The sequence below is a fragment of the Aphelocoma coerulescens genome, assembly GCF_041296385.1.
Source record: "Aphelocoma coerulescens isolate FSJ_1873_10779 chromosome Z unlocalized genomic scaffold, UR_Acoe_1.0 ChrZ, whole genome shotgun sequence".
Lineage (NCBI taxonomy): Eukaryota > Metazoa > Chordata > Aves > Passeriformes > Corvidae > Aphelocoma > Aphelocoma coerulescens.
Genome location: NW_027184085.1, coordinates 12,574,122 through 12,781,957, shown reverse-complemented (window position 1 = coordinate 12,781,957; position 207,836 = coordinate 12,574,122). Strand labels below are relative to the sequence as shown.

At 36.8% G+C, this 207,836-nt stretch overlaps 1 protein-coding gene and 1 long non-coding RNA gene across 12 annotated transcripts; one reads left to right on the top strand and one right to left on the bottom strand.

Annotated features, from left to right (window-relative positions):
• Nucleotides 1–5,777: 5,777 nt before the first annotated feature.
• NIPBL (NIPBL cohesin loading factor) lies at nt 5,778–147,198 on the bottom strand. Of its 10 annotated transcripts, none has more exons than XM_069002175.1 (48): nt 145,003–147,196; nt 143,563–144,823; nt 104,254–104,397; nt 101,537–101,702; nt 100,264–100,394; nt 97,019–97,118; nt 95,204–95,352; nt 94,044–94,204; nt 90,167–90,260; nt 79,895–80,527; nt 65,932–67,452; nt 52,481–52,663; nt 47,834–48,031; nt 47,579–47,650; nt 47,400–47,489; nt 46,127–46,230; nt 44,558–44,644; nt 42,147–42,378; nt 41,327–41,478; nt 40,495–40,575; nt 39,301–39,401; nt 38,070–38,208; nt 37,786–37,868; nt 36,585–36,717; nt 35,529–35,672; nt 31,898–31,987; nt 31,459–31,673; nt 31,255–31,357; nt 30,291–30,389; nt 30,053–30,199; nt 28,282–28,416; nt 26,819–26,917; nt 25,237–25,290; nt 24,012–24,120; nt 23,313–23,449; nt 21,688–21,828; nt 21,282–21,375; nt 21,017–21,171; nt 20,666–20,756; nt 17,344–17,517; nt 16,637–16,827; nt 15,786–15,893; nt 14,269–14,469; nt 13,707–13,853; nt 11,803–12,098; nt 11,315–11,489; nt 10,553–10,738; nt 5,778–9,988 (listed from the first exon to the last, which is right to left on the bottom strand). In XM_069002175.1, exons 3-48 carry the CDS (start codon nt 104,315–104,317, stop codon nt 9,623–9,625), a joined length of 8,331 nt encoding a protein of 2,776 aa, XP_068858276.1. In that variant the 5' UTR covers nt 104,318–104,397; nt 143,563–144,823; nt 145,003–147,196; the 3' UTR covers nt 5,778–9,622. The 10 variants fall into 10 exon arrangements, with proteins under 10 accessions (XP_068858276.1, XP_068858283.1, XP_068858277.1 ...); XM_069002182.1 differs by having other exon boundaries at nt 65,932–66,142; nt 67,328–67,452; nt 143,563–147,193; XM_069002176.1 differs by lacking the exon at nt 143,563–144,823.
• Nucleotides 147,199–153,864: 6,666 nt separating this feature from the next.
• Nucleotides 153,865–169,641, top strand: LOC138103698 (uncharacterized). 2 transcript variants are annotated; one of them, XR_011147813.1, is made up of 6 exons: nt 153,865–154,778; nt 155,013–155,652; nt 156,292–156,451; nt 164,272–164,456; nt 165,472–165,520; nt 167,704–169,641. It is a non-coding gene; the product is annotated as an uncharacterized lncRNA (long non-coding RNA). The 2 variants fall into 2 exon arrangements; XR_011147814.1 differs by having other exon boundaries at nt 153,865–155,652; nt 167,704–168,026; nt 168,172–169,641.
• Nucleotides 169,642–207,836: the final 38,195 nt, after the last annotated feature.

The window sequence follows — 207,836 nt, the reverse complement described above, 5'->3', positions numbered from 1 at the left end:
CTTGAAACTTTGGAAAAGGAGGAAGTTGGTAAATTTTCCTTCTTTATCCAGCCTGCTTCATTTTTTGCCATCTCTCTGGGGTTTTTGTTGTTAATTTTTGGTGGTTTTTTGATCACAGCCTCTCACCTGTTCCAGTGACTCGCTCACCACCATCAACAGAAAAAATTTATTCTCTGTATCTAGCCTGAACTGACCCTCTTTCAGTCTGAACCCATTCCCCCTTGTCCCACCACTACCTGTTCTTGTAAAAATGCCCTCTCCAGCTTTCTTGTGGGGCCCCTTCAGGTACTGGAAGGAGCTCTAAGGTCTCCCCAGAGCCTTCTCTTTTCCAGGCTGGAGAATCCCAACTCTCTCAGCCTGACCTTGTGGCAGAGGTGCTCCATCCCTCTGATCATCTTGGCCTCCTCTGAACTCGCTCCAGCAGGAGCTGCCTTATATTGAGGACCCCAGAGCTGGATGCAGTGCTCCAGGTGGGTCTCACCAGAGCAGAGCAGAGCAGAGCAGAGCAGAGCAGAGCAGAGCAGAGCAGAGAGGCAGAATCCCTCCCTCACCTGCTGCCCATGGGGCTCTGGATGCAGCCCAGGACACATTTGGCTTTCTTTTCCAGGAGTTTCATGAATTCCCAGAAGTACTTAACATTTCCAAGCATATGTATGTTTACACTTTGCACAGAAGAAATGGTTAGAAACATAACTTTATTTTAATTTTGGGTTACTGGCTTGTGTGGGAAATATTCAAAGTAGCTGCTTTGGGAAAATGGGAAGGAAGGTGAAGAATAACATTGCCAGACGCAAACAAAATCCTCATTGTTTACTTACAGTGTCAGTTCCGCTCAACGTATTTGTCAACAGTCTGGATGCTGGAGGTGAATGCATCAGTAGCAATTTGCTGGTGATCCAGACTGGGAAGTGCTGTCGATTCTTTTGAGGGACAAGAGGCCTTGCAGAGGCAGATTGGAGCACTGAGCAATCATAAATTGGGTGAAATTTGACAAGTCCAAATGCTGGATTCTGTACCTGGGATGGGGTAATGCCAGGCACAGGGATAAAGTGGGAGAGGAGTGGCTGGACAGCTGCAGAGGGGGTGTGGGGCCAGCGGGGTTCAGTGTGGGTCAGCAGTGCCCGGGCAGCCCTGAGGGCAAACCCCATTCCAGGGCACTGAGCATGGCACAGCCGGCACAGAGAGGGGATGGTCCTGCTGGGCTCAGCCTTGGGGCAGCCTCTGCTGGGCCCTGCAGGTGGAGAAGGATGGGAAGGTCCTTCAGCACATCCTGAGGAGGGAAACAAAGCTGGAACCTCCTGTGAGGAGCAGCTGAGGACTTTGGGTTTGTCCAGTTTGGCAAAAAGGGGGCTGAGGGGTGACCTCACTGCTCTCTGCAGCTTCATGAGGAGGGGAAGGGCACAGGGAGGTGCTGAGCTCTCCTTCCTGGCATCCAGGGACAGGACACATGGGCATGGTTCAGAGCTGTGCCGGGGAGGTTCAGACTGGACACTGGGAAACATTTCCTTATCCTATGTGCCATTCTGGACTGGAACAGGCATCCTGGAGAGGTGGCCAATGCCCCAAGTCTGTCAGTGTTTGAATTTGGAAAGTGCCATTAGCAATAGGCTTTAACCTTTGTTCAGTCCTGAAGTAGTCTCTGGATTAGCAAAAAGGTCTTTGGAAGTGGCAGTTGGATTAGATGATTGTTGTAGCTCCCTTCCAACCAAAGTTATTCAGCTTTGTACTATTCTATTCTAGAGTCTTACGATTTCTTTATGGTGATATTGAAATGCCACATTAATTTTGTTAACCAAGCAGTGAGAGGACAGTGCAGCACCTGCCAATTAATGGCAAGATGATGGGAAAAGTGATGCACTTTACACTGGAGGTCATTAACCCCAGAAGCTCCTTGGCATCTTTTACCACAGTCACTATGTAAGAAATCTCATTTTAAACATTAAAAGCCCATTTTCTTCCTTGCATAGAAACATCTAAAAGTACAAATTCTCTTTTGGAATTTTAAACTTGCTCATCTGCATGTGCATATCACCCACTAGATACAGGATGACCCAGAGGTTTCTCAGCTGTGTGTGAGTCAGTGACTTGCTCTGTCAGGTCTGTAGCTGATGCAGGAGTACTGCTCAAACCGGGGTGCCAGCAGGATGCCTTCTGTTGTCATTCCCTGCAGGACACCTTGGCAGCTGCTCCTCAGGGCTGGCAGTGCAGCAGGACCACGGCAACCCCTTCTTTGACACACCTGACAAAGCCAGGATGGTGGGCGCCATGGCAACCATCATTAAAGCCACTGCCTGAGGCTGTTGCCATGGACACTTGCACTGGGATGTTGCTGGGGCTGGGCCCTGTTGGCAACTGTGACAGGGCCTCAGTGCAGTGAATTCCTCTGAGCCCCATTACTGAGGCTGGGTGCTGTGGTAACCATCCCCCACCACTGCTTTTTAGGAATCTCATCCAAAGAGATCTAAACTTCATTTAGCACTCTAATAGCATGACATTTCCATCTGACTGAAAGAAATTTTCACAGATGAAGCATGTGATTATTTGCACTGGATTAAATCATGTGTAGAGGCTGTGTTCTGTATGTCACGCATTTTACATTTTAATATGTTTCAGTCTTTGTTTTCTGTGGTGTTTTCAGTCAGAAAGCTTTAAAAAGCCCAAAACAACTTATTTCAGGAAAACCTTTGTGCAGGAAGTTTAAAAAACCAACAACAAAGCAAAACTAAAAGTAAAACCAAAAGCAAAACTAAAAAATACCTCACTAACCAAACCCTGAAGAGAGATATTGTAGACAACACCTAACATCAGCCTAAAGAAACCCAAAGTACAAGAATTAAGAAGATGAAAAAGACAAAGCTACAAAAGAACATACCACTTCAACTATTTTGGTCCTTTAGTATGAAACCTTGATTATTAAGGGACTCAGAGAGTAATAAAGTAAATGGTACTTACCACTGGCTGACATGAGATAAGCACCTTCAGCAGAGCTGTCTCTAAGCCAGAGCTGTGGCTGAGATATTTAAACTTGGAAACTACTAACAAGATGTCAAATTCTGTGAAAAGACAGTTTAAAATACACACGGCTGGCATTGGTGTTTTGTCTACAAAACCACTGGTCAGTGAAGAAAGAGAAATAGTTGTGTTTCAAGAGGAACATACAAGGGAAGACAGTTTCCTTTCCGGCTCCCTGTTGTTTCAGTGCGGATTACTGCAACACGCCTATATCAAACCAGGAGTCCCGTGGGGAAGAACTATACATGGACGGATTCTTGGTAGATGTTTCAGAGATGTTTATTTCCCCAGCCGCATGGCCGGGGCTCTGCCGAGGAACTGCGGCAGTCACGGGACCCGAGGGTCCTTCCCCCACAGGGGAACACAGAACAACCAATGGGGAACGAGGCTGACCAGGGGCAGGGAAACCCCATGTCTCCATCCCAGGGCCCCTCTCCCAGGGCTCCATGGCAGGGAGGGACCCCAACACCCTGTCTCCTCAAAGCCACACTCACACCTTCTGAAGATGGAAGTGAGTGTCTTCAGCTGAAGAATTTTAAGGATCCTACACAGGCTTCAAGAAATTATGTGTGGCATTGGTATGTGTACACAAGATAAATCTGCACTACAATTTGTAAAGTTTCGTAGGAAAAATGAACAAAACTTCACTACTACCCAAACAATAACTACAACCCTAAAACTTACTTTTGAAATCATATTGTCAGTTTGAGATAAAACAGAGCAGGTAAAGCACCAAAAGACTACTCTGAGCCTCACCTGGGAATTTTTCAAATACACTAAAATAAGGGAAGGATTTTTTTTCTTTTTCTGATATAGAAAGACACAACTCATAGATGGAAGGAAAGTTCAAAATGTACTCAAATTTGAAATGGGCCTGCTGAGAGTAATACATGCCTTGTAATGACCAGTTATGTGCACTCTCCTACAAATATCTAGTATGACATTTAAAGAAGGGGCTGAGTGGGTTTCTCAGCCAAGACTTAAAAATCAAAGGTAGGAAAAATTTACTCTAACGATGGAGGATCCTGTGATTGGTATCCATTGCCCAAAGGGAAAAACTCAGTGTGTAGAAGCCTGTACATGACTGGTCTGGAAAGTTTGATCTGGATGACTCGAAGGCTGAACATGGACTTAACAACTTCTGCACCAATTATTTCATGTGGATTTCAACATGAAGGGAAGGAAAGGAATCCTCTCTCTCTCTTGAGTAGTGCAACAGCAGTACTTTTGGACGGCAAATAAAAAGCCTTGATGAGGAGTGATCCAAATCACACAGAACTTGGTATTGCATGGATCTGACCTGCAGGTTTGTCAGTGGAGATGGAACTGCAGGAACACATTGCACAGACAATGATCAAGGCTGACCTTGAATCTGAACATCCACCTCCACATGAGACTATTCAAAATAAAAAAGCTTTCATAAATTGGAAAGAAATAGATTTTCTCAAGGAATCATCGCACTTTGTTTGCCTGTGCTCAAAGAATATGTTTAGTCTAAGCAGGAAACCCACTAATATCTCCCTCTACACATGGATTTCAGGCATTTATTTGCAGTTAAGGAGTATTTCTGTACAGTCATAACTCCTAACAAGAGAACAAAACATGCAAAATAAGAGACTGAAAGCAGACTGTTGCTCAGAGAAAATACAAGTCTTCAGTCTGAGCTTGTGAAGTCAAAACAAAAAGCAGACGGCCCCCTGTATGGTTTCTCAAAAATAAATTACATGTAATGACAAAATGGGGCTGTCCCCAACAAATTTTGCAGCCTTTTATAGCTGGGAGGAGAAATACAGATAAGGGACAGGTAAAAGAAATTCAGAAGCTCTCCTGGGAGAAGGGAAAGGAGGAAGTACATTGAAAGTGAGCTGATGGACAAACCGTGTTGGAGAGTGAGGTGCAGCCAGCACCAGAGTGCCCACCCAGCACAGTTCAGTGCTGGTGACCGCAGCTCCTGAGAGGCAGAGGCTGCACTGCCGGCACAGCAGTGACACCCTGCTAATGACCAGTCCCCAGGAAAGTCGGGGTGGAAATCAGATAAATCACCTTTCTAGATCTTAGGAAGCAGGATCTTGTTTCAAAGTAGAAATACAAGCCTTTCAACACAGCTGCACCAAGTACAGTGATGGAGAAAATCTTCTTTGAAGCCCAACCAGATTGGTTTAAATAAGTCACTGAAATAACGAGAAACACGGGTCTCTCTGTGCCAGACACTGGAGGTGGCACAGGCAGCCACTGGTGACGTCCTTCTGTAACTCCAGTGCAGGGAGTCCCTGCCCTGAGATGGCTGCCAAGGGCACAGCCACACTTGGGCCACCACCCTGCTGGTGTTGGTGGCTGAGCCAGTGCTGCTTCTCGCTGGATAATCCCTCCCCTGCCCCGCCCGTGGCCCCGAACCAGCCCGTAGGGTCAGGGGTGTTTGGAGGATATAGCTTGGGCAGCTGTGAGCAGCGCACGCAGCTGCACTTTACCTGGATAATGCAGAAATTAGAAATGTAGTTGTGTCTGATGGGGTGAACACAGACTGGCAAGAAGTCTCCCAGAATAATTCAAAAGTGCATTCCCTGGATAATTTACAAGTGCCCAGGCATAATTTGAGCACTGTGAGCATAGTGAGAAAGGGATAACAAAGTGTATGCACATTCTAGGATAAAAACTTGCAAGTTTCATTTTAGAAGGGTCCAAACTGAACTCTTAAAACATTTATTTTAAATAAATGAAATATGAAAATACTATGAACTTATTTGTATATAACAATAACACTTTAATATTTAGTCAAGGAACCATGAAATCTAAAAACTTGCTACTTACATTAAGAACTCACCCATTACAACTCAGAACTTCAATGATAAGATGACAAATTCTCTGAGGGATATGGAAACGCTCGTACGATCATGGTGTGGCTCTTTGGTGAGTGGAGGAAAACTAGGATATAGGAATTGTGGCTTGCACTCCTGCTTTTTGCAGGGCATGAGAGTTCAGGAGTGTCGGGACATAGGAAAGCATAGAAAACGTGTTTGTCTGAATTCAGCATCACTAAGATCTGCCTGGGGCTCGGAGTCAAAGCAAAGGATCAGCTGAACTCATCCATTTTTTTTCCTGGAATACCATTAACACATGCATTTGGCAGAATGTCCTGCTGCTAACTAGCACCAGATGAGCCAGACCTGATTAAAAACTTTTTTTTTGACATGAGCCACAAACATATTTAAGAACTACTTTAGTACTGCAAGGTATTTCATGTTAGAGCTAATGTTCAGCACAACCTAATTATTCCACAGTAATAATATTCTTACTAGTGACACCACAACAGCAAAACAAAAGGCTAAAGATTGACTCAAATTTCAAAAATTAAATAGTTTTTTTTTAATGGCCACACCTCACTAGAATACTTAGGCGAATATTTCCCATGCCTACTTTATACACATTAGAATTGTTAATATAAGCAATAAAGAACCTCAAAAATACAAAAGGGTGTTACTGAATCATTTAAAAAAATACTTATAATTACAGTTCTGTCAAAAACTATTGTGATCTTGAAAATATTCAAGAATTATTCTGCAATTTTACAGTACTGAAGTGGAAGATTAAAAATAATAATTTCATTTTTATTTAGATTGTGGAAGTGTCTGTGTTTTCTTAAAAAGTACAATATGGCTAGTGTTAATTCTAAAAGCTTGACAATACCCCTTTGTTAGGTAAGCTGCTGCAACAAGTTCCATGTACAGATCCTGTACTCAAAGGGAGAAAGCAGGAAGAATAAAAAATTCAATAATCTTATAGTTACATATGTAAAAATCTATAGTCATACAGTGAAAAAATACTACAAAGCTATGTCAATACAAAGGAGTAAAATTGTGTCACTGGATCAATTACTGCACTGCAGCACTTTAACAAAAACCAAAACAAAACCAAACACTTTTTCACGTAGAAAAATTCTTGTCTTGGTATGTGCTGTTGCTAATGATGTGGTTGATGCTGGTAAAACTGCAGTTGCTACTCAAAGGTTGAGCCCTGCACTGGGGTGCCACTGATGTCAAGTCTGGGCCCTCGACTTCGTGGTGCAGAGAACAACCAGCCCACGTCATGCACAGCAAACAGGAGTGTTTCTCAAAACAGGGCACTGCTACCTTCTCCTTTCACAGCAGGTAACCAGAGTATTTGTGATTGGCAAAACCAGACTAGGTATTACTCTGTGTACTTTGGGAGGGCAAAATTCAACTCTTAACTAGTAAGAATCATATTCAATTTATTTAATAATCTATAATCAATTTTATAACTGTAAATTATATAACAGCCATCACATCCCATCAAGGAGCATGTATGCCACCGGCATATCATACAACATAGTAATGGTCTAAATCCTCTCAACTAAGACAACTTTAGACTTCAGGTTTATATTGTTTAATTATAGTTTCTTTCTGATAATTTTATTCCAATAAATACCAAGCAAATTGAAATAAATCCCCATCTTTGCTATTGGAAAAGCCACATGACAGGAAATGATCAAGGAAATATTTGTATTACCTACTAAAAATAAGATGCTTTAATGTAAGTCGCATCAGAAATTACTAACAGCCAACTTAATTTTAAACTGCAACTATGAAATCCTTGGGTTTATCACTTAGGAGTTTCTTGGTGAAGAATTTTCAACTCTGCTTATCAGTAATATGTGACATGTCATATAAACCCTCTATCCTCCGAGTATGAGTTTGACACTATAAAAGCTGCACTTGGCCCTGAGAAATATAGTCTTTCATTGTTTGCTACAAAAATGTCCTGTTTCCAGAGCTGCAGAGGACTGACTCCTGCTTCTTCTACTTCTCCCTACTTTAACAATACTGATCTTAGCCCAAGAGGTGGCTTTTTGTATAGTGAAGAAAACTATCAACACTATCAAACAAAGAGGTGTGAAAACATTTCTGTTAAGAAAAATTCCAGTGGTGAAACATCAAAAAGGCATTCTCCAACAATTTACTAACTGGATTCTGAGGAGTTATTAATAATTAGTTTAATGTGTTGTTTGGTTTTTTTAACATATGAATATTTTGGAATACTGTTACTATTCCTCACAAATTGAATAATGTATTAGAATTCTGCAAATCAGTTTCCTAAAAACAGCCTCCTACGATATATTAAATTTTTAAAAGAAACAAAACATAATAGAAAAATAATTATGTTGAGGAACACCTGTTTTTGATAAATACATTTGAAAAGACAGCATGGTTTAATAGACTCCTAAAAAGTTTAGCTTTTTTTTAGATTTTTTCCTGTTTTTAAATATGCTGCTTTTCTTACTCTGGAACATGAACTGCTTATGAAAGGTTGTGACAAGGCAGTTGAAGCAAATGCTTCTGGAAGATTTCAATAGCATTTTTTCAATTTACAAAATGTGAAAACATCTTTCAATTAGTAAAAAAATTAGTCTAATATACAAACTTTAAATAAAAAAATTCATTTGTGAAGGAATGTAGTGTAATTGCCCAGACTCATACCCATCACTCCTCAGATACTGGTAGCTAGCTCCTCTTGACACAAGCCTCTCTGTACTAACCCAGAGAAATGCATACATGGCCAGTTTGCCCAAGCAGGAGTCATTCAGCTTTCCCAAAATTTGAACTATCATAAATTACCATTTGGACAGCATTAGAAAGAAATTGAAGCATACAAGGAATAAACTATAGTTTCTTTTTATATCAAAATGTACTCTTGAAAATGTGTTTGGCACAGTGCTAAATCATATAGTTAATACTAAATATTGCAGGATACAATAAAACCCTGGAGTTAACTTGTGTTTACACCCTTTTAGGGATAAAAATAAAAAGATACCAATTATTCAGAAGTCAGCCTATACAAACTGTATAAACAATATTTTATGTCTTGTTTTGAAAACCACTGATATAGTAAATTTTACATAAAAGACTGCAAAATAATATAAATGGATTTAAACAGATCTTTACAATAAGAAATTCAAATGGAAACAGACAAGTAACAAAGAGAAGTAAAAAAATTTATTGCAGTATTCGTTCCACCAGATTTGCTGGGGATCCCTTTTCTTGTATTATTTCAGGGTGACCTAATACATCAAAATCTACATTTACAAAAACTCCTCCTGCAGATAGGTCATAGATACTGCATGCTTTTTTTTCTTTTTTTTTTTTTCTTCAACAGAATAAATTATATATCCAGGAGATTCTGCCACTTTACAGCCTGGAAAAACAATGCTTCCCTGGAAACTGGGCTAAGCTAAAGAAAGCCATCCGCTGCTAGGTTAAACTCCAAGAACACTTTATTAAGAACATTAACAGACTAATTTCCAACATTCACTTGTTTATTTTTTTTAAACAGAAAGGTTTTTTTTTTTTCAAGATATAAACAATTTTTTTGTTAAACTATAATACAGTGGGAGTAAAAATGAACTGAGAAGTTTCTGCTGCACAACAGCGAAGGAAGCTCCCACAAAAATGTTTACCAAACATTTCCTTCTTTTTTCCCCGCGTCCCAGGTTCCATTCTTACTCTTCATTTAACTGATTTTTTTTTGCCAGAAAGTTGGTATTTCAAGTTTTTCTGTTATTTCAATTCCTGTAAATTTGGCTGCATGTACAAATTCATTAGCTGGAAGTTCCATCCTTGGCGGCATACAGCGATCGTAAAGTCTGCACAACTTTATTAGTCAGCTTATTAGCACTCGTTAGAGCAATTTTTTTGTAAATAATGTCTGACTCTTTAATAGTGTCTACCCAAGGCACCAGTTTGCGGCCATCACGGCGCTTAGCCTCAGTCCAGGAGCCACTGTAGGAGCCTGCCATCCACTGAACACTGAAGCCATTGCTGGTTTTCTGTACTACTCTTGCAATTTGTGGTCGGTCTTTGTACTTTGGACAGCAAATAGCGATGACATCCATGACATCAACACTTTCATTCATCTGTGCTGCCAACTCCGTAGAGTCTGAATTTCGTTTTGACCTTCTCAATGACTAAAACATTGGGGGGAAAAAAGACCAAGTGTTACACAAAAGAACTTTAGTGAAATTATTGCTTTTATTGCTTTTAATCCCTTGACGCCGGGAGTTGGGATTTCCCGGCACACATTCCATTGCCGGCAATGAGACGCACCGCGACCGCCAGCGCCAAGGGGTTAACATATCCTTGTAAAACCACATACTCTTAATTTGTACCCGTGTCTTTATCTCTTATTGATATATAAAATTATATATACACATGAATCATAAAGCTACATAAAAACTTGGCAACAATAAAAAGGATAACACACAGTACATTCCAAAGGAAAATTAATAACTTTTTATACGGGATAAATCTCATTTTCTAGTTTGGTTTTTTTTTTTATTGTCTTTTCTGTTAAACTTTCTACAAAAGTTGTATAAACGGTTAAGTAGAGAATCTCTATCTACAAAATGCTTTCTTTCATGTGGATTACATTACTTGGTGTACATTTAATATAATAAACTGACATTTATAAGCACATAAAAATCATTTTACGTAATACGCTGCGAAATACGTTGACTCCTCCTCCGCCTCACCCCTGAAGTGCCTCCTCCTCTATCCTCCCCATCACTTTCATCGTCCTCTGTCTCAGCTGCATTGTTTTTAGGGCTGCCTCCTCCAAGCAGCGAGGTAATTGCTTTGTTGCGAGCATTTGTGCTAGCTGACACCTCTCCATCTTCTTCCTCTTCATCAGGATCCAAATGTTCCATAAGGAGCTTGAACTATTAAAAAAAAAAAAAAAAATCAGTTCACTTTGTAACTTTAAAAATGGACGTTTATATCACACCACATTATGTTAGAAACAAAATGCAACATAAAGAAACAGGGTAAAACAAACAGTAGACAACTTCAACAGCTTTTGTTGTGTTCTACAAACTTAACTTTCTGATTTTTTTTTTCTTGTAGATACATAAAAGCTTTCTTCCTGTGTTTTCCAAAAGGCAAGTTTTCTCAAACTTATTGTTGGGAGGTGAGGGGCAGTTAATAAACTACATCCCGTCTCTGTTCCCATGATGGAAACAGTCAGGAATAAAGTGAACAATTAATACGGGACAGGTATACAACATGGATGCCAGAAATTAGAAAATACTCCATAAAGATGAACCTCCTTTAGTTGAAATTATCACTGAGTTTAAACTTATTAGAAATCTTTGAAATACAGTTCTGCTAAACATCCTGAAAGGAAGATCACACATCATATTCATATCAGATAACAAGGAACTTAACATTTTGAAGTGTACTTTCAAGTTTATACTGCGTTAAAGATTTCAGACTTGCTGCAAAGCAACTTTACTTACATCTAAGTACTGTTTTACTATACTCCTCTTCACTTCTTCAGTGATCTTGGAATTAGCCATATCACTCCGCAGAAAATCCAAGGTTTGTTTTGGATGGAAATGCACTCCTGTCTTCCTGTTTATAGCTTTATCATAAACTTTTGCAGATTCAGATGGAGAATATTTTTGAATTTTACTGTTTAAAGAAAACAAAAGAGAAGATCTTTCAAGGAAAGTCCAGAGTAATCTGAACAAAAAGCTTTTAAAATCTCCAATGTAAGTATTTATCTTTGAATTATTCCATATACAATAGATAGCCTGGTAAGAAATAAAATAATTTGGATTTTTTAAGCCAAAGTTTCATTACATTCAACTTAATAAATTTGTTTTCTCTGTTACACAAGCAAATCTATTGCTTAAACAAGTAGTTACAATCAGCTTAAATAAATAGAAAAAACTCCTAAACAGCTTACTGCATAACAAGTGTCCTACTATCTAAATAGCCTTACCTATCAGAGAATCCACAGAGGTTCTTTAGATGCTGTTTCAGCATCAGAAGTAATAATATGCCTTGGGAGACATTAGCAAATTCAATTAAAGGAGCTGAATTTTCTGGTAAACATTTCATCACTGCATTTATATCATTTTCTTCATCAGAATCTGAATCAGAGTCCACTCGTTTCCGTAACCTCCGAGGCTTAGAAGCTTCCTCCTCACTTTCACTCCCGCTACCACTGTTACTGTCACTCTCAGTCTCCTCATCCGATGAAGGCTTTCTTTCCTTTTTTTTGTCTTTCACCATAGACTGCAAGACAGATAAGTTAACACACATTCCAAAATTAGAGTAAGTAACATCATGTATGTTCCTAAAATAATCTGTCCAAAATCATTAGTGGCTTAAATTAGCAAGAATTACCTGAACAATGTTATTAATTTATAATTTGATAGTCTTAAAATTATTTATGGCAAAAAGATACTGAAAAATTAATCCGAAGCCCAGATTTTCTTGCGAGGTGCATACAAAAGGAAGTGAAGCAACAAGCACTCCCCTAGTATGTGATCACTAAAAGTTTATTATATTAATTATAAATATTAATTATACAGATATGAATATTCATATATTCATATTACGCTGAAGTTCATTAGCAGTGCCAGCAAAACACAAGTAGAAGGCCAAACACAATAAATCAGGAAGAAAATTCTGGTTTTCTTTCACCTGAATATTATTTCAGTGTATCATGGAGATTTTCACGTGTACTTTGGGTGCAAACTAGTCCAAGCTGGTTTTAAATCCTCATTGCTTAAAATTCTATGACACTAATTACACTGCTGACCAAAGTGATCAAATTAATAATGAATTAATAATAATCAGCTGCCCTATGCCTGGCAATGTTCAAGGCCAGGCTGGGTGGGGCTCTGAACAACCTGGTCTAATGGAAGGTGTCCCTGCCCATAACAGGTGGTTGGAATGCGGTGATCTTTAAGGTTCTTCCATTATGATTTTATGATTAGTTCTACTACTTGTACATCTTCAAAATTTCACACATGCATTATTACTGCACACAGTATGATTTTTCATGACACAGACCTAATCGAGATCTCAACCTTTTGGTGCTGGGTGCTACACACTGGTTCTCAACCTGAAGAATGCATCGTCTCTTTCTAGCAGATTAAAACTCAACTTTGGTAGGGTGAGAGTTTAAAGGACAGTACTTTTCAGGCAGTGAACTTTCAGGCATCAACTCTGACTTGTATTTATTAGTCAAACTGGACATTCTAGAAACTGGTTTGGTTCCTGACAATTTGCATCTTCTACGGTAAAAGTCATTTAGGAAAGGAAGACACTGAAGTCTTTAAGAAGCAGAAGACTCTCACTTACAGGCTTGTGTGTTGCCATAACAACAGGCACTCTATCATGATTAAGGTTCTTATGTGCTCCCTTAAGAAATACTGTCCGCTCCTCTCTTGCAATAAACAGTGCCTTTTAAATCTCTTAGGCAACACGAACACAACTGCCATCAGCTACTTGACAATGAAATAAACTGCAAACTGGATTTTATTGTTAAAATTTTACAAACAACCACGACAAACTAGTATTCCTTGATGATTCTGGGTTCATGTGCTTTCAGATGCATACACTCAACTGTTATTCAGCCATACTGGGAAATTATATAGACTTGATCTCAAAACTCATAATTCTTTTCTAATAATATAAGCATCAATGTAAGTAAAGTTTTCTAGTGTCTACCAGATACAGGTCAGAACAGACTTGTTTTATTACTATTGGTTACATGCAAAGTAATGCAACTGGTTTACACCATAATAATGGTACTGCAGCCATTGAAAAATTGACCACATTATAGAGAAACTTATTTCCACCATAATAAATATACTAAAATATAAATGCACATACCTCTTTAAATGACTGTAGTAGGTTGCTACCAGAAACTGATAGTGTAATGTCTATATGATGCATTATAAACAGTGGCTCTTCCTGTGTTTGGTAAGGAAAACAGGCTAGATTGTCTGCTATGTACAAAAGCATATTCACCTCCGTTTTCTGAAAGTTAAAGAAAAGATTACATATAAATACACGTACAAATATCTTGGATTCATACACCTCTCCTGTGTTCCTAACATTATAGAACAAAAAACATGATCACAATTTTTATTCTATATAGCCCCCAAACCCACTCTAAACAACATATATACATGCAAAATTTAGTCATACCTGAAGATACATTAATTCTGATCAGTCCAAAGTGAGTATAAAAAGGTACAGTGATGTAACATGCATTCTATTACATAGAATAGCTTATATACCTTATATTTATACCTTACATTACAAAGCAAAAAATGTACATTGGGGACAAAGATATCAATAATTATGTCATAAAAATACATCATAAAAGGAGAATTTAAGCTTGTAACACTGCATTTTAACTTCTTTTAAGTAAAGGAAATGTGGTGCTTACTGCAGTATCATCAAAGAGGTTGAGTAAGGAAATTAGAAAGGCTCGTCTGTGTTGACGGTTCCCTCGAATCATGGAGTAGAGGTGTGAACACAGTGCACTGGACGATTCGTCATGTCTAAAACCTCTTACAGGATCTTTTGGGCAGGTATTAATTGCCTGTTGTACTTGGTAAGACATCTTCATACCAGCCACTGCTTTCATCTGAAATGGAAATGTATTTATTTTTATTCAAAACATTGTATCCAAGAAGTACAACTGATTCCTTTTAAAGGGATGCTCATTCAAGACTTAAATTTAAAACATGCACTGAGGCAATACTACCTTTAGAGGTGGCAAACAGATTTGAGCTGTCAAACAGAACTTGTGGCAGAGGTCAGAATGTCTTGTGAACTGCTTTGACTGTAAATTCTGCTAGGAATACACAGCTAATCTGTTAACCCACTACAGCCAGGTATTTAAATGATTTTCAAGAACACTGAAATATTTTCATACATGAATAGAATATTTTACCAAATGTATATGCTTGGTATCACCTGTAGTGAAACCAATAACTGAATTCATATGAGCACAACAGGACTAACAAACAGCAAATTAGGTGGTTTGGGTTTTTTTTATATATATACAAACATTTCCAGTTGATTTTACTCACTTCAGTGATCCTTCTCTTGTTTCAGAACACACTGAATCTCTAGTTAGGCTGCATATCAAACTGTCCTCATACTACATCTGTTGCTGTCCAGCAAAGTTGTCTATGTGTCTATACGCTGCCTTAAATCCCAGCTGCCTAACACAGCAAATTCCAACTGCTAGCCTTCACCTAATGGATGAGGTATTTGTTTGGATGCCACCAACAGTGCAATGCTCCAAATGCAGTGGAATACATGGAAGGATATGTGAGAAGTCCTACAACATAGGACACACACTGAACCTAGACTGCGATCTTCCAAAATAAGGAGAATGCTGCAGCCTAATTTCAGAACTTAAGCAGATCTGGCACTATGCCACAACTCCACATCCTTACATAGCCCTCAGTTTTTCCTTTCAGCAAGGTTCATCAGATATTTCCTATGCTCCTTCTGCTTAGATTATAATTTATAAAGCCTTGGTGACTTGCACACTCTAATATATATACTCTAAGGACTTCTTTTGACTGTTACATGGTGTTTTCTTTTCTAGCCCACTGATACAGGAAAATCACTGCTAAACATTATGAAACACTTGTCCTTACCTCTTATAAAATAAAGGCTCTTAAGTACTATTTAGTGTGGAAAACATTACTGTGAATCATAAATTAAAGGAAATTTTGGTCTAGAAGAGACATTTCAAAATATATTATCCTTTTTGTTTCTCAGAAAAGAAATCTCCAAACAGGGAGAAGAGTCATCTTCTACAACTGCTTACAGTTACTGTTTATTCTTTTACTTTATACTCTTTTTCTGAAGCTGAAGCAGATTCAACTGTTAAAACACTAGAGAACATAAGAGTATTTTGTAAAATGTTAAATTAGAATTACTTACATGAATGAACCCAGCATATTTTTTGTCTATTTCCACCAACTGTTGGTCAGCTTTATTTCTCATAGAGGGCTCTGGATCTGTGCCCATAGCAATTAAGTACGGCACGCACTTGAAAAACAAATGAAATGATTATTTAGAGGCATTGTACCTCCTCTTTCTCAGTTTTTGTTCTTTGTTTCTACTGCGGAAATTAGAATATGATGGTCTATGCAACTTACTACCCTTTTTTCAAGTAAATAGAACAAAATACTATGAGACACCAGCATTCTCACAAAGTTGTGTGAGATGTCAGGTAGTATTTCCCTTTTTCTCAAACTCTAAAGTCAATTTAAAATACAGAAAATTGCATTTAAAAAACCCCAAACAACCACTTATGACTGAACATGTGCAGTGGTTGCAGTATCAAAAATTAATTACAAAACACTGTGCAAGCAAAGAATGATGGAGATGATGATTGAAGTTCTGACACTGACTGTGGAATTCCATATTGTTTGGAGGATATAGGGATTGAGGTGGAAGCAAGCTGACACAGGATAAAGAATTAAACAAAGAAAACATTTTGGCATATACCTCAAAGTTGTAACAGAAATATGCTCCAAAGTACGTATCTACATGCTCTTTAGGCACTGCTTGGGCTTCTACATTTTAATCCAAAAATAGATAATAAAGCATTTGGAATCTCATAGGCTAACAACATAAGTCAGATTTCAAAATATATCTTCTGTAAAGGCCTCTTGCTACAGGTAAGAAATGACTGTAACATAAGAGAGAACCTGGAAATTTATATAGTAAGTGTGAAAGCCTCTAAAAACATGAATAAAAGAAAGTCCCACCACAAAAGCCTATCATACCTGAACAGGATGGATGAGACCTTGGTTTAATGTCAGTGCAATGACATTTAGAGCAAAGTGGCGTACACTGGACTGGTTATGAAAGAAAGCCTCAAGGACCTGTTTGAGATATAGCTGCATGATGGAACTACTCATCCCTGAGGAAATATCACCCATTTCTTTCAGGTCTTCCTGTTTTGCTACTTTTTTCCCTGTAAAAAGGACAAAAGCAATAGCACACTCACCATAATATAATCACTTTTTTTGCCATGACTTGATATATGCTGATCTTTAAGTTTCACAATAAATACACATTTCAGCTGTCTTAAAATAGGTTTATGATCTCATGAAACGCAGAACAGCTAATGTATAAATATATATAAAAAACTAGAGAGACAAAATTTTAATTCAAGTCTTAATTCCTTAATAAAGGATTTCTAAAAATGTAGTATTTATTTTTTTTATCTGCAAATTAAACTTAGAGGGGTTTTTGATAAAAATTATTATTACCAGCATTACAGCAATTATGAATTCTGGATTGCTTCCAGTATTTATACATCTTGGAAGTAAACAATACATCTATGCATATACCTCTTTTTAAATCATACTTTGGGTACAACACTACTGATCTGGTTTCAATTTTAAGTGACTCGGTGCAGATATATAGTAACTATATGCAACAAAGTCAGGTTTTGCAAGGCTCATGAGCACAGAAGAACAGCACTTACAGTCTCTATCTGCCTGCTGCATACGTGTATCCTCCTCCTGCAAGTAGGTCTGGAGGTTTTTTAACACCTGGATTTTTAAGTTTACGGAACAATTCTTATCTGAAAGAATGCTGTTGTACAGAGTCTTCACTTCCTGTTCGAACATTAAACTTGGGTGCTGTATAAATGCAAATCCTAAGGGTGGAGAAAAGAGGAAATGGTTCTCATTATTATAATCTAGAAATTGTATTTCTGCTTTTTAAGTCCTTCAGAAGAAAGGTATGACATTTATCTCCTCCCAGCAGCATGGCTTTTTCTAGTCCAAACAGTATCGTGCTTCCGTATGGACGCCATCCATTGCTTACAAGGAGTTCTGATAGCCATATCAGTTCTATTAACCACAACTCTGTTTGATGGATAAAATGCAGTGTTGACCCAGGGCAGCTGCACAGAAAGTTATACAGGTCTGGAACGAGGTCCAGTGTAGTGGCCTGCATCTCAGTGACTAGGAGCTATCACAAGAACAAGAAAGGAACATTACCAAAAATTATCTGTTACTTTTCTAATACAGACATTCTAATACATTTAGAGACAAACATTTTGTTGCAACTGTAAAATGTGACTCATATGGATGCAGAGAAAATGTGGAAAAATTGATAAATATCATGAGTATTTAACACTGTAATAGAAAAAATAATCTCCAGGGAACACAGTAAAATTTATAGCTCTTGCTGTCACTATTCATATACCTATTGTACTCTTCACTTGAGGACTGTCTGAAGTGCTCCCAAGACTACGTGTGTTGGATGACACACACTACAGAACTGTTTTTAGCTGTAGCTACCCTTGCCAAGGAACTGGCTGTCCTTAAGTCTGCATTTAATAAAAACTTTTCTAAATTACTGGTAGTGTATACCATTTTAAATAATGTATGTAGATTTAGAAGTGCTGATGACAAACTCTTACTGAGTATCTTAGAAAAACAGTAATGGGAACATAACATCCTAATTTAATTTACATTTAACGATTTCATTTTTTTAAGACTGTTTAGGAAAAGCAGACATTAAATGCATTTTCTATGACCACAAAAAATTCAGATTTTAAATGAGCACACAGAATATATAGGAACATAAAAGAAAAACAAGGGAAAAAAGGAAAGCAAATAAAATTGCAAAAGCAATGTATAAAAATAGCTGTAACAGAGGGAAGATTGAGTCAAGTTTTTAAAATAGGCTCCATACACACAAAAAGACAATGTAGATAAAGGCTAAGTCCAAGGCAAGCCCTCAGTGTGTTTCAGATCTCATTTCAGTCCCAAAACAAGAAGCAGAGAAGCAGGTGAGATGAAGGGAAAAAGAGAAGAAAAAGGAATTATGGTGTCTTTGGACTATGTGGTATGATTGTGCAGTCTATAAAAGTTTATATTGGTGTTTGTAACTTGACCACCTCTGTGCAGAATCCAACCCATTTCTTATGGTTAATTTTGAAAATGAATGGCACATGGCCATATGTGTAATGACTCATAAAGCTTTTTTCTTCATTCGCTTTAAGAAGTCTAAACCACCAGTATTTTCAGGGAAATATTTACTTTTCCAGCCCCAGTTAACTGGGGAAGAACTCTTACTTGGCATAAGAGGCTGTCATAGCAGATGAAAGGCACCTGCTATATGTTTTTTAAGGACTGAATTAACATCTGAGAGATGCTGTCACACCATTTCTCTTCACACCTTTGTTTTCACTCTGTTAAGAATCTTTACAGTAAGCACTGAACTTGGTTGAGTAAAATATTAACTGTTAAGATACTTAAAAGTTTAGCTAAATTTATTAACAAAATCTTATATCCTCAACTTGTTTTGCAAGTATACATCTGGAAGAGAAGCATAACCACAATTATTAACCTTAGGATTAAGCTTAATCCCTCAACAGCAGTGGCACATCCCAAGGCAAAGGCTAAAACTGTTGAGTGTCCCTACTAAAGTGACAGGCTAATAGGAACGTTCACTCTTCACATGACCCTTTTCACCATATATAAATGTTGAGTTAGCTTGCTAGTCCTTTTCACCATACTGCTGCTCAAAAACATTGAATGAGTTCGGAAACTTTGCTCAGTGACCAGCCTGAGGTGGGTATTTGCACTCTCTAACACATCTCCATACACATACACATACACATACACACATACACAACAGCTATCTTCAGAATCAGTACTTGGATGAAATCAGTATATCACTGAAAACAGTGAGGTTTAATTAAAATAAAGACTGACACGCTTACAGGCAGAAAAAAAATCTGAAAAATGGCTACTGACAAAACGGATCACAGTTCAGTCTATAATTCAGAAACATTTTTGGCAAATGTGACATACTCTATATCCATGAGCAGAGTGATCATGTCTATGGTTAGGAATACAGACACTACCCCACATGCAATATTCTGTAGAGTGCAATTAAACTGGACTGGACTGTAGTTAAGTGTCGTATACATTGACATAATGCCTAGAAAAACTTCAAGCAGTCCAGAGAACCATAGCATTGCTCCTGCAACAGAGGCAACTCCAGTGCCATTAATCCTGCTCAGCTGCCTGAAATGGTTTCTCATAGAATATGAAATGAAGATTCAGTCTTGATCCTTATCCTCAGAACCCTCACTAGCCTGAATTAGAGTAGGATATCTGAAAAGCCACCTAAATAGCAACACAAAGAGGCAAATTCTTGTCCACAGTTAAATCATACAATGGAGGCTCTCATGCCTCGGAGACAATTTATTTTAGACCAAACAATAACCATGAACTGAACTCTTCTAGAAACCAAGACCAATCAGCCCAAACAAGATTTTCTCCAATTTAAGATTTTTGTCCCTAAATCAGTGGAAGTTCATTTTCTACTGCAAATCACTGAAATAACACATTAATCCCACAAAGGCCATCCAGCTACTATGAACTGCAGAGTTCCCTTGACTCCTGCAGAATGTCTGCTCCTACCCCTAAAATGTTCGAAGTTTTTCCATCTTTTTTTACCTTGTAGACTGAAAAACAAGGTTTGGAGTTAAAACATACTTGCATGTGGAGAAAAAAAATAACATCTTCATTACCTTGGAAATTTGCTGCTCTCTACAACCTGGTCACACATCAAAAGGCATTCACTGTCAAAAGCACCCAGTCTGCTGCAGAATTATGCAATTAGCAATCCTTTGACAGCTTTTCTATGGCCAGTTCTCAAAAAAAATACAGACTAAGTTTTGATTTTAAGTGAACTCTCTTGTGACTGCACAAATACATGAATTCCTACTGATACATATGGATTTTTACCAGAGGAGAATAAAAAAAACTATTAATATTTCTTACCAAGACCAATAATGGCTTTTGTCTGTACTTCTTCATCTGAATGCTTTGTAAAATACATCAGCAGTTCAAGTACTTTATCCTTAATGTTAACCTGAGCAAATTAAAACAAAAATAATAGCCATTTGAAGATGAAACAGATGTTTTTAATCTTTTATAAAAAGCATATCTATCAAAAAGAAAAGGAGAAACACAACTTCACTGCATAGTCCTTGCAAAATCATGTATTAAAAACCAGAAAGCTATACCATATGCATTATGGAAAAATATATAGTTTTGGGGGACTAGGAATAATGTGCTTTCAAATTAAAGCGGAGCATTCATTATAAGACATGAGAATAAATGTTATTTTACCTTACTGTTGCCCTTAAAATCTTCCTGATCAAAATCAAAATGCCGACACAGTGCTCCAACAGTGAAAAGTGACCTAAGGAGTGCTGGTTTATTGGCAGTAAGTATTGTACTGTTGGGGTCTTCTTGGTGTTGATTTTTTAATTTAGAAAGTGCACCTGCAGTAAAATAAAAGTTTTTATCACAGTGTTTAATTGTGGTATATCCCTAAGATAAGAGTTGTAGTCAATACTGACAAGTGACAATTACTTTTTATGATTTTACTTACCATAGTATCTATTAAAACAGGCCCACACAAATTTATAGTTCTGAGTGACCTTGTTCACAACAGCCCCAAGACAGCTCACACAGTGCTGAACAACCTAGAAGCAAGAAAGAACAAATGAATTATCTATTTAGAAGTTTAAATTGAGCTTTTTGTGAAGTTATGCAGGAAAAACCTATGCTGAACTAAAATTAACAATCTAACTAATATCATGGGATGTCCGTCCCTAGGCTGCTCTGAAAATCTGCTCAAACTCATTAAAATACAGCAAAACCAGTGCAAACCCCAGTAAACCAAGTACACTGATTTTTCATGACTCAAAAGTTATCTTCATAATAAAGACAAGACTGTCTTTAAACCAAAGACATGTGAAATGGAATCAGTAGAATAGTAGCAATAAAAAACTTACTGTCATGCCATATTTGATGATGAGTTTCATGAGGTCTTCCTCAATAGTGGCAAGAAAGGTCTCACTTGGGTGCTCCATTAGTGGCACTACAAGCTCTAAGATTTTTGCAACATTGCAGATCACCATGAAATCATTCTGGGTCTGAAAAAACAGCATTTGTGGTATTTAACATTTCTGGCCATGGATAAGCTAAGTACTATTAATATGCACTGGTAGTTGAAAACTCCAACTTATTTAAGTTATTTGGTAAACATCTAAAAGAATATTTATATATTTTATACCTGCTATTAAATGACGTATTACTATGAAATTTAGTTCTATTTACTACAGGTATTCTGGGGAAAAAAGTCTGGATGAGCAGGATATACCTCTTACAAAGGCTGCATCAGACCTGAAAACCTTTGGGTTTGGTAACTTTCTGCAGTCCTACAAGAAATCTAGGAACTCTTCCTGAGATATGCACACTAGGAACACAACACCTGAAAACAGGTATCAGCAACAACATGAAGTTGTGCTATGACTTAATGCACCTTAAACAAAAGGTAATAATTTGCACAAGTGTAGAAATTACAATTAAAATTACTACTGGTTTGCATTATTGTGACTGTATGTATATATTAAGTGTGGAACCTATGGAAAATATTTATCTATTAAAGAGACATCCTGCTAGAAATGGACTTTTGACAAATCCAGCTCGCTAATCAGGATAAATCCCTAATGCTAGTATCAAGCCATTTTACATGTTCAAGCTGTCAGTGGTAATGCTATGATTCATCTCAACCATGTGTAAATACAAACCATACGCAACCCACTAAAGGAGCTGCAGCAAGTAAATACTTAGATAACTCTTTCCTATACTGTTTGTTCAGAAGCAGCTCTAAGAGTCTGTTGTAAATGTGCCTAGAGAATGTGGAAAATGGCTGGAAAATGCCAGGCTGTACCTACAACCTACATTGGTGAAAATTACCCCTTAAGCCTGCCCTGGGCAGCTTACCTATTGAAAGGAACTGCTGCCACCCACCCATGCTCATCCTCCTTGAGCCACGGGTGCATGATCCTGCCCTGCTCCTTCTAGCAGATCAGGGTGCCAGATTAAAATGGCGGAAACCACTGCAAGGATTCAGAGACCTGAGCTGGGGAGGTTTTCAGTGTTAGCGCTCTCTACAATGTCTTACAGAGGAATACAAGAGCACTAGAGCTAGAGAAGTGAGAGATGAAGTCTAGAAGAGGATGGAGTAAGACATTTTTCTTCTCATATATTAGATCACTCTATCTTATGGAACCTTATCCTTAGTCTTATGACTCATATGTTAAATATTTAACTACTTTTAAGACTGTGACTGTAAACTAAATTTTAAGAAATTATTTCCTAATAGGAGAAAACCTGGGAAAGAGTTGCAGTTTCATTTGGCTGTAAAATATGGAGGTAGAAGGTGAGGAAGATCTTAGAAGCTACAGGGATCTTCAAAAGGATCTAGTAAGTTCCAAAGCTATGATGCCCATAAAAAAACCCCACAATGTTATATTTTCTTTTCCTACCTTAAATTTCATCAAGTATTCAATACCAATGTTCATTTTCATGCTCAATTATCTAGAGAAACAAAAGACTGATTTTCTCTACTTACACTACATTTAGTGGTCAGGTATGGCTGCATGGTCATGGCATGTTTGACCATTAGCTGGGGCCTTATTTTGCTGAATAAGAACAAAGTGGTTATGCAAGCAACCAAGCGACCAGAATTCACACCTTTATTGTCAGAATCTGCAAAAGATTAGAAAATACACAAAGGATATTAAGACCAAATACTGTGAAAAACATATGGCCTACTGTTTAAGTAGCTCTTTCATTGCATCTCTTTCAAGATCAAAACAGAATATTCTTATTAGAAATGGGAACATAATGTGTTAACATTTGTAAGAGACCACAAAACACTTTCAAAAAGAAGTGAAGATGCATCAAAGACATCACTAGTTTTTAAACTCCTTACTGTAAATGTTAGACTAGCCCAGCTAATGATTCCTATTATAATGTAGAACATACTAATGCAAACAAAATTTGCCACGTTTGTTTTGGTTTTAGTGATCTGAAATTTAGAACAAGTTATTTTAAAAGTAGTTCTCCTATTGTGGTTTGCTAGTGAAGATTAGGGATTTTATTATTACACAGTGCTCAAAATTTCATAACTTAAGAGCAATGATTTATTACAATCAGCTTTGTAACAGGAATTCTGGAACAGTAACTTCTTACAATGAAGTGAGTTGAACAACTATTACAGTATCATAAAAAATTCAAAGGATTTTACCTGAGTTTTAAATAATATTACCTGATAAAGATTCTTCATATTTAAGAATGTGCTCAACCAAATTGTCAACAAGTTGAGTACAGGCTTTCTTCACAGGTTTATATGAGGCATCCTCTTCTGACTTCAACAGCTGTAGCAGATGAAACAGAAAATGGTTTAGTGTAAAGCTGCATTCATTTGCATAGGATACATGCTGGTTTTATAACAATTACTACAGATACACAAGAATTTTAGACTACAAAAGTATTTAATTCTCCATAAAACGTACATGGTGAAGAAAAAATTATGGGAAGTAAAAATACAACATAAGTAAAGAAAAAGTAACTGCAATAAAAATCAGTAGAAGTTCTCCTGATTTTTCCATTGAGATGAAAGCTGCTTTATGCTTAATGAAATAATGCAGAAACTAACAGGAGTTAGAAGATTTTTTAAATGCTTAGAGAAATAAAGAGCAAATTCAAAAGAAATGTTTTTGACCCTGTGCTAAAATACCAAATAAGGATCTATCATACCTGTGTGTCAACATTTTATTCAAACTTTTTACATATGACTTTGGATACTAAAATTGTGTCCATGAAGATTCTTCTACTATCTAAGAAGGATCGAGACTGTATTATAGCCTTTTCTTCAGTGAAGAGGCTCTTAATGAAGAGGCTCTGATTTACTCAAATCAAAGGATTTTTTTGCTTGAAAATTAACCAGTGCATGCAAGATGTACAGAATGACAACACGACTTAAGAGATATAAACAAAGCAAACTTCTTAGAAATATCGGTATTAGATATAAGTAGAATATAATGCAGAAGTAACTTATACTCTGAGGATTCACTGCTTCCATAAATTGTGTAGAAAATACAATGAATGTGAAAACACACTTATCTACTGTTTAAAAAAAATCTACATTACTAGATACCTTATTTCAGAATTAAGTATCTTAGCTGTGGACTTTGTGTTATGTCAGTCATTACTGAAGAACCAATGAAATTAAAAACAAACACATGAAACTCATCCCAAAACCAAGAAGTGAAGTATTTTTAAGACATCATTTGCAAAGACAGAAACTAGCATCAAAGAAAACTGCACCGAGAAAGATAGAAAAAAAAAGGTCAAATGTTTAAAGGGCAGGAATTGAATTTTTCTATTGTAGGACTGCTCTTGGAGTCCCCTCCTTCCATGTGTTTTAGAAGCAAAAGGAATACTAAAATTCTAACAATGATTGTACTATACATTCAAAATTTTTTACTTACATTTTGAAGAAGCTGTTCAAACCAATCATACCCTGTATCTCTGCAAGCTGCAACCTATAAGTATTTTTGAGAATAAACTGGTTAATAAAAAAGGCATATGAGGAAAAATTACTTCAATACAAATGTCATCTCAAAAGAACAGTAAACATGCATACATTTTCATATGCATTAGGAACAATGGGGACCAGAAACTGTCTTCTACATTCAAAAAATAACTCCCACCATTTAAGTGACTCTATAATTTGTATTTCATACAAATACAAATTTCAAACACAAGCCTACATGCTTTACTGGTGACTTGTCTCTAAGTGCAAGACAAACTTCTGTTTTGTAGAAAATTTTGCACAAATTTAAGTACAAATTTAAGTACAAATTTGACACTTTGAAAATGGACATGCATGTATATCATAGAATCACAGGATCTCTCAAGTTGGAAGGGATCCACAAGGATCATCAAGTCCAACTCCTGGCCCCGCAGAAGACACTCCAAGAGTCACACTACGTGCCTGAGAGCATTGCCTAAACTCTTCTTAAACTCTGCCAGGCTTGATGTTGTGACCACTTCCCTGAGGAGCCTGTTCCAGTGCTCAACCACCCCCTCTGGATGAAGAACCTTTTCCTGATATCCAATGTAAACCTTCCCTGACACATCTTCAGGCCATTCCCTTGTGTCCAGACACTGGGCACCAGAGAGAAGTATACACACACACATATTTATTTATTTATTTATGTGTATATATACACATATTTTTATATAACCAAACCAAGCCTTCACTGGTATTGTATGCGAGGAACAGCACACAGGTGCTTCAAATTAAAACTGGCAGGAGAAGTGAGAATTAAACTGAAGTCAAATTGACTGACTTGTCAGACAGCAAAAATGCAAACTAGACTGTAATTTTTAAAAATACTGTAAAGCAGAATGAAGGTTTAAACTGTAAGTAATGAAGTGAGTTTTTTATTTGAGATTTACATCTTTGTATAATTGATATTAAAACACTTTTTCAGCACGGTGGTTTTATACAACACATTTTCACTACAAATTAAAGCATTTTTATCTGGAATTTTTGTTATTTTGGTTATTTTGGAGATATGCTATTTAATTTGCTGCTCCTAAAAATTAAAATACAATTATGCAGACACCAATTTACTCTGAGCAAAAACATGACCCTATATTTATTAAAAAAGCTTATTAACCTTGCCAAATAAAGGTTATCAATTGTTTGAGGAAAATTTTCTTTTAAGAGACAAGTTCTTAGGTAGGCTTAACTATATGCTGCTACTAGCAATTCCTGCAGAATGTTACATACAATAGAAATTGGTTGTATTTTAACTGAACAAGTACTTGATAGAACCTGAATATACTGTGGTCACAGTTATTCTTGCCAGCAGATTAGTGAGCGTTTAAAATTTCCTACAGCCTGCTCAATCACATGAATATTTTTGGCATACATTTCATGCCAGGAAATACAAAAGGGAAATCATCTGACAAATTATCATGTTCAAAAAAATACAGATAATATTTCAAAAATACTAAAAACAAAATTGAAGTTTGCACACAAATAAAATTTGTTTAACATACCACATCAGTGATGTTTAGTATTTTCCTTGTCATTGCTTCTTTGTCATGGTGTGGAGTTGGAGTAAACCAGAGCTTCTGGAATGTCTCATTTACTAATTTCTGAAGGAAAATAAAATATTAGCATAAATAAATAAACTTATATTGTCACATAAGTATTATTTCTAATACATCCACATACAATAGATTTGCTGATGATCTGTGCCATTTCATAAGGAATTATGCAACTTAAGTGAGACTGTAGTAGGAAATGTTATCTGAGACAGACCCAGATCTACTATTACAGGACTTATAGTGATCTCAAGTCAAACTTCAGCAAAATGAAACAATGGGAACTGATGCTACAGGAAATAAAGTTACCACCTTCTCGCACTAATTGGTATTCCTCAGGAAAACACAGCTGAGAAGGTGACAGCTGAAAAAACAATTCCTACAGCAGAACTTCAGCAGCAGTGGTAGGTTCCTTTAGTTTACAAAACAGCTGGGACAAGGTGGGAAAGAGAGAGAAACCAAGTCTCTATACTCAAATATAGGAATTATATTCCCTTCCAACGTTTTTGAACGGAGGACAATACAGAATAGAATGCAAGTGAACAAAAATTATTCCAAATTACTTCTCATTAATGGAATTGTTAAAATCACATTGAAGTTAATGCCCCATTTTTTCTCATATTGTTAGAAAAGTAGAAGGAAGAAGGAGAGATAACAAGGTCATCCTCCATTTCCAGCAGCACCTTGGCTATCTACTTGTTGATTAAGAGTCTTCTCAGAAAGCCACTTTACATTAATGTACCTCAAGAGGTAAAAATATCTGCTGCAGCTTTAAAGTTTTCAAATTTTACGGAGAGTGTGATACAAAATTATTACAGGTGTATCCCTAATGACTCAAAAATTTTAAAATTATTTTATCAAATTAAACAAAATAATCGTCAGGTTCACGATTTAACACATTATCTTAGGTTTGTGCCCTTCTGCAAACACACACCACACAAAGCGTAGAGTATGAGCACATAAGCAACATTTTAGAGGGAATAACTGCTTCATAGAATTAATATGAAATTAGCACAGATAAATAGTTTATAACTTTAATAATTATATATGGCATATATTAATGTCAAGTCGTTAATTTTTACTTAAAATTTATTAATTTGCAGAAGTAAGTTTTATATGCCAATTTTACTTGTTAGAAAAGAGAAGCACCAGAGAAAATATTTGCAAGAAGAAAAAAATCTCTGGAAAATATTTAAAATATTTCAATTCTCAGAAAGAAGTTACAGAAAACAGAGGATAGAAAAGAAAGAGAAATAAGTCAAGAGAGCATTACAGAAAGCTAAAATATTTGCTCTTAAAAATTCATAACTCATAATTATTACAAAGGAGCAATGCAATACTTCTTTTGTTTGGTCAAAATAGGGAACCACTAAAGTAACAATAACTAAAATTCTGAGGGATATGTTTCATTCTACCTTAATGCCTTCTTCATCATTGACTCTCCGAATCATTTTCACACACATTTCTGTAATTTTGGGAAATGTTGGTTGTTCAATGCAGATATCCCTAAGTATTTTTATGACTCTTTTTCTGACACTGATACCAGTATCCTGTAAAGAGAAAGAATTGCACTCTTGAAAACAATTCAGAAACATTAATTTATGTTCTATACAGATTAGTATTTGAAGATCACCCAATCTGACTTGCAAAACTTATTTAGAAAAGGCAATTAAAATCTTCTGGAATGCATTTGAAAAAAGCTTAGCATTACTTGTTCTAAAAGTCCTGGCTGAGTTCCCAGAATGCTGGAACACTTTCTCCATCTATACTCTCCTATTTAAGAGCTCATGATGTTGTAAATGTATAGTCCACTTCTTAACTCAAGAGCTTACAAGCCAGATGCAGTGATGCTTTAGCTACTGTATTGGAACACACGAGATTCCCTATAGATTTGGATAGCAATACTTTAAGCCTTTGGATAAAGCTTATGGATAAGATACATGCAAGCAGTCCTTTTCATTTTACTAAGCTTCATCTAAAGAGGTAGGAGGAGCTCCACTTCGTATCACCTTATTAAAAATCTGTTGAATCTGAATGTCAGGTTTAACTGCTTTATGCAGTATTGTATGCATGTGACCTACTTACCTCCAAAAGCCTTCACAAACTTGTTTCATCCTGTAACTATAGCAAATGTGTAGTACTTGACTAAAATCCTGGCATGGATGCTATGAGCTAATGTTATTCTACAGTTAAATTAACATTGAACACCTAGACACGACCTCCACTTTTTTTGTAAAAAAACTCTAAGCCTTTCAAAAAAGCTAGCATATAAAAATAGCATAGAAAAGCTGCCCTCAATGATCCATATTTCAGACTTCAAATACATTGCAAAATTCCTTATTTCATCTTGTCCAGGTTAAAGCTAGGGTAGAGTTAATTTCTTCTCAGTGGCTGTTATAGTGCTGTGTTATGGATTCAGAATGAGAATGGTGTTGATAACACACTGATGTTTTCATTTTGGCTAAGTTGTGTTTATCCCAAATCAAGGACCTTTTCTCCCCCTCCCTGTCTCATGCTCTGCCAATGAGGAGGTAGGCAAAAGAAACTGGGAGGGAGCATACCAGGACAGGTGACCTGAACTGGCCAAAGAGATATTCCACACCACAGAATGTCATGCCTGGTATATAAACTGGCAGGAGTTACCAGGAAGCACAGTCAATCTAGGTTTGGGAATGGGGCTCTGGCATCGGTCAGCAGATGGTGAGCAATTGCTTTGTGCATCAATGGTTTGTCTCCTTTTTATTACCACTATTATTATTTATCATTATTATTGTATTTTACTTTATTTTCAATTATTACATATTCTTATCTCAACATGCAAATTTTACAGCAATCCTCCTGCCCATTCCACCAGAGTGGGGGTAAGAGAGGTGGGGGGTTGAGTGAGCAGCTGAGTGGTGTGTGCTAAACTTCTATTTAGGCTTAAACCATGACATAGCTAATTTGAGCACTAATAATGAAATCAAAAGGAATGTAACCCTGGTCCTGATGCAGTACAATTTTCTGTAGATGTTTACCTTTCAATGTAATAAAGCCTCCCTAGAAGCAAGTGGTGCATTTTACAAGGTTGCTCTTAAAAGCATGAGGGCTCACCATTCAAACAATTCCAATTTATTAAATATGCTCAGTTAAAACCAAATTTTCCAATGCCACTTATTTTACCATAAATACCACAAGTCACCGTACCAAAATTCTTTCAATCAGCATGTCATAATACTGCTCAGCAAGCTGAGGACGACAGAGCACAAATCGTCCGAGCAGCTCCACAGCTGCTTCTCGTACACTAGTGGAGTTATCCATCAGCCGCCCATGAACTCCTCGTTGCATATCCAGCTAAAAAGAACATATGAAACAAAGATTCAGATTAAGAAATAAAGATTTATTTTAAGGATGATATGGGCATGGTAGATATTTCCTTTTTTACCCTGGCTAGAATACTGGGGTCTACAGCAACAACCTCAGACAAACACTTCATGGCTTTTGTTCGAACAGCAATTGCATTTTCACCAAGTACACGCAGAATCTAGAACAGAACAAAAACAAAGATTCAATTGTTTTGGGAAGGTAGCAAATTATAATTAAGAGCAAAAATGCAGCAGAATAACATACAAATAATATCACTAAAATAATAATACCTAAAAGCTGAGCTTATCTTCTCAGAGAATAAAAAGGTGCATGTAAGTGATGTTTCATGGCACTGAAAACTGCACATGGATATTTACCATGATTTGCTAGTTCTCGAAGATGGGTTAAAAGGTTCTTAACTTTAAAGTCTACTTCTGTCATCCAGTTGCAGCTTTCACCATGTTTCTTTTAACAGCAATGTTGGATATGGGCACTCTAAAAATGGCTTTGTATGCAGATCAATTTAAGCAGTGCAACCTAAACTAGTACTGAATTTCAAACATGTAATTCTGCCAATATGTTAGTGCCCCTTCTCCGATAAAAAGCAAGAAATTACACTGGTCAAACAGCAGCTTCCAAAGCGACAGTAACATGGACTGCAAACAGTTGGCCAGTCTAGCTTTTCCTTTCAAATCAAATTACGCTCAATTTCATGAGTTAATCCTACCAAAGGAGCAAGCACCTTACAGAAGCTGTGAAAAATATTTCAACACTTTGTAACGATCCTCTGACTGTGTGCATACAATGATTTTGCCACAGTCATACATGAATAAATAAAATAATGTGTGCACATGCAAAATGCATGCAAGAAAAAGAAACCTCATAACTTATGCCATCAGTACCGAATATGAATGTACATGGTGTTATCATGGCCTGTAAATACCTCTGGTCAACAACAGACAGATATGGAACATTGCTGTGAAAGTGTTTGGAATCAGAATCCAACCATGCCTCACTATACTAAGACTTCCAGCACAGTTTACCTGTGTCAAATAAATATCGAAGCTCTGGGCAAACGGCCTCATAGAGGCCAAGTAGCGAACAATCAAACATGCATCTTCATAGTCCACAGTATCAGAATTCATCCTGAAATAAATTCCATGTGTTAATCAGAATGTGTTCACAAAAAAATTACTTAAAACATCAAATGCATGGCTAATAAAGAAGTAACTGGTACTGAAACATACTTTAATGTACTGAACTGAGATGGAGCAGTTTTAATGATGTTGCGAAGAAACTTTTTGCGGCTTTCTGCTCTATGCATGATTTGTCCTGTGGTCTCAACATCTTTTGCATGATGAGTTCCTTCAGAAGAATCCTCATCCTTCTGAGATTTAATTGCTTTTTCTGTCTCCATAGTTGTATCACGGAACCACTGAGCTACATAAAACTTCCGAGAAAACTGGAGAAATAGAGCAGGATGCACAGAAAACAAAACCAACAGATACAGAAAAAGAAAATTAACAGATTTAAAATGAGATTTAGGGAATGCATCTAATGCATCAACATTATTTTGGAAAATACAATCAACAGTATATGTTAGGGTGACAATTTAATTGAAGCACTAATATGCACAATCAAAAATCATTTTATTCAGTATGTCACTGAAAGAAAGCCGAAAATTACCACTAATGATGCATCAATTTCTGTGTTCTCATCCAGATAATCTAGTAAAGCCTTTTGCAGCTGTTGAATTTCATCATCTCCTCCCGAAACCTGTCAGAAGTAGAAAGATAGCTATAAACAAGAATATTGCAAAGTCATAATTACCATCTTAAAATCTGCATGTCCACATATAAAATACACTCAAATCAGTTGTTCCATAATTGTAGAGCATTAATAATTTTTCTAACCAATTAGTTAAAAAGTCAAAAAAATATTAAGAGAAGAGTAAGACTGGTTTTAAGACTGATTGATTTGGTTTGTTTTCCTTCTACGATCTTGCATGAGGACCCTCTGTCACAGAGGAAGAAAAAAAGGGCGAAACCCATAAACCACTTTTATTTGCTCAATATTATACTGAAACACGCAGATCCTTGCACTAGCTGATATTACAGCAGAAAAAGGTATTTTTTTTTACTCCAAAATGAATGAGTTCAAGATTTCAAAGCATGCCTACAAGACATAATACTGATTAGGTTTACATATATATATATATACACATATATATATATATATATATTTAACACTCTGACATATGTGCAAATTGTGAGTAGATATTCCAGCCTTTGATAAATTTGAAATTCTGCAAATAACTGGATTAATATAAGGGTAATTGATGCTTAACTGCCTAGCTACTTTCAAACAAATAAAAAAACTAGAACAAACAAACTGTGAAGCCTGTAACAAATCATATTCAGTAATCAAAATGAAAGCAGAAGAATAATTTTTGGCTTAAAATTCTTCAGCCAGAAAACTTTCTTCTTCAGCAATGAAATTTCTAACTTATAACCATCTTAAGTTCAGTATTAACAGCACTGACTGAGAATCTTGACACAAATGCAGCTATAATATAGCTTGCAAGCATCAGCAAGAGGAGAAAGGTACAATTAACAAGCCCAGAACATCAACGTATCAAGAGATAAACATGAAAAGCATGCACAAGTGTTCAAACAAACTAGACAATCTATTTCTAAAAAAATATATGTTTGAAAATGTCAAAACAGAATAGATTTTCCCCTAAAACCTATTCTATGAAACATGGGTCCAAGCCATAGTAGAGAGCACTATATGCATTTATCAATCATTGACAAATATTGTGGTAATAGTATCACCGTATAGAAGAAAATATCCAACAGCAGTATTCAATTTAGCAGGAAAGAAAAATCTGTAGAGGTGTGAGTTAATTTCTGAATGGAAATACTAGTTTAAGTTTCTGATGACAACAGCTACCAATGGATCATCTTATTTTCTTGCCATCTGAACAGGAAAGGGAAGTTCAGCTGTCCTGTACTCATTGTTCTCTTACAAATTTATAAATAACACAACAGTCTACCCTGATTGATGGTACTGCATAGTACACACCTTCCAACAATGCATGGATGGTACTGTCTACCATTACTGATGCTAGGTCTCCTGAGAAACTGAAAAAAATGTTTTTATCACCCAACTGCCCATAGCAATTTTATTTTCTGCAGATGCCAATGCCTAGCAACTACCTGATCCTGCAAAAACCCAAAACCAAACAGAAAAGTTCAGGTGACTGCTCAGGTATAAATCTTTCTAGGATATTTTTCAATACTATTACAACTTCTGAGGATAACAAAAGAGAAAAGGATTCTTCTGAAATACTTCCTCACGAAGTATAATGTAAAATTGTCAGAATCACTGTCAACAGTGGAGAATTATAATCCCTTAGTATACAGAAGTATAAATTATATTATGCCATGGAGATAAAGATTTGACAATGTATGTTGTAGAATTTTCTAATTGAAAAAAATTATGGGACGAATCAGCCTCATAAAGGAGTAGATGACTTCAATTCTTTAATTGAATGCCTGTAAAGTTTTTCCTTCAATATAAATCTAATGGTCATTATAATGTAAATGTAACAGATCTGTAGTATTTTCAGGGAAGTGAAAGGGAAATCCTAGAACAGTTAGTTCAGGGAGAAATGTATAGAGTCCATAAGAAATACGGAAGTCCCCATTTTTAAAAGGACACATGGGACACGAGATTTTCTTATATTATGTACTGTACAGAGCCCAAATGCATACACTGCTTTAGCATATGTGGCCACCCCTGCAGATTTTGAGCAGCATTAGCAGAAATCCAAATATGCGCTCTCTAATGAAAGACTTTGCATGGCCTGGTTTTGGTACTGGGGGGGCTACAGGGATGGCTTCTGTGAGAAGCTGCTTCCATGTCCAGCAGAGCCAGTCCCTGGTGGCTCCAAAGATGGAGGTGCTGCTGGCCAAGGCTGGTCCAATTAGAAATGGTGGTAATGTCTCTGTGATAATGTACTCAAGAAGAAAGAAAAAAAAAGTTATTGTGCAGATGTAATGGTGGCCAGAGAAGAGCAGGGTGAGAGCATGTGAGAGAAACAGCCCTGCAGACACCAAGGTCAGTGGAGAAGGAAAGGGAGGAGATGCTCCAGGCACTGGAATTGGGATTCCTCTGCCGCCCCAGTGCAGCCCATGGTGAGGCAGCTGTGCCCCTGCAGCCTGGGGATGAGCCCCACCCCAGAGCAGGTGGGTGCCTGAGAGCCCACAGGAGACCCAGGGAGAGGGGCCCAGCTGCCAGGCTGGAGCAGCCTGTCCTTGAAGGACTGCACCACAGGGAGCAGTGACCCACTGGGGACTGGTGCCCATGGGATGGACTCACATTGCAGCAGTTCGCAGGGAGCTGTTGCTCATGGGATGGAACCATGCTGGAGAAATTCATGGAAAACTGTCTCCCATGGGAGGGACCCCACAGTGCAGCAGGGGAATGACTCCTCTCCCTCACCAGTGAGAGAAGCCCCAGGTGATGAACTGACCACAAACCTCATTCCCTGTCTCCTTGCACTGCTGGGGTAGGATGTAGAGCTGGGAAGGAGGGAACAGGGTGGGGAAGGTGTTTCTAAGGGCTTATGTTACTTCTCATTATCATGCTCTGATTTGGTTAGTAGAAAATTCCCTTCATATCTCTAAGTTGATCCCGTTTTGCCCACGATGATATTTGGTGAGTGATCTCTCCTGGTCCTTATCTCAAACCATGAACCATTTGTTAAATTTTCTCCCCTTTGTCCAGCTGCAGAGAGGAGTGAGAGCAGCTTGGGTGGGGGCCTGGCATCTGGCCAGCATCAACCCACTCAAACACATATGCAAGTTCAGTAAAAAACACCAAAATCCCCCCAAACCCTCAAATTACACCACATAAAAACTAACCTTACAAGACTAATAGATTAACCCTCTAAAGCATGTATTTGAGCATCAAAAGCTCAGGTTTCACTTTGCAATAGCAAATGCAGGTTCATATGTATATTTAAGGCCTCTTAAGATAGAAGCCAACTGTTGCTCCACGATTTCCTCAGTACTGTCACAAGAAAACTGGCTAATCACTGTAATTAATTGATTTATATGATCACTACAGAAATGGTGCAAGGAAGACATGAGCTAACAAATGTGATACTTATAAATTGTGTATATTTGATTCAGAAACCTAAACAGTGAATGAAGACTGATTCTCCATCATGTCAATTTTTCAAGTATATTTAAAAATTTCAAATATTTGAATGGACGGATTTCCATCCAGCTGCCATGGATGTCTCTCACACCTGTTTGAGGATTCTGGCTATAGATCCTTGATCCATTTTGCTAGTGACTGCATCTTTCCTCAGTCTTGCTGCTACAGTTCCAAGATAGTCAAGTGATGCAACTCTTAATGCCATTTCTGTAGATTTATTACTGAACTGGTGAACCTAAGAAAAGCAGAATAGACATTTAAAAATAAATATTTATGCCACTGATATTCTTCTCACAAAAGATTGCTTTACCTTATTAAAACTTCCACCCAACTTCCATATTGCATAAAAATATGTAATTTACTATTATATCACACACACATTACTTACTTTATATTAATGCTTCTTTCTTTATTGGGTCTCTCTCTCTCTCTCTAAATATGTCTGTTAGAGTTTTTTAAAATATATATTTTCATTAAACAAACTGGACAACTAGCACAGCAGATCTTCAACAGCAGAGATCTTAAGCACCATAGTGCTACCTCCTCATTATTCACACAAATATAAAGCTACATTATACCAAGAACAGGACCATACAATATTTTTTCAAGAAGCAGCTCAAATTACTGTGTTAATTACATTACATAATACTGAAGAGCAACACTCAAAAAACACACAAACAAAAACATTCCCATTCTCTAGAATGTCATCAGCATTTGTTGTAGTTGTAAAAAACCAAACCACTCAGTTATTTTCTTAGTTGGTTCTGTGCTAAGGGAATAGTCCAGAGAAGATATTTAATATGTATAACTACAGCTATATTAGGCTGACTTTACTCCAAATAAATATATGCACTTCTTAGATGCTATGCAATGACACATTTTTATGTTGAAAATGTAATCAACTAGTGGAACTGGACTTCCACGAGAAACTATACATACAATTTTTAACAAGTTCTATATGAGTGATCCTCTAACCAAAATTTTATTATTTATGTATTACATAGTAGTGATACATGCCAGAAAATCCTTATATGCTGCATGCGTGTCAACAATCGGAAAGCATTCCTACAGTAGTTTCAGATGAAATAAACAAGTCTTCATTGTAATAAGAAATGAATTCATATAGTTAAAACCAAGAATCCCTTACCAATAGCCTTCCTAATAAGCTAAGTAGCAACTCTGCAGCTGGCCATTCTGGTTTATTGACTGTTGAAAGAAGATCTTGAATAAAGTTCTCAAACAGTGGCCTGTAATCTTCTTCCCCTTGTTTACTGCCACACCTGTTGAAAAGAAAATGCTTTTTGTAAATGAATTTAACAGCCATATATGGTTTTCTTCTAATGTAAACAGAAGTAATCCTATGTTTAATCAGAAAAGAACAGTTTTATGCAATTCCAAGAAAACAAATCTGAAATACTAGCAGAAAATTTGTTTTATTCATTTGCAGAAAAATAGCTTAAAAATAGATTTAGAAAGTGCAACTTTTCCAGTTGCACTGGAAATAAAGCAGCTAATACATGATAGTAGAATTTTGTTCCTAAGATTTTTTTATTTTTTGCTTTGCATTGAAGTCTGCATTAACTTGTACAGAAAAAGTAGGTAGAATTACAAAAATGAAGCTAGAGTAGGATATTTAAGAGTTGGAATGTTTATATTCTTTAAGCTTGGTTTCATTTATCTGATAGTGATAAGACATCTTAGTATTATGCTTCACAAAGGTTCCAGTCAATGCAAAAAAAAAAACCAAAAAAAAAAACCAACAACAAACCAAAACCCCAAAAGTTAACATACCTGATACTTTTTGACTTCTATATGTCATCCCTAAGTTTAACATCAAAATCATGCAATTGCTAGATGGCTTATTAAATAGCTTTTCAGCATTAAGTGTAGAAATTAATACAATAAAAACCTACAGACTTACTCTTCGCAATCCTATGGTTAATTCAGGTACATTTTTTATTCCTTTTTGAGCTACTGACATTCCTAACTTTAGCTAAATGAAAGTAATTTTTAGGTTTTTTATATCTGATGACTGAATCAATATGGTTTCACCACTTAAATATTTGCTCAGCTTTCTCTTTCAGGCTTCAGATAAGTAAGAGACATGTAATAAAGGAATCCTACATGAACTGTGAGACAGATTCTTAAATGTATGAAGAACACTCTGCAGAATTTCTCTTCTATAAACTTTTTGTCTAGGCAAGAAGCTCTCTTAGGCATCCATAAAATATATTATTAAAAACAACTTTATGAATAGGTATTTTTCACTGTTCAGTGGTCAGGTTTGTCCTGATGTATTCATTTGGAGTTGGTTTCATCAATACACTAAAGAATGCAACAGTACTTACTTCTTAAGGAAAATAGAAAGGAAGTTTTGTGCTGTTCTCATGGCTGTTTCATATGAGTTAGTAATAAGCACATCTTGATCCACCTAAAAATAACAAGATACATTTGTCTATTATTTTAGCATAGATCTATAACTTCCAGATCAGCATTTTTCATGCATCAAAAAATTAAAGCAGACAAAATTATAATGTTTGATTACTAGAGCAGTGTAATAACGTATTATACCTACGAACGCAAGTAAGTCATTTCTGCACACACATAAAAACGGCTTTTTAAAATATCTTACTTTCTTGTTTGATTCCTCCTCTGAATTAGAATCCTTTTCTGCTGATGGTAAGTGCACCACACACTGAATAAGTTGCAGAACTAGTGCTGTTACCATCTGAATGTACATAGGCTCTCCATCAGTGTCACTGCTATTTAACCTGTTAATAAGAAAAGACAGTATTAACACTGAAACTAAACAAAAAGGACAAAACACAAGAAAATTTTTTGTTCCTAAGCAGTACCTCTCAAAAATTATTACCACAGCAAGAAATCTACATTATAGACATTTATCTAGTAATTTGCTTATTTTTATTCAGTGTAACATTTGATCTAACAAAACCAGGAAGTATTGTTCTCGCACAGAAGAGGTGAAATGAAACAGCACACAGTTCATTAGCCGAAAAAGCCACAGGAATATTTAATAAAATAAACACCTAATACACCACTAAAATACTTAATAATAAGCTTATTATGTATAATACCATGTCCTCTCCAACACAACAAAACATACTGAACTGTTGCTATAATAATTTTTCTGTAGTACTTAACATCTGTGAAATGTGTAAGACTTTTAAACAACAGAAAATAAATGACCATGACCTAGACTGACTTGTACAAGAGCTACACCTACGATAATCTGCAGCAGCACAGCGGAGTACAAACTTCAGCAGGCAACTGTCTTAAGTTGGTAAGAAGTCTGTTTTTCCCTAACATAAACTCAGAAAAAGTATGAGTTTACTGCCCATACATATACCAGCAGTACCACCTATTGCTACGCTTAACAGCATGAAAAGTTGGTAAACCCTGACATATGAGATGATGTGGGTATGAAACTGATTCTCCTCTTGAAAAGAGTGCTCTGAGTGTACCCTCAAAGAAATTCAGCCAGAATTTTCCTATAAAGATTTAATACTGAAGAAATTATGTAACTCCATACAAACAGAATTAAAGAATTGACCAACAAAAAATAATTCTCAACGCATACTAACATTACACCCATTCACATTCTTAGTGAGAAAAATAAAAAGATATTTCAATTATTTTTGTAAATAGGGACTAAAGTGATAGCATAAAGCCCAGCAATTATTACGAGACATTTGTCAAACAATTTGTTTTGAAATCTCAACCTGTAAAAAGTGCAGCTTGTAGAGACATATTTTCAGTGTAGTTATCAATGAAGCCTAAAATCCTACATCTACAAAACTGTACATGCTACAGCCTACCAGTTATTAATTTATGTCAGAAGTTACCTGAAGTTTCTCAAACTCCTCTTGCTAGTTGGTAGTCTCGCAAGGGAAGTGAAAATTTCTTCTAGAATTAGCTGTCTGTGTTTTTCATACCGGGAGAACACCTATTTAATAGTTACAGGATTATTAGACAATGATTTATTGTTACATAAAATATTGCTTTTAAAATATATTGTAAATAATTGTATATGACAGCATACACTTCACATGACACTTTAATAAATTATAATTCACCTTATTTTTAATGGATTTTTAATTGAATGCTTTCTCAATTCAAGCATTTCCTTATAAAATACATAAAAACTTTTCCAAATATAGATTCAAAAAAAATCCTTATGTAACATAAACGTGTAACAGGTCTTGAAAATACCTTCTATTTAAAAAGTTTTTGCCAATGATATAACACACTATAAAGTCAAACACTATAATACTGAGTTTTTGGACTTTGTATTTCTTTCTCTCAGTACAAAGAAAAACTGGGGTAACACAATTAACATGAACACAGGTAAGTTGTAGAGTACATTTGAGAAAACAGTTTTACTTTATATGCCAGGCTTAAACGCTTGCCTGACATGACATATTCTTTCAATTTACAGGGTCTGGACTGCTGATTTTGCCTCCCCTTTTGTTTGGGCAGAATATTGAAGTATATAATCCTTACAAAGATGGAAAGCTCCCACTTGAACAAGGACATTTGTATTCCACTACATTTTTCCTGAAATAATATTTTACCTGTCCTGTGACTTTTTCATATAGTCACCCGTTCTGAGGAAAAGAATTTATTCTATTACACAGAAATACCATACTAGTTCTATGCCTTATTACATAATTGCAAATCTTAACACAGGAAACAAGGAAAGTCACACAGTTAAGATTTAAGGTTACAAAAAAAAAAGATTTCTTACGATAAAAAAAGGGACAGGCAAGAGGAAGGAGTTTGTGTTTAAATGACAACCAAAATTGAGAAGCTTTTTTCTTGAAGTAGGCAATTTCTTTCTATAAGTTCTCTACAAATAGGAGCAGCTCAGGTAGATATAATACTGTTTCTATATTATGATATCAAGCTGTAAAAACGTGCAAGAATAATATTAATTCTACACTCCAATTCTCTACCAGAGAAAAAATACAGCCTATGTAAATGTCCTAAGAATTCTCAGAAGTACAGGTACATGAACACATAAATTAAAAAGTACTTACTGCAGTCACTAATTTGATGGCACATAACTGTAGCTCACTGACATTTTCTACAAAGAAAGGTGTTATTCCCATTGATGACACCTATTAATGGAAAGAAGTTATTTAAAGTATATCTGACTAACAAACTGGTATTCATGCAGTTTCACAAGCAGGTTATTAATTCAGCAGGTAAGGCATTCAACCATTACTTCATATTATTTTCAAATAGTTATTGAATTAGGGCACAGGTCTTAGGAGGAGTGGCTGAGGGGGTATTATCAGGCCGCTTAGCATGGAGAAAAGGAGGGTTGGGGAAGCCTTATAGTCCTCTACAACTCCCTGAAAGGAGGGTGCAGCCAGGTGAGGTTGGTCTCATCTTCCAGCTAACAAGTGATAAAACAAAGGAAATAGGCCATGAATTGTGCCAGGCATGGTTTAGATTGGATTTTAAGAAAAAATTATTCATGGAAAGGGTTGTCAAGGATGGGAACAGGCTGCCCATGGAAGCAGTTCAGCCAATATCTCCATAGGTATTTGAAAGACATGTAGATATGATGTTTAAGGATGTGGTTTAGTGGTGCACTAGGCAGTTTAGACTTGATATTCTTAAGGATCTTTTCCAGTGTAAATGATTCTGCTACTCTATACTTGAATACAATCAAGTTAAACTTTTCTTAAGTGTACAAGAGAAGATGCAGATGACATACTACACAACAAACTAGTCACTCTGATGTTAAGAATTCAAAAGCTTGTACTGATTACAAACTTCAAGTCACTGAGACAATCATACTTTACATTCACTCTAGGAAAAGCAAAGCTAACATTTTTGGACAGGAATTCTGAAAAAAGCTACCTGAAGAATAGTTGTATCAGTGAGAAGCTGTATCTCTAGCAACTCTGACAAGCTGCTGACAATGTCACAAACTTTGTTATACAACATCACTATAACTCTTTGCTTGTGGGTGGAACACTTGGCACGTTTTGCTTTTGAACTTAGAACACCACCTATAAAATAAAATATATATATTCATTATTGTTTTCAGTGTTTCAAATACTAGAAAGATAATCTTCCTCAAAGAGTGCCCCCAAAATAACTACAGCTTTGCAAAAGCAATTTAGAAAAACTACTTAGTAGCATCAGTGGGAAAACAAGATTTTCACATGATAATTATTTTTCATAATTACTCTAAATTCTGGACCTGAGATTTTTAGAAAGGTTCTTGAAATTGGAGCCATGCATCTGTAGGTGTGTACATGAAAACGAAAGGCTAGAAGCTAAACAGTTTTCCCTGAAATAAATCATTATATACATGGAGATTATGACTGTGAAATTACTTATTCCTACCTATAATAACTATACACAACAGCTGAACTTCAAACTTCTAAATACTTTATCCTAAATACTTTGGTTACATCGACATTGTTGCAGTAAACCAAGGTGCTATATGACTAAGTTCTTCAGATGACACATTTAATTGTTCTTTTATTCTATGTTACATCATCCTCAGACTAACACAGTGCATTAATTCAGGATGTTGAATGTGATAAGAACTATCAGTATAAAAGTTGCATATAAAAAATCTTATTCCAGAAACTCATATCATTTACATCATCATACAGTAGATGAAATTTTTTGTAGCTTTTAATATGGAAAGACTTCTTAGCATACTAACCACCATGAGGATCCACTCTATACACAGGATCATACTGAGGATAGAGAGTGTTTTGCAAATGAAATTTTGTGTACTGAATAACTCTTTCTATGACGTCCTCAATATATACAGCTTTAGGCATATTTGGTGATGTCATAATATTGATAGCAGTAAGACACGCATCAGCAGATTTTGTCACTCTTTCCATAATAAGATCTCGCCATAATCTCTCCTCATCTTCAGTGTCATTGTTCTGCAAGGCAAGAAAACACAGGAGAGCATGAATAAGAAGTAAAATTTTTATTCTCACCAAGTAAAAAAAAGAAACAATTACCTTAATATGCTTACAAATGTGCATGTATAAAATATTGTACTTCCTTTTTCATACCAAAATAATTTGTCTTAAAAATCAAGTAATATTTGTTTTACTAGTAACATGTTTGTAATGCCTCCCTAAGCTACACGTCTTCAAAGTCCTGTATTCTGTATTCGTCTGCTAGAATACAAAGAACTTTCTGTGTCTCATTGGGAAGCACTATGAGGGAAGACTGCTACATGCTCTATTTAAGACCACTGTACATTAAGCAAAATCTAATTCCTTCATTTGGTGTTTTCTTCACTGACACCACTTGCTGCTTTGCTCCATCTGATTTCTGCCACTAGAGGGAATTCTTACACAAAAAGACTGTTGCAAGTCACATGAAATCTGTAAGTACACAACTTTCTTGCTTCATAGATCAACCCATCTATTATCAACAGGTTTAAAACATGTCTTATCAAATATGTCCATTCAGATTACCATAGGCTATTGAGTCTCTATATTACTGTGTTTGTATAAGCTACTAAACCAAACATACATGAGGTTAATTATGACCATCCAGCACTACTTAAATATTGTAGTAACATTACTACAGCAAAGCTAGGTAGAATCTCTCATAGCTTCTCTGGCACACACAGAGCCTCCAGAGAAAAGGGGTCTTTGCTACCTGTATGAAACCACCACAGTTCAACACTGTTGACTTTCCTTGTAAAAATTACACATCAGTGAAACTCTAACAGCTTTCTGCCTTTGGGGTAAGAGAATTAGAACCAATAGAACAGTGCATTATATAGATGATATATATAATTACAGAATCAACGAAAATCTGCAGATCAGGAGTTCTCTGCATATTTCTGAGATATAATGGCTTTAAGGAATTTGCTACTTACACAAGTGAGACCTTGAGAAAAGAAAAAAATTTCCCCAAATTAATCTTGGAAATGAAAAGAATGTTAAAGCATCCTCTGCCTCTGAAAAATACACTGACATGGAGGTAAGATACCTTCATTGCACTGTAAAAGTAGAAAGCTTACTCCATAGCAGAGGCTTTCTTTGCCACAGTGATTTTAATAATTTTTAATAGTTTTTAAGAAAAATCTAAAATTTGTTTGGTTTTTTTTAATCAAAGTTTGTCTCTGAATTGCAATCACTGGACAATTTCATTAACTGAAAACTTAATAATTTTGAGTTTTACTTCAAAAATCTAGAAGAAAATTACCACTTAAAAATCATTACCATAAAAATTTCATCACAGTGAAGTAGACCAGGTAAACCAGCACCTCCTTTTTATGCATTTTTTGTATTGCCAAAGACACTCAGAACCATTTACTGAAACTTTGAAACCCCTACAAACTGTCTAGATGGAAGTATTTAGGTATAAATAATGTGTCTCTGGTTTTCATTTGCTAGTTGAAATCCTTCCTTTCTGATATAAACAATTACTCTCTTATTTCTACACATAAGGAGGTTTTTTTCCATAAAACTCAATTCTAATCTAGCTAGAATATTGTTTTGAATAGAAAGTGTACAAATAAATATATTAAATGTGAAATACAGGACATCGACCTCATAAAACCTCAAAATCTTTGAGTAGTTTTAGGTATACCAGGAAAAAACCCCACGTCCTATAGTATTAAACTTCGTGTTAATTTTATTTACATAGACAACTGTCACTTTGCAGTGTAAGAACACTTAAAACTTAAACTTCCCCCTTAATGCTCAGGAGAAAGAAACACTCCATGTGAAAACTGCAGTATTTCTTTTCATTTTTTAAGGGATGTTTTAAGGATACATAGCAAAGAAATGTCCAACAATGCAAATTACACGTAAATTACCATGAATATTTCAGGATGAAACTACAATACCTAAAATGAAACAAAAGAAAATACAATTGCTCTTAATACATCACTACTATAGTAAAATGATTAGTACTGAAAAAATATAATTAATTAAATTTTGCTTCAAGTATTAAAATTTGGCAATGTCAATCACACACGTTATATCAGAAATCCCTTTCACACACATATACAGTATTGAACCTATTGCTAAATAGGACTCAAGTGAAGAAAACTATTCGGCATAATGGTGTGGAATTATGAAATTTCAAACTCACATGATTAAGTAAAGTAGAAAGCTTTGATCCATCTTGAATATTCTTCTCCAAAATATTCAGGACTTTTACTGTTTTATCTGTTGAGAGCTAAAACAAGTAAAGAAACTTATCAAACAACTGCAGGAAGAATAGTGATTCCAAATTGCTGAAAAGAACATTGAGGAATGAAGGACAGAGCTTGTACAATCTGAATCACTTAAATTGTAAGCAATTTGGCATAAGGAGAATGCAGATAACGAAAACAGGTAAAATATATTCTAGGATTGCAACTGAACTGCATTTTCAAGCAGCAAAATCCACAGAAACAGATTTTTCAATTGCCTGTCATTAATGTTGTGCAGTTACATGTTTTTGCTTCTAGAAATAGAAACCTGCCAAATCCAAGTATGATCTACAAATTCTAACTGACCATAGAGAGCTTAATTAGGAGAAAATCCAAACTGCATGAACAAGGAGAAATAAATTCCCTTGAAAGATAGTAAAAGGGAAATGTATTCTTAATATCAGTGTTAACTTCAAAGAAGTAGCATGTTGAAAACAGTAAATATAACTCAGTTTATGATCTTCTGTAACATTCTGATTAAATAATTTGTGGACTATGTTAAACTCGAGGAGAGCCAGTTTCTCTCATCTAGATACTATTCACCTTTGAAAGCAACAAAACTGATTTTATGTAGATGGGTGTGTATGTATATATGTACGTGTGAAAAATATGAAACAGAGGTTAAGGGTGAGAACGATAAGGAAAGAAACAATCATGCCACCCAAAAACTACAAAGGAAGGCAGGGAGATTGAAGTAAAATCCAGGAAGAATATCTTAAGTTTGGATTAAAGAAGTCTGGAATAGTCCAGAGTCACTATTATAGTAAGTGGTTTCACAGACACTCCATAAACAGAAGTGCAGGCAAAGAGTTTAACATAAGACTGCCCAAAGCCAATAGTTCCAGGAAGATAAAAGGAAATCACGAACACTGTTTCTAGAAGTGTGACATCAACAAGTCTGCACCAACAAAAGGTCCTCTAACTCACTGGGGAAGAACATGGCAAAGAAACCATAGCATGCAGTCTACAGAAAATTAATCTTATTATCACCTGGCATGTTAAATTTTCTAAGGATTTTTGTTTTGCATTTCTGGCTGGACATCATACATCTACATTGCACTGATGGCATACATGAGGAAAGGTGGAACTTTTTACTTTGCCAGCAGGTTCTGATTTACTGTGGCTGTTCCAATACAGCTGAAAGGAGCAAAACCTATAGGTTGATGTGCTTTTGTGAAAACAGGTTGATTATTTTAGATTTTACTGTTGGCACAGGTGTTACATATTGGCATATAGTCAACACTGACACAGAGGAGGACCTTTCAACAAAAATGTCTCAGCTTCTGAAACAGTAACAGTTAGGATGTTGTAACTTCCTAAGCACTTCAGCTAAGCGAGCATAAGCTCAACTGTTATTTCGTTCTGTGCACCCTTGAAGAGGGTGCAATGTTATTACAGAGGAAGCTTGTTTTTGTATGTTAATCAATATTTTATGTTCCAAAAAAAGTTGAATTATGAAGAGGTACCTTGTCCATAATGCCCATTGCCTTGATTTTTGCAGATTCACTACCCAACTCACTAAGCTGATGTTTTCCCAGCAGCAATTCCTGTGGAATCTCATCATCATCACCTTTAAGAAGAAAAAAAAAAAAGTAAAAAATTAACAATTATATTTCTAGTAAGACTTCTAGGAAGTCAGTATTTTTGATTCCAATATGAAAAAACTTAAGAAAAAGAGTTGATTGTTCAAATAGCCAACATCTAATGGTTCCAAATAATTAGCATCTAATAAAGACTGATAATGACACCTTTTGGTTGTGTTGAAACCATGACTACTTGTTAAGTCTGACTCGTTCTGAAATACCATTTGAGAGCCTAATATGAGGCATGCATTTCTGAAAGTCACAAACTAAAAGTTTTTAAAGTAGCAAACCCCATTTATTGCAGCATTTGGGCCATCATTTTCAATTCAGTAAAACAAATCTTAAACTATTGTAGCCCTAAAGTTCAAATCTGGGCAAGAGTAATAGATGAAAAGCACATACGAAATTAAGCACCTTGAAGTAATCTGAGTCTTAATTGTATTTAACCTTAGAATAAAATCATGTTACCAGACACAGAAAGATCCAATGCAATGACTTCACTTCTAAGTTCAAGGTTGCATGCACTACAGCTTTAAAAACTATAGAGATTTGTTTACTATGCCTCTTCCCTGTTTTAGTCCTGTGACAAAGATGGTAGAAAAAAATTAATGAATATTCCATTAGCCATTTCAAAAGAAAGTCACCTTTGGCAACATGCACTATTTCCTCAAACACTTAGCTAAGGAGGCTGTTTTTCCACTGAAATAGGTAAGTGATTCAGTGTCTCAGCCATAAATTCACAAGGACTGTGCTGTCTGAATTGAATAATCAGGATCTGCTGGGGCAAAGGCCACAGATGTAAAATTATGTGCCTCAGACATTACTAGCAAGACAACCATCTTGCTAACGTGTTTGACAGAAGGCAACACCCAAATGACATCCCAGAGAAGTCTCCTTTCCACTCCAAGGGGAGTACTCATTATGATCCCTGTTTGGATTCTGCAGAGAGAAGGATCTTCCTCAGGCAGTGGCATGTGAAATTGGAAAGGTAAAGGCCACCACTCACGGTGGAAGCCATATAAATCCAGTATGCCCTAGCAAGTATCATGTGTAATTAAATCCCCATGAAGGAAGTACAAAAATATCAATACAATTATTTTAATGCTTCTTGAGTTTCTAATTGGGGCAAGCATTTTGAAAATTTCTTATGTATTACCAAAAGCTGTAAAATCCATGTCTTCCAGATTTTCCAAAATATTCTCTATTGAAGCAGTGAACCTTTTGAAGGTTGAAGAATCCATCATTTCTGGTGAAAAAAAAGGGAAATTCATAAACACTTATCTTAAATATAAAGCAGAAAATACAAAGTGTCAAAAATAAATCTTCTTAAATTACCTTCAGGTGTTAGTTTAGGTTCATAAGCTTTCCTCTTCTTTTGTTTTTCTTTTTTCTTCATTTTTCTAGCCACTAATTGAGAGAATAAGGAGTCAAACAAATACTTTCTCAAAACTTAAAGACAGGATTATTTACATTTCTTATACTTGTGCTCACTATTACATGTAATTATGTCCATTAAAAAATGTTTAACGTATCCATCAAAAAAGCACTAGTAGTACAGAATAAAATTAAATCTTTATAATGATCAGTTACCCTCACTGAGGCTAGGAGGAGAAGAATAATCATCCATATCAGAGTCATCGGGACTGCGATTACGGTAACGGCCACTACCAGAAATCCTCCTTCCTTCATGATAATGACCACTTCTCCTGTGGTCACCAGAACTTCTTCTGTCATGTTCTTCATACTCCCAAGCTTCATCTCTATCCTTTTTGTGTCTCTTACGAGAAGCTAGAAATGAATGCATTTTCATTTTAAATACAAAACTTACACTTTTAATAGTTCAAAATGGAACATTTTTAAGCATTTAAAAGATGTGCAGATGTAGTGCTGAGTGACATGGTCTAATGGTAGACTTTGCAGCATTAGTTGTATGATTGGACTTGATGGTCATAAAGGTCCTAAATGATTCTATGATTCTCAAGTCAAACACTCTTACATAGCTGTTCTGTAAATCAAACGGACACTAAAGTTATCAGACTCTTTCTGATATTATTCAATTCTGATATGGATTATTTATTCTAATGTTTTCTTTTGAATTACACAAAAACTGTGCCTGAAACTGGAAAAGATACCAGAAAACATTTAAAATTACGAATTTACAGGGCATTTGTCCTTTAAAAAGTGAAGTAAGGAAAGTGGAACAAATCAAAATAAGTTTCATCCTTTTATAAGAGAACATTGAGATAATTTCCTCAGTTACGTAAATTGCGACTGTTACTGGGTGTCCATGTTCCAGTTCAGTGATTGCCTTGGCCATCTAACACACCAAGTTCCAATGAGACTTAGTAATCTATTTTCTAAAAGATATTCTGTTCTGCCAAGACAACTAAAATTTTGCCTTGGCATATATGGCAGGAAATTTGTGCAAAGGAGAAAGCTGGAGTCACGATTCTGGGCCAAGCAGCAAGCCTCTACCACAGATGATTATTATAATGAATTTTCACACAGGCCCAGCAAAAGTGAATGTTGTGAAGCTGGAGTAAATATTGCATACAGAGATTTGGTGGAAATAAAATAGGGGAATAGAACGACAGTTCTCTGTTACTTTGAAAGAAAGTCTTGTATGTTTTAAAGATGACAGAGTTCCCAGTTGTAACAGAAAAGGAAATGGATGAGGAGGTAGCTTCCTCCAAATCAGCCAACTTTCCACTTTTTTAACATAATCAGCTAACTGAGCTACCAAAGAGATGTCTAACACAGACTGTACTGAGAAGATCAAAACACTTCCAAAACATCACATTCTAGACTGGCAGCGTTTATTGCCAGTCTACTGCTTGTGAACCTGCATGTAACAGTCCTGATATTGTGTGCCTCTACCAAAGCCTCCTTGGCATGACTGTATATAAGGTTGTTTCTGAGCAGAATGGCTCAAAGCACTTATACAGAACTGGAACTGAACTGAGACGTTCTTACCACAACTCATTTATTAAGAAACATACCAGGTTATAGTCAATAGTCAGCCGAGGATCAGAATTAATAAAAAAAAACCCTGAGGGAGTATCTCTATTTTGCAATGAACCCTAGAGGTCTCAAATTCCAAAAATGTAATATAAAACTCTTGCACAGAGGAGGTCCAAGTCTTCAATGTAATAACTCAGTTCAGGCTTCAAGCTGCACTGCGTCTGGATCAGACTTGCTTCTGGAAAAGTACAGTCATGTTCAGGATGGCAGAGGTACAAGCACTGTCTAAAATGGTTGAGAGAGTTAACTGTGACTGAAAAAATGGTGGGCCATCTGGGACCCCTCAGTGGGTAGGAAATTGGCTGGATGGTCACACTCAAAGAGCTGTGGTCAATGCCTTGATTGTCAAAAGGAGACCAATGACAAGTGGTGTTCCTCAAGGCTCAGTGTTGGGGCCAGTACTGTAACATCTTGGTGACACTGACAGTGGGATTGAGGGCACCCTCAGCAAGCTGCAGATGACAGAGCTGTGTGGTGCACTGGATGGAATGTATGCCATCCAGAGGGATTGTGACAGGCTCTAAAGGTTAGCCTGTGTGAACTATTTTACAAGGACATGGAATCATAGGACAAGCAGTAATGAGTTGAAACTGCAAGACAGTAGGTTTAGATTAGAGAGCAGAAAGAAATTCTTTATGTGAGGGTGGTGAGGCAGTGAATAGGTTGCCCAGTGAAGCTATGGAAGAGACATCCCTGGAAATGTTCAAGGACAGGCTGGACAGGGCCCTGAGCAACTTGGTCTAATGAGGCATTCCTGACCATGGCAGGGAGGCTGGGACTAGATGACCTTTAAGGTCACTTTCAACCCAAACCATTCTGTGATACCTGGAGTAAATGTACTGGAGAAGTAAGAGTTTTATGGGAAAAGGCTTTACATATCTTAACTTATTCCTTTACCCCATGAGACAGCATTTTGTGAAGGCAGATGGATCTTTCTCCACAGTTTACAAATCATCTGTAACACTAAGCTCTGTAGGATGAATTCTGACCCCAGTTACATTTCCAAAAGAAATGTAACTTCCAATATTGTGTTCTGGCAGAATTTCCAATGCTAAATGACAGAACAGAATGTGTTACACTTCTGCTAGCTCTACAAGACAAATAACGTGAACACTGGAACAGCTATTCACAATCACTGCTCTACAATATTTATTTTGAAATCAATAAAATTGACTAAAATTTTTAATATTAATAACATTTCAAAGGTTATGATTGATTTTATACATAAATAGTATTTGGAATGTAAACACCCAATTTCCTTCTGAATTCTCCAAACATTTATGCAATATCACAGTTAGCAGTTACTGTAAGAGAATGATTTCATCAATCTTTAATTTCTCATTATTTAGTTTAACGGCATGTCCCTTCTTAATGAAATATTCAAAGACACTTCTCTTTTTCTACACTAGTCACTATTTCATATTTTTTAAGTTAATTTTTAGGCAAATGTAATAATTAAAGCATGTATTTCTAACAATGCAAATCTATTCAGTGTACTTGCCACAAATCTTTCACTTTTGATAGTTTTGTCTTGTTTTAAATTTAATTCAGTTCTACAGTATTCTTTAAGAAATACTGTAATTTATTTTTAAACCAGATGTACTACTGAATTGATTAGAATGATGGCCAGATCTCTTGAGTGGATGTAATGAAACTAGGATTCCTCAAGGCATATAATTACTGTGAAAGTTTCCCTTAACTTCTTCTACTTTGTATTTAAGAATTTCAACAGCCACTATGGCTAATATATAGATGATGGTATTTGAAATTCTTGACAATTCTCTCCATTCCCAACCAACTTAAATAACTTTGCTTAGTTAATTAATTTTTTTAATTCACTCTTCCAAATTATTAACATCATAAACAGGTGATGTGATATGATATGATATGATATGATATGATATGGTATGGTAAGATATGATATGATATGATATGATATGATATGATATGATATGATATGATATGATATGATAAACAGAGAATATAGAATTCCTGAATGAAGCAAGTCATCATTAATCCTTTGTCATAATTTAGACTGATTACAATTTACCTCAAGACATCACATTCATGCACAGAGAAGCATTATTCAGTTATAATTAAAAGGGAAAAAAACCAGGACATTCTTTTCAGCTTCTTTGATAAAGATCAAAGGTATCAGTATTATAATTTTCATGTGCAAAAACACAGTGTATATATATGTTGGATGAGAACTTGAAACATACTAATAAGCTGACCAAACAAATCTTTCTCCTATGGACCTTAAGAAATACTAAACCCCAAAATATTATATTTTACGGAAGTTCATTAAGATGTTTCTATAAACAAAGGTGCAAAACTTGGGAAAAAATCATTATAAGCAAGATTCCTTCTTAGGCTCCTGTAGTCCTGCATGGCTACACAGCTCAGACAGAACTGATTCACTTTGTTCTAAGAGTTTATTTCCACTGCTGGTTAACTTACAACCATAGAGACAAACCAAGCATACTTTTATCAACAAGTAGGAAATGCCTTCCTAACTTAGAGGCAAATAACAATTTTTTTTTACTTAGGAACTTTATTCAGTTGCACAGCAAAATTCTAACTAGAAGCTTCCTCTCTCCCCTTGAAAATATTTAATTCAAGAACAGTATCAGCAGCAAATGGTATTTTGAGAATCCATCAAGACCAACTCCAGTTTTTCAAGCAATATGACAAGAGAAATAGTAGAAGAAATATTTTAAGAAACTTCTGTGCAGTAAGATTCTCAATTAATTATGTCAGAAAAATTAAAGAGCGGATCTTTCACTTCTCTTATCAATAAAACTAAGAATAACTCAAAAATCTATTTAATGAAATTTTTCTTTGCATACAATTGTATGTAAGTTTTGTGCTTCTTTAGAGGATATTTTCCTTAATGTGACTGGTTAGGAATGTTGCCTGGTACAACTGAAAGCAAAAAAAAAAAAACAAACAAACAAACCAAAAAAACAGGCAGCAGTTTCCAGTAAAGTAATTAGAAAAGTAAATTTAACAACTCACTGCTTTTCATCTTGAGTGACAAACTGTAATCAAGTAATTTTTTTTTAAAAGAAAAGCAAGCGTTCTTGGCTAGGTAGTCAGGACAGCAAATTTGGGGCTGTATGTTTTAGGGTAGTCAACTTAAAAAAATGTGTATCTTTTTGTAAAAGCAAAATATTAGCTTTTTTACCTTAAGGAACAGAATTATGTACTACTTACATTCAAAAGCTTCTTCACTGTCATTGTCTTCATCAGAACTGATTTCAGCATATTTTGGTTTCTCATTAACTGTGCTACGTTTGCGCTTGTTCATTTTCACACGTTCACAAAGTGGCATGGTGGATTCAATTTCTGCCAGGAGCTCAGGAGGCAACTCCTTTAACACTGACTGATCTATGCTACCTATTAGTGGAGAGCAAGAAGAGCAAATGTGAACCTGAAGATAAAAAAGAGGGCCCAACACTACAATGCCTTCTCTGGAACCACTCACAGGATAACCACTAACAATCAGTTAGATCACAGTTAGATAGACCTGAAGGTATTTCACAGCCTTTTTTTAAAGTTCACACTACAACGAGAAATTAACACAATAAATTGCATACACATTTCCTTCAATAAAATATTTTGTCAGTCATATAAGTGAACTACCTTTGAATCACCTTTTGAGTTACCTTTGTAGAATGATATCCCTGCTCTACTCCACAAAGTTTAGTCTTACTTCAGTTCATCCTCTGAATTTATAATGCTTTCTAACAGTTGTAAGTAAATTACCGATTCTTAGTGCCTCAATAACATTTCTGTTTACCATCATTCATAGCAATTAGTATACACAAAACAGTAATATACCCTTTTTCAGTAAGGAGGGACAACCTGTGGCAAAATTTCGGGAGTCATATCCCTAAATAAAGACCAAATCATTGACAACCCAGCTTTTGCTTCAGATTTTTTCTTTCCTCCTACTTGGTAGTTTGATTATGCAACACAAATCCTTGCTTGATTTTTTTACAAAACAAAATTGAAACATTTTTATTTAATACAGACAGCTAGCTGAACCACAAATCAGGCTTCTTTTCCACAGTGATAAATAAGTAGACAATATCACACCATTTTCATCATTTCGAAATCAAGATTAAACCTATGTGCAGTCAGAGTGAAGGAGTTTGCAGGCAAAACTTTTCAAACTGACAAAAGGAAACTAAATTAATTCAAAGGTACTTCTTTGGGGTTTGTTTATTTGATGTCTTATTTTTATTTTTGGAAGACTCTACTGCACAGATTTGCAGGTCATCAGACTAAACTGTTAATCTTTTTCCAGCAACAGAAGAAACATTTTTGTCACAAGCGCCCCTCTCTCCTTCCCAATGAATACTTATTGAGAGAGGAAATCACTTCCAAATTTCTATACACACATATTCCTCCTCAAAAACTAACTTCTTGATGATAATATACTTTTTAATTGCATTCACTACATCACTACCCTAACTTTTTAAAACTTATTTCCATTTTTGTGTTAATATCCTAACTTCTAATGCAAGAAAGTATTTGGATTTTTTTCTCTTTTTAAACATCTTTAAATGGAATTAGAAGAGTCTTACTATGAGATTCCGGCATCAAAATACATTCTGCAAGTCATCTAATTTAAGTGTATTTTAAAAAACAATTTAACTTCAAATATTGGGGGTTTTGAAGTAATGTAGGGAAACATATACAAAGTAGAGTGACAGTCAAAGTTGTCCCTTCTTCCTACACATTGTTTTCACTGTTACCTATTTGTGTTAGGTTGCCATCCTTATACAATCACCATGTACCAAAGCTACCTAAATTCTCAATATTGCTTTCAAAAATGCTGTAAAACATTTCATGGTGTGGTTGGCCATATTTCTTGGTTGTTAATTAATTTTGTGTGCACTTGACTTCAGACAGGTAGAAGTATATTGGCAGCATGGGTAGACCACTTCCTCTGTGTGTACCAGCAGCTGACTGGATGACAGCCAGGTCCAGCTGGGATGCTGCAGAGCTGTGCATCTGAGCAGTGGTGTCCCCATACTTTGTATGCCTATACAGTGCATGAAGAGCTTATATCCAGAACCAGAATACAGAAAATTTACATATACAAGTTTTAAGAAAATTTCCACAGATGAAATTGATAGAGTGCCATAAAGCCTGGTTCTCTAATGTGTATTTTCAATTTTATGCCCATTGGCAATTCCATTAAAATCAGCAGGACTATACACACAGCATAAAGTCTACAGTAAATCTGGCCAAACAAAAACATTGCAAAAGACAGCTACAAGTAAATGAACAAAAGTTGCATTATCCTCAAACAGCAAGCAAAACTCACAGGCTATTCTATTGTCTCCTAGGAATACCTGTTCTTGCTTTCTTTTCTCACTGATTTTTCATTTTGAACTAACTCTTGAAATATAAATCAAATATCACAGCATTCATTAGACATAAGTGGAAAAAAATTACTACTTTAAATATTTGTAAAACTAATTTTATTTCTGTCTCAACAGTTTCAAGTTTCTATTCCTCCAGTGCTAAATTCAACTACTGCTTGATTTGCACTCTCTCCTGTTACAGATATTTCAGATTACAGTATAAGCTTACCCATTTTTCTTTTATTAGGAAATAGGTAAAGCTTACTTTATTCAAGTAGGGAGCAGCAGAAAAGAGAACAAATAGAATTATTATAAAGCTCTCTGTAAGCTATCATTGAAGTTTTTCTTTTTGTCATAATGTTCCCTGAAGTAAGTGTGCCACATGCCCAGTTTTCTTAGCTGCTGAGGATTGTAAACAACCAAATCTATAGAGTTCTACTTACGCAGTACAAAAGAGTTAAGAATGATTGTACACATATGAACAATTCTAATATACATGGAGAAGGATTTATCATCCTTTCTGAAGGAAATCAGGGATATTTTTGGTGAAGTCAAGAGCTTGTTAATACTTACTTTATTAATTATGCTACCTTGAGTCAGGACAGCCCAAACGTCACTAGAAATATCCTACTAAATTCCTTCTTTAATATCTTCTATTTTATAATATAGGCACTATTTTTTTGTTCAGGGTGGTAAAGAAATACTTACAAGAATACAGTTCACCATAAGAATCCAGTCACATGGCAACAAGAATTAATTATAAACACATGCTAATGCCTTTTCAGTTTATGGGAAATTTTCCTAAAACAACTAATAGAATATACAACACAAATCTCTTTGAAATCTACAAATGCATGTACAATCACTTTCAATTTTCCATTTTTTTTGCTAAGTTTGCTAAGACCTAGTACCTGCTTCCATGTCTTCACTTTAATCAGTTACATCTGGCTATAGCATGCACAGCCTTTTAAATTGCAAAGAGAAAGTAACTTTACAAAAAAGTTACTTGATAATCTAATAGAATGCCCAAATATCTTGCTGAAGGACTGTCATCACCAATGGAAAAACTCCATTTTCTGCAATTTGTGTGATCAGTGTACACAATATGCCTGAAATGGGACTATAGGCATGTGTATTCTTCATTTATCATTTATGTATACGTTCAAAGCTGTTGCAACTATGAAAGCAAGCAACCAAAAAGAAACCCCCAGAAAAAAAGTACCATCAAAACAAATTATTTTTCAAACTGCCAAGAAGAGCATGCTAACAAACTCCACATTGGTGAAACTGAAGGGAGGACACAGAAGAACAATTTATCTCAACGAACTGTATACATGAACAGTCACTTCTACAGTGCTTCTCCAAACATATGCAATGCTGTCTACAACTTACATACTAGTTACTTGCCGAAGAACAAATTCTTGGTTTTGCTTGATTGCTATTATCAAAAAGTTTCTAAGGAAAGATACTAATGAATCTTGATCTACTACTCAATGCCCACTGACCCTCAAGATAACGTGTTTTCTCATCAAGCATTTCTTTACAAAATATAATACACTTAAAGATCAACAGAGAATCTCAGTGAGAAATTAGTCTGTAAGCCAGCTCCCGTATTTTATTATAGACTGGGAAGCTTTTCACAGGGTTTTGCTGTGTATAGTAGAAAGATTTCTATAAATATCTAGAGGATGTAGTATTTCCCTTCTCCACATATGGTTTAAGAAACTAATGGAAAAGAACAGATCTGATTCACAGTTCAGTATTGCGTTTTGCAGCTTCAACTTTGTAGAACAACTTTAGCTAATGTTTAGGCCTATCTAATCTTTAGGAGGATGCAATGTCACTTTGTGTTGACTTTGCAAGTCAAGTAGATCTTCCTGATTCAGGCAGATCACCCTTATGGACTTTTGCTGGGTCCCTTCAATATGGACAGCACAATTATTTTTTGACACCAATCTGTGTTCACATTAGTTTCACCTGGCTTGGTGTAACAACTTCAAAGAAGCACCTGTGGAAAAGAGGATGATTCTTACTGATGCTTAGGTGAGCTTTCCAGGATCAGAGTGGCTGTTCCTGTCACGAAATCAAAACCAACATGAATAAACTCTTATTTTTTCAGTAATGATGTATCTTTGCTTTCCAAACTATGGAAAATAAATGCATCGTTTAGATCAGATCTTGGTACAATTTCCTATGAACTACAAGCCATCAAGATTTAAATACAGTTAGAAATCTAAACTCTGAAGTGCTACTTTCATAACTACAAGAGAGAGTTAATATAGTGGAAACAAATATTATCTTTTCCATTTTTGTGTGCTAATTGTCCGTAATAAGCAAAACTACAGCTAATGCAAATTCATATTTGTAATCTCTCTACATATCTTGATTTTAAAATCTAACTTTTTCCAACTATGAAGACATTATATGAAAGAACACACAAGGGTCTGAGAGAGAAATAATGCCACCTGTTTGGGGTGAGGATATGAATCTTTACTTCACATTTCTCAGCATTTAGAAATTGAAGTTTGACCACTGAACTTCTATACTAGAAAACTGTCACTCATCTTCATTTGGACATTAAAAATAAGCCCCTACTGGCTGCAGCTCAATTTTGCCCTTTTCTTGTTCCTTTTTAGTCACAAAAGCATTACCGGCTACTGGACTTTTCTTATTTTGCTGATGACTAATATATCCAGTCTTGCTATTATTCCACAGAGGCCAAACTCACCTTCCTTAAATGTCCTCTCTGAGGATTTGATAAAGGATATTCCTCCCTTATCTAATAAAAGCTTACAGCCTAACTTTCCCCTTATGCCAGGCATATACATGCAGGAAGGAAAGCAGTTTCTTTCTGAATTAGCCCAAACAACCTTCAAACCTGTGCTAAATGAAATAAATGATCCTTATTCCATAAGAAGAGTGCTGCTATCTTGCTGAACAGCCATGTCACTGTAGCTACAAAAGCAGAGACTCACAAGTTTAATCTACAGCAACTACTCATGCAGATAAGGTTGTACTTTAGATAAGGAACTAAAAGAAAAAAAAAAAGGATAGAAGTACTCCCTATGTTACGAAGCTGTTTACAAAATAAACACTCTTCTAAAATAGCTAACTATTGTTAAGAGTATTCAAGCACTGCAGTGCAAAGGGCCACATGACTGCCTATAAACTGATGAAGAGGTTGCTGGTTAAAGCTGAAAAATTTCTGTTTCTTTCTCTAGTGTGGAAATGTAATGATATAATTTCTACCAGGTTCTCCCTTAAAATGCTCCACTGTGTTCTTTACATGGTGCACTGAGTCCTTGGTGATCAGTCTGCTGCTCACCAGCTTCACACTTGTCCAAATAATTTTGTGCCCTGAACAGTTTAAAGAACAGAAGGGGAAACATGGGGAAATCCCAATAATTTCATTAGGTGAATTTAAGTTTTGAGGACTTATCTGCTCATAAGATGAAGTTCCACTTTTATCTTGATACCCTATCATCAGTTGAAAAACACATCATAAATGAATACTGGTAAAAATAAACTGAGTAGTACATTTACTCCAGCACGTTTTCTCTTTCTTCTCCCCTCTCCATTCCACTGCTGTAAAGCTTATGGACGGGTATACAGCTACCTCCTACAGGATGTATCCAAAAAGATATAACCCTCTATTGAGTGCCTTACCCTCACCTTTTGGCTACATACATGAAGGGGTAACTCCAGAGCTCACCTCACATACATTCATGCCAGAAAAAGGGCAAGAAACTGAGATGCTCTCACCACCACCCAAGGGGCTGCATGCACAGGATTCTCTGATGCAATGAATTTAGCAGGATGGAGAAAAGTAGGGTTGGGGAGAAGTGTGCCCTACATTTCATAGAACCTGCTTGAACATATTTTTCGAAACAACTCTACCTCATCTGCCCCAATAGTACACAAAGGAAAGGCTCCCAGCCTAAAAAAAAACAAGTTTCAGGCTCTTTGCTTCTACTCTGATCCTTAGCTCTGGCCTTGAAAGATGGGACCTAGACCAGCTGGTCAGAGAAGATCTGGACATGGAAGCAGAATAATTCCACGACACAACAGAGATCATCATTAACCACAGCTAAGCAGCATAGATTCAAAAACAATTTTACAGTAGTACATTACTCTGAGAAAAAATAAACATTTTTAGAAGTAGGGAAGAGACTTCAAGAGAGAACTCTGAAATATCCAGGGAGAGAGCAGGGAATATATTAAACAAACACTCTCCCAAGATGCCAAGAGAACTCACATTTACGCTGGCAACAATGATGTTCTCAAGCTATCTGATTGCTGTAGGAACTTATTGCTGGCCTTATTGCTGGCTTTTTGTCTGTATACAAATTGATAAAAGAAGGCTAGAGCAGTCTGGTCTTCCAAGACGATATACAAAAAATAAAGTAGTACTTAGAATAAAAAGGAGCAAGGTTGGCAATTGAAATAAATGTAGTGCTGCACAAACTCCCTCGCTTTTATGAATCAGTGTTGGCGGGTGCTTTTGGATTTTGCTGTCATTGCTTTTGAACATATGCATTGAAATTTAGGCCAATTCAATTTATTGTATTAAGAAGTTAAGGCATTTTTTACAGTTGCAAAACTCAGCACGCATTTTTCTGCTAATATTCTTCTATTAAAACTCCTTTCAGTACTCAAAAGGGGCTTATAAAAAAAGAGGGAGAGTGGCTTTTTACACCGGCAGATGGCAATAGGACAAGGGGGAACAGTTTTAAACCAAAAGAGGAGAGATTTAGTTTAGATGTTAGAAAGAAGTTCTTTACTGAGAGGATGGTGAGGTACTGGAAAAAGTTTGCCCAGGAAGATTGTGGCTGCCCCATCCCTGGAAGTGTTCAAGGGCAGGCTGGATGGGGCTCTGAGCAACCTCATCCAGCGTTAAGATGTCCCTGCCCATGGAGTTGGAATGAGATGATCTTTAAGATCATTTCCAACCCAAACCATTTTTTGACCCTATGATGATTAATGTTTGGGATCTGAAATTCATGACTAATGTATTTTCCCAGTCATGTATTCTGATTAGAGAAAAACTTCTATATAAGGAATATAATACAACCAAAACTTTTGCAGAAAATAAGCAAAAAATGGCAAAAGCCATTATTTTACATCTCATCTGTGACTTCTAGGCACATCAAGAAGACCTGCTTATTTTCTTACTATTGCATGGAAACATTCTCAGTCTTCATCATTGAAATTATTGCATGAAGCCACTAAGTTTGCTTCTTCAACGTAACTTAATTACATAAGGAACAACAAAAGATTGCTGATGTTTTAGCTTTAAATATAAAATAGTACAGGAAAATTGCTTGGAAGATAATGAAACAGAATATATATTTTTTAAGGAAATGTTATTCAATGCAAACAACAGTTCAGTAATTTGAAGGACAAAAAACGTTTCATACTCTTCTTTTCTGTTTGCTGGTAGTATTCCCATGGAGCAAAAATAAACTCCAAATTTCAAGTAAACAGTTTAAATTTTCTTATATGAAAAGAGTCACCTAGAACAGCTGAAAATGTTGAGCAACAGAGATGTTAATTTTCCAGAAGCAAATGTGAGCCTTTCTACTATTTGTATTTAGCCAAATTTACCCTTTAGCTAGAAGAAAATTAAAACCAAAAATTTCAAGCACATATCCCTGCACATAATCCAAGATTAACATCCACATTTAGATCCTCAGACACCTGAGCAAATCCACATTGCATATTGTAATTGACATCAGACAAATTGCTGGGCCACATTTACACATTGCAATGCACTGTTGCAAAATTTATTTATGCAAAATAGCCTTAGCTATTCCCAAAAGCAAGAGGAACTCAATCAAGCATCCATGTCCACAAACCAAGAGCAGTTTCAGACTTTGAAGAAATTGTTCTGACAAATTAGGTAAAAAATGTGTATCACTTACATGTGCCAAAGTAATTTTTCAAAAATCAACTAATTCAACAATGCACTTCTAAATCTGCAAATAGACAAAGCATCATATTTCAGATGAATCAAAGTATAATGAAACTAGTGGATTGGGTCAAATTTATTGTTGCTGCTAAGAGCTGGATGTGACACACACAAAGTTCACTCTTCCTATCCAGAGAAATACTGTAGGAACAAGAATCAAAATATTTACCTTAGCAGAAAAGTCTAAAGTAGGAAACAAATAGTAGGAAAGCAGCCACCAGGCAAAGCCCTGTGCTGAAAATGTCACCTCTATTACCGGTAACAGATCAACACAAGAAATTACTCCAGTATGCAGTGGCTGATTCCTGCTCTGTACCAATACCAGTCTATCCAACATCTACTTCTGAAAAACTAGCACCAAAAATGAAGGCCCAAGAGGATATGTACAATGCCCATACAAATCCCACCTACTTTCTGGAATGGGACAGACACACCACACCTTAAAATTCCCTGCAAGTAGGAACAAATCATTCCAGTGCAAAGCATGCTAGAGAAATCAGATCTTCCTAGACTTTAGCCAATTATATATAGTTTAGACTTTTACCTAAACAATGCTTGGAATAGTTTTCAAAATGTGAGCTTCTTAATCCAGAAAGGAAAAACAAATAATCAGGGGTCAATTAACAAAGTGCACACTAAAATGGATCCTCTGCAAACCTAATATATCTTGAAATACTTCTAATGGCACAAAGGTGAGCCAGTCCCTCTTCCTGTCAAGCCGAGAGGAGGTATTCGTATCTCAGAAAAGAGAAAAAACAGGAAGACTGTAGAATTCTCATGAAAGTCATAGCTGTTTTTCTATAATTGCAATTAAATTTTATTTTGAAGAAGGTTTAAACATTTCAGCTGAGAAAAATCATTACAAATTTTCTGCTGTAAATGCTGAAATACAGTATTTTTTCCTATGAATGCAGCATAATTTTCTATAGATCCCCCCAGTGCTGCATGCACATGCAAGATGGTCAGCAGGTTATTACTCTGGCCTTGACATAGGCAAATGCAGGTGCTACCAGGAACTTCCAAGACAGTGATTTCAAATTCAAGATATATGGAACTGAGGAATTTCAAAATGCTAATGTTTACAAAAGCACAACTTATGGGAAGCAAGCTGAGTTTGCTTTCCCTTTCCAAGGGTAGTATGTTTTTACTTCCGTTATTTCCTTGCAGCCCTTCTGATTTCTATGTCTATTTCAGCATTAAGAAATCGTTATTTTGGAAATAAATTTGTGTGAACTCTCAAATTTGACGCGCTAACATCCATAACCCATTTTTGTCCTTAGCAAAGTCCTATACATGAAGGATTTAAACAATGTTTAAAATTGGTACTTCCTTCCTGCCCACAGTTTTCATCTGTACCATAAAGCACCTTTAAGCAGTTCGGCAGTGCTAACTGGAAATCAGTGAGAGGCATCACAAGCTCACTCAACTGAGCCCACACAATCTGGATACAGCTTTTCATCCTGAAATACTCCCTTTCTTTCACTACTAGAAGATAATTGATTGCTGTTCCACAAGTGAAACTATTTCCAACAGTGCTAGAACCCAAAGACAGACACAAATGCCAAATCAGAGTTACTATACGCTCTGAAAAAGTCACCTGGAATTGAAAACAAACAAACCAGAAACCCCAAACAAACCATATAAGCACAGAACACAGAAGAATCCAGAAGCATTATTTTAATGACATGAAGACAATTAGGCAGTAAGATTTTTAGCTGATCCAGTAAAGAGTATGTATGGAGAGCACGTTCAAAGAAATGTCAAATCTTTACTCAAATTTCACACCAGGGCAGCAGGGAACAGAGTATATTTAGGAAGACTTGTAGTGAGCAATAAAATCTTATGTCTTCGGTCCTGTGTTGTACAGATAATGAAATCCCAAAACAAGCCACATAATGGAGGAATAGCATTCAGATCCGAATTTCCTTTTTTTTCCTTAAAACAACAAACTCCTTTTAGGTGATGCAGAAAGATCCAAAAGATGCTTATTTTGCAAAGACAAACCTTCAAACATATTTTAAACCTACTCAGACATCTCCTTATACAGACAGTTACAGCTTCTCTCATTACTCATACTTTAACAATGGAAAATTTGTCTTGCTCAGAATGCAGTAACGTGAAGCTGTTAACAGCTCCCATCCCAACACAGGTGATCAGCATAGCTCTAAAAAGCAGCAGAAAAGGTATTCGCTGAAGCTCTGAAAAGAAAGGACAGCAAACATGACCTCCTCATTGCAGGCACAAGCTTAAAGGGAAAAGTTTCATGGATCCCACAACAACATACATTTGCATTAAAACCAAGATAAAAGACATTCACAGATGTTAAAATCAGACAAAGAAAATGTCACAGTTCATTCTGACCTGGACAGAATTGGCCACAAGACTTCACCACAAGACCCTGTAACAAAAGTACTTCGAAAAAAATGCAAAACTTCCTCTGAGATATAGAGAATCTTTCAGAAAAATGCTCAAAGATCAGGAGAGAGTGAGAGAGAAAAGTTCCTTCTTCCTTGTAAATGCCAAAAGGGACTCTTGGACTGATTCAATATTAACAGTCACAGACTGTGGCTACCCCTCCCATTCATAACTTGATAAAATTTCAAATGTGTCTGTAAAATTTGGTGAGAATGGTACTTTGTCTTTTTGAAGTACAATGCAAGTAACGACACAATTTCAAAATTTACTGAAACAATGCGAAAAGTTGTACAAACTTTCAGTTTGCAAAGAATTATTTGTAGCTTAACATGAGTCAATTTTATTGAGTTTTGTAATGAATGGGAATTAGTGCCTTAAGACAGAATGACTATGTACATGGTCTTTTAAACTAGCTGAGCAACCCTATTTTAAACTGCATTTCAGATAAATTATAGGAATGAAGTTGTACATGACAAAGCCAGGAGAAGACATTTTCTTGAGGGAGGGATGGATGAGAAACAAAAAAGAAAGGACAAGAGATACAAGGATAATGAAATAAGATAAAGTAAAATACACTAAACTACATGGCATAAGAGGCATGTGAGAAGTTGAATAATTATGCTAAAAGGCAACACTAGAAAAGAATTGCTACAATCTACTAAGTAGTATAGGATAAACTAAAAGAAGGTTTATGAAAATTACATTTCCTAGTGTATTAAAATGTTTATAACTAAAAATGGCACCAAGTAGAACTGTGAACACTATTTCAACTGGACTGAGGACATTGTGGCAGTGGCATGAATACATCTACATAAGTTGGCTGTTGACAAATAGACTTTGCCTGATGAAGAGAGAGAACTTTATAAATTATGTACCTTTTCAAAGGTACACTGGAATTCACCTGGTTAATTAGCACAATGTGTTCTAGGAAGTAAGTTACCAGGAAAAAAATTCAGAACTAAATTACACATCAAAAATCTGCTATTCAAAGACACTTTCTCCAAAATCTGCCTGCTGAACGCTCAAAAGTTGATTTGTAAGATAAAAATAGTTACATTATTCTTTTCATTAAACCTATTTCTAGTATCATTGTAAGAACCTTATTCTGAATACAATTGCAAAAAGACTCAGATTCAAACAATTTTTCCCCTGCAAAATATGTCCCAAGTTATTTAAAAGTACGCAAGAAAAAGATAACTCCAGAAAGAAAAAAAAATGCAGAAAAATACTGTAGAGAAATTATAAACCTGACTTTAAAATCAAGGCTTTGCTCATCTGTGACAGCTACTAGAATCACACCAAAAGTCATTAAAACCTTTACTAAAGCATTCTAGATACATAACCACATGTAATACAGACAACAAGAAAAAATAATTCAGAAACATTTTGGAAAGCATACATGCACTGCCTATTGTTTTGAAGACTTTAAAGGAACTGATTTTCTGCGCATAGAATTGTGTGAATTCAAAATCTATCCTACTGACACTAGACCCTAGTTCCATTGGAAAGTTTTTAGCATTTCCTATCTAGAATATAAGGGTTTTATCTGAAACCTTCAGATTAAACTGAGAACAAAAATGTCATAGTTTTATGGCTAACTCTAGATACCTGTTACTAGAAACAGAAATTTTGCCTGTTTTAAACCTCAAAAAGGGACAGGGACAATGTTCTTATTTCCAGGACAAAGAGAAATCCCTAATAAGGAGGCTAGTATTTTACAAAGAAGTAATATACATCATGAATTATTATTAAGACTTTTTAGAGTTAATATAAACAGGTTAGTAGATAGAAAGCAGGCATAGCACAAGAAATTAATGATACAGACAACACCTCTTTATAGATGCACATAAAATAGTTAACACACTCACAAAGATGATTTCTACATAATTTCTAACCAGATCAGCTATATAAGAAAATGTTTTCATCTTGAATTCATTATACACCTGGAAATGGATTTATAAATCATCCTGCAAACAGCTGTAAACATCTCCTATGGCTTTTGATCTGTCTATTTTAAGGCACAACAGCTCTACAAACATGACTATATAAGAAATTTAAATTCTTTAAATGTTAAACATTTAAAAAACCAAAGAAGACAAAATTAAAGCACCAAAAAGAAAACCAATCTTATTTTTAAAAAGTGTTAATCTGCAGAAGAGATAATCAGTTAAATATCAAACCTACAAGCTATTCTGATTTATTTCCTGCCCAAATTACTAATTTCAAAATGCCAGCCAATAGTTCAGCTTTTTTCTTTCTGTATATAATGAACACTAGAGACAATGATGTATGAGTTCTTCTACAGACCAAACGTTTTTCTAAGTTTATTATCACAAAGTCTCAGTCATGGAACCTCCTCAACTGACTTGTATTTATAGTGTTAAAGAGGCAGATGGGACTTTGCAACTATGTTCTTACTACCACCATGTCAAAACATGCCTCAGAAAAACCCATTTCAATTCAAATTAAATACATACAAGAATCTTAGGGCTGCATGCTTAGTATTTCCCATCACTCCAGCTACATTATTTACAGTAGTGGTAGTACTTCATACAGACACACCTAAACCAGGTAAAATTATACATACAAAAGTTACATTTCACTGGATAAATTACCATATTAGACTACTGCAGCTGAAATACCATTTAGTGCAGCTTAAGACCATTTAAGTGTTGCCAGATTAAGAACTTGTACTGAAGTAAATAAATAATTTCAGGTTCAATTGTAGCAAGATTTCCAATAATGACAAGTCCTTAGACTAGTTTCACTTTATTTCTCAAAATCCCCATATAAGCAAGCATATAAACTAGCAAATGTCTGCATTTCATTTCGAACAGCAGAAGCAGAAAATCTACAAGAACTTGAGTGTAAAAGATATAATGCAATTAATATTAAAACAATCTTACCTTTATTAGGTTTGGATGACTTGTTCTTGTTAGGTTTAAAACAAGAGCCCCTTGATTTATCTTCTCTGTCCTTAATAAATTTCTGCACATCATCCAAAGAAAGCTTTTGAAGGACAACTACAGGTTTAGCTCCTTTATTTAGATCTTCAACTAGCCCAATCTTCTCTACTTTGTCCTTCTGTTCACCTCTAAATTCAGTTTTCCTTGAATCCTGAGAAACATTGCCATCTTTATCACGCTTGATTTTTGGAATGACAAAATGTTTCAGTGCACCAGATCTTCCCCCCAACAAATAACTGGGAAACTCTGCTTTATTGTCACCATGTGCTTTATTACTATCTACTTTACTCTTATTACCATCTGTCCTTCGTTCATCCTTGCTGTTTGGTGACTTAAAACCGGGTTTATCAGGTCTTGATTTGCTAGAATCCCCTTTACCTTCCTGTTTAATACGAGGGCTATCAGGTCTTGATTTCTGATCCCCAGAAGAAAACCTTGAATCACCAGGCTCTTGCCTATACTTCCTTTCAAATTTCTCAGGTTTTGAACCATCAGATTTAATACCATGCTTAGAATCATGTTCACTTTTGTTTGAGGATCTCAAATATTCAGGCCTTCTAATCTTGGATGGATCTCCTCTGTATCTCTCTGAATCCCCCCTGTCCTCAGATCTTTGTTTAAGGCTATCATGGTCACGCCTTGGTGTATCAGAAACTGAGCGCCCATCAGGCCTCTGTTTTGTTGGATCAGGTCTACTTTCAGGTTTCATCCTTGAAGGATCAGATTTCACATCTAGTTTGTGCCTAGATATTTCTATCTTCTTGTCTGACAAAGGTTTACTGGAGTCCCTCCTATTATCGTGTTTGTGTTTTGGTGTTTCTGGCCTCCCTTCACTCTTCTGTTTTGGTGTTTCAGGTCTGCCTTCACTCTTCTGTTTTGGCGTTTCTGGCCTCTGCCGTATTTCCTGTTTGCCATTATTTTGTTTTCCCTCATTTTGTTTCATCTCCATTTGCCTGCTCTCATTCTGTTTCAATTCTGTCTGTCTGTTCTCATTTTGTTTCATCTCCATTTGTCTGCTTTCATGTTTCACTTCTAACTGCTTGCTCTCATTGTATTTACTTTCCAACCGTCTGCTCTCATTTTGCTGGAATTCCATTTGTCTGTTTTCATTTTGCTGGATATCTGTCTTTTGACTTTCAAAGTCTGACTTTTTTCTAAAAATTTCTGGATGGTTTTCAGGTTTAAATTTAAGAGCTCCAACAGTGTCTTCTTGGGGAACACACACAAACCCGTCATTATACTGCTTAATTTCTTCAGGTTTTCTGATGGTGTCCAAATCCTGAGTTACTGTTGCCTGAGAGTCTGCTCTTCCTGCTTGCTGCAGATCAATACTAACCATCAATGCTGGCCTTGCCCCATTTCCTGCAGAACCTGTCTCCTGAGAAGCTGCTCTATTTCCTCCAGTAGCACCTCCAGCCTCTGGTGGTTTGTTTTCTTGTTTTCGCTTCTTCAGAGGCTTATCTGAAAGTTAAAAGAGAAAAGATCACAAATTATATATAAAAACTGATAAATGTCCAAGGAAGAATGTCCATTCCCCTCCACTCCCACAATTAATCCTCCTCAGCATGTATTGCAAACATGGCAAAATCCACTGAATTTAAAAGCAAGAATAGGACTTCCCTAGCTAATACTACTTCATGTATTCAGGCTATCATTCATTGTCAGTCTACCACAGATGCCAGTTAGTTATTAAAAAAACCCTCCCTCAAAACACATGAAATCAAAGGCCCTGTGTAATTCCCAAGAGAACCACCTAATAAAGCAGCTACAATACATTAAGACCAAAAAACCCCACACCATTTAAAAAACCCCCAAACTACTCAATTACACTTGAAGCAGAAGCTGGAAAAGTCAAAGTTAAGGTGCATCTTCATAACTACTTTTTGAGGAATACTGCTATAAAAGATATCTTCTGCAGATTCAACCTGCATTATTATACATGTACTAAGCAAGGATCTGCAATGATTATGACAGAGGTTTTCCCTACTTGGTTCAGTGCATCAGTTGGACTTCGCACATTTTAGTCAGGGAACACACAAACAATGAACAAAACTGATAAAGTAACTACTCCACCACTCCATGCTTCTCTTTGAAGCTAAGCAGTACACCAAGGATTGGAGTCTCTACCATAACACATGCATATTAGGTTGGGGACCACTACACATTTAAAAACTTGAGTATTTTCCCTTAATGCTTTTTACAGATGAAACAAAAAGTATAGCAATAATTTTCTGTCAAGAACCCAACTCTGCAATAAGCCTTTCAGTTTACACTAAAAAATCATTAGGTGCAGAATAAAGAAAAATAAAGTGAGCCAACCACACACCCTGAAATTTGGTAGAATTCATAGAAATGAGAAGCACATGGAAGTATCCAAAAGAGTATATTCTACTCATACAAACTTCAACCCATTTATATTACCAACATGGAACTCTAAACTAAAAATAATTTCTGCCATGAAAACTAGACGCCCTACCTGCACTAACGCATATATTCTCATTTCTCAACTATCACCATGTAATTTGTCTAAAAAATCCTACTTTCTCTGTAATCAGGGAATATGATTTTAAGTCTAAGGAATGACTAAACACAGATGTATTGTCAAAATCCCTAGACCACAAATGCAACTTTAGAAAGATGTTGTACTTTGTGCCTACGTTTGTGGTGCCTTATCACTAGACACAATGAACCAGCTCTCCTATTCAGAGCAGGTGAATGAATGGTAAGGAGGATGCAATCAAGAAAGAGGAAATAAATGCCAATGAAAAAAACCACACACTCCTCTGGAACTGTAAACCAGAATTACAATATATGACTTCTAATTTCTTGTAAATTTTTAGAACATTCTTATTTAGAAATACTTTGAAGGATCACCCCCAAAATGAAAATTAGGCCACAATAACAAGCAGTAACATGGTCAATTCCAGTGATGCAAACAGGCTTTTTCCCCCCCATCACTTTCATCCTCAAATCTATTTGGGTATCTCTAACTTTCTAAACCACAAAAATTCTGTACAAGATTCAGTGGCTGGAAGACAGTAAGGACAGATACAATGAACTCCATGCAGAAACTGATCAACTGCAAATAAAGAACTTTGCAAAGCCCAATAAAAGCCTGTAGGAATGACTGCCAACTTTATGATAGACGTGTGAAGCAAAATAAATTTTCCAAATCAAAGATGCAGCTTTTTAGCATGGAGATTTTTGCTTTTTTTGTGCTACAGCAGCTGCTGGATTCATATCAGGATTTACACAGATGATTTTTTCTACATTATGGATTAAAACAAACATACAATACATCCACACACATCATTACCTTACTTTTCAATTAAAACTCTTTAAATTTTGAAACATAAGTTCAGAAACTTGCATTCTTATGAGAAAGTTGGTCAGCCTTGTCATTTTAGTCCAGCAATGCCAGGCACAATGAAAAAAATCCTGTAAAAGCTCTGATGGTGGATCTAACAGTAGTCTTTAAGACATTACTGTTATTCATTATCTGCCCCATCCCTTTAACTGAAGTTATTACCTGTTGCAGAAGGGAACACACATTCATATTTCCACAACTACATTTCACTGTCTAATGCATCACCATAAGGCACCAGTGAAGGTGGTTTGTATTAACCTACCAGGCTGAATGATTCAGTTAAAAGCAAGAAAATGTTTTCCTCTCTTATGCCTATTATAGGAGCAGATGGCCACAAGCTATGGTGCCTTAAACAGCTGTAGCTGGATCATTCAAAACTCACCTTTCAGAGCCCTCATGCTGAAGGCACCAAGAATAAACAACCAAAACAATTCAAGTAGGGCCAATTTTCTTGCTTGGACTTCTGTAAGTGACCAGGCTCAACATGCTGCTGTTCTTCATCATCCAAAATGTCAAATTGTAAGTTGACAACACAAAAGTAGATGATCACATCACAACTTGGCACACATATTCACTCTAAATACATAGCTCTTCTGATGCACATTCTTCATTTCTCTTGACAATAGCATACTGATATTTTAGTAACTTGACATCTTGTCTGAGAAGAAAGGGACACCTTCAAAGTTTTATTTTCTTAGATGGCAAGGTGATTGCAGACAGAGTTAAGATGACTCACAGATTTCTTTGTATTTCCAGTGCATCTTGAAGGTGAGCCTCAAAACTAGACTCGATCATTACTGCTTTGCCTCTATGAGAATTCTGTATCTAGGACAAAAAAGCTGTCCCGAGTACAAGAAAATATCCGGTTGAACTAGGGGAAAAAAGGTAGGATGAATACATAGTTCCACTGCCTTCTCAAGTACAATGAAAAAACTCCATTGAATAAGGATAAAAACTTTTTAATTTGACATGATAGCTGCAAAAATTTGAAAGCTGAAATATACCATTGGATTTTGTGGGCTTTATAAAATCTTGAACTCACTTTCAGCTATATGAGCATTAGAATCATAGAGGTGAGGATAGAGTAGTGAACCTCTGAAAACAGATGTGTTCAGATCTTCTCTTTTACAGTCAAATATATGCTAGTTTGCATATACCTGCTTCGTAAGTCATGAGTCCCAAAATGAACAGATGAACTTTTACAGCATCCACTGAAATATACTTTGTATCCTTCAAGGCATCAGTATCCAAGCTTCATCCACTTCATTCCATAAACAGTAGTATTTCTATTAATAGGGGGATCTAGGACTTCACCAAAATATCAGACTAATGTCTTTCTTTGAAATCCTACAGACCTAGATCTAAAGCTTGTCACAGTTCCAAATATGCTGGCTCACAAGCTCTTTAGTCCAATAAAGTGTGATCAGGACGCTTTTGCTTCCATCTTTGTAACAGTTTCCATAGTAAAAGGAATATGTAGTAAGTTACAGAAGAGCTTTTTTACTATATTAATGATTTGGTATACAAGTTCGTTGTTTCAGATTGTTTCCAAAACCATTATTCACTCCTCCACCTTTCTCTGAGGCTGTAGATATATTCAAAATATATCTACATTTTTTCCAATTCCTTTAACAAATTTATGGTAGTTCAGAGAACAGTCTGATCCCAGTTACTCTACGTATGAATCCTTTTGAGTTGGCAAATCCATAAGAATATTCTTTTTACTTTGCAACATGCTCACTAAAAAAGGCAGTACCTTGGAATTCAAAGCAAGATCATAAGCTACATTACACTGAAAAATAGTAGAGCTGTTCTAGCAAATGAAATTATTCATTGTGGCACAAGAAACAAAACATTACTGGAGCCACAAGTGTGACATGGCAAAAAAAAAGCAGGATTTCCAAGTGGTAATCTCCCACCAATCCCTTTTGAACAGTATTCCTGGAGACAGGTTATGGCCTTCACCTTTGGAAATATCTGCACATCCAAGTTACGAAAACTTCAAGATTAAGAAATTAATTAATTACTGTGGAACCTTTGTGCAAAAAACCACATTGCACTGGAATAACCACAGACACCTTGAGATACATTTCTGCTGAAACTACGAGGCAAACATGACTTGAAGAACATTCATCCTGAAAACAAAGATGCTTGGAAGCGGAGGAAGTGTTAGAAGCAGCAGCTGGATGAGGAGAGCTGTATTATAAAAGTATCTCTATTCTTTTACTCACCCAGGAATCTTTCCAAAGCAGCAGTCAAAACACCTTTAATGCTGAAACCCTTTAATGCTGAAACCCCTAGGTTACTGCTTCCTTGAAAGCCTGGTGATTGCCTTAAATCCCAGAATAAACTCTTTAAACAACTAAGTATAATTGAATGATACCCAGTTCTAGAACTGCTTGGCCTACCAAATTGAAATGGGCCTTTTGTAAGTATCTGTGAAAAGGTAACAAGTCTAAATAATAGCCATGAGCATGGTTGCTATGCTTCCTTCTAGTAGAATGGTAACACTTCCCTCTTCTAATACTGTTTGGTATACTTATAAACAGACAAAAACAATAAATTTTTGTTTCCCCATTTACACCTTGCAAGGGACTCAGGGGGAGACTTCATATCCAAAATGGTTAAATATGAATATTCTCCTCTTCCGAGACACAAATAAGATTGATCTTCTAATGCTGAATTCTAGATGAACCATTTCAATGGTAATTGAAAGTACAACTTTTCTTTTTGTAAAGCATAACATTTAAGAGTTTTACATTTTTAAAGCTCTAACTCTTCTAATGTCTCATATTAGAGATTACTTCCACTCATTTGAAATATCACTTATTTAATGATATCACTAATTAATAAATTTAACTCAAATATAGTAGCCCTAAGGGGTTATTACATATTGTCAAACCTTCAATTTTTAACAACATCAGAGACAAGTCAGACAGAGGCAAATTACAAGCTTATCTTATTTAAGCTAGCAATCAAGATCAGAAATTTTCAACAGGTGACACATAGCTAAATGTCCAAATAAGAAACATGTCTACTGTCAACTGTTTCCTTTTCTTAGTTATTTTTCACAGATCTCTTCAAAGCTGTCTAAGTGCCCTGTCCCCCCAACCAACAGTGCTCTGTAGAACACAAGAATCTAATCTGCATACAAGGAATCTTTAAAATTACTTCAATGGTTACCAATGGATGACCTATCAATGGAGTGAGGGCAAAAATCCATTCTTTCCTACTCCTTCATGAATGCACACCATTGACAACCATGAGAGTTTGCTCCCATCTGATCTCCCCTCAAAGTCCTATGCCAACTGAAAAAAAGAACTGAACAACCAAAGAGAACCCTTCCCATCAGTAGAACAGATTTCCACAGTACCAGCTCCTCCCCTTGAAGGAGAGATTTAGCCAACACAAAGCAAAGATTTTATTCTCACTGCTTCCTCCCTTACAGAAGAAATCAAGAAAGTACAGTCATGAAACTCATATAGGAAGCTTTATAGAATGGCACGTAATTCCAAAAATCTCTGAAGAAGTGACCAGAGGACTTCCAGCTGCCACAGTTCAAAGAAAGGGACTTGCAAGACTCAGAACAGAAACAGCTGCTAATCTTTAGCGACCTGTTCAAAGACTTCATCGAACTTCTGGTCACTGTCCAAAAAGGAAACCCCATCAGAAGGGATGTCTAAACTCACTCAGTTCAAAACATGAAAAGGCTACAGCGATCCCTGACATAACTTAAGATGTAGAAGACTTTATCAAAATGAATATTCTGAAGTTTTGTTTGCTTGCTTAAATATAGCAATAACACAATCATCTTACTGTCTTATGAATTTTTCTACTTAAGGACGTCTGGTAACTCATTATTCTCTATCAACTACAGTAATACCAAGGAAATACTACACCAGGAAATAACAAAAATTAAACTACAGAAAAGTATAATCAAATACCTACATTTGTTTAGAGATTGGAAACTGTAACTTAAGCTCCCTGAATTTAATATTGCTGTCTTACAAACCATACAACTTTAATTTATTTATGAGATAGATTTTTCAACATAAACACTGAGTTTTATCCACGTGAGTGCTTTGTGCAAAATTACAATTTTGTAATCTCAAAATACCTGAGCAAAACCTGAAGCGCACTTACTTTGAAATACCCAGTGCAGCATCTAATTCCACAAGAAAAATGCAACACACTAATATCAGACTTAATGAAAACCAAAGTACCACAGCCAACATATCCAATTAGATTTTCATTCATTTGTATAGACAGAAAACTTCAGAAATAAGAAGTGACTTTCCCTTCTCCCTTCAAGCTGCTGATTTTGTTCTGACACAACGCCTTACACTCAAAAATACCATCAATTAACTAGATCAATAACATTTATATTGCATGACATTGAAAAAAAAATCTGTCTTCTTAGGCTGATGTCAGAGTGAACTTAGTGACTGCAAACTACAGAAATGATGGGATTAAGCTCTTAATAGGGTTTAATTACTACTCATGCCATTTCTTTATCAAGATTTAAAAACATTATAGAGAAATTAGTCTCCCAGAAGCTGAGTTGTTACTGGGTAAATAGTATCATAAATCCTTTCATCCAACAGGTACAAACAAGGGTATACATTACACGAAATTTATATTGAATTTTCTGGTCTTAGTTCATGGTATAGACTGAAACAAAGAAGGCTTCTTGCTAAACTGCTACAGTTTAGTTATTTTCTACACCTTCTTACAAGAGCAGTTTTCTGCACTACCCTATGTAAAGCACAACCTAGAATAAATAGGGGAATTTTGATTTCATGTTACATATGAGCACAAATAAAAATTCTATTAAATTATATGACCCTACCATTTAAAAAAAAATAATTTTGTAACTATTTTAATCTTTATAAAAACTGTAAAAGGAAGTAACTTTTCCCAGATGGGTGGAAACATTGCAACATTTCATTGCAGTTCCTCTAATAGAACAGGAATTTCTTCCCTTCACTTCTTAAAACATGTCTGAACACACACAAACACAATATCTGTCTCCGACACGACATGGAAGCTGCAAAGCTGCTTTTTCTTGGAAGAGCTATATGAAGCACCAGTTTCATCCATTACATTACACTACAAAATGCAGACCTAAGGAAAGCTTCTATACACAAAACACATGATAACTAAGTCTCACATTCTACTACACACAGAGCTATTTATCTTTCACACTGTATCTCTTCACCTTCTGGTATTAATGACTGTAATCTGCAAAACTACTATACAAATTACTACTTAAAGCTCCATTTTTAAGGAAATAAGCCCCCTACAACATTTCTGGAAATGAATGCTAATATACTGGTTATAATTACACATTCTGTCATTTCATTAATTTGCTACATAAAATTAGACATAAACAAACTATTCATTCTTAATAGTATTCTTCTATTAGTTTCCTCTTTAGGGAATTTTATGGGGGAGATGGGTAATGGGGAGAAAGGGAGAGGAGCCAGGTAAGAACTTAAAAAGTAAGAGAAAAAGGGTACTTACCTATAACTGTAGTTTTGAGAGTTTTGCTCCGGCAGATTCACACTCTTGGGATGTGTGTCTCTGCTGCTAAGGGCTTGGAACGAACCAAAAAAAGAAGGGCCCACAGCAGGCATCCAAATGCCCCCTAACTGATCCAATTATTGGAAATAAAGTTATTAAAGCTTCAATACTTCCTAATTCAAAGAATCCACAGTAAGATTCCAAAGAAGTGGGTAAAATGGACCCTCAGGGGTAAAATATATAGGGAAAAACACACATACACAAGTCAGTTTGTCTCATTAAAAAAATTCATCTAATGCTTTCAAGTTAAAAAAAAATATTATCCTCCCAATGAAATGGTTAATGATTTCATTACTCTTTTCACAAATGCCAGAAAACAGTGCCTTTCACAAGCAAAAGCAGAATTCCTCAGTCTGTTAAGACAGCGGTATTATAGAAAAGTATCTTTGAAGATGCCTAAAATCTAACCATACACTTCTATGTATGGAAGAGCTCAGATTAAAACCTAGCAAATCTGAGTAAAATAAAAAAGCTAAATCAATTTGAAAAAGAGTATCTGAAAAAGATGGGTTACTTTCTGGGTTTTTACGTAATTTTCAAGGTTATCTTCCCTCTTCCTGTTGCTAAAAGACTCAAGCTCCTTTTAGCATTAATATGTTAAACGTTTTTGTTTCACAGTATTTGGAGTTTTTAGAAAAGCATGAAAGATCCTGATGTATAAACTTTGTATCTGAAAATTAATTCTGTAGCAGGTCTAAATCTTGAAAAACAAGAACTTCATGTAATGTTCTAGGAAATGTTTAGTCTGCAAGTGATGCACTAACTTTGAACTGCTTAACTACACACAAAAATAACTCATGTGTACCTGAACAGTGGCAAAGCACAAGTTAATGCAAAGAACTGAGGTTACCAAAAAGAAATTTCTCCCTCAACATTCCCATCTCCCAAAAGGAAAAAAGATGCCTGAGAACAACAGAAATTCCTGGGACAATTTCTAAAACTTAAGAGGGTTTCCTGAACTTTCTTGGAGTAGTCAACTTCAGAACACGAACAAAGCACAATTTCAGTTAAGTAAACAAAATTGGTTCAGAATATAGACCTCTACTTGCTTCAAAAGCCTTCAACAGCACCAAGTAATACAGGAAATGTGACTACTGGCAGTAGTTAGAAGAGAAGAAAGTGTGCGCTAAGTTTCACTACCTTCCTGAAGAAATTATATCATCAAAATATCACAATGTAACTAGAGAAGAGGATGTCAATCCTGTGGAAATCATTGTGGAAAAAGTCAATCCACTTCTGTAACATCCTGTTTGAATCACTTTTTTTCCAACTCAGATAATCTGAGTCTTGAGAAATAATAGCTACATCTATCTGTAATACTACACATTCTTTCAAGAGAGAAGATAATGATTTAGTATTGATTAACATCTTGTATCTGATGAGGGTATAGAGGCCGTTGTGAGGGGAGCAATGGGAACTGAAGACCTGAGTTATGTCATGTTCCAAGGACTTAGTTAGCAGTACTGAAGCCACTAAATGTAACAGATGTATTAGAATGTAACTTTTGGTGCCAACTGCCTAGATCTTGAAATCTCCTTTCACTAACAGATACAGAAAACTTACTTGTGGAACTAATCAATGGAGAGACTTTCTTGATGGAGAAAGTAGAAAGAGATGAACTCCTGCCCTTCCACAGAAAGGACAAGGATGAAACCAACTTTTCAAACTTCGCACCTCTCTATAATGACAATACACTCAAAAGACAATCAAAGACAATACACTCCACTTAATCCAAGAGCCAAGTACCCCTAAAGAACAGAATTATAAAAACATAGCTGCAAAAAAGCACTCAGATATGAGGAAGGAAGTCTGTAATCTAAAATCACTCCTTATGCATATCTGACACACTAGCTCAAGTTTGTCAGATTTTGCAGTAGTGATTTTTGCACTAAAGATTCCTCTTAATAAAGCAAAAGCATGAAAATCAGATTTCAGAATGATAAGCTGCTTCTCAAAGAAGGCACTTCTGCAAAACCCTGTGTTAGTTCCTCTTCTGAAACACAGACTGCCTCCCACTTTGAGAGACTTTGTTTGGTAGAAGTTAAATATTTTTACAGCTGTATTAGAAACAATGAGTTATTACAGAAAGTACTATAATTACCGCAAGGCTCCAATCCCCATTTCCCACCAGTACCAAATATAATAAAAGGACCTCAGCATTAAAAAAAGACCCCAGACCTGAGCATTGCCTTAGCCAAGTTGTATAATTTTTAGCAAGAATGCCTCCCAAAAAATTTCTGCTGCTTCTCTGAAGTAAACACCTCCACACTACTGGTTATTAGCCTCAGAAGAACATGTCCTGTCCAACCAAACCGTTACTGTTAAAAAGAAAGCATTTGAAAATCTGTGATGGAGCATAGAACTATTGAGATTTCATGTCTAAAATAACGGACAGAAGAGACCACTAATCTACTATCAAAACTTGTGAGTACCACTTTACTGAAAGTAATTTATGGAAACTGGTGTGAGTATACATAGAAAACACATATGGCTGTAATATGCATTCCCATGCCTCTGTTACAAAAGCAGCAAAGAAGCTTCCATGCAGATTTTAGCATGTGCTAGCATTCTGAGTAAGTTCTCTAAAACAACGCTTGGTATTGTAAAGCATCATCTGGCACTATGCACTCTCACTTTAATTAGCCTGAGCACTTGCTACACCCACACTTTTCCAGACAAAATGTGATCTGAAGTTACAGTACATGTACAAAAATGCACAAATGCCAGGCTTTTGTATAAATACACTATGTAGCTTTGCAGAAATGAATGACATATTTAGAAGTTATTGAATATGTTTCCAACAGACATATTCCCATAGGAATAATAGAGGAAGCTTCCTCTTGCAGCCTCACCAAACCAAACAGCTCTAACTAGAACAATCCCAGAGGGTATCAGTTTCTAGACATAGCACAAACTTACAAGCAATGGCAAAAGCACTACCAAAAAAGTAATACCTGTATTTCTCCGATGCAACATTTTCAGGAAATCTGTTCCAAGACTGCTAAAAATCTTTCTACTAAATACTATGCAGTCATGGCTGAAACCTCAAGAGCCAAAGTGAAAAGTGCTGCTGTCTGTCATAGAGGCAACTTAGCACAAGTGAATAAATAGTGACAATTTGTCCCAATATGAGGCAGCAACTCTTGCACCTGATTTATACCAATTATAGGAACTCAGGAAGATCTGAGACCTACTAGTGGGCGCAGCTAAGGGGAAACCATAAGATCAGAATCTGTATTTGGGAAGATGGTTACTGACCAGTGGTGAACAGGAAGGGTCACATTCTATAAAAATCACTCCTTTCCCCAAAAGAAACAAATCAAGGCTCTGACCATGGATGTTTAATTATGGTAAACCAACTTTACAACTAATATTCAACATTTTCTGAAAGCCAAAACAAAACAGAAAGTATGTTTTTAGTCTTAATCAAAGTGTTTGAAAGCTGCTGTGCATTTTTTCAGCTGCTTCTCAAGTAAAACATGGTGGAGATTCTATTTCAAGTGTGTGGACATAAATGTAGCTTTTGAAGTATTAGGCCACAAACCACAAGCTCTCCAACAATAAATTTATAATTAATGGAAAAGATTTAAGCAAATAAACAAATTCGCCATTTCACTGAGTTAAAATGAAAGACAGTAGAGATCAGTAGACATCTTTTTTGAGGTGAGCACACCTTTTTTCCTTATGCTCATAACTAGTTTTTCCTAAAAAGATTTGATTCAGTTACCAAATAAGAAACATCTTAGAAGTTCAACCTTTTAGTACTGCAACAATGTTTACACACACACACACACACACACACACACACGCACACACACAAACTCTCTCTTCCCCTCATCACTCAGGCATCTTAAAGAATAGTGAAAAACCACCTTGTCAAGGGAGCAAATTTGCACCCTCTCTGGTGGTTAAAGACCCAAACTGTATGTAAATTCATTCCATTCAAGTATATCTCCATGGACCATTTTTACCTATGAACTTCCAAAATCAGAATTTTCACCATTTTCCATTCTGCAAGACTTTTCTCGAAAGTATCTAATTAAATTAGGATAATGTTACAAAAGATCTTTTTCTCAGAAGTTAAACATGGTGCAGAGGAAGATTCTGAAAAATACTTATGGTAAATTATTATTATCTAATTCAAAAAATTGACATTCGTCTGACACCGAAGACCTTCAAACCAGTTAACAACAGAAAGAAAAATCAAAATGAAAAAATTGATAGATTCAATTCAATCTATTAAGACAGGTGCACCTACTGAAGCAAAGATAAAACATCTCAGAAGCCCACCTGGTTCTGTGCTAGAGACCATACAGATATATGGTAGTTCTCTAAAGTTTCTAATGCCTGTATAATAATTAACATTCAGTTGAACAAACATTACAGACAACATAATTGTATATGCTACCCAATTATTACACTACTTTTAAAAGAACAGAATAGATGTGATTTTAGTCTAACATCTCCTTCACATTAAATCCAAATGGGGATATGAATAGAAATGGGACAAAACCGTTTCCTGAATTTTCTTAAATTAGGCAACATGGATTAATAATATAACTATCAAAACTCACTACAAATTTTGATTTCTTGTACTGCTGGGATTTTAGAAACTATAAACAACATCAATTGTACTTTATTCAGTCTCATGGTTCAAAGTAAAGAGTATTTTAAAGAATTTTTGAAACATAAGAATTTCACTTTCCGTCTATTAAGACCCCAAATAAAGACTATCAGATATTCAAAATATTCATATATGAAAGATTACAGTTCATTGTTGGAAGGGAATGGAGATGAATGTTGCAGAAGAACCTACACTGAGTAAACAGAATTGAACTATGTGACAATGACAGGAAGTTTTTTCTTTATATATATATATGGGGTTTATATGCGCATATATATATATATATTTATAGAATATATAGTGTATATACACACACACAATCCTTTTACCTTTATCTTGCACTTCTTTTGAAAATCGCTCCCTTTCAATAGCTGATTCACGTTCTATCCGCTCAATTTCAGCCAATGCATCCAATTCTACTTCATCATATGACGTTATAGCTCCTTGTTGCGAAACCTGTTGCTGTGTCTGTACCACAGGAGTTTGAGGTTGTTTTGCAGCAACTGAAGTGTTCTGTTGTAAAACAGGCACTTGTTGTGCCTGAAGGAAAGCTGTCTGTTCATGCTGCGGCAAACACTGAGCAGCGTTTAGTGGGCGGTTAACATCCTGTGGAGTAACGGGTGTTTTAGAAGTCTGTCCTGGGTACTGCACATTAAAAGGAATATCACCCTCTGACACACTGCTGTTTTCCAAGCCAGAGAGCATATCATCCTGCTGGTCCATATCCGAAGATCTTACACGAGACAGTCTTAATGTAAGCTTAGTGGAGTCCTTGGAAGGAGAGCTAATGATATCATACATTGCAGCTTTTTCAGTCTGGTCTTTTTCATCCTTGCCTAACTTCATTTTCTTTTGTTTCTTTTGCTTTCTTTCTGGAGAATCTAACAATATGTCTGGGGGAACATCTCTAGGTGATGAATAAGGTGGAGGCTGAGATTGTTGGATTAAAGGTTGTCTTGATCCTAGAATAATAATTCAGAAAAACTGAACAGTTATGTTGTTTCATGTTTATATAAAAACACTCTAAATATAACCTATATAATTTTAATGTGTATCTCTACATATAACTGTGTTTCACAAAAGGTCTAAATAAGATTGGTAGGAAGCACATCATTGCTAGATCAAGATGCAATCGAGATAGTTGCAGTATATTTCCTAGGAATTTAAGCTGTCCACTGGAAGCAGAGAAGGGATCATTTCAGAGAAGACGGAACAAAAAAAACCCCACCACCAAAAAAGAACAAATAAAAATAGTACCTAAGGTTCAGAATACCAGCTATTAGAAAATGATCAATGAAAGCAAGTTGATGACAGAAAAAAGAAAAGATCAAAAAGATTCTTATTAAGGCCCAGTCAGTGGTAAAGACTTAATGATCAGTGTACAGGCACTAGCCACTTCAGCCACACATTTTGAATTTAAAAAAACCCAAAAAACCAAAACATATGTAACCTCCTTAACTTGGATTTCATTTTTAACATTTTTTTCTTTTCTTTTTTTTTTCTTTTTTACAATTTTATTTTAGGTAAATTTATTCCAACCTCCCTCACTCATTACTATCTAGAAAACACTCATTATCTGAAGGCATTTTTCTACCATTCCCTGCCTTATCTCCCCTCCTTTTTTGTTAATGTACAATTTTTTGCTTCTACGTGCATTCTTTACAGGATTTGAGTGTATCTACAGAAATTTAAATAAGATCATCCATCTAATTAAATAAATTCTCCAATTAATTACCTTTGAAGTTCTAATTTCTCTAACTAATCAGTTTCCTCTAACTGTTAGCCCAGAAAAAAATCTGAAAACCAGAAGCTTTTCAACCTGTCCCAACTGTAATTTTGAATTGTATTTTTGGCTTAAAAAGGAATACTATGCAAGGTGGGGGACACACACAGTCTCCTCTTCTTAAAGCAACCATTCAGATTCCATTCATCCATTGGGGAATACTGATCTTCAGAAAGCAGTGACTGAGATTATTATTAGTCATTCTGGTCACAGCATCAGTACCTCTAACAACAAGCAAAATTAACTGGAATACAGGCCCCATGTGCTTCATTCAAGAAACACCACTAAACAAGAAAGCAGCTTTATTCTGTGGCTTAAATTTCTACCAGATATTTTTGGAAATGTTAAGAATCATTAAGCAATGTACTGACCTGTAGATGAAAAAACAGAATGGATATCTCTATCAAAGCTTCAGTTCACATGAAAGGTGTGCTTTTACTGATGACCTCTTTTCACAGACTGCTATGCTTATTTTGTCTCCCTAGACCATTCTGTAAGAAGTCCCATGACTTCTGTATGTAGAGAGCCAGGTATGACATGGGATTATCTTAATCCTTCTTGGCCATCAGCAACAACTCCATATTCTGTCATAACATCCACAAAGTTGGGAAGCCCTGTTTTGACTCATCCAAAAATTTTCAAAACTCTTCTACTACTCTACTTCCTTTCCTCAAATCAGATACCACACTCAGTCACCAGTACCAAAGTTCTCACTACACCCTAACAAGATTTCTCCCTTGCTTTTCACCAGATTCCTATTCTTGTTATGCTCCTTCCCGCAATTACCATTTCTTTGGGTAATTAACAAGATTAAATGTAATGTGTAGCAGGAATCATTAGCTACCAATTTCTTTTACGGTAATGTCTACCACTCAGGAAATAAAAGCTGCAGGATAATTTCTACAAATAGTAGAGGCAACTCAGAACTTTTCAAAGAGATATTACTGACATCTTAATCTTGAATTATCTCTTATATGAATACTTTTAAAGTTGCAACAATGGAACACGTCCTGTTTTTCAGAGTTACACTTCTGAACACAGGGAACAGATTCGATTCTCCCTTGTCCTAAACTTCTGAATAAATATGACAAGATGAATCTGATTTGGTATTAATTTGGCATTTCTCATGTTGGAAAGTAACACTGCAGCAACAGATAAAGTGGTTCTTTTTATCTTTTAATCGACTTGAGGAGGTCAGAAGGATTTCAGTGCATTCCGTTGAAGTCTTAGAATCCAGTAAATGAAGAAACAAAAGTAAAGTTTTGCCTCTCCTAGGCAGCACTACGAATAAGTATTTGGAAATATCTTCCTCCTGAAGGAAATTCTTGAAAGGTTTTGATAGTAAGGCCTGTAAGCTGCACATTCCAGCAATAACTTCACATATTTCTGAAATATTTAATGATGGTTAAGCCTCTGATAACAAGGAGGCTTGGAAGCTACAATGCTTGTGCATGGAGGTGAAAAGCATTCTTGAACAGTTCCACCCTACCACAAACTTTAGCAGTTTTGAACAGGTACAACACAATGAACACACAGCACATTCTGTTCAATACTGAGGCTTCAGACAAAAACCAGAAGTGTACTGAGGTGGCCAAGAACACAGCACCCTGGCCTGTATCGGCAGTAGCACAGCCAGCAGGACCAGGGCAGCGACTGTCCCCGTGTACTCAGCATTGCTGAAGACACACCTTGAATGCTATGTTCAGTTCTGGGCCGCTCACTACAAGAAAGACACTGAGGTGCTGGAGTGAGTCTGGAGAAGGGGAACGGAGCTGGAGCACAAGTCCAGTGAGAAGCGGCTGAAGGAGCTGGGGGTGTTTATCCTGGAGAAAAGGAGGCTCAAGGGGAGACCTTATCACTCTCTACAACCACCTGAAAGGAGGTCGTGGCTAGGTGGGGATCAGACTATTCTCCCAGACAACTAGAGGAAACAGCCTCAAACTGCACCAGAGGAGGTTCAGGATGGACCTCAGGAAGAATTTCTTCACTGAAAAGGTGGGTAAGCACTGGAATGGGCTGCCCAGGAAGGTGGTGGAGTCACCATTCCTGGAGGTGTTCAAGAAACTACTGGATGTGGCACTTGATGCTACGGTTTAATTGGCATGATGGTTTTTCATTAAAGGTTGGACCAGATGATCTTGGATATCTTGTTCAACCTTAATGATTCTATGAAAACTACACCCATTATACAGAGAGGGTTTTGTCTATTAATGTTGGAATCAATCTGGAGTATTTCCTATGGGAGAAGTCTGAGAATATGTCTGAGAATAAATATCATTACCAAGACTAGATAACAGAAAAAAAAGTTTTTTTAAAGAATACAGTTATAAAGAGTTTGCTGAACCAGCTGAGATTCCAAGATGGAGAAGGTTTGTTCTACAGAATGCTGTCAATGCAGTAAATAATATACAAATCTTCAGAAAATATCTTTAGGAATGAACCAACTTTCTTATTTTAGAACAGGAAAATATTCAGGCAACTTTTGAGTCAAAATCTAGGGCTGGGCAGTAATTCAGGAGAAAAATAAAACTGACTTTTTGTAGTTGATTTTCCATAGATAGCATCATTAAAAGAACTTTGTGCATTCTCTGTTTATATAGCAGGAATATGTACAACTTCTGAGATAAAAGGAGGTTCTCCCCTGATTCAGGAATGTCATTGTATCATTACTGAACAGCAAATATTGGTACTCAACCAGATAACACCAAACATAACTGAGAAGCAGGTATCATTATAGGAAATGAGAAATGTTTGCTCTCTACAGAGAACAAACACAACCATCAACAATACCTCTCTCGTCTTTCAGCAACATTCAGTCAGAGTCATTCAGAGCACCCATGATAACCCTAGGACAGGTTCTCTACATTTCCTTGTTCTTCTATTGACTCCTAGTGGTAGATGGCACCAAGTATTGAAGAAGTTTCACCAACTGCTGTAGCAATTTGCAAACACCTTTTTTTCTGTGAGTCTTGACTGGAACCTTATCAAATCCTATATAATCAACTACAAAAAGAATTTGATTGCATTGACAGAGACTTAGCCTTCTTTACACCGTAAAGTTTTGAATCCACTTCTAGTTTGTTTACCCTGGCTATACCTGCTCACTGTGTGTGACTAGCTTGGATAGCAAACAAGGAAGCTTCTGTCCAGGAGACTGCACAGATCACTGACATCTCCATCTTACGGTTTTGTCTGTACTTGCTAATCACATCACAATACTCACAACTTCTTTAAGTATTCATGATACTTCCTCTGATTGTCTCTAATCCTCTTCATGTCACTTGCCTTTCACAGGTGATGCAGCAAAGTCACACCACTGATCACACCCCGTGTTGGGATCCACATGGTTAAAAAGCAATTTCTAAGGTTATCAGGAAATCAGGACTCACACGTTTTTCAGAATTTAAAAAAATTATTATCTTTCCACTTATACAGTAACAACTTCCAAAGGGTCACATGAAACACTATCCTAATATTCCTTTAATTCCCTTGCAGGCAAAAGTTCTCGGGTGCTGATAAAAGCCTTTCATTCATCCTACACCCTGTTTTGCCGGAAGTATCATTCCCTAAGCATGAAAGCTGGAAAGACTGCTGGAGAATAAATGAAGACTAATGTTTAATACTTGGTTCACAGCATATTGGAGAGAAACTTCAAGAATGTTGAAGTGCTACGCTTTTTGAAATCTATAGGAAAGTGATCTTCCACACACCTGGAACATGATTTCAATAAGTACCAAATTGGTGTATAAACCTGGACACAGCATTTCAGACATTTTACTGGACAATCCTTTGGAAAGACATTGTAAGAAATGTGTGTGCGCTACATGTGAATTATTAAGACTTCATATATGACTAATTGTACGGTAAGTAAGTTCCTAAGGGCACAAGTTGAAGCAGGAGAAGAGAACCAGAGCACCCTTATTGTATATACAATGACATTTGTCTGGGAAAGTTAGGAACCTTGTTTATAGAACATGAGGAACACATGATTGCCAACAGATTTTAAGAGACTGCAGTTACACTGTGTAAATTAAGCGTGTCTTTCTCCCCCCCCCCCCCCCCCCCCCCATAACATGATCTTACCTATCACCTTCACATAAAAGGAAAGTTTTCATGAAAATGGGATCAGACAAATTCACTCTGGAACTCCAGCTAAACGAGTCTCAAAACTGGTAATAATGACTTTGAGAATTTGCACCTCCAGTAGACTCAAAAAGGGAAGAACAGTTCCTTCAAAAGGACGGTAAAGGCCTACCCAGAGTATAACACATAGTCTGTATGATTTAAGTATATACTAGAATAATTTTTCTGTAAGAACTGAGATACTGAAGAAGTGGTATTTCAAAATTAATTCATTAAGAATAACTATAATCAAATCTTGAAGAGAACTGAGTACCATATCTGGATTTTAGCATGGCTGTCTATATAGCTTCTCATAATAATTTCACTAACAAGCTGAAGAGTGTTTATCTAGTGTAATCTAGACAAAAATATGTTGATTATTGTAAACTGTACTGTAAAACTATGTTCACACAAATTCAATTTTTCTTAATAAAAATGGATGAAGTGAGTATATGTGAACAAGTGCAGCTTTTCAGAGAACTGTCATAAGAATAATAGTTTAAAATATTTGTCATTAATACCTTCTCATGTAACAGATTTAGAGACTATTTTATTAATCTAAACATCATTACTTGCTTTTGGTTTCAAGTCTTCGAGAGGACAACTTTTAAAAATAGAACCTAAAGTTTTCTTGACTAATTTGAGTAACTTTCTGAAACAAAATTTCAGTGAAAAGAAGTACAAACTTCTTATAATTGCAAAACAATAAGAGGAAGATAGACAAGCTCTATAGAAAGACAGTAGAATGCTTAAAACAATTTGCAATATAAATCTAAGTTATCAGCAAAGAGCAGCTATACTGTCATATATGACAGTAGTATCACACGAAGCAGCCTCCACTACTTTACTGACTGCTCATCCTTCTAAGTCTTCAAATAGAGATGTATCTGTGTCTTAGGACAGTAGAACATCAAGACATATGTAGACCAACTAGAAGTCAGTTAAAAACATCAAAGACAATTAGAAGCTCAGAAATTATGACTTATGTAAAGGTAATAGAAACGGTGCTGTTCAGTTTGTAGATTAGATTAGTGTAAGACATGATAATGCACTTTGATATGTAAATGTCTCCTATAAAAAAAAAGAATGTGACCTGTTTTTCTTTGCCCACTGGAAATAAGTCAAGAAGCATCATGACTAACTGCAACAAAAATGGTACAGGTTAAGCATTAGGAGCTTTCGAACACTAAGAATTTGAATAACTTGCACGGCAAAACGAAGGAAACTGTTACCGACATTTTAAAATACACAGAAGTTACTGAGAACGATACTGTTACAGCTCAGCCAACATGAGTGTAAGAAGAGGGCAAGTCCCAAGGCCTTTACTGCAGCATTTTCTAAAATCCTACAATCTTCCTCTGGAAAACTCCCAAAATTTTTCACTAGAGAAAATGTTACTTATTTTGATTAGCAGACAATGTTGACACTTATTTTCAAAAAGCATACCTTAATTTAAAATTAAAACTCAAAGGGATATCCTATGAGACAGATAAAGAACATACATTTGAAAAGTTTTTAGGGACAGATTGTATTCACTTTCCACGTCCTCTTCCAATAGTTTTCAGGGAAGATTCCCTCCACTCTACCCAGAGTTTGAAGTGCCTCGTGAAAAACCCAGCTTTGGCTATTCTACCTGAGAATGGCTGTATTCAGAAGCCTCCTTGCATAAAAATTAAGACTTGAAGGAATAAACAAGAATGAATTTTTATTTTGGTACTATCAGAAAAAAATCCTTGAATAAATTTCTTATGCCTTTCTTTTGAAGGAGAGAAGGGAAGATGATATTTTTGCTTCACAAGTACCTTTGAGAGCACTGAAGTCTGCACTACAGATTTGAGAAGATCCCTAATTCTCCTGGTTATCCACTCTATATTCAGAGACCAAGTGTAGTGGAATCTGCCTGGAGGAGTTCTGTGAAGCTCTAAGAAAATAGAAATGACCTTTCCAAATTATTCAGAAAATAATCAAATACTCATTAACAATTTCTGGAGGGAATACAACTTATTTGTGGAAAAAAGTGCCGGATTGCATCATTTCGTAAGAATTGTTGCTAGTCCTTACAGATGCTTTCCTAAGTATTTAGGAAACTACATGGAAACAGGACTGTAAATGATATGAACATGCCTCTTTGTAAGCAACAGACTAAAAACATTGTGGAAGGCTTTTCTTTATACAAATCTTTAGAAGTTTCCTCAAGAAAAAATTAAGAATTAAAATAACATGTGAGGTTCCATAGCAGTAGGAAAGTAGAACAAATGGATAAAATATTGTAACAAGTAATCAATCTTCAGTAATGGAATCCAGAGGATATTACGAGGTCAACAAAAGGAAAACACTCCATGATACTCCATACTCAATTCACAGAATGAGTTTTTAAAAAGTGGATGTGGCAACAGATGACAGCATGAAAATAGAGCCATTATGATGTTTCCATAGCTAAAAGCAAAAAATTTGTACTAAAAACGTAGGATAAAGACCAGCCTAGACCTTTGGGATTAAATTTCAGGTACTCTTGTACCTTTACTGAAGCAGAAGTGAAGCAAAGATAGTGAAATTTTACTCCACTGATTAAGTGAATAACCACCAGAAACACTAATGTTATGTCCTGCCATCTCTCTAATATTTGCCTGTGTTGCAAACAAAACTTCTCCAACATTCAGATTCTGTCAAATAGACAGCTACAATCAGTGTGAAGGTAATTCAAGACTGTGCAGTCATGTTCTCCATGTCTCCATAAGTCCTGTAATGTTCAGCAAATGCCTCAAATGTCTGTGTCATATAAGAAAGCTCAGACATTACAACAACCTTCCTGAGATCTCTCTCTGATTGGTTATGCCTAGTGCCATTCTTTTTGTCCTTACAGACAAATGACAAGTATTTTGCTAATTTTCTTTATCAAGGTTTGTGGCCTGCCAACCAAACTTTCAGGGTCTAAGAAGAGAGCAACAGAAAAGCTCAGCATAGATACTTCTTGTTGCATTCATCCCAACTTTCATTACAAATCATAGGCGAAAAATTCCCTGGAGGGGATCCCATGTTCTTAATAACACTGCAATTATTTACACCTCTTCCATACATTTCTAAAATACTAGATGCAGCATCAAGAACTTGTTTTCTCAATCAGGGTTCAGTAATATCTTAAAGAGGGCAAAATGCTAACGCCATTAGCAGCAGTATTTCAGTCATGCAATTTATCAAAGGGAAAAGTAAAGCTAACACAGAGATAAATAAATCAGAAAGCTCCTCTTGCACTTTCTCAGTCCCTTTAATGCTGAAATATTACCATCTGAACTATGCAATCAGATTGTTTTCAGAAATAATCTGAAAAGGTATCCCTTCAAAACTGGGTTCTGAGGCAGCCAACTGAAATAGCAGCAACTTTAACCAAAAAAATAATTCTAATGTTGTCTGGCTGAGTGGTTATCTGAGCAGATTAATTTAGATCCACAACCTTGTTAAACCTGTAAGTTTGACAATGAGTGGAAAAATAACCACATTTACATAAGTCTTACAAGAAGTCCTTTAGCACAAGACCCCCTGAAATACTGAAGCTGCTGGCATCCTATATACATACTTCTCACTTGCCACCTGAACCATAGGATAATTCAGTTAAGAAGAGACCTCAGGAGATGTTTAGTTCATCCTCATGCTCAAAGCAGAGTGAGGCAAGGACATTATGCCAGGTTTTATCCAACCTGATCCTGAAAACCTCAAGGATAGAAGATTCACATATTCTATGGGGATCCTTTTCCACTGCTTGACTGTCTTAATAGTGAAAAAGTTTTCCCTTCGACCTAGTTAGAACCTCCTACTTAAATTTAAGTCCATTGTGTTTCATCCTTCTTCCACAACAATGAAACAACTGACTTAGATCTTCCTGATAATCTCCTCATAGGCATGGAAAGGATGCCCTGAGGTCCCCCCTGCCAAACATCCTCTTATCCAGGCTGCATAATACCATCACCTTTTCTGTAATCTCCCTCCTCTTCTGTTCTCCTTCTCTACCTAAACTGATCACCTAATAAGACTTATATTTTTGTTTCAGTTGTATAGAGAAGAAAGCACTGTTTCATCTTTCAATTATTGCCCTGTAAATACACAATCACTAAAAAAAATTAACAAGAATATGTCCCAACCCCTACCTTACCAAGTGGATTTTAGTATAAAGAATTATTTTGAGCAGATTTTTTTCTCTTTCCTCTCAACTGACAGACAGTTCACCCTATTCCTCTCCAGAGCTAAGGCTTCCAAGCTTCATTCATGCTATGTGTATTAAGCTCATTTATTTTTATGTTTTTAGAATTGTAATTACGACAAATATTGCATGTTAAAACACTCGAGCAGGTTAAGGGTTCAATACTCGTAATGCTGCCTTTAAAACTTTTCTTATGTAGAGCAACCGAATTCTTATAAAGAATTTAATCCTCAGATTGGAAAGGATTTTAAATCCTTCTGTCCTCCATAAATATGAGCTTTATTTTGAAAGATGATTACTCAATTTTCAGACCATCAGAAATTTCTTCTGGATCAGGGCTCAAAATAATTTTGTATCCGAAACATAATGACATAGTCTATTACTATTTACTATATATTATTTAAATACAGAAGTCAGGAGGAAAAACTAAATACCTCTTTAAACTCTCTGTTCTTTAAAATTGGGAAAAATAAATTGACATATATATGACTACTAGACTACCTTTAAGGGCTCCATCACTTCCAGCTGGAGAGCAAACTGACTGTGGTGACCTCAAGGAAAAAGACGCAGCATTCCTTATTGAAGGATCGCCATCCTAAAGTAATAATGATAAAAGAAGTTAACATTACGAACATCAACATCTGTTAAAATAAAAACTGAAATTAGTACATAAATTGATAAAATGGATTGGACAAAAAAGCATATAAGAAGTATTAGAAAAATATTTACTTACAATAAAATCTTTGTAATTTAGACTGCTATTAGACTACTATATAAGCAATGCTCCAATCAGACCTAAGAATCTATAACCAGAACAGGCACACAAAAATAAATCTTTGTACATGTCTTCTAGCTAGACAAGCACTTTTGGGTGTGCACTAAGATTCCACTTAGAACTTTTTGTTGCAGGTACTCATAGTACAGAAGAGCAGATACATGAATTTAGACAACACCATCTGAAAGAAACTGAGTATAAAATGTAGATTTTTAAAACTCCGGTTTTTAACTTAAGATTATCTTGAAAGCCATCTTGCTTTTACAGTTCAACAAAGTAACACTTTGTATCTATATCCTTAGCATACAGAAGGCAGGACTGAACAGAATCTCTAGCAGTCCCATTACAGCAGCTGGGTTAGTCTCAAGTAAAACACAGCTGGAGTGATTTTAGCTTGTAAGCATTAAACAGGAAACAACTCAATGGCAATATGAAGCACTTCCCCAACTGCTCCAAAGCAATTAATAATTTCAGACAAACTTTTTCATAATATAATACTAATTGCAATGTAATTATGTCCATGCTCTATTTTTAGCAATGTAAATGTTTTTTTTTTTACCCCCACACTATCCTTACATGAAATATGAAACTCACTATTCCAATTTCCATTCAGAGTTTTACATAGGTTTTTACAATGCTTCTGTGAAGCCCTCTGCTGGTCACGACTACTAGTTCAGGAAATGCCCTAACTAAAATTTCAATTTTCCCACTTCAACTACTGTTTTTAATACAGCATCTATGAGAATGTTTGGGGAAAGGAAAAACAAACAAATTCTGTACCTTTGAAAAGAAGATTTCTATAATTATAAACAAATTCTAAAAATGTCATTCTTCCAAAAAGTACAGCCATACAAACAAAGGAAGTCTCCAAATAAGTTCTATGGTTATTTCATGTTTCCTAATTAAACTGGTTATTTCAGTACCTAACATTATAATGTGGCCCCTGTTGAGGTATCTGGATACAGGCAATATTTTCACACAGCCTTTTCTTTCCTTTTTTTTTAATCTGAATTATCTGTCTGACAAATACTTTTTAACCTTTTGACCAATACCAACCCAATTAACAGAATATTAGAAGGTTTAATTGTAATTATGTTTTTACATGTCTGCATGAACAAAATCAGCATCCAGTAGTAAGATAGAAAGCTAATTTGCTATTTCAAGGAGATAGAAGCCTGTATAGATGCACAACTACACAGCCCCTCTGATGATAGCCAAACAGCCAATTTCCACATGTGTAGCTGTAGACTGGGCCATTTACAGATTATGCCTTGTTAAGGGGTAGATGACACTGCTAAGGGAAAAGAAAAGAGTTTGGAGTTTATGGACTTAAGGTGATTGCAACTCAAAAAACACAAATCCATAAGAAATCAGATTTCACCAGTTTAGGCACTTATCACACAGTTACATTTGATTTCTTTTCTTTACATTCACAGTACAATAAACCTAAAACTTACACTTATTAATTACACTTATTTTTGCAAGAGTGTTTGCAAAAAGAGCTGTTGCCTTGTGAGGAAATTCTCATGGGCAAAGGAGTGTAACAGTCAGATCAGCACAATAAAATGAACTGCATATTAAAAGTCTATGATATTATTTTAAGTGAAACTGAATTGATATAATACTGAGTTACTCATTTAGCTACCACACTGAAATTATGGAACTGATATTTTTTTTCCCAAATGGACTTTTCTTTGACTTGTAATAAATGTGAAAAAAAACACCCCAAAATATTGAAAAATAAGCTTAGGAACTTCTTATCAGGTATGTTTTATTAGGTCAGGGGAGGACCTTTAACCATGATTGTCAAAGACACAGGCAAAGACAACTTTTACTAAATCTACTAAACAGACTAACTAGGTATATGACATTTTGGGTAGAGATGTCATTCCTACCAAAGCTGACAAATTTTCAGAAATGTGCGTTTACACTTTCTTAGTTTGGAGCTTCACCAAATTATATTCTAGGAATGCTCTCAAATTTAAAAAAAAAATTGTCCTTACATTGACTGAATGTGTATTGACCGTTTAAGGGTATCCTTGCTGATTTTGATTTTCAGAGATACACAATGTCCTGTTAACTACTAACTTTTTTAAAGGAATAAAATCCTAAAATGTAAGTTTTAGTAATTATGCTAAAATAATTTAAGTTCTTGAGTCTTATGATTCTTAAAATACTCTTTCATAAAGATCTTTTCCAAAGTAGAAAAGGCTGCAAAATTATGACTATTATTCATACATAGATGCAAAACTTTAATCCAAATTCTTCAAATTGTTTTCTGCATGATAGCTTCTAAGGTCAGCTTTTAAAGGTTTCATATCTTAGTTTTCATGAATTAGGATGTGGTTGCATTGCTCAGATCACAAAATTAGGGATGACTATTTTAACATGCTTATTCATTAAAAATATGAAATACGTTATCCTAATACAAAAGTTTTCAAAAAAGCATGTTTTAACTGTTAACTAAATTCTGCTAATTGTCTTTTCAAAACCAAGATTCCCTTGATAGTGTCCATTTAATACAGTTGGAGGGATATCTGTACATCTAAAGCAAAGAATATTTTCCTACTTAGAATTTGCAACACTGAAGCAGAGACAGAAAAACATCTGATGACTGTGTATTATGACAGATTCTTTCATTACAACATTCTCTCATTTGAGATAGTACTTCTTAGCAAATACTTTTAACCACCGTAATTGTTATATTTAAGAGAAAAGCAAGATGAATAATAAAACTAGTAACTCTTTTTGAGTTCTATTGTATTAATCCCTATAGAGGATTTAAGGACTCTGGTGTTTCTGTAAGCCAAATAAAACATGCACACAACCACACAAAAAATAGAGGCCTGCTTCCTGCTTCTTAAGGGGTTTAGATGAACAAATAAACTGAAACTTAGGGGCTGTCTGTTTATGATCTGTAAACAGATTGCACACCAAACTTGCAAAGAACAATTTTGACCAGTCTTATCCACAGAATAGGATGCTTATGAAGAAAATGAATCAGCAGTTCAAAAAGAAAGTGGGAGAAAGGTGTGAGGCCTTTTTCCTTTAGATTCAGTATTTCAGAAGGAATTTCTCCCATATGAAACAAATTCACTAAGGGAAAACATCCTCAAAAGAAACTAGGCCATAAAAGCATGTAAGAGACCATTAAGAAAAAATCTCTATTGCCTTTGACACCACTACTATATTATCCAGTAGTTTGGTCAATTATGGCAAATCAAATTGACAGTTGCATAGATTGCCAGAGACATAAGATAACTACACACCTACTTAAAACCTAGATTGTTTGCATTAACATATTGCTACAGTATTTCTAGAGAAGCTCTACCATATCTTTAAAATTAACTCACTATGCAATTATGTGAAGATTTTTTTCTTGTCCTAATTTCATCAGAATTAATGTTACAAACAGTTCCAAAAGAAACAGTGATTTAGAAAAAATTTAATTGCACATGTAAAAGTTGCATTGTTGAGTCTACACATCTGAAATTGAAATCTATCTTCAATGGTTCTATCCATCAACAACATCATAAAATATCTGACTTGTAAGGCAGTTAAACACATACTTGCTTTATCATAGGAAACAGATTTTTAACATACATCACTACTGAGTCTGTGCACCATCTGTAGGTAGTCTTCATTTGAGCCATGTCTAGAATTATCAGCATGATGATTAGCTGAATTTCCAGACAACTGACTTGAAACTTTATTTTCATGGAGATTCCTCATCCCAGCTGTGACAATGGGACTGGATACAGAAGCTGAAATATAAAAAAAGTAAGTAACTGTACTGATACACTCACAAGTCATGAATTTGAAAAGTTTCAGAGAAAACACCCTAACAGTGGATATTAAAAAGTTGGATGCAAGAAGTCTGGAGTCTGACCAAGAATCCAACTTGCTACAAATACCTTGATAAAAAATAGATTATCTAAGATTTTTCAAATGGATTTAAAATCTTAGTTCCATGTACAAATTAGCCAAATTTCTCTCCATACCTATTCTAATGACAGTATCTTCCTTACTGATTACAGAAAACTTTGTTTACTTCTATATAATTTGAATTCACTACCTTAGTAACTTTCAATGAGACGTACAACATTACATATAAAACAACTGTATATATTCTAAGCACAATGTTAAACTTCAAGAAAAAATTGTTTAAAAGAATCCAATAGAATTCTACCTACCAACAAAGAAATACCCTAGATACCTTAATACTGTTCATGGGTTCAAGATTGTTTTTAGACAAAGTAAGGATAAAGAAATCCATTTGTTCTGAAGGTCATCTTTGCCAGTTACTGCATACCTTCAGCATAATTCGAGCCAATTAAGAATTAATCTGACACTAAAAAAGGCCAGTAAGGCTAAAGAATCTTCCAGCAAAACTTAACTTTTCATTGGCAGAAATGAGGTTTTCCCTAGTACATGTAAGTGATGCTCACAGCTAACAAATGTAACTTTTGGGTTGTTCAGATTTTTTTTATTGTCATGTACACAGGACAGCAATGTAAACTGGATACAAATAGAGGAACATTGCAACATGAATGTGTTTTACCTTTTCTTCTTCTATTTAATCTTTTAAAAACGAAGTAGATACTACCACTCTTATAGTCAGAAAAGCAAAGATTAAATACACCTGCCTCAAACATCTGCATTAAGCATGTAACTCCTTCAAAAAAATTAGAAACCCATGAAACATGCACATGAAAGTAAAGTTGACATGAAATAGGAGAATAAAATAAACATCACAGACTTACCTTGCATTTGAGGATGAGCTGTATAACTTGGAGGATGTGAATACGGCATGTAGCCTGCAGGGCTTTGAGGAGCATATGGACTAGGCACTGGACTGTTCTGCTGTGCCAAAAATCTGCTACCAGAGCTTGTCTGTGGTGGCACAAACCGGCTAAAAAGAAAACAAAATTGAAAAAATGTTTTTAAAAGTTAAACTAGAAAATGTAGACAAATTCATTACTTCTTTTGGAAATTATACCTTCAGAACATGACAACTTATTTAAGATAAAAAAAGCCCACAACACAATCAAGGACTTCCTTCAAAAGCAGTATTTTAAGCTGCCTATATTTTCCTAACTGCAAATACTACTTAAGAGTCAGAAGATAATAAAAAGCATTCATAGGATCTCCACCTAGGAAAAGAAAACAATGACACAAGTATGTATGGAAATTAGATCTGCAACTTCCAAAAATTAATCTCAGAAATTTGAATGAAAGTGAAAGCAATTTAATCAACAACTTGGTCACTAGGATTAACAAGGAGCCATTTACTTGTTCTTTACTTTCCAGTAAGATTTCAAGTAACTCCATCTAACAGAACTACACTGCCAAGATACAGGAATGTGATAGGCAGTTAGGTAGGACCCAACCCGAGTCCACTGAATACAACTTTCTCTTTCACTGGCTTTATCTCAGACTCACTCTACAGATAGGAAGCCAAAAAAATAACATTGACTTAATAACAGTACATTATTACTTACATTCTTATATGAGCTTCTCAGAATTAAAATAACCAAATAAATACATGAGAAAGTACGTTTCATATTTTCATAACCCATAGTTCTAAATAGGAACTCCATGAAGCTAAGCTTCCATAGAAAGAAACAGCAAAGTACTTAACACAAGAATTTTGCAAGGATTTCAAGAAAACTTTGTACTATTCATTGTAATATTCACAATCTTTTGAGATATCTAAATATCTTTTTAAAATATCTTATTAAGATATTTAGATATCTAAATACCTTAACATCTAAAAATCTTTTTAGATATCCCTTTTAGATATAAAAGTTAAGAAGTGTACTTGTTGTTGTGAAGATACAGAACATTTCATTTGCCAAACAGTAACTTGAAGTGAAACCTGAAATCAGTTTATTTTAATAATGATATCTAATAACTGAAGATGGGATCTTTTAAAGCCCAGTACCTAGGTTGAAACTACATGCAGAATGCTCTCCTCTAGTCCAGACTACTTTAATATACTAATAGAAGCCTAAATTATAGGTAGATGCTACTTGCAAACACTCAAAAACTTAAAAACCCAGAAATCTGACAAGGATGCTGCTGGAAGATTGGCCAAACTATTGGGCCTATCCTTCTGAAAGAAGCCTTTTGTACACCTGTTACAGTAGTACTTCATGCTTTTACAAATCTTCTTTCCTACCATTCTGCTAAACCAGTACTGGGACATGCTGGAACACACCACTCTATTCTCTGCTATCCTTTTGCCACCAGTCTCAGCCTCTGACATGGGTAGAGGACAACCAGTGGGTAACAGGAGGCAGAGGGACTCCTTAGGCAGGAAAGAAAGCTTGGCCAAATTACAGGATGGAGCGAGAGAGAGGAGAATTCATGATGAATCCTTGGAATACAGGGATTAGTTCACTGACACAAAGATATTTCTTTGTGTATTAAGAAACTTACCCCACTGCCAGACAAATGCAAAATTTGTCATGACACCGATCATCTTCCACTTACATACTTGCTACAAGAATTGGCTGTCAGTGTACGAAGAACTTGAAGTTCACTCCCCTCCCACCCCACTAAAAAGAAAGGATTACCTGGAAGGGCTATGTGAGATAGTGGTTTGTTGATAATTGGAAGATGCAGGACTACCACGCATGGAATTCTGAGAAATATTAAACTGCGACATCATCATCCCTATTAGAAAAAAGATAGCAGCATTACTTTGCATACATTTCCTTTTCAATCAATGAAGCATCTCATTTCAGAATTTACTATATACAATGAGATTATAAACTTTAATAAGATTATAAACTTACAGACAATAAGATCATCTACCCTCAACTGTTAAAAAACACTAGAAACTACTGAATTCATGTAAAATGTCCATTTTACATCATGACATAAAATTGTGTTCCCTAAAGTTGTGTTAATTCAGTTACAAATATTAACAGTAGTTTCTTCTTTCTTTCTTTCTGTCTTTCTTTCTTTCTATCTGTTCCTTAGAGCTTCCTAAGTCAAAACCTAGTAGTAAAGAGAAACATTTCAAGCCAGGACATATATTCAGCACCTCAGGCTGGTGTGTACAGTACTCGTTGTGCTAATAAGCAAAAGATCTGGCAGATTCACAAGTCAGAAGAACACAGAAAACTTATCTTCAATTGTTGGAGCAAGTATAGCAACCAGTCATCCTGGGCTGAGTGCTGCAAGATATTCTCACTGCTCCAGTAATATTTAGCAGTCTCTTCCTACCCAGAGAAAAAAGCTTTCTACTCCACCTCTGCTAAGCTTAGAAGGAATGTTATCAAAGAGGGTGCTGAAATATTTCAATAGCAAAGCAGAACCAATATCCCAGCTGTGGCTCCCACAGCTAGTAGATAACCATAGTCATGTTTTGGAAGTTCAGGTGTCGAACCAGCTGGCAAGCCACATGTACCACTGTTACTGAAACTAATTTAAGAGGCATTTTGACAATGCCCTTAATTTGGTTGAACTTTTGGTCAGCCCTGAAAATGTCAGGCAGCTGGGTTAGATATCATGGTAGGTCCCTTAAAACTGAAATATTCTCTTCTATTCCATTCTGACTCACATCACTGTAAAGGACAATCTAAAGGAATCTTTTTTTTTCGTCTCTTCAATACAGGAATAAAGAACACCCTAACAACTACATGACACTTCATTTACACACAAATGTAAACGAATTTGAAGTTATTTTAGTGACAGAATTTCATGTCTTACAGCTAAAAAAGTGTCAGAACTCATGAGCACACAGTATTTTGGAATGCCAAAGCAAGTGATCTACAGTCATAGGTAGAAGCTCATTCGTATTTTAGACAGTTAGACAAAAAGTTCCCAATATGAAATTGTTGGAACATTTTTGTTAATCCTACAGTTTCTATCATCAATTTCAGTTACTGCAATAATCACATGTGCAAAACTAGATTCAGAAACCTTCCCTGTCACCCTCTTTGCTCCTCCACTTTCTCCAGCAGTTAGAGATAATCTCACAAGAATTAAGCTATTACTACCTCCCAGTAGGTGGTAAATGCTGCATTCTATGTACTTGAGCACACTAAAACTGGCCCTCAACAAGAGTTGAAGTCCTGTGTTGTGCTGAAAAAAGTTAGATACTTCCATACCTCAATATAAGAGTACATTTCAGTCTCCGGAGTTACAGATGGGGACTCCTCAACTTCTACAAAATTTGTTTAAATGGATACTGGTTACCTCACATAGAGGCAAGTGAACATGAAATTCCACGGATTTTTTATGCTGGAACCAGTACCCAGCATGCCCACTGCCCTCTCACCACTCACTGGCACTCTCAACACAGCCAGGTATAATATTTCAGCCAAACAACTAACCTTAACATTCCTGTACAGAAAGCTGACATAATGTATCTGTATCAGCATGAACTATCCAGACAAAGTTTCAGTTTTGTACTTAAAAGTACAGAGTGCTCTTTTCAAAGGCTTTAAAAATAGATCTATTTTTTTTCTCCTCCCTAATTTAAAACATGCTTTGAACCACAGATGTGGTAGTTTTTGTTTTAAAAGAATGATGGAAAACACATAATTAATTTTCTAATGTAATTTTAAAAAATCTCCTAATTAACTTAATCTGTGATGGATAGCTCTCACTTCTCTATCTCTATTACGGATGGCAAGGGTAGGCCCAGTCCAGGTAACTTAAAAAGAAAAAAAGAAAGAAAAAAACCAAAACAAAACTGAACACCCCCAACAACCAAAAAACAGCTTTTTCCAAAGTTTCCAGACAGATAACTGTATATGTGATAATGTAATGAGAAAGAACTAAAAACAAGCCCCAAACACTGGGTCTAAAAGGGATTTGAAATTAGTCTGGGGCCATTAGCACTACAATATCTTCTTTTACTTTTTCACATTGTTGTCATATTACTACATAGCACTGAGAAAACATCATCCTAGTAGAAACATTACTAGAATGAGATTCCTTACATATACTCCTAGTCTTACTACAATTTTTCTTCTTATAGAAAAGCAATATGCATAAATCCATTTTAGCATTCCTATCAAATGGCAAAGAATGCACTTCATAAAATCATAATTCAAGGTTACATAAAAATTCTTCAACAACTAAACTGTATTACAACAGCATACATGGTTAAGTTAGGATAGCTCAACAACAGGTGATTTTTCCGTGAAATATATATTCTTATTAAAAGTACACATGTGAAGTTTTTTCCTTTTATAGGCAAAAGTGCACTTGAGTTCTTGTATAAATGTAAAAAAATTATTGAAGTAATTGACATTTATGGAAAGATGCACAAGGTTTTAGTCTCCCAAAATTCATAAACAGCTTAGAGCTGCAGAGCATCACAAGTTGCTAAGATGAGGAATGGCAGGGAGGAGTGGTTAAGGATGCGTCATTCAACCTTATTCATTACTCCAGAACTGTTAAGAATTCTCACTGCAATGATACACTATAACCATACAGATTTTCAGTAAGATCAACACATATTTTTTCAACTTCAATTATTTACTAAGACGAACATATGAATCTAGGCATAAAAAATCCAAAATAAAATTGTTTTGAAATAAAATCCAATTACTTATCCTACAGATTAAATTTTGAGGTGAAATAAAACATTTTTTAGAAAAATACTGGGTAGCTTTTACTTTCCTTCTTTTTACAACACAATTCCTCTTAGAAGATGTTAAGGTACATAGCTTTAAATCACTATCAAATACAAGATAAGGCATAAATACAACAGCTGTGCTCCATACATATTTGTGGTTAATATCAGTCCCCTAGATTTACAGAACAACATAAAATTAATCAATAGATAATCAAAAATCCTTACCGCTTTGTACCCCGTATCTGTTTTGCATGCTTTTCTCCCTGAAAACATTAGGATTCCTTGCCAGGATAGCCTGCAGCAAGACTGGTATATCTCCCTCTGGATCATCACTGCCAAGGTTATCTTTCAACTCTCTGGAATTGTGGAAGTAAGCAAATAAAGAGGCAAATGCATTTTCAAATTATAAGAAACTATGAGTCAAGTAAAAAAAAACCAAAACCAAAAAAAACAAAAAAAAACCAAAATCAAAATGAAAGAAGACAATTTACTGTTAAAATATAGGAAAAATCAAGTCTGCAAAGCACTGCTTCCTGCCTCTAGATTTTTCACTCTCTTCTTAAAGGAAGGGCAGAAGAAATATTCCTCCTAGTCCTCACAGTCATTTTCTATTACTCAGCTCTTACATATATTGTATATGTGGCTGTCAGTTTCAGACTATCATAAGAAGTTTCTTAGGCCCATTTTTATACCATGATCTTCTCTATAATAGAATGTTTTGGCATATCATCAAGAACGTATTATTGTAGAAGTGAAAATAACATATGCATGAAAGTACAACATTCACGTTTCAACTCAATGCTTTGAAAATCTTTTTATTTTATTTTTATAAAAGGGGAAATTGGCATATCTTTGAGATCACAGGATTCCCTCTGAACCATAAGGAAATGTAATGGATTTTCTATCAATGCATCTGTGCACTCACTTCTTCTTTGCTTTGAGGACTTTTAAAAGCTAGTTCCACTTGAACAAAACAATTGATTAGAACATGTAGGAAAACGACAGGGTTGTCAACATAAAACAATTCAAAGCACACCAGGGAGAAATAAAAAAAAATAACAAAAAGAGAATACATTAGCATACTTGATGGCTCAACTGTTAAAACACTTAAGTTCAATACCTAATCAGAATTGACACAGGTGTCAAAAATTTTCTTTTGGGCATGTAATTTGTCTACACGCATTAGTGACTGACGTTGAACAGAAATTAGTATTGCACAATCAACACCACGATGTCTGCACTCTTAACTAGCAAGGAAGGAATAAGCACCAGATCTATAAAATAACCCCCCCAGTTATGCGTAAGGGGTGCTGAACAATTATTAACGTCGTCTGATTGAAACACTTGACTCTTATATTGCAGCCATCTGCAAAGCAAGCCTAATGAAAAACATGCATGTTCTAATTTTCATACTCTCACAAACTTCCTTCTCAATCCAGTTAGTTTTGATTTCAAGGAATAAGGATGGTGATCTGATGTAGAAGTTCAAAATACATACATGTGATCTGTTGACACCTGATTGAGACTGTGGACAAGCTGTGAAACCAGATTTTCATCCCTGCAAGCCAGAAGGCAGTTCACCTCTTCAGCTATCCGTCCATTGAAAAGCAGGCTTTTTGTTGTGGTGGCAGGTAAAGGTGATGGAAGAGGCAGCTGGTTCAAAACTGTTATCAGAAAACAGAAGAACTTCAGAATCAATTCACAAGACACAAGCATACAAATGTGGACACCCCCTTACACTCTTATGAGATTAAGAAAGACATCTTTTGCAAATGACGTACAGTAGCAATATGAAGAGAAAAATTAGAACCTTGAAGGTTTGAGAGTTATGCAAGATGTTGGGAAGAGCTAGATTTAAAACACAGGGAACACTTCTGCATTTTTTAAAATTCTTGAATACATACACACAAACACACACGTCCCCACTCACATACCCACATTGGACTCTCTAAACATTCAAGACTATTAAGCTATTTATTATGTTATGGCATCTTTCTGTTGGAGCCAAAAGCATGGATTAAGAAAAGGAAATTCAAAATTTTTGTAGCTACATGCAGTACTATAAATGCATTGAACATATACTTCCAGTTTTCTACTCAAATCTCAATATTTAATCAGTGTTCCCACTTCATAAGGTCTTTAAAGAAAAACCCAAAAAAACAACCCCCCAAAAAAACCAAACAACCCAACAACCAATTAAATCCACTAATTAATTCTCAGTTTTTTCTTCTCTTCTTGTATTTATTCCTATGCAAACCATCTTCTCAAGACAGGGCTAGCATTGTTGGTTGGTGTGCTCATTGAAGTGCCAATTCAGTCAGAAAAACTTACAAATCTCATAAAAGATTTAGTGAAAACACTATTTCAATCAGATTATAAGCACACTTTATTTTCAGAGGGCATTCTTAGGTCTTCAGACATAACAAGGAAGTGTACATACAAGGCGGCTTGACCAGATGATTGCAGAGTTACTCAGACCAGAGAAGGGTAAGCCAGAGGAGGCCCAAAGGCTAGATACAGAGGAAGGTCACTTCAATGGGCTCAGGAAAACAAGCTGACTCTAACTGCAAGTTACCAGGCTGATCACATCCCTGTGATCAAGGTTTTAACTGAACCATTACAAACAACTTCAGAAAAAAAAAAAAAAAAAAACAACAAAACAGCCTAAGTGAAACATATTCTTTTGGTTCCTTCATAGTTTGAAATTACTTATTCAAAAAAATTGGGGTGATTCCAGCATTTTTATCCCATATAATGTATATCATTGCTGTACTTAGAAATAAATTGCAATTCATATAGCAGTGTGTAATATATTAAAAACACTAGCTTTCATTACTTGCATCAGATTACCCTGAATTGAATGTGCCTGAAACTTGGAAAAATTAGCAAAACCAGCAAAACATACTGATTAAAGCTGCGCAAACTTCGCTAGCTTACTCTGCTGCCTTCAGGCATCATGTCACCAGTTTTCAGGGCAACTAGTCTTGTCCATTCCAGTTCAGTGCCTAAAGGAACTCTTGCACCAGAATCTGATCAGTGACTTCTACCAGTTAAGTAACTTTACCTGCAAATGCTTAATTCTGGAAAACTGTCCATAGCCAGAAACTTACTGTTTGCATCCTGATGGTCTATTATTAGACATACATGATCATACATACACATCTAAACACATAAGCTGCATCTTCCACTTAAATACTTCAGAATATACCAGAAGGACATGAAGTGGGTTTTTCCTCCAATACATCTGCCTTTTTTACTGTGAGGAATTAAATTCAATTGCTGGATATATACTTCCAGTGTTTCTTGGAAAGCCTTCAATTTTCAACAGTGTAACAACAGAAGTGCTTAGAAGAAGCACCTAGGTCACTGAATCCAACTATCCTCAGACAGAAAACTGAGCTATAAAATCTTTCTTACATTTTACATAACCAAGACACCTCTTTGTCCCAACTGCTCTTACTGCAGTGATTGTTCTAGGACCTCACTATAGAATAACAAATCTCCTCTTAGTTTTCACTAGAAATTAATTTTTGGTCACATTATAATGATTTGGTTTTGTGTCAGTACCAGCTTTTAATGTAAATAGTTCTTTTTCTTTCCTTGCATTTTGTCTTCCTGACGTATTTAAAGTCAGCACACACACTTCATATGCTCCTTTTGTAGGCTGAACAGCAAAGAAAGAAGACTCAGGTTCAGCTGCTTATTTTTATTCTAGCAGTCATTTTGTGCACCTATTAAAAAGTTCAAAATTAATGAACTAGGTTTCAAGTATATTCAACATATTCTACAACTCTCTTGAGAAGTTGCATATCAGTCTAATCCTGTGTCTCTCTCTTTTCAGTGAAGATGATAGGATGCATATTTTAGAGAAGTGCTTCATCATCTATATGTTTTTCTTTATTTGTGCAGTACCCAGATATGTTACTGAGTGATATTCCAAACAAATAATGAGTTCCTATATCTTGTTTCAGGTCTCCTCAAGCGTTCTTTTAACCTGCATTTCACTTTATGCTTAAATATGCATGATTTTTTTGGATAGAGTTTTACAATTCCAGCAATAACAAAACTAACATATTTAGTGTCAAGTCTGATTTTAAACAGATTTAACTCTAAAGAATTTTAAAATAAAAATCTTTTTAGTATTTTGAAAATGCAGGTATTTACCAAAGAGGTAGAAAACAGCATAGTAAAGACAAGAAAAAGAATAGTACTTACGGTCTGTAAGACTAGCAATCCCTGCAAGAGTAGTGATGGGAACATGAGGCATATCCCCATTCATCCTGAAGTTCTGGGAGAGTAGTGCCTACACAGATATTTCAGTTCAGGTGCCAGCTATCATTACTTCCCATCTCCCAAGCACTAAACACAAAAACAAAAAGAACAAAACCAAATACAATCTCTCAGTTTACTTTTGAAAAATTTTAAATTCATTAACATAAATGAAACAGACCATACTACCTTTAGTTGCATACTGAGTGAATTTTTTTCAAGAGTGGATAGAACAGTGAAGATTTTTAAAAACAGATGGCATTAGACAACTAAAAAGCAAGCTTCCTTCTGGTCTCAGAAGCAACTCCTTCATCAAAAAAAGATGTAAGTTAAGGCAATTAAAAAAAAAGTTTGGTCAGGTTATACAATACTGACTGAAAAACTGGTAACAAAACTTGTTAGTTCATGGTGAAGTGTGATAGGACTTAATGCATAACCGATTGAAGTAATTAGTTGTTATATTCGCTTCCCAATTTTGCAGAAGGAGGCATTTTCTTAAAGAGACTAGCAAAACTAAAAGTAGCAATTTACAGATTCAAAAATAAAGGAGCAAACAAATTGACAAATACAAAATCTAAGTACATTATAAAATATCTCTTTAATATATCACTGTCTGGTCAAACTACTACCAGAAATACTATTAATTCCTCCTGGGGAAAAAAACAAAGTTTTGCTACCACTGAACTAGCTCATTTATTTCCTGTAAAACAGCACATTTTATATTCAACTACAGAAAAGGGAATTAGTTCGCTCAGTTTTCACTAATTGTAAAGATCCCAAATGTAAGGAAGTCCACACTGCTAAAAAATAATTGCAGTTCCAAACTATCAGAAATTTACAAACATCACACATTACAATCCCCTAGTATATAATGAAATTGACATGATTTTTCTGAAGACATTAAAGGAATTTGATATGTGGTTACCTGTTGTAAACAGGCACCTGTGTTGTCAGTTTGGGAAATTGTAAAAAGAGTCCTTACATAAGCATTTCTCTTACCTGCTGAAATGCTGAAATCATTATTTACTTATGCTTACTTTACAAGCCTACATTTTTGAGAATTACATATGAAATACATACAAACCACAAGATCCTTGTCATTTCCTTAGTAATGTTTATCTCATTCTTTCTCATGTCACACCAATGTAGCAACATACAGCAATATTATATAATACCACTGCTTATAAATATATATAGACTCCAAGACAAGGAAAACAGTAAGTCTTTTTCTGCTCAAAGTTTTCATCAGCCACTGAAATTAGGTTTTCAAAGATTCCCTGTCTGCACATTCGTTGAAAAAAATACTAACACTGAGGTTTAACAGAACTGACAGTGAGTTGACTTCCTTTGCTGCACCTGCCAGAGTCTCATTCTAACCTAAAATTACTTTTTTTAAAATTAAAAATATAGTACATTGCAGATACAGAAATCTAGTAAGTAAGGAAACTGCTACAGACTACAGATAGTTATTCTATGTGGGTTGCTGTGTTTGGTTTGTTTTTTTTTTTAATCCAGGAGAAAACATCCCATAGAGCAGTTTCAAGTACTACTCAATACTCAAGGGTTTTTTATCCTGAATGAATACAAATATATGCAGAATTTCACTGGTTGCCTAATTCCACAAATAAGCAATTCTAAAAAAGAAATTTAAAAAAATAAAAGAAATACTCTAAGAGTCCCATAATGAGTCTGCAGCAACAAACCCACAGGAGATAACACTTCTAGAATCTGACTTTTCACTGAAAGCCTAGAAACTAAAGAACACCTTTCACACATAAGTTATATTTACTATAAAAATGTCATGTCTGGTGGCTTCTCCTGACTGAAACTGCATCTACAGAAAGACCACATCACTAGCCAGTATTATCAGAAATTTTTATGTAGCACAGAAACAGTGAAACATAAGAAAAAAAGTCTATTCACTTTCACTTCCTCATCACATGAGAAAGCTGTTAACGCAGAAGCTGTCACTCCTAATTCAAGTTCATTCCTAATTCAAGTATTACCGCCACAATAAATAAATTATACAGACATTTTACAGGAAAAATTCCTCCAAAACCAGACACATAAAATTAGAAATCTTTTCCACAGATACGTGATAAGAAACCTGAACATGGCAAGGTCCAGACCTGAGAGTGGAGCAAGTGCAGTGAGCTGGGATGGTCAGGGGAAAAGTAAACTTTCTTTGAAAGAGAAGAGAAAAAGGGGTTGGTTTGTTTAATTAACAAAACAAAGGTCAAGAGGGGATGTGGTTGCTCTCTCTAAGGCGGTCAAAGAAGGTTACAAAGGAAGAAAGCCACAGAGCAATGCTAACACAACAATAAATGGGCACGTGAATGAAAGCAAGAAGAAAAACAGAAAAGAGCTTTTCACCATCAGAGCTGCCAATTTCTTGAACAGCCTTCCATTAGTATAGATAAGCAACACCACTACTCCAAAGGCGGATTGTACAGATGTTAAAAAGGGATGGGATGTGGTTGCCTGCACCAGCTGGGGGCTAAGCATGGTAATTCAAGAAGTCTATCTCTGACATTATGAAGTTTTTGCAAGCATGATGAAATGAATAAACAGATGAGAGTAAACAAGAGAGAAAGAGAGACTGATGGGATTAAGTGATAGGATTAGTTTATAAAACAAACACAAGATGAAGAAACCACATAGTAATATCTGGGTCCAAATACTACAGCTGTTGTGTTGAGGGCAAAATTGCATCTGTTATAAAATTGGCAGACAAGGTGGGATTCAATTCCAGAAGCAGAGACTGGGATCCAGTGAAATTACAACTCAAACTTGATGCTACTGAGAACATCAATAAACTCACTCGCTTAAAGATTTTAAAATCTCAAGCACTTAGAGGAATAAAGATTGACAGCTCAAGACAGTATAGGTTTTTACATACAAAATATCAGAACAGCATGTAACAATACTGACTGTCAGGCAAGTTTTGCTGGGGTTTTCTCCCCTACCACCATTCCCCAAATGTAAGAAGAGTTAGAAGTGCTATCGTAGCAGCTCACAACTAGTCAAGAAGAATCATCATTTTCAATATCTAAAAATTTTCCATTTCCAGGTTTGTTCAGTAATTGTTACCAATACTATAACATTTTTACCCCTTAACTGAAAAAAGTGAAACTGTTAGTTATATTAGCTGAATTAAGGAAATCAAAGATCTACACTGGAAGGCCTTCAACCAATGCATTAGACTGCAGCGTAGCAGTTCAAAGAGAGTACAAGAAATTCAGTCTACATATATGTATGAGATCTTGGATATTCAGTATATAGGTATTTATACTCTTGCTTCTTTATAAGAAAGAACAGATACCATAGAAGACATTTTAGGGAGGAAGGAACTGCAATGTACAAAGGAAGCAACACAAAGAAACCCTCAGTGAAAGGAAAACAGTGAAATGGCAGTGTATTTAAAGACTAACACATGAAAAAGTTATCATAATACACACTAATAAAGCAAAGCCAAACCAAGATAGGATGGAAAGTAATATTAAAAAAGTTTAGGCTATGGATAATAAGTACACATTAAAGTGTTATTTTTGTAAGCTGTCCTTTTCCCTTTTGTTTTTTTTTAATGATTTATATTTGTGTGTTATCTTCTTTCCCCCCCTTTTTTTTTGTTTTAATTATCTATATTCCCCTTTAATGCAAGGGCAAAATAAAGGGACAAAGAGAAGATAAAAGTAAGTTGGGAACAATTTAAGTACAGACACTGACATCCAGTGAAGAGAAATTACAAGCATAAAAGAAAAAAAAAAAAGCAACAACCCAAGCAAACAAACCAAAAAAATTACCCTGTTAAAATAAAATAAGAAATAGAAACAAATTGCAATTGTATTTTTTCAGATATTGCAGCATTTAACTACCAATGAAATTATGAGAGGACTCTGACCACTCTGGTTATCATAGGAAGGTATAAGCTCTGAATTTATGAAACATTCCTCTTGGTTCAGAAACTGTCTTGTATCTAACAAAAATACCACGTTTTCCCCAGCTTTGCTATATGCATGCATGAGAACAGTAAAAAACAAATTAAAAAGAAAAATCTATTTATATGCACTAATACAAAAAGGCTCAGTAGCAATGCAAAGATAAGCAACCTATCTCAGAATTCAGAAGTTTTAAATGTTTCATTCCTCATTCTCCAGGGTATTCTTCAACTTATTATATCTTTGGATTTAAAACAATAAATTATATGTAACTGACATGATATTTTCCAGGAAGTAAAAAGGTGGATTAAAATTAAATTTTAAAGAAAAGCTACGATATTAGACACCTATGGTTTTCTTTTTAAAATACATTCTATTAAGTAGAGTACTTTAAATAGTCTTGTTTTATTTCATTTAAATTATGGAACCTTTATTTAACATGATAGTACTTTAAAAGGTAGTTCCACTTTCCTATATATTGAGTAACATCATATAGATTTAATGACAGCACCAGGATCTTGATTTCTTCACCTGCATATGCAAATTAAACCAGTACAACTATGTAGTAGCTAATTTGTAATTTAGATGAAAAGAGAACATTTTCTTTTTGTTTAAATCAGCAAACCTGCAATCACAATTTAGCAACCTTTGTCTCACAGTCAGTTTTAAACTACATTTTGCAAAAAACTACTTTTCTTGTTTGTTACTACATAAATCTCTGCTAGCTATCAGTCCCTAAACTATCCTTTAAAAAATTTGCTTCAAGAATGAGAATCACAAAGAGAATGAATTAATATCCTTCAGTTCTAATTCAAATAAGATATTGTGACTGAGGTACATCATACAGATTTATCCACAAGAGGGCAGATTTCTGGTTTCCATTCCACAGCTACAGTTTTATACAATGACAGTAAGTTTCCAGAACTAAATGCTTTCAAAAATACTTCAAAAAACATACTAAAGAAGAAGATATAGTTGACAAAACATAATTTAATACTTAAGTATCCGGGGAGGGGCAAACATACACATTTACAACATAAAGTATTTAACACTAATTCAATCTCAGAAAAAGTCAGTATTGGAAACAGAAGAGTGAATATTAATTAATCAGCTGCCTGGTGAAGCTGTCTAAGGTTAAAATAGTAACACAAGAAAACATGAAGCTACTGGATATTTATTTAAGTTGAATAGCCAAAGTGGTGGTTGCAGCATGTGGAGTGAGGTAAAGGAAACGGGGGAATGCAAGCAGGGGAGGGGGTGTGTGTGCATGTACTAGTGAAATCTGTATGTTTCATTTATAAAGTGATAAGGCAGCAGAACCAGTGATGCTGACAAAACAAGTCAAAAATGAAAAAGTTTGAAATAAGGATCACCTAGTACAACTTCTAAACCAGTATTAGCATAATGTCTTTTCCTATAGTAGGTGCTCAAATCACCACAAACTACAACCACTGTAAAAAAAAAAAAATCTCAGTGAAAAATACTATACTGTACAATTGTAAATTGCTTATCAGCATAAAGCAATCTTTCGGGGAAAAAAATTTAAAGCACCCAACTTCTTAACCTGTAACTACGGCCACATTCCTTTGGTCTGTGCTGCTCTAATTTGGTAACAATGACACTGATGTCTCTCCTGCCCATGTGATACCAGTGGCAGTGACACCACAGTACATGGCAAGAGAAATACCAGTATGAGCAGTAGAAGCACAGACGGAATGAGATTGGCCTGTGAATTCAGCAAAAGACATCCCCTAATGCAGGAGCACACATACTTCTACCAGGGTAAGCAATAGTTGTGCTCTGCACCTGTAATAACTCTTCCCAGGGCAAGAGAGAAAGGGAGTTGACACAATCAGACCATGCCCGAATTCAGACCAAGCCATTTGCAGAGAACTGATACCTATAGGTAATATGCAGCTTCCCTGATCTGTGGGACAGTGGGATTGAGTGCACCCATGGCAAATTTGCTGACAACTCTGAGCATGTGATGCAGTTCCCACACTGGAGGGAAGGGATGCCATCCAGAAGCACCAGGACAGGCTTGAGAGGTGGGACTGTGCAAAACGTTGTGAAGTTTAAGTGGAGCAGTCATGACACTAACCATCACTGAGAAAAAAACATAAAAGGAAAACACCAACCTACTTCAGTAGCTCATACACTTATTTCTCATCTGCAGTACATATTCCACACAATTTTTACTTCAACAAAGAAAGCAAAAGTTCTTTTTAGTGAGTATAGCCCTGTGCTTGCTCAGGCCCATATGCAGTGGCTGGTATTACATACAGTTCATTTTATTGAAAGAAAATAGCTAAGGGATGTACAGAAGAGCAAAAGCAAATGAAAGAGTTCATTTAAGTCAGCTCTGTCAAATGGAGAACACTTCAGATTGCAATATCCATCTTTGTTAATAAAATAGTTGTGACACGTGTTAGGGAGGAAGTAGCAGTTTGGTTTTTTTCAACTTTCTGGAATGTCTCATATTAGCTGTTACTAATGCTGCCCTTTCCTAAGAACTGTTGTGTACTGACTTCCACTTGTATTTTAAAGACTTTGTTCTTTTCTAGGCTGGAATTCAACCAGACTAAAAGCCTAGTGATTAAAAACTGAACCAAAACTACTGGTAGTCTCTTCCAATTTTTAATCTTGCATTTCTGCCCTTGAACTCTCTCAGATGCTTCATAACCTTTACAAAACAAAACTGGTAAGAAATTAACCTCTTGAGGCAGCAGTTGATTTTAGACAAGTCTTCATGACACACAATTTTCGCCTCTTTTTTGACTTTGAAAATTAATTAAAAACCCTCCAGACTTCTTCCATACACACTAAGAAAACAGATGCACCAGTATACCATTTCTTTAACCATCTGCAATAAACACCAATGGAAAATTCTATATAAACAGATTTAGTGAGCTGCATTTCAAAAGCACATCACTTCCTCTTCATATTGGAATTAATACTGACCAGTGATATTTTGTTTGTCCTAATACTTATCTTGTTGCCTGTTTTTCCACTTTAACTTCTCACACGTACAAGAGAGATGCTATATAGCACTGCAGGTAGCTAAGATGCTTTTCTTCTGGATTGGTGTATTACTTCCCCGCATCCTCTCAACACAATGAAGCAATTCCTCCACGCAAAGACTCTCTTTACTAGCCCGCTGTAACATATCCAGTTTCTCTCTCTCAAATCAAACCCACTCCCACACCTCTCAGCTGCTGGATGAAGAGACAGCACACGTTGCAGCCTCTTTCTCAATGGGAACACAAGAATCGCCTCTATTCAACAACCAATTTTCACAAACTAAATTGTCTTGAGACTTCCAGGCCTTGTAAATTATAACTGAAATTTGCTGATGCTTTTCAAAATTATTAGGCTGAAGGACTTACAGATAAAGAGGTGCCTAATGATCAATAGGTAGAAAATTATTAAATTAATCAGTGTTTTTAGTGACTGTGTGCAGAAACACAAAGAGCTCCCCTTATACTGTCCTGCTGTACACATTTGCACTATTAGTGGCAACATAATTATTTTTGTGGTTTTATAGCATTCACTACTGAAAATTTGTTCTGTTTGGTTCATTTTACCAAGGTAAATGAGGTATTATATATTGTTTATGCACCATACAGGCAGATACGCTCTCTAAAGGAAAGTATGCTAACATTTAAGAGAGAAAAACCCCTAAATAATCAATGCAATTTAACATTTTAATTAAGATTACTAACATCGTGCAAAAACATATTGCCACGAAAGGTTGAACACAAGAGCAAAGGTAACTTGCAAAAAAACCCAATTGCAGTGTTAGTGTCAAATACAGTAACTGTGTAAGAGACTCCAAGAGATTAAATTTTTCTATGTTTGATAACTGATTTTAGTTAGTGTTTGTGTGCTAAAATTGAGAATTACATAAGCCTTTTGAACAACACACCATCCAACCTATCAATGCTAAAACTGTAGAACTCCATGACTTTGTGACTACAATTAGTATCAGGATTCCTTGATGTTTTACTTTATGACATTTAAAGGAACGTATTTAAAGGAATACACCCTATCCTATTTATTACAATCCCTATTAACATCATAAACAAAGAAGTTACCAATAAGCCTGTAAACTAGTATCACTAGTCAGCCGAGATAGTTCCACACACACTCTAGTCAGCTAACCTTCTGAGGCAGAATGAGCTCAAAGACATAGAACAGAAAACAAATGGAGACAAGGGCTCAGGGAAAAAAAATCAAACACATTTAAAAAGTTACTAATAAACCCTGAAGCATAGCCCACACAACATCTAGACATATTGTGCTGCAATAACTGTTAATGAACTAAGCTCAAATAAAGGCCAGCTTACCACGAGCAATTGGGGCTAGACAGTAACAATCTGAAATGTCTCAATAGCTAGGAAAAATATTATACTGGTGTTTGGTCCTTGTAGGTCCGGGGACAGGTTCACCGTGTTACCTATGAAAGTGCCCTGTGTAATTCTGAACTTCTGTGGCTGTTGCTGGTTCTCCTACAGCTGCAGCAAAAACACAACAGAAGTTTCTTAAGCTCACAAACTGTACTGAAAGGAGGGATGCACTTAAAAAAAAATAAAATTCCTCCGAAGTGGTGTCTCTTCACCTTACTGACCATCTTCCACATGTTACTCTTGATAGCCTGCAGATTTACAAATCTGAAGCAAAACTACACAGGAATTGCACCAAGCAGTTTGCAAAGCTGCTCACAGGCTAAGGCAAACTCACAGCTTCCACCAAGATTACACTTTGCAACTTAGGAAGTTTTCAAACTTACCACTGTCACACCATAAACAACCATTCTATCAAGAACAATCAGATGAAATTATGATGGTCATGCACAAAAAATGTTTGGGGATTTTTAATGTGTGTCCTGTCCATGTTAAACATTCTCAGTTCACTTTCACTGGGTACTGCAGCAACACAAAGAAACACAGAATAGCTGTCAACAGTGACAACATACTTGTAGAAGTCATAATTTACAGCAAAACAAAAGGTAATTATTTATGTGGATAGGAATACCATGACCCAGTTACTATATAACAAGTACAGTGAAGCACACTACTTTGAAGAAAATCTCCTTTTCATAGAAATTGCCTAAAACATGCATCTGGTTTTTTTTTTTAACAAACTTAACTAACTGAAACCAGTTTGGAAATTTTCTTCATACTTGAGTAGAGCTCACTCAATACAACTTAATTTTATAGTAAAATAAAAGCAACTGAATTTAAGCTAATTCTGAAAGAGAATATAAATTCAAATGTTTAATGTAGCTCAATTCAATCACTTTAAATTAATTCCTCCTGTTAATTTGCATTAAAAGTCTTAAGTGTTGTGAGGTAGACAAGGATTGAGCAATGCCTTTACTTCTAATTATTTGAGCAAAGTCACACATTTTGAAACAGTTCAGCTGAACACAAATAATACACCTATGAACTAGCTTCCCATTTGTTTTTCCAAGAAACAAGAACAATTCCAAGTTACACCTTGTAAATTTCTTATCGCAATTTCTGGTACAAACTTATCAATCACAATAAAAGTGTGTAGAGCACAGAAAACAGAAGATTAGCTATGACATTTCAATATTGAACTGTTGTCAATATAGTAGATTTTACTTTCACCTTAAGGAGCACAGCAGATCATAAACTGTGACACAAAGAGCTGAGAACTGAGGAATGGTGCAAAAAATTTCACTTCCTTTGAAGACTTCTTTGAAAAACACAGAACATGGCCCATCTGTCATGGCTACCTCCTCATCTCACAACAATTCCACAAAGTACAAGGATGAAAGAGATAAGGCCAAAGAGCTTTCTGAACAGTCCATGAAATGAACGTGATTACCTACCAAACAAGTTATGTTTTGCTGACCTTTTTCCCACATCCAAAATGGATGTTTTTAAATTTAATGTCTTGGTATTCCAGTCTGGTTTTGTTCTGTTCCTTTAGCCCTATGTTTCACCAGCTGTTTTTACACAATTCCCAAGGATGAGGCTGAGTCACACGGTTAGAAAGCTGCAGCTCAGCGGCTCAGACAGGTGGATGTGCAGACACGGCTGAGCACTTACAGAAACCAGGGAGGTAGATGGAAAAATGAGTTCAGATAAATCTAAGCAGCAACTCCAACCGGGATTCCCATCCTGTTACGGAATTTGGCTTCTGCTGATGCACAGGACAGCACAAAGACAAATAACTAAAAAGCAACAAAAATACACTTTCCAAAACGTTCAGGAACACTTGAAAACAGCATCTAGCTGACGGAAGGCACAATACACACATTTGTTGTATCCTGACCTGCCTTTCTCCTGCTCCAACTGCTTATCATTTATCTCTGTCCATGATGTATGTATTAATCCCATTATTGCATAAAATATGGTCTGCCCATGCAGATATTTCTCTAAAGGTCTCCTATTCAATATGCAACACGAAGAACAGCAGAAAACAAGTAATTTTAAATCTGAAAGGTCTGCAAACTGCCATCACCTCTGCAGCTGGACAATGTCTTTCAGTACCAATGAGGTAAACAGTTCATGACAACAAATACCAAAGACACTGAACACACATTTGCTTTCCCTTCTTTGTTCCCCCCACCTCCTTACCCTTTGAGGGAGAAGGAAGGAATAGAGAACTACTGCTGTGTTTATGCATCCAGGAGTAATTATCTCACTACATTTTTCCCAAAAAAATCACAGAATATTGAGGGAAGTGACCTCTGGAGATTATCTTGTCCAATCTCCTGCTCAAGCAGGGACACCATGATGTCCAGAAAACTGGGGTGGGGGGGATATAAACCCTCCCATTTTTTAAAGAATCAATGTACTCAAATTGACTATGCACTTTATTTTCTTTAGCAGTAATCTTTATTTAAGATGGCACAGAAGTACCTGATTTGCTCTATAACAAAATAAATCCAAAGACAATTCAACCATCAAGACATCTTTTATTAGACTTAGGAAAAAAAATATTTCCCAAAATCTAAGGCTCTCTGTTCAAAAAGTCAAAGTGTAAACAATCCATTGAGCAACAGTATATTAGCAACATTAGTATTTTCAATAATTGCAGAATACTCTGTTTTTGAACTCCTACTCTAGTAGTAATTTTCTCCATTTTCATTTTAAGAGCAAGCAGTGAGAGTTTTAGATTACAAAGGCCCCGGGGAAAGTAACATTTCTAATCTTGACAGTGACAGTAACAAAGCAAAAACTTCTCCTGAATTTAACATTAGCCTCTATCTTTAGACCAAGTAAGTCACAATTAACCACATAACCATATACCAAGAGTATATACAGCTATAAAAGGTTACCACAAGCTAAAAGGGCATCAGTAATTCAGAAATTGTACCAAATTGTACAAAGAATTAAGTCTACACTAAACTTTGATTTCCAAAGCTATTCCATATTGTAGTTTTTACTTTTGGCTTTTAATTCTATTCCATGCATTACTTTGATGGAATGCAGAAAGTAAGTTACTTGCTTGAAAACAGCTAGCATGTACAGTAAATAGTCAAAAAAAATCCCTTCTACTGTAAATAAGAATAACAAATAAAAAACCAAACCTAATAAAAACCACCAGAGGCTTTTAAAAAGCATCTTCCAAAAAGAAATGAGTATCTCAACGTCTCCAGCTGGAAGGGGCTTTTAAAACAAAATTCAAAATATCTATAATGACAGAGACATTTTTTTCTACATGATTAGTGGATACAATGAAGTCTTTTCTACTCTTCTCAATTCACGTATTCATGGAACTGTACAAGACTCAGCTTTCAGCTTTAAGTGATAGTACTCGATATGAGTCACAGGCTTCCCAGTCCTGCTTTGACAAATATGAAGAATTTTGGTTAAACAAGCTTTCTGCAACCAGATAAAGAAGTTGAAAGAGGAACACATCCACGAATCTGACTTTTCTATTTCCCCAATCAGAGTGTACCTGTAGTTTAGATTTCTCCTTTTGCAGCAACCCTTCTCTTGGATCACCAAATACAATGCCTTTCAACTGCTGAATTAACCATTATTAACACTCAGCATACAGCTGGCCTCAGTGCCCGCAATTCCTACAGCACAGTCTTACCAGTAAAACCAAAACACTGGGAAGTATTTTCAACATTACAAAAACCTGAAGCACTTGATTTTTGCAACAAACAGTGCACAGAATAGGAGAAAAGGTAGGCAAGTCAAGGTAGTCTACCTTATAAACAACCCTTTGCTACCAATGAAAACGAACAGTAGTTACTTCCACAGTTGTAGAGGAGAATGCAATTTTTGCAATTCTAACAGTTGTTGAAAAATCTAATGCAAAAAACCATAACAAACAAAAATGTATCAATTTATAGCACTATATAAACAAGTAATCAGAATAAAGAAAATTATTGTGTACATACTTTGGGTCAGAAAGGTTTCTCCATTATATAAACTCAATTTTAACGCAGACTAGAAAGGATTTTTTAAGTTTTAGAAAGAAAATATGTGAGAATTTAAAAACTGTATTTCAGCTCTGCAAAACTGCCTTCAGGCTAAGAAAGCTGAGAATTCTTTTGGGTTTTTTAAGTGTGCCTCCTGATAACAAAACTAGGCTAATACTGCAAGGTTTTCCCTCTCACACTTGTGTTTCAGAATTGCCAGAAGAATTTACACCAGCCAGTGTTTAAACTTATCATCTGAGAATTCTGGCACCCTGCAGAACTCTGTTTCTCTCCCTGTCTCTGTATATAGAGACAGAGCAAAACAGTTTCATGTGCTGCAGAACCAAGGAGAACTTGTTTTATGCAGCTTCGTATTCATACCAACTTGAACTTCATCTTTTATCCCTTATCTATCAGTTTATGGATCACTCTTATTTATCAAGTTACAGATATATTACATACAACACACAACATCCCATTCCTAATTCAGAGCTACATGGATGCTGGACAATGCTATAAAGTGAAGTTATGACTGATTTTATTCTGAGACAACATGGCTGGGAAGAACTAATTAAAGCTTATGCTACATTTGGCCAAGACAGCCTTCAGGAAGCATGCCACAGCAAACTGTGCCTCTCTTTCAGACACAGCTGACTGGCAGAAAAGTTTCAGAATCTGGTACAACTGTGTTTCTTTCTGTAAGAAATTAAGTTAAGGAACTGCACTCACAGTCTTAAGAAACTTACCTCAATAGATAAGGAAATACTACAGAAAGTGACATATGATAGTCAGCAAGTTGAACAGACTAGCAACTTAACTCAGAGGTGGTTTACCAAATCCATGATTCAATGGAAGAGGGATCCTGAAATGCTGTTGCAACTTACTAAGTCATGAAATGAAGGTAACATAACCAGCAGCAACTTAGAATATTAAAGTAATATAAACAAAGTCTCATCTACATATACTTATTTCCAGCTTTACTTCACTGATAAAATTGAATCTGCTTGTTCAAACCTAAATTTTACAAGTAGAAATACTGTCTAGTTTCACACAAATTTTGTAAACCTCAAGAACTGTAAGTATTTAACTTTCTGTAACTGCCAAAATTAAAAGTTTTTCTTCCAATGCATTTTCAAATTATTTCAAATTAATCAAAAACGTTAAGGGGAAGAGAGCACAACAGAATCAGTTTGTACTCTGAAAGTTTTCATTCTTTTTCGACTGCAAGGGACAGAAATTGCATACTGGTGACTACAAATGGTTCTAAAATTTCATTATATTAACACCTAGTAAAGAATAATGATATAGCCAAGTATCATAATGCTATTCACTCTATTTACTATGTTCTTGGGATAGGGGAATTCACAATGTATTTTCTCCTCAGTTAAGGATCACTGACCTTGTTAGGTAAAGAAGGGAAGATATATCACCATGTCCACCACCATTGTTTATAAGACTGCAGTTCAAGGTGTAGATTAAACTCATGTGGTCTCTGATTTTCGTATAAAACAAGTTTCTCTATCATAAGCAACCCATTCTTTGGCTCCAAGCATATGGACTGAAATAATGGCAAAGCATTGGCCTCCAAACTGGGCTAGAAAGAACATGGTTCCTTTTTTTAACTATCAATTCATTTGCTACATGATTTTTAGTCTAGGCAAACTCACCTGTTGATGCCTCAATTTTTCTTCAAATTTGTACAGAAATGGGATGGCACATCTGCTAAGATACAGAAACAGAACAAAACTACTCAGCCTCCTTCATTCCTTCCACACTCTTTTCTAAAATTTATCAAACGGTCATTCACAGAAGCATTCACGAACAAAAGTCCCCTCTGAGTATACATGAAGACAGAGCAAAACTATTCTAGAGTAGAAATGAAACAGTCAATTACTTTGAAACAAAGAAATGTACTTCAGCAACAGAAATAGTTTTGGTAAAGAGACTGAGTAATACAATATGCATTTAGAAAGCAAGCTTTCCAAAACAGGGTCTTAACTACAGGATTTTTTTGTGAATCACATAGTACATTCAATGCCATTCTCTTATCTCAAAAAAATAGCTCCTATAGCAGCATTGACTACAAATCAACACCATTTCTTTGAAATGCACTCATTTCAAAGAAAAGGAACATGCAGAGCAAGTGCATTTGTTTTCTAAGTGTCCACCTTCAAACGCAGCATCAAATCAGGTTCTTCCTTTCAAACACACCACTTCTTTGGTCCTGCATTATACTTGCAAAATCCTTCAATGGAAACAGCTCAACACTACAAATGTTTGTTTCATTTCCACCTTAAGATACTCAGAAATCTTAATCCTATTAGCACCAGTGGATTTACGTATGAATAGTAAGTTCCAGCTGAACGAGGTGAGGGGGACAAATTAATCTCACCTTCTCTTAGTACCAATGACTCTACCTTCCCAACAGAAAAAACAAAAACCACAAAACCCCAGAAATTTTAGCTATCAATGTAAAAACTCAGTATACATTTAGAAGGCTGCCTGAATAATTAGATATTAAGTTCCCTTTCAAAGACAGCTACAGTCTAAAACTACCAGTAATTCCATTACTCGAAATACGGCTAAATATACTAGTCCCATATATATAATATTCAGGTTCTTGCAACTTTTGTTATTTACAGACTTTATATTTTCACATCAGAAATTATGAAACCATTTTCACACAGTGTTTTCTTACAAAATAAGAATATCCCTTGATCATGAAGTTCAGACCATTATAATTTACATCACATAATGTACTTCAAGTATTTAGTAATTTCATAAACATTTTGCCTTCATCATTCTTACTGGAATGCAATTCCAGTATCTCATTCTTTTGCATTCTAGGGCTTTATATAAATTCCCAGACTGGAATTATTCACAGTCAGTTTATGTTCCCTTTTTCTTGCATCCTCTTGGCCGGTAGCTCCTCTCCTTTCCAGATGTGACTCCTTCCAGAAAATTTAGAGCTCATCTGTGTCATCCCCTCTGCAAGCCCCTAAAGACAGGACTGTAGAACACAAGCAGTGTATACTCTTGACAAATTTAACTGCAGGAGAATCACTTAAAAAAAAACACCAAAAAAACCCAAAACATAGTCCCAAGCTCAGAAATGGAACAAGAGAGAAAAAAGGCTTGGGAATTGAGGCATGAACAGGTCAAATATTAAGAGTACCACTTGTAAACACTTCGAGCTAGTTGGACACGAGCCAGCTGTAGCCCAAAAGTCATGTAAACAAATTAGTTCTAATTAGTTTTAATTAGTTTAGCTGCACTGTAGCTTATGCTGACAGCCCTCTGTTGCAAAAATAATTTTTCGCATCAAATAAATTTTTCCAACCTTCTTTTTATCCTCTACACTTGATGCTATCTGATTATTCTCCTGAGTCCAAAAGAATCACACACCAATACTTTGTCAATGCACGTATTCTGATACCTGAATATTTCTACAAAGACATATCTTTCCTGACAGATTAAAAAAACTGCACACGCTTTTTAATAGTCTCATTTTACTGATGACTAAGTATTTTGTAATAACATTAATACATAGAGATCTTATGCTTCCTCTGACATACAGTGCTGAAAAGCTGTCTGTTTTCAGCATAAATTCTAGTAATGAATCTTTAAATGTACCAACACTTCGCACTTGAATTTTATCCTACTTTTATTTCTGCTGCTCTCAAGGTCATCAAACATTTCCTGACAGGTATTCCCAACCTTCCATATGCTGAGGATAGACAGCAACTTTATATCCACAAGTGATAACTTCTTCTTTTATTCATGGCTTTTTAACAAGTCACTATTTTATAAAGCTTGTGGATTCATATTCCAGAACTCTTATTTCCTAATAACTACCTTTTAATGCCTAACACTGCTGTACATTTCAATGCATTCCTTCTTGCACTAAGCTACAAAATTAAATTCTCAACTAGCATATAACTTTTCAGTAGCTAAAATAAAGTATGTTCCTTAGAAAACATTAAATTACATTCTTTAAATATCACTACTGTGAAAGAACATTGAGTTGAAGATATAACAGTAGTCTCCACCTACAAAAAAGGTACATCTATAGGAACTGGAAATAAAAAATAAAAATATTAGGAAGAAACTGAGCTTCTAATTATGATTGCTTTGAGTAACACCCAGCAGGAAACACCTCTAGGTAAATTACTTTAGTACAATGATTCCCGCTCTTTCTTTCATCATTTAAACATAGAATTTCAAAAACTTGATATGCAATAACAGTAAATCAGATCTGGAAATTTGAAATTACATTTTAATTAGATAAACATCTTAATCTAACTGAAATGTCTAATTCCATCAGATCCATAAGAGGTACCATATAACTTATCCTAGACAGGCGAGTAACCTCCAAATGTTGTGCTTAAATGAAACTTTGTATTCACACTTGGATTATCTTGAATACATCATCCAAGACTGAACTGGACCAGTATTTTAACAAAGCCTTCTCTCAATAACTCCTGTTGCTACCAAGTATAGACAATGATTCTAAACAAAAGCTGGCACAAAATCAGCCTGTTTACTGTTACAGGGGCATCTGGACCAACCCTTTGCTCAAAGGAAGAGCAATCTCAAAGTTATGTAAGGTTACTAAGGGCCATCCCAGTCAAAATCTGAATTCTTTCAAGAATGGAGACTCACTGTGCATTTTTCCAGTTAAACCCAGTCAGCACTTCCCTTATTGCAAGAGCAGCTGTTGCTTCTTTTGTTTTGCACCTCAGAGGAGTCTGCCTCGCCTTCTACATAAATGGTCATTATCAGCCAGTTAAAGACAGCATTTCAATCCCTCTCTTAGCTTTCACTTCACCACAGCAACCAAACCTCAAATTCTCCTTCTAAATTTCATGCTTCAGCCCCTAACCATCTCAGTAGCCCTCTGTCACACTTGCTACACTTTATCATGGGGTTTTTTTAGCTGATCTGTGTCATTTACATTCTGTTTTCAGACTGATTTTGTCTTCATGCTCCACAGCATAATTCATTGTTACAACTGTCATCATGGCATTTTGAGTCCACCTTTTTGTCTTCTATCTTCAACCAGCTTCCATATCTACCCCACAATGTTACAGCTGCAAGATTTTGCAGTTTCTCCCGTATCACTTACATGCTTTGTCTCAGACCACATTTCATGCCACCTCCTCCACACTGTCAATAAGGCCAGCCTCCTCTATCATTTGCTCCTTTCATACTAACAGTCAAATGTTTTGAATGCTTTGTTCTGTCTTCTGTACACAAAGTATATTTCCTAGATACATCACAAGTCCCTTGTGTTCTCCACCCTGATATCTTTTTTGAACAATATTCTCCTTAAAATGCACAGAACACTTGCTGATTATCCTGAAAAGGTACAACTTGTATACACTAAGGTGCTGGTTTCAGCTGGGGTAGAGTTAACCACGACAACTTTTTGCATAAACTTGTAAACGTAACTGTATTTACCTACTTTATTTACCCACAAATTACCCCATCTTTCCTGAGAGTGAGAAGTTATTGCAACTTTTGGTTTAGAAGGCAGCCGTACGGCTGAGGTAATGAGCTACTCTTTCACCACTTTTGAAAAACTACTTATTTCATGTATGGACTTGATTGTTTTCCTGAAAAATTGCAGAATGAGTTTATATTGCCAATATTCCAGCTTAGGTCTCTTCTTCAGGCTGCTGTGCACCAGCTGAACTATGGTCATTGCTGACTTCCTGCAGCTTTGCAACAAAAATACAGCAAAAGTGCAAACAAGCCTCTGTCAATATACAAAAAATATTATGCTATCGTATTTTGACAATGGAAGTTTAGGCCTAGAAAACATGTGTTTTCTACATCAGGAAGATTTCTGTTTCATTTATTTTTGCATTAGTATGGCAATTTTATAAAAAGTTTGTATTGTAGGTTTAGATCAAAAACATGGAAGCAGGAATCTGAATCACTTCAGAATTATTCATGTATTTAAAATTTAGACTTCACAATCGAAAAGAATTTAAACAGTTTACTGTATTGTTTACATAAACAGAAAAAATGGAGCAAGAAATAACATGATCAGTTGATAAAAGTTAGTCCCATGGCCTTCTGTAAATTTACACATCAAGAAACAGGAAGAGTAAATAGAAATTAACACACAAAACAGTAAATGCAGGACAACCTGAGAATAGTAGCACTAAAGGTGCTGACATAAAGCAGAGGATAAAGTTCCATGTAACAGCTGAATTGACTGCCACCGAAAGCTACTGTTCTCACAGCACTGTCTCCGATTCATTATTCATTTCAACGAGAAAAGACAATATAGTACACAAACAGGAGGGTAAGAATGAGATGACCTAACCTTAACCTGAAAGGGGGTACTCAAAAAAAAAGTCTGTATTTTAATTTTCTAATTCAATTAATAGTAAAAAATAGTAAAAAGACACTAACCATTTCTTTATCTCCCTTTGCCTCTTTCTGTATATTTCCAGCCTCTAAAGAAAAAGCAAATGTACCTCCTTTCCTACTATTGTTGTAACCAGCAACTCTTCAAAATGTTGTTTTGCAAAAATATTTTCTCAAAATCAACTATTTTACTTCTTACTGCTTTCCATTTCTCTCAGTTGTATTCACTAGCCAGGTTTCCTCCCATGCTGTCCCCACTGCTTCATGCAAAGATCAAGAGAAATATTTACTACATAAACACCAAGAAAAACTAGGATTAATCCTGCTCCTTTTGCTACATCATGACAGGACACCAGCAGTATAGTACATCAATGTCAGTGTCAGTGGAAGCACGGGTAAGAAAAGGAGATAATGTTTGAGAGCACTGATACACTGAATTCTTCTGTCCTATCTATCAATATTTCCAAATCCTTACATATTATAGAGTAATAATTCAAACCTGAGATGTATACCTGAACCCAAATATATAGGGGCAAAAAACTACAAAGAAAAACAAAAACAAAGAACCTCCCCAAATAAAGAAGCGAAACTCGCACAAAGAGAGAAACATCATGGGAACTATCATCAGTGAGGAAAATTACTCTGATGAAAGGCCTCTCACCTCCAACTACTCCAGAGACTATGCAGTGATCCAAAGCAGGTAATTTCTGTTTCACCTGTTTCTACCATCTCATTGATAGATAGTTGGTCTATAGGGGGAAATTGGTCACTTTAAATACTCACACCCCAATGTTCTGCAACTGTCAAACACCCTGACTGTCCCCACATACCTGACAATATATATGTATTTATATACGTATAATAACACCACTTACTATATCCAAATTAAAATGAAGACATATAATCACTAAAATACACCTAGGTCACTGAAGAATTTCTACCACATTGTCTGGCAGAATCCATGAAACTTTACCTTACACTGGTTGCAGCACAGCAGCATAACAACCCTGGCAACCTCTGGCCATTTTCACTGGTACTACTTTAGAGAAAAACACCTAAGACTGAACCAAGTTACTACTACTGTAGACTGGAACATCAGCAAAATGATCATGACTTCTATTTTTATACTGTAGAAGAATTACCCATGCTGCTCTCTGGAGAATCAAACTCAAACTCCACCTGATACTTCACTTGCCAAGTAAACCCTAACAGTTCATTTGAAGGTGGTTTTGGTCTACTGAATAAACTGACTGAAAACAACTCATGGTTGAGGTCTGCAACTTCTATGTATATATGTAGATATTTAACCCATCATGCAACATTGTGTATACGAATATATGGCATAGTTTTAATTTAATCCTCACTGTTCACTGAAAATGGCTCATTTTATACAGGTTCTTATTTCAAATATAAAGGGCAAGCTCTTCTGTAACTTGAATTCTATTCTGTGCCTGACCTCCAAACTCAAATTAAGAATACAGGCCTTCAAAAGCATTAACATCTTCTGCGTAAAACCTCAGGAATATTTTGGCACCAACTCCAACACTGTCAAGTAATCCTCTTCAAAAAGCTTAATGACCCAAGATGATTCATGACTCACAAATAACAGCACTAGTAAATACTAGAAATTAAGTAGTACTTCAATGAAGGGGCAAGTAAAGCCTGGGATTCAGCAGCAATATTTCTCAGGAATATTTATGGATCCTGCAGATGTGTTCACTGGCCTGTAAAGGAGCAGAAAGTTATCTTGAGTTTTAAAGGGTGGTAGGCAGAGATGCCTGATCAATACAAGATGTGGTGAACAGGGAGAAGCATTTGACCACTAAACTGCATGTAGGTATTTCCAGCTCTTAAAATAAGACTTTTTTAAACATATAACCTTACACAGGAATTCAGTGAAACCTATTTAGCATACAGAAAATCCAAAGTTAAATGCAAAATATATGGTTAAGGCAAGGCCTAACCAACAGAATGCAATAACACATTCTTCAAAATATTGGTTTGCATGTCAAAACAGTGTATAACTATTCTAGTGGTTAACTTCAAAAATATTTTCTTCTTGTCAACATTTCTGCTACAATGCAACCAAGATCTCTCAAGCAGTAGTTAGAAAAGGTGCTTCTTAACAATTGTTTCTTAATAATCTAATTAAAAATTAATTAATCATTCACGCAATTTCAAGTATCAATAGACACAAGCTGTGTAAGCTGTGGAATGGCTGAACTCAATGATCTACAGTTGGTCTTCATCTAAGACGTCTTTTCCAACCAACGCAATTCTATGATTCTAAGCTGCGCATGACACCTGACCAGCCAGAAAGACCCTCTGCTGAAGGTACTGGAAAATTTAAAAGTTGCAAACGTTTTAAAAATATTTTTTTCCCTTTTTTAGTCATATCACGTTCTACATCATTTTACCGTGTTTTGCACACTCTTCAAGCTAAGAACTTGAAAAGCTATGAAATTAAACTCAGAGATAACTTCAAGTACAGAAAAGAGTGATTACACCATTAATATTAACATATGGTCTCATAGTATGTCTCTCACTGGTTTAATATGTTCAGCTGGATAGACAAATTCTTATGAAAAATAATAGAGTAATTTCCAACACAGTAATGCATGTCTTCCATTGTTTCAGAAAATAGACTGAAAGGCAACTGACATAATCGTAGTGAAATAATCAAATATTCTGAAAGGCTGTTTTTTAGGAATCAATACATTTTTTGTTAAGAGTCACAGTTTGACTGCCTGGGGTTTTTTCTGCCTGGTACTCAAACTGGTTTTCAAATTATACATTTGTTAGTTCTCTTTGTATTATACAGAGACACACACTCAGATAATACAAGCAAGATTAATGATATCAAGCCAATCATAAAAATTTCTGGCCAGTAACACCAGTAACAGGGCCTAAATTATGAATCTTTTTTAGTTTGATTAAACTAAAGCTGTAGTTACAAGGGTGTCTGGACAAGCAATATCAAAATGAGGGCTAAGAGAAGAACCACTGTGAAACTAGAAAATTATTAGAGGATTTCAGATTTTGTTAGTGTTTTTCACAGTTAAACTCCTGCATATGACAATCTATTTGGTAACATGTTTTAAAACAAATGTAAAACTCAGTATTTTCCACCTCAAACACAAAACATGGGAAGGAAAAGATATATAAACCGGAAAGGACTCTCAGTCAACATGTAATGACTGCATGTAACAGTATTACCACAGATATTAAATCTTTTTTAAAGACTTTCCTTTTAACAGATTCAAACAAAATTGCAGTATTAAGGTGGCTCTTACCACAAAAGGTAAATAAAACTTGATAGTGAGGTTTAATTCACCAATTTTGAATAAAAGCATTTTTCCTTTTTTTTCCAGTTTTGGACAGTCAGAAGATCAGAGCCATGTACATCCACTACTTCTCACTACAACTCAACAGTTCTGAATAAACTAGTTTAATAGACTCATTTAATGTCAGTAATTGCAAAGCTTCTGCACTATCTATTGTGGAAAAAGTATCACTGTTCAGATAAACAAAGTACCTATTCTATAATTTAGGATAGGGTGTGCACTGACTAAGCATGGTCACTCCCAACAAACCTCCTTGCTCTAAAAAGAGAGGCTTAATTTTGCATCATCCATAAAAGCTTGGATTAACAGTCTTTATGCTTCCCCAGTACTATACTGTCAAACTTATATAATTAAACCACCAATTTTATAGTACAGGAGTAAAGTCAGCTAAAACCATAGTTTACCTAGCTGGTCTTAATATAATCATTGCACCCAGAGTATTTTTTTTTTAGCTTAGGGAAATTTAAATGTAGCACACTCAAAACTGGGGAGCTGAATAAGCAAAGTTGTTCATATTATAATTGTCCTGTCATATGAACCTGACAAAAAAAAATACAGCAGGCAGAGTTATGGATGAGAGATAACAAACTGAACCGCAGACATCTTAACTCTCTATGTCTTGTACTTTCCAAGAACACATCTGGTAAACAGGCAATAGTCTTTGGAAAAAAAAATAAAGGAAAAGACAGGAAAAAAAATCATGCTAGTGACAAGGCAACTGAACTCTCTCCCTAAGTCCTTGGCATCTCCTGTAGTATCTTAATAAGCCTGCCTATTTAACAAAAATTATAAATACTCTATGAGTTCAGAGCAGTCTAAGGTTCTCTGAAGTGGTCTGTGATAGGTTCTAGAAAAAAACTGGGAAAACAAGAAGCATACAAGACTGGAAGATATCTTACACCTACCAACTTATATATGTACAGAAACAGAAATAATTTAATGGCCAGAAGTTTTAGGACATTATTCAGATCACATTACAGCATATGAGACCCCTATAAATAAAGCACAGGGGGGAGACACTGGACATTGGTGAAAATCCCACTTCCCTCACCTTCAGTGGGTAGAGAGAAAATATTTATGCCCTTCCCAAACACCTATCCATTTAACTCAATGAGAATTTTTTTAAATTAGAATGCTTTGCTGAGCACTGTCATATGTCAAAGTGGACACATCTTAGAAATAGACTTTAATTTAAAATAACAGAACTTAGTTGTTTCAACTTTATAACATTGCAGTACTTCTAAAATAAAACAATTACATTCTACAATCGCAGGTCTAGTACACTTTGATTTGAATTTTCCCCACAAATATCACTATGTTGTTTTCAAAAGTCAGATTAAGGATTTTTACTGATGCAAGATTTCCGAAAAACAGAGATGCTATACAGTGTTTCTATTTTGCTTCGGAGCAGAGTCTCATTAAAAACTGTACATTCCATACAGAAAGTCCTCACTAGATCATATAACTGCTACAACTTAATATAGGAAAGAAAACAAGACAACACATTCATACATGTAAATCCATTTTACCCCCAAAGCAAAGAAAATAAAAGATACAGGCAGAATTATCTATTATATTGAAATGTGTAAGTTGTTAGTATCTTCCAACCAGCCAAAGCATTTCTCAGGATCTATTTTAGCAACATATTTTGAAAGTCAGTATTCTTGATTATAAAATCATTTATAAGTACATCTAATCAAGCACTGCAATACCATAAAACAAACAATGAAATTCATTGCAAATCAACAACAAATGCTCCCTCAGAAATCAAGTTTTCTCCTACAAACCTACGCAACTTACTGACAGCCAAAATACTTCCCTTTATATTTTGGAGGGCGAAAAAGGGACTATCTAGTTCATGTCACACACTTGCAAAGCTCCGGCCTCATTCATATGTCCCCCAACCAGTATCTTCTGTCAATGCTCCGAAGTAAAACAGGACAAGAAAGATTTTTATTTCCTTGTACCCCCCGAGCAGTCTTTCATGATGTAGCTTCTTCACTGCCTTATGAGAGCTAGTGATTAAATAGCCAATTTCAAAATTGTGGGGGACAGTGGGAAAACAAAGAGATGAGCAAGCCCTTAATAATGAAAAACTACTACACTTTTCTGAAAAGTAGATATTTAAACTGGCATCAGAGAAATGCAGAAATCTAATTCTCAGTATAAGAGCAGTTTGGTTTAGGTTTAGCTAAGCCTGTTTTCAACTTCACTTACTAAAGTATTCACATGGCCTTTCCAGCAAGTATATTCTAATTATATCACATATACAAACTCTAACATACAAAAGCAAGGAGTTAATGAAATTGACAAATAAAAAACACACCAAAAACCCATTAATATGTGAAAGAAAAAAGTGCTCTTAGCAACACTTGTTCAAAGAAATTACTGGTAAAACCTGAGAGAGGATAAATGCATTGCTACTGCTTCTTTACTCATTAATGTACAGCACATATTTTTTCCATACTTATATAAATAAGTCACACCTTCCAATATGAGGAAGTTGGTCATTAATTAATGATCAAAACTGCACAATCTGTATTTTCCCATATGTGAATTTTATTTCTATGAGTTGTAGATATCATTTAATTGATCAAATAAAAATCCATGTGCATCCTATATCTAAATCTCTAAATTCTAAACAGGCGAGCTAACATAAAAGAAGTATGTCTTAGGCCAGGGACACAGTTCCAAGTTCCTGGCTGCACTGCCAAGTGGACTATGTTATGGGCACATGGGGAAGGCCCAAGAACTCCTTCATGAAGGTTAAATTAGTCCTCACACGGTCACACCACAAAAATCAACACTGAATCCTTCCATCCCTGACAACCCACAGATGTTCTTTATCTGTTATGTACTTTATTCTCCAGGTACTTAATTCTAAATGACAACCATCTCTTCTTAAAGGTTTGAACCTCACTACTGTGGAAGAGAAGGCTAATTATAGCTCTCAATTTCACTGAGGTTTAATACAAAACTTTTGACTAGAATTTAGACAGCATTATTGTTCCAGCTGTTGCTAAGGTAAAGGTGAACCATGGTCCATGTGCCACAGATACTGGATAATCATAATTGACCATGCAGATCATCAAATTAATGAATAAACTGAAGACTAGATTAGTGAGTCATGCTTAATTTTTTAATAGAATTTATACAATTGGATGCTGAGCATTTTATTTTCATAACCTGTTGAACCACAATAACTTGCAATTACATTTTCCCTTTTTCTAGGAAGGGAGAGGATTTTAAAATAAGGTAAGTTACATTTGAAGTGTCACAAAGAATCACAGAATATTCTGAGTTGGAAGACCCACAAGGATCATCATTCAGCTCATAAATGATGGGTCCATATAGGGAACAAATCTCCAGCCTTGGTGTTACTAGTAGTATGCTTGAACCAACTGAGCTAAATTTTACCTATCTTGAAAAAAAATATTAAAACCTCACAAAATTGAATTATTATCATTGTGTCTTCTACTTACTTTAAAACTAAACATTTTAAAATATCCTAAAATAAGTGTGCTGTGCTTTTCGGTTCACTCTCTTGTAAGACAAATACAGTTATAGTTTTTGCCAATCATAAATCACTGATGAATGAAGATAAGTATGTACGAAGTCAGATGTAAACCATAACACTGCTAGAAATATATATCTGTAGGGATACCTTTGAGGGAAGACTAAAGCTGATCTTTGCAGTCTTTCCTGAGATGCAGTTGATAACACCCACCTTTTAGAACAATGGCTCAATCTCTATGCTGTGAAACATTAACATTGCTTCACAAGTCACAAGCTCATTTTGGAGTTTTTTCTCAATTCTCTGCAGCTTTGCTATAATCCACATGTTTTTTTTCCAAACTGAAAGTTATTTTAGCACAAAGCAGACACAGAAGTGACACATCTTTTTGGGAATATTCTAACAATTCAGAAGCATCAAAAATTAAGGATGATACCCTTCTAGTTTCACTCACATGCAATCTGAAGAGAAACCAGAAGCATCTGAAATGGATCAGGTATCAAATACCTTAGATTTGCATCAGAACTGACATATACATGCTGAAGTAGGAATAAGGAGTAGCTAATACTATTTCATCCCTATTTTGGATGCCAAGGCACCTATACACGCAGGCACACTAACCACTGGTAGCCACTTGTCCAGGCCATAAAACTACTGAGTTTTTGTCCTGTTTCTCAACAGAATAATTACTAACTTACCAATCTCTGTGATTAAATACACAACTGAGAGAACAGCACCTTAGCAGCAAGGTAAAGATCTGCTCTTGTGTGAACAGGTTGTTTATGGTCCAGAAAAAAATAAACCCTTCACATTAAACTCACAGGATATGATCCCGGGACACATCTCAATTCATAATCCTCTTTTTCTCTTTAACAGTTGCCATGGGAGACCATAATTTAGAGTCTGCAGAACCACAAGCGGCCTTCCCAGGCCAAATGTTTGACATCATTGTCTGCATGCTTTGGCATACATGATAATACTTGTGTCTGAGACACAAATTTATACTGACAGTAGTATTCTGTATAGTACTAAACTGTTATCTCACATAATCCAACATTCACTTACGTTTGTGTCTTCCAGGTTCATATTACAAGGAACTTGAGCTCCCCCCACTGCTAATTATTCCTACAGTTTACTCACAACAAACATCCTCTTCTACATTTTCTAAGACACTGACCGTCAAGGAGGTACTTCTTATTTCTAGAAGATTTTAAGGTGAATTCTCAAAGACAACTCTGCTTTTTCAGTGGGCAAGTATCTGAGTTATTACCAAGCAAACACATAAGCATTTTACACAGGTGTTTATAAAAAAATCCCCAAAACTTTCAAGTTATCTGACGCTAATTAACACACCACTGATAAATGTGTTAGTAAGCTAAATGAGTGCTGAATTTATTAAACTATGTTCAGAAAGTTATTGCAAAGTTATTGCAAAGTTATTGCAAAGCAATCACAAGTGGGAGCCCAGCACTACATTTCAGCAATTAGCACGCCAGACCACAACCCACTCCCAACCCATTCCCCCAAAATACAAACATCTTTATCTTACAAAGATCCAGGAAACAATGATTGTGAAAAAACCAAATTAACCGCGGAACAATACTAAGTAACTACATCAGGATCATAAAGCTACTGTTAGCCTTAATCGGGTAAATCTAGCCCAAAAAATATTAGGTATTGTTTAAAGAAAAAAAGAGCTATTTTGTCTTGTGTGGACCCACTATGTACTACTATAATCATTGAGTTCATTAAATAAATATTTTATTGTATGTGAATACCCTAACATTAAGGTCCTTGTTATTTCTTATTTTAGGAAGCAAATATGTTGACATCAATTTTAAGTAATCATACATGTGTAAACCCACTGAAAGTAATCCATTTGCAAATGTATCATTTCAAAGCATTATTAATGAACCTGCATGTAGCTTTATTAACAGAATATTTATTCATCATAATCACGCACATGAAACTAAACTGAATTCTTCTTATCAAGATGAATGTCATTTTGCAAATAAAACTTCTAAGTTCTGTACAGTAAGTTTAATGTCTTTGGTAACTGAGGCTATTTCTATAGGGTCACCCTTAAAACTAAAGTATGTCAATTTTCTAACTTTTATTTGATTCATTACAAAATAGTATAAGCACGTAAGCATCATCATAAAACTGGTGTTTCTGTTCTTGTTTAAAATAATTATCTGCTACATCTATAACAAGCTTTATGATATCGTCTATCCAAATTTCAAAATTTGTATATTTTACAATGAGGATTTCACCCATTTTGTTTGTCCTTCCCAAAACACATGGTCCAATTTACACCTGTATCAATAATCAGGTGCAGCTAGTAGTCTTTAAATGTTTTTGTTTCAGACAAATACTGTTCTCTCCCAAATTTTACATAGGGTTACATGGAGTGTCAGCCACACTCAGGCAAGCTGATTAGTCCAAGTAGATTACACTCTCTAGTTAACTGTGCATCAGCTGACTTTCAGTAACCGTACATAATGCCCATGAAAAATGCAAATTAATCTAACCTTCCTTAACCAACAATGCAACAGGTTTAAATTAATCCAAGTTATATGCAATTGCCACATGCTACATATACACAATTGAATGTTCACTGTAACTGAGCATGCAATAACTTCAAATTATCAGGACTTGTGTTGAATTCTCAGAAGTCCACCTACAGAACTTTTTATAAGACATTACTGACTAATTGTTTATCAAGATATGATTAGGAATTTGCTTAATTTCATGACATCATATGTCGACTTTGAGTCTAGAAAAAAGATTTGTCAGCAATAAACACAAACATTTACAAAACAAGAGAGAATTTCTATTCTGAAGTCCATTAATTCAAAACAAGCATTTAATATGCCACTAAATTAAGTAAATGGTTCTCATTATTCTTTCTCCAGGCTGCAGGCTAAAATTATAGTATGATGTGAAAACTGAGAATGTTTACTTTCCAGTAGTATGATGACTTGTTCATGTAATGATATTTAGCGAATTACAGAGAAACCAGTCTTTAAATGGTACCATTTTTATTGCAATTCCTCAAATATTTTAATTATATTTTCCATGGTAAAAATAATTATCTATTTTTGCAAATAACATGACTAAATTTTACATCATGCTAGATAGAATGCCAGCGGGAATTACTCCAGTGAGTAAATATGCAGAGTCATAACTTTAAATAATCTTTTATAACAGCGACTGTAGAGTGCACAGAACTAAGCCATTAGTTGCCTAACTTATCACCAGAAAAGTTCACCTACAACCTTGCTTCAGTGTATGTCAGAACTAAGCAGCTCAACACCTGTTTTACATGTAAGCCTGGGCAAGATCTTCAGAGTAAGAAAGCCCAGTCATACAGATGCTTTGAACACACCTAACATACAAAACTGATTACTTGGCACTATGTACTAGCCACTGCCTCCAACGCTTCACTCAAAATCTCAGGAGCACAGAGATAGAAGACTTGCTCGAGGTATCAGATACAGATTTGGAAATCCTCTTCAGCAGCAGGACATTCAAACATGCCTTTGTCACCATCTCTTAGGGTCTTTAACTGGCTCTATACTTCATGGGGTATATCCATGAAGTATAGAGGCAGCTGAAAAATCCTCCTGTTGAAATAGTACTACATCACAGTGCAAAGAAAATTAATTAGAACAGGGAAAAAAAGTGAAGGAGAGAATATGATTTTCAAACAAAGTGATTTAAACTGAATTCCAGGATGTAAAAACCTCTCCAATGTTGACTAACCAATATGGATCCCTCACTTAGCACCACAGGAACTGAGTTCCATTTTGCACTCTCACACATCTCAAACTTTTGACTGACATTCTAGGGCTGATCGTTTCAACAGCAATATCACAACAAAGTCCCTTTTTGATCTCACTCCAATTCCTTTTTATGATGTAGAAATCAAGATTGAAAATTTTACTTATTGCACTGTAACAGCTATTTTAAAAGACAATGCTTAAAAATGTATCACACTAAATGCAGAGCTGTATAAAAAAACTCTTAAAAATGTTAGAGGTATGACTTTAAAAACATCCTCTAAAACAGAGCACTCAACACTGAAAAGTTGATATCAAGCTACAACATTACTTTTTCTGAGTATCAACTCATAGTTTCCTAGACTTTTACAGGAAATCCCACACCCCTAGGCTGAAAGTCTTTGCAAAGTCAATCAAAAGTTAATAAATGTCCCTTGCCTCCAAGAATTCTGACACAGTCCTTGGATTATGTAATTGTGTAATACTTCCCTGATACCCCCAGGCCCAATCTTCCTCCAGCCTTCAGGTGTGATCTGCTCTGGAAATGAATCAGCAGCTATTCATAAGGCTGTAAGGTCTGTTGTACACATGACACTTCAGCTCCAAGTAAAAACAAAGAAAATATGAAGGGAAAGATGCTTCAGATCAGATAGCAGGAAACAGAAAAATGCCACTCTTGGGAATCTCATTCTATTTTTATTACCAATGGTAAATATTTCTGTGTTCCTTTCATCCTGCAGGCTCCAAAGCCTAATTTGAACAAGCACTGATTAGTCATATTTGTAACCAAAATTAACAAGATTTCTTCTACTATTATCATACAAATCATGATGCAAAGAAAAAAGCAAGTTAATTTAAAATTAAGGCTGTACACTTGTTCCAGTTAGACTTCCGAAGTTAAAAAAGGCCAAGTTCTGCATCTCAGTACTCAACTTGCATGATCATATACTACCCTCAAAAACATTTAAAAATAAGCATTTGTGGAGCATTACAATATTCCAATACAGACCACAGAAAAGCCTATGAGGAAATGAAGACTTCTGTCTCTGGAGCAGGGCTTCATGACATGAATCAATTCAGGTAAAAGGCTATACACCGAACACCAAAAAGAAATCAAGATGTTTAATCATAAAAGACAGGACTGCGAGCAATTTCAAGAGTTTATCCCTTTCCCCAAGGCAGAATCAACAATATCTAAGGCAAATACTAGGAGATGCCCACATACCCGTTGTATTAAAAAAAAAAAAAATTATAAAACACAATCCAACTTATTTTACACAGTCAGTGAAATAGACATCCTGTTGTCAGTAAAAAAGGCATGACAGAGTACCACAATGCATTCACAAAGGTGGCACACATACCAGGTACCTACACAGGTAATCTGAACTACAGAATCTCCTAGCATTTTCTCTTATAAGAAGTAGTCCAAATTTCTGAGCTTTTTTCTTACTATGAAATTTTCTCAGTTTAGGGGAAAAAAAAAAAAAGGACAATTCAAACAATAAATTCCTCTGTGTGAAACAATGCTTCTTTGCCCAGCCAATCCTTGTTTTGTACCTCCGGCTTATCAGGCAATTTCTTCTCCTTCCCCTCTCTGGCCCCTCTCAGAACACACTTCCCATCCATTCTCATCCCCAAACTGCTTTCCTTGACAGTAGAAGCAAATCTACAGTATCTTTTTGCCTTGGCTTCTTGATAAGCCTGTTTCACAGCTCTTCCTTTATGTTTCTTAAGGACATTTATATCTGCCCCACCAGCTCCTTTATCAAGTCATCATAGTTCAGTAATTATTTCATAGAATAACAGAATGATCCTGGGTTGGAAGGAACCTTAAAGGTTATCTTCCGTGCCATGAGCAAGACACCTTCCACTAACCCCATCCAACCTGGCCTTGAACGCTGCTTGGGATGGGGCACTACAATTTCTCTGGGCAACATATTAAGTGTCTCACCATTCTCACAGTAAAAAATTCCTTCCTAAAACCTAATCTAAACTTTCCCTCTGTCATCTTAAAGCCATTCCTTGTTGTCCTAGGACTACATGCCCTTATAAAAGATGCCTCTCCAACTTTCCCAAAATGCCTCACTTAGGCACTGAAAAGTGCTATGAAGTCTCTTCCCAGAGCCTTCTTTTCTTCAGGCTGAACAATCTCAATTCACTCAGACTGTCTTCAATAGGAGATGTGTTGATCATCTTAAGGAGTGGCCCTGCTCCTAAAGAACTTCAAAGCTCCTACCTCCTCCCAGTTATTCCTACCCTTCAAACTCCATTCCCTTCCCATCTGTGTACGTCTGGTTCCAGTCCACCACACTCCTACTCCATATGTTCACCCTTCCATCCATCTGCAACTTCACTTCTTGTCTTTTACACACTTAAATTAATCTGTATTGTGGATAAGCAGGGAATAGACACCATAAAATTAAGAGTTTGTACCACATCTCACTGCTTAGAACTTATTAGGAAAGCACACAAAATTTTTCAACAATAGTGCCTGCAATCAGGGAAGTCAGTGTATTTTTTAGACATTAATAGTTTGGCCAATTTTTGGAAAGCTTTTTAAATGGCAATAAAATGCACATTATTAATTCAAAAAGTCATCTCACACTGAAATTCTAAACTCCTTTTCCCAAAAAAACAGTGGTGCTCCAATCTCCAATTGCTTGGAAAAAAGGTCAGGAATAATTTTTAAACTTTTTTTTCTCTATCGTGACCCTTAGAAGCCAGTGAACTATGTTAATTTTAAACATTATTCAGAGGGTAAGTCAATAAAGGGCATTCACTCAACATGGAAGATTTTGGCCCAAAAGACCGAAGTTCAGCAAAGTCAGAAGTAAAATCATTACCTTTAAATAGTATGTCAGTAAGCAGGAAACTGAGAGGAGAACACTACCGGTCCTACCTACAGGCAAGGAGAAACATGCATTCTTAAAGTCAGCCAGTAAATCTGTTAAGAAATGCTTCATATCCTTGTAACCACCAAATTTTAACAGGATAAATGAAATTTTACTCTGTTACAGGTTATGCCTCAACAGGAGTTTTTAAAAGAAACTGCCAAGAAGAACCAACCATCACTGCACATGCTAGCAGAAAAAAAATCAATTTCCCACTATTTCAGAAGAAAAAAAGGACATATAGCATCCACACAGTAAAAAGCAATCACATCACCTTAGTTTTAACTAGAAAGTTAACATCCACATCATCAAGTAGATTTTAAATTTTCCCTTCAGAAAAAAAAAGTTTAAAAAAAATCAAAGATTTTAGATCTTCACAAAGAACTCCCCACAAATTCTCACCACAGCCTCATTAGAATCTTATCAAAATTTTTCCAGCTTTTAGACTACAAAAAACAGGTTCCAGCTTATTTTTTCTACAGACATTTTTTTAAGTCAGCTGCTGTACACAGCATCTGGTGAGGGCCCTCTAAATTTTTCCTCCTATCCTCAATATCCAGAAAGCATATCTGAAGAAAAAGAGAAAGCAACACATCTGAAGGGAAAATAACATGAAGGAAAAGGGGACAGTCTTATTAAGTCATAAGACTTGAAAACAAAATTTCAGAGACAGAGTATTTGCAACCTCATCCTTTCTGAGCACCTGGTCAATGCAGAGGAAAGGCTAAGTTCAAACATGAGAGATAGGAATTGCATTACCACAAACATATGTTTGTTATTCAGCGAGCTTGGGGGGAAAAAAAGAGAGAAAAAAGGTTAGTACTACAAAAACAAGCATCAAAGTACTAAGAAATGTCAGAATTATGGTTGCTTATATCTACATTTTAGTCCCTTGTGTGTTGTGATAGTCATTCAGTAAATGATCATATACCATTTCTTGTCATTGACAGGACCACTGCCCCATTTATGCCACATGACATGAAACACAAACTTAAAAAGTAGGAGGCCCCTTATGTGGGACGTAACACTTTTCTGCTAAGGAATTTTAATAAAACATAGTTAATAAAACCAATTCATTGAAAAGTTTCTCATTCAAGACATCTTTTGCTGAGAACTGACACTTATGAAAATCAACTCTTCTTAAAAAAAATCAAAACCAGAAAAACCAAAACAAATTAACAAAAAACCTCCACATACATACTCTCACAGAAAATCGTCACACGTAAAGATAGAAAGGAAAGACGTTAATAAGACTAAAGTGCTACTTATTCAGCTTGTTCCATAATGTACTCACGGTCCCTGAGCCATGCCTCGAGCACATGATATAAAAAGCCACAGGGGAAGAAAGAAGTTCAAGAAGTTCTCTGCCTGATACAAATTATGCATTTGGGCCTGGACTTCCTACATCCCTAAAGCAATTTTCTGACTAGGAACGCACTTATTACACCTCAGAACAGCTTTGCTTCCCTAACAGTCTTAGGGGAGCTTGACAACTGACTGACACCGCAGTGGCGTGACCACTAGATGCAGAGGTGAGCATTCAAGCAGCCTACATCAACTGCAACAATTATCATCAAGTCAAGAGCCAGAGTTTTTTCCCCAAGAGTCAAAGCCCAACACTTAGGATACCTTCCAACAGGAACTAGCAATCCCAGAGAGTAACAGTAACATTTTGTATCTCTATGTTCAATATTGTAGCCACACCATTTAATTACTTGCAGCATTTGGGTTACAATCTAGCCCCATTCTCAGTTCTCCCGGATAAACTTTAAGAGATAGATGGTGATTCTTTTTTAGGTTCTCAGGCAGGAAGTCTGTCCTTTTCCATTTGTTGGCATGATCAAAAGAGTTGAAATATAATGGATGTTTAAGGCCCTCAGTGAAAATCCATTCTATACTTTTTAGAGCTTCAGGAGAAACAATGAACCTAACATGTCGAAATGTAGAACACACATGACCACAAATAAGGTCAACAAAAACAATGTTATTAACTTCCTTAGTGCTGTAAAGTAACTTTAAAAATCTGAAGAGTAAAGCTTACATGTCACAATAGACAAGATTTATAAGTTTTTAAGACTACTTTGATTCAGTTTCAGTCTTTCATCTATAAAATTGAAGTAGTATTTTACAGATGTGCAAAACCAAAGCTCTCTAATGTTTGCAAAGCACTTTATTTTGAGATAACTCTACAAATTAAAATATGAAAACACTTCAGTCTTCCTGAAAGGCTGGGATGTACACAGCAGGTAATAAGGCAGCAGGCTACATACTGAATGGTAAGTATATAAACTAGGTTATAAGAGTATAGTGGTCAGCTGTCATTTCCCATGCCCTGTATGAGGCACTGAACTGGGGCTGCAGGGGTAGGGTTGAATATAATGGTGCAGTTAAAGGCCCAGCTCCTCAGTCTGCTGTCTCCTTGTCCAATTCCCTTATTTTGCAGCCTAGGGCTTTCTGACACTGTTCGTCTAAAATGCACTGCATGTCTACACATACACACTGCTACAAAAACCAAAGTGCTTCAAATCAAACCACAGCAATAAAATGAAAAATTTAATTATCTACTCATATAAAAAAATCTGAGATCTCTGATTACTTATACTTAAAAGTGATACAAACTCTAAAGGCCAGAAAAATTAACTTTTTCTAGAATTTTTTATGGCTTCAACATGAAAACTGGTCTTGGATATTTACATTCTTTTAAAGTTATTTGCGCAGACCAGGTAATCACCTTCAAATACAGTATCAACAACTATATTCAATCTGACTGGAATCCCTCTTAGTTTCCACACACAGCTGGGCCAAAATCCTTTCTCCCTTCCCTTTTGCTGGGCAGATTTTCCACAGTCAACAGTAGGGACAGGAAGTGAGACGCAAATCACAGTTCTGCACAATTCTCCTCAAACACAGTTCCTTACTCATGGGGTGTCACAGATGTCAGTGTAAAACACTTCTTTCACACCTGCTTTGGGGGTCAGGATCAGCTTCTAAGAAGTATGTTTGTAATACAAAGAAAATAAAAATACAAATGTAGATTAATTAAAAACTTTAAGAAAACAAGTGTTTAACAACTGTAATTTCAAGAGTACTTCCTTTTTTATTATTAAAAGGGATCATTATTGTACAGCATTATTAGCAACAATACACAGGTATCACCGATTTCAAGTATTTTCTTGCATGTATCTCTCTGCAACTGAGTGTTCATTACTGCTGTTGCTCCTAAATCAGAAGCTAACGTAACCTGTACTACTTCTAATAAAGGCAAATGAAAAACAAGATCAAAAGTAAGTGGTATGATATTGAAATGGCCATTCTTTCAAAAACAGTCCTAGTGTTTTCTGACACTAAATAGCCACCCTAATGCTGGATGACCCACCTTATACCTACCAGTCACCAAATTCTAAAGCTATCCCTACTCATATTTTTCTGATTAAGTATGCCCATAGTTGTTATCCAAATTACACACATTCATGAATATTACACACTCCTCTAACATAATTTCTGGAAATTATAAAATTGTGAAATTGAAGACTTGATTTTTTTCCTAGGTCTAGATATTCAGGGCAGAAGTACATTTTTTTTCTCACTAGTTATAGCAATTATCCAGAAATTTCCCATTTCTTGTGCAATTTTTATGAAATATTAATATAAATTCAATTCAATCAGTTTAACACTTAGTAATATAACAGATTTAAAAGTCAAGTTGCCACTGTACACATAAAAATAGGAATAGGATCTCTAGCTCAAATCCATTCGCATTTTTCATCAAGTATCCTCCAAAATATAGTTTATTTATATTGTAGAGGACTATATACATGAAAAACCTTGGGTTAAAGTTATATTACCATAATAATCACACTAACACAACACCACAAACAAACAAAAAGGTTCTGTCCTAAGGAAATCACTATCTATGGCCTCGACTCTGCAAGAAGAGTTGTATGAACATTTATGTACATGGAGTCTCAAGCATAAGGTTTCACAGGGGTACCTGTGCTCTTATGTAGAATAAGGATCTTCAAAAGGGCTTAGGGATATAATTTTGCTTCTCTGATCCTGTCTGTTGCTTCTAAATTAAAACTTATATATTTCAAATTTTAAAAAATATATTACTTTACTGGTATACCTGTTTCTACATCCTTATTTTTAAAAAGTATAAAACCAGCTTTAATCAACAGCAGAATACTTCAGGAACAGATTTTTGTTGGAATAACTTCAGGTAAAATGTTCAAGAAGTTGAGGAAAAAAGAAACCTGTACAGAGGAAGCAAATTCAAAATGTACAAAACAGTCAAAAGTACAAAATAAAACAGAAAGAAGCATTTTCCTCTTTTTGTTAAAATAATTGTTACAACTAATGTTTTGAGAATAATTAATTTAGTATTTCTATAACATCAGTAAAAGAAATACATTGTCCTTAAGCAACTACCTGTTGTGATAAACATTGGATCAGTACAAGCTCCTAACATCAGGGAAAAAGTAGTATGAAAGTGCCACATGCCTGCTTCACACATACACACACACACACACACTCTTAAATATGCTAAAACATGCAACCCAAAAGAAGAATAAGTTCTCTTATGAATACTTCAACTTTAAATATTTCTGTAAAACTGTATAAACTGTGATAAAGTAACTAATTCAAGATTAACCACATATGGCTCACAAGAACAAACCCAAAAAACTCATTACAAATAAAATAGAAAACATCTTATATTTTCCTTTATAAATATATGTATTTTTCATTCCAGAAAAGTGCATCCGTTCCGATTAAAAAAAAAAAAAGGAAAAAGGAAAAAAAAGGGTGCTGTAAACACAACCACACAACCCTGGCAAGATAAATTTGACAGGAACTGTGTAACTGCAGTAGCTCATTTCCTGCTCATATCTAGAATATTTAAAGCAAACCTCCTTAAATGAAAAATCAGTCAGAAAAGTTCACTACTGTTAGCTTAACAAACGCATTCTTCTTAGAACGGCAGCTGCCTGAAACAGAGACGAAAGAAACGCTAGGGCTACAATGTCGCTTCTTGATGATGAAAACTACCCAGGAATTACAACTACTTCTGCACAGTCCTTTCTTTCCTGTGAGGCAGAGTTACACTCGGCTTCCACACACGCTGTGGGCCAAAAGCAAACAGCAATTCCGCTGTTGCACACCGAGGTGGGGACAGTTAGAGACGACTAGTGGCTCCCTCTGCATTTCACAAAGTTTAAAAATAAAAAGCTGCTTTTTCGAACTGTAAATGGTTCCTCTCCACGCACGTAGGCCTGAGGCCCTGTTGCAAACAGTGTCTAACAGGACCAGGCAGCACAAAGACAGGAATGGGAGATTAGTGGGAGGAAGGGAGGCCGGGATTGGGGCTCAGCAGGATCTTCTGGCTTTTTAAAATTCAAACTGCTCCCTGACCAATACAAATCACGGACACGCTACTGACTACTACACGGATTTACAGCATTAAAAACACGCCTTCTACGTGACAGCTATATTAACTTCACCCTTTTAAACATGTATCAGGCCACGCGGGAGGCACGATAGCAGAGTTTTATTTATAAGACTGAACAGGATGCACCACAAAGTTACTCTATTAGATATAGTAACCACGTATTATAACAACAAATCTACCTGAACAACTAAAAAACCTGCTGAAGATTTAACAAATTATGTAATGTCAATACTCATTTGCCACTTACAAAATTCCTTGCTACAAGGATGAAAACTTTGCATCTTAAAATTTCCTGCAACTATGTAATTCATGTATTTTTTTTAGTTCACAGGGTGTTTGCTTTAAATCTGCCTGAGATTTTAGGAACACTTACAACTTTACCACTTATAAGTCCAAGACTTACTTTATTGTAAATCAGCTACCATTTATTTACAAAGACCTGAGACTAATAAATAGTCATTTTCAAAATACGTTTGACCTGTAAAAATGACATCTAATTACACATTCAAACATCATGGACACAAACAGCCAATAACAACCTCAGGATCTCAAAGTGATATGTCCTGACAAGAAAAGATGACACTTTTTAAGCATTCCTCACATTTCACTTAAATAAATTTACATTTTATTCTCAAGTATTTTGATTAAGATCTCATCTTCACCTTGGTCCCTTAAATGTCATAAACGCAGCACTTTACACACGATCCATTGCCTGTTTTCTGATTGTTAGAAGAAAATGGCATTTCTTCTTTTAATATATATTTCTGTAACATATACAGCACAAAGACAGCAAGATTGTGTGGAGTACCTGATACAATATGCTTGTCTATCTGTATTTCCTGGGTCTGCAGGTGTCCATGTTGTGTCAATCATCCCTCAAGCACTATTTTATGCTATAAATATACTAAATCATTAACACACTAATCAATAATATTATTTAGAGATTAAACGCCTGCAGGTTATAAAACCAAAAGCATTCAAACTTTTTAATGTTCAGAACACAGTTGGTTAGAAGGAGAAGGTATTAGCAAAGAGAGGTGGCATTTTTGTTTCTTAGTATTTACATTGTCTCTCCTCCCCTATTCTGCCAGTTACTCCTAGCCCACTTCAGAGGGATCTCTGCGCTGGGACCTTCCTTCCCTGCCCTAGGTGAAGTTGTAAATATGGCAAAGGATCAGTGCACATTTGCGACTAATTGTATTGTTTCCACCTCCTCCTCCTCCTCCTGCTCTTTTCGGGTTGAGGCCTGTCACTGAGCAGCCGCTTCGCCTTTCTAATCCCCGAGCTGGAGTAAAGGCGCTGGCCGGCGGGCCTGCGCCCTCCGCCGGGCCTGGGCCTCCCGGCAGCCCGGCAGGAACCAACCTCCTCCGCCAGACCCGACCGAGCAGGAAGGGGGGCTGCGAAATAAACACCTCCGGTTGCCACTTACTCCCCTCTACCCCGGATAACAGCTAATCCCCTCTGCTCCCGGCAGTGCTGGGCCGCTGGGCTGAGAGGCCCGGCCCGCTGCTGGAGAGGGTAGGGAGGGGAAGGGGAGACAAGGAGGGGGGATTACCTGAGCAAATCGGCGTCTGAATCCAACGAGAATCCGAGAGAGGGGGAAAGAAATCCGCCCCCCTCCCTCCTCAGAGGAGCCGCCGCCGCCGCTGGGCCGCCGCCGCCGCCGCGGAGCAGGAGGAGGAGGGGAGATAATATAACAACAATAATCCGGGCCGGGAGGGGGGCTGGCTCCTCTTCCGTCTCCTCCTTAGTGCAGCGAACATGTAGAGCCGGGGGGTGTGCGGCCGAGGCAAATCCCTTCCCCCCGAGCCTGCTTCACAACATCAACACGGGCCGGGCCGCGCCGAACCGGTTCCGAGCCGCGCTCCGAGCCAGGGAGAGCAGGAGGTGGCCGAGGGGCAGCGCTGCCAAGGGGCCGCCGCCGCCGCCGCTCCCTCCGAGAGTGCGAGCGCAGGAGGACGGGGAGGGGCGGCCTGGGCACGGTGAGTCGGTACCGAGCGGGGGGGCAGGGGGAGAGAAGGGCGAGGAGGAGGAGGGGGAAGGATCCTGTGTGTGTCTCTCTCGCTCCCTCTCCGAACAAAATGCCGACCGGAAGTGCAGCGGCAGGAATGACTCCCTCCACCGGCGCCAAACACCAGCAGCCTCCCCCTTCCCTCCGCTGCCTCCTCCTCGCCCGATCGCTCACTCGCTCCACCAGCGCCGCTTCCGCCGCTGCAGCTGGAGGGGCTCCCTTGCCTCGCCTCTCCCGGCAGAGTCTCCCTTGCGTAGGTCCTCTCCCTTCCACACCCCTCCGGCTGCGGCACAACTTTCTCTTTCTTTTTTTTTCTTGTTTTGCTTCTCCCGCTGCCCTTCCCCCCGCCCCCAGCCTTTTTGGTGTGCGGAACGAGACCGAAGTTTACGCTTAAGCCTCCGATGAGGATTTGTGAAGAAGGGACCGTTGGAAAAAGAACACGCATTTTGGTGTTTATTTTTTGTCCTGCCTCAGCATGGTGGGGAGGACGAGGAGAAGGACTACAAAATGTTGCCTCGCAGGAGGCAGACTGAGGGTCCTTACACTGAACCCTCAAAGGCGGCAGCCCCTGCGGGTAGGACACTCACTGGAGCTACTGTCGCCGCTTTTGCCCTTCTCTGTGGATGTGAAAGGCCGCGCCTCAGAAACCGAAAGACCCTCTGCTCAAAGCATTGCCGGGGCGAGGGATTTCAAGATGGACATACCGAACGGGAGTGGCTTTAAAAAACAGCCTTTTTGGACGAGCATTGGGGAAAATACTGTTGTTCAGGATGTCCTTCGCTGGAGGCTGATGCTCCACCGCCACCTGATTTAATGGAAATATTTTAATTGTGTGTTGTGAAGGAGTGTTTGGAAAAGAGAATGTTCTAATCTGAAAGACTTTCTGGTGTTCCTCTGGACAGGTAAAACTGAATAATCATAGCACAGGATAATAATGAAGAAGCATTAATATCCCATGAATTAACTATGTCTTTTAGTACTCACTTAATGTCGTTTTGCTGCTCAGTACTTGGACAAAAATCCTTTCATTTCTAGAGGAAGCATTGCTTGTCTGGTCGACTTCAGGAATCAGCTGGACACAGCTGTAAATACCCTGTGACATATAAACACACCCTTTCAGCACTGGATGAATGTTATTTGCACAAAGGGATAAAATCGTACACCGATGCGCTTGAATCTTTCCAATGTTTAGGATTTTTTGAATAGTGCTCTGTCTTTAATACGGATTTCAAATGCCTCTCTCAAGCCTAAACTACTACAAAAGTCATAATTTTGGATGAATCAAAGTTTGGTTTATAAGTGTATGTGTTTTTGTTTAAAGGTACAGAAATGAAGATGGCACTGGAGAATACGGTAATTCAGTAGTGGAAATACTATTATCTAATGGCTCATATTAACAGAGACAGAGTAAACTGAGTTCTGAAAAAAAAATGTATTATAAACCTTTGTTTCAAGTTAATATAAAAGGTCCCAATCCTATAACTGTTTATGCATTTATAACTTGAAGTCATCCATTTGAAATAAAGGGGAATAATCGGTGTTGCAAATGAAGTGTGTCCTTAAGTCTTTGCATGTAATTTAAGACATTGCAACTCTGTAACTCAAGGAGAAAACTATTTACCTTCTCTTGGTAAAAAATATAATATAATGAACTCCCTATCTGGAGTTCACGTACCATGTAGATGTTTACTTATACATCTATGAATTCTCAGGAAAATGCAATTCTAAAATTACAAAGTTCAGGAATACTATTTCAATCTACTTCTAAATGATTGTTACCAATTCATGTTGATGGAGTCTTTCTGTGATTTTAGTTATTTATTTATGTAATTATTTTTTCCTTAGTTGGTGAATTAATATGTAAATTAAAAAGAGAACATTGAAATTCTAATTTTCAAATGCCAAATATATTTTAGACTTTACAAACATCATGGTCAGACATAACACCTGTTTGATTATGGTTTCAGTGAGACTAGCACTAGACCATTTTATGCTTTTAAAATACCATTCAACTAAAATAACTTGTAGAAAAAAGCTATTTTACTTGATACTATGCTGTATTACCTGCATGAGAGAACAACTAATTTAAGCCTTTAGTTCTTTTAGAAGGTGGTGTGTAACACATATGGGCAAATCAGGACTTTATTTTCCTTAAGGGAAATTAAATGGTTTTTATTCCATTGGATATTACTGTAATTCACTTTTTTAAATGAAAGATCGAATTCTGCATGTGGACAAGTGGTAGTCTTCTTCAAAAGCTCACTTACAGCAGTCTATTGCAGAATGGAAGTTCACTATATTCCTAAAAATACTTTGGTATGCCCAGGATTCATCTCATTATGCCTGAAATGACCAGAAAAAGTGATAAATCAAGTATTTCAGATTACCTGAAAACTACTGTAAAAGCCTTTAAACCTTACTTCTGTTCCAGGCCTTAGTCATGGGGTGGGGATAGTTCTAATCTGTATGGGAGGAGCTATGCAGCCATGCAACCATGACTGGAGCACACTAAGGAGAATACACTGCATGAACAAAGCTGGTCGCAGTGTGGAGAAGGGCAGAACTCTCTGAATTCCCCTGACAAATCCACACCTATATAGTCCAGAAATGAATTGCAAGTTTCAGGGTAAAACTTTAGAACCTAATCCTACTCCTTTTGATGTCAAGGGCGAATGCATCTTTTGCCCAAAACAAATGACTGGGTTCCCATAAACTTAAGCTATTTATACAGTCTGTTATTCTCAGACTTATTCCTTGTTCTTCAAAGTAAATCTTAAAAGGAAGGATTTAAAGATCTCAATGTAGAGAGTACTGGTTTTAAAACATTTCTCAAACAATTTTCACAAAATATATGGAAAGCTGTAGGTGTGTCTCTTGCTGCTGTTTACAACTGCTGCTACTGTGTACTGAGATAAGCTTTCTAAATGGAAAGATAGTATTTGTGAGTACACTGCTGAAAGTAGAGAAGGAACCTCCACTCCGATGTTAACTTCCCTGACTGTTACATGTTGTTATTCAGCTTCATAAATTATGCACAGCATGTAATGCTGGAGTAAAAATACAGCTGGCACCAATGTTTTCTTAGATGTGATTGTTGTAATTAGATTTTTCTTTTTTTCTGTAGAATGAATGAAAAATGCATCGGTTTTTACCATGTTTGTCTCTTTAAGTGCTGGTATAACATTCAGGTATGTGTCATTTTAAGTTGTTATGTGATGCACAAACACTGTGCATTGTGTTTACCTCTTAGTAATTTACAGGTATGTATATTACCTGTATTACAGTATTTCTAGCTAGATTTTTAAAATAAATAGGACGTCAGTAAAATAATTTTTTAAATTATGTTTGTATATTTTATATACTCTCTCAATAATTGAAAATAACTTTGCTATAAAAAGAGGGAGCTTGTTATCTGAATACAGTAACACAATCATTAGCTATCATCCTAAATTTAAGTACTCAAATTATTTAGAATCTGGTGTTAAGGCTGTACCACACAATGATTAGGAAGAATTTAATAATGTATGCTGTATGACAAGTAATACAAAGTTATGTTCTTTCCATTGCCTTTAGTTCACAGGAACAAATAATAGCACCATGTAACTGATTGACTGGGGAATATTCACTGTGAAAAGTAAGCAACCCAAATATGAAACCTTCAGTGGTACAGGTTAAACAAAAAGCGAAGGAAACCTGTAGACAGAGGAGTCAAATATTTGTATGGTTACTTGCTTTAAGTTTACAACTTTGTGGGATTACTGATTTTTATTTATTTTTCCTGGTAAGCCAGATGGAGGCAATACTTTTTCCTTCTTCTAACTATTTAGCTTAATTGACTGACAAGAATTTAATATGAAATTAAATAGTACTTTTTCATTTTAAGTGACAAACTTGCATTATCTCTACCATGTTAAGAATGAGCTTCTGTTTGTACACAATACAAATTCTATGGCAGGCACATATATTAAAATGTATAATGTTTCTGTGGAGAGAAAATGACAGAAGACAGAACTCTGGTACTTTCATTTGAATGTTAAGGTAAGCTCTTGATTATGCAAGGCTCTAGGGATTCTGAATAAAGTTAAAATAAAGACAATTAAACCAAGACAATTTACATTATAAAACATACATAATAATAAGACACATTATATAATTGAAAAAAGGCCAGTGATAGACTGCTGGACAAGTAGACTGTCCCAATATTGTTACATCAGGGCCATAAAAACATACCTAGTAACAGTTGATTTTTTAGGGAAGATAAATTATTAGTTACACAGTGTCATTGGAAGTAATCTGAAATCCAGCCAACGATGTTCTTAGGCTCTTTTCTCACCCTTGCTGAACTTCAGAAAGGAAGAAGGTATCATTCCTGATACAACTGCTGTGATTTCCCAAAATTTTTCTTCTTTTTTTTTTTTTTTTTTCTCTCCTTAATTTGAGTGTTATATAACTGTCCTCTCAACTGTCTTGGTTTGTCTAGGCACTGGGAGAACAACTTACTGTCATGTTAGCCACATAAGAAATACTGTTCAATTTCCTACAAGACTGCTGTTGAGGCCCACTATGGAAAATTTTAAGACAGAAATATAAAAATATTCAGACTTTTTTTTCTTTCTCCACTTCTTAAGAAGGAAAGATAAATCAATACAGAGCTTCACAGGCCAGCAAATAAATGTAGACATTCATCTTCTGTCAAAAGGCAGAAGTTAAAAATTGGCCTTAAGGGCTGTTGTATTCAGCTGAAAGTGATACTTGTATGCATTAAAAAAAATTTGAGAATATCATAGCATGCTTTAGATACCTTGCCATTCCATTTTTAATGAACTTACCAGTGAAATGAAGATTTAAGACAGAGATATGCTTATCTATTTAATGTATGTTGAAAAAGCCTCTTAGGCTCAGGCCTTTAAAAACTTCTTCCTTGGGAGAAAGAACTTTTAAAAACTTCTTCCTTGGGAGAAAGAACTTTCCTGTTCTTCAGAACTGTTCACTATCCTCAGCCAAAGCATTAAATGGCTAAATAAAATATCAGGTTAAAAATGCCTGGGACTGTTCTCTGGCATTGCGGCTTGTGGCCAGATAATGTTCTGTGCTTGACCCTTCTATTCTTCAAAACAGGATAGTCATGTGCATGCTTTGCCCATTGGGAATGGTTCCTGACTAACACTAACTCCTAAATTGTGTGCAGGAATTTTTTGGGAAAGTGCACACCAGCGTGCTCTTTTCCAGTGTCTGTGCATGTTCCATTTATGTTGCATTTTACAGACACACCTAAAGCAATCCTCTCAAAGTATTTGCCAAAAGGAAGGTAAGAAAAAACTGTGGTTCCACATCTAGGGATAAATCACATTCACATTTCTAATTATTTCTTTATTCAAGCAATTAATGACATTATATTTATCCAGAAACCTGATAAAAGAAAGTTGATTGATATTTGGCTATCAATTTAGATATTTGTTGATATGAAGACATTTTATAAAGTCCTACACAGTGTCTAAACCAGGCTTCTAACCTGCAGCAGATGTCCCTCTTGGTTTAGACATCCTGTGGCCTTTAGGAAAGGATGTTACAGTGAAATCAGGAAGAGAAAACATAGTGCAATAAAATTAAATAAGCACAAGTTACTTTTGCACTCCTTTGGCTTATGGCTGTCAACATCAATTTGTAATGCAAATTACTTCTGAAGTGTAATTTATTGATTTTAAGAATAGAAAAGGAGTAAAGATAAATAAAAAATCATCCTTTATTTTCTGAATGCTGAGTATTCTGCTTATAACTTTTTTTTTTTTTTTAAACGTAGCTGGACATGTACTGGAAATTTGCTTTTCAGCATGGCCACAAGGACAAATGGCAGTGCATCTACTTTGTCGGGACTTAAGAATATGTGTGGATGCTCCATTAGTGAACCAGAAAGCAGTATAAATTTGTCACCGATTTAATTTCTCAGACTCGCAATACTGTGCATTCTGAAGCACAAAGCCTTTTAAAAATTTTTGTTTAAACTTTTGACAGGGACAATAAGTGGTCCAGAAAACTGAGCTGTTGACCTGGAGAAGCTCAAATTAAATACAAATAAATGTTTCTAGGTGATACAGGCTAAAAATCACATCAAAATGATCTATTTATGAAAAATGTCCTTCTCTGGATCATGATGTATTTAAATTTCAGGTTTTGATGTTTACATTTCTGTATTTATCTTCCCACTATTTTAAAATACATGCTCAACTTCCTCAGGTTTCTTAAACATAATTCATCTTATAAAAGAACACCATAGAAAATTTTTGCCTCAGAGGTGTACATTTGGAGGAATAACACACTAAACTTAAGCAGTTTTCTTAAAGTTTATAAATAAGTGGAAATCATTTTAAAATCTTGATGATAATGAAAGATCACTAGTGTGCACAGCATTGTTAATTTATAGTTTGGAATTATTATTGAACATTTTGTAGATTTGCCAACTTTTTCTACTTTTTATTGCATTCCAGTGCAAGTACTCATATGAAAGATTATATAGTGACTCTCCTGAGGAGGCTGTGATCTGTATACCTGTGCTATTGCTAGTATGTTTTCCATGCTGGGCTTCAATTTATTAAAGTGGTCTGCTATCCATAAAATTGCTGTTAGATAAAACATATCACTAATCAGCTAATTGTCATAGACAGTGCTCTTCAAAATCATTGTAAGAAGTAGTTTAACTTTCTGAAAAAGAAGAACCAGCTTCCACAAGAACATGGGTGCATGTTACCACCAAAAACAAAGACACATGTGGTTGGCATATGTTTTGTTGGATATTTGAGGATAGGCATGTGTGAGAAAAAAAAGATGTAAAATGCCATAGAAACAGATGCAGAGAAGACACAAAAACCCATACACAGGCCTGAGCAATCGCTGGGAATGTAGCTGTAAGAAAAGCAGAGCAAGAGAGATTCAAGATGACTGTCAACCAAAAAGGAGCTGAGATTTGAGTGAAACATTCACATGGTTTCAGAGGGAAAGAACGTACACACAGTCTTTATAAACAGAGTGCATCAAAACATCTGATGCAATATATTTTTCCTGACCAGAGACACTGCACTAACCAAGTCAAATTAAGTAAGAATACATGGCCAATTTTAAAGACAGTTGCCTTCTAAATAAGATCCATAAATTACAAAAATCTGGCAGCATTCAAAATACACATTTCCTTGTCAGGAATATATGTGCAAATGCACTACAAATTACTTTATATACTTTCATTCTCTAGACTTTTTTCCTAAACTTACTCATTACTTTCATACCTCCCATTGCTGTTTCCCCTCATTTCCAGACTTAAGAAGTCTTTTGTTTATTCCAGGCTACACTAGTGATTACTCTCCTCTGGTTAAAGTGCTTTTTTTCTCCTGCATTTCCTTGGGCAATATTTATCTTTTCTCTGCCATTAAGCTGTGTTTTCGCTAACATTTTGGATTGTTTCCTTCTTACATGCTCCCAAAGGTTAGAGGCAGCATATGAAAGCCCTTACTTTCTTTATTTTCCTATTTCATTCTTCTTCCTTGGCAAAATAATCCATGATGTGAATCTCCATCTGCTTCGCTTAAAGAATCACTGTCTTAAAAAGAGGATGTCTCTATAAAAAATTATCTTACTGGGTTTATTTTTTTCTTATAAATAGTGTTTACAGAATAGCCAAATGCCTAGAGAAACAAAAGAAGAATGTACTATGAGTAGAAAGTGAATGAAAAACTTACTTTGGTGGGTACGCCATTTTAATACTGTAGAAAACAAGTTTGTGATTGAATAATGTTTGGATAAAAAGTTCAGTTAAATAAGGGATACTCTGCTGGTAAAGAGATTATTTGTGAAAGCCATTTCTGTTTAAATTGTAGGATAGCACAAAAAGTACTTAAGTACTTACATGAAAAACTGTCACAAAAACTGTTATATATGTGCAGATCTGAAAATACGATCTTTCCTTTTTTAAATTTTTTCACACCAGATTTCATTTAGATTAGTGAGTGCAATTTTTTTCCCCTTTAGTTTAAAATGTAAATGTTCTGTGTTTATGATTGTCTGTGAATAACTTTGCATGTTGCTAAGCTCAGATGTTGCCTCATAGTCTTCAGAAATACTAAAGTTGACTGTCCAGCCTAGGGGCATGCTAAGTAGAGATGTTACCCATATCTGAGCTTTCCTTAAGAGTTAAATTTCATGAAAAATTGATTATCTAAAAAATTAGTGATAGACATTTAGGGAGTTTGTTTTGGTTTTAAAAACTAGATTTATAAAGGTAAATGCAGTTTTTTCTAGTCCATCAGAATTTTGAATGGGAAGTATGTTTTATTTTACAATTAGTCACGATATCCTTATCATACCTTTATTTTTTACATCTTCTCATAAATACCATCTAGAATTTGAAAAGTGAGAAAAATCCTTAGTATTCCTTTATTGTTTATGATTAACTCAAAAATATAACATGGCCTGCGGGGGAAGGAGTGTCACATACATGTCTGATAGCCTGGCTGTGAGTCTTTGTTTCATTACGATGGACATTGTGTTGCACATCATTCCAGCGACCTTCATGGTTATGAAGTTAGTATAAAACCATGTAACAGTTGAACATTCAAGATCTACCAAACTGATTAACTTTAGCAGCTACACCTTCTTCCTCCTTCTCACTCCTTTAATAATCTTCCCTCCCAACAACAAAATTGTGTATATTTAAATGAAGATTTTCTTACCAGGCCTCTACCAGCTTTACCCTCTTCTAAAAGCAGTTCAGAGATGTCTATATGAGACTTCTTTATGGCTGGTGTTCTTCACATGTAATAGATATAATCTGTCCAGTTCCCAAAAATTTCATTCAAAATGCTATTTACTGCTGTCAAAATGCCTGAAATAGAAAATTTCACATGTAATTTCAGGGAAGCTATGGAGCTGTAATAACCTGGCTATAGGAATACAACTACATGTTTAGGTAGCTGTAGAATAATATTTAATTATTGCTCCTAGGAATATTGGGGGGGGGGGGGGGGGAAGGGGAGGTTTACATATGCAGAAATTTAATGGATAAGCTCTCAGAACTCTGTATGTGCCAAGCAAAAATTTACAGTACTATTCATCTAATAGGTTTTCTCTAGCATATACACTTGCCTTTGATTGCAGAAACATATTGCAACTTTTTAATTAAACACTATTTTTGGTTATGTGGTAATGTAGAGCTCAAGAAAGGTTCTGAGTTGCTAGTCGGGTGCCCTGAGATCCTTATTTAGCCACAAAAACAAACAGTGCAGGAGTAATGATTAAAGCACACTTCCTGGTGCTGTTTCACTGTTGCACCCCAGAGACACCCAAGTAGTTCAACCTCGGACTATACTATGTTACCACTCTCGACCTCTACTATGTTACCACAGTATTACTGGAACACGCTGCTCAGATGGTACTTAAAAATAATTAGGCAAACAAGAAATCTTCTTATAAATAATACAGAAGAAAATATGTTACAAAAATAATTTTCGCTTCTCAAAGACAATGCCCCTCCTATTCCCTCATTTTAAGCACTAAATGTGTTGATTCTGTGTGGTTTTGGTCTGCTTTTAAGTTTCTGAGTTTCTCAAAGGAAGTGGGCTTGGCATTTTATAGTTGCCTGGGAAGCACTGCCCATGCTTGTGATTCCACAGAAATATTTTTAGTATGATGGAAAGCTCTCTATCACAAATAGCTCCTCTTAAACCACCTCCTTCGTAACACTTGAAGTGCCCTCAGTTTTCTTCTGCCAAGGCGCAGACCTAAGAACCCAGTTTTCTCACTTTCTTAATTCTTATCATTAATAGCAAAAAAAAAAAAAAAAAAAAAAAAAAAAAAAAAAAAAAAAAAAAAAAAGGTGTTGGGTTTTTTTTTTCCTAAACGGACATATTAAATCGATCCTAAAGAACACAGTCAATGTCTCTAAGACACTTCAAAACACTGGTGTAAGCAGATGTCTGAGGGCGCCCTCCGCCTGTTCCCGAATCGCCTGGGGCGGATCTCAGCCCCGTCTCTCCAATACCGCCTGTGAAATCCGGCCGAGTTACTCGAGGTTCTGTTCAGGACTCCCAAACCTGTCTGTCACACCTCTTCCACTGGGCTCGGCGCTACCGATTCTATTATTATTTGAACCAAAGAAAGCCACTGACCCCCTGACCGAGCAGCACCCCGGGCTGCCCCGGCCGCTTCCCGCGCCTTTGTCACCTCAGAACCCTCCTGCCGTCACCGCTCCCCTGGCCGCCCTTCCTCCTCTCCTCCCAGTCCCGCTCAGGCAAACAAGGCCTGTTACAAGCAGCCAGTGAAGAGGAAAACTCTAGCGATGCTGAAAGGAGAAATTAAAGTGCATCTAAAACTCCTAAAGCGCCCTGCGAGCCCCAAACACGCTACCGGGGTGCCGCCTCGCCTCCTCCCTCAGACCGGGCTGAGCGCAACTTGCCCACGCAGGAGAAAAGACAGAGGTGGCTTCAGGATTTTACCTCAGGTTCACCAGTTTTACCTCACAGACCTGCTTCTCATGCTTTATAACGACTGCTTATAGCTCTCCTTTTTGACTCTTAACATTATCTGTTAGGGAATAATTAGCAATGTGTAAGTGGGTCCCCCCTATCGAGGTAATGGAACAGTCCGCCGGGTTCCAGGCGCCGAGGCTTCGCGTTTAACCCCTTTCCTGCCGATCCCAAAGACTTTGCCTGACGGAGGCGGGGTGGGATCCTGCCTCGGGCTCTGCTGCGCTGGAACACCGCGGGCAGGTCAGGGTGGTGAGTACACTTCATAACAGGCGGTGTGAAATGGGGGCAGCGACCACCCACGCCCAAAACGGTTTTATATGCCATCAGGTAAAATCATCCAACGTGTTTTATTCGTAGTTTTGGGGAAACGTGTGACAGTGTTTAAACAGTGATTGGGTAAACTGAGGAGGGTTTTGTTGTCTTTTTTGTTTGTTTGTTTGCTGGTTTGTTTGTTTTTATGATTCCCATTGGATAATTTTGTAGACCCTGTATAGATGGTACCTGCCTGCCCCCCAGGTGAGCGATCCCCTCATCCCTGCAGACGGAGCATCGGCCTCGCTCAGCCGGAGCGGCTGCTTCCCTCAGGTGGGCTCAGTCACGTACGGAAAATCACTCTATGGAAAGGGTCCATGAAGGAGACAGAGGAGTCCTGCAACTTTATTCGCGCAAAGGGAGAGAGTCCACCGAGGCACAGGCCCGCGGGGTTATCTCTCTCGAGGTTTCAGAGGGCGCAGTCCCGTTTTATCCTAAGCTCCCGGCCGCATATTGCTCTCTTCCTTTCCCCGCTGGCTGAGGTACTGGGAAAGTGCAGCCTTCCCGAACCGCCTACCTCATATCCCCCCTTGAACCTGTCGTTTTACCCCAAAGTTCAGAAGTCCAGGCTTGTGAAGACTTTTCTGTTTCAGGAGCCAAGCTGTCTGGGCTCTGCAACAAACCTCCTTCTTGAAGTTAGCAGAGACGTTAACACCCATACCTTCACCCATAGAATTGTTTGCAGACATTAGCACACATCTTCCCTATCAGTCACCTCTCAGGAACTCTTCAGCAATAACTGGAGAAATGGAGATGTTCTGAGCCTGAGAGCTGGGGTCCCTTTCCCAATTTAAGTGCTTAAATGTCTAAGGTAAGATGGTATGGGTTTTTGACATACAGTCTTTCCCAATTGCAGCTGCTGAGGGATTAAAGAAAATTGTAAATTTTGTACTTACTTTTTAAAATAATAAAATGCAAAGGGTCATTTAGCTGAAATTTCTGGGTTTTGTCCTTTTTTTAACTATTCCTTATTTCTCTATTCTTTCTTCTCCTTAGCTTCAAGTCGCAATCCAATTCCTAAAAAAACTTTTGTTAAACAAAAGAAAAGCATGTAAAAAACCCTATAATCTTCTTCTCAATTCTTAGTCTCTTCAGTCTATTGCCATATTAAAGAGAAATTCCGTTTCTCTTCCTCACATCATCTCCTAGGGTATTGGATCCCTTTGGAGTTTACACTGATGTCAATGCCTGCAATTAAATACTTTCATTTCAGTATCTTCCATCTTTGACAAATTTTCTAGATTCCTTCTCAGAACCATGCTTTTTCTTGCCTTTCTCTTTTATTCTCTGATTCTCACAGGACAATGCCCTGGACCATATTGAACTGTACGGCAAGAGCCATTTACATTTTTTAGGAAGAAAGGAAGGAATATAGCTTAAAGTAAATGCAGGAGGAAATTTGTAATTTTACTCCAATTTATTAAAGTTAATCCAAGTTATTAATTATTAGGCCTGCGCTGGTAGCAAGGAATATGTGGAAAGACTTTTGGCAGAAAAACTTCTGCAAGTTCCACTGGTGCAGGAGAGCTTTTTCCAGAAGCCTCCCAAGTGATCTGTTCATAGAATGGATCTATGAATTAGAGTTCCTTGTCTGCTTAAGGCCAAGCAAGGTGAGTTATTTGTGCTGGTGTCTGACAAATCATGAATATTGGTATCATATTTCTTTTGACATATTAGGCATTAGAATATTTGAATTTATTGCAGTTGCATGACTTCTGGTCTGAAAAGTGTTTTGTGCCTCCTGTTTATGTTTCACCATCAAGCCTGGCTATCTAATCTGGAAAGCACACGATGTACAACTGCAACCACAGTCTTCAAAAGTGAAAGGAGCAGGAAAACTCATTTTACAAAATAACAACAATTTGCAAGATTTTGTTTACCACATTGCAAATGAGTAATGTCAGCTTTTCCTTAGAGTTGGATGAGTTCTTAGAAAAAACGTGTAAATTAGGGTATTTTACTCACCCAGTGAATTTTGTTGTTTGCTTGTCTTCAATTAAATGTAGAGCTTTCCTTTTCATACGAGAAAATGTTGTGAGCCCTGGGAACTTTTGAGGCGGTCCTTGATTCTGTTGACCTCCTGACCCCTTCTCTACACAGAAAGGGGCTTTTTAACACTACTGTCTTGCAAGATGGCTACAATTCTTTGGGTTTAGGGTTTTGTTTTTTGTTTGTTTTGGGGTCTTTGGGTGTGCTGGTGCCCAGGAAGTTCCACTTGAACATGAGGAAGAACTTTTTTACTGCGCAGTGACCAAGCACTGTAACAAATTGCCCAGAGAGGTTGTGGACTCTCCTCACCTGAGATATCTAAGCCTGGACAAAATCCTGTGCTGTGTACTCTGAGATGGCCCTGCTTGAGCAGGGAGGTTGGACCAGGTGACCCACTGTGGGCCCTTCCAACCTGACACATTCTGTGATTCTGTGAATATATTTAAGTATGAAAATACACAGTTAGGCCAGAACCACCTGTAATACCCCCCACTAAATGCTATATTGATATGTGAAGATAAAAATAACACTCTTTAATAGCTGAAATCTATTAAAAGTACATGCACTGTGATACCTCAGCCCCAGTCAATTTTGAGAATAGTTACCATGTCCCTCTAACATCACTGAAAATATTAATATAGCTTTTAAATTTTAGCCATACTGGATGTAAAATTTGTCTTGGAACCAAATTTTGCCTTACTATTTCATTAGAGTTACTGCTTTAATGTTATAATAAAGGATAATAAGTGTTAGAAACTGTTCTTTGAATGCTTACCACATAGACATGATTTTTCCAGTAGTGCCTTCTTGTCCTTGTTTCAGGAGTTGAGCAAATTGTGCCCAGTTGTTTTATTTCCCTAAAATAATTACGCCAATTTTGTGGCTCATTAGTTTGCAAGAGACCCATTACTTGTAATGAATCTTTACACCAAATGACAGTTAGGGAACATCTTCCAGTTTTTCACCTCCAAACATGAAATTTATTATATTCAAAAAAACATGCTGAATGTTTTGGTCCAAGAAAACCACAGGTTAAAAAAGTTGACGTACCCAGAGCTCTTAGTTGTTATTTTGAACGTACTCTGGTGTAACATCCAGCCTCCTATCTGGAAGCTAATTGATCTTGGGGCATAAAGATTTATATAAAACAAGTAGTGTGCAATCCATCAGCTGGGGAGTTCAGTCAGGAACCTGCTCTCACACTCCTGGAGCTCGGCTGTGTTATGGGCAGCAGGGCTCTTCCCCACTAGATGGTGATACAGGAGCAGCTTTGGCTTCCCTGCTTTCAGAGCAGCAGGTTCTACCTCCTGCAGGTTCACATTCCGACTCGTGTAAGATGTAAGCGGACAATTAAAAGTACTTTCAAAACAAACTTCTTCCTTCTTTTGTAAAAGATTCTGGTAAGATTATAAAGAAGGTCGAACTTTACAAAGCGAGAGGAAGAATTTGAGTCACTCAATGAATGTGCAAAACTCATTAGGACACTGGAGGAATATTTGTTTCAGAAATTTGACTTTCTAAATGGCATGAGTTAGACAGTCTTTTGTCTAACTCAAAAAGAATGGTTTAATTCAGCACATAGCAATCTATCAATCCTTACAGCATGAATGATTCTGTGGGAGATCTTAGTTATATCAGAGGGATGTCTGTGGAACAGTTTTTAATACATAAAGACAGCAGCAGAAGTTGAAGCTGTGAATATATTTAGAAATGCAGGTAGGTAGTTGTATCAAAAATACATGATATAAACTTTAGGTAACTTGATGTTAAGGGCTGTGGGAAAATAACTGTGCATATGAAAAGTCACTGATAGCAATTAAAAGTCTCACACTTAGTTCTCATCTGTGAAACTTCAAGTTTTTCAAATAAATAGGTAAAAAACCTCTTTAATTGAGCAGTTTTATAAGTGTGGACCAGTAGCAAAAGAATTCCTCCACAGTTATTGCTCCCCAGTGTTTTTCATGCTTCTTCCTCGGTCCTCTGCATGTCATCTCAGTGCTTACTCCTAAAGCCTGGTTCTTCTAAAAGGATGTGGGTTATCTGAGATGCAGACTACAACCATGAAAATACAGCAAATGGAAAATAGGAACATTAAATAATAAAGTTAATTTGGAAAGCTTTTGTTTGTTAATCGTCAGTGAGAGGCTAAGAGAACTGCTTAGTGTAGTTTAGCAAAGAAAAAAATAATTTCACTCCCTACATTGAAAAATTTTAATTGGGCTTTGCAATTTTCCTTGTCAGCATCCAGTTTTAATTTCTGAAATACTAAGTTGTGAAAACATCCCAGTACAAGTTGTTACTATGAGAAATAGGCAGGAAGTAAGACATTTTAGGAAACAGGAGATTTTCCAGTATGTTTTTTTTTGTTGTCAGTATGATTATTAATATTAGATGCCTTGGTTTACAAAATCTCTACACTGTTTTCAGCTAGCTTGCATGAGAAAGGAAAAATTCACAAAATGCTTCAGCAGCTGGAAAATTCCTCTGCTCCTAGCTTTTTAGCATCCACATACTGCTATTGCCCTGAGTAGGATCAGGTGACATGGTGATAATATGTCCTGCCCATTTTCCACTGTTAGAAACACCAATAGAGCTGCATTAGTGGATGAAAAATAAACAAATAACACAAAAATCCCTTAGAGACATTTACTAAGGTTGTGGCATGTATTTGCTGGAATTTCTACATACAACTTAGTTTTCCCTCTCAGTTTGAGTGGTATAAGTGCTTGGATATAAGCTATAGCAAAAAGATCCTGTCCACCTTCTTACTCTGTGAACATATATACATTAACACATTTTTCCTAATGCTCTATCTAGTTCCCACAATCATTTCTCCTTCTCATCCAGTTTCTGTCTTTATTTTTACTACCTACCGTAGTCTGCATTTGAGGAAGAGTATTTCAAAAGACATCTAGATATCCCCATTAAAAACAGGGGGGGAAAAAATTCACAGTTTTGTTGCTGAAGTAAAGGATTTTTGGAACCACAGTCTTAGGCATCAGATTTCCAAATTTGAAACAGACAGATTTAGCAAAGAAGAAGAAAAAAAAGAATATAAACTGTAGAGCAAGTAGGTTAATGAAATGGTAAAGCAACTGCATTAAAAAATAGTTAGTGTAGAAAGTTGCTAGTGTTGAGCAAAGAAGAGATTTTTCCATCTTTTAATTATGTTTGCCACCTTCTGCCAAATTTGTTTGTGCCAGGAGTTAACTGACATTTGAAAATATATTAAAGTGAAATGTAAGAAATGGTATAGAGCATTCTGTGTATTAAGAGTTGGATCCAGGAAGATTACATGTAATAGAAAAATTAAGAGCTGATGTGTATCTAGAGTGGTCCAAGAGATTTGTGGAAAATGATTTGACTCTAGGAAGCCAAGTTCACACTTCCCTATTTACTAGTATTTATCCATGTGCCCATTATTTGCATGTTTCAGTATCATGTTTACCAATTCTCCTGCAGTGAACATCAGGTTTTCTAGGCTGTAGTTCCAGGTATATTGGGAAAATTTTTATAACAGTAATTTTATTTCATGATAGTTTTGTTGTGATACAGGAAATATGGAAGTTTTACAGGTGAGAAAACAGAAAAATTATTTAGAGCTTTGTCTTGAAATAAGCAGGTAACATCAATTCAGGTAAAGTGACAAAAGTAATGACTTTACACAAAATTTATACACAAATGCACTGAGAAGTAAGACCTAGTCAAAGACATTTAGTATCTAACTTTCTAATCATTGTGATATATAGAATTGTTGTTATGTATTCTAATAAATAGGAATACTGCCACTCAGGACTAAAAACTAGTTTATGCATTTCTGCAGTATGGTTTGAGTCCCCATCTTTAAGACTGGCAAATGTGCATTGAACTTTTTAAATGTATTCTTAAAAATTCCATGTATACAACTATGAATTTATTCTTCTCATTTAGTGTCTGTTCTGTTTTACATCTAGCTATTTCCTCAAATGAATAAACTTACCTATCATGTTTCCCTCTTAAGTACATGCAATTGCACATGTAGCAATTTTCTTAATCAGTTAAGAGAATCTGATAATCTACTGATTATATAGTGTCTTCAGTGATAAACACACATATTGTATTTCCATTTTGAAACAAAACCAGTATTTACTAGAACTTTTGGTTTGCCTTGGCATAGTAAATTTTTCCATTAGAAAAAAAGAAATCAATTAGACTACAGATAGAGGTGTCTGTAAAAGAACTGTGTTGTAGTGTCACTGTGATATTGCTGAACTGGCCAGAGAGAAAGGGAAATATCTTCTTTCCGACCCAGTCACTGTTATCTGTTGAACAGTCTTGGTGAAAAGCTTGGAACTTTCTTCTCAACAGTGTTTTGACTGGGGCAATTTCAACTCTCTGGAAGCTGTAGAATGTGAGATTTCTAGTTAGAAACACTCAGCTCTGTTGAATGAGAACTATATTCACACTAGAGTGGTTTGCTCATGTCTCATTTTCAACCCCTTCCAGTGCCTGAACAGAAGCTTCCCTTCTGTCTCTTCAATGCTTCTTGCTGCTGTTGCACTGCCAATGTCTCTGTTTTAACTCCAGGGATCTGGCTCATTCATTTACTTCATCTCAGCTACTTTTGAATTTTCTACTCTGAGGTCTAGAGTCTAAGTCTTCCTCTTGATCATTAAAAAATCTATTGTGTTCGTATGAAACAGAATATACATGTTGTTGTTTATAATAGTTGTTTTAGTACAGAATGCCAGCAATCTGTATTAACAATTAGTCAGAAAACAACTCCCTCACCCTAAAGAGCTTACAGTTTAGATAAACAGCCAAGGTAAGAAGGACTGAATGGGAAATAACAGAATAGTAAAACAATTGAACGGCTGAGTTCAATGCTTATCTTGTTATGCTGTTTTTTCTTTATTTTTTTACCTTAGAAGTTTAAAAATTGAGAGTATTTTGTTTTCCTACTATTTTTTGAACTGACGAGGGGATCTGACTTCCATGGGCCTTAAAGATATTAAAGAAAGAAAAATCCAAGTAAATATATTTAACAAGTTATTATTTTGATTTTGGAGGACAAATCTAGAGATGTTAGTAGACAAATCTTATTTCTACAGGTTATTCTAGTTGCACCAGCTGATAACTTTACTGTTTGCTATAAGACTTTTTCAAAGGTACATATTTTTCCAAATAAACTATTTTAGGATTCAAATGCACCTCTAATTTGTGTCAGTTTCTGCTAACACAATTTAGAATGGATTCATTCTGATAATAGAAAGTTTCACAGAAAAGGGTAAAAACAGTTTATAGTTGTCTTAAAGCATCATTTAGGGCCCGTGCTGTGACCTAAATGGGTTAGACTGGGTAAGACAAGGTTCATGGCCAGGACATACCCAGATGTGTTTCTGTCTAGGGTGGTTTTCATACCTAGACTCTTATGTAATCATATCAAAATGATGAGGAAATCTTCCCCCAGTAAAGTCTTAGGGAAGGTTAATGGTGCAAATACTGCTTTCTCTCTTGGAAAGACAAGTTACTCAGTCAGCAAAGTATAGCCTCAGCTGGAGCAAGAAAGTTTAATTTGCATGCTGTGTGCAGTGGTGAGCAGACAGAATGTAGAAGAACAATGTGTTATGTTTTTTACCCAGGAAAAAGCTTATTTGAAAATTGAACGTCTTAGTAGCTACTACAGAAAGTGTGATTTCTCTCTGATCAACAAAAGAGCCTAATAAATGATAACATACTACTTTGTTTCCTATTTCCTTATCTAAGTGTGTATCCTGCTAGGAAATTTTGTGGCTTGAAATGCGGGTTTTCAGAGAAAATTCTTGCTCATAGTTCTGCAACCATTTAATTTTTCTAAGTTTCCCTAGGATTCTGAGTAGCTTCAGACATAACAGGTGTACTGTGCTATTATTGCCAAATCATATTATTTATCTCCTAAAATATTCACAAATGATTCATTGAACAAGACATATAAATAAATACAATAAATTGCACAACACATTAGAATAATATTCAAATTAAGGTACACTTTCTAGAAAATACACATTTTAAATTACATTAGTTAAATACCTTACTAAGACAGCAATTAAAGGAATCCTTAAAAAGAACAATGGGCTTAAAAGGTTTTCTTGTTCGGCTGTAAATGATTTTAAGAAAAATTTAATGAAAATGTAAGTAAACTTTCATAATTGTGCCAGACAGTCCATTTATTGTTTCTGATATAATTTAGAAGTACAGGTATATAAAACAATTAAAAATATTTTTTCCTAAGGCAGTAACAACATAGTAATATAAATACACTTTGACACGAGGGTAAGTATTTGGTGATAGGGTAATAATGATATTAGCACAGCTGGACAACTTCCCAGCATTAATGAGCTGCTAAAAAATTTTGCATCTAAAATTTGCATCAGACACTTTCTATATTTAGGAAAGTTCTATTGCCCTTAGTATTATTACTTTTTAATGTGGGCGATTTGTTTTAGTGTTATGCATTCATCAGGTTTAAAAACCATTCTATCATACTGCACTGTTTGGAAACCCAGTTAGTAATACATCCATTTCTGAAGTGAGAACAAAAACAAATTAAGCAGATAACAATCATCTGCTTGGACTAACAGTAGTTTCTTAAGTCTCATGATTCAAATATTAATACAGAATATGAAACTTATTAGGAATGACAGTCAAAGAAGAGGAGTAAGATATTATTCCATATATTGAGGCACACATGCTTACTCTGAGTGACAGAATCTGTCAGTAGCTATACCTGTTTAAAGTCCAAAGGGGTGATAAAAGAGAAAAATCGCAAAGGTGCTTTAGTGGTCAGTCAGGATAAAACATTAGGCAAAGGTTGTGGCAGATGAAATAATTTCAGACTAGGCTGAACTTTGGTAGAAGTACAGCACGTAGCAGGATGCAAAATATTAACAAGTTCTTGGAATGTATTGGCCACATTTGTTATTTCAACCTTAAGGAGGAAAACAAGGTGAAGTGCATTCGACATTCAAATCATCAGTATAGAGTTCTGTGAGAATTTGAAGGTGAAAAGCAACATTTATGATTGTGAAAATGAAATTGTAGAACTCCTGAATTCTAGGATGAATAAAAATACCATTAGTAAAAAATCCCATAGTAAAGGATAATAATGGAATAAAGATCTCAGGATGCCAGCAGATCCTTCAAAAAAAATATTAACGACATTAAAGACAGAAGTATTTCAAAGTGAAGAAGCTTGGAATAATAAAATGAAAAATGTAAGATAGCAAATGACAGATGTGCAAAGAAAGATGAGAGCATATTAGTAGCTATCCTGAATATCTATCAGGACTGTCATACTACAATCCAATAATCAAGCACAATATTTGTATGTTTAAATAAAAATATCCTCAGTAAGATATATGAAGTAGCATGTCCACTGTGTTTGAAACTGAAAAAGACTAAAACAGACTGGGTTTTTTTTCAGTTTTGATGACTGTATTTCATTCAGGTTTTGGACAACTTGAGAATCAGTACAGGAAACCTACTGCAAAATATGATACAGTAAGAACAACCTCCTGGAAAACATGACATGTCTAACAAGTTGAACAAAATGAACTTTACAAAAACATGAATGAACTAAATAACATAAAATTAATTCTGGCTGTACAGGTACGATGTCTTTTGTTCAAATATGTAAAGTGTATCCGAAAATGGGAAGGCAAACACCAGTGTGTGTTCTGAGACAAAAAATAAGAGCTCAGTTTGCAGGAATAATGATTTATGTTAAGCATTAGAGGGAAAGAAAAGAAAAACAAAAGCCAGTATTTTCACAATTTGATAGTTAAATACTGAAATAGATGGCCTGGACAGATTGTATCTTTATCACAGGTGCTGCGAGCAGTTTAGATCTTGTCTTTGGGCATGAGAATGGACTAAATCAGTTTCCTTTCAATTCTTTATGATTCTTACATTTTATACGTCCTTCACAGATTTAAGTCAGCTGTGAGAAAAAGGCACAGAGAGTAGCAGGGTGAATAAACATATGGTTTTATCTGAATTATTGTTCAGAGATCTGCACTGTTATTTTAAAAGCAGAAGACCTGAATTTTTAGTTTCCAGTTGGAATATAAGTTTACAACAAAGAAAATAAATTTCATCTCTCTAATGAGACATTGATGATAAGCATTTTTTAATTATTCCTTGTATTCTGGAGGTAATGGGGTATGTACCTATGTGAATGTATTTCATGTAGTTCCACAGTAATATAAGGAAGTCCTTCTTTCTCAAGAAGGACTGATTTGATGTAATCTTTTTATTTAAAACCCTTCAGATTGTACCTATTTTGAAATTATTTATTTCTAATGAATCTGCATTAGTCATTAGCTGCAGAGCATCACTTGTAGTTGTGAGCCCTTGCCACTGCAATGGCTGTCTTCAACCTTGTCTTGACTCTGGGACTACATTTAAAATACTAAACTATGTTAAATGAAATTTAAAGTATGGAGCTGGGGTTAAGAAGTTTTGTTTGCCATTTACACTATGCACATTAGTCAATAATAAATTTTATTGCCTTTTAACTTTTTATTGGTTAGTTGATTGGTTAGTTAGTTGGTTGGTTGGGTTTTTTTGCTTGGTTGGTTTTGGTTTGGTTTGGTTTATTGATTTTGGTTTTTTTTTCCTCCAGACTACAGCAACTTATAGATGATAAAAAAGTCTTTCTCAAGTTGAGAACTGTAAGTTGTTTGTTATCAAATTTAATTATTATTAAATTTTCTTTTGATTAATTTACTTGCTTTTGATACTTTATGTAGAAGAAAGCTATGAGCCACATTTCAAACACTATAATGGTGGTGGGATAGCTGTGATGGTTTAGGGACATAAACAAACTTTGCTCATGGAAATCAGGGGTTGTAGATTCTCAAATCCAATAGTGGTGGTGATGACTTTATTATGTAGGCGGGAAACGATATTTGTCTGCTTTCTTTTCTTGTGTGTTTTGGGTGTATTCAATTTCAAATAACACATTTCAGTATCTTCTGTCTTTTAGTTAAGGTATGGATTATGATTATGGTATAGTTTGGTCTGTGTATTTGATTCTTTTGCTTGATAAGTTGTTCAGGAATGATAAGGGGCCTGACCTAAAATCCAACACTGTTAGTAAAATTCTCCTATGCACTTAAAAGGAAATAGAGGTAGGGTCTAAAGTGGCTAGCACGCCTTTCATGAGCACCTTTTGTTCCAACAAGCTGTTACAATTTTGCTCTTACATTGTATAACACAACTTTTGTATGTTTGTGCTACTAGGAAAGACAAAGAAAATAGGGGTCACCTGTTACAGCAGGGATTCTGTAACACAATGCACCAAACCAGGAGTCTCATGGAAAGGAAATATATATGGACCAATTCTTGGTAGATGTTTCAGAGATGTTTATTTCTCCAGCCGCATGGCCGGGGCTCTGCCGAGGAGCTGCTCAATCACGGGACCCGAGGGTCCTTGGCCGTGCAGGGGAGCACAAAACAACCAATGGGGAACGAGGCTGACCAGGGGCAGGGAAACCCCGTGTCTCCCCCCGAGGGCCCCTCTCCCAGGATCCCATGGCAGGGGGAGGAGACCCCAACAGTCACCTCCAGAATGAAAACATTTTTCAAGTGCATGACTTTTATTTCTGCTACTTAACATTTTCCAATAAAAGGAAATTGAGACTAATGAGATTTTATTTCTCTCTATATTTGGGCTTTGTGCCTATGGTGATCATTTGAAACAGTCATCTAAGTAGCAATATTTAACTTATTTCCTATTTTACTTTTCACAGATAAAGAGGATATACCTTGAAGGTGTTCAGGAAAAACATTTTCTATAGAATTATGTAGTTCTGTTATTTTATCCAAAGTGAAAGGAACAAACAAGGCACTATTCTCAAGTATTATTCATTCAATTTTTAATTAATGCAGTAAAACTAACTGCTGTCTACCTCTAGAGGTTTTATTACTAGTACCTGTCCTGCTTCATTGGATTACAGTTGTATAGGAAAGGGTGATTTTTGTCTTCACCTCAGCAACATTCACAGTCCTTTTTGCCCAACAAGTATCTATTCCTTTCAGATATTTGTTTTCTTTCCTCTTGTCCCTGAGAATGGAAAAAAATCTTGTGACAAAGCAATTAAATAATTTGCTTCAAAATTCTTCTCCATCTCTTTTGCTATGTCATTTACAATAACCATATTTCACTCATTTTCATCATCAGTTCTATAGATCATTTTGTGTATCTTAGTTTAGCTGTTACTTTGTGCTCCCTTTCCTTGTGCCAACCTTATGTATGTAATTTCCTCGTACTGGAAGATGGCACTGTAGTCTTTTTGAAACAGTTAATGTATTTTTACTCATATTTAGTACCATGGTGAAGACTTTTGGGTGTTAGATAACACAGCTAATAATAATAAATGGGAAAAGGGATACCTTGTAGGACTTCATACCTTACATAATTTGAGTATCTGATTTGAGAACTTAACTAATCATGTTCCTTTTGGGAAATACTCAGTGTTTTTTCCAGGGATAAATTTAGCTAGTTTGGGTGCACTAATACTTAGTTACATTCAGTTCAAATTAATATGTAAATCCTAAACTTGAGTATAAAAATAGTTAGTATCTCTCTAGAAAAATGACACATATTTAAAAGTAAACTTTCGCAAACATTATAAAGTTTTAATTCCCTTCACCATCCTGATTTTCACATGTCCAAATGCTTTTCCTTTAAGGTGTTCTTTCTTTAAAAAATTGCTTTCTACAACACTATTCTACTATGAGGTCATATTATTGGTTCAATATGCATCAGAAAATCAATTAAAAGTGCATCTTCATTAGTTTTCTAGTTTTGAAGCAAGCAGCTCACTTACTTTTGTTCTCCTTTGCACAACAGGCTCAGAGAAGGCTGAACCAGCACCCTGAATGTGGCCAAAATGTGATGATCACACAGCTCAGGGGACCAAGCCAGGCAGCGTAGTCAGGAAGGACATCTGTTCTCATCATCACCAATTGCACTGCACACATCGGCTCCTACTGCCCTGTGCCCCTTGCTAACACAGACAGCACCTGTTTTGTTCTCTTATGGGTTTGATCTTGAAGGAATTATTACACTTGGATGTAAGCAACTGTCACAGTAGTTTATGAAAAAACATGTTTTCTTTAACAAGAGGCAAAAAGAAAATTCTTCTTTGGAAAATACCTGAATCAGAAATTGTGGTAATTAATCTTCTTTTTCTAAAAATTTTTTCTTCTTTAAATGAATTTTTAAATTAATTTAGTGGTGCTTAACTGATGCTATACTTTGTTTGAAAGTACTAATCTAACATTTTCCTGTTCATCTTTGCAATAATTCTACTTCAAGGAAAAAACTATTACAGGCAGTCACTGGGAAAAAAGAGACTGGAAGGCTATGACCTGAGTGAAGGAAAATTTCATCTCCCAAATTCTTCTGTGTTCCATTGGTGTATATTCAAGTTTTTTAACTGAAGCAAGATAATTAACTTTCACCATAAAGCTTCACCACTTTCATCACTTCATCACATTTAAAATATCAATTCCAACATCATATTAAGCCAAAGAAAAACCATTTTAAATACTGTATTTTACTGTAGCATGTAAATTTCTGTTTTTCTCGACTATTAATTAGAGTGCTTAGAAGTCATTTTGAGAGGTACTATGGAAATTAAGATGGCATGTTTTCCTTCTGCTATGTACTGTCACCACAGTACACCTATACAGACATGATTGGGATTGTGGGATGGGAAACAATATCCCTTGAAGTTTAATGATGGAATCAGTGTCATGACAAGTGAGGTTATGAAAATTAATCACTCTGCATGTTCAATAAAGATTTTCTAAATGTACACACAGAATGATTTTTTAATATAGTGAAATTGTTCCATTTATTAGCAGCTTGAAAACGTTACCTCCTAGATGTAAGTTCTAAACAGGAGATTATTTTCAACTCAGTAGGAAGAGGCAGAAATCAGTACATTGGGTTTAGAAGAGAAAAGAGGAAAATCAGGAAAAAACCTGAAAACAAAAGAAATTTTAAAAAAAGAGAATATACCATAATATTGACAAAACCCCAGGCTATTTTAAAGTGTTGAAATACTACAGATTTTGTAGTGGATTTTAAAACAGAAAGTCAACCCAGTCTTAATTGCTGGAGCTTTTCTCAGCCATTTAATGTCTATCTGTGGCAGTTGAGAGGTGATTTATAACTTTTCTCAAACATGTCTAAACCAGAAGGTACTTTTCCTGTTACAACTAGACAAGAATAAGTTCACTGGTCATGAATGGGATCACTTTTGGGGTGAAATGTGATAATGTAAGCAAAGGAAGTAGTGCTCCTTAGGTTTCTTCAGTACAAGAATAGAGATTATTGTACCTTGCATCACAAATTGCAGGGAGAATTTTGTTACAAGTCATTTTACTCTTCAGGATACAACTTGGTGGAATTATGAAAAGAAGGTGTCACTCTCTTCTTAATGAGAGGTTTCGCTTTAAGTGCAAATGAAGCTAGGATGTCAAAGAAAATATAAACATCTGCAGCAGATTTCAAAGAAAATATAAACATTTGCAGCAGATATATTCCTGACAACCCTCAATTCAAAGGCCAGACAGCTTGACCTAATGTAGCTTCTCATGTAATCTGTAAAAAAAGTAAAATTCACACTAATTTATAAAAAATATATACACTTTTTCTTGCAGTGGTGGGAAATTCACTTGATAATTCTATATTTCATAAAAGAGATCTAGATATGTCCTCTTTGTACATGACTATTCCAGTTAAGTTTGTCATTTAATCCGGATTGTGTTTTCTGGTTGCTAATAAGGTTTTTGCTAATAAATACCTCAGAAATTAAGATTCTGATCTCTCACATTCATAGTAGCATCCATGTTTAAGCATTAATGATGCTTTTGAAACATAAAACTCCCCTGAAAGTCCCCCAAAATTTCTGTCATTCAGAATCTTCGTTGTGTTTGTTTGTTTGTTTATCCTCTGGATTAAACTTACATTTGTGGATTCCTATTGCCTGCACTTCTGTTGTAGTCCTCAGTCATTCCATGACTACTTTTTATTGTTAACATTGCAAACTTTAAAAGTCCTTTAAAAAGCACTTCCTAAATTTTGGGAAACAAACTACCCAGCTACTGGAGGACACTTACCTCAAGTCAGTGTAAATAAATAAACTAAAGCATTAGTTTATTTAATCTTCCTGTACTTTTTTAGAGTACTAAGGTCCATGTTCTGAAAAGGGAAATGGCCTTTTATTTTTAAAGACAATAACATTTTATTCAAGAAAATATGATTTCTAAATATAAATTGGAGGCATAATCATTTTCTTCTGTTAATCACTTAAGGAAAACTCAAAAGTGACGGCCAAGTAATATCATCTGCAACAATTCACATCTACAAAACAGTTTGAAATTTCCTCTAGAGCAATTGTTTACTGGTTTTCTTGAAAGTCCATCCCATTTTGTCCTATCCTTTCACAATGGGAACTACTGTACATAACGGTAGGATAACAATGGTCTCTATTCTCCCAGCAGTTACCAGGGAGACTGAGCTAATTAAGAATCATGCACATTGGAAGTACTTTCAGTTAGAGACTGGGAAAAGCAAAAATTGTTCCCGAAAAAGAAAAAAAAACAATCATATTTATCTTCATACAAATTTGGGTTTGCATCACTAAAAGTCGTAAGTCAGTTTTCACTCTGGAAATTTGGGTGTATTCCTGATTACCCAACTTTCCTACTGGTATGACCCCTGTGTCAAAAATTTTGAAAAATTTAATAAACTTCAGGTAAATGTCATGACAGAGCAATGTCTTTGAGCTAAAAATCTGTGACAGCTTCTTATCCTGGTCATGCTAAACAGAATGATGAAAACTCCATGAACTTCAGTGATGTAAATTGGGGCCCTAAGAACACATTTAGAATACCAATGTACTTGCTGGTTATGATTATGGCTTTGTGTTTAAATCCACTGAAGATCTGTGTACTTTTCTTAATGGATATTTATTCAAGTGGGATGTTGTATGTCATCACATACTTTGAGTGGCAGCTGTTCTAATGACAAGAACGTTAGCTTGTTAGACAAGAACATTTAACTTGATATAATTTTAATATAAATTCTAGTACATATTGCAATGTTCACGTCTTCATTCTGTAAGCTAAGAAAATTTCATTGCTCAAAATTTTTACAGGCAAGCTAATACCTTCTAAACACCCAGTCCTTTGAAATAACCAATGTAGCTGATCAAAGGAAGCCAGCTGCTTGAATCTTCTTGGTTTCAGTGAAGTTTTCTATACTATCTCTCATAGTATCCTCCTAGACAATATGTCCAGCTCACAGCTGGGTAAATACATCCGGCCATGAGTGAGCAGCTGGCTCAGAGGTCAGGCATAGAGGGTCACAGTTCCTGGGGTGACATCAGACTGGTGACTTGTCACTAGTGGAGTTTCCATCCATGGCCCTGTGCTCTTCAATGTCTTCATAAATTACTTGGATGCAGTACTGGAAGGGGCATACTGAGCAAGTTCACAGATGGTACAAAACTGGGAGGAGCTGTTGGGTCCCTCTAAGGCAGAAAGAACTTGTGAAAATCCTTGGGAAATGAGAGGGCTGGAGAATACCAACCATGCAAAGTTTAACAAGAGCTTCTGCTGAACTCTGCATCTGGAATGGGGCAATCCTGGTTGTGTGTATAGACTTGGGAATGAGAGGCTGAAAAGCAGCACCATGGAAGAGGACCTGGGGGGCCTGGTTGATGGCAAGTTGAACACGAGTCAGCAGTGCCCTGGCAGCCAGGAGGGCCAACCCTGTCCTGGGGGGCATCAGGCACAGCATCGCCAGCCTGGCAAGGGAGGGGATTGTCCTGCTCTGCTCTGAGCTGGGGCGGCCTCACCTCGAGTGCTGGGGGCAGTTTTGGGTGCCACAGTGTAAGAAAGGCATTCAGCTGTCAGAGAGTGTGCAAAGGAGGGCCATGAGGATGGTGAAGGGTCTGGAGGTGAAGCTGTGTGAGAAGTTGCTGAGGTCACTTGGTCTCTTCAGCCTGGAACAGCTGAGACTGAGGGGAGACCTCATTGCAGTTACAACTCCTTCATGAAGGGAAGCAAAGGGGCAGGCACTGATCTCTTCTCTGGGGTGACAGTGACAGGACCTGAGGGAATGGCCTCGTTGTGTCAGGGGAAGTTTGGGTTGGATATCAGGAAAAGGTTCTTCACCCAGAGGATGGTTGGGCACTGGAACCAGGGCAGTGGTCACAGCACCAGCCTGACAGAGCTCAAGAAGCATTCGGACAATGCTCTCAGGCACAGGGTGTGCGGTGCAGGGCCAGGAGTTGGTTCTGGTGACCATGATGGGTTCCTTCCAACTCAGAACGTTCTGTGATTCTGTGGAATAGTGTTGATAAATGGATTACCTTTCTGTTTATATTTACATGTATCAAATCAGCAAATCACGCAAATAAGCAATCAATATTGTTTTAGAGGATTCTCTACCTGAACCTATGATTACATGAAGGAAATCATTATCAAGAATAAGATCATTATTTATCAGCTGGATGAAAATTTAGAAGGCAGTTAGTCAGTGTTTCTTACTGTATTTAAAGATGCAGGCAGTGAGAAGAGCTTCACTTTGACAATTGAAAGGAGAAATTTCTTAAGACACCTGCATGCTGAAATCTTGAACACAATCATGTCATCATCTGAATAGAGCATTAACTCTCGAATCAAACAAGATTAGGTGGAGTTCAGTGTTGAAGTTCCTCATGATGGTTGCAGAAGTCTGTAATTTGCTTTAAGTGAAAATTACTGAAGAAATGTGAAGAGGTGCCATACCTATGTAATCACACACAACACAGCTCTACTTCTTCTCAAGTCAATGGAAATATAATTGTTGATACCAATAGAAGCAGAACTGAGCCAATATTCTGTGAACAGCAAAATTTCTTCGTAGAATTAATTTTTTTAATATGTTAGCTGGCACATGTGACTCCAAAGAAACAAAACTTACGGGAAGTATGATGGACCAGTAAAAAGTTATCAAGGCCAAAGATGTGTAAAGCAAACTAAAAATGTTTTAGCCAAATGATTTTCTGATGTTCTGGTTAAAAAAGTAGGACAACTCTCTTTCCAAGTTTGAAGGCAGAGCCTACATTATATTCAGGGTATATTTTGTAATTTTTAGGAAGAGGAATACTAGTGCAGTCTACAATAATACTAAATTAAAGTGGCACAAGACTAACCTGATGTCAGTCTTAACTATGAAAAGAATACTGTAATATCTCAGTATCAGTTATTCTTCTGGAAAATAATTTGGATTATGAAGTGTTGTGATATTGTGGAGGGAATATAGTGTTCTTTGGGGGATCAGTTGAAATGCCTTGTGTTTATACTTTTTGCCGTAGAGCAGAGACACCAGTTGATTTAATCTGGTGAGTTTTACCAATTAGTAGGCAAGCTGTATGAGAAAACTAAAACATATACTTTATGACTGGCTGCTGCAGAATTATATATTTATCTTGCATTTTTAGTTAATAAGTAAGTTGATTTACAATGTAGCAGCAAGTACAACATAACATCTGGTAAATGCCAGGTTATAAACTGAAGCAGTGGAAACAGAGGAATTCTGGGTGTGTTTACAACATAATTCTTGCAGGTAAGATATGCAATTGAGTGAAAGGAAACCCAAACTCAATCATATAAGCTTTTCAGTTCCTTTGCAAAATCAGTACTATTATTTCCTTCCTTCTGATGTATCTAGGCCACAGACTAGCACCCTTTCAGTATTCTTCCCTTCATTGTAACTGCATCATTGCCATTTATAATCACAAGTGAAATGCTAGTATTTTGGATAACAGCAGACTGTTTTTCTAAGTACTCCTCTGTGGGTTCAGAACACTTATTCTCCACACCACTCCTCCTCAGACACCATCTCAGTAATGTTTCTTTCACCTTCATTCATAAAGATGCAAATATTGGACTTTTCATAAACAGCAGAAAGCCTACACCAGCAGTGAGAAAGAGGCTGCAAAAATTAGATGTGATGCAAATTATGCTGATCTCCTTCTCCTTGGTTCTGAAAAAAAATCCACCATGAGCTTCACTGCATAATTGTGGTGTTCTATAGTAGGAAAGACAACAAGCTTCTGTGATAACAGACTTCTGTGCTTTGCTTGTTTAGATATGCTTGCTTGTTTGCTTATTTGTTTCTGTAGGATCTGCTGGGCTATATGATAGGATATATTTAGGAGTGAAATCTTCTGACAAGTTGAACAGAGGCAGACTGGTAAAGCTCAAGAGCCTGTGAGAGCTTCAGTTTGCTAATTTTAATCACATTAGGCGAACTGTGCTGTGTATCCTAAACTGTGCTATTCATATGGAATTATGTTAGATGAATGATGGTATATGATTTATACCACAAAACACAATGTCAGTTTACCTTTGTGTTTGAGATCTATGTTTGATAAGGAGGAGTTAATTACTAGGATTATAGCAATAAACTGTGAGAAAAAGATTGCTTTTTGCCTTTGTCCACCTGAGAATTATGCCATCTACCTGATTATTAGGTTGAGATGGCTTATAGCTGCCGTAGTGAATCACATTTCATGTGGGAGAAAGAAAATGAAAATTGAAATTATGTAACTGGTGGTCACCTCCCATTTTTAAAATATTTACCATCTGTATGTGCTGTTTCCCAAATACAGCCATTTGGAGGAGCAGTTGTTGCACAGAAATCAATAGAGGCCTTTTATTTCATAGCGACTGAGATGTTCCAAGCAAGGCAAAATGTTTGAGGAGACCACTAAGTGGTGCTGAAGAACCTTCACAGCATGTGTAGTATCTTGAAACTATTATATTGGTGTTCTGTTCGTAGTCCTTCTTGTTCCCAGATCTTACTTGGCTTTACATTACCTTTTCCTTTACTCTGCCTTGTTCTTCCCCCTCTCCTGCAGCTACTGCTGCAGATAGTGTTTGCATACACTGGTGCATGGTTTCTTATTATGACCCAGCCGAGCAGGGTTGAGAATTGATACACAACTGGTCAGGAATCAGGATGTGGTCTTGTAAAGCCATTGGGTGTATTTGTGTTTTCAGGGTGGCGAATCAGAACTTGTGGTTTTCACTGGAAATGTGATAGATGTGTTCTGCTTTGATGAAATAGGGTTACATATGAGAACAGTGCCTGCCAAGCTTCTGTAATTTGGACCTTCACCATTCACTTTGAAGATTCAAGAAAAAATTCCCTCAAAAATTCTTCATTGCTCTTCAGTCTACAAATGCATACATACAGCATTCAACATACAATGTACACATGCATTCAGTTTTCTGAGAGCTAGTGCTGGAGGTTTGCCAGGTCTCTTTACATCCACAAAAGGTTTTGGGTAGTATCTTTAAGTCAGTTTGTAAGAAAGTTACTGACTTGCACAAGAAGAAGTGAATCCTTTATAGGAGCCTCTTACGGTCTCCTTTATTGAGCTTGAAATAAATATTTTTGAAAAAATCTTTATTAACATTTTCAAGAATCACAGAATCACAGAATTATCCATGTTGGAAGAGACCTTCAAGATCTTCAAGTCCAACAGCACTACCATAATCACCCCTAATCCATATCCTGAAGTGCCACATCCAGATTCCTTCTGAACACTTCCAAAAACAGTGATTCCACCATCTCCCTTGGCAACTTATTCCAATGCCTAACCTCTCTTTCAGTTACAAAAATATTTCTAATACCTAATTGGAACCTCCAAATATTAACCTTGGAAAGTAGTATTTAACAATATTCATAAAATGTGCTTAAATCCAAAGATCAAAAGAAATTGTGGCTATTGAGGCTAAAAGACATTGTGAAGCATCCTGGACTACCCACCTGAAAAGCAGAATGCCTCTGCAATAAAATCTCTGGGAGACTCTGAGCAGAGGATGTAAACTGAAGGTGCAATATACCTTGGCACTGAATTTGAAATCATACTTTTAAAAGGGCATCATCATTTCTATAACGCTTGGACTGTGTTGTGGTCTCTGTAAAGCTGTCACTTTTCTGTAGATGCCCCAGAGATGTACTCAGCCATTTTCAGAGCTGAACCTTTATTCTTCTTAAACACTTATTGAGGTAAATTGGTAGAAATGAAAGGAGTCCATGCACATATGAATCTCCAAGACTTGTACAAGTACAAAAGAAATTGCTTTCAAAGAATATATCTGAAGATAAAAGCAGTTTCAAAGTTGTTATATGAAAAATTTAAATAATTAACCAAATTATCTTTGAATTTCTCTGTAACAACTTTGAAAGATTCTACCTTTGTCATGCATCCTGGTGAGAGAAGCATTCCAGGGATCCCAAGTTCTCCATTTGTCTGTCAAAATGGGAGTATCCTATTTTATTGATAGTTACACATTTTTGTTACATGGTAGCAAAGACAATTTACTTTTGGTTTTTAAGTTGTTTGCTCTTCCTTATAATTAACTAGTCATTAAAATACACTTTATATTATGTCACTGCTTCTTTTAAAGAGGGGCATTAATGTTAGGGGTAGGAGAAGCTCATAAAATAACGACAGCCTGCTTTGATAAGATCATTCCTCTAGTCAATTCATTGGGTATCCAAAAGTTCCAATAATTTTTCTTCATTCAGAAGTCACTGTAGAAAGGCAATCTACATTTACACAGTATACTGTAGATTATTTGAGAGATTATGGAAGGCTTACAAGAAACAGACTTTATTATTATTCTCTTAGAAAACACAGCTTACTAGTACAATGTAGGAAACTTCTTGGCTTTCTCAGCTGGTTTATGTGGGTAGGTGTTTTCCCATGAATAACTAATTTTTCTGTATTTGGAACTAGTTCACAAATATTAGAAATTAATTAAGGTATCTATTAGACAATTTACTCATTGTCATTTATTGTTACATGTATTCATTTTTCAACATTCTACATGTGCTAGATACAAGATGTTTAATTTTTCCCTTCCCCTTTTGCAGTAAGGCACTGTGCTTCGTTTCAGATAAGATACCATCCTATTGAAATCCCAATAAAGATACATGCACTTGGCTTGCAGACTAAGATTTCCAGACATTGATAACAGTTACACCATAGCGGAGAAAATCTACAAAATTTTAGTTGATACGGCATTTTTTGACACCTGTACTATCACAGCAGGAGCTGCTAGTGCAGAAGAAGGAGGTATGTCGTTCTCCCACTCACCATTCTGACAGCTAGGCATACCACAAAGAAAAGATGTGTGGGTATCCAAGGAAAGAACTGATGTGTGGGTATCCAAGGAAAGAACTGATCCTGATTTGGATGGCTGTGCTTGTATCTGCCAACAATTTCCTACATGAGCTTGTCACTCAGGGATGACATTTGTAATACTTGCAAGAGTTTCTAATTAAGGTCCTAAGTTCACTCTTCCGAGGGGAGTTAAATGAGCCTTTGGCTGGTGAAAGCTAGATGGGGACAAGAATCTAGTACATGCTTGTTTCCTATTGCTCTTCATATGATTCATAAGGCAAGTCCTCATGTTCTTACCATGTCTTCACATCTGCAGGCCATGTCTTTTAGGGGGCTGTGCCTAGCAGTCCACCCAGCAGGTATTTTTAACCTGCATCTCTGAGGAGCTATAGTGATGGCACAAAGTAGTACAGCCTAACCGACCTGATGTGTGATTAATGTGTGTCTGGACTGTGCCCAGGTAGAGGTCTGTCCACTTCTGGGAAAGCTCCCAGGCAGTGGTATGGAGACATTAGCTTGATGTTGGGCATCTTCATATACACTGACAACTCCAAGTTCAGGAAACTCAAGGCTAGTACTGTGTTTACAAAAAATATGATGATTCATCTTACCTTCCAGTTCAGTGATAAGCTGGATGAGCTACTCATTAAGGAGCTGAACCTAAACTTCTGATAGTTTAAAACCACGTGGATTTGTTACACAGAGACCTGACACCAAGGAATCCAAGGACGTCAGTGGAGGGATCCTTATTGCCAGGCCACCACAATTTCCACTGTCATAATTTTTGCTGTCAGAAAGATTGGCTGGTTTAGAACAAGTCACTGCTCTACCAAGACTCTAGATTTAATGCACTTTCTTAAAGAACTCTTATGGCATCCCAAGAGCAATCCTATTCTAGAGGGTGGATCCTGGCAAGAAGATCTTTTGCAGCAGGTGACTGCAGGCTAATCAGAACAGTCTAAGGAGGTTAGAACATACTAGTCTAAGTCCAGTCCATGAATCCCTAGGAAATAAGTGTCAGATCGCCTGACACAATCCACAAGCCTCTGTTGGGGTTTTAGTTTTGTCCTAGTTTTTTTCTGTTAGAGGAATTTTCTCCCATATGCATGTTGCTAGGGGACAAATGACTATACTTAAGAAAGACAAAAGCACCTCGTTTTTGGGGGTGGGGTGGGCCTGGCTACTATTTGTTTCACCTGGGCGTGTTGGGAGTTCGCTCTCAGCGTCTGGAGAGAGAAGCCGCGGAGAGAAGAGCTGCTGGTTCCTGTTTTCGGCGTCTTTCCTCTCTGCTGGAAACAACACCGGGATCCCAAGCCTGCTTTCCCTGCCCTGCTGGAGGCTGGGGCTGGGGCCGCCCTGCACCGCTGCTGTTTTGAGCCTTCGCTACGCTGTAGCCGTGCTTGCCCTGCCTGCCTGGAGCCCCGGGGGGTTCCCCTTTTGGATACATCTCGTCTGCCACCCGGGATTTGTGTTTGTGCCTGCCGCTCCGGCCTTGCCATTTCCAGCCTGCTGTTCCGGGAGTCCAGGACCGGCTGCCCAGGGTTTGTGAAGCCTTTGTTCCACCCTTCCCCGGGATCCCAGGGCACCAGAGCCACGTGCTCCCCGAGCTCGCTCCGGAGCGCCTCCTGCAGCCGCGGGGGAACCATCGCACCCGCCCTGCTCACCGGGAGCCGCCAGCGCCCCTGCCGGCTGCGAGCGGAACTGCACCCGAGGGGAAAGGGCCCGACAGCCGAGAAGGCTGGGACTGGGTTTGTGTTTGCTGTTACTGTCATAGTTGTTGTTGTTTTGTTCGACTGGTTATCTATCTATCTATCTATCTATCTATCTATCTATAAATATATATATAGTAAAGAACTGTTATTCCTATTTCCCACATCTTTGCCTAAAGACCCTTGATTTCAAAATCATAATAACTGAGGGGGAAAGGGGTTATATTTGCCACTTCAAGGGGGGCTTCTGCCTTCCTTAGCAGACACCTGTCTTTCAAACCGAGACAGATTTTGGCGCCCAACCGTGGGGCCTGAGGGCATTAAGAGAGAGAGGTGAAAAAGGAATAACAGTTCCTGGATAGCTTAATTTGGTGTGTTGGATATAGGAACCTTGGTAGGCAGCACTATGTGGTCTACTTTGCCCTGGTTCGGGTGGCATGTGGCCGTGGCTATATTCTTCCCCTTTGCAGCTCCTTACTTGAATATGTGTCCTCTCACTAAGGCTACCCTTGCCGTTATCCAGCTTGCGCTATGGGTCGAGAAGGTGAGGAATTCATGGGTTTTTAACTTCCTCCGGAATGTGGGCACGTGGATAAACGGCTATCACACACTGAGCGCATGTTTTTGGGGTTATGTTAACAATGGTACCTTCTGTGAGGAAATGACACCAGGGGAAGTTTTCCCCCAACCCCTCAACCAGTTCTTTGGACCCACCCCATCAATTTTCGAAGGGTTTAGATTCCCTCTGAATACTAACCAGCTGCTGCTGGTAGGCCTACTCTATTTAGCATTCAAGGATAAGTTGAGATTGGCCTGGATAACTACCCAGACACCAGCCCCAGAGACTAGAGATCCTGCCCCAGAGCCTGATCCTGCCCCAGAACCTGACATGGCCCCAGAGAGTAAAGTTCCTACCCCAGAGCCTGATCCTGCCCGGGAACCTGACACGGCCCCAGACACTAGAGATCCTACCCCAGAGCCTGATTCGGCCCCAGAGCCTGACACAGCCCCAGACACTAGAGACCCTGCCCCACAGCCTGATACCGCCCAACAGCCCACCTCAGAAATGGACTACCCGAAATGGGTGGGGGTACTGGCGAAAGGGATGCAGGAGATGTGCCAGGAGATGGGCCAGGTGCACCAGGAGATGGGCCAGGTGCGCCAGAAGATGGGCCAGGTGCACCAGGGGATATGCCAATTGCTAAGGGAATACACCTCCTCAGCTAGTGAAAAAACCTCTCCCTGCCCCAAAGAGGGTGAGTCTGACGGTGCAGCAGTGGAATCCACGGATGTTACAACCATCCAGGTTTCAGCTGAACCCCAAGGACAAGTACAGCCAGCAGCAGTCGCCCCTGTGCAAAGGAGGAAGTGTAAGACCAAATCAGTACGACCAGTTAATGATGATGGGGAACCAGGGCCCTCACAACCAGCAGGAGAACCAGAGCCAGAAATCATCATTGAGTCCCTGTCATACGACAGTCTCCGTGGTATGCGAGATGACATTGTGCGAAGGGGGCGTGAGCCTTATACCACCTGGCTGCTTCGGGTTTGGGACCTTATGGGCACAAGTGTGCAACTGGATAGTGGTGAGGCAAGGTATCTGGGATCGTTGACCCAGGACCCAGGTGTGAACCAGGTATTTGTGAGGGAGCCAGGGCCCCTTTCTCTCTGGGAGCGGCTCTTAATGAGTGTGAGAGAAAGGTTCATTCACAAAGAGAGAATGCAGGAGTACCATCATAGAATGCAGTGGAAGACACTTGAGGAAGGGATCCAACAGCTAAGAGAGGTGGCAGTATTAGAGGTACTCTTTGGGAGGGATGGACAGCACGGTAATGACCCCGATAAGGTCAGGTGCACAGGACAGATGATGTGGAACCTGGCAAGGCTAGGGCCATCGCAATACACCACCTTCATTGCAACGATTGATGCTGACAATAACCGAGAAACAGTGGGCTCTGTTGCCAACAGGCTCAGGAATTATGACAGTATGGTCAATGGCCCACTGAAAGCTCATGTCTCTGCTGTGGTCCAGGACCTCAAAGAGGAGATGAAGGAGATGAGGAAGGAAATGAGGGAGGAGATGGAGGAGATGAGGAAGGTCAGCGTGGCACCAGTGCGAGTCACAGGCCCCCAAGTCAGAGCCCGTCGTCCCCCTGCTAGAGAGAGAGGGTACACCCCACGAGCTGAGCTGTGGTTTTTCCTGTGTGAGCATGGGGAAGACATGAGAAGGTGGGATGGGAAACCCACCTCTGTCCTGGCAGCGCGGGTGTGTGAACTCAAGGAGGGAGGCACTAACCGAGGGGGTTCCGCTAAGGTGAAAGTAGCCTCAGCCTCCCGTGACCGAGCTGCCAAGTATTACAGACAGGAGGATGATATGTCAGATCCCCTCGAAGGTACCTCTAGTATGTATGCCCAGGGAAAGAATGATAACCAGGGCTAGAGGGGCCCTGCCTCTAGCCAGGAAGAGGCACGGGAGAGCCGGGTTTTCTGGACGGTGTGGATTCGATGGCCTGGCACATCAGAGCCACAAAAATATGATGCATTGATTGATACTGGGGCACAGTGTACTTTAATGCCATCGGGACATGTGGGGGCAGAACCTGTATCCATTGCTGGGGTGACTGGGGGATCACAGCAGTTGACCCTTTTGGAAGCTGAGGTGAGCCTGACTGGGAAGGAGTGGCAAAAGCATCCGATTGTGACCGGCCCAGAGGCTCCGTGTATTCTGGGCATGGACTTCCTCCGGAATGGCTATTACAAAGACCCAAAGGGACTCAGGTGGGCATTTGGGATTGCTGCTGTGGAGGCAGAGGGCATTAGGCAATTAAACACCCTGTCTGGACTATCAGAGAATCCTTCTGCAGTTGGGCTCCTGAAAGTGGAAGAGCAACGAGTGCCAATTGCCACCTCGACAGTGCACCGCCGGCAGTATCGGACGAATCGAGATGCTGTGATTCCCATCCACAAGATGATCCGCGAGCTGGAGAGCCAAGGGGTGGTCAGCAAGACCCACTCACCCTTCAACAGTCCCATTTGGCCTGTGCGCAAGTCTGACAGGGAATGGAGATTGACTGTGGACTATCGTGGCTTGAATGAAGTGACTCCACCACTGAGCGTTGCTGTGCCGGACATGTTGGAGCTCCAGTATGAGCTGGAGTCCAAAGCAGCAAAGTGGTATGCCACTATTGACATTGCCAATGCATTTTTCTCCATTCCTCTGGTGGCAGAGTGTAGGCCTCAGTTTGCTTTCACCTGGAGGGGTGTGCAGTACACCTGGAACCGACTGCCCCAGGGGTGGAAGCACAGTCCCACCATCTGCCATGGACTGATCCAGGCTGCACTGGAAAAGGGTGAGGCCCCAGAACATCTGCAGTACATTGATGACATCATTGTGTGGGGGAACACCGCAACAGAAGTGTTTGACAAAGGAGAGAGAATAATCCAAATTCTCCTGGAAGCTGGTTTCGCCATCAAGAAGAGCAAAGTCAAGGGACCTGCCCGAGAGATTCAGTTCCTGGGAGTAAAGTGGCAAGATGGACGACGTCAGATTCCCACTGAGGTCATCAATAAGATCACTGCGATGTCTCCACCGACCAATAAGAAGGAAACACAAGCTTTCCTAGGCGCCATAGGTTTTTGGAGAATGCGCATTCCTGAGTACAGCCAGATCGTGAGCCCTCTCTACCTGGTTACCCGCAAGAAGAACGATTTCCACTGGGGCCCTGAACAGCAGCAAGCCTTTGCCCAGATCAAGCAGGAAATCGCTCATGCAGTAGCCCTTGGCCCAGTCAGGACAGGACCAGAGGTGAAGAACGTGCTCTACTCTGCAGCCGGGAACAATGGTCTGTCCTGGAGCCTCTGGCAGAAGGTGCCTGGTGAGACTCGGGGCCGACCACTAGGATTCTGGAGCCGAAGTTACAGAGGGTCTGAAGCCAACTACACTCCCACAGAGAAAGAAATCTTGGCAGCTTATGAAGGAGTCCAAGCTGCCTCAGAGGTAATCGGCACAGAGGCACAACTCCTCCTAGCACCCCGACTACCGGTGCTGGGGTGGATGTTCAAAGGAAAAGTTCCCTCCACGCATCACGCCACCGATGCTACTTGGAGCAAATGGATCGCCCTCATCACGCAGCGCTCCCGAATTGGAAACCCAAGTCGCCCTGGGATCTTGGAAATAATTACGAACTGGCCAGAAGGTGAGACCTTTGGGTTATCTTCTGAAGAAGAAGAAGAGCAGGTGACGCGTGCCGAAGAAGCCCCACCATACAACGAGCTACCAGAGAGTGAAAGACAATATGCCCTCTTCACTGATGGTTCCTGCCGAATTGTAGGCGCTAGCCGGAAACGGAAAGCTGCTGTATGGAGCCCCACACGACAAGTTGCACAGGCTACGGAAGGAGAAGGTGGATCGAGCCAATCTGCTGAGCTAAAAGCCGTTCAATTAGCTCTGGACATAGCTGAAAGAGAGAAGTGGCCAAAGCTCTACCTCTACACTGATTCATGGATGGTAGTCAATGCTCTGTGGGGTTGGCTGGAAAGGTGGAATAAGGCAAACTGGCAGCGCAGAGGCAAACCAATCTGGGCTGCTGAGGAGTGGAAAGACATTGCCACTCGAGTAGAGAAACTATCTGTGAAGGCCCGTCATGTAGATGCTCACATCCCCAAGAGCCGGGCTAATGAAGAGCATCGTAATAACAAGCAGGTAGATCAGGCTGCGAAAATAGAGGTGTCCCAGATAGACTTGGATTGGCAACATAAAGGGGAGTTGTTCCTAGCTCGATGGGCCCATGATGCCTCAGGCCATCAGGGCAGAGATGCCACCTATAAGTGGGCACGAGATCGAGGGGTGGATCTGACCATGGACAGTATCTCCCAGGTGATCCATGACTGTGAGACATGCGCTGCGATCAAGCAGGCCAAGCGGGTGAAGCCCCTGTGGTATGGTGGGTGATGGTCCAAATACAAGTATGGGGAGGCCTGGCAGATTGATTACATCACACTGCCTCAAACCCGCCAAGGCAAGCGCTGTGTGCTCACAATGGTAGAAGCCACCACAGGATGGCTGGAGACCTACCCTGTGCCTCACGCTACGGCCCAGAACACCATCCTGGGCCTCGAAAAGCAAGTCCTTTGGAGGCATGGTACCCTTGAGAGAATTGAATCTGACAATGGGACTCACTTCAAGAACAGCCTTATAAACACCTGGGCTAGAGAACATGGCATTGAGTGGGTGTACCACATCCCTTACCATGCACCAGCAGCTGGGAAGGTTGAGCGGTGTAATGGATTGCTTAAAACCACCTTGAAGGCACTGGGCAGGGGGACTTTCAAAAACTGGGAGGTGCATTTAGCAAGAGCCACCTGGTTAGTTAACACCCGAGGCTCCACCAGCCGAGCAGGCCCTGCCCAATCCGAACCCCTACAAACAACAGATGGGGATAAGGTTCCAGTGGTGCACGTGAGAGGTATGCTTGGAAAAACTGTTCGGGTAAAGTCTGCCTTGAGCAAAGACAAACCCATCCGTGGGGTTGTTTTTGCTCAGGGACCAGGTTGTACCTGGTGGGTGATGCAAAGGGATGGAGAGACCCGATGCATACCGCAAGGGGCCCTGGTTTTAGGGTGAACTACCCATGGCTCTGTACTTGTATCAGTATCAGCATGTACATATGTATATAATTTGGGTGATGCATGTATTTACATGGTTAAAAAGGTTAGGTTTCATGTAACATGTTAGTATGGGAAAAAATTCGGGGTGGATAATGTTGGGGTTTTAGTTTTGTCCTAGTTTTTTTCTGTTAGAGGAATTTTCTCCCATATGCATGTTGCTAGGGGACAAATGACTGTACTTAAGAAAGACAAAAGCACCTCGTTTTTGGGGGTGGGGTGGGCCTGGCTACTCTTTGTTTCACCTGGGCATGTTGGGAGTTCGCTCTCAGCATCTGGAGAGAGAAGCCGCGGAGAGAAGAGCTGCTGGTTCCCGTTTTCGGCGTCTTTCCTCTCTGCTGGAAACAACACCGGGATCCCAAGCCTGCTTTCCCTGCCCTGCTGGAGGCTGGGGCTGGGGCCGCCCTGCACCGCTGCTGTTTTGAGCCTTCGCTACGCTGCAGCCGTGCTTGCCCTGCCTGCCTGGAGCCCCGGGGGGTTCCCCTTTTGGATACATCTCGTCTGCCACCCGGGATTTGTGTTTGTGCCTGCCGCTCCGGCCTTGCCATTTCCAGCCTGCTGTTCCGGGAGTCCAGGACCGGCTGCCCAGGGTTTGTGAAGCCTTTGTTCCACCCTTCCCCGGGATCCCAGGGCACCAGAGCCGCGTGCTCCCCGAGCTCGCTCCAGAGCGCCTCCTGCAGCCGTGGGGGAACCATCGCACCCGCCCTGCTCACCGGGAGCCGCCAGCGCCCCTGCCGGCTGCGAGCGGAACTGCACCCGAGGGGAAAGGGCCTGACAGCCGAGAAGGCCGGGACTGGGTTTGTGTTTGCTGTTACTGTCATAGTTGTTGTTGTTTTGTTCGACTGGTTATCTATCTATCTATCTATCTATCTATCTATCTATCTATCTATCTATCTATAAATATATATATAGTAAAGAACTGTTATTCCTATTTCCCACATCTTTGCCTAAAGACCCTTGATTTCAAAATCATAATAACTGAGGGGGAAAGGGGTTATATTTGCCACTTCAAGGGGGGCTTCTGCCTTCCTTAGCAGATACCTGTCTTTCAAACCGAGACACCTCAAATATCAAATCTATTTCCCAGAACGAATTGAAAACTGCTTTTCTGAAGTGCTGAGATCTGGCAAACAGTTTTGAGTGAAGTTTCCCAAGAGACTCAGGTATTAATGTAAAAATGTAATACATAGGAAATATGGACATGAATTTGGAAATAGCAAGTACTTGCAAGGATAATAAAAATTCTTTTTCACAAATAAAATTTTGGAAGCTTTAAAAAGAAGGAATTTGCCTTTTTAAAGCAGAATATGAAAGAAAAATGATTGGCTACAAAGACAAATATCTTTCATTAAAAGATCACAAACCAGAGGTGTCAGGCAAGACGGTTGTTACGTCATTTTTTTAAATAAAAGGAACAAATGCATAAACCTATTAACTTTTCTTCAGAGTTTTCCAAGAACTGCAGGATTTTTACTAAGCAAAAGGACAAAGCCCCACTTAGCCAGCAGTGATGAATTCTTGGCTGGGTTTCTTGACAGAGATACAAAGCTTGACTGAAGAGCAGTTTGTGACTACAGAAATAAACTAACTGAAACTGGGGTAAATGGTTTAAGTTGGCTTGACTTCAGTGGAGAGATTCTTCAGTTTTGAGTGGAAAGGCTGGGGCAGTAAATTGAAGCATAGAGTATTACCCCAGTATTTGCCAGCAGATCTGGAACCTGCCTAATTACCTTGTACAGGATACAAAAAAAGGCTTTAAGGACTGGATGACTTACATAAATCAGGATACGTTAGAGATGGTGTCTCCTACCCACAAGTATTGCAATAGAACATAAAAATAATTACGAATTACTGGACTTTTACATAGTACCAAGAAGGTAATGGCATTACTTTTGTGTGGCAGGAAGAAATGAAAATGCCTTTGTGGTTGCCAAGGAAGTCAGATTATTATTAAAAAAATATGCTGCTAGGTTGCTGGACAATCATTATGATAAAGCCAGGTAAGTTGGGAATTATTACAGATATGAGTAAGGTCCTTAAATGTGAGCATTACATGATGAAAATTTTTCAGGGAGAGATTTCAAACTCCATATACCAAAAAAAGTTTTGATGGCATTGTTTATTTATTAAAAAAAAAATCACAGAAACACAGCAGTTTTCTTTGCTATGTTTCTATTTATGTGACTTTCCTTCAGTGTAGCTTGAGTAGTAAGGCACAGTGACCTGGATATTTCAGAGAGAAAGTAAGTATAAGTGTGTTCTTAATTTATGATGAACTTAGTGACCGTGATGGGCTGTATAATGCTGTGGTAGGTATGACAGAAAAGAGCTTGTCAATGAAGAGGAGCAAATGCCAGATAGGACTGAATGAGATTAATTTGAGGCTCAATTAGCAACAAAGGCACAAGAGAAAGGTGAAGTGTATTGTACATGTGCAAAATGAGAGGTTGTAAAAACTTCATGATACCTAACAGCGTATTTCAGTTAATTAATCCTTTATTTGCTAAAGCTAAATGTTTCCCACAACATCTGTTAAAACTAAATGTTTCCCTCAAAATTCCTTGGACTGGCCTTACAAAGTGAAGCAAAACTGGTGAGGAAGAGAAATGCTGGAAGGAATAATCTTTTAAAAATGAACAACTGGAGTGCATTCTGAATCTGTTTCTAAATGAATCCTACTATCTTAATCACATGCTATCTGGAACTCCTTATTTTAACATTGTCTACTTGTATTTGCAGAATGCTGAATAAAAGTTAATAAAAAACAACACTGTCAGGTTTTCAAGTGGCTTCTTGGATCTGAGGTAATCAGGAGTTCCATTATATTTGTGCAAGGCACAATCTACATTTTAGAAAATGATGATACATAATTGATTGTTAAATCTGAAAAGCAAGCACAGACAGAAACTTGTGAGGCATATTTTTGACAAACAACAAATAGTGAAAGCAAGGAACTGCTTGTACAGGATTCTAAAAGTAATGTAACTCAAGACACCCAAGTTTTTAGAGCAAAATTTGAAAAAGGAAAACCACATAATGATGCAATATGAAGGTCTTTAGAGAGAAATTGTAGATAGTTGCTTAACAGAAGATTTTCCAAACAGCTGGAGGCAGAGAAACATACTGGGGTTAATGGGATGGAATTGCTCACTAAAAGGGCATTCTGTACAAAGTACCATTCACATTTCACAATTCCCAGGAAACTGTTGTAAGCCTGTGTTACAGTCACAAACCACTTCAATTCCATCGGATTTAGATAGAGAAGTCAGAAATTTTCTGTAGCAGTGAATGATTCAGATTTATTGGTCTGATTTCTCTAATGGATTCTTATCTCTTCTGACAATTAAACTTGGAAAACTACTGGATCACTCGAAAAAAGGATTCTCTGTTCTCAATGTGTGCTGAGAATTGTTCATTAGCACTTACATTTGCACTCTTCTGAAAGGGATTCAGGAAATCAGTCTGACTTACAAGTTTCTCTGTTAGAAATGTGCTTTCAGGATTACCACTAGGATACATTTACAGCAGTGAGCCATCCTCCAAACAGGAATGTAATTTTCAGCGTCTTGTTTAGAGGATTTTATGAACATCAAAGTCATCCTTTTAACATCCAATTTTGCCTTTGTTTACAGTATCTACACTTATATATGTACATGGCAGTATATCTGTGTATACGCATATATATGTATATTACAGTATCTACAAATACATCTACAGATATATCTGACATCAGTGAGATATGCAATAGGCAGCAGTATCTATTGCTTCTTGCTTCTCTCTTTTTTTTAAAGAAGAAAATACCATTTTGCATTTATTTGAATGGGATCTACTCTGTGGAGAAGAAAATTCAGCGGAAGAACATAGAGGTTATTCTGAGCTCTGAAGTACTCTAAAGTACTGCAAATACTCTATTCACTTTTTCCCTCAAAAGCGGTGTTTGGATGTGAAACCTCTCCCCTTTCTCAAGTTTGCACTTCAGAAGCATCAACTTCACAATCCTCCTTATTTTTTAACTGTTTATTAGAAAATACAGGTGTTCTTGAGGAAGGTTGTTCTTCGCCTGATGCCTTCCCTCTGGATACCATGACAGCAGGGTGGGGAAGCATTTCTGTGCTCTCAGTACATGAGGTGCATCCTGCAGATTTTCATGGTTAAACTGCTTAGGAAAACAGCACAATGCGCAGGGAGCAGCAAAAAGAAATAACATGTTGTTTCTACAGATGGAGCATCAACTGCTGCTTTTTATTTTTCACAGCCATGGTGTGTTATAGTACCAGTGAATATGTATGTATCACACACTCCCCTGACATTTTGTAAATTAAATGTTTATAAATTTAAAACCTTTAAGTATGTCAGCCTGTATCTAAATGGTAAGAGGCCTACCATGTCCACATCAGTCCTCCACAAAGGCAACACTTCAATACTCAGGAGAATTTTTCAGTGAAATTTCTGCTTTCAGACACTACTGCCATCTCCAGACAATGGAATGCCATACTGTTCATCACCACTGACCAGCCTCAGTATTTGCAAGTCATTTGTGATGGGAGAGGAAGGCAGTTTCATCACCAGAGTTAATAACGAAAGAGTTAAAATGTAATCTTGATAGGTCATCCTGTTAAGAGGAAAATCGAGAATTATTTAAAGACCCTGCTTGATACTAATAGGTCATTCTATAGGATTACATCTAAGGTAAATACGCAAATTTTGTAGACAGTTTCCTCTGTACATTAACAAGCTTCTCTGAGGTTTTTTTTCAGATTATGTATTTCTTCCCTTTTCTATTGTTAGAGAAAAATCACATATGCTTTCAGGAAAAAAATAGGATTTTAAAGAGGAATGTTGAAAAACATTTATTCTTTTTGCTATTTCATTTCAAATACATAGCTGATTTTCTTTTAAATTTTAACCTAATCTATGATTTTCTTGAGAGTCAAAAAATGACTGGAAGTTGTTTCTTTCTACCAGCTGTAATGAAGGCAAAGTACCTTTCTTAGGGAACCAAATCCTCAGGTGCCTGCCTGAGGCTAGGTTCTTTTTTTTACAGGTGAGCAGAGGAAAGAGTGGCTCAGGAGCTTCCCCTGCCTCGGGCAACTCATGAAAATACCAAGAAGAATTGCAACCTTTTTGTGGATGGGGCTGAGGAGCCTACTTTGCATTCCTGCTCTTTCCAATGGAATGATACAGAAGCTATGTTTTAACAGATTAACTCTCAGTGTTACCTTGGGACTGTATCAGTACTTGATCTATGCTAATAAAGAATTAGTAAGTATGTAGGAATTGCATTATTTTTAAATACAATTCCACATTCCTTACTAGAATAATAAAGATTTCATGATTAAGTTGAAGTCTGAACAAGAGAATATGGACTTTAAATACTTGACGCAGCTGTAGGATGTAATTAAATGTATAGTTAAAATAAATTATTTTAGGAGTAACAGGAAAAATCTGCTAGCAGTTACAATCTGCTGGTTTATATGAGTCCTACTAAATAAAGCAATTTTCACATTTTAATGTGTCTCTTTTAAATACCTTAGTGCAAAATTGAAAATTAGCCATTCTTCAGAACAAAAATACCTGCAAGAATTATACTGCCAGAAGAAGTTTCATATTTTGCTGTGGAAATTTGATAAACAGATCTTTGAAATATACACTTGAGATTGGGGGCAGATTTTCAGAAGAGTCACGTGCAATTTGGGCATTTGAATTTTGGAGAAGAATAAAAATATCTGTACCATAATATTTTGAGTATTAACACAATACTGCAAGGTCTGGTTCAGTGGAGACTGATGTATGCATTGGAGTCCACGTACTTTAATTTGTTGACAATAGACTGTACTTATTTTACTTTGCTAGATTAAAGCCTGTACTAGAAACGCAGCAGTCAGAAGAGAGTTTTTGCAGAGTCAGGTTCTTAGACAGGAGTGCAAGTGTTTTCTGCAGCAAGATTGTGAAGAATAAAGTGAGAGCTGTGGAAGAAAAGAGGGAGGTGGTTTTGAGTTTACAGCAGGTGCAATTGCTGTCATGTCAATATCCAGCACTACTAGGTATAAGCATTTGTAGTGGAAAATATCAAGAAAATCAGAAAAAAGTTTGGAAAAAGAGATTACAACAATAAGCTAAACTACTTTATATGAGAAAACATTGTATAGATGACAAGTTAATGGAAAAATAATTTAATTATAGACAGTACAGCTTTTGTATTGCATTCATAATTGAAGCATTTTCTCCTCCTCTTCCTCTTGTTTTCTTTTACTCTTATGTTCCTTCCTGCTTTGCTTCTTCTTTTTCTTCCTTTTGAACACATATATTATTTTCTGATATGTGATTGCTTTGGCATAATGTGCTCCATATATCATCTTAGTAAGATATAAATAACAATACTTACTGAAGCTTTACAGGCATGTTTATTATAAACAGAAGGAGTAAAAAATATATATTGAGTGATGGAAAGGCATATTGGAAATTATTGTGAGATTTAGAAATTATTAAGCTCTGGAGAGTGTAGATGGAAAGAATGCTGTCAGCCTGCTGGGGGATGGCAGGCTTCCAGAGGAAAAAAAGCTGTAGATGCTAAAACTAGAGAGCTGCTACTATAGCCTTCCACTTCAAAATAGGAGAGACAATATAGAATGCTTTTATGAGGCTAAGTGTTATGTTTCCTGAGGACTTGAAGCAGAGAGGTATACCTGGATGAAGGGAACAGAGACAAAAATTGCAGAGTTTCAAAGAGGTACCACAGCATGTGTTTTTCTCTGATTGCAGCTACCCTATGCTTTCAAAGCCTGTGCATAGAGGTTTGCATGGAAATGGCAGTCTCTTCTCTCCTAAAAGCTAGTTGAAGACCAGAATAGAAATGGCTCTATTCCTACCACTCTGCCTTCTCCATGGAGAGTGAGATTTTTCCAAGCACTTCAGGCAATATGAGAGCAATCACAGAATTTCAAAGAGGACAAAGAAGGCATTGAAAAGAGGATTGAGAAGAGCTTCAAGAACACTGAAAAATGAATGCAAATAAGCTACACTGACCTGTAGTACAAAATAAAGTGATTCAGCAGCTTCTACAATGTATTTTTCACTTCTGAATTGGAGTCTAAAGAGAGTGTCTTTTCGGTGATTTTTACTTCTATAGTGTAGAGCTTCGAGGACAAAACGAAGCAGCGCATGTAACATCAGTGAAAACATTATGGTTAAAGAGGTATGTAAACATTTTGTTTCATTGTGAAATAACTCATACCAAGCACTTCACTTAGGATAACGACCACCTCAGCAATGAGACCAGAAGCTGCCGCTCCTGCTAGATTTACAAGCTTGTTTCAGTACTCAGACTGGAGATCTTTGGTGCATAAGGGATCTCTCAGGGGAAACTGACACAGATGCAAAGGGTAGGAGTCAGCTCAGGTCCTGATAATTATTCAACTAAAACAGCACTCTGAATTGTTCATGCTGAAGATCTCATTCTATATGAAGACAATGCTGTGATCAGGAACACCCACGAGGCTTTCACAGGTGGGAACACAGACCCTGTGAGCAATTTCTAACAATACACACCCCTGGCATTCTGCAGTGCAAACTAAACACTCTCAAGCTTGACTGGAGACAATATTTTATTGGTAGATTTTCCTACCGGAATTGTCTTTCATTTTAGCTAGAGTGAAATTATTTTTCCAAAACGCAAGGATTATGGCACTGTTTTAATTTTCTACAGATTGCTTGACAAAGCAGTTACAGAGACAGCATGGAAAGAAATGTGTATTCCTTTCTTCCACAGGAAACAGGGATGATAACCTAGAACTGGCTGGTGGAAACTTTACATTTTTTTTTTCTTTGATATATTTATAAAAGCAGTATCAGACCAAAACTTCAATTAGTACAGATTTGTTTAGTTCCACTGAAATCAATGATATTACACAAAAGTCTTGACCTCTGTATATAGATGTTGCCAAAGGAACCGCTGTGTTGTTTAGTTGTTTGATGTTGTTTGCTTTTGATGAGTGATACATGTCATTTACTCTCTTCCCTTGCCCCCGAGGTGGTAAGCAATGAACCTGCACAGCCCCTGAAGGCAGAGGCAGTGAGAGATCAGGGCTGGGAGTCAGAACCTGAATAAGTGATTATTTGAATCATTAGCTAATTGTTCCACAGTGTTTATCGCTTTTTTTGGAGTTTCTGGGATCCTCTTTCATCAATCTCAATTTGAGGTAATTAACCTCTGAGGAATAGTTTAAGGTTATCAGATTTTGTTTATTTGTTTCAAAAGTTCCTCTTGTGGTTGGGCTTTTTTCTCTATTTAATACATTAATGGTAATATATTCTGTAACAAATGCACATCAGTTTACTTAGTAGAATCGATGATTAGCTGCTATTGTATTCTGCCTTAGTTTGCTAAATCACTCTGTAACTTGATATAAAACTACTAATTTTAAACAGCACAGAATAAGATTATCACATATGGTAGAGTATTTTTATTATTTTGTCATAATAAGAATTCCAAAGCTGACACTGATGCATTGTATCCTGTTGAACTGTTAGCTTGCTTATTACCTATGGTATAAAAATAGGGACATACAAGATATATGTAACCTTAAACTACACATTTTTTCTTCTTAATTTCTCCTATCTCTCTCTTCCAGAAGAAAAAAATTGAAAGGACTTGCAACAGAAATATAAGCATCTCAGTTAAAAACTTCTAAAGCTCGTGAAGTTCGTGCACGAACAGGAAAAGAGTTTGAATGCACTTCCTGTTCTGCTAGTTTTCTCCCAAGCAGAGACAATTTTATTAGGTTATATCAAGATGAAGGATGGAATAATCTGGATCTTATCTAGTTTCAAACCAAAGACTTAATAGAATTAATTAATCTTGAAGATACCATAGTGATCATAAACTACCCATTAAAGCATTACTATTCCAACATTTTATTCCAAGATATCAATGTTTTTCAAGTAGATAAATAAAGAGAAAATAAGCAGCAACTAATTCACTGAGATTATAGCTGGATGAAACATTTATTGCTGTACAATCAATCACACGGAGAGTTTCAGAAGCAGAACTTGGAAATGGGCCTGTCTTCATATACTTGGTGATTTATTTGAATGTTCAACTGATTTTAGACCTTCTGAAAGGAAAAAGGGGACTATTTTTTTCATTAAAGTTGTGACCATAGGAAGTTATGAAAATAAACATTTTGTTGCTTACTTGTACTAGGTTGACAATGAACTCAATATTTTCAAAAAGAAATTATTCAATTCATTTGGAGAACCTGATGGAACAGGCTGAAAATATTTGAAAAATTACTATCTGCTATTCAGTTTGTCATAATTCAAATTATTATATATTTTTAAAAATACTTATTTGCCATAGACCTCATACCCAAATCCTGTATACCTTTCTTTTCAAAAAAGCATTTAACTTTGGAGGACTTCAAATAAAAGGTTAATGATTTAAGAGAGATGACATAATTTCCATTCAGTTCTTCCTTTCTTAATTTATTAGTTTTTTTCATAATTAAAATAATTTTTACATTTATTTTTTACTCATAGAACTTAGAGGATGATATAAAGTTGTGTTAATTCTATGTATAAAATTATATTACGTAACTAATTATGTGGAAGATATGCTCAGTCAAACACAAATCACTGGGCTTAGTGCAATGGTCCCTTTGGCCTTAAAAGCCTTGGAATATTTTTACTTAGTTTACAAATGAAGGTACAGAGGATGAAAATTAGTTAGCTGACAGAGATGCAGAATGGAGCAGAACAGAGATGACACATCTCTTTTTTCTGCATTGAACACCCTTAATCTCTTGCATAATTTTGACAGAAATTGTCTGTTCTAACAAAAATTAACAGCATGGCTAAGGCCTCTGAGTGTCATAGGCAAAATCAGAGTAGGTCCTTCTGCTTAGTGAACTAATAACTCTGAGGCTGATAAGCAGCACTTGTTACAGTGCCCAAGTCCCCTTTGGTGACATTTGGTTTGCAGATCAACGACGTGGAAGACCATAACTACTCAGAAGCCATGTCAGTCAGTGGATCAACAGAACATTATTTACTGTCAGGAGAAGATTTTGTCTGTTGTGCCAAAGGTAATTGCAGCATCGGCTTTATAAAGTCCTCTGAACTGTAACAAACTATCCAGTTCAGATAGTGACATTCAGATCATAATTTTGCTATTGTCCATATATACGTGCATATAATGGACTAAATATTGTGCATTTTTAAAGATAAGTCGTGGTGCTGCCCTGTGCTCCAGTGAGTCATTTGCACACAACCATCCTCCATTAGGGCTCTCCTTCCTCTGCTTTGCTCATTTTAGCTGAGGAAATCCATCCTGCTCCATGTGGCAGCTAACAGTCTTCACTAAAATCTGATTTAAGATGCTTTATGACTAAGGGGGAGAGCTCAGGTTTCCCAAGTGCTCCTAGTACGAACATCAAGATAAAAAACTTCAGATTGTCAGAAATGGTCATTGTCAGAGGGGGATTTATGTGTGTAGATATCTTTCTTCTCCTCTTTGTCTTTCTGCTCAGAAGTGAAAATGCACAGGAGTCTTTTTTTAGTTAATGATTATTGTTATTTTAATTAAGCAGTAAGTACCTAGAACAGATACTAGCAACCTACAAAGGATTGCAATGCAAAGTAATAAAAGCAACATAAAGTCTGCCGAACACTGCAAGCTCAAACTTAGTTGCTCCAAGAGATCCTAATTACTCGATATGTAATTCAAGTAATTTCCTCTATGGTAAAACTCTAATTTGAAAACAAATTTCTTAATAATTTTATAAAAGGAATTTTTTTTTTTTTTTTACTTTTTTGTTTCAGGAAAATGTACAGAAATTTAAATAAATCACAAATAATTTGTCCTTTTCTGAGGTAAAATTCCTGTCCCACTATTTGCAAAAGATAAGCCTCTGAGGAATAAAAGAGAAGTCTCTCACTGAGTTTAGATATGAACAAAACATATTAGTCAATTCAGAAGCTTAAATTGTAAGTAGAAGGCTTTTCTGGTGGATAAATAAATAAATAACAGTATCCTCCTGTATCTGAATAAAAAATTAAGTATTTTAAGTATCTTAAGCACTCTCTGACTTCACCATCATGTAGGTTGGTAATCTATAGATGATCCCTTTTGACTGTTTTTCAGGTTGTAGACCAGAACTTCCATGTGGAATCAAAGAGGAAATAATTGTAAAAGACAGCAGTTGAAAAACTGGTGTAGCTTCTGCTCCTCATAAAAACTCATCTAGTAAATATTCCATCATGACCCTTGTGGATTACTTGGTTTAGTGTTTTAAATTGCATTTGATTCAGAATCACCTGAAGTGAGCCAGTCCAGATGCCAGAGGCATGGCTAACTAAGGGAGCTCTGTAAGGAGAGGGGAAGCCTACAAGAGATGTGGAAATAATTTATGCCACTTGTGATTTGAGAAATAGCTACATATGAAAGTAATTGTAGCTCAAAACAATCACTAATGGGAGCACAAAGCTGTGCCTGTCAAATGTAGAATATTCTTCTGCAACCATACAGCATCACTAAAGACTTGTTTGTCCTGTCTTTCATCCTGGTTGTGCCTTCTCATTCAGTCATCCTTAGCAAAAAAAGGAACTGACTCATTACAGCCAGTCCTTAAGCTTTCTCAGCATAGCTAAGGGTCTGTATTTTACTTGGCTGCTGAACTTTGGTCTGTTTGCAGAGTTCTTGCAGGCAGGGATGATCCACAAGCTGCCACACAGTGAATCGGCTCTTTGGAGGCACCAGGTTGATAAAAGAGCCATCCTGTTGACTCAGTGTGGAAGGCAGACTGACTCAGAAGCATAATGGATAGACTGTCCCTAGGGTGATACTTACAGTATCTAAAACGACCTTTTTAGACACTCATACTGTCTAAAAGAACCTATTTAAATGGTCAGAAGACTTTAGCTACTCTCCAGTGTACTAGAAAAGCAGGATTATAGAATTATTTCCATTAGTAATGGTTGAGCAGTGGCAAAAACAAGTTGTGGTAAGACAGGATATCCCAGGATGACAGTGACAGGGAGGGATAATGCAAATATATCTCTACTAGGTGTGTTTAATGTTTAAGAATTTTAATAAAATATTGCTGCTTAGAGTAGTAGACATGTGTCTGTTATCTGGGATCTATCTGTGTGTTTCCAACAAGGAAAGACTGACCTCTCCTACACATTGTCTCTGAGACTTATCTGATGGCAAGGAGAAAGTAAAACTGGTGGAATTTATCAGCCTTTCTTTGCCTAGTAAGAATCTTTCCATAATACACATTTACATCATGGCTACACTTTGAACTTTAAAGGAAAATTAATGCTATTTGGTGTTTTGGCTGCTTCTCATCTCTGTTAACCTGTGGAATCCAGCATACTTTTGTTTGTGCAGTGAACGTTGTCAAGATGTCTGAGTGCTAACTGTATTCTACATTTAATTGTCAATTTTTTTTTACTTAGCATCTCTAGAAGTATTTCCATTCCTCTTCCATCATTTCTTCTTCACTGTGGGATTTAAACAAGCACAGGTGAAAATTAAGGCTGTCATTTTAAAGTAAAAAAGGCGTATGGTTCTTGTTGGCACTACAGAAAAATAGCCATTAAAACGTTCCTGAATGCACAATACAAAAACTGTGAAAATATATGCTGGTTAGGCAGCTGGAGCATTTGCAACTTCTTTGTAATGACTTAAAAATCTCATTATTCTGAATGAGAAACTATCTCTATGAAATCCAAGCATTTAAATTAGCATATGCTCTAAGCAGGCTTGGCCATGTGACTCAACCTGTTTAAAGCTCAACATTTCTTTCTTTTGGGTTCTAAATCCAAAACCTGTTAAAAAACACCCATGGGCTACCACACATCACACAAATATACAAGCAGTACTGGTCATAGATGTTCTGGGAGATCAGGGAAATCACTTCCATGCTTAGTCCCTCATTCTCATATACACTATATATATCTGTTTGCATTACATTTTATAAAACTCCTTTCTCTAGTTAGAGCTACATATTTCCTTTGTGCTAGAAGACTGAAATATCTTGCAACTGCAAAAGAATTTTTGTCCTGTTATATGGAGAAAGGTCTTCATTCAGTGTTCCTGCAACACATTACCTTAGTGATAGGAGGTGTTGCTCCTAAGTTTTCCCAGTGATTCCTAGGATGCTGCCCTGAATATTTAAACCTTAAAGGGAGAAATAGAGTGTGAATTTTCAATAAAAAGTAGAAGAAGTTAAATATTTCCTTGATACTAACAGACTCTTCCATGCTGCTCAACAGCTAAAGTAGTTTTGTAGTTAAGACCCCTGCAGTTTTCCAGGGTGGTCATCCAGATTTCTGCTTGGGTAGCCTAGAAGCTCATACTGCCCAAGGACAGAATTCACATAATCAGAATTTAGTTGAAAAATCACAAATTCTTGCTGTGGCACCAAAGATTTTCTGTTACCTGTCCATGACAGAAAACTGGAAAGCCTTGTTCCCCCTGTAGAGAGGTTAACCAAAATGCTCATTACTGTGTTTACATCTGTGCCACAGCCTGAGGCCCTTATTCAAGATGAGTTTTTCTAAGGACTAATTAAGGGCTAAGCCGAAAAAACACAAAATAACAGGGAGAATGAAGCAAGTGTTCTAAGTAGGAGCCCCACATTTCCTGTCCACCTTATTCCAGACCAGCATGTTATATTGATCACATCTCCTCTTGCAGCTTTCAGCTTTATTGCCACTGACCAAGTCTTTATGTTAGCCACAGACAAAATTTTAAAACTGGCAGGTGCAAAATGTTCCTTTAACTATGCTACTTAACAAACCCAAACTGAAAGGTTTTATGTCTTGCTACTCTTGTTTTGGAAATAGCTTAGCTTCTCAGAAACTCTGTACTTAAAAAATATCCAGTGCATGGGTTGCAAACCCTGCAGGGATTGTTTTTCTTCTTTAGCACACTGGTTTTCCATTTGAAATAAAAAATATTTTTTGAAACATACTGGGGAGATTTTGTGCTATTAAGTCTTATAAAACCCATAATCTGGGATTCCCTTTAGCCTAGCAGTTTCTCATTAAAAATATTAAATAATGAAATTTTTGCAGAATTCAATTGGAGAGGCGGAATCTGATTATTTGGACATTATTACAGCCATGTAAATGTGCTGAAAACATTTGTAAGCAAAGCTCTTGAGCTTGCAGGCGTTTAGAGAGCAATGCTGCCTGAAATAACAAATATCAAGGCTTCCTGCTGTTGTATGAAAAGTAACAAAGAGATATACTACTGTACTGCAGATCTCAAAGCTAATTTGCAAGACAGACTAGGATAGAAAACGTGTAGTATTAAAAGGAACAGAATGAGCTGCATCAATTTTTTCATTCCTCCACTCTTTTGTTTATGTGGAGGTCTGAACAGAGAAGTCTTCAGAGCAGGCCTAAGTGAGAGATTCCACAGGAAGATGTCTTTGCTTAGAGGTCACTAAGTATCATTCCTTTACCCTTTTCAGTCAGAAATACCACAACACAACTCTGCAGCATGAAATTCTAAGGCTGGGACTGAAAGAGCGATTTAAGAAGAAAGAATAGGTACAGTCGTGTTGTGGAAGTTTAATTAAGCTAAATTGACATCATGGGAGAGCCTTAGAAGTGCAATTCTTAAGTGCTTACTCAAATATCCTTTAGAGTCAGTCCCTTGAGGGATGTGGTGATTCTGCCAAGACTGTGAGAAGATATTGGGAGGGGTAAACAACATTCAGGGACTTAAACACCAGCTGGTACTTCAGGCAAAGGAGATAAAATCTGAGATAGCTCATCATTTACAGCTGCAGGTAGAGTATTTTTGTAAATTTAAAATACTAGCTTTTGACAGAAGAAGCTGGTGAGGCCTCCTGGTTTAAGACTGATTAATTTATTTATTATAAAAACAGGATTTTAGAATCAAACCTAGGTCTTTTAAAGTTCCTCAGTGAAAAAGCAGTTTAGATCTTGTGTATTCCTGGTCATCCTGTTTGTATCTCTAGCACATTTTTTGTAATTTTTCTTAATTGTCCTCTGAAGTGTAGTCAAGAGAGTTACATAAACTCAAGCTTGATCTACCAGTTGTATTAACTATTGCAAGACATGCATAAATCCCCTGAAGTCAGCACAGTTTAAAGGACACTTGATTCACTGCCTGGGAGATTGGTGAACTTGGAGCTATAAATATACAGCGTGTTTGTATGTGACTGTAAGTGTTGGCAAATTTTCTTTTCCTGCTAATGCCACAGTCTTACTGACATATAATCTTGGTGGCACTCTCCCCTATTCATACTGGTGATGTGACTTGAGCTCCAACTACTTCAAGGCTCACTTCTGGCAAGCACTGTGCTTATGTGTGAGAGGATCGTGGCCATATTTACAGCCAGCAAATCCTGAACCTTTCCAATTCTGGTGATGGGCTGTTTATGTGGAAAGAACAGACCATGATGGAAGGTCCAGACCCCTTTTATGAATTAATGGTCTACCATATGTATCTTTTTTTGGCCCTAGGTGACCAGGCTATAGGAGACCTAAGATATACTTCAGGAAAACTGAGTGCTTCAAGTTAGGAAATAGTAAATAGCGTTACAGTTTTTTCTTCCAAATGGACTTAAAAAATAATAAAAAGCACGTACTGTCAAACTAAATCTTACAAAGTCAACAACGCGTGGAAGAGGCATCAGTTGTGCTCTATTGAGCTGTAAGAGGATTCCCATTTACTTTAACTGTCCAATACTGCACCCCAGAGGTAAAAGAGCATTGCCAACATTCTAACATGAAAGAAGCCAAAGCATAATGCGTCAGGGCACTTTTGGCCTTCAGTGTTCACTTTAAGCACCATCGAGGACAATTCTGACCATTCAAAACCACTCCGTATTGCCATTAAATTCCCTGGTTTGCATTTGAGAATTACCCTAAGTAGTGTGCTTTGTTTGGGACAAAGGAATCAGCTGCTACAAGTGCCACTGCATTGCTGGCAAAACCATGACTAACTGGTGCCAGATGGTTAAAAGTGAGATGTGTCAGTAGTTTCTCATCAGAGTGTGTCCTGAAGATGCATGCCAGCTCTGTTTTGACACTGGCCTGAGTACTCAAACATCAAACAGTGGTGGAATTCCAGCTAGACCTGTGTTTGTAATAACTTTCCTCTTTATTCCCTTCCTCATCACATACTCTTTCATGGCCACCGAAGTATGCTGAATGAAACTGAAATCCAAAAGGAGCCTGGAGACAGATCATAGGTCAGATTCGCCTTTGAGTCTCAGCAAGTTTGTGATGTTTCAGTTGTTTGTGGTGCTGGCTTTAGCTGCTCTGAGACAGATGTGTTCTCCAGACACAGCACTGCAGACTACTTGCAAGGCTTGCTTGAACAGGGTAGTGTGTGCAAGCTCTGCCAAATCTGCTGGAGCTAAGGCAGGGAACAATCCAGAATCTAAATGTACCTGTGCTGCCCCCACAATTGACTGGAATATACATATTACGCTTATTATAACTAATGATGAACACATATTGCAAGTCACGATGAAGCAGAACCTAGTGAAGGATGTGAATGCAGCTTGTGCAAAAGCGAGTTTCAGATGACTCCTTGTGAAAGTGGTAGTGCTGTGTGAAAGCAGTGCTTTTAGAAAGACGAGTAGTAAAAACAGTTTTTGGGGAACAGAGCAGGTTGTAGCAGATATGGATTTTTGTTCCTAAGTCTTTGATTCACGATGTGGCCCTGGCTAAATTAGATCCTACCCCTTTATTTTCCCAGATATTTTCCCTCCTTTTGGGAAATAGTTTTCTTAGATGTGGAAGATAGCATCTAAAAGCAAAGTATCAGCACTGCTGCAATTCTGCTGTCTTCCCAGTTATTTTTCTTTTGATTCTCTCTGGTGAGCACACTTCTGCTGCACAAAGCTTGCAGTCATTCTCATTATCTGCCTTTCTTTTGACTGACAAGCCATTTTCTAGAAAGTCCTGTCTATCTGTACAAAATAAGCACTTACTGTATCTGATGTTCATAAAATGTAGTTAATTTTACCAGGCTTTGGGAGCCCTGCAAACCTGTGGATGGGATGTGCCTTCCATCCTCACTGATAACACACTGTTCCTGTATTTTGTGTTGTTCATTTTATACTGCATGGACACAAGTAACGGTTTCTTAAGTTCAGTGAGGGATGCCAGCCAGGCCTTTGTGCCTTCTTAATTACGTAAGCATACCAAAATTAGGGAGAGTGTAATTTCTGTAATAATTTTCATATATGGGAAAGTAGTCAGCTCCTTTTGGAACTAAAAAGTCTCAAACTCTGAAGAACTCTTAAATGTGGCTTTTGTTCATAAGCTGGTATCTATGTGGTTTCAATATAAGAAGCTCAGAACTTGCTATTGTCATGGCTATCGGGGTAAATCTCTTCCGTTCCTCATTTGGCCTGGATGATTTTAAGTGGACATCAAGACTGTCCATTAAAAATACTGTTTTTGCATAAAATGCTATTGTCTGTATTATGGAAATTCTGTCTTTAAAAGCATCTTCTTACAAATTAGCCTTCAAATGGCATTTATTTATAACTCACCTCTGAGTTTTACTTAAAACCTAAAAAGGAAAGCAAATTACTTTGAAGGAAAATGACATGAAATTAGGAGTCCAGTCTTAATTTTGTAAGAATAATCATAATCTCTGAAAATGTACACTCTTTTTTTAGCTATGAATTTCCCTATAGTTCTCTCTCCCTCCTTTTTGATATGAGTTACCTATCAGCCTTCTTCAGTTTAACTGAATTCTCAGTTCTTCAATAAACACAGTTTCAGGTTTCTTCTGTAAGGCAGCACTTATATACACACTATAAAGAGATCCTGTAGATAAAATTCTTGCCAACATAGCAAAGGCATCATGTGCTGTTACACCTGGTTGTAACATATAAACAGATGTTCAAAACAAAGTGAAGTTTGCTTTTAGTTACAGTCAATCACCATTTTCTGCCTGAAAAAGATACTAAAAGACCATAGTTCTTCCTCCCTCTAGACCCTCAATTTTCCACCTACCTCAGAGTACAGATTCAGTGATTTGGAACAACAGGAATGTTATAGATGCTCTGTTCTCTTTTTTGTCTTTTTCTTCAGAAAATAATGTCTTCTTCCACATATTCTGTTTTTCTCTTTGTATTTTTTCCTTTTGTCCATTGATGTGCAACACAGTTTCTTCCTTTTTATGAAAATTAAAATGGTGAAAAAGTTGAATAAATGAGATAATGCATTTTAAATTTTGTTAAACTATTTTAATACAGAAGACAGTTTTAGAGCTCACGGTTTCTTCCTTATTTACATTGCAAAATCGACCCTATCATATTGCCCTCTGGTGGTATGAATTGGGAATTTAAAATACCTTTAATATCGTGAGGGAAATACTGTTTTAAGGAATTAAATCGAGAAAACACAATTATTGCAACAATGATATTACAGTTGAGCATTAAACAGCATTTTCTGCTCTTGTTGAATACAGCATTATTCAACTGATAGAGATTTGGCTAGAACAATTGCAAATACAATTTTGAAATAAACTGTAGTCATTTTACTATCTTAAAAATCTCCAATATGATCATTTGTCCTTATAGCCTTTCAATATGACAATTACAAGAGAGAATTTGATTTTAAAGACAAGATAACAATATAGTCATCTTTCTGATGAGCACAAATGACATGCTTGCAATAAAACATGAATAGATATGATGAGAACAGTTTTCTGCTATTTGTATAAAGGGCTATAAACTGTGGTAATCTCTTTTTTGCAGATAGTTTTCCATTCTCCAGCAGAAATCACTACAGATTAGAAGGTCAATATTTCACGTGTACTCACTTATACCTCCCTAGAATGCGTAAACAGAAATAAATGATGACAACCAACAATAAGGTGCTGCATTTCACACCAAATGACATTTTTTTATCATGCTGTGAAGCTGCCCAAACACACTAGGCTCTGCACAACGTCTAGGAGCAAGCACCTCTGATTTAAGCAGATTACCTACTTTACTTTCTGTGAGAAAACAAAGCAGAATTTTCTCCTTATTAGTCAATCTGTAAATTTTTTTATCTTGCAGTTGTGTATTTTAACATATTTATTTGCCCCAGGCAGTGGAATTCTCTTTCTGTGAAAAGAAGAACCACAAATGGTTTGAACACATCTAAGCATGGAACAGTTTCAAAACATCTGGCTCCTAAAATCACTCCTGAAAGTTCCACCTGTGATTGAAAGTGAACCCATCAAGGCAGCCAAATAGAGCTCTGATCAAAGAGATGCCACCTTCATTTTGTACATATTTTAGATATGAAATAAGCTTCAGAGAAACAGCAAGCTAGTTTGTTATGCCTAAATATGAAAAGAAAATTAATGTGTCATCTAAATGAAATCTCATTGGATTATTTATCATTCATCTTTAAAATGGAAAAGTGTGCTGTAATACAAAGCTTTACTTATGAGGCTTTTTGTTGTTGTTGTTGTTTCTCTCCCACTGTTATTTATAAATAGATATTTCCATTTTGACTTTAAAATTAGAGAACTCATGGCATGCTTGTACCTGCAGTCAGATTGGAAGTTTGGAGAGGAGTGGACTCCAGTGTATTTTGGGGTTTTGTCTCCTCTTGCGTCTCTCAACCACCCAGACAGTATCCCTTTGTGGTGGGAATACTGTCAGAGGAGCCCCAGAGCAGGTGGAGGAATAAAATATTTGCATGCACTGGTGAAGGACATGAGCACCAGTGCAGGTCTTCTGCCCAGCTCACAGCTGCCCTTTGCCTCAGTAATTGTTACACGCCAAGTCAGCTGAGGACTTTGCACTTTCCAGCTTTAAAGGTTGAAAATCTGAAGATATGGAAATAGCCTTGAAGTTGCTGCATTTTTTTGGGACAAAGAAGGACAGCTCTGTTGACATTCCTTGTAATGCTTCAATGTTGCAAGGTAACTTATTTCTATCTCTCCCCATTACACTCATTTAGGTAGCTCCAGAGTATACTTGAAGTAGGCAGAGGAACCCAGCAATGTTACATCAGATGCAACTAGGAAAAAAAAAAGTATTTGCCATAAAGATAAGCTTTTTGGAAACTCTCTTGAGATTGTTGCTTTAATTTGGAACGTGTCTGAAGATGTCTTTGAGTATCCAGCACCTTACATGCAGGAAGCATTAACTCCTAATGGAAAGAGCCCAGCAACTGAGCTACATCATTACACTGAAAACTCAAGTAAAGTTGATTTAGTTGAAACAGTAAGTGCAAAAGTAGACCAAAATAAACAACTACCTCAGTGGCAGTTATTCCTTTTTCTTAACATTTGTGTCCTGCTACCTTTGTCCCGTTTCCTCTCCTAAACACTAAGGATCATGGCTGCCATTGGGCTTAAAGCCAGTAGGAGATTTCCATTGTACAACAACTGGCTATGTTCTCTTCACTTGGCCTCTTGTCATTCCTCTCTCCTCCCCCCACTCTTTCTTATTTTTAACGAGCTTTGCTTGGCCTGATGAATGCTCAAAGCTTTGCTGGCTGCAGAGCAGTGGAGCCTGACCCAGCTCTAGCCTGAGAAACAGCAGTTCCTAAAAGGCTGCTAATGCCAGCTGACCTCCGTGTGACCCCTGTAGCATGAACATATTACCTTGTGTCTTGTTTCAGCCCAAGTGGCCCAGGATTTACTGCAGCATGAGATAAATTTGCCTGTGCACAGAAAGGCTGTGGTTACAGTGATCTGTGGTGACAGGACCCTTTGAAAACACCAATACAACAAGTAGAATCACATTGCTGATTTCCTGTACTCTTGGGATTTTCTGTGGTACTTGCATTGTGTTTGGGTAAGGACAATCAGTCCAGCTACCACGTTTTGACTCTAGGAAATACATTTATTTTATTCACCAGATGTGCAAGGGAAGAACCCTGTGGACTTTTCCACAAAAGGCATATTTGATGCAGTGAGTTGCATGCACTGGGAGTGATGCTTGGCCATTTCTCCCTCTTACACTGTAAGAACCATGCATACTCAGCACCCTAAGCTTCCTCACAGAAATAAAGTGGAGACCCAACCTCAGTGTAGAAATTCCTACACAATGCTAGCAGCCTTTACCTGTGGGGCTAAAGATCCTGGAGTTGTGTTAGAAGAGGATGACAAAACAGCAGGTGGAATGAGAAAAGACACATACGAATCCTTTCATTTGATCTAAAGCACACATGCAGGCTCAGTCTGACAGAAGGTTACAGGCAAGAACCTGGATTTTTTATTTTTCTGTGACCTATATACACATCTTTCCTCTATGTCTTGCATGGATCTTATCCCTAGCGGAGAAGCTAAAATTTACAGTTGGGAATCTGGAATGCATTGTGTTGGACTACACTCTGTTCAAACATTTCAAAAATATCTGTTCCTCTCCATTGGAAACCAGTCTCTTCATAGCATTGCTCTTACTTCCATGGACTTTTCTGTGGAGTATTTTTCCTGCGAAGGATATGAGGAGTTGGAAAGGAATCTGGAGAAAGTGCAGGTTGTACATCAAAGGGATTCCACACTTTTTTTAGACTACACTAGAATCATTCAGTTGGACGTGACATGCAACGATCATCTAATCCAACTGCCAGACCACTTCAGGGCTGACAAAAAGTTAAAGCCTGTTATTAAGGGCACTGTCCAAGTGCCTCTTGAACACTTACAGATTTGGGGCACTCTCACCTCTTCAGGACAGTGGTGTTTGACCACACTCTCCCTAAAGATGTCCAGTCTGAACCTCATGATGAGGCTTTGTACCATTACGTGTATAATCCTTGATGACCTAAAAAGTCTTTGTTTTGAAAGAAACAGTTTACAGTGACCCATACAGAGAAGCTGGAGTTACTCTAAAGTTTGCCAATTTGTGTAAAATTAAACTTTGCTGTTTCTAGCTGCTGCCTACCTCCTTATTCTCTGATGTGTTGAACAAGTTTTGCAAGAGACGGCATTTTCTCTGTCTCTTCAAAGAGTTACTACTCTGTTGAGTAAAGTCACAAGACCAGTTTTTAAAAACTGCTCTTTGGTTCTGTGAGTATGTTTGCATAATAGCAGGGATTTATCAGTGCTCTTTTATGCTAATTCAGGTTGTTTTATTTGTGAATTCCACAAACCTTACTTTTCCAACATATGAACTTTATCACTCCTGTGTAAGCTCAGCCTGTGGTGAAAGAAAGGCAGACTCAGTCACTTTGCCTTACAAATGGTATGCACCCAGAGCACGTAGACAGAAGTTTCCTGTAGTTCACCCAGTGTACAAAAATCTGCTCACCTTTGCCCACAAGAATCATGTTACTGTAATATTGATCTAAATGCAAAGAATGAATTGTGTTTTCCTGCAAAAAGCCTGGATAAAGGACCTTTCAGGGCAGTTAGACATAGAACTGAAAAGCTAGGCATAGAGCTGCACTACAGTAACTACAGATTCACATTGGTTCCAGCACAGATTTTAGTTTCTTTGTTCATGTTTTCTAATAAGGAAACCAGACCCCCAAGATTATTATTTGTGTAGTGTGCAATCCCACAACTCTCTCTGATGTGAAGTAGCCTACAGGATCAATCCTGCACAGAGGCTGACACGTAGGGACAGAATAATGCTTAAACCATTATTTGAACAGAACAGCTGATTAAACATCTCTCAGGGCAGAATATATACTGTAATCCCAAGAAAATCAACAGAGGCTGAAATTGAGCTAGGCTCTAGGTGTACTTGGTGTTTTATGTTTGGAATGTTCTAATCTCCTTATTACATAAGATGGTCTTAGCTCCATCACTGCACTTTTTGGTGATCTGTATACCTCCAGGTTCTGCCTTTATATTGGTAGATCACAAACCAGTCTGAGTCTTTCTGATCCACCCTTCTTGTGTACACTCATTTCTCTCCTTGCTCTCTTATGAAATTCATTGATCACATATTCTCACCCAAACCTCTTTATCTTTGTTCCCAAGACATGGCTGCACATTTCCAGCCATTAGCATTACCACCTCACCGCTATTTAACCTTTCACTGGCCCACATACAGAGGCACTGTTTTTCCTTTCTTTTCAGGACTTGTTTCTGGTTCTGAATGAGGGGTGTTCCACCCAGCTGATAATGATCCTTAGAATTTGAATATCACCATCTGTTCTGTGGCCATCCCTACCCTTCACCACACCAGCCACTCCCTTAGCTCCAAATCCCCCAGCCCACCTCCTTTACTTTGTATGTCTGTTTGCCCTAAAACTCCACCTTGGCTTTGCACTTCAGGTAATTTTAGAGGCACAGCAGAGTTTTATCAGGATTTGTGCACAGTTTAGAATATAGGAGATTAATGGCATCTCCCAGCTGGAGATATATGGGTTGCAAAATAGTTGAGTGCTTGGGGTGAGGCTTATTCCCATGGGCACATCATTTGTAGTTTCTTAACATTTAATTCTGAAGCCAG

Coding starts and splice junctions, on each gene's coding strand:
- NIPBL (XM_069002175.1), bottom strand. CDS start 104,317: ATGAATGGGGATATGCCTCATGTTCCCATCACTACTCTTGCAGGGATT. Junction 100,395..101,536: donor CAGGTGTCAACAGATCACAT/GTATGTATTTTG, acceptor CCACAATTCCAG/AGAGTTGAAAGATAACCTTG. Junction 11,490..11,802: donor CTCTGTGGATTCTCTGATAG/GTAAGGCTATTT, acceptor TTCTTTAAACAG/TAAAATTCAAAAATATTCTC.